This window comes from Myotis myotis, unplaced genomic scaffold (assembly GCF_014108235.1).
Source record: "Myotis myotis isolate mMyoMyo1 unplaced genomic scaffold, mMyoMyo1.p scaffold_m19_p_3, whole genome shotgun sequence".
NCBI classification, from domain to species: domain Eukaryota; kingdom Metazoa; phylum Chordata; class Mammalia; order Chiroptera; family Vespertilionidae; genus Myotis; species Myotis myotis.
In genome coordinates this window covers 140,941,966-141,230,323 of record NW_023416335.1, presented here as the reverse complement: position 1 = coordinate 141,230,323, position 288,358 = coordinate 140,941,966, and the positions used below count along the sequence as shown (strand labels likewise).

The window sequence follows — 288,358 nt, the reverse complement described above, 5'->3', positions numbered from 1 at the left end:
TTCAAGAGAGGGGGAGGGGAAAGAAGAGTTTGGAAATCATTATTATGCATCATTTCTCTCAGCATCATCTAAGAATCTCTCCAATGAACCTCCAGCTTTTCACTACAGTGTGAGAACCTTAAAACTGCAAGCACCCTGCTTAGACATGGGCAAGCAGGGCACCTAAGACTGTGTGGCAAAGTGTTTTAGAGCACTGTGCTTGAAGGTTTCTGTCTCCCCCAGTGCCTGGGACTGGCTGGCTCCAGCAGTGCCATCCAGGTGAAGAACCCCTAGTTCACATGGTCCTTGGCCCCTGGTTCCTCCTCAGAGTACTTTCTGAAACTCTATCTGGTATGGGTGGTTGACCAGTTGCCCCAAGGAAGTCTGGAACTTGCATCTGTGGGTTGTTCTGGGGTCCTGTGGCTGGACCCCAATTCCAGAAGTACAGACTGATCAGCACATTGTTCCCTACTGGCCAGGGTGGTATTTCTTTCACAGGACTGTTTAAGATTCAGGTGCCAGAGCAGTGCTGACACTCACAAGAGGGACTCCTGTACCTCCAACCCCTTGTTGCTGGTGCCCAGGACAGTCACCACACTCCTTTTGAGGCCATGCACCGCATGTCAGGAAGTCCTCCAGCGGGGACCAGGCCTGTCTCTTCCAAAGGCTTTTGAGATTGTTGCCATCTGATCAATGTCCTTTCTTTTCTCTGATTGATATGATGACATTGCTCTCGCTCAGGTTGGCCTTAAGGCCTGTCAGATGAGGGATGGCTATTCCTTGAATGAATGGAACTATGCTTTTCCCACTAGGCCAACAGGCTCCTCCTCTATCCATATTGGGGGTGGCAGTGTGGAAGGTAGAAATATGTTCAACTTTAGTAGAGATGATATTCCACAAATGCAGTGATTATGGCCTAAAGAGTTCAAGAGAAAGCATGCTTGGAATATGTGCTATTTTACAGTTAAGGTATACAATTCTGGACAATAAATATCACATGCACAGAAAATGAATTATTGCTCACATTTTCTTGCATATCCTTGGTAAGAATTGCATGTATGGCCAGCATTAATGCACAGCATAACGAGCTCTGAGAGGGTCATTGGAAGCCACTGTTCACAGGCAGCATGGTGGGTGGTGCCGCATCAGTAATGAAGGAACCAGCATGAAATAACTGGTGTTAGGGAACTATAGGAGCAAAAAGATCTATATTGTTCCTATACTAACAGCTTACAAAGAGCCACGCACTGTGAGTAATGACTGCTACATTTTTCTTGCAGTGGAAGATATGAATTAGCCAGGAAGAGCATATTTAACAATAAAGAGCATGAAGAGAGAGTTCCTGGACTTGAATAAGAACAGCTGGGGCCTGGATACTGCAAAGAATCTTTGCAAACACTGAGTGGATAGAAAATACTTGTAAGTGCTCTACCTTTTTTCTAAATCACCAGTTAATCATCTTTCATGGGCCCATAAATTTTGTAATACATTTTTAATCAAAATTTTTATAGACAGCCCTCCCCCCAATATTTTGCCCAGTGACTCACACACCATGGACAGCCCTGCTAAGACTCTTACCATATCTTTCCTGGTATTTTGTAATAACCTCCTAATTGGTCTGTTTTTTCATTCCCTACACTTTCCAGTGCATCTTCCAAACTGCCAGAGTGCTCTTTCTGAAATGCAAATCTAATCGAGTTTGTTTTTTTTTTCTGCTTACAACCTTTCAATAGGGAACCAAATTAAATTCTTTGGCTTGGCATATACTTTCTTCCTTCATGGTCTGGCCCTTCCTGTCTCTTTCAGCCTCATCATCTACAAACCTCAATAGCTACTCTACGTTCTAACTATGCAACTGGCTATTTTCAAAATACTCACTGCTCTTCAATGCTCTGCCCTCTTCGGGGATTTCCTTACTATCAGTTGTCTCTATAAATGATTCCTACATGTCCCACAAGACTCACTTAGACTCCCACCACCACCTTTCTGAATGCCTCCTTCCACCCACCTCTCCCAGGCGGCCAGTGAAGCCAGAGGAAAGTGGGGGACGGAGGGTATAGTTGAGACCAAAGGCTGTGGAGTACAATTCACAAATATTTTCAGAGGATTTTGTTCTGAGGGAGTTGGGAATCCATTGGATGCCCGAGCTCCGCGTCCTCCCTTCCACCCCATGAAAAGCTCCTTCTAATATTCCATCCTTCTGTGGCCTTTTCCAACTCTGAATCTGAGCTGGCTGTATGACCCAGTTTAACCAACACAACAAGGCAGAAGTGACATTGTGCCAACTTGTGGGCTTAAGTTATCAGAAGGTGTGGCAGCTTCAGCTTTTGTGCTTTGAAAACCCCTGGGTGCCGTGTAAGATGTTCAGCCTCCAGTGCTGGAGAGACCGCGTGAGGAGGCCATGTGGAAAGGGAGAGGCCTGTGACTACATGGGAGGGAGCAAGAGACTCAGCCACCAGCAGCCCAGCTGAGTCCAGCTTCCAGGTGTCCTTGCCAAGGGCCAGACTTGTGAATGAAGCATCTTGGATGTCCCAGCCTCATCCACAGCTGCACGAAGGTCCTGTGAGACATCCACCTAAGCCCCAGTCAATCCTATGGAATCACAAGAAACAATGAAAAGGTTATACCAAGCCACTAAGTTAACTGATAAATGAACCAGAACTTAACAGGTGAGAATGGGTCTTGGCATCAAGCATTGATGAGAAAATGTTGGGTAGGGGATGTACCCTTAGCAAGCCCCACATCTGGAATCATGAAGCAGGGAACGTAGACCAATTGGACAGACAGGGTGCAATCTAGGCATCCAGCACAACTGTACCCACCCTTGTTAATTTCACCATACTCTCCCACTCTCTGTCATCCTCACCCTGTCAGTCCCACACTTGATCAAGAGAGATGAGGGATCAACCAAGTTCAGTGTCACATCTCTCTATAGCTATGCCAGGCAGTCGGGCAAGGTGACCATCCAGCTGGCAAGAAGCTACGGACAGGAAGCCAATACTTGATGAGATGTTATAACAGAAATGGCTGAAGCCAACTACCAGTGAGTTCTCTGCTCTCTGGTCAAGGGCACAGATTTCATCCCAGTTAATTTGGCTTTATTCCATGGCCACAGACTAAACCTTTAACCCAGCCAGCTGTCCAAATTGGATTTGCTCCATTCATCTTGGAAAAAAGGATGAGACGCCATGTCCAAATCACAGCTTTTCTCAGGGAAATACTGTGTTGTGAGTGAGCCCATCTGTAACAGTGGCATTTTCAGAAAAAGAACTGAGTTCTAATAGTCATTCACTCATCTCCTTCCTCCCCACATTCCAGCCTAAATTTGGATCACCAGTCTCTACCCAGTCCACAGGTTTAAATTTTGACATCATTTTGAAGTCTCTCTTCTTCCCATCCCCTACACCCAATCTACACCTTGATATCACTTCTACAACATAGCTCTTTTTATTCCCGCAGTTGTAGTTTAGGTACGTATAGCCTACATGGAGGGTTTCAAGGACTTCTTAACTGGTATTGCAGTTTCTACTCTCTTTTTCTTCCTTCTCCAATCTATCTGTTACATCTCTGCAAGAATAATCTTCCTAAAATATATTTTGAGCATGTTATTTTTTAGCCCACAATCCTTCAGTGGTTTTCTAATTCTTCCAACAGGACTGCAAACTCAAATACTTTCAGGTGATTTAAGTGTCAGATGTGACTGAATGTTTAGGAGAACAACAGGGAGCTGTGTAGACCTGCTGGCAAGTGAGAGTCCTCTTCTGCAACCCAGGAAGAGGGCTCTCTGAATACATGTGTTCAGAGAATGGATCCTGTGAAAGGCATTTGCATCCCATAATTTTAGAACTACTGTTCAGACCAAATGAACCACAAAATTTCACAAAACAGAGGCCAGACTCTTCATTCTAATGGTCAAAGCTTTCCATTACTAGATTCCAACCTACTTTTCTACACCGACTTTTAATGTCAGTGTGTAGTTTAGAGATGGCATATATATAGCACATGGCTATTACTCTTCCATCCCTGGTCCATGGTAGATATTGCCACTGAACGTGGCCCTCTTTTCTGTTGGGCTCAGATACAATGATCTAGAGAGCCGGATGGGCTTAGTGTGCCAGTTAAACCTACTTGCCATTGTGTGTTGCTCATTTCTAATCAATTCTGGCCCAGGCCGAATGGCAGTAGGACCGGTAGCTATGATGCAGACCAGAGGACCAGTAGCTATGATGCACGCTGACCACAAAGGGGCAGATGCTCAACACACAGGCATGGAAACATGGAACAGACTGATGAGTCTCAGAGGGAAGAGGGAGGGGGGAGGGCAAAAAGAGATTAACCAAAGATCTAATATGCATACTAGAGGCCTGGTGCACAGACTCATGCACCAGTGGGATCCCTTGGCCTGGCCTGCAGGGACTGGGCCAAAACTGGCAGTGTGACATCCTTGAAGGGTCACAGATTGCAAGAGGGTGCAGGCCAGGCGAGGGACCCCACTGGTGCACAAATCTGTGCACCAGGCCTCTAGTTTTTTTAACAACTTGGTTTAGGGGTTTTTCTCTGGCTGACATTCTAGCCTACGTCATAGGCTGCTATGCTCTAGGCTCAGTCCCCTTTTAGGTGAGTCGCCCACTGGTCACTACAGGTCATGGCAGGAGACAGATCCTAATTCTGGCAGTTTGCTCCAGAGAGAATATCAGATGAGGAAACCATCTTAGCAAAAGCAGATGTATTAGAAAGTCTCTCATTCCCACCACCCACCTCTACCCTTGTAATGACAAATGAGACCAGCTCCACAGTGACACCGCTCCTTTAGCTGGACTCATCACAGCACAGCTGGTTCACAGTATTCAGACTATAGGTTGTTAATATTGGGTACATAGATTCAAGCCCCATAGAAGCATCATAACTCAGGCTGGCAGTTGGATTTGGCTCACTAGTGTTTTTGGTTTGTGGGAGATGTTCATACTATGAAGCCTACATCAGACTGAGTCCAAGATTTCTCCTGTGAGGTGTTTAATCCATTAGGTAATCATTGCTTCCATTACTCGCGGTCTGCTTCACTTTGTTTCTATTTAATTGGGGCCTGCATTTCCTAAAGAGCCCAGTTTTCCTCTTTGTATGGCAAGATGCTTATATTTTCTTCTAAAGCAACTGACTTCATTCTTTGTCCTAAAGGAAAAAGTAAGACAGAGTCTAATCACATCACACAAACTCTTCTTCAAAAAACCCAAGGGAGGGGAAGGAGAAGAGGAACTACATATTTTACAACATACTTCATGGAGCCAGTTTGTCTTCATGGATGATCCTCCTCAGAGGTCTTCAGCCTGGAACCCACTGTGGTGGATTCACACCTGCTCCGGGGATATCTCGCCCTAACAGCAGGCTTGGATATGGCACAATTTGAGATGATTGCCTATACAGGTTAACATGCTTTTTGCAAAGCCCTAGAATGATTGGGTCCCTGGAGCAACCACTGCTAGTGATGCAGCAGTTATGGGAGTAAATGTGTGAGGTGGTTAAATGTTGGATTAGAGCCGGGAGCCAGGACATTATGGACCCCCATGGCTGTAGCCCACTGAGTGTCCTTTATCTGTTCAGAGTTCCTGGGTTTTGTTTGTTTGTTTTTTACAAAAAACTTTGGAATACACTCTGCTATGGACTGAAAACTTGTGTTCCCCCAAATTCATATAATGAAGCCCTAGTCCTCAATGTGACAGTATTTGGAGGAGGGGCTTTAGAGGGTAATTATGTCACGAGGATGGGGCCGTCAAGAATGGGCTTAGTGCCCTTACAAGAGGAGACACAAGAGACATCATCTCTCTCTACCTTATGAGGACACAGCAAGATCGTCATCTGCAAGCCAGGAAGAGGGCTCTCACCAAACATGGGATCTGCCAGCACCTTCATCTTGGACTTCCCAGCCCCCAGAACTGTGAGAAATAAAAATCTGTTGTTTACAAGCCAACAGTCTCTGGTAATTTGTTATAGCTGCCCAAGCTAACTAAGATATTAGTTATACTTGAAGAGAAAGAGCTAAAATCCATGCTAAGGACCACCTGCCAGGGAGAGTGATTTTTTCCATCAATTCCATCTATACAAGGGGTGGCAGGAGGCAATATATGAGAATTCCCCTCCTCCCCCCCCCCCCCCCAGCAGAATGGGAATGTGTTAAAGTCAGGTTTTTATCTTTAATAAAGACCAAGATAACAGTGAGATTGTGTTTTTAATGGAGGTAGCTTCATGGAGAAGGCAGAACTTGATGGTTCCTGGGGAAATGAACCTTAAAACCACCCATGTTTCACCAAAAGCTTGTTCATTATTGGGATTTAGCTCAACACTGGGAGGGGAAGCCCAGGTCTAAGTAGTGAGGCATCCTATCTGATCCCTGCTGGCTCAGGGGACATACACTGCTCTCAGGACCAGAAGTGGAGGGCGTGCTTTAGCCTCAAGGTCCCCAATACGCATGGAATTGAACTTCATAAAAACTCATGAAAGATTCTAAATTTTTATCAATAATTTTTCCCAATTTAATTGATACGGTCACTATATTTATAGAGAAAAAAACATAACTTACCAATGAAAGATACTATGTCATTCTTACTACCACCTACCCACCCCCATAACTCTCTGTTTGATCATTTGATAGGATGGCTCTAGATTAGGGTAACCCACCACCCAGTAATGAGTTATGCCAGAAATAGCCTCCCAGCCTAGGACCTGTGGGCTAAGGACGAGGACATGGCTGGTAAGGGGCGACAGGAGTCTGTGGTATTTTAAAAAATGTCTGCAAACAACAAACTAGTTCAGTATGTTGAAAACTGACAAAATAATGTCCATTTCCTAATCATCACAGGGTTTTTTCATAGTTAAGATTTTATTAGGAAACTAGAGGCCTGGTGCACGAAATTCATGCACAGGAAGGGGGGGAGGATCCCCTCAGCCCATCCTGCGCCCTCTCCAATCCGGAACCCCTTTGAGGGATGTCCAACTGCCGGTTTAGCCTAAACCAGCAGTCAGACATTCCTCTCACAATCCTTGACTACTGGCTCCTAATCACTTACCTGCCTGCCTGCCTGGTCACCCCTAACTGCCCCCCCTGCCAGCCTAGTTGCCTCTCACTGCCCCCCCCCCGCCCCCCGCCAGCCTAATTTCCCCCAACTGCCCCCCTCCCTGCCAGGCTGGTCACACTAACTGCCCCCCCCTGCCAACCTTGTCACCTCTTACTGCCCCCCCCCCCCCCGCTGGCCTGGTAGCCCCCAACTGCCCCCCTGCCGGCCTGGTCACCCCTAACTGCCCCCACCGGCCTGGTTGCCCCACGCAGCCTGCTTGTTCAGTCATTTGGTTGTCCCTCACTAACCCCTCTGCTGGCCTGGTCATCCCTCACTAACCCCCCTGCTGGCCTGGTTGTAGGCAGCCATCTTGTGAGGGTATGAGGGTTAATTTGTATATTGCCTCTTTATTATATAGGATAGGAATACTCAGAAAGACTGAAAAAAATCACAAGACAGCATGAAGAATTAATTAGGACAAAGCATCGAGAGAAAGCTATAACACACAAGAGCAAATACAATTTCTCTCATGGCATCAATAGTCAATCTCTTGAGATCTCTATATTTTTCAAAGCCACCAATTATTTTCATCATCCTTGAATTTATTTCCCAAGAAATACTTAGGTTTCTTACTTATTGCCTTATATAAAGTCAACACTACATCTCCTGTGTTCTGTCTTGTCCCCTTTCCCCAAATGCTGCTTAAAATGTCAGGCCAGGGGATAGGGTGTTTGATGTTCTCTGAGTTACCAAGAGTACATAAATCATAAATGCACATCATTCATGAATTATTCAATTTCTCTTGTGCTTTCTGTAGGCTGGGGTAGCGGCTGCGCGTGCTGGGCGATACTAGGCGGCTCCCTGCGCTCCTGGTTGTTGCGAGATGTGGGTGAGAGCCGCGGGCAGTTCCGGGCGCGGGGTGTCCGCGAAGGTGGTGCAGCCATGGCGGCGGGGGAGAGCATGGCCCAGCGGATGGTCTGGGTGGACCTAGAGGTGATGGGATTGGACATCGAAAAGGACCAGATTATTGAGATGGACTGTCTGATCACCGACTCTGATCTCAACATTTTGGCCGAAGGTCCTAACCTGATTATAAAACAGCCAGATGAGTTACTGGACAGCATGTCAGATTGGTGCAAGGAGCATCACGGGAAGTCCTTCCTCTTGAGTTGGACTTACCCGCCCGGTCCCCCAATATTTCCAAATTATCTCTTGTCTTTTCTCTTTCATTTGTGTGCGGCTCCTCTTCCAGATATTGAACCCTGAACCATGCAGGATGTGGAGGAAAACATTTACATGTTTACCATCAATTAATTGATTCTCATCAAAATAAGTAAGTTTTCTTACTTATTGCCTTATTTTTTGATAAATCATCTCAAATAATATTTATATATTAATTTTCCATCTCTTAATTGATGGAAAATTTACCGATATCTGGATGTCAGTAAATGTTTCCCTCCACGTCCCGCATGGTTCAGGGTTCAATATCTGGAAGAGGAACCACACACAAATGAAATAGAAAAGACAAGAGATAATTTGGAAATATTGGGGGACCGGGCGGGTAAGTCCAACTCAAGAGGAAGGACTGCCACCCATGCTCAGTCCCCACCGACCTTTTATAGTCTGAGGTAAACAATGCAGTGGTTACCATAGTTACAGTTCTTGTGAGTTTCAACTGTTTTGATTATGTTTACACTCCCTGCACTTCCCTCAGCCCATTAGCTTCCCAGGTAAGATCTGGGGAGTGTTATAAAGTCAAGCCTAATTATGCTAAGAGGACTGAGCCCTCTAAGCTGGGACTTGTCTGTGACTTTGCCAGCAGGTCAGTCCGAGGCTCAACCCTATATCAATTTCCCACATCTCACCCTTTTTTTTTTATTATTAGCTACTATAATGGAAATAAAACTTAAACATCAAGAACAAAACTCTGCCGAGACCGGTTTGGCTCGGTGGATGGAGCGTCGGCCTGCGGAGTGAAGGGTCCCGGGTTCGATTCCGGTCAGGGGCATGTACCTGGGTTGCGGGCACATCCCCAGTGGGAGATGTGTGGGAGGCAGCTGATCGATGTTTCTCTCGCATCGATGTTTCTGGCTCTCTGGCTCTCTCCCTTCCTCTCTGTAAAAAAATCAATAAAATATATTTAACAACAAAAAAAAAAGAACAAAACTCTGGCTATTAAAACAGTAACAAAACAATGCCAATCCGTAACCCAAAACATTTTAAAACTTAAACATAACATTTTAAGAACAAAGAATGTTTAAATCCCAATTTCAATGTCCAACAGTTCTGAGTCCAAGTTTCAATGTCCGACAGTTCCTTATGTGTACATGTCAGCAATGATATTTCAGTTCTGGATGGTGGACAAATGGTGACAATGCAGGTCCGACCCTCTCTGGTTTGATCCTGGGCAACCTGCAGTGACGCACAGCTGCTGACTGCTAGCATGGCAAAGCGTCGTCAGCGTCTTCCATCTCTGGATTGTTTTTCCTCTTGTCTTCATGGCTGGAGCATTCCTGAGAATTCCTCTCTGTTGCAGGAATCCACATGGTCTTGAAGTTATTTTCTGAAAACATACATACATATTCTTGACCGAAGGTTAAAGGGAATTTTACTTGGGGTCCTTTTTATATTTGCCCAAATGATTTTCCTTTGGCTTATTTTGACACCACGTATGTTTTTCATGGGTGTCTTGCTGTTAGCATTACAAATGAAAAAAAATTTTTCCAGATGTAAATTAGTTACAGGATATTTTTCCTTACATGGTATTTTTCCACTATCCTCCCTTTTTTGATTTAATTATTTTGATGCATATCAAAATCGAGTCCAAATTACTCAAATCTTAGGTAGCTTCAGGTCATTAAAATAGCTGGTTGTTCAAGCTTATAGACAGATTTTCTTTAAAAAAAAAAAAAACCACACCAGTTTCTATAAAAATTCTTATCAGCTGGAAGAAGCATAGCCTGCCCTACACCTACCAATGCCACAGAAGTGATGCGTTAGGCCACAGAGAACACAAAGGGCTGAGAGATACAGAGTCCTAATGTCGTGGGATATGTAGTTCAATTTTTAATGTGCATCCTCTTCCATCTTTGGGCTTTAGCCCAATTCCATGGCTGTCTCAAAGGATATTTTCTCCTCTTCCACAAATGGAACACAGACTGTTCCCAACTTACTAAGTCCCCAACTTACTAAATTCCAAAGCCTCATTCAGAAGTTGTTTGGATGGAACAAATTAAACACATATTCCTTAGAGACAAGAAGAGTGATTCTGTCTTCAGGAGAACTCACAGCTTATTAACCCACCAGCTACCAAAAATATAGACATAATAATAACCTAGAACAGCGATTTTCAACCATTGTGCTGCAAATATTTTTAAAGCATGCAGGACCTGACTATTTGGTCAGGGGCACTGACCTCTTTACCCTTAGATTGCCAAATAAAAAAAAATAACAATAGCCAATACAATACTAGCCATCTTGAATGAATCAAAATTATGCCTAATTTTTAAAATAATATTTTTATTGATTGTAGAGAAGGGAGAGATAGAAACATCAATGAGGACAAAGAATAATTGATCGGATACCTCATGCACACCCCTCACTGGGGATCGAGCCCACAACCTGGGCATGTGCCCTGACCATGAATCAAACTAGTGACCTCCTGGTTCATAGGCTGATGCTCAACCACTAAGCCAGCTGGGCCGAGCAATTATGCCTAATTTTTTGTCAGATCAGCAAAATATATTTTTTTGGTGTGCCGCAGAATTTTAGTAGTTTATGTGTGCCATGAGATGAAAATTGAAAATAGCTGACCTAGAACATGATCAACGAATACATGCATACTTCTATGGACAACCATGTTTGGCATTTCAACTTGGGAGAGGAAGAATAGATCTCTTTTCATGCCTTCTTTGTTCCTGCCCTCCTCAAATGTTATGTCACACAGGTCTAGGGCTCTTCCAGGTAGGCCAAAACCCGACAGAGTGGGAAAACAGCAAGGAGAGAGTCAGTATATATGGGTGCATCCATATGGAAGGTTGATTCTTAATTCTAAGGGTCTCCGAATTCGAAATTATGTTTCATGCATATTGTGTGCATATAAACGTATTCTTTTTTTTAAAAAAAATATATTTTATTGATTTTTTACAGAGAGGAAGGGAGAGAGATAGAGAGTTAGAAACATCGATGAGAGAGAAACATCGATCAGCTGCCTCCTGCACATCTCCCACTGGGGATATGCCCACAACCAAGGTACATGCCCTTGACCGGAATCGAACCCGGGACCCTTCAGTCCACAGGCTGACGCTCTATCCACTGAGCCAAACCAGTTTCGGCCGTATTCTTTTTTCTGAGTCAATTGTTGATTTTATTTTTTTTCCAATATGAAAAACGTTTATCCTACCAAGCAAAAAAGACACAAAATGAGTGAAATTCTAACCTGCATTTTTGTTTCACTGTCCATTGTTAAAGAAAATTGCCAAAATTCATAGATTTGGCAAAACATATGCTCAGATATTTAACCAAATATAGAGATAGCAAATGCACATCTGAAAAAAGGCTCACCATAATGCAGTTGAACAACAGTGATATAGCATGACAAAGTTACAAACATTCACCTCTCCCCTGACTTGGACATTGCATTATGAGTTATTGATGAAGATAAATGAAACCTATCTCCATTTTAAGAATTATGCACAATCCTTATTATGCCAGTAATTCTGTAGCAATTATGCTTTCCCCTAAACCCTATTGTCCTACACTCGAGTGACCATCACCCATGGAATTGCAGGCATTAGGACACATGGCCCTTTGCAAGATCTTTGAAAGTTATTCCCTTCAAAAGTATTGGCATACCCTGTGAACACTCTGATGACAACGGAAGTGACTGTTTCTGGCAAAATATTTCCCACCTTCACTGCTATCCTGAGGCCTTTCTCGTGTGAACTCTGATGATGATGCAAGTGATTGTTGAGGGCAAACAATTTCCCACATTACCTGCATTCATAAGGCCTTTCTCCAATGTGAAATCTCTGATGATAACGGAGGCTACTCCTACCGGCAAAAGATTTCCCACACTGACTGCACTCATAAGGTTTTTCGCCAGTGTGACATTTCTGATGATAACGGAGGCTTCTCCTACTGGTAAAAGATTTCCCACACTGACCGCACTCATAAGGTTTTTCACCAGTGTGACATTTCTGATGATAACTCAGCTGATAGTTCCTGACGAAAGATTTCCCACATTCACTGCACTTATAAGGCCTTTCTCCAGTGTGAAGACTCTGATGGTAAAGGAGGCCATTGCTAGTGCTAAAAGATTTCCCACACTGACTGCACTCATAAGGTTTTTCTCCAGTGTGACAGTTCTGATGATCACTCAAGTGATAGTTCCTGACAAAAGATTTCCCACAGTCACTGCACTTATAAGGCCTTTCTCCAGTGTGAAGCCTCTGATGACGATAAAGGCCAGAGAGTCTGGTAAAATATTTTCCACATTCATCACACTCATATGGTTTTTCTCCAGTGTGAACTCTCTGGTGTTGAACGAGGCTTGAACTTTGGCTAAAGGATTTCCCACACTCATCACATTCATATGGCTTTTCTCCAGTGTGAACTCTCTGGTGTTTCAGGAGGACTGCCCTTTGGCTAAAGAATTTCCCACATTCACCACACTCATGAGTCTTTTCTTTAGAATGAACTCGCTGGTGTCGAATAAGGCTGGAGTGCTGTTTAAAGCATTTCCCACATTCACTGCACTCGTATGGTCTTTCTCCTGTGTGCAATTTCTGATGATGACGGAGAACAGAGATATTTGTAAAAGATTTTTCACATTCATGGCACACAAAACACTGTACTCCATTACAGACACCATGGTCCTGAGCAAGCGTCTGGTCGCATCCAATGGCTTTCTTGCTGAAATAAAACTGCTTTGCACATGCCCCGCACCTCAACAGTTTCAGGCTGTGTTGTGTTCCCTGCTGCTCAACCAAGTGGAAAATGTCTCTCAGGACTGGCCCACAACTCTCACAGGGGTGGCTCTTCTGGGAGGACACAGCTACATTGGGGTTCTTGGCCTGTGACACTCTCACAGAAACATGCTGTTCAGTGGGTGCCTCCACATCCTCTGCTCCACAGCAGCAACCTAGAGAGGATATGAGTTCAAAGTTCTCCAGCATCACTTCGAGGAACAGGTGTCTCTGAGCCTCATCAAGGAGGCACCATTCCTTCTGAGAGAAGCGCACAGCAACATCCTCAAAGGTCACACCAACCTCAGCTGGGGGCCTCTGTGGGTTGAACGGGGTGAGGGTGGCAGGAGAGGAGGCAGCCAGGGGCACAGTGGCCCCTGTCCCAGGCCCAGCACTGGTCACCCAGGAGGCTGGTTGGTGGGGACCAGGACTCTTGCGCCTTCTCATTCTGGCATCTCCACCAAGACCCAGTGCTCAGGATGCTCTGACCCACTTAGGTGATCCTGAGAGAAGAGGAAATGCCCATCACAAGGAGAACACTGGAAGTCAACTATTGACTTTATTTATTTTTAAAATAAATTTTTATTTTTTTCAGAGATGGGGAGAGATAAAACATCAGTGATAAGAGAAAATAACTGACTGGCTGCCTCCTGCATTACCCCTACTGGGGATTGAGCCCACAACCTAGGCATGTGCTCTTGATGGGAATCGAACCTGGGACCCTTCAGTCCGCAGGCCAATGCTCTTCCACTGAGCCAAACTAGCTAGGGCCAACTTTGACTTTAAAAAATGGCAAACAATTGCATTGCAAAGCTTTCTATAAGAACCTCAAAAGAATTTGCATGAGCATGCGTAGCTTAAAAAGAGCCAGTTACCCATGTCCTAAAGTACACTTGTTGCCTGGGTTTTGAAGTAATTTGCTTGAAATAAATAAACTCATGTGTTTGGCCACAGAAATACGAAAGAGTAGCTACTGATTTCAGATGAAAAGGTGTCTGGAGAAGACAGACCTTCTCACAGAAGTAATTAGAGAGACATAAAATAACTTTAAGAGAAACATATTTTCTAGGATAAAAAATTTTAAAACGGATAAAAAAGAAGCAGTAATAAAAAAGACATTCATAACATTAAAAAAAAAAAAAAACACTAACTATAAGGGAAAACCATCTCAGTAAAAATGAAAATTAAATACATCATGTTTAGCTAAAAGTAAAAAATCTGAAATTGATGAGGAGTTCAACAGTGGCCAGAATTGGCAGCTCTCAGGAAGGCCCATGGAGACACATGTCACCACTTCCTCTAGCTCTAGTGCCACATCTGTCTGCTGTCAGCTGTCAGAGCACTGGCTCACTCCAACAAGACTTCCCCGAGGCTCAGCAACAGATGAAGAGAAACAGTTACCATGGCACTGAAGATAATTTTGTGATGACACAAAGTCCTGTCCTACCTAGGGAAGATAAGGCTCTGTGAGAATTCTTCCTCTAGATGTTCCCCATCTCCAGAGCAGAGAGGCCTAGATGAAACCCAGGGGTCACTTAATTGCAGGGGTTGTTTCCTCAGATACCTTACCACATTTATTGTCAACAGCCTCCTTCTAAATGTAGACTTATTGTCTGCACAGAATGATAGTGCTTAATATGGAAAGTAAAACTCTGGAAATTTAATTTCGAAAAACATACTAATGGATTGGTACATGGGTACACCCATCAGCACATCCTCAACAGGAAGGGAAAGAACTTCACATGTGCACCAGCGCACAGGCTACAAACTCCACCTTTAAGAGGGGGACTGACTCAACCCAGTTTGCCTGCGGCTGCTCTGGCATGCTAGTCTGCCTCCTGGGAAACCTCTCAGCCCTGGGAAATCTCGGACAACTGCCATTGGAGCTACACAGGTCTCAGTGAGGCCCAGGGAAAGTGACTGGATAGACTGCAGAAAAAAATGTAGGTTCAGGCAGTAACTCAGTTCTCCTGGCTCCAGGGGATGGTAATTTCCATTAAACTAAGTGATGACATCATAGAAATCTGAGAATGATGAGGAGAGCCCAGCTGGTGAGAACCGAGCTTCAGGCAGGGAAACTGATACCTCATCATGCCCAGGATGTGATTTTCTCAGGAGGGAGGTCATCCTGACAGGTGAAAGGGAGCAGAGGCCACTGTTTCATATTCCTCTACTCAGGCCTGGATGTATTTCTGAGGCTAAAATCTGAACTATGGACTAGAACTCACCTGAGGAGTGTCTCATGGATCTTCTTGGGGAAAAAGAGCAGCTGGAGCTCAGGAAGCTTGAAGGAAGCACAGACAAAAATATTAACTTGAATACTTCTTCCAAATGTAGATTTATTGTATGCACAAAATGATAGTGCTTATTATGCAAAGTAAAACTCTGGAAATTAAATTTGAAAAAATATTAATGGATTGGTACACTGGTACACTCATTGGCACATCCAGTTTGTTTCACAAATTCCTCATTTTGGGCCTCAAAGAACTAGGAAAATGTTTTCATTGCATGAAAATGTTGATTTCTTTGTCCTCTTACTCATTGCAGTAATTTCAACTGTATACTTTGTGACATATTTTATTTTAATACTAGCGGCCCAGTGCATGAAATTCATGCACATTAAAAGGGAATTAATTAGAGGAAATACTTTAATATTGCTATTTGCCCTTTCTCTATAATAGAAGTGTCAGGGATGAAAGAAAATTAGTAAAATGTATATGAAAATCTTCCTCCTGTCAGAGTCTGGGTGCGCCATGGGACCCAGAGTCAAGTCCCCGCCCATCTGCATGCTCCTTGAAATCACATGAGACCCAGACCCGGCTGGCCTCACCCTCATTGGGCAAGATCCAGACCCGGCCGACCTCACACCCATCAAGCCCTGCCAGGCAGGGGGCGCAGCCTCAGGTCCCCTGGCCTGGCGCTTGGTAGGGAGCACAGCCTCAGGTCCCCCAGCCTGGTGCGGGGTGGGGGGTGCAGTCTCAGGTCCCCCATTAAGCCCCACCAGGTTGGGGGTGCAGCCTCAGGTCGGGGGACACACTTTGAGGTCCCCTGTCAAGCCCCACCGGGCAGGGGGGTGCGGCCTGAGGTCCCCTGGAAAAATTAGTAGTTCAAAATATATTGTAGTCTTTATGTGTAATATGTGTGGTAAAATTTCACCTAGGATATAATATTTTATTGGCCTGATTAAAAAAAGAATTGGTCCAAACCAAATTTTTAATATTAAAACCAGTTTAAATTTAATTAATGTCTTTTAGAATAATTACAAAAAGTGTGTTGATAAATGTTAATCTAAGAAACGCTGGCTGTTTACTTTTTGGTAAATTATTGAAAAATTAAGGTTTCTAAGAATGAATAATTCTAATACAATTTAAAAAAAAAAGGTCTATACAAATCGCTGATGGTGTGACACAAAGAAAGAATATTGGAATGGAGATGCTTAATGGAAGGACTAAGGCATGGTTATGCATTTTGAAGGAAAAAGAAGGTGGTTTCTAAAGGTGGTTATTTCTGAAAATTGTAAAAATATTTTTGAAAGTTGTAAGAATGTCCGTGAAAATTATAAGAAGTTTATTAAAAAAAAATGTTAAAAGGAAATTGATTAAATGATACAGGCCAGTAAGCCAGGGAAACTGAAATATTAAAACAGCAGTTTGCAACCATCTAGAAAACTCTGTCTTCCCTAAACCAAGGACACTTAAAAGTCAGTGATTTATATTTTGCCTCCCTAAACGAAGGGTAAATAGCTTATGCCAAAGTTCTCAGGAAGACTGATGGGAGAAATCCAATTAGTGTCACTTGCTGTCCACACCCAAGGACAAATGAAGTTAGAAAATAAGCCTTATTTTGGTCAGTTCTTTTCTAGTAAAATAATTATGTTATATTAATCAGGTATTTAATAAAAAGATCATCTTTTAATCATAGGAACTGAAGTTTGCTGGCCTATTTTCCTGTCTAATACACTTTAATATATAATCTTTTGGTAAAATCAAGTTTGACAACCTTCCTAGGGTTTGAATTTTAAGAAAGGTGTTGTGTTTTGTTTTTACCTAGAGTTGGCTGTAGGTGATTCCAATAGGCCCTGGAATGCCTCAAGATCTTCCTACAATGGAAACTAGGGAACAATTTCTTAAGCACTGTGTACTGGGTATCTCTTCTACTTTAACCTCTCTCAGGTTAGAAGGCCTCCTGACCCAAGGCACTCTTGAGTTTCTGGTTTATCACCATCGACCAGAAGACTACGTTTGTTCTAATCAAGATTTGGAAGGGAAGCAAGTTGGAACCCTCCTGAGAAGGACCTTACCTGTCTTGCTAACCACAGAGACTGCTGTTCGGACTTCAGAGTGAGGTTGGACCCATCACACATGGGATAAGGGCAGACACACCTCAACCTGAACAGCCATACCAGGACATATCCCCTTGAAACGAATGTTGAAAACTGTGAGCTGTCTTAATAACCATCATGTACTGGGTTCTATTTGCTTTGGGAATCTGGCAATTTCAGGGGCTTACAATGTGGGCTGGAGAAATGTGTACAATCTGGATTGTGCTTACCCAGTTAAGTTATTGGTTATAGATAACTTGAATGACTTGGATATTTCAGCCTTTAGGTCAAAAGATTGGCTAGGACTAGATTTAGATGTCATAGGACAAGATCCCCTATGCCAGTGGTCGGCAAACTGCGGCTCGCGAGCCTCATGCGGCTCTTTGGCCCCTTGAGTGTGGCTCTTCCACAAAATACCGACTTCTGCGCATGGGCCATGAAGTTTCAATTGCACTGTATATGCGCACCCGCATGTGGTATTTTGTGGAAGAGCCACACTCAAGGGGCCAAAGAACCGCATGTGGCTTGGGAGCCACGGTTTGCCGACCACGGCAGAGCGATGGTGTCCACTTCACCCCTTTGATTAGGAGCTACAGTGATGGGATGTCACATCATCCCATGTCATAGCCAAGGGTTAATCGAAACTGCATTGACCTGTGCTAAGGTGAGGGACTGAGACATGGAAGGGTTACAGAATGTGCTAGGGGGAGGGACAAAGGCATGGAAAGGTTACCGATTGTATTATGGTCCGGGATCATGGCAGAGAAAAATTGCTAGATTGTCTTAGAAAAACAATGTATTATGATTCAACCCAGCCAGGTGTGACTCTGTTTAGCTCCCCATTCGTACTTGTAAACTTTGTGTGAACCCTGCATGCTTTGCAGTGTTGCAGATAAAAGGCTTTGCTGTACCCTCGGTCTGTACTGCAGGCTGCGAAGCCCCTACTGGAGGGACGCGCTGTAGTCAGCTGGCCAGCTTAATAAAGGCTCTTAAATTTTTTTTTTTAAATATATTTTATTGAAACATCGATGAGAAACATCGATCAGCTGCCTCCTGCACACCCCCTACTGGGGATGCACCTGCAACCAAGGTACATGCCCTTGACCAGAATCGAACCTGGGACCCTTCAGTCCGCAGGCCGACGCTCTATCCACTGAGCCAAACCGGCTAGGGCGGCTCTTAAATTTAAATTCTGAGTCGGTGGTCTATCTCACTGAGTGAACCCATAAAAGACCAAACAGCAAATCAGTCTTCTAGACACTGCAGAGCAGGAGAGTCAATGGATGTCACCCAAGTTTGAAGAGTTTAAATAAAGAAAAGGGGGGAATTGTGAGAATAAACAAGTCATCTTTTCTGTCAAAGAACAGTATAGACAGCCACTATTTGGGGCTGCAAGACTCAGGGGAGCCATCTTGAAACAGCAAAGGCCAACCCCTGCCTTTGAATTAGCCAATCACGAAAAACTGTGCGCCTGAGCTCCAATCAGGAGCAAGGGACAGGTCACGTGTGTCAGGGATTATAAATCCCCCAGCAGCCTGTGTGTGCCTGCTGCTTCCAGACCATGAGTGCGCACCCTTCTAAAAGGAGGTAAAGATGTTTGCCTTGCTGCCTGGCTCCCGAGTATGTTTTATATTCCACCAGGACCCCTGACTTGGGGGCTCGCCTTACTTCCAACAACACTAAGCGTACCTGTCCTTTATAACCTGTGTTTCCACTGCCAAATCTAAAGCTTTCCGGGCTCCAGTATAAGTGGGACACGATGTACCCACACACGCTCTCAGCCAAATCCAATGCCCTCATTAGGCTCTTAGTGTTCCTCGAGGCATCGCAGTGGCATGTGACCCAGGGGGCACTCCGCTCGGGCGGAGACTCGCTTCCCTCGGCCTTCAGAACACCTTTCCTCTGTCCTTCTCTTCACTCTCGACTTCTCTTCCTCCCCGTCCCTCGTTGCCCAGTGCCGTCTGGGGTGCTGCCTCCCGCTGCCCCGCCAGGCTCACCTGCCGCACTTCCACTTGGCGTCCCGCAAGGGGAGGCAGCGGGCGCTCCGCGGGCTCCTCCGGACCGGCTCCCGGGGCTCGGACTCGCCCTGAACCGCTGAGGGGTCCGCGGCCGCCCCGCAGACGGTGAACAGCGGACGCGCACGGCCCGCGCGCACCAACTCCGCCAGGCGGGCGCGCGCCTCCATTACCTGGGAAGGAACAGGTGGGAACCGGAAGCTCCGTCCTGGAGACCCGCCCTCGTGGGCGGGGCTACCCCGTCCTGCCGGGTGACAGGCAAAGCCCGACCCCGCAGGCCAGGCTGCTTGAGGCGCTCAGCCAGATCCTGGGGCTGTGGAGACCGGAAGGGGAGGCCCGTGGCGGGGTCAGTGCCTCGGGGGCGGTGCTACCCCGTCCTGCCTGGTCAGAGGCCAAGTCGCCAGCCCTGGTCTGTTCAGTGGGTGCTGGTGGCCGGGGGTGTGGTGGTTAGAAATGCTCTTGACAGGCGCCACGGGAACTTGAAAATCGCTCGGACAGGCAAATGTACTTCTTCAAAAGCGTGCAAGGCCGACAGAAACATGTGCCAGCCAGGCAAAAGCCTATAAACGTATTTTCTAGCAAGATAGCCTCTTCCTTTCATTCGATTCTTAAAAGGATCTCAGACCCTCAAGCTAAAAAAATGTAAACAATGATGGGATGAGACTTATCAGCACATCCACTCAGCATCGTTCCTTTGTTTTAGCCAGTCTCCCAAAACAGAATAAGTGAAAGGTTCTCCAACTCTCTGGGCTCTGCTACTCTTATTTTTAAATCAAAGTACCTTTCCTTTGATGCACTAGAAAACAGGGCCTTCTCTTCTGGAAGCAGTTTTTAAAAGTTCTTGCTGCCTGTGAAACCAAACCTGGAATTGAAAATTTCTTTCCAGTCTCTCTCTCTCTCTCTCAGAACTCAGATAAGACCCACTTCATTTCAGAGGAACATGCTCTCAAGCCTCTGTGCTGTGTGTGTCATGTGGTTTGCTTTTGGAGTGTGTCTGTCTGTCCCGACAGTGAGAACCTGCGTGGTGTCCTGAGGTCTGGAGGGTGGGAAAAGGTGGAACGGAGAAAGAAGTCAGTCTAGGTAGCCGGAATCAATGTTGCAGAACTAGAGACTCAAACTGTTCATTCATTCTCTTATTCATTCTGCTTAGTTTCTGAGCATCTATAATATGTGGAGAATTATGCTGGGCTCTGAGGGGTGCTAAGAAGAAAAGATCTGGTCCTCTTCCTAAAGAAACAATGCCATGGAAAGATAGACATGCAAATGAACAATTACAAATTAAATGCAACTGCCACAGAGTAGATATATACGTTTAAGCAATGGAAGCAAGAAAATAGAAATACTTAATTCAGTTCAGTTGGGGTGGTGGTTGCAGTGTGAAATTACATTCTGAGAGGAGATAAACTGAAGCCAGGAATATGCAAAGGTTTTAGTTCCAGGGCAAGATGCTGGGGTTGACCAGATCACCTTGAGAGTGAACTAAAGAATTATGCTTGGGAGAGTAAGTAGAGTTCATCCCAGATTATTTTATTTGGACTTTTGTGAGAATTATGTTTGCTAATATCAGGAGTGTAAATCAGAGGACTTAAAAAAAAAAAAAAGCTAACAATTACTGAGCATCTACTATGTGTATAAGTACTAAACATAGATTTAATTTCACAACAGCCTCCTAAGGCATTACCCTCTGGGCTAGTCAGGGTTCTCCAGGGAAATAAAACCAATAGCTCCCATGTTCTGTGTATAACTTGCATGTGACTTTATTGGCTTACTGGGGAGATCTCCCCTAATAAACCTGGCATTGTGGAAAGATACAAACGTGTGCGAGCTACTCTTTTCAGGGACATTCCCTTGCTCACGACAGCCTGATTGGCTGGTGCTGATGAAAGCCGGTCCATCCTTGCTGCTTGACACAGTTGCTTCAGGGAAGAAACATCCACACAGCATATGTTTCAAGGGACCTGGTATATGTGGCATACTGTTCTTAATATGTTTGCTCCCCTTCTTAGTGCTATGTGTTCTAAACAGGGCCACCTCCCCGAGAAAGGTTGTTTCCCCAGGTGGGGATGTTTCCCTGGAGTTAGGGATTAATGGGACTAAGGAAGGGAATAAATCAGTAAAACCCCCTAGTGTTACAGAAATACCGTATACTACTTATGAAGAACTTAGACTAAGACTATTGGCAATGAATTTGGGACTTGCTAGGCCCACATCCCCAGGGTTCTACCCACCAAAGAAAGTACTAAAGCCTATGAAAACCCGCCGACGCAGGGCAGTCCCAAGGAAGACCACTAGCAAGGTTAAAAGGACATAACCTTTACTTGGGCCACAGAATAGGATAATCTCCTTTACTTCCTTGTAGCTTAACAGTAGAGCAGTAGAGTAGTAGTGTAGTGACCTTGGAATGGAGATAACAAACTAGCCCTCACCTTTGGAATAGAATGGATAGGATTAAAATCAACAGAACTAGATAGAGATAAGATTTTTAGCAAAGGTCAGATAAGAAACTATAAACATAAAACAAGGAACTGTAGGTCAAGGGAGGACCCAAAACATACCATGATTTAGAGGCATGCTTATAGAATCAAGGAGTATAAATACAACTGTAACACGACAGTAAAAAAGAACCCAACTGTGCTGATGACCTGAACGCTGTCTCCGTGTCCTTCATTCTTTGCCTTTGGGAACCCCTGGACCGCTGGGGCTGGACCCCAGCATGGTGCCTAGGCCATCCTTGGGGTTAAACATTTGAATCTCAACCCTGACTCATCCACTTAGTCACTCTGTTGTCTTACAGATAAATTCCTTAACTCTCTTGCCTCAGTTTCTTTCTTAGTGAAATGGCAGGTGAGGATACTACTCAGCTTGCTCATAGGATGTGAGGATTAAATGTGTTTAAATTAAGTGCCTGGCATAGAGAAGGTGCTCAAGAAATGGTAGCTATTCACATTATTTAATGAGATCACCCTTGCAAGGCACCTAGCGTTGTGCAAAGAGTAGGTGCTGCATAAAGGTGAGGTATCATCACCTCATTATTATTTAGTGGTAATTGACATCCTCTAGCTTGAAAACCCTTCACTGATTGAGAGGTGAAAACAAATGACTTCTATCTACTAACAAAAATTCTGCAGATCTATGGCAGATGTATTTCCATGGCTCCAATACCAGAAATGGGTAGCAATCAGAAATTCTCTTCAGAAGAAAATATTGTCTTGGGATGTACCTGTGTCTTTCCATTGCTAGTGGAATAATTTCATATGCTTTTGCACACTAAGGCAGAGTTGGCTGTTAGAAGACTCATTGTTCCAAGAGGGCAGGTTCAGGAAGGGCCTGATTGTGTCCAGATGGTTTGGGCTATTTATATGGAACTATGTCATCAGCATTGAATCAGGAAATTTTCAATTCCTCATCAACCAGGAAAAAAAGAATTCAAATCCTTCTTGGCATAGACTTGTAATTTGCACACCTCAGTCTGGGCCTGTAGAGAGCACCTGGGAAGGCACATGGGCATTTCTTTAATTATTGTAAGCTGAAGCCAGTGGCGTTGTTGGCAAAGCCATGTCCTGGAAACACGTTTTGCCAAAAGGTAGGAGTGTTGTCAGCTTGACCTTCAGCCCAGGTGCCAGGGAGTAGGTTTTGTTATTTAAATCCAGCCAAGTACCAGGAATGAATACGACTAGGGCCCACCCAAGAATGCACATAATCTCCTTTGTCTTGACTTTTAGTAAAACTTACTTTTTTTTGCTGTATAAAATAAGCACGCTGTATTGGCTCTGGGTCTCTGTCACTGTCCCTGTCAGAGGACAGTGGTCCCACCCAGCCCCAGCTTTTTTCTTCTATCTCTGTGTCTGTCTCTTTCTTTCATTTTCTCAATCCCCAGCCACCCCTACTCAAGAACCGGACGCGAGGAAAAGAGACATATTTACTTGGGCCCTTCTATAGAAAAGTGGGACGATCTTCCTGGGCCTCCAGCTCACTCCAGGTGACTGGCAATGCCCCCACCCCACCGCTATGACTCCAGGCACTGTGCCAGCAGCATTTCTGCATTGGCATCTACCTTTCCTGGTGGAATGATTCTCTCTTACTTAGTTGTCCTTTTTTTTATATATGTAATTGTCCAAAAAAATAAATAAATAAATTATCAAAGATATTCTAATTACTATAAACTCTCACCTTTATTTTCACAACCCAAGTAAGGACCCTAAACAAATTCCCTCCCTTGTGACAGTGTTCAGGATATGCTTCCCCAAAATATGCCATCTTGACATAGAAATTTTTTTAAAAATTTGATTTGAGAGACAGATCAATTTGTAGTTCCACGTATTTATGCATTCATTGGTTGATTCTTTTATTTGTTTGCTTTTTAACCCTCACCTGAGGAAATGATTTTATTGATTTTTTTAGAGAGAGAAGAAGGAAGGTGGAGAGAGAGAAACATTGATGTGAGAGAGAAACATCTATCCATTGTCTCCTGGGACTCTCCCTGACCGGGAATCAAACCTGTCCCTTTTGGCGTACAGTATGACACTCTAAGCAACTGAACTACCCAGCCAGGGCCAACAGATAGAATATCTTTAGCTGAAGGAACTTGAGAAGCATATGTGCAGGAAAAACTTTCCTGACTTTCCCCAGAAGCAGGAAAGAAAACCTTATGTGAGAAATGCTCTCCCTAAACCTGGAGAAAAGCAGAAAACAGACTTTGCTGTTTTCCCAAGATTACTACACTTAACTCATACTTTTTTCATCCTATCACATTTTCCCAAAGCTCTCCACTCTTCATTAAACCTAGCATAAAAAACTCAGCTTTGACTATTTATTTGGGTTTTCATTTCCTTATGAAGGTTTCCATGTCATGTAAAAATTAGTTAAATAAATTGATAAGTTTTTTTTTATTAGCCTGCCTTTTGTTATAGGGGACCTAACCAAGAACTTAGAAGGATGCAGAATAAAGATATTTTTCCTCTTCTACACTTGCTTTCCTCACATTCCCAAGATGCTGACTAATTTATCTTCAACCAATTTATTATCTCCACACTGAACACAATTCCTCATCAAAAACTTTTGATGTCTAGTATGTTTCATAATTCGAATCATTTAGAATTGTCTGGGTTTTTAGAAAGGTAACATGGGACATGTACTGTGTTTTTAATAACACACCCAGCCCTGAACGAGTAGCTCAGTTGGTTAGAGTGATGTCCCAATACACCAAGTTTGCAGGTTTGATCCCTGGTCAGGGCACATACAAGAATCAATCAATGAATGCATAAATAAGTGGAACAACAAATCGATGTCTCTCTCTCTCTCCTTTCCTCTCTCTCTCTCCCATAAAATCAATAAATTAGGCCTGGCTGGTGTGGCTAAGTGGTTGAGCATTGATCTATGAACCAGAAGGTCACAGGTTTGATTCCTGGTCAGGGCATGTGCCTGGATTGTGGGCTCAATACCCAGTGTGGGGCATGCAAGAGGCAGCCGATCAATGATTTTCATCATTGATGTTTCTATCTCTCTATCCTTCTCCCTTCCTCTCTGAAAAAGAAAGTATAAAAAAACAGGAGAACCAAGATGGCGGCATAGGTTAACGCCGGAGTTTGCTGCTTTGAACAACTACTTCAAAAGTGAAACCAAAAAACGGAAGGGACATCACCCAGAACCACAGGAATGCTGGCTGAGTGGAAGTCCTACAACTAGGAGGAAAGAGAAACGCATACGGACACTCAGAGGAGGCGCAGTGCTGAAGTCAAATTCTGAGGTGCGGAGTGCGCGGAGCGGGCTGGCGGCGGAGGGCGCGGTTGGCGTTTTCAATCAGGAGGGAGTCGCAGACTCTGAGCTCCAGATCCGGGCGAGTCTTTAGGGACCCAGACTCAAAAGGGAGAAACGGGACTGTCTGGCTTCGGTCAGAGCGAGTGCAGCTTTCTCTCTGAGCTTTGCAGCGGGTGCTGGGACTCTGAGAGGCAGAGCCCCTGGGGACAGGACTGAGAGCCGCCATAACTGCTCTCTCAGGCCCACCCTGTTGATCCTGTGCGACCCGCCCCGCCCAAGCCCTGCACACAGGCATTTGCCGGATAGCCTCAGGCAAAGGCTAGATTAGCACCTCCCTAGAGGACAGAAGTTCTCACACTGCTGATACAGCTGATTCTCATAGCCACTTGGCCTGGAGGTCAAACCCTCCCTGGAATTAGCTACAACAATCAAGATTTAACTATAAGACTGCAAACAAAGACCACTAGGGGGTGCACCAAGGAAGCATAACAAAATGCGGAGACAAAGAAACAGGACAAAATTGTCAATGGAAGATATAGAGTTCAGAACCACACTTTTAAGGTCTCTCAAGAACTGTTTAGAAGCCGCCGATAAACTTAATGAGATCTACAAGAAAACTAATGAGACCCTCGATGTTATATTGGGGAACCAACTAGAAATTAAGCATACATGGACTGAAATAACGAATATTATACAGACTCCCGACAGCAGACCAGAGGAGCGCAAGAATCAAGTCAATGATTTGAAATGCGAGGAAGCAAAAAACACCCAACTGGAAAAGCAAAATGAAAAAAGAATCCAAAAATGCGAGGATAGTGTAAGGAGCCTCTGGGACAGCTTCAAGCGTACCAACATCAGAATTATAGGGGTGCCAGAAGATGAGAGAGAGCAAGATATTGAAAACCTATTTGAAGAAATAATGACAGAAAACTTCCCCCACCTGGTGCAAGAAATGGACTTACAGGTCCAAGAAGCGCGGAGAACCCCAAACAAAAGGAATCCAAAGAGGACCACACCAAGACGCATCATAATTAAAATGCCAAGAGCAAAAGATAAAGAGAGAATCTTAAAAACAGCAAGAGAAAGAAACTCAGTTACCTACAAGGGAATACCCATACGACTGTCAGCTGATTTCTCAACAGAAACTTTGCAGGCCAGAAGGGAGTGGCAAGAAATATTCAAAGTGATGAATACCAAGAACCTACAACCAAGATTACTTTATCCAGCAAAGCTATCATTCAGAATTGAAGGTCAGATAAAGAGCTTCACAGATAAGGAAAAGCTAAAGGAGTTCATCACCACCAAACCAGGATTATATGAAATGCTGAAAGGTATCCTTTAAGAAGAGGAAGAGGAAGAAAAAGGTAAAGATACAATTTATGAACAACAAATATGCATCTATCAACAAGTGAATCTAAGAATCAAGTGAATAAATAATCTGATGAACAGAATGAACTGTCGATTATAATAGAATCAGGGACATAGAAAGGGAATGGACTGACTATTCCTGGGGGGGAAAGGGGTGTGGGAGATGCGAGAAGAGACTGGACAAAAATCGTGCACCTATGGATGAGGACAGTGGGTGGGGAGTGAGGGCAGAGGGTGGGGCGGGAACTGGGAGGAGGGGAGTTATGGGGGGGAAAAAAAAGAGGAACAAATGTAATAATCTGAACAATAAAAATTTAATTAAAAAAATAAAAATAAAAAAAAAAAAATAAAAATAAAAATAAAGAAAGTATAAAAAAATCAATAAATTAAAAAACACACTCAGTGGGATCTGGGGAAGCACCCCATAATTACACACATTGATATTTTGGCATGAAAACATCAATAATCAACAAAGACCATAGATAACCTTGTATCAAGTCTGGTCAGATTTTGCCACCACATGAGTCTTCCACAAATGTGCAAGAAAATGTTTTGTTTCAGAGCTTTTTTGACTTTGGACTCATATAGATATAGGATTATGGACTTGCATTAACAATTTGGTTCATAAAATAATTTGGCAAGAGAACAATTCTTCCATTTTATGTTTCCTTCCAAATAAATGGCGTCCTATTAGTTCTTCTCCTAGCCTCTTTCCCTGTGGCCTTGTACTCAGCCATTGGGGGAGGCGGGGCGGGAGGGGGTCGTGCAGTCATTAACTTGATTGGTAATCTTGAGGAAAAAAACTTCATGTTCCACTGAACCCCATCCATTCTGCCCTTAGGAGGGAGCAGGTATTCTGCTTTATTAGAACTTGGCCATCTGCTTAATTTAGTCATGGTCTCTATTTCAACCTCAGAATATATTTATATTTATTATTATTAACTAGGGGCCCAGTGCATGAAATTCGTGCACTGGGGGGGGGGTGTCCCTCAGCCCAGTCTGCCCCCTCTCACATACTGGGAGCCCGCAGGGGATGTCCTAGTGACGGCTTAGGCCTGCTCCCTGCTCCCCTTGGGGAGCGGGCCTAAGCCGTAGTCTGGCCTCCCTTTGTGGGAGGTGACCAGGCTGATCAGGGGAAGGCACCAGCCCCATCACCTCGCTGCTGCAGTCACTGCCAGTCACCACAGCCAGCAAGGTTTTCTCATCAACACGGATTCCAGTCCCTTCACCATGAAAAAATGACAACTTTCTTTAGGCATTTTTAAGATGTGTCTTTCATATAATAATAATTTCTTTATTATTATTTTTATCCTCACCTGAGGATATGTTTCCTTCGATTTTTAGAGACTGTGGAAGAAAAGGGGAAAGACAGAGAGAAACATCAAAGTGAGAGGAACACTTTGATTGGTTACCTCCTGCATGAGCGCTGACCTGGGCCCCAGCCAGGGAGGACCCTGCAACCTAGGTACATGCCCTTGGTCAGAATTGAACCCAGACCCTGCCATCGGCAGGCCAAGGCATTATCCACTGAGCCAAACCAGCTAGGGCAGGATGTGACATTTCTTAGCACTCCAGCAGCAGACCTTCATTTTTTTCACCAGGAGTGTGGTGAGAAACCCTAGATCACCTTTTTAGATTCTTATTACCCAAGTTACTAAAAATATTACCAGTGGCATACAGGGAGCTTAGCCAATGAGTGGTCAGAAAAGGTGTTTCCTCTGAAGTTCACACCAATCGCTGGCTTGGACCCCTGGCCCAGGCCTGATGACTCTGGCCCAGGCTTCAGGCCTGGGCAGGGGACTCCCAGACCCCTCCAATTGCCAGCTCCAACCCCCACCCAGGCCTGATGCCTCAGCCAGAAGCATCAACCCCCATCACCCTCTGATCACCGGATCGGCCCCTTGCCCAGGCCTGATGACTCCGCCAGAGGTGTCAGGCCTGAGCAGGGGATCCCCATCTCCCCTTATCACCGGCTTCTCGGCGGCTTCTGGGGTCGCACATGGGGGCCTGGATGGCAGCTCTGGCACTGGCGGCTGCGCTGTCCCTCCCTGCCTGTAGTATGCAAACTAGCCGCCATCTTTGTTGGTGGTTAATTTGCATATCTCGCTGATTAGCCCATGTGAGGAATCGCGAAGGTACGGTCAATTACCATATTTGTCTATTATTAGATAGGATGTTGATAATGTTTTGGTCTTCATTTGCCACCCTTTGTTTTGTTCCCTCAATTGATTAATAACTCAGATGAGAAGAGACCTGACCCTTCAGAGATTCCAGTGTTTGGTCCTTGGCTGGGAGTGTTGAAATATTAAAACAGTGGGATTTTGGTTAAGAAGGGAAGGATTTTGGGGATGCCATGACTGTGGCTTTGGGGCTTGGATTTGGATGTGTGGGCAGGGCCTTCTACCTTAGTGGTTTCTAAAGATTTGTTTGTATTAGGCCAGGCAAGCTTTTATAGTTGTGCATTTAACCTTGGCAGCTGGGCGAAGGGTTTTAAGGAAACCACAAGGTATTTAACCTTGGCTCTAAGAGGTACAGGTGGGATATCCAGGTCTAGATGAGGTATCCAGATGGGGTACAGAAAAAGATGTCCTAAATGAAACAACAGAACAAAACTTCAGAAAAAGAACTAGAGAGAAACCAAGATGGCGGCATAGGTAAACACTGGAGTTTGCTGCCTTGAACAACCACTTCAAAAATACAACTAAAAGACGGAATGGACATCATCCAGAACCACAGGAAGGCTGGCTGAGTGTAAATTCTACAACTAGAAGGAAAGAGAAAAGCATACTGAGACTCAGAGGAGGCGCAGTGTGGAAGTAAAATACTAAGGTGCAGAGGTGCACACGAAGCGAGCTGGCAGCTGAGGGTGCGGTTGTTGTTTTCAATCAGGAGGGAGTCTCAGGCTCTGAGCTCCAATTCTGGGCGAGTCTCTAGGGACCCAGACTCATACAGGAGAAGTGGGACTGTCTGGCATTCGTTAGAACTAGAGGGCAGCTCTCTCTCGGAGGGGATTGCAGCGATTACTGAGACACTGAGAAGTGGAGCCTCTGAGAGCAGCCATAACTGCTAGCCCCGCCCTGTTGATCCCATGGGACCTGCCCCACCCAACCCCTGCAGGGAGGCTTTTGCTGGATAGCCTAAGGCAGAGGCTAGATTAGCACCTCCCTAAAGATCCAGGAGCCAGTGTACCCAGAGGTCAGAGTGGGACCATCCAGTTTGCAGCTCCGTGGAACCATAAAGGATACACTCAGGGTGCAGACTCAGTGAGCACCAAAGCCCCATTGAAGCAAGTCTTTCCCCGGAGGGGTGTCTCCAGCACAGAAGTTCTCCCACTGCAGACACAGCCGATTCTCACAGCCAATTGGCCTGGAGGTCAATTCCTCCCAGTGATACCTACAACAATCAAGGCTTAACTACAACAAGACTGTGCACAAAGACTACAAGGGGGTGCACCAAGAGTGTCCACCTCAGGTAATTGGGGAGGCTGAACCACTGGGCCCTAGAGGACACTTAGCACAGAAAACCACTTTATCAACACAGCGAAGCATAAAAAATGCGGAGACAAAGAAACAGGACACAAATGACAGAAATGGAGGAAAGCACACTACTGGATATAGAGTTCAAACCCACACTTTTCAGGTTTTTCAAGAATTTTCTAGAAGCTGCCAATAAACTTAATGAGACCTACAAGAAATCTAATGAGACCCTCGAGGTTGTGATAAAGGACCAACTAGAAATTAAGCATACACTGACTGAAATAAAGAATATTATACAGAGTCCCAATAGCAGACTAGAGGATCTCAAGAATCAAGTCAAAGATTTGAAATACAAAGAAGCAAAAAACACCCAACCTGAAAAGCAAAATGAAAAAAAGAATCCAAAAATATGAAGATAGTGTAAGGAGCCTCTGGGACAACTTCAAGCGTACCAACATCTGAATTATGGGGTGCCAGAAGAAGAGAGAGAGCAAGATATTGAAAGCCTATTTGAAGAAATAATGACAGAAAACTTCCCCTACCTTGTGAAAGAAATAGACTTCCAAGTCCAGGAAGCGCAGAGAACCCCAAACAAAAGGAATCCAAAGAGGACCACACCAAGACGCATCATAATTAAAATGCCAAGCAAAAGACAAAGAGAGAATCTTAAAAGCGGCAAGAGAAAGAAACTCAGTTACCTACAAGGGAATACCCATACGACTGTCAGCTGATTTCTCAACAGAAACTTTGCAGGCCAGAAGGGAGTGGCAAGAAATATTCAAAGTGATGAATGCCAAGAACTACACCCAAGATTACTTTATCCAGCAAAGCTATCATTCAGAACTGAAGGTCAGATAAAGAGCTTCACAGATAAGGAAAAGCTAAAGGATTTCATCACCACCAAACCAGTATTATATGAAATGCTGAAAGGTATCCTTTAAGAAGAGGAAGAAGAAGAAAAAGGTAAAGATACAAATTATGAACAACAAATACACATCTATCAACAAGGGAATCTGAAAATCAAGTGAATAATCTGATGGACAGAATGAACTGGTGATTATAATAGAATCAGAGGCATAGAAAGGGAGTGGACTGACTATTCTTGTGGGGGAAAGTGGTGAGGGGGATGTTGGAAGAGACTGGACAAAAATCGTGTACCTATGGATGAGGACAGTGAGTGGGGAGTGAGGGAGGAGGGTGGAGGGGCAACTGGGTGGAGGGGAGATATGGGGGGGGGGAAGAGGAACAACTGTAATAATCTGAACAATAAAGGTTTAATTTAAAAAAAAAAAAAGAACTAAAAAAAAAAATTGGGAACAAGCCCTAGACAGTTTGTCTCAGTGGATAGAGCATCAACCCACGGACTGAAGAGTCCCAGGTTCAATTCCAGTAAAGGGCACTTACCTCAGTTGCAGGTTTAATCCTCAGCCCCAATCAGGTGTATTTGAGAGATCCATGTGTCTCTGTCATATCGATGTTTCTCTCTCTCTCTCTGTCTCTCCCCCTCCCTTCCACTCTCTCTAAAAATTAATGGAAAAATATCCTCATGTGAAGATTACATACATACATACATACATACATACATACATAAATAAATAAATAAATAAACAAATAAATAAATAAATAAATAAAATGGAGGCAAGCAATCTATTAGATACATAGTTCAAAATTCTGGATATAAGGATGAACTTAGGAGAAGAGTAGATGAACTTAGTGAGAACTTCAACAGCATAAAAAGGACATGGAAACCATAAAAAAGAACCAGTCAGAAATTAAGCATACACTAACTGAAATGAAGAATAATTTACAGGGAATCAACTGTAGAATAGATGAAGCTGAGAGTCAAATCAGTGATTTAGAATATAAGGAAGCATAAAAACACCCAATCAGAACAGAAAAAACAAAAAGAACGCCCCAAAATGAGGATAGTGTAAGGAGCCTCTGAGACAATTTCAAGCACGTCAGCATTTGCATCATGAGAGTACCAGAAGGAGAAGAGAGAAAGCAAAATATTGAAAACCTATTTGAAAATATGAAAGAAAACTTCCCAGGAAATGCGGAGAATCCCAAACAAGATGAACCCAAAGAGGCCCACACAAAGACACAACATAATTAAAATGCCGAAGGTTAAAGACAAAGAGAGAATCTTAAAAGCGGCAAGAGAAAAGCAGTTAGTTATCTCTAAGGGAGCTTCCATTAGACTTTCAGCTGATTTTTCAACAGAAACTTTGCAGGCCAGAAGGGATTGGCAAGAAATATTCAAAGTGATAAAAATCAAGGACCTACAACCAAGATTACTCTTCCCAGCAAAGATGTCATTTATAATTGAAGGTCAGATAAAGAACGTCAAGACAAGTAAAAGCTTGAGTTCATCACCACCGAACCAGTATTACATGAAATGTTAAAGGCTCTTTTTTGTTTTTCTTAAATCCTCACTTGAGGATATTTTTCCATTGATTTTTAGAGAGAGTGGGAGAGGAAAAGGCAGAGAAATATCAATGTGAGAGAAACACATCAATTGGTTGCCTCCTGCATGAGCCGGGGAGGAGCCTGCAACCAATGTTCATGCCCTTGAATGGAACCTGGGACCCTTCGGCCTGCAGGCCAATGCTCTATCCACTGAGCCAAACTGGCTAGGGCAAGGCTCTTCTTTAAGAGGAAGAAAAAGAAGAGGAAGAAAAAGAAAGAGGAAGAGGAGGAGGAGGAGGAGGAGGAGGAGGAGGAGGAGGAGGAGAAGAAGAAGAAGAAGAAGAAGAAGAAGAAGAAGAAGAAGAAGAAGAAGAAGAAGAAGAAGAAGAAGGCAATAAATATATATCTGCCCAGCCAGTGTGGCTAAGTGGTTGAGCATCACCCTATGAACCAGGAGGTCATGGTTTGATTCCCAGTCAGGGCACAGGCCCAGTTTGTGGGCTTGATCACCAGTGTGGGGCATGCAGGAGGCAACTGATCAGAGATACTCTCTCATTATTGATGTCTCTATCTCTCTCTCCCTCTTCATAATCAATAAAACTACATTAAAAAAATACATACCTATCAATGATTGAATCTAAAAAACAAAATAAACAAATAAGCAGAAGAGAAACAGACTCATAGATACAGAGAACATTTTGACGTTTGCCAGATGGGAGGGGCTTGGGGGGACGGGTGAAAAAGGTGAAGGGATTAAGGAATACAAATTGGTAGTTACAGAAGAGTCACAGGTATATAAAGTACAGCATAGGGAATATAATCCTATATAATAAAAGCCTAATATGCTAAGTGTCCGGTTGTCTGGTCATTGGTTCAACCAATCAAAGCATAATACTGTATGCTAATGATATGCTAAGGCAGCTCAAGCGCTAGCCATGACATTCACTGACCACCAGGGGCCAGACACTCTGAGTGGTAGGTTAGCTTGCTGCTGGTGTCCGGCAGATTGAGACTGAGCGAGATAGGCCAGACATGTCCTGGAGCCCTCCCAAGCTGGCCAACCTCCTGTGTCCTTCCCCAGCCCTGATCATGCACTGGTGGGGTACCTCGGCCTGGCCTGTGCCCTCTTGCAATCCGGGCTGAGGGACTCCCACCCCTAAAAGTGCACGAATTTCGTGTACCAGGCCTCTAGACAATAATATTCTTAATAACTATGTATGGTGTCAGATGGGTAGGAGATTTACTGGGATGATCACTTAATAAGTTATATAACATCTAGCCATTAGGTTGTATACCTGAAACTAATATATAGTTTGTATGTCAACTTTAATTTAAAAATAATTAAAGAAAAAAGAAAGAATTCAGCAACTAGTAGGGGACAAAACATGACATTATTTCGTGAAACCAGTTTGTCAGGATGAACAGGAAATTGAATTGGGGGCTTTGGTGGTTTTGCTCCAAGAAGATGAATAACCTGAGCCGGATAACCTCTCCAGAGTGTCTGCGCCAACACGGAAAGCATAGCCTACGAGGATTCTCAAACTTGAGAAGTGGGTGGCTCATTGAAAATGTAGATTCCAGGATTCCGATTGCTTGGTTCCGATTTGTAGACTTACCTGGGGCCCAGGCACCTGCATTTAAACATGCTCTGAAGCTGATTCTAGTACAGATGGTCTATGAGCCACACTGTGAAACACAGATAAAGTCAGAATTCTTTTTTAATGATTAAAAGAAAAACATGTTACAAATGCAAACACTAGCACTTCCTCTGGGTCACGAGGTCAAATTCCAGGCCCCTGCAGAGCCCGCCTTTGCGTCCCACCCACAATTCTCTACTCATTCATGCAACCTGAGATCCTGACCCTCACCTTTTATGGAGCTCCCCAAGCCCAGGAGCTGCTCAGATGGCAAGGAAGGCCCTGTGTGAGTCCAAAAGCTATTTTCTCTCATGCAAATAGTTCTGCTAGAACACCATGTAACTATTGTGTTGTTTTGTTTTTCCGTGAAGTGGTAGGAAACAGGGGAATGTGATAGTCCTTTTTCTGGGTTCAGGAAGGAAGAAAGCAGCTGACTGACATGTAAGTCTATGAGGTTGAATTTTTGCACATGCACGGCAACTTATAAAAAAACATTTAAAAAATACTTTCCCCAAACAGTTGAAATGTAATTACTTCTGCCAACATTTTGCCATGTAATAAATTAAAGTGACCAAGGAAATATCTACCATAACTGGTCATAAGTAAAAGGCTACTCAAGAAGCTGCAGAACATACAACCAGCCTTTTTCCAATCCTAAGAGGTGGGAGGCAGACAACCAGTCCAACTGGTGCTCGGAATACGTTTACAAGAATGAAGTCCGTTTTCTTTTTATCTTTCTTTTTTGGTCAAAAGTCATTTTCCTAAATTGTTGTTTTGCATGTATATGTCCCCCAAAATGAATGTGTTTGAAGGTTACGTAATTCATCAGCTTGTTCCTGCTTACTCTGAGTTTCAGTTGAAATTGAAAGCTGAGAACAACAGCTAAGGAGTACACGTTCTAAAGAGAGAGGTGTTGGACATGCCAGCTTAGGACTTGCTAAGAGTTGCCAGATGTGATCGTGTGACCCTCAGCCTTTTACCTGCCTTCAGCTTGTCGAAGGAAGGATAGATATTTGGTGGAGAAAAGAGGCTTTCTTTGAAGAGGGTTGTCCGTTAGGAGAATGGGTTCTGGACTGCCCCTGTACCCCAAGCCAAGTGAAGGAAGCAGCCAGAGAACCTCTCAGAGCTGGGGGTGTGGTGTCAGTAGAGGAAAGGGACAGCTCACCTAGTCCCCATCTAGGTGCTCACTGGGGTGCGGCAGTTCTCCTACCAGAGCCAGGAATCTACATGTGACCACAAGAGTTTGAGTGTGGACATGAAGACAGATGCTGCCCTCTGCGGCCGCTGCTGGCCTGATCTCCCAGGTTTCAGTGGGGATGGGGAGTGAGGGCGGTGAGCCTGTACTATGTACCCAGGGGGCCAAGTGGACACCAGGGAAAGAAGCTGGCACAAGAGAAAGAACTGTGTGGGGATTAGACGAAGAGTGCATTAGACAGAGTGGAAGTCTGGATGTGGTCATGGAGAAGCCCTTCAAAGTACCTACAAATGTTCCTCACGAGGAAAACAAGCCAGCCTTTGAGCTTTTTCAAAGAGAGAGAAGGCATTCAATGGTCAAGAGAGATGTTCTAACAGTTGGTTTAATAATCACAATTTGCCCCTTTTCCTACCATCCTTCCTCCCCTCCACCCCTTTCTCCCACAGTCGATAGAATCCTGGAGGACAGGAGAGGATGTGGAGTCACACAGACCACAGTCCCCTTCCTGAATCCAGGGTCTGAGCATAGGTTAGACATGAGCTAGGGAAAGGGAAGAAGGTTTAAACTGGAGGAGAGAGCAAAAGTCTGGCCTGACTGGTCACATTTCCCAATTACAGGAAATAAGAGTGTTCTAATTCTTAGACAGGTAAAGCCAAGTTGTCTGCCTGAGATACTGTCTCAGAGCCGAGAAATAAAAAGCAACAGGACATCTGACATTAGTGATAGAGGAAAAACAAAATAACACAAATGTATACTCCCTGCTCGAATCCTCCTGAGTCCTGCCCACTTAGTAAACCAGATACCTTTGCAATGTGCACTGGCAGCAAAGGATAGAAACTGAATAAGGCCATTGCTGTCAGCAGAGAACTTGCACAAGTAGGACAGGATTCCTTATTGAGAAAAGAACCTGTCACTTGTTCTCTGATTTCTCAGCCTGCACCAGACTAAGAAGAAGGCTGGGCCCACTGATTTTTTTGCCTCAGGGAGGTTTGTGTTTTAGAGTAGAAAGCAAAATAAGAGGAAGACAATTTCTCCTATTTTTTTGTGTGAAAGCTTTGTAATTTTTAAAAATATATATATATTAGATATCTAGTTTTTAAAAAAAGCACAGAAAAAAGAGCATCTTTGAGAGGGCTCCCAAATGGAAAGGGAGTAAAATTCAGCTGGATCCAAGGGTAGTTGGAGCCTGTCCCCCCTTCCAACAGCACCATAAACAGGAGGACAGAGTTGAGGGGGGAAGAATGGACCATGGAGAGAGGGTACGTCCCAGCCAGTGGGCTCCCTTCAAGAACCGCAAATGCCTGGATAATGAGACCAAATGATGGGCTAGAAACTAAAGGCTCATAATCCTCAGTCTGGGCTCAGTGGTACCATTTAAGCTCCTTAAATTTTCATTCATCCCTAGGAAAGATTGAATTCTCCAGTAACCTGAAGGTATTTGGACATGGAATCAGATATATAATACTGTTTTTTTTAAAATTGGCATTTATTGACCATCTGAATTTGTAGTTGAAAATTCATATCCACTACAGGAGAAAAGAAACAGCCAGCTGTAAATGTCTTGATAAATGCCACAAGAGAGGTATGCGTTAAGAGGCTCAAGGAAAAGTTTCCCAAGAAATCCCTCTATGGAGGAGACAGGATTTTGAGATAAACTTTGCATGACTCATAGGACTCCAAACGGCAGCAGCGGCGGAGGGGTGAGTGGACGGCATCTGGTGTCAGAAAAGCACAGAGATGGAAAAGTCCAAAGGAAACTGTGTATAGAAGCACTTTATGGCAGTTATTCATAGAAGATGCTACGGAAGATCAGGGATGAGAAAGGAAATTGAGTGGGACTTGAATGTGAGCCTGAGGGTTTGTATATATTTTGGCAGCAACAGGAAAACATTGACAGTTTTTAAGGAGTAATGTGGCATGATGAGAGCTGAGCTTTAGAAAAACGTAATCTGGCAGAAATACACGGGATGGATGGAAGGAGAAAGTGATTGAGATGGGATGGGAAACAGGAGGCTGTTGCTGGAATCCAGGTGACAGGTCATGAAGGGCGTGACAGAGTGGCAGTGACCTTGGATTGTAGGAAGGGCTGTGAAAGACATTGAGAAGTTAGATCTTCCACCTGTATGGGTGTGAGACAAGATGGACTTTTAGGCATCAAGCCCAGCTGACAGGAAATATCGTACTGCTATTATAGAAGTGGGAAATCGTGGAAGAGGAGATAGTTTACAGTGGACAAGTTCTAAACTTGAATTCATTTAACCTGATATCTGGATTTACAACTGGGTAGAGATGTCAGGAGAGAGGAAGAGCCTAGAGATGAAGAGTGAGGAGTGCCTTAATAGCAAAGTTTCCTATCTCCCTTAGGGGATGTCTCAGAATGATTTTGGGACAGGGAGGGTAGGGCTGGGCTGTGGCAATGGAGGCATGGAAAAATGAAGTGTGGAGCAGGGCAACACACACACACACACACACACACACACACACACACACACGGCTTGGTCCAGATAATGAACCTGAAAAGAACTGGTTAAAGAGTTTTCTGGTTTACTTGGAACTTACCCTCATTGCCTGCAGTGTTGTCCCTGGGCCCCTATGTCTTTCCCAGCACCTTTCAGGCTCCCTGTCCCATGGATTTTCTCAGTGGGATGCATATACTCCTAAGAGGCAACTAGACTTTCTGAGTTTGGAGAGGCTCTGCCACTTTTGACCTGGGGGAGCACTTCTTTAGCCCACTGGTCTCAATTTTCTTGTCCCCCCCCCCCAATTGTTTTAATAATAAAATGAAAATGAAATTTGTAGGGTTTTTCTTGTAGAGAAGAAATGAGATAGTGCCTAACAAAGCACCCGATAGAGTGACTAGGAAGCATTCAGCCCCCAACAAACATTGTCCCCTCCCTGCTCTTCTGCCCGGCACCTGTCAGTAGTAGCTGCTGGCAGAGATGAGCAGCTCTGAACGGCACAGAGAGGAATGAATGGAGGCCTACAACCCTATTCAGCCCTACAGATGGCAACTCCATTGTTTCAGTTGCTGGGGCCAAACCCTGAAGTAATCACAGATGCCTCTCTCGCTCTCACATCCTACGTACATCCTCTTCGGCAAGGCCTTCTGGCTTCAGGCTTTACCATCAAAGGGTGGCTGGAACCTGACAGCTTTTCACCGTCTCCGCAACAGCTACACACCCGCCCACCAGACTCTCTGCCGGGATTACTGCAGTAGCCTCCTGCTTGCTCTCCCAGCCTCTACCCCTGCCCCCACCCCACTGTTTTCCACACAGCAGCTGCAATGATCCTTGTAAAATATAAATCAGATCACACTCCTCTTCTGCTCAAAACTCTCCAGTGACACACCATCTCACTGAGGATCAGATCCCAATGCTGGACCACATTTGGCACAACCTCACTCTGGCATCATCCCCTGCCTCTCTCCTGCCCCTCTGACCTGCCTACAGTGTCTGCACAGGCTTGGCCCTCACTGTTACCCCGCCCTTTGAATGTTCTCCCTGAGATCCTGTACAGCTCCCTTAGTCTCTCTGAGCTATCTCCCAATCTCTTAAAAAAAAGGAAAGAAGTCCTCCAATCTCATTTCATCAGAAAAAGCCTCTCTCTCCCCCTTGAACAAAAAAGCAACCTCTCCTCCCCCTTTACTTTTTTCTGTCCTGCTTTATCTTACCCTTCATAGCATTTACCATCACCTGCATTACATGTTTACTCACTTAGTTGTCCTGTTGTTAATCTTCACCTGAGGATATTTTCCCATTGATTTCTAGAGAGAGTGGAAGGGAGGGGGAGAGCTAGAGAGACACGTCCATTGTTTGCCTCCTGCAGGCACCTAACCAGGGCCAGGGATGAGCCTGCAACCGAGGTACATGCCCTTGACCAGAATTGAACCCGGGACCCGGCTGGGGCTAGTTGTTTTTTTAATCTCTTCCCACTAGACCGGTAGCTCTATTTTCATATCCACTTCTGTGTTTCCAGTACCTGGCTGGACATGGGGCCTCATTTCTTTTAACCAAGAAAAATACCCCTGGATGGAACTCCTGAAAAGCGACTCCAGGACTACTTCTCTCACCCCAGGCTCCCGCAAGGCCTGGCGGTTCCCTGTCACCCTGGAGTGTTTGATTACTAGTGTCCCCTCAGAGAGCTCTGAAGTGGTTTAACCCCCTGGCCCTCGTCTCTGTCCCAGGACAGGCATCCCTGGCTGTTTGGCAGTTCGCTTTCTGCCACTTTGCTTTTATAAAAGACCTACATTAATACCTGCTTTTGCTAACAGAAAAAAATCCGAAGCAGATTTTTGCTTTTATGAAAAAGGGGGAGAGGTGAACATAGCATTCAACCTTTGTTTTGCAACGAGCTGTGGTGGCTCCGTTCACCTCCTCCAGGAACCACACTCAGCATCTCAGCATCAGGCCGCTGTGCTCGGAGCCGTGTCTGTGAGCACCTGGGCTCTGCCTCTGCTCATGTGGCGCATCTGGTAGCCAGATGTGCCCCGAGCTCTCAGGAAAGCCCTGGGTATCAGGAAGAGCTCATGAGGGTGTTAAGCTGGACATACGTAAACATATTTGGGGTGATTTGGTAGGTTATAGTTTGGGTCTTGGAACACTTAAAAATATCTCATATAAATGTAATAGTAATTGCTTTTCCGCTTTTTGCCATTTTGGGTTATGAAAGGTTTCACAGGAATGCTCTGCTTTCGGAAAGAGAGGGAAACCTGTGGCTGTTGCTTTCATTTTTAGATTTTATTGGTCTGTGGACTCTTTTCCTGACTGTGTTGCCATTGGCATGTGAGCCCCATGAGGGCTGGACTGGTGGCCTTCCCTCGAAGCAGGCAGCTTTGGCACAGCGGCCTGCACCCAGACAGCCACTGCTGTTGGTGGGATGGTGAGTGCACGCGTGTGCGTATAGTGGGAGCAGGAAGAGAGTGTTTCCGTCAAAGGAAAGTCTGGCTGTACTTGCTTCCAGCTTCGGAAGAAGTGGCATCATTCTCCTGAGGAAGAATAGACTTATGCTGCCCCCTTCCCAGTTAAGGAGATTGGAGTGACGAAGACTTTGCTCTCATTCAAAGAGACTGATTTCTCAGCTTCTGTGGGTGCTCTGTGCTGGGAGGGCAGATATCCTGAGAGAATGGCCTATTGTTTGAGAAGCGCCTTAGCTGGTAAGGATTTACCAAGGGCGGCTTTCACAAGTTTAGAGCAGTGAAGCGGAGAATAAAACTGTTCTGCGTAAAAATGAGTAGTGTGTTAGCTGGCTAGGGCTGCCATAACATAGTACCACAGACTGGACGGCTTACACAACAGGTATTTCTCACAGTTCTGGCGGTAAGGGGTCTAAGAGCAAGGTGTTAGCCTCTCTCTTTGGCTTGTAGTTTGCCACCTTCTCCCTCTGCCTTCCCCTGGTTGTTCCTTTATGTGTGTCAGTGTCCTAATCTGCTCTAGGGCCCACTTTAATGACCTCATTTTAACTTAATTACCCCTCGAAAGACTATCTTCCCCTGTGACTGACTTATTTCACTTAGCACGATGTCTTCCAGGTTCATCCAGATGAACCTGGACTTGGCTGTTGCATATTGTAGGATTTCCTTCTTTTTAAGGCTCAATAGCTCCAGTGCATGTGTATAAATACTACTTTTGTTTATCCCTTCAGTTAGGTTCTTTCAGTATTTTTGCTGTTATGAATAGTGCTGTAATGAACATGGGGGTGAAGATATCCCTAGGAGATCTTGATACCAATTCTCTTGGATATAGACCCAGAAGTGGGACTGCTGGATCCTAGGGAAGTTCTATTTTTAATTTGTTTGAGGAACCTCCATTATGTTTTCCATAACAGTTGCACTGTTTGCATTCCCATCAACAACATAAAAGGGTTTCAATTTCTCCACATCCTTAACAACAGCTGTTTGTTATCTTTTTTATTTTTTTTTTAATAATAGCTATCCCAACAGGTGTGAGGTGATATCTCATTTTGATTCCACTTATATAAGGTATCTAAAATGGACTCATAGAGTAGAGTGGTCATTATAGGGGCTGGGGAGGGTAATAATTTGGAGTCGTTCAATGGATATAAACTTTTAGTTATAAAGATAAATAGCTTATAAAAACCTGCTATATAGTATAGTGCCTATAATTAAAAATACTCTGATGTGCACTGACAGCTTTGTTAAGAAGGTAGATCTCGCCAAAACCGGTTTGGCTCAGTGGGTAGAGCATCGGCCTGCGGACTGAAGGGTCCCAGGTTCGATTCCGGTCAAGGGCATGTACCTTGGTTGCGGGCACATCCCCAGTAGGAGATGTGCAGGAGGCAGCTGATTGATGTTTCTCTCTCATCGATGTTTATACCTCTCTATCTCTCCCTTCCTCTCTGTAAAAAATAAATAAAATATATTTAAAAAAAGAAGAAGAAAAAAAAAGAAGGTAGATCTCAAGTTACATGTTCTCACCACAGACACCCACTTGTACACACACAAAAGCACGGGGGCAGGAGGAAGCTTTTGGAGGTGATCAATATGCTTATTCCCTTAATTGTGGTGATAGTTTCATGTGTGCAAACCCATCAAATTGTATATATTAAATATGTGTGGATTTTTGTATATCAATTGCACTTCAATAAAACTTTTAAAAAAAGAGCCTGTCGCCCTAGCCGGTTTGGCTCAGTGGATAGACTGTCGGCCTGTGGACTGAAAGGTCCCAGGTTTGATTCCGGTCAAGGGCATATACTGTGGTTGTGGGCACATCCCCAGTAGGAGGTGTGCAGGAAGCAGCTGATTGGTGTTTCTCTCTCATCGATGTTTCTAACTATCCCTCTCTCTTTCTCTCTGTGGAAAATCAATAAAATATGTTTTTTTAAAAAAGAGCCTATCTTCAAGCAAAGTCACGTTCAGAGGTACCTAGGAAGCTGGGTCTTCAACATATGAGTTGGGGGAGGGACACATTCAGCCCATAATGAACAGGTATCAGATTGAGGTTGGGAACATGAGAAAAAGAGACAGAGGGGGGAGGATGGAAGCCCCACCCCATGGAGGGGACCAGGGATGCTGTGAAAGGGGCAGACAGTGCAGTAGCGCCTGCTAGGAGTCTGCTCTCCTTCCAGAGAAATAGTGTTGGGCTGGGCATGTGGCCTCCAAGCTAGAGGCTGCACGTTGTAGTCACCCTGTGCGTAGGTGTGGTCAGGGACTATGGAATGTGAGTGAAAGTGATGCATGGAATGTCTGTACTTAGGAAATCCTGACCCTCCTACAAAGGCATGTCTGTGGTTTCCCCTGTCTTTGGACGTAATTGGAGGCAAAGAAATGTGGACTTGAAGAAGTTTGGAGGCTCAAGACTTCCTGCAGTCTCAAGATCAACCATCCCACATAGAAAAAGAAAAGAAGAAAATCTGGTCGCCTGCATTCCCACTCTGTTTTCTGTGAATGGTAGCACCTCCTTCTCTGCAGCCCAGCTATGACTGAAGTCAAGGGCCAGGCCCCAGGGGGGAGGCAGGGAAACAAATGCAAGGAGCTTGGGCCTCTGCACCACCATGTGGAGTCATCCCACCTATCCGACTACTCCCCTCAAGACTTATGTGAGCCCTAACTGGTCTGGCTCAGTGGATAGAGCATTGGCCTGCAGACTGAAGGGTCCCAGGTTCAATTCTGGTCAAGGGCACATGCCTTGGTTGCAGGCACATCCCCAGTAGGAGGTGTGTAGGAGGCAGCTGATCGATGTTTCTCTTTCATTGATGTTTCTAACTCTCTGTTCCTCTCCCTTCCTCTCTGTAAAAAATCAATAAAATATATTTAAAAAAAAAAGATTTATGTGAGAGTGAAATAAGTGTCCTCATCATTAGTTCCTGTATTTGGGGGATTGTCCTGCCAGTACCCTAACTAATGCAGACAGCAAAATATATTTCTAGTCCCCATGATTAATGTGTTTAAAAAAAAAACAAAAACTCTTGTTATGAAAACTTTATAACTTAAAAATAGGAAAATGGTATAATTAACCCATTGTAATCATCTAGTTTTAGACTTTACTAACTTTTCAGCACATTTATTTCATTTGTTTTTTAAGCGGTTTCAAGAAGAGGCATATTTTATTTTAAATTATCTTTAAAACTGCTCAGCATTGTAAAACTATTGATTGTTTCAAAGTTCACTAAATGTCTGCTACATATGAACTTCTTCACATGTGTTGGTGAAAAAAAATCAGAAACATGTGCTGTTTGCCCCTTGTAAGGTGATGGTGCATGAAGAGAAGAGAAGAGAAGAGAAGAGAAGAGAAGAGAAGAGAAGAGAAGAGAAGAGAAGAGAAGAGAAGAGAAGAGAAGAAGAGAGGAAAGGAAGGGAGGGGAGGGGAGGGGAGGGGAGGGGAGGGGAGGGGAGGAGAGGGGAGGGGAGGGGAGGGGAGGGGAGGGGAGGGGAGGGGAAGTCAGGGGAAAAGCGGAGGGGAGAGCAGGGGAGGGAGAAGAACCATAAGAAGTGGATGTTAGCTGGACTGAGACTTTAGTGGAACCAGGAAGTCTGAGCAAAGAGTGAGCACAACCAATGGAAGCAGCTTGGGTTTGCAGAAATTTTGGGAAAGCACTGAACTCTCCACAGAATGTAGGATAGGGACTCAGCTGGTTTAATTTAAACATCTATATATATAAAAGCCTAATATGCAAAGTGTCCCCTTGGGAGTTCAACCAACTGAGAGTTTGATCACTCATTATGACATGCACTGACAGAATAAACCAGGGGCGGCATGGAATGAAGGAAGGCCCCGGCCAGCAGCTGGTAGCCGGCAGCCACTAGGGACCTTACCTGTGCATGGATTTTGTGCACTGGGCCTCTAGTTAAATATATAAGCAACTACATAGACTAGAGGACTTACGGACTTCAAAATGACAGCCTACATGTGTTTAGTACATATATGCATAAAGCAATGGATGGAATAATGGACCTAGTACTATATTACTGGGTACAATGCCAACTTTGGTATTTAAACCCCAAAGGCCATCCTAGACCAGTGGTTGGCAAATTGCGACTCGCAAGCCACATACGGCTCTTTGGTCCCTTGAGTGTGGCTCTTCCACAAAATACCACGTGCAGGCACGCACGTACAGTGCAATTGAAACTTTGTGGCCCATGCGCAGAAGTTGGTTTTCAGCCTGGGTGAGCCTATTTTGAAGAAGTGGCATTAGAAGAAGTGGGGGGTGTCGGTTGGTCGGGTGACAGGAGACGCAGCGCGCAGGCGGGCTGCGGGATACGCAGCACGGCGCGCGCAATTCATGCACGAGTTGAGTGATCCAGTCAGTCAGCAGTCTCACTGTGCGTGGTTAGTGCTAGTCGCATCAGCAAATCGCGCGCAGGTGACAAAAGTACCTACTTGAAGCATAAAGTTATCTGTATTTTTCCAACCAGCTGCAAATCCTACAGGTATTTCTGTCATCAATTTAAGAATTGTAATTATTTTGTGTTGGTGGCTTTATTATTATAAAATGAAACATTTTTTAGGTGCCCTGTTTGACATGGCTACAAAGAAGAAGCAAAGAAAAACGGAAGACGAAAACCATGAATTTAAAGTTGAATGGACCGAGACTCTCGCGTTTATTCAAAACTTAAATGGCCTTCCGACCTCTTGTTTGTCAGGAAAAATTGGCGCATAAGAAGAAATCAAATTTGGAGAGACACTTTATAACTAAATAAGTGTCATTTAGTACTAAATATCCTGTCAGTGATGCAAGGAAGAAAGCAGTTGAGGAACTTTAGAAGAGTCAAGAAAAATCAAGTTCTGTATTTAGTTACTGGATGCAATCTTCCAACAATGTTAATATTGCATGTTTTGTGGTTAGTCAAGAGATTGCTAAGAGAGGAAAACCATATACAGACGGCGAATACATAAAAAGTTATTTTATAAATGCATCCAAAGAGCTATTTTGGGATTTTAAGAACAAAGCAGATATTCTAAAAAAATTTAAAGAGTTACCATTGTCTGCTAAAACAGTGAAAGACAGAACAGTCAAAATGTCTTCAAATATAACCAACCAGCAAGTCAAAGATCTTTTATTTTTTATTTTTTTATTTTTTTATTGTTTTATTGCTTAAAGTATTACAAAGAGTATTACATATGTGCCTTTTTTCCCCCCCGCCCTTGACAATCCCCTGGCCTCCCCTCCCCCCCAGTGTCTTATGTCCATTGGTTATGCTTATGTGCATGCATACAAGTCCTTCGGTTGATCTCTTACCGCCCCCTCCTCCTGCCCCCCAACCCTCCCCGGCCTTCCCGCTGTAGTTTGACAGTCTGTTCGAGGCAGCTCTGCCTCTGTATCTATTTTTGTTCATAAGTTTATAATGGTCTTTATTATCCATGAGTGAGTGAGATCATGTTTTTCCTTCACAGACTGGCTTATTTCACTTAGCATAATGCTCTCCAGTTCCATCCATGCTGTTGCAAATGGTAAGAGTTCCTTCTTTTTTACAGCAGCATAGTATTCCATCGTGTAGATGTACCACAGTTTTCTAATCCATTCATCTACTGATGGGCACTTAGGCTGTTTCCAGATCTTAGCTATGGTGAATTGTGCTGCTATGAACATAGGGGTGCATATATCCTTTCTGGTTGGTGTTTCTGGTTTCTTGAGATATGTTCCTAGAAGTGGGATCACAGGGTCAAATGGGAGTTCCATTTTTAGTTTTTTGAGGAAACTCCATACTGTCTTCCATAGTGGCTGCACCAGTCTGCATTCCTACCAGCAGTGCACGAGTGTTCCTTTTTCTCCACATCCTCTCCAGCACTTGTCGTTTGTTGATTTGTTGATGATAGCCATTCTGACAGGTGTGAGATGGTACCTCATTGTTGTTTTGATTTGCATCTCTCAGATGATTAGTGACTTTGAGCAAGTTTTCATATGTCTCTTGGCTTTCTGAATGCCCTCTTTTGAAAGGTGTCTATTTAGGTACTTTGCCCATTTTTTGATTGGATTGTTTATCTTCCTTTTGTTAAGTTGTATGAGTTCCCTATAAATATTGGAGATTAAACCCTTATCGGTGATAACATTAGCAAATACGTTCTCCCATGCAGTGGGCATTCTTGTTGTTTTGTTGATGGTTTCTTTGGCTGTGCAGAAGCTTTTTATTTTGATGTAGTCCCATTTGTTTATTTTCTCTTTAGTTTCCAATGCCCTAGGAGCTGTATCAGTGAAGAAATTGCTTCGGCATATGTCTGAGATTTTGTTGCCTTTGGATTCTTCTAGTATTTTTGTGGTTTCCCGTCATATATTTAAGTCCTTTATCCATTTTGAGTTTATTTTTCTGTATGCTGTAAGTTGGTGGTCTAATTTCATTTTCTTGCATGTATCTGTCCAATTTTCCCAACACCATTTATTTTTTTTATTTTATTTTTTTTTTATTGCTTAAAGTATTACAAAGGGTATTACATATGTGTCCATTTTATCCCCCCGCCCTAGACAGTCCCCTAGCCTCCCCTATCCCCCAATGTCTTATGTCCACTGGTTATGCTTATATGCATGCATTCAAGTCCTTTAGTTGATCTCTTACCCCCCTACCTCCTGCCCCCCAACCCTCCCCGGCCTTCCTGCTGCAGTTTGACAATCTGTTTGAGGCAACTCTGCCTCTGTATCTATTATTGTTCAAAAGTTTATGATGGTCTCTATTATCCATGAATGAGTGAGATCATGTGGTATTTTTCCTTCATTGACTGGCTTATTTCACTTAGCATAATGCTCTCCAGTTCCATCCATGACGTTGCAAATGGTAAGAGTTCCTTCCTTTTTAGAGCAGCATAGTATTCCATCATGTAGATGTACCACAGTTTTCTAATCCATTCATCTACTGATGGGCACTTAGGCTGTTTCCAGATCTTAGCTATGGTGAATTGTGCTGCTATGAACATGGGGGTGCATATATCCTTTCTGATTGGTGTTTCTGGTTTCTTGGGATATATTCCTAGAAGTGGGATCACAGGGTCAAATGGGAGTTCCATTTTCAGTTTTTTAAGGAAACTCCATACTGTCTTCCATAGTGGCTGCACCAGTCTGCATTCCCACCAGCAGTGCACAAGTGTTCCTTTTTCTCCACATCCTCTCCAGCACTTGTCGTTTGTTGATTTGTTGATGATAGCCAGTCTGACAGGTGTGAGATGGTACCTCATTGTTGTTTTGATTTGCATCTCTCGGATGATTAGTGACTTTGAGCATGTTTTCATATGTCTCTTGGCTTTCTGAATGTCCTCTTTTGAAAGGTGTCTATTTAGGTCCTTTGCCCATTTTTTGATTGGATTGTTTATCTTCCTTTTGTTAAGTTGTATGAGTTCCCTATAAATTTTGGAGATTAGGCCCTTATCAGATATGACATTGGCAAATATGTTTTCCCACACAGTGGGTTTTCTCGTTGTTTTGTTGATGGTTTCTTTTGCTGTGCAGAAGCTTTTTATTTTGATGTAGTCCCATTTGTTCATTTTCTCTTTAGTTTCAAGTGCCCTAGGAGCTGTATCAGTGAAGAAATTGCTTCGGCATATGTCTGAGATTTTGTTGCCTTTGGATTCTTCTAAAATTTTTATGGTTTCCTGTCGTACGTTTAAGTCCTTTATCCATTTTGAGTTTATTTTTGTGTATGGTGTAAGTTGGTGGTCTAGTTTCATTTTATTGCATATATCTGTCCAATTTTCCCAACACCATTTATTGAAGAGACTATCTTGGCTCCATTGTATGTTCTTGCCTCCTTTGTCAAATATTAATTGAGCATATTGGTTCGGGCTGATTTCTGGGCTCTCTATTCTATTCCATTGATCTATATGCCTATTCTTGTGCCAGTACCAGGCAGTTTTGAGAACAGTGGCTTTGTAATACAACTTGATATCTGGTATTGAGATCCCACCTACTTTGGTCTTTTTCAGGATTGCTGCAGCTATTCGGGGTCTTTTTTTATTCCAGATGAATTTTTGGAGAGTTCGTTCTAGATCTCTGAAGTATGCCATTGGTATTTTAATGGGAAGTGCGTTGAATTTATAGATTGCTTTGGGTAGTATGGACATTTTAATGATGTTGATTCTACCAATCCATGAACACGGTATGTTCTTCCATCTGTTTATGTCTTCCTCTATATCTTTTTTAACGTCCTGTAGTTTTCTGAGTAGAGGTCTTTTACCTCTTTAGTTAAGTTTATTCCTAGGTAGCTTAATTTTTTTGGTGCGATGGTAAACGGGATTGTTTTTATAATCTCTCTTTCTGAAAGTTCACTATTGGTGTATAGAAATGCCTCGGATTTCTTGGGGTTAATTTTGTATCCTGCTACATTGCCAAATTCATGTATTAAGTCCAGTAGCTTTTTGATGGAGTCTCTAGGGTTTTGTATGTATAATATCATGTCGTCTGCAAATAAGGACAGTTTTACTTCCTCTTTTCCAATTTGGATGCCTTTTATTTCTTCTTCTTGCCGAATTGCAATGGCTAACACTTCCAGTACTATGTTGAACAGTAGTGGTGAGAGGGGGCATCCCTGTCTTGTTCCTGTTCTTAGGGGAAATGGTGTTAGTTTTTGTCCATTGAGTATGATGTTGGCTGTGGGCCTGTCATATATGGCTTTTATTATGTTGAGGTATGATCCTTCTACTCCCACCTTGCTGAGAGCTTTTATCAAAAATGGGTGTTGAATTTTGTCAAATGCTTTTTCTGCATCAATTGATATGACCATGTGGTTTTTTTCTTTCAATTTGTTTATGTGATGTATCACGTTTATTGATTTGCGGATATTGTACCATCCTTGCATCCCTGGGATAAATCCTACTTGGTCATGGTGTATGATCTTTCTGATGTACTGCTGGATCCGATTTGCTAAGATTTTGTTGAGGATTTTGGCATCTATGTTCATGAGGGATATTGGCCTGTAATTCTCTTTCATTGTGTTGTCTTTACCTGGTTTTGGTATTAGGGTGATGCTGGCTTCATAGAATGAGCTTGGAAGTGTTCCTTCCTCTTGAATTTTTTGTAGTAGTCTGAGGAGGATAGGTTTTAGTTCTTCCTTGAATGTTTGGTAAAACTCCCCTGTGAAGCCCTCTGGTCCTGGGCTTTTGTTTGCTGGAAGCTTTTTGATGACTGCTTCAATTTCTTCCATAGTTATTGGCCTGTTGAGATTTTTAGATTCTTCCTGATTGAGTTTTGGAATGTTGTATTTTTCTAGGAATTTGTCCATTTCCTCCAGGTTGTCTAGTTTGTTGGAGTAGAGCTGTCCATAGTATTTTTTAACAATCATTTGTATTTCTGTGGGGTCTGTTGTTATTTCGCCTCTATCGTTTCTGATTTTGTTTATTTGGGTCCTCTCTCTTTGCTTCTTGGTGAGCCTGGCTAGAGGTTCATCAATCTTGTTTATCCTTTCAAAGAACCAGCTCTTGGTTTCATTGATTTTCTGTATTGTTTTTTTGGTCTCTATGTCATTTATTTCTGCTCTAATCTTTATTATCTCCTTCCTTCTGCTCACTCTGGGGTTTTCTTGTTGCTCTCTTTCTAATTCTTTGAGTTGTAGAGTTAGATGATTTACTACCATTTTTTCTTGTTTTTTGAGATAGGCCTGTAGAGCTATAAACTTCCCTCTCAGGACTGCTTTCATTGTGTCCCATAGGTTTTGGATTGTTGTGTTTTCATTGTCATTAGTTTCCAGGATGTTTCGAATTTCTTCTTTGATTTCATTGGTAACCCAATCAATATTTAATAGCATGCTATTCAGCTTCCAGGCCAACACCATTTATTGAAGAGACTATCTTGGCTCCATTGTATGTTCTTGCCTCCTTTGTCAAATATTAATTGAGCATATTGGTTCGGGCCGATTTCTGGGCTCTCTATTCTATTCCATTGATCTATATGTCTGTTCTTGTGCCAGTACCAGGCAGTTTTGAGAACGGTGGCCTTGTAATACAGCTTAATATCTGTTATTGAGATCCCACCTACTTTGTTCTCTCTCGGGATCGCTGCAGCTATTCGGGGTCTTTTTTTATTCCAGATGAATTTTTGGAGAGTTCGTTCTAGGTCTGTGAAATATGCTGTTGGTATTTTAATGGGAAGTGCATTGAATTTATAGATTGCTTTGGGTAGTATGGACATTTTAATGATGTTTATTCTACCAATCCAAGAACATAGTATGTTCTTCCATCTGTTTATGTCTTCCTCTATCTCTTTTTTCAACATCCTATAGTTTTCTGAGTAGAGGTCTTTTACCTCTTTAGTTAAGTTTATTCCTAGGTAGCTTAACTTTTTTGGTGTGATGGAAAATGGAATTGTTTTTTTAGTCTCTCTTTCTGTAAGTTCACTATTGGTGCATAGAAATGCCATAGATTTCTTGGTGTTAATTTTGTATCCTGCTACATTGCCAAATTCATTTATTAAGTCTAATAGTTTTTTGATGGAGTCTTTAGGGTTTTTTTATGTATAATATCATGTCATCTGCAAATAAGGACAGTTTTACTTCTTCTTTTCCAATTTGGATGCCTTTTATTTCTTCTTCTTGTCTAATTGCAATGGCTAATACTTCCAGTACTATGTTGAATAGGAGTGGTGAGAGTGGGCATCCCTGTCTTGTTCCTGTTCTTAGGGGAAATGGTGTTAGTTTTTGTCCATTGAGTATGATGTTGGCTGTGGGTTTGTCATATATGGCTTTTATTATGTTGAGGTATGATCCTTCTATTCCCACCTTGCTGAGAGTTTTTATCAAAAATGGGTGTTGGATTTTGTCAAACACTTTTTCTGCATTAATTGATATGACTATGTGGTTTTTTTCTTTCAATTTGTTTATGTGGTGTATCACGTTTATTGATTTGCGGATATTGTACCATCCTTACATCCATGGTATAAATCCTACTTGGTCATGGTGTATGATCTTTCTGATGTACTGCTGGATCCGATTTGCTAAGATTTTGTTGAGGATTTTGGCATCTATGTTCATGGGGGATATTGGCCTGAAATTCTCTTTCATTGTGTTGTCTTTACCTGGTTTTGGTATTAGGGTGATGCTGGCTTCATAGAATGAGCTTGGAAGTGTTACTTCCTCTTGGATTTTTTGTAGTAGTCTGAGGAGGATAGGTTTTAGTTCTTCCTTGAATGTTTGGTAAAGCTCCCCTGTGAAGCCCTCTGGTCCTGGGCTTTTGTTTGCTGGAAGCTTTTTGATGACTGCTTCAATTTCTTCCATAGTTATTGGCCTGTTGAGATTTTTAGATTCTTCCTGATTGAGTTTTGGAATGTTGTATTTTTCTAAGAATATGTCCATTTCCTCCAGGTTGTCTAGTTTGTTGGAGTAGAGTTGTCCATAGTATTTTTTAACAATCATTTGTATTTCTGTGGGGTCTGTTGTTATTTTGCCTCTATCATTTCTGATTTTGTTTATTTGGGTCCTCTCTCTTTGCTTCTTGGTGAGCCTGGCTAGAGGTTCATCAATCTTGTTTAACCTTTCAAAGAACCAGCTCTTGGTTCATTGATTTTATGCATTGCTTTTTGGTCTCTATGTCATTTATTTCTGCTCTAATCTTTATTATCTCCTTCCTTCTGCTCACTCTGGGCTTTTCTTGTTGCTCTCTTTCTAATTCTTTGAGATGTAGATTTAGATGATTTTCTAACATTTTTTCTTGTTTGTTGAGATAGGCCTGTAGAGCTATAAACTTCCCTCTCAGGACTGCTTTCATTGTGTCCCATATGTTTTGGATTGTTGTGTTTTCATTGTCATTAGTTTCCAGGATGTTTTTAATTTCTTCTTTGATCTCATTGGTAACCCAATCAATATTTAATAACATGCTATTCAGCTCCCAAGTGTTTGAGTATTTTGAGTTGTTTTTATTGTAGTATATTTCTAATATTATGCCCTTGTGGTCTAAGAAGATGCTTGGTATGATTTCAATCTTCTTGAATTTGGGGACTTTGTTTGTGACCCAATATGTGGTCTATTTTTGAACATGTCCCATGAGCACTTGAGAAGAATGTATATTTCATGGCTTTGGGGTGAAATGTTCTGAAGATGTCAAATAAGTCCATCTGATCTAGTAAGTCCTTTAGGATTGCTGTTTCTTTGCTGATTTTTTGTCTAGAGAATTTATCCAGTGATGCCAGTGGTGTATTAAAGTCCCCTACTATGATTGTATTGTTGTGGATCTCTCCCTTGATATCTTCTAGGAGTTTTTTTAATGTATCTGGGTGCTCCTGCATTGGGTGCATATATGTTTATCAGGGTTATATCCTCTTGTTGTATTGATCCCTTTAGTATTATGAAGTGGCCTCCCTTATCTCTTGTTATGGCTTTCACTTTGAGGTATTTTGTCCAATATAAGTATTGCTACCCCAGCTTTTTTTTCATTTCCATTTGCCTGAAAGATATTTTTCCATCCCTTCACTTTCAGTCTGTGTGAGTCCCTTCTTCTGAGGTGGGTCTCTTGTAGACAGCAAATGTATGGGTCATCTTTTTTTATCCATTCAGCCACTCAATGTCTTTTGATTGGAGCATTTATTCCATTTACGTTTAAAGTTATTATTGAAAGGTACTTGTTTGTAGCCATTTCTATTTTTTGTGGCTGTTTTCTTTCTGCGCTTTTTATTTTTTCTTTTTACACCAGTCCCTTTAGCATTTCTTGCATTGCTGGCTTGGTGGTGATAAACTCCCTTAGCCTTTTTTTGTCTGTGAAGCTTCTTATTTCCCCTTCAAGTTTGAATGATAGCCTTGCTGGATAGAGTATTCTTGGATTCAGTCCTTTGCTTTGCATCACTTTGTAAATTTCTGTCCATTCTTTTCTGGCCTGATGTGTTTCTGTTGAGAAATCATTTGATAATCTAATGGGAGATCCCTTGTATGTAACTTTCCGTCTCTCTCTTGCAGCCTGTAAGATTCTCTCTTTGTCCTGAACATTTGCCATGGTAATTATGATGTGTCTTGGTGTGGGTCTTTTTGGGTTCACCTTGTTTGGGACTCTCTGTGCTTGTGTGACTTCTTCCCCACCTCAGGGAAGTTTTCTGATATTATTTCTTCAAATAGGTTTTCTAACCCTTGTTCCTCTTTCTGTTGTTCTGGCACCCCTATTATTCGTATGTTGTTTCGTTTCATGTTTTCCCATAGCTCCCTTAGGCTCTCCTCCTGTCTTTTAATTTTTTTCTCCAATTGCTGTTCAGTTTGGGTGTGTTTTGTTTCCCTGTCTTCTAATTCGCTAATTCGGTCCTCCACTTCTCCTAGTCTACTGTTGAAACTTTCAATGGTGTTTTTTATTGCAACTATATCACTTTTCATTTATTCTTGGTTCTTACATAATTTATTGATTTTTTTCATCTGTTTCATCTTGCTTCTTGCATAAGTTGTTGATTTTTTCCTCCATCCAGTTTATGCATTCTAGGACCCTTAATCTGAATTCTTTTTCTGTCATGCTGCATGCCTCGGTTTCACTTAGCTGCTTTTCTGGCGAGTCCTCCTTTTCTTTCCTTTGGGGGGTTTCTTTGTTTACCTATGTTTGATCTCACCAACATATCTAGATGTTGAGTCATTCAGGGGCTGCTCCTTGGGAGGCAGTGGCTTCTCGGACTGTGGTTGCTCCTCTGACAGTTGTTGTAGCAGCTGCTCCTCAGTTGGCAGGAGCTCCTGTGGTGGGTGCTATTCACAGCTGTGGTGGGTTCTCTGGCTGGTGGGGGGGAGGCCTCATACACAGCTGCTGTTCCTCCAACAGAGGGTGTGCTGATCACGAGGCTGCCGTTCCTTGGATGGGGTGGGCTACACATGCAGCTGCTACTCCTTGAACTGGGGCAGACTGCTCACGTGGCTGCTGATCCTTGAATGGGGGCTGGCTGCATGCTGCTGTTGTTCCTCTGATTTGGTGGGCTGCTTATGGGGCTACTGCTCCTAGGACCAGCTGCTGCTCGTCGGACAGGTGCAGGCTGTTGTGGCTCTGCTCCTCGGACCAGTGCGTGCTGTGTAGAGCTGCCACTCCTCGGATGTGGGCGGTCTGCTCGTATGGTTGCTGCTCCTTGGACCGGGGTGGGCTGCCGCTGCTCCTCAAATGGGGCTGGGGTGCTCGCAAAACTGCTGCTCCTCGGATGGGGGCAGGCTGCTCACACAGCTGCTCTTCCTCGGATTGGGCAGGCTGCTCGTGCGGCTGCTGCTGCTCGGGCATGGGCAAGATGCTTGCGCAGCTGCTGCTCCTCAGACTAGTGCAGGGTGTGGGTTGTGCGCAGCTGCTGCTCCTCAGATGGGGGCGGGCTGCGCAGGGCTGCCTCTCCTCAGACGTAGGAAGACTGCTCGTGCGGCTGCTGCTCCTCAGACAGGTTGGACTGCTCGTGTGGTTGCTGCTCTTTGGACAGGGAAGCAGGCTGCTTACACAGCTGCTGCTCCTTGGACAGGGGCAGGCCACATGAGGCTGCTGCTCTTAGGCTCGAGGGAGGTTGCTCACGGGGCTGATGCTCCCTGGACAAGAGCGCGCCACTCACGTGTCTGTTGCTCACGTGGTTGAAAAAATAATGTGAACAGAAGTAGGAAATAAAGGAACAAACAAAAAAAGGAGAACAAAGAAAGAAGAAAGAAAAAAGCAACAAACAAACAAAAAAAGGGAAAACAAAAAAGCAAAAAAAAAAAGCTAACAAAATAATAAAAAAATAAAATTGAAATGTCATTCCTTTGGCTGGCTTAAGATCCCAGTTTTCTGGAATGTCTGTGATTCAAGTCGAAGATCTTAAATTGGTTTCAGCTTATCAATAGCAGTTGACGAGTCTTGTGACAATAAATGATACAGCGCAAGTTTCACTTTTTGTACAATTTATTTCATCTACAGGTCCTAAAGAAGAACTTTTAGGATTATTGCCACTCAAAGGTCAAACACGTGGAGAGGATATAGCAAATGCTGTAATTGAGTGCATTGAAAAACATCATATTCCACTCGATAAAATTGTCTCAATTTCAACAGACAGGTCGAAAAGTATGACTGGTGTAAGAAACGAGTTTGTTGCTATTTTGAAAGAAAAAATTAATCACAAGATAGTTACTTACCATTGCATCATTCATCAAGAAGCGCTTTGTGCACAGACATTTCCAGAAGAAATTTGCAAAGTTATGGAATTGGTGATTATCAACTCCATTATAGCTAAAGCTCTTAATCATCGCCAATTTAAAGAATTTTTAGTTGAAATGGAGAGTGAGCATGCAGATCTTCTGCTACATAACAAGGTACGTTGGTTATCAAGAGGAAAAGTTTTGAAATGTTTTGCTTCCTTATTAACAGAAATTAAAGCATTTCTCTTTGAGAAGGGTGTTCACTATCCAGAACTAACGAACGATCAGTAGATCCAAAAATTTTATTTCATGGTAGACGTTACGTCTCATCTAAATCAGCTTAATCATAAACTACAGGGGAAAGGAAACACAGTTTTTTCGATGTTAGAAGTTATTTCATTCGAAAACAAATTATCTTTTTTTGCTCACGGGGCTGATGCTCCCTGGACAAGAGCGCACCACTCACGTGAAGATTTTGAAAGAGAAACTTTGATTCACTTTCCAAGCCTGTTGAAACATCACCAAGAAAATAATTCTGATATTGACATTTGCTATTTCAAAACAACACTTTCAAATATGAGAGAAGCTTTTCTCAACAGGTTTCAGGAATTCAGAAACAGCAAAGCGACATTAGCCTTTGTTAAAAAACCTCTCAATGCTACTGTAACAGAATTAAATTTTTCTCCCGTTAATATTGACATTGGCAACTTTGAAATGCAATTGCTGGATTTAAAAAACAAAGAACTGTGGAGCTTGAAATTTGAGTGTCTTTGTGCTGATATAGAAATATTGGAGAAAAACAAATGTGAACTTAGTTCACAGCACAAGTGGTCTGCTTTGAAAGACCTGGAGAAGGAAGATATGTTGATTTTTAACACCTGGAATAGTATTCCTGACTCATATAATCAACTGAAAAAACTAGCATTTGCTGTTCTTTCCTTATTCGGGTCTACATATTTATGCGAACAATCATTTTCAAGCATGAACCTTATCAAGAGTAAATTGAGAAGTCATCTTATTGATGAGAACCTGGAATCGTGCCTAAAATTAAAAACAACAACATACAAACCTGACTTACCCAAACTTTCCAAGGAGATGCAAGGCCATTGTTCACATTAGTGTTTGTCAGTCATTGTCATGATTTAATTTTATGGATATTGTAAGGTAAATTGTAAGGAATTTAATTTTATCAATAAATAATATCATTATTAAGTATGATATCAAGGTTTATTCAACATACCTATAGTTTAACTAAGACTTAAAACTTTAAGTAAAGTTTATTAAGTTACTTTTAGGGAACATTGTGAAGTGAAAGAAGATGTAGTGTCGAGGATTGAGAAAGGTATGTTGAGATGGTTTGGACATATAGATAGACGAAACAAGTATGTATACAAGACGAGTGTGGATGGGGGAGTTGGAAGGGGTTGACTTCAGCGAACGTACCTCAATCAGATTGAGGACGTTTTTAGCAAAGGCCAGCTCTTAGTAGTACCCTAATTAAGTTAATAACAATGGACCTACCTATATAGTTTAAGTTTAAAAACTTTGGCTCTCAAAAGAAATTTCAGTCATTATACTGTGGATATTTGGCTCTGTTGACTAACGAGTTTGCCGACCACTGGGCTAAGTGGATAGAGCATTGGCTTGCAGAATAAAGGGTCCTGGGTTCAATTCCAGTCAAGGGCACATGCCTGGGTTGCAGGCTTGATCCCCAGTAGAGGGCATGTAGGAGGCGGCCAATCAATGATTCTCATCACCGATGTTTCTATCTCTCTCTCCCTCTCCCTTCCTCTTTGAAATCAATAAAAAATGTATTTTAAAAAAATGAGTAAGAGACCTTCCTGTCCTTGAGGAGTCCACAATCTGATTAGAAAAGAGGATCAGAGTGAGTATTTCCGTCCAATATGACTAGAGCAGCCGTGGGCAAACTACGGCCCGCGGGCCGGATCCGGCCCATTTGAAATGAATAAAACTAAAAAAAAAAAAGACCGTACCCTTTTATGTAATGATGTTTACTTTGAATTTATATTAGTTCACACAAACACGCCATCCATGCTTTTGTTCCGGCCCTCCGGTCCAGTTTAAGAACCCATTGTGGCCCTCGAGTCAAAAAGTTTGCCCACCCCTGGAATAGAACCCTGACAGAGATAAGCACAGGATAGCACTGGGCCCCAGGGGAGGGTACCTCGAACAGACAGGAAAAGGTAATTAGAAAGATTCTCCTAGAGTACATGCCCTTGACCGGAATCAAACCTGGGACCCTTCAGTCCGCAGGCCGACGCTCTATCCACTGAGCCAAACCAGTCAGGGCTCTTCTCCTCTCTTCTTTTTCCCTAGTGGTTCTCAACCTTCCTAATGCCGTGACCCTTTAATACAGTTCCTCATGTTGTGGTGACCCCCAATTTCATTGTTACAAATTGAACATAATTAAAGCATAGTGATTAATCACAAAAACAATATGTAATTATATATGTGTTTTCCGATGGTCTTAGGCGACCCCTGTGAAAGGGTCGCGACCCACAGGTTGAGAACCACTGCAAGAAGGAAAGGAGAAAGGCAGAGGGTTTTGAATCCGTACCAAAAGGAGGGGAAAAAAACTCTATTTGGACACAGAGCAGTCCAAGTAACACCCCAGAGGCCTGAAATAGTGTACAAGTTGGGGAATTATGATGTGTTCCAACCATAAAGTGAAAGAAAGGATGGAAGGAGATGAGGTTGGAGAAAGGGGTTCCAGGCTGAACTCACATGGAAGTCATTACAAAGCCTCTCTTTCCCACACTCCCTCCTCACTCTCTTTCTCCCTTTCACCAGGTTCATCTATTTGCTTTAAAATAACCCCTTAATTAAAAATTGAAAACAGTTCTTTTCGAGGTTGTTTTATCTTCCTTTTAAACAGCCCTGACCGGTTTGGCTCAGTGGATAGAGCATTGGCCTGTGGACTGAAGGGTCCCAGGTTTGATTCCCGTCAAGGGAGAGAGGGGGAGAAGGGGGAGGAAAGAAGAGAGAGAAGGGATTGAGGAGTTCACAGTCTAATTAGAAAAGAGGACCAGAATGATTATTTCCATCCAATATGACTAGAACCATGACAGAGATAAGCACAGGATAGCACTGGGCCCCACAACCTTTTTTTTTTTTTTTTTTTTTTTTTACCAAAACGCTTTTATTTACACTTAAGTCACCGAGGATGACGCAGACCCTCACCTGCTGAGTGCACCTGAGCAAGGAGCGCACCTCTCCCAGGGTAAACTGAGGCAGCAGGTGGGGCCTGGGCTTTCCTCAGCTTGGGCAGGGGCACCCTCTGCCTGGGGTCCCAGTACAGTGGACTGTCCACTGTTAAACACGCAGGAGTCCTCAGAGGGCCAGGCTGACCAGCAACGCTGCTAACCTGTGCCCCACGCCAGCCGCCCAGCCCCTGGCGAACAGGGGGGTGGAGGAGGCACCTGCCCAGGGGACCACCCTGGGCATCAGCGCAGCCACCACCCACCCATGAGCACCGCTCTGCTTCCAGGAGACATGGGTCCCAATGATCCCAGGCCAGGGCTCCTGGCCGACCAGGCCGTGTCCTCCCAGGGCCGTCCACTCCCCGGCGACGTGTCAGAGGCCGGCTCGGACGGGCACGGCAGGGAGGGGCAGCTCCAGGGCCGGGCTAGGCGGCCGGGGCCGGGCTGGGCTTGCGGTGGTCCAGCTGCTCCAGCTTCTCGCTGAGCTGCCAGTAGAGCTCCTTCACCGCTTCGCCGCTCTGGCCGCTGGGTTCCAGCACCTTCTGCAGGGCCTGCAACCTGGTGGGCGCCACGCGGTGGTGCAGGTGGAGGAGGAGCCGCAGCACGTGCCGCTGCACGTTCTCCTTCCTTGGGGAGGCGGTGAGCAGGAAGCTGTCGAAGAGGCTGCGGCAGAAGTCCTCCAGGGCAAACTCCTCGGCCAGCAGTGCCAGGTTCCCCGTGAGCAGGTGCAGGAAGATGTCGCCGAAGGCCAGGTCGCTGAAGGTCTCCACGAGCCCGGGCAGCAGGCGGAGGAGCGCGTTCTTGTTCCTCTGCTTGGTGATGTGCAGCAGGTAGTAGAGCCCCACCTCGCAGGCCATGCGCTGCTCCCGCAGGAACCTGGTGAAGCTCTCGGGAAGAGCTCTCGGGTAGGGGGCCGGGGCCCGCTCCTCCACCGGGGGCTTCTGGTCCACGTTGAAGGCGAAGTCGTCCGCCATGAAGGACATGAGCGTCGGCAGGAACTTGGTGATGAGCTCCACCTCCATCCTGGGCTCCTTGAAGACCTGGCTGTCGATCATGTCCCAGGCCCCCTGGCCCAGCGCCAGGAGCCTGAGCAGCAGCAGCAGATCAGGGCTGTCCCTGGGCAGCGTTTCCTGGCCGACCAGCTCCTGCAGGTGCCGGAGGGTGCTCAGGGACAGCGTGTTGATGGCGAAGGGGTCACACAGGATCATGGACAGGTCCCCCAGGACTTGCTCCTGACCCTTCTTCACTCCGTCGAGAAACCCCTGCAGCTCCCGCGCCTGCTTGCTGTCCACGAAGCGCTCCCGGATGCAGGCGTCCAGGCACCAGGTGAACTTGTGGCACGGGTCCACCGAGCAGATGTCGCCCACGTCCCGGTCGTGCAGGGACATGAGCAGCTCGGCGCGCAGCGTGCAGTAGTGCACATTCCGCGTGCGCAGGAAGAGGGTCCGCAGGAACTGCAGCACCATGTTGTACAGCTTCACGTTCTTCCCCACCATCTGCGTCAACTTCTGCACCACCTCGCCCTGGCGCCGCGTCCGGGGGGAAGGACTGAAGAAGTTGTGCAGGACAGAGAGCTCCGAGCTGAACAGCGCGCGCTCCTTCTCCAGGATGTACTGCTTCAGCAGCGGGGCCACCTCGTCGCCAAAGAGCGCCTGGTTGTCCTGCCAGATCTGCCGCTTCACCTCCACGGCGCAGGCCCGGTACAGCTCCTTGTCGGCCATGACCAGCTTCAGCTTCTTCTCAGGGACCCTGGGCAGGTGTTTCATGATGCACATCACCACCGGCTGCAGCAACGGCATCTTCACCAGCGAAAAGCTCTTCTCCAGCAGGTCTTCCAGCTTCTTGTACCTCTCCTCCGCCTTCCCCTCCGCGGCGATGGCCGACACTCGCTCCAGCAGCTTCTCCCGCAGCTCTTCGAACACGGACTGGCGGAACTCCAGGCGCGGCGTCCCATGCAGGTCCAAGAAGGGCAGGGCCGACTGCAGGGAGGGCAGCAGCACGCCGTTCTCTGTCTGGAACTGCTCGATGGCCTTGAGCGGTTCCGTGCAGTTGGTGAGCGTCTCCTTCAGGTCCTCGCCATTGGCCACGCCCAAGTCCTGCAGCCCAGGGAACAGGGCCGAGGCCCCGTCCCAGGCCGGTCCCAGGCCGGCTCGACGCCCCATCCCCACCGCGCTCCTCCGGCGCCGCTGCAGGCACCCCGGCAGCCCGCTCCCTAGGGCCGCGGGGGCCGCCTGAGCTCCTCTCCCCGGAGCCCTCCAGCTCCGCAGGTCCCTGGCCGCAAACCACCCCCTTCCGCCCCGCACCGCGGGTCACAGGCTAACCAGCCCAGCCGGAAACGGCAGTGGCGTGGAATCCCTTGCTGATCCAACAGAGTATGAGAACCTTTTTCCTGGATTACAAGAAGCCTTTGTTGTGGACGAATGGGTGAAGGAAACACATGCTGACCTGTTGCCAGCTAAGCAATACCCACTTGTCACGCCAAATGAAGAAAGAAATGTAATGGAAGAGTCAAAAGGCTTTCTATTGGGGTCCAACGGTTTCCACAAGTATCTCCAGCCAGGTTCTGTATTTATTGTCTCGTTACATCTGTATTTATACCAGTTGATTTTAATCCTATTAATTCTATTCCAAAGGTTAGGACGTTTCTTATCTCCATTCCACGGTTACTCTATTGTTCTATTAAGCTACAAGGAAGTAACTGAAGGAGATTTTCCTAAGTAAAGATTATGTAGCTTAAGCGTGATTGTAGTTAAAGTGATTAATTACCTACCTGGCACTTAGTTAAGGGGTTTTATTCCCTCCCTAACTCCAGGGGAAAATCCTCACCTGGGGAAACAATCTCTCTCGGGGAGGTGGTCCTGTTTAAAACACATAGGGTTAAGAGGGGGAGCAAACATATGCCATATACGCCAGGTCCCGTGAAACATAAACTGTGCAGATGTTTCTTCCTGCAGCGACTGTGTCAAGCAGCAAGGGTGGATTGGCTTCCGGCAGCTTTCAGCTCTCAAGACCACCTCAACAGGAACTTGATGGGAAACCTGCTTCTCCTACTCCAGTTATCATAGACTCCCACACAGCCAACAAAGAAGAAAAGAGTTTACTCGAACTAGAAGATTTGGATAAATTGGATTTAGAAGATATTGACACAACAGATATCAACCTGTATGAAGAGATTTTGGGTGATTGAATGTAATGTTTCCCATTTACACGACTAAACAGATTATTATGGACAGGTATTAATTGTTACCCTGACCGCAGTGCTCTGGGACTCTGAGAAGAAACTCCTTAAATTGTATGTAAACACTGCTGTGCCCTCCTGGTCTTAGGAAGTTTGTGTGGCATCTACATCACTGTTTCCTTGTCTACTAAAATAGACATGGACTTTGATTTTTTTCATACTGTCATTAGACCATATCTCATAAAATCTTTTGAGTTAATGAAAGAGAGAGAGAGAGAGAGAGAGAGAGAGAGAGAGAAAGGAGGCCCTCCGGAATGAGGCCCAGAAATCAGGATTTTAAAAAGATTCCCAGGTGATTCAAATGTGCAGCCAAGGTTGAGAACCACTGACCTAGATGCATGGAAACACTGGACAGGACTAGTTTAAAGCAAAGATAAACCCTTTACTAAAGAAGTTATATGCCTTGTGCATGACTACCCACCGTGACCGGCCCAGATAGAAATTTATGATTAGATCACTCTGTGAGGTTACTTTCCATGGAACCCTTTTTTCATCCACATGTTGTGGAGTGACATTCACGAGAATAAGACCACCAACTCCAATTAGGTTTTAAACAGCAAGCGAGGATTTATTGAGCTTGCCAGCGACTACAGTTACAGCACCCTGCCGAAGCAAAGGCTGAACTGCAGTGCCTACTACAGGAGTTACATTTATTATTAAATTTTGTGGAGGCCCAGAGAAAAATGTGTCTTTCAAATTCTGGGCCCCCAATATGGAGAAAACTCTCTTTATTTATACTTTTTCCAGTCCTTTGTCTCCCAAATTTGGAATGAGACTTCCGGGCCTTCTGAGAAAGAAGGCCTGCATGCTGGGAAGGGGCCATGAGACCACATCTCAAGGCCTGGCCTAATGTCAGTACCTTCCTATCTATGTGTTCTAGGAACAGACAGCAAGCATGACCTGTCTGGCCAAAGCACCAGATATGCAGCCCAGCACACACATTCCTTTAGGTAAGTGATTGTCGGGGGAGGAAAAATAATTTCCCCTCTACTCTTCTAGGTTCTTGGCTAAGACACTATAGTAATAATAGACAGATTAACTGGGGGGGGGGGGGATGGAGGAGGGGGGGAACCAACAGAATGTTTAATAACTTATATACCTCCTGTATACTAAATATCTAGAAAAGTTGAGTATTTCCCTCAAATGGTCCAGCTACCATCTTAAATAACATCTCCAGCTAAAGACAAAAGAAAATATTGTGGGTTCAGGGAATTGAGTTATGGGAGGTTACCTGTAGGGAGCGGCTCTAGGGTCAAGCCTTGGGCTGACCTGTGGCAGGGCCACAAACAAGTCCCAGTCCGGAGGGCAGAGCTCTCCTAACATAATTAAGCCTGACTTTGTAGCCCTCCCTAATTCCTTCCTAAGTAGCTAATGAGCTGTGGGAGGTGCAGCAAGTGTTGCCAAAACAAGAACATTTGTATACATGTTAATCTACCATTGTTTTAATCAGACTATAGCATCAGCTTGCAGGCTGGGTCTTTTGTGTCCTCATCCAGGTACAGGAGATCCACCAAGCCCCAGCTGTATTCTCTTGTCTGTCTTTTCTTCAATCCTTCACTGCTTCTCCTCAGGTTCACCCTTGGCTGTGCTGGCATGGCACAGTTACCAGGAAAAGCATAGTAAACAAGGTTGGTATGCAGATTTAAGTTGCTTAATAAGCATTTTTAGAGATTTAGGGTCCTTTGCCTCTTTCTCGTACAGAGAGAAAGACAGCTTTACATATGGAGATTTTCCATATAAATGTAAGAACTTTTACTTGGCTTTCCAAGCTTCTCCTGCTTATGCTATTTTAAAAATAACCCTTGTGCCAAGGAAGCATATTTTGGGGTGACAAATTTGGCTCCCATTTATGATATTGATATTGTCTGATATTCAAAGAATTAAATTATTTTATCAGCCTGGTTATCTGATTTTCCTCGACTCATTATTATTGTATGTGAAATAGCATAAAATTGGCTGTAAAATTTTTCTATTTGTTTGAGTATAGTAGATATAGCAATGGAAAACTCTCCCCGTTTTTCCTTCTAGGTTCTTTGGGTGGTCTAATGACCAAGTTAACAAAAGACACATTAATAGAAGGAAAACAAGTTTTGTGTATATAGGCGCCCCATAAAAAGATGACACTCCCTGGCAGTAAGGTCTTAATGCCATCCTGAGCAGAGGAGAAAGGAGTAAGGGTCTGAATCTTCAAAGGATAGGAAGATTATTCACAGAAAGATGAGAAGAGCGCAAGTTTGGTAAACAAAAGCTTGCCATGCTATCCAGACAAGGCCTAATGTAAAAAGCTATTTCTGGTAATAGCTCTTTTTCTGACACAGGATCCCTACCTAAATTCCCTTAGACCAGTGGTTGGCAAACTCATTAGTCAACAGAGCCAAATATCAACAGTACAATGATTGAAATTTCTTTTGAGAGCCAAATTTTTTTTTATTGTTTTATTGCTTAAAGTATTACAAAGGGTATTACATATGTGTTCTTTTTTTCCCCCCGCCCTTGACAATCCCCTGGCCTCCCCTACCCCTCAGTGTCTTATGTCCATTGGTTATGCTTATATGCATGCATACAAGTTCTTCGGTTGATCTCTTACCCGCCCCCCCCCCCCCCGCCCCCCAACCCTCCCTGGCCTTCCCGCTGCAGTTTGACAATCAGTTTGAGGCAGCTCTGCCTCTGTATCTATTATTGTTCATAAGTTTATAATGGTCTTTATCATCCCTGAATGAGTGAGATCATGTGGTATTTTTCCTTCATTGACTGGCTTATTTCACTTAGAGAGCCAATTTTTTTAAACTTAAACTATATAGGTAGGTCCATTGTTATTAACTTAATTAGGGTACTCCTAAGCTGCCCTTTGCTAAAAACGTCCTCAATCTGATTGAGGTACGTTCACTGAGGTCGACCCCTTCCAACTCTCCCATTCACACTTGTCTTGTATACTTGCTTCGTCTATCTCCTTTCTGAAAACCGACCTTCTGCGCTTGGGCCACGAAGTTTCAATCGCACTGTACGTGTGCGCCCGCACATGGTATTTTGTGGAAGAGCCACACTCAAGGGGCCAAAGAGCCGCATGTGGCTTGCGAGCCACGGTTTACCGACCACTGCCTTAGACCATTAGGAAAGCAAAATCAATGGGGCACACCTGTCTGAATCCTCTCAGTCTTCTGACCCTTCATCTAGAATTTCAACTGGGGTCCTTCACCTGGGCCTGTATTGGACCTTCATTTGGCTTTGGCTTTGCAGTTACTGACTCAGTTTCTGTCTGCACCTCCTCCCAACTGTGAAGGGGGCTGCACCCTATTTGAGAGGCTGATTTTCCACCTGCACAAGGTATTTCATTTGCGTTATTTGGCCATTCTTCTCCCAGTAAGGAATAACGAAATCCAGCGTGAGCTCTGAGGAGCAATCCCACCAGACCATGAGCATGTTCATTTCTTGAGCCCTTACCAAACCAAAAGTGTGCATCATGTTTCCTGATACAAAAAGTCAGGATGAAATATCCAAATATAAGTACCATGTGCTTAAGAGGCAGGTGGGGGCCTGAGAAGATGGGTGCTGGTTTTCAAATATTTTCTTCATGACTTTCAGGCTTTCCTCACTGAGGTACAAATCCCCAGTCATATATTCTGTTATGTCTAATTTTGAAATAATAAACCTATTTCCGCCCAGTCGGGTGTAGCTTAGCAGTTGAGCGTCGACCCAGGAACCAACAGGTCGTGGGTTCGATTCCTGGTCAGGGCACATGCCCAGGTTGTGGGCTCAATCCCCAGTGGGGGGCATGCAGAAGGCAGCCGATCGATGATTCTCTCTCATCATTGATGTTTCTGTCTCTCTTTCCCTCTCCCTTCCTCTCTGACATCAATAAAGATATATTTAAAAAATAAAAAATAAACCTATTTCCTCCTCCTCCAGAAACCCTATTTTCTGAGACAGCACTCCATCTACACATGAATCTCAAGGTGGGTGCCAAGGCTTGTGATGAGTTTCCCAATGAGCCTGGATAAATTGCCCTAATTAAATTAATGGAGAAAACCAGATATTTAGGTGGTTATTGTGTTGTCACAATGCCCATGAATTGGATTGGGAGACTGTATAAAAATAGAAGAATAATTTTAGTTTGCCATATGTGGCAGTAAATTTCTCAAATTTGGTTATTCAAATCTCACTTCTATTTTAGGCACGCTGTAGATCCTGTGTAGAGGATCAGATTGCACAGATGAAATTCTTGGCAGATTCTTTAAAGACCCTTCCAGGATTATCTGATTTTATAGAGGTCTGTGTCTTTCATTGTTCTTGACCAGTGATTTTCAACTGGTGATTTGCAAGAATTTTCAAAACATGCAACATCTGGCTATTTAGTCAGGGACACTGACCTCTTTTCCCTGAGATTGTCAAATTTAAAAAAAAAAAAAAAATGACAACAGCCAACACAACAATAGCTATCTGGTGTGAATGAATCAAAATGATACATATATTTTTTTGTCAGATTAGCAAAACAATATATTTTTTGGTGTGCCACAGAATTTCAGTAGTTTGTGTGCCATGAGATGAAAAAAGTTGAAAAATCACTGTTCTTGGAAGACTGATAGTGATGTAACTAATTCCCATTTTTAGAAATACAAATGAATTTTGTTTAATGAAGTTGCATCAATTTCTACTCTTCGGAAGAGACCAGTTTTGCACTGGTCAGTAAATTCAATTCAGAATTGCTGATACCTATGTATTTGTTTTTCCGTTGGATTCTCCTTTGAATCAATTTTTGCTTCTTACTGGTTTCCTCAATAAATAGTGAAATAAAAAATCTTTGACACATTCATTGTATATTTGTATGAGAGTCACAATTTTTTTAATGTTTGTATTTATTTATTTGTTTATTTATTTATTTATTTAGGGAGGAAAGGAGAGAAACATCAATGACAGAGAAACAGTGATCGGCTGCCTCTTACACTCTCTCTATTGGGAATTGAGCCTCAAACCCCAGCCTTGACTCAGAAATCAAGCCAGTTACCTTTCGGTGCATGGGACGATGCTCAACCAACTGAGCCACACAGGCCAGGGTGAAAGTTACAATTTTTAAAAATCACCTTTTAGCACCCTGATTCTCTAGCAACTTAGTTCATCCCCAAAAATAGGGTTGGGAAGGGGCAACTAAACATTTACCCAGAAGAGACTAGTGAATGAGCTACTTATAAGGGCAAGATAATGTTTACCCTCCTTCCTGGACATAGAGGCTCCAGATTTGGGTTTAATTTGGTATAGAGTTATAAAAAACACTATATGTTTGCACAGCCAAATTTGAGGACTGCTGTGGTTCTCTCTTTTCAATCCTACATTTTAACTAGTTCACTTACATAACAAAGAAAATGGTAATAGCAGATGTCATGATGGCCTTAGAGAAACAGGATAGAAAAACAAATACCATTGGATCTCTCGCTTTCCCCAGCAATTATCCCGCACCTGTTCCTACCGTTAACTTCATTCTCCCAGGCTACCTTCTCCACAAGTTTTGACTTACCAGCTCTAGCATCTCAGTATCTCTTACTCATATCCTTCCTTTGTGGAAAAAAACAAGATCACCATTAGCATAAGTTTTTTTTTTTTGTTTTTTTTCAAAACTGTCGGCATGAGGAGTGTTCTAACTTGGGAAGGAGGGTGGAATTTTTTATAGTGCTTCAGCAGGCAGGGTCAGATGAAGTTCAGCTAGTTTCAAGAATACTTGTTCAAAGATGGTTCTAGAGAAAAGGAGGAATTATCCTCACTAATTAGCAGCCATTATTTGGACAATTTGGATTTACCAAGAGGAATGGGAGGAAGCATGAAGGGCTGAAGTCATGTGCAAATGAGGATGCAAAGCTACAGTGGACAATGGAAACTTTTCAGTCATCAAACCATAGACACCCTGTTCTCACATGCAGTTGGCTAAATCCTAGGAAAGGCTTATTATTTGATTTGAGTTGGAACATATGCCTATCTATGAACCACTTACTGTGGTCAAGGAACAGGGTTAAAAACAAAGAGGCTGCTCTCAAGCCAGCCCAAAGGTTAGAGCAGGGGGAGGAACAGCTCTCGAAAGGGAGTAGCTAGACCTGGCCCATGAGAGTATCACAGTGAGCAGGGCAGCCCCCACCCTTTCTCTCCATTTGTGTCCATGATACCTTCCTTTTCCTCCTTCCAGGGGAACAGTTCAACTTTGTCTCTAGGGGACACTGCTTAAAGAGGACCACTCAGAGGACATTTTGCCTAATGAGTGTGAAGAGCAAACCCAGCCGCAGTGGTGAAAGCTTCTTCCGGAGCAGCCCCAAATAGAACTGCTGGAAGGCTGTGTTATTAAAGACAGAAACAGACTCAGCCCGAATGCCCAGACTTCCTCTTCTGAAATCCTTGGAACTTTTAAAATGATTATCTTAGGGAAGATAAACAAGTTTGGTTTTAATATACATCTGAATAGTGGCTGTGTTCTATGCCTCTTCTTTCTTTTATCTGTTTTTGGCAGCAAAACCCCTTTCAAGTATCCAATGCCCATTACCCCTTCCTTTTCCTATAAAAATAAAACAGATCTGCCCAATGAAAAAAGTAAGTTACCAGTGAAAAAAATGAAGATTGAGAGAAAGAAAATATCTCCCCTTACCATTTATATTTTGCTAGAAGAACAAGTTGGTTACATATTATAGACTTTAAAGTAAAAATCACCAGAATTTGAATCCTGACTTCTCACTTACTTGCTCCATGACCTTGGGCCAACACTCAACCTCAGTGTCTTAGTTCTCTTATTTCAAAAATGAAGAATAGCACCTACCTCAAAATGTTAAAGGATTACGTGTGTAAAGAACACACCATTGTATCTAAAATATATTAAAATTCAATACTTATTGTTTTTGATGATGATGAAGATTATGAAGGAATTAAAGCCTATTTATCTATATGTTTTCACACACCCCCATTAGTATTTTTAAAGTAGAATTTCAGAATTAGAAGGGAACTCACAAATACTAGTAACATCAGCCAGTGGTCAAGCCTCTCTCTCTAAAGAAACCTCAGCTACTACAGGGCCAGGATGGGGGAGAAAGAGATGGATGGAGTTGAAGAAGGTGGTCAGGGAGCCAGGGAGCCAGGGACAAAGGAATCCTTGTTTTGGAGAGATGGGTCCAAGCTTTCTCTTTGTGTGTGTGTGTGTGTGTGTGTGTGTGTGTGTGTGTGTGTGTGTGCGCGCGCGCGTGCGCATGTGCACGTGTGTATGTCCATGTGTACATTCAAGGGGTGTGATGACTAAACAGTATGTAACATCAAGAATTTATCAACATTGCCCTAACCGGTTTGGCTCAGTGGATGGAGCGTCGGCCTGCAGGCTGAAGGGTCCCAGGTTCGATTTCAGTCAAGGGCATGTACCTTCGTTGCGGGCACATCCCCAGTGGGAGGTGTGCAGGAGGCAGCTGATCGATGTTTCTAACTCTCTATCTCTCTCCCTTCCTCTCTGTAAAAAATCAATAAAATATATTTAAAAAAAGAAATTATCAACATTGACACTGATTACAGATGCTGGTGAATTAGCAGTGTAGAAAGGGAAAATAAAATATGGCTTAGCTGTGAAAAAGTAATACTAATTACAGTCATTTACATGAGCTCTTACCAGTTATGTTGAATTACCATGCAGCACAATCATAATCATGTGTATCATTAAATATGTGCCCAGTTAACTTTCATGTAAGTTGTCTTGATTAGTCACCACCTCTGCTCCCCTTAGACAGTTGCTCAGGGACACGTTGCTTAAAGTCCCCTATACTTCAGGGACTATCGAGAGGGACCTGATGCCCTGGAGTTCCAGAAAAGACTGCAGGTTGTGCTGACAGTTTACTCTAGTTTGAGAAAACAGTCCTCTCAATCACATTGCAATGCAGGGGGAAGGATCTGCACGGAGGATCTGAGGTCTTCCCCCCTTTTCTTTTCTACCAGAAGGTCTTCAGAGAGCCCAGGGAGCTTACCTCCCACAGCTGAGGACACACACACACACACACACACACACACACACACACACACACCAAGAGATAGTAATAGATACAAAGAGAAATAGAGAAGGACATGAACACCAAGAGACAGATTCAGAGAGGCAGAGAGAGGTGGAGACAGAGGCAAGTAGACAGATGATATAAAAAGTGGGGTGAAGACAAAGACACAGAGTCAGTTCAGTAAGGAGAGTATATTCACCATATGATTCCACTTACATGTGGAATCTAATGAACAGAATAAATTGACGAACAGGCATGGATGCATGGAACAGGCTGACAGCTGTTGGAGGGGAGAGAGGGACTGGATGAAAGAAGGTGAAGGGATTAACCAAAGATCATATATGCATAACCCATCGACACAGACAACCGCGTGGTGATGGCCAGAGGAAGGGGGGGCCGGGGCTTAGTGGAGGCGGGCAAAAGGTGGGAAAATGGGGACATCTGTAATAGGGTCAACAATAAAAAATAAAGTTAAAAACAAAAAGGAGAATATACTCAGAGGCCTTTACTGGTTGTTTTTCTTGGATACTTCAGGAGACAAACATATTTCCCACAAGCAGACCCTGCCAATTGTAGGGTCTCTCATTGTCTTAGATGATAAGGTTACAGGAAGAGGAGATAAAAAGAAGATAAAAAGAAAAGGGGAGGTAAGGAGAAGAGAGAGAGCTGGAGTAACAGAAGGAGAGATGGAGAAAGACACACAGAGGAATCAGGGAAAGAGAAGAGGGCAGTGAGGGGGTTAGTGAGTCTGCTGGATGCTTGGCCAGTGCCCATCTAGTGAAAGGTTGTGGCGACAGAGAAACATGGGACACACGCTCATGTTTTCTTTTTGTTGTGATAAAAGTTCCAAGTCCTTAATGATTATTTCTTGGGCACCTACCATGTCCCCTGAACCAGGCTAAGTGTTTTTACCTATATTGACTCATTTGTCCTCAAGATGACACTATCTGGCAGAAACTATCATGATGCCCATATTATGGAAAAGGTATGCAACTGGACCAAAGTCATCCAGGTAGTAAGTGAGATTAAAATCCTGATATTTGGCTCCAGGTCCTGTGTTCTAAACCATAACATACCACCAACAAAGCCAGGTATGTAATACATAATAGTTAAGGAATCCATGATTTAAAGGCACTCTTGCTAATTATAATTTATTTCAAATTAACCTAATATGCAAGTCAATCAACCTTCCCAGAGCATAACATTTTCATTTCCGCCAAGACTGTAACACCGGTCAGCTCGGTGAGAGAAGCAGGGCAGAGCTGTGGTGTGTGGCTGACAGAGGATAGAAGCCTTGAGGGGTTGATGACCTTATGACTGCCATACAGGGAGATGAGCAGGTTCCAGTGCCCCTCCTCCGTGGGTCCCACTTGCTGCAGTGAGTCTGGGTTCTGCTGCTTTTCTCTTGAGAGACCTTAAAGGGACTGGAATTTGGTTCCTCGATGACTCCAATTTACCCGGTGGAAACTCATGAAAAATATATTCATCAGCTTTCTAATCTCTATATATAAAGAGCCAGGGTCCATAACATCTGCAATGACCAAGGCTCCACTGACCACTGGAAGTCAGTGCTCGGTTGCCGTAGTGACCCAGCACTGACTGCAGCTGGTGTGGTTCAGCGACCCAGCACTGACTGCCGAAAGGGCTGTGGATCAGGCCCAGAGAGAGGCCTGCAGAGAGAGAGAGGCAGGGTCTGATCTGCAGCCTCTGTGGCAGCTATTGATCAGCCACCGCCTCTCTCTTTCTCTCCGGGCTTTGCCAGCAGCCATGCCTCTGTTTCTCTCTGGCCTGGGGGGGGGGGGGGGGGGAGCTGCTGATGATGAGCCCCGCCTCTTTGATCAGGCCCAGAGATAGGCCTGGAGATGCTGACTGGCATAGAAACTGGCCAATCAGAACCTAATCTGGGTGAAGTGCGAGGAGCCTATGGCTGCCTAGGAGGCAGAACTTTTGACCCTGATTGGCATAGAAACTGACCAATCAGAACCTAATCTGGGTGAACTACGAAGGCAGAACCTAAGGTAGGGGCTGAGGAGGGGTTTTAAGGGCAATAGCTGTTTGGTATTAGGTGTAAGAAAGCGGTTCAATTTTTTAATGACCTGTTTGGCAGTATAGTGCATATGGCTGGCTATCAGTCCAGATATAGGGATTATGTGTTTTTGTCTGCCAAGAGCATCTCCTCCTGCTGAAAAAGGCTCCCCCCACTATTTAAGCAATCCTATCCTATATAATCTATCTATACTAATAAAAGGGCAATATGCTAATTAGACCGGGTTGACCAGCCATCTTCCAGATGTCTGACTTCCTTCCGGACAAAGCCATGGTGGTGGGGGCCAAGGCAGAGGCAGTTAGGGGCGAGATCAGGCCAGCAGGGAAAGGCCATTGGGGGAAAGATCAGGCTGTCAGGGGAGGGCAGTTAGGGGCAATGAGGCAGGCAGAGGCAGTTAGGGGCAAGATCAGGCCAGCAGGGGAAGGCCGTTGGGGGAGAGATCAGGCCAGCAGGGGAGGGCCATTGAGGGTGAGATCAGGCTGGCAGGGGAGGACAGGTAGGGGTGATCAGGCAGGCAGAGGCAGTTGGGGGTGAGAATAGGCCAACAGGAGAGAGCAGTTGGGGCAAGAGGGATGTCCGACCGCCGGTTTAGGCCCGATCCCTGGGATCGGGCCTAAACTGGTGGTCGGACATCCCCCAAGAGGTCCCTGATTGGAGAGGGTGCAGGCTGGGCTGAGGGAATTCCATCCCTCGCCCCCCCGCCCCCACCCCACCCGCCGTGCAAGAATTGGGGGCAAGATCAGGTCAGCAGGGGAGGGCGGTTGGGGGCGATCAGGCAGGCAGGCAGAGAGGTTAGGGGCAATCAGGCAGGCAGGCAGAGGGGTTAGGGGAAATCAGGCAGGCAGGCAGAAGCAGTTAGGGGCGATCAGGCAGGCAGGCAGGTGAACAGGTAGAAGCCAGCAGTCCCAGATTGCAAAAGGAATGTCTGACCCTGTGGGATTGGGCCTAAACTGGCGGTCAGACATCTCCCAAGGAATCCCCGATTGGAGAGGGTGCAGGCTGGGCTGAGAGAACCTCCTTCCTCCCGTGTACAAATTTCGTGCACCCAGCCACTAGACCTATATAATAAAGAGGTAATATGCAAATTGACCATCACACACTCACACAAGATGGCCTCCCCCATATAGTTAAAGATGGCCACCACAAGATGGCCAGTAAGGGAGGACAGTTAGGGGTGACCAGGCAAACAGGGAAGGGCAGTTGGGGGTGACCAGGTTGGCAGGAAAGCAGTTAGGCATTGATCAGGCTGGCAGGGGAGTGGTTAGGGGCAATCAGGCAGGCAGGCAGGTGAGCAGTTGGGAGCCAGCAGTCCTGGATAGTGAGAGGGATGTCCGGCTGCCAGTTTAGGCCCGATCCCACAGGGGTCCCCTATTGGAGAAGGTGCAGGCTGGGCTGAGGGACACCTACCCCCCAGTGCACGAATTTCATGCACCGGGCCTCTAGTCCTATATAATAAAAGGCTAATATGCAAATAGACCAAACGGTGGAATGACCAGTCACTATGATGCACACTGACCATCAGGGGGCAGGCACCCAATGCAGGAGCTTCCCCCTGGTGGTCAGTGCGCTCCCACAGGGGGAGCGCCCCTCAGGCAGAAACCTCTCCTGCCTCTGCTGCAGTACTAAGGATGTCCAACTGGTGGTTTAGGCCTGCTTCTCATGGGGAGTGGGCCTAAGCTGTCAGTAAGACATCTCCCAAAGGCTCCCGGACTGCAAGAGGGTGCAGACCAGGCTGAGGGACCCCTGCCCCCAGTGCATGAATTTCGTGCACCGGGCCTCTAGTCTGTTAATAAATAATGATAATTAAAAAAATAAATCATTTGGTTACCATCCTTGGAGATTAATTGGGTAATTAATTTCAGCTAAGTGTTTCATAAGTCTTAAGGATATATGGTCCTGTGTCCTTGGTAGGCTGTAGGATGGAGATGCTGATTATGAATGCCCCTAATCCAGGCTGACTCTCACTGGATTGCACAGAACCCCTCAGAGAACTCACTGGGAAGGCAGATGATAGTCAGGGTCATTTTTACTCCCTGGACTGAAAGTCTGAGCACTGAACTGTAAATCTAAAGGAGCTGACAAGAGAGAATTCAGCTTCCTGGTTGCTCAACTGCACCGTATTAATTTTCAGTAGGGGAATCGTCTTTGGGGTGGTGGTGATGCAAACAACTTCTTATGTCCATAGAAGCCTTGCCAACACAAGGACCCAGGGGATACTGGTGCAGTTGAAGCCCATGCTCCTTCCTATAGCTGCTGACTTTTGAACATATTGACAACTAACATAAAAAAAAATGGGCAAGAAGGTGACAGTATTGGTCAGTGATTAAAAACATGAACTTTGAGGTCATCCAGCCTGGGTTTGAATCTGGCATCACTGTTCACTAGCTACATGTTCACAGCTTTAACCATTACTGCTACGTAGATAACTTCTAAATTCAACTAATATTTATTGCATAAAAATGCTATGCTAGAATTTTTAGGGAACTTGGTGACTGCAGTAGACTTAGCCAAAAAAGAGAAGATGTGTCTACCTTCTAATCCCCAGAACCTGTAAATGTTACACACACACACACACACACACACACACACACACACACACATATGGCAAATGATGTGATTACATTATGGAGGTGTTTATCCAGAATTATCCATGTGGGCTCTGGATCTGATAACTGCCGGGGTCCAACCCCAGCAGGTCCAGGGGTCCCCAAAGGTGTAGACGGAGTCGGCGAAGAAGGAAGGACACGGAGACAGTGTTCAGTTGATCAGCAGCCTAGCCAGGATCTCCAGCCAAGTTCTGGTTAGGATCTCCAGAGAGGTTCTGCTTCAGATCTCCAGCCAGGTTCTGTGTCCATGTTCTCTTGCTAGGTTCTCCAGCCAGGTTCAGTCCAGGTTCTCCAGCCAGGTTCAGTCACCAGGTTCTAGTCAGGTTCTCTTGCCCATTTCTGTAGTCAGGTTCAGTCCAGGATCTTTTGCCATGTTCTCTCCAGCGAAATTCTTCTGTCTCTAGTTCTGTGTGTTCTGTCTTCTTACATCTGTATTTATACCAGTTGATTCCAATCCTATCAATCTCTATTTCAAAGGTTAGGGCGTTTCTTATCTCCATTCCAGGGAGTAAAGATTATGTAGCTTAAGCATGATTGTTCGTAGTTAAAGTGATTAATTACCCACCTGGCACTTAGTTAAGAGGTTTTATTCCCTCCCTAACTTCAGGGGAAAATCCCTACCTGGGGAAACAACCTTTCTCAGAGACCTTGGTTAAAACACATAGTGCCAAGAAGGTGAGCAAACATATTAAGAACAGTATGCCATATATGCCAGGTACCTTGAAACAGCAAGGATGGACCAGCTCCCGGCAGATAACAAGTGTCCTTATAAGAATCAGGCTGAAGGCAGAGGGAGATTTGACAGAGAGAAGAGGAGAAGGATGTGACCATGGAGGCAAAGACTGAAATAATGTGGCCATAAACCAGGGAACTCCTGGAGCCACCAGAAGCTGGAAGAGGCAGGAGACAGATTCTCCCCTCCAGTGTTTGGAAGGAACATAGCTATACTGACACCTTAATTCCAGACTTCTGACCTCCAGGACTGTGAGAGAATAAATTTCTGTTGTTTTCAGCCACCCAGGTGGTAATAATTTGTTACAGCAGCCACAGGAAACTGATACATGGCTAATTGGGTGCGGGGAGTGGGTAACAGGGCAGGGCCTGACAGAGTTGCCAGTTCCTGGTTTAGCCTTTCACCAAAACTGGAAACAGAAGCACTGGTCTCAGGAAGAAGTTGGTGAATTCTGTTCTGCTGACTGCTGGAACAGACAGCCTTCCCTGGGCCTCTCCCCCACACCTTGCTGAGTGTGTGAGGAATGCAAGGCTCGGCTGCTCTTCACCTGGGTCGTTTCTCCAGCTTGTTTTGGCAGTGAGTCGCCTTGGGGGACTCCTCCTAGGACAAGAGGCAGGCTTGCTCACTGTTTGCAGCAAAACAGCAGGTTCCTCCAGCTCAGTGTCCCCCTCCTGCCACTCAGTCCACTGCATAAGAGGCATGTCATCAGGCCCTCCATTCTACCCTGTGGGACCTGGGGCGAGGAGACTGATGCCAACAGGCTGCGGCTCATGCTGCTTGCTGTGCTGTGAGCAGTGAGGTCCTTTGTCTCTGAACAAGAGTCTTGTTTCTTTCGCCTGCATCCTTACAACAGTAATAGGCCAACTCACTGGGTTGAAAGTGGGGTGAAATCAACCTCAACCAGACCCCGAGTTGAGGGTCTATGAGTCCTGGAAAAAACAAACAGGGAGTTGAGTAAATGAGTCTGCAGCTCACCAGAGACATCTGGGCTAGAGATAAGAGATTTGGAAATCATCACCAGAGAAGTCATAGTCAAAGCTATGAATCTGAATCATGTCATCCAGGAAAAGTTTATGAAGTGGGAAGGGAAAGGAAGAGAGGGGGCGCTAAGGAAAGAAACCTGAGGAACACTGACATGTATGGGGTAAGGAGAAGGGAACTCAAAAAGCAGATTAAAATGATACAAGTGTTTCCTACTTAGTCTCTGTATCTCAGTCATCTTTGATTCCTCTGCCTTCTTCTCTTGCATCTAATTGGTTGTTAATTCCAGCTAATCTTTGAATCACACTTTGTCCCACACCCATCTCTTCTTTCCATTCCTAGCTTCGACTCCACATCTGTTGCATAGATTCTTTGCAGTAACCTCCAGTTCTTTGCAGTAATTGGTCTCTTTGCTTCGGTTATACCACAACAATCTATTCTACACAGTGCTGCCAAATTAGTTTCCTTAAAATATCACTTGGATTACCTCAGTCTCCCAGGTTAGAAGGAATCCACAGTTCCCTGGTATGTCTGGGAGTCCTATTTTATCTGAATCCACTGACTCTGATTCTTATCACAGAAAAAGAATTGGCATTAGATGCCCTGGACGATGCCTCAATTGGTTGGAGTGTCATCCGATACACCAAAATGTTTCAGGTTCAATTCCTGGTCAGGGCACATACCTAGGTTTTGGTTCAATCCCCTATAAGGACACATATGGAAGGCTACTGATCGATGCATCTCTCTCTCTCTCTCTCTCTCTCTCTCTCTCTCTCTCTCTCTCTCTCCTTTCTTCTCTCTCTAAAAATCAATAAAAATATATGCTCGGTGAGAATAAAGAAAGGATTGACATTAGAAGGAATAAAATTTAATTGTGAGAGAGAAATAGCAAAAGAATAAGGGTGGGGAGAAAAATGAAAAGGACACAGTAGGCTGTGAGGACGAGTTGTCATTGTCCACTATTGGATGAGTCTCATTCAGGTCTAAGTAAACCATGACCTGCATGCCAAATCCAGCTTTCCACCTGTTATTGTAAATAAAGTTTTATTGGAACACAGCCACTTCCAGCATTTGCAGTTTGTCTCTGACTGCTTTTGTGCTACAACAGCAGAGTTGAGTAGTTGTGGCAGAGACTATCTACCCCGTGGAAATTTAAAATATTTACTATCTGGCCCTTTACAGAAAAAATGTGCCAACCCCTGGTCTAGTTACCGCTGCAATATGTGAGATATTAGAGCTCCAGGAATGTAGAAAAGGATATTTTAAGAAGTGATGCTCAGAATTACCAATTGGATGGCTCCCTGCCGACAGCCTTTGAAAGGTTCCAGTAAAGATTTGAATTACTGTTAATGCTGGACAGTTTCTTTGACTATGCGTTCTCAGAGTTGGAGCCACAGCACCATCCCAATAAATCCCCTTTGTGTATTAATCCTTTGGCATCTTTGTTTACGCCATTAATCTCCCTTCTTAAATTTCTCTTCACATTTCCATGTCTACTTTATTCCTTTAAATTCCTTCCCCGAAATTCTAGCTCAGTTTCTGTCTCCTTTGCTTTCCCTGTCCTTTACTGAACATAGTAAATTTACCTTGTGTGCCAATAGCTGCATTTAATCAGAGCTTCCTCATTCAGACTTTGTAGGCTGCTATGTGCTTTTGGTTCATCTTTTCATGGTGTGGACCAACTCCCCATAGATCACCAGGTTATTGAAGCCAAGGAAGTGTCTTCTGTATCTTCTTGTCACTTCCACAGCTTCTGGCAAAGGGACTTGAATAAAACTGTTTGATAAATTTGCTTATAAATAGTGAAATCATCAGAAATACTAGAAAAGAGATTTTTCTAACTCCCAAGCCCTACAGAAATGTATGCCCAAACATTTTTACACAGTCTAGGTCAGTTTTTTAAAAAAAATATATTTTTATTGATTTCAGAGCAGAAGGAGGGAGAGAGAGATAGAAACATCAACGATGAGAGAGAATCATGGATCGGCTGCCTCCTGCCGATCTCTTACTGGGGATCGAGCCTGCAACCCAGGCATGTGCCCTGACGTGGAATTGAATCGTGATCTCCTGGTTCATAGGTCGATGCTCAACCACTGAACCAAGCTGGCTGGGCTGGGTCAGTTTTTAAGCTACTGGATTACTGTGCAAAATTCCAAACCTTAGAACGAGAAAGTGAGGGTGATCGGCTCTGATTACCTTGTTGATGGCGAGGCTTGGTTTGTGCCCCTTAACTCCTTACCCTCCCTGAGTGCTGCTTCCTGAAGCCCCTGCTGGGAGAGGCGGTCTCCTCGGGGAGGAGGGCAGTTCTGCAAGCCGTGTGTGTAGCAGCCTTCCATTGGCGCAATCCGTGACCGTGACGGGGTGAAAGCCGGGCTAACGTCCCCGTTTTCTGTTTTAGGAAACATGCCTCCAGGAGTTGTTTCATATATTTCATTTTTAGTTAAAAAATACTTTTTAATGAAATATAACATTCACCTATAAAAGTATACATATCATAAATGTACAGCACAATGATTATCACACACTGAACACACCCGTGTAACCAGCTCCCAGATCAAGAAACAGAACGTTATCCATACCAGTCAGTGGCTCTCCAGCCCCCCTGCAGGGGTCGGCTCTACTGATGTGTCGCAGCGTTGACTCGCTTTGCCAGGGTTGTACCTTAAAGAAACGCAATCATACAAGATGCACGTTTGTACAAGGCTTCTTTTGTTTGTGAGATTCACCCATGGTGTGGAGAACAGTTGTGGGCTGTTTCCCATTGCTTTGTAATAGATAAATAAAATGTGGTAAATGTATACAATGTAATCCTATCCATTTTTTTCATTGACAGCATCTTATATTGGAAATCTCAAGAGCTCAGCTGTTGGAAGGGAAGTCCAGTGCTGCAACGAACATGGTGCTATTCCCGAATCTTTAATTTCACAAAAGCTTAATGGCATCAGCGTCTGGCCTAAGGATAAGATTACAGGCATCCTATCAGCTTCTGAGCCAGGAAAACCTGTTCTACTTCATGTCTGTTATTGTGTTTGTATCAAATAATAGTCTCTTAAATTCCATTGTTAAGCATCATTGTTGATTTTGGAACTGTATTCATACAGCAACATCTTTTCAGAATAAAAATAGAGCAACCAAAAAGGTCAGCACGTACATTAAAGTAACTTGATTTATCATCTCTGAAAACTCCCTCCCTTCATGCTTTACATAGTTGTAAACGTCTTACTTTTAATGACAAAAACTGTACCATATTTAGTTTACTTTGATGTGTTTATTCCTCCCACCAAAACACACACAGACACACACACAGCTCAGTCTCACTGGCCGTAGGGTTTTAGCTACAGCACCACTAGGCAGGTTAAACTTCATCGAGACAGTCTTCTGTTGATTAACATTCTTTGGAAAAAATCCAAAACCCATATTAGAGGAAAATTCACAATGTTATAGTACCCCTCCATAAAAGTGCCTTCATAAAAGTGTATATTTTAAAACTCAGGCTTCTTAAGGTGTAATTTATGTATAGAAAAATTCACCCTCTTTACTCTACAGTTCTATGATTTCCGACAAACATACACTCTCGTAACCACTATCACAATCACGATAGACAACACCCCTCATCCCCTAAAGTTTCTCACGTCCCTTTGTGGTCAATTCCCGGCAGCCTATCTCATAAAAGTATACGAAATGTTTTCTCTCCTTTGTCAGACAGAGCAGAGGCTAGTTCCTAGCTACCTCTTCAGCCTTTGGCGGCAGCGCTTCCCCTGCCCCAGTCACACCCACCGCCCTGTCCCTGTCCTCTCCCCACTTACACACACACAGCTCACCCTGTTCCTTTTACCCAGAGCCCTCTTCTCTTCCTCCTGCACCAAGTCAACTCCTACTCATCTTTAAGATCTCAGTTCAACATCATTTCCTCACATGCGAAGCAGTGGTTTGACATGGTTAATGTATTATTTGATTAGTGTCAATCTTCCCATTACACTGGGAGCTTCATGAGGGCAGGGACTCTGCTGGATTTTCTCACGATCATATTCTTATCATGCAGCTCAGTAGTAGGTGCTCAATGAAGACTAAGTCGATGAATATTTACTTTGAAGCCAGCACAGTCTAAATGTTTAACTTTGACTCTTTTCAAGGGTGCAATAAAATAAATACTATTATTCCTGCTTTACAATTGTGATCATCTTAAACCATAATTTTTTTTTTTTTTTTTTTTGCTATTCCTCCCTTCAGAGGGTAAAGCCTATTCCCCTCCCATTGAGTGGGAGAGGACGCAGTGACTCACTTCTAATGACGAGAATACAGCAGAAGGGACAGGATCAGAAAAGCCCTTGGGCCTCCGCCTTGCTCTCTCTGTCACTGGCTGGGAAGCCAGCTGCCCTGCGGTGCAGGCACCTCGGCAGCCCTACGGAGAGGCTCATGTGGTGGAGGCAGTGAGGCCTCCTGCCGACAGCCCTGTGAGTGAGCGAAGTGCGTCCTTTCAGCCCGTCGTCTCCTGACCAACGCCTGGCCTCTGACAGGCCCTGGGCCAGAAGCACCCAGCTAGCCCACTCCAGACTCCTGACTCACAGAAACCGTGTGAGAGAATAAATGTTTGTTACTTCAAGCTACTAAGTGAGGATAATTTGTTATGCAACTATAGATAACTGAAAGAACTGATGAGGGAAGTAAAGTCCAGCAAGGTTAGGCAAGTTGTTAAAGGTCACACAACTAGTAAATGGCAGATCCAGAATCCAAACGCAGGTCTATGAGGCTCTACAGCCTGTGCCCCGTGTCATGCTGCCTCCTAAATGTGCTTAGTATGGCAAATGCAAAATCATTTGACTGCGTAATTATAAAGTCTGCAGATTGGGCCATGTTACAGTTTCAGGAGGTTGCTTTCTGGATTTCCAAAGAAGCTGCTGACTGGAAGAATTTCTGAAAGAATGGTGAATAAAAAGGCATTCTAATGAAGACGTTTAAGTGCACAGTGCTATTAAAGAAATTCTGTGAAAGACATTTTGTGGTGAAGACATTTTGAAGATGAGGCTGAAGCAAGTTTGTTATAAATTAGAAAAGAGATAACTTGAAAATAACCTGTTCCTTAGCTATATTATGGTATTGTAAAATAGATTTCATAGTGTTAATGAATTATACTAAATTGCTTTTTTTATATATATACTAGAGGCCTGTTGCACGAAGAGATTCGTGCAATAGGCCTTCCTTTCTCCTGGCTGCCGACACAGGTTTTCCTCCAGCACCGGGGACCCAGGCCCTCGCTCTGGCTGGAGCCGCCTTCCGTCTTCCGTCTTTGCTGCTCCAGCTTGCCTTCAGTCTTCCCTCTGCCGCTTGGAGCCTACGTATGCAAATTAACCACCATCTTTGTTGGCGGTTAATTTGCATATCATGTTGATTAGCCAATGGGAGGTGTAGTGAAGGTATGGTCAATTACCATGTGTTAGACAGGATTTGCATTTCATATTATTTATTATGTATCTCTAATATATGTATGCATTTGAATACTTATATTTAGTATTTATGGAGGAATAACTGAAATTCAGTATTTCCCTGAGATTTCTTTACCATTCCCAGGGCCCAAGCCTTGTAGTGGACACAAAAAGCACCAAACTTAAAACACAACCTTAACTGGCCTTTTAAGCTAATTATGTGCATGCCCCATGCTCTTCCAGTCTACACTGGTTAGACCTGATATCTCCATCCTGGAATGACTCATTTCCCTTTCTCTCTCTCCACCTTCCACTTTCCTAACCAAATTAATAAAACATTCCTCTCACTAAATCACTCCGCTAATCTGGATTTTCTTTCTTTATTAAAGCATTGCCACTAGTTCCCTTCTCCTGCAGGAACACTGCTGAGCCAGGGCAGGCTCTGGAGCTGTGAACTGGAGAGAGCTCTCTCTTCTCTGTCTGTGATTCCATCTTTATGTATCTGGTGTGGGGTTGATTGAAGAATCTCTATTCAGTGGCACAGAACACAGAACACCTAGGTTTCCCAATAACTTTTCTTTTTCAGAGACTCCACTCACCCTGGAGCTGGAAAACACTTATAATGCCAAAAACAAAACAAAACAATAAAACGACAACACTTGGGTCTCTTAGGCCAAGTGAAGCCCATTCTAGTGATTGCTTTCAAAGCTTATGATTAAAATCCAGTCTCCTGTCAATTTCAGAGTCCTTCCCCCGAGGACAGCTCAGCTGTGTGATGGGAGGCATGGGCCTCCCTTCTCCATTCCTCTCCCTGGGCCTGCTCCTGGGTTGGTGGCGTGAGTGGAGGCCGGGGGAGAGTTCAGCTCTGTGAGCATGTGAGAGCTGGCACACTGGTGGTGACAATGAGGGCACTGTCCAGTTTCAGCTGGTCCTTGCTGCTACTTTACCTGACACTGGCAACACAAAGCTGGCAATGTCTGTAGGGATGGAGTTTTAGGGGACTGAATAAATAACACCCCTCCCACTGGATGGCAGACATGGGAATCAGGCGGAGGGAGATAGAAACACAGCAGTAATTCCAGATGACGCCTGTGCTGGACGGCAGGGCTTAGAGGGCTAAATGGAGCAGGCTGGTCAGTGTTCCCTCTGCATCATTCACACCCACCCAGGTGTGGCTTCCAACATGACCGACTCCTGTCTCAGGCCTACAGGGTTGAAGCTGACCATGTTTCCTTTCTCTTAACCAAGAGAAAGAGAGTGCTGAGCCAAACTCACCAGTCAGGTGAGTCCCTTTACCTCCCTGGAGGGACAGTGAGTGAGACAAGATGAGAGGAATCTCAATCAAGTAGGTCAGAAACAAACCATTAGCACATTATGTGTACGTATGTACATTTGTATATGATTTCCTGAGCGGCATGGTGAAAAATATGGAAGGAGACCTGATAGGTGCTTTACAGGATTATCTGATTTGGGCATAGTGATGGGGGTACAATGTGAAAGGAGTGGGGAGGTAAGCAAAACAGGGAAAGAAAACAAATCACTAAACACCGTATACATGGTGTGATCACTACATATGTATAAAGCTGGCGATGTCTGTGGCAGGGATGGGTTTTTATTTTGTGTGTGTGTGTGTGTGTGTGTGTGTTTGCTATTGCATTAAGAACATTAAGATATTAAAAATTCTTCAACCTGTATTGAATGGTTGATATTTCACTAATTAAAGTGGACCCTAAAGAACTGGGTCATAAATGTATTTTTGGAATATGTATTAAGATTAAATATACCATGTTGTTGCAGCAGGGACTTCCCTATAGTTGGGGCACAGATAACGGAGTTCATCATAATATGAAACCCCCTGAGTAGTTCACGGAGCACCCCCAATCAGAAACTAGGTAGACTTAACCTGGTCATGCGAACTTTGCTTGCAATGATTAGGGAGGTTTTCACCCAGACATCTATATATATAATCTACACTAATAAAAGAGAAACATGCAAATTGGTGTCACTCCGCTATACCCACCAGCCAAACAGAGCGACTATGCAAATTAAACAAAGATGGCGGTTAATTTGCATATGCAGACACGGAGCGAAGATTATAGACTGAAGACTGAAGAGGCTTGGCTTCTCTGCTGCAGCCGGACCAAAGGTCCTGGGTGCCGGAGGAAAACCGGTGTCAGCAGCCAGGGGAAGGAAGGCCTATTGCATGAATCTTTGTGCAACAGGCTTCTAGTCTATATATATAAAAGGCTAATATGCTAAGTGTCCATCTGACATGTCACTATGACATGCACTGGCCACCAGGAGGCAGATGCTCAACGCAGGAGCTGTCATGATGCGCACTGGCCATTTACAGAAACGGCACCACGGACCTGGTGCCCACACAGCAACACCTAGCTTCCCCCAAGTGGGACACAGGCACTACCACCACCCCGGAGCAATACCCCACCAAATCGCAGCTGATGCTGCCAAGACCCCATGGCGCAAAATGCAACCCACAGCTCAGCCCAGCCCAGAAACGATGGCTGTGGGCGCCGGGTAATGATGTCATGTAACAATGTCTGGCTTCCTCTCCCTAACGACTAGCCTCCTTAGAGTTTCTTCAGTCCACGAACACAATTTGCTTTATAGCCGGGTGGAAACATTTTACACTTTAATCAAATGTCTGTGAAGCATTTTCCCAAGCCTCATCTCATTTGGTCCTCAGAGAAGTCCTGGAGTAGGTAGATAGGAGACTTGGTGGAATCCTATTTTCTTTTCATTGGCCTGGAAATGGAGATTTAGAAAGTTTAGAAACTTAACCCGACTGAAAAGAAGTAAGACATGGTGGACCTTGAAAATGACTTCAGGTTTTCTCACTGCACAGAGTATAGTCAAACACTGCTGCAGTTAAATATTTTACTCTTTGTTCTCCCTGTGTGAACTATAATAATATTCTGCTTTGTGTTGATATTTACTGCTGTGTTGCTGACAATTGCCTGAAAGAGAAGTTGGGGTGCATCACTGGGCTGGAAAAAGTTCAGCTTAATCAGAAAGCAGGTCTAATTAAGCAAGTTTATTCTATACACTAGAGGCCTGATGCATGAAATTCGTGCAAGAGTAGGCCTTCCTTCCCCTGGCTAATGGTACCCAGGACCTGGACTTCCCTCCAGCACCTGGGACCCAGGCTTCCCTCCAGCTGCCAGCAGGCACCTGGGATCTGGGCTTCCCTCACAGCCCTGGCTTCATCTGGAAGGACGTTTGCTTTAATTAGTATATTAGACTTTCATAATTATAGATATAAAGCTCTCGCTGGCGCCAATTGCACACGTGTTTCCATCTGTCATTGTCGATCATGAATGTGGTTGACACTTCTATTATAAAGGGCAAATAGCGATATTAAAATATTCCTTCTAATTAATTTCCTTTCAATGTGCATGAATTCCTGTACTGAGCCACTAGTATATTTATAAAGAGATCTGGAATCGGTGGTGGAGGGATAAGAATGCCCCTCTTTTACCTGATACTAAATATATCCAAAGGAGCATTTGTGAATGACAAGAGACTGGAAGAATTATGCATATTTTACCATAATGTTAATCCAACCATAAATGTGATTAGACCATAACACAGTGTCATCAATACATGGGGCAATAGACTTGGAAATAAAATTTTCTGAAAGCTCCTCTATAAAAAGAACAAATAATTGTTTAGAACAGAGACATCAGTCATCTGGAAGAAACAGAATGGCTCTCAGGCCTGTAGGATTCTGCAGGGATTTGGTATTTTGAGAAAAAACTGTCCATCAGAGTTTAGGCGCATTGGAAACAAACAAAAATGGAGTCACAGAGGCAAATGTTGGTTGGGTCTATCCAATCACTGCTGAGGAGAAGGGAACCTTAGTCAGTCTTTCAGTGGGGCCTGTCCTATTTATTCATTGATTCACTGAACTTTATTGAACGCCTACTAGGCCAGGCACTATCCTACATGCTGGAAATGAATAAGTCAAAGTCTTCATGAACTTTGCATTTTAGTGGGAGGGTCAGTCAATAAACTCTCTCTCTCTCTCTCTCTCTCTCTCTCTCTCTCTCTCTCTCTCTCTCTCTCTCTCTCAACATGAGGTCAGTGTTTAAAAAAATGTAACAGGGAAGGAAGATAGAGATTGAATGAGGGAACATGATATTATGTCAAATGGAAAGGCCAAAAAAGGTATCTCTGAGGAGGTGATATTAAAACAGAGACAAGTAAATAAAGTGTGGAAATGAGCTACCTGAAGATCAGAGGGGAAGAGAATTCTAAGCAGCCAGATCAGCAAGTGGAAAGCTCTGAGGCTGGAATGAACTTGTGTGTATCCAAGGAACAGAAAGGCAGCTAGTTCTGTACTTGTTAGTGCTGCTTGTCAAATGTTCTGGTTGTTTCTCCTTCCAAGCACAAAGTAGGACTGCACTGCCTGGTTCCTCTGTAGATGGGTGGGCCATGTGGTTAGTTCTGGACAGTGAGTCATGAGCAGAAATAACATGTACTATTAATGGAAAGACCCAATGAAAGCTCCTTTAGAGCACTTTTTTGTGTGTGTCTCTGGCATGGTGATGAAAATGCTCTAGATCAGCGGTTCTCAACCTGTGGGTCGCGACCCCTTTGGGGGTCGAATGACCCTTTCACAGGGGTTGCCTAAGACCATTGGAAAACACATATATAATTACATATTGTTTACAGTAGCAAAATTACAGTTATGAAGTAGCAACGAAAATAATTTTATGGTTGGGGGTCACCACAACATGAGGAACGGTATTAAAGGGTCACGGCATTAGGAAGGTTGAGAACCACTGGCCACAAGTTTGACATGCTTACAGCTGCTCCATCAGTCTGAATCTAAGAGTGAGGAAGAAAACAGTGTGCGAACAGAGTCCCCAGCTGATCCCTAGCAGATATGAATGTGAGCAAGAAATAAAAGTGTGCCCTGGCTGGGTAGCTCAGTTGGTTAGAGCAACATCCTGATATACCAAGGTTATGGGTTTGATCCCCGGTCAGGGCACATATAAGAATCAACCAGTGAATGCATATGTAGAACAACAAATCGATGTCTCCTTCTCTTTCAAATAAAATTTTACAAAATTAAAACAAAAAAAGGAAATTTCTGTGTTTCAAGTCTCTGAGGCTTGGAGTTGTTACCTTACTATGGCATAACCTGTCCTAACTGGTATAGTGTAGCTGGTGGGGAGAAAGTTAGAGGGGGAGTGGTTGGGGATGAGGGCTAAGGTATAGGTAAGGGACAGATCATGCAGAGCTTTATAGACAATAATAAATTTGGATTTCATTCTGTGTGAATGAAAAACCTTTGGAGGACTTTGAGCAGGGGAATGACATGATTTGCATATAAAAAGAATCACTCAGTCATGTAGGGGAAAGTCTTTGTTCATGGGAAGTACATATTGAGGTATTTGGGGATAAAGTATGATATCTACAATTATTCTCAAATAGTTCAGTAAAATGTGTGTTCTCTCTCTCTCTCTCTCTCTCTCTCTCTCTCTCTCTCTCTCTCTGTGTGTGTGTGTGTGTACATGCGCAATGGGAGTAACATGGTAATTGGTGTATCTAGATGAAGGGGATGTAGATATTCATTGTACTTTTCAACTTTTTGTGGGTTCAAAAAATTTTTAATAAAAAACTAGAAGGAAATCACTTTAGAGAACTACATAGTAAGAGAAGCAAAGAAAACCATTAGGAGGCTGCTGAGACATGAAGTGGTTGGGGCTGGAGTGGCAATGGTGAGAAACAGGCAGATTTGAAGTCTACTTTGTATGTGGAGCCAGCAGGATTTGCGGACAGATGGATTGGTTGTGGGATGTACAGGAAAGAGAGGAGTCAAGTTATCTTTTAGGTTTTTGTCCTGAGCAAGTGGGAGATTGGTGTTACCATTAAGTGAGATGGAACAGCAGGGGAAGGACAAGGTTTAGGGGATGGGAGATAGCAATTCTGTTTTGGACACATGGATGGTGAGCATCCCAGTGGGGACTGGATTGGTAGTTGGATAAATGAATTGGGAGTTCAGCAAAAAGACTGGCTGGAGCGAAACAATTTGGAATTATCAGCATGTAGTGGTAGCCAGGTCACGGACAGAATCCCTCAGGAAGCAAGTGTACGTGGAGAAGAGGATCAGGACTGAGCACACGGACAGACTGCGGGGAGGATCGTGAAGTTAAACGGATTTCTCTTCTGATTCCATGCCTGCTGAGTAACCACTTGATTATTACTTTGACTTCCCATATCAGTCCATCCACAACGGAAAGACTGGTCAGATGGAGTTGGGATATTCTAGTTCTCAGGACAGTTATCATTGTAAATAAATTGATCACACTCACAAGTGTGGTTTGAGTCAGCCCCTGAGACAGATCCATTCCCAGTGTGCTGACAAAAGCTGACGGTCAGTCTGCATAAGAGGAACAGACCCAGGGCTGTGGGAATTCCCTGAGGAAATGAATAACACACTGCTTGCTGGCACTTTTCATTAGCTCACAGTAGCCGCAAAGAAGGAATGTTCCCAGAACTAGAGAGAAAACCTCAACCCAGGTACAGATAAGAGAATACTCCTCTTTAGGTGATATACCTTTTCAAAGTTCTACTGATTTATCCCTGTGCTGCTCATGTAGTTTTTCTTCCATGCTGATCTTGCATTTCTTTACAGCAGAATCCCTATTACTTTATTACTATTTGGAGAGTATGCTCTATGTGCTTGCTCTTAATCCAGCTTTTAAATTTTATTTCATATTTGGATTGTATTCAAAGGGTTTAAAAATAAAAATGGTATAAAGTATACACTGAGAATTCACCCTCCCGCCTCTTCCCTATGCATGTTTCCCTCCCAAATCACTGCCACTACCCATTTATTTTGTGTATCATCTAGAATTTGGGTGGTCACCAATCTCTTGCTGCCATGGAAAATAAATAATACGTACATAAACATACATGGTGGGGCAAAAGTAGGTTTATAGTTGTTCATATGGAAAATAATACAATAAATAATAATAAAACCATAAACTTTCCCATACTCAAAATTATAAACCTACTTTTGCTACACCCTGTACATATGGTTTCTGAGCTGTAGTTTTTGTGTTCTTTGTTGTCCTGTGGTGATGGGAAAGACATCATATTCCTTTTGGGAGGGGATGAGTAATTTCTCATCAAAGTTCAGGCTCTAATTACATTCCTCTCCCACTTCCCTTTTAGTCTGAAATGTGGACTCCATGACTCTAACATGATTACATAGCTCCTCTAGCTACAGCAGTTCAGCGATGTTCAAATTCAACTATTTAATGCCTATTGTTTTGGGGATAAAAAAGGCTTGTGCTGAACCAATGAAGAAAAAAAAAAGAGGTTCATAAAGGTTATTGGAGAATATGTGCTTATGGGAGGTGGACTAAGATGTAACTTAAAAAATAATTAAAAATTCAGCTAAGAAGTTAATGCATATATTTGTCCTCTTTTCTCTCCCATGATGTAGCAGGCTATAGCTTTCAAAGATAGCAGCCTCAATATATCTCATCCCATATGCTCTTCTTTTAATGTGATATCACACTCTTCCCATTGGTGGGGCCTGTGTTCCCTCCCCTTGAACTTCAGCTGACCTTTGGGACTGCCTCAACCAGAATACAGTGGAAGATGTACAGCTAAGTTCAGACAACTCCCAGAAACAAGAGAAGTATTAATAGTGATTCAAATCTAGTAAGTTTTAAGGTTATTCATTATACAGCAATAGAAAACAGGAACATGGTCCTGACTTTTTAAAAAATTTTCACTCGAGAATATTTTTTTCATTTATTTTTTAAGAGAGAGTGTAAGGAAGGGAGGAGGGGAAGAGAAAAACATTGTTGTGAGACAGACACATTGATTGGTTATCTCCTGTATGTGCCCTGACTGGGTCTGGGGATGGAACCTGCAACCAAGGTACGTACCCGACTGGAAATAGAACCCGCGACCCTTCAGTCCATGGGCCGATGCTCTAACCATTGAGAAAAACCAGCCAGAGCAGTCCTGACTTTTAATAGTCTTTACATTGTCTTTGATCTCGGTTCCTTAATTTTTTATTCAAATTTGTAATTTTGTCTGTTCTTATTGCAGGCCATCTCAAATCCTTTGTGGAAGAGGGTTTAAGTATGATATAATTACATTTTTTAAAATGCTCTTCTAGGCCTAACCGGTTTGGCTCAGTGGATAGAGCATCGGCCTGTGGACTCAAGGGTCCCAGGTTCGATTCCGGTCAAGAGCATGTACCTTGGTTGCGGGCACATACCCACTAGGGAGTGTGCAGGAGGCAGCTGATCGATGTTTCTCTCTCGTTGATGTTTCTAACTCTATCCCTCTCCCTTCCTCTCTGTAAAAAATCAACAAAATATATTTTTAAAAAAATGCTCTTCTATCTAACCCAGTGATATAAATTCTCTGGTGTTATTCTATAACCCATGAAAGCAAGCCTTACCACAATTTTTAAAGGATTTTTTTTTTTAATTAAAAAAAAAAAGGGATTTGCTTTGTGTACATCTCTTCTACATTTTTGCCTTCTACTCCCTCCAGGTTCTTTTCCATGAAACCTTGATAGAAATAATTATGACCTCATCTATGAGAACCAAATGACTCACTCACCAAATAGTTCCTCAACAGACATTGTGTGCCAGATATTAGACCAGGTGCCAAATATACAAAGACTCAGTACCCAGCTTACATAGGGGCTCCTAAACTAGTGGTAATTCATAGCTATAAAACACCTACCATATGTAAGGTAATGGGCATGTCTGGAAAAGTCTTTGAATGCCCTCAATTATGGAGAAGTATTTAAAACAACAACAAAATAATAATAATAAAGCAAAACTATCAAATGACCTGAAAGGCAATTAAAAAAAAGTAAATGGAAAAAAGTATACAGCAATTTTATAGTAGGTTCACATAACTATGAATTCAGTATAAGAAATAGAGCTAATTTATTTATTCACAGAAATAAAATAATGTTATGACATAAAGCTTATAAACTAGAGGCCCGGTGCACAAAATTCATACACTGCGAGGGGGGGCGGGGGAGGCTGTCCCTCAGCCCAGCCTGCACCCTCTCCAATCTGGGACCCCTTGGGGAATGTTCGACTGCTGGTTTAGACCTGATCCCTCTCACAATCCGGGGCTGCTGGCTCCCAACCGCTCACCTGCCTGCCTGCCTTATCAGCCCCTAACCACTTCTGCCTGCCAGCCTGATCACCTCCTAACGATGCCTAACTGCTCCCCTGCCGGCCCAGTCACCCCCAACCGCCCTCCCCTGCCAGCCCAGTCACCCCCAACTACCCTCCTCTGCCATCCTGGTTGCCAACTGCCCTCCCCTGCTGGCCATCTTGTGATCACATGGGGGCAGCCATATTTTGCGAGGGTGTGATGGTCAATTTGCATATTACCTCTTTATTATATAGGACTAGAGGCCCGGTGCACAAAAATTTGTGCACTCGGGGGAGGGGTCCCACAGCCCGGCCTGTGCCCTCTCGCAGTCTGGGACCCCCTCAGGGGATGACCAACTGCTGGCTTAGGCCTGCTCCCCGAGGGATTGAGCCTAAGCTGGCAATCAGACATCCCTCTGGCAGCCCGGCAGCCCTCGGGGGATGTCCACTTGCCAGTGGGGAGCAGACCTAAGCTGCAGTTGGACATCCTTAGCGCTCCTGAGGAGGCAGGAGAGGCTCCCACCACCATTGCTGTACTGGCAGCCATCAGCCTGGCTTGTGGCTGAGCAGAGCTCTCCCATGTGGGAGTGCACTGACCACCAGGGGGCAGCACATACATTGAGCGTCTGCCACCTGGTGGTCAGTGTGTGTCATAGTGACTAGTCATTCCCAGTCTTTCTGCTGTTAGGGTCAGTTTGCATATTACCCTTTTACTATATTATAGAGGCCTGGTGCACGAGTGGGGGCCGGCTGGTTTGCCCTGAGGGATGTCCCGGATCAGGGTGGGGGTCCCGCTTGCATGCCTGGCCAGCCTGGATGAGGGGCTGATGGCTGTTTTCAGGCTGGCCACACCACCTTTAGGGTGGGGGTCCCCACTGGGGTGCCTGGCCAGTTTGGGTGAGGGACTGAGGGCCGTTTTCAGGCTGGCCAGCAACTGAAGCTCCCAGCCTCTCCTTTTTTTGTTTATTCTGTGATTTACTTACCTTCTATAATTGAAACTTTGTTGCCGTCACTGGAGCTAGGAGCCGGCTCCAGCTCCGTGGCCACGGCTGGCTGAAAGCAGGTATCTGGGGTTTGTTTAGCTTCTATAATTGAAACTTTGTTGCTTTCGGAGCTCAGAGCCGGGCCGCGGCAGGCGGGGAACCTTGGCTTCCTCCATCACTGGAACAAGCAAGCCTCCTGCTTGCTTCAGCTGCGTGGCTGCCGGCCGCCATCTTGGTTGGCGGTTAATTTGCATATCAAGCTGATTAGCCGATGGGAGGCGTAGCGAAGTTATGGTTAATTACCATGTTTGTCTATTATAAGATAGGATTTATGTTTATTGTAAAAGACTATGAGATATTGCATTATAAGATGTTGGAGTATAATTTCTAAATACATTATTAGTCTCCACTTTTTCAAGTTTAACTGTAATTAAATTTTTAAAAGTCAGTTTTCCTAAATTTAATCCCAACCCAAATAGTGTCACTATCTACCCATTCACCGTTGAGGAAAGGTGAGTGAAGGCAGGAACCATATCTACAGTATTTGTTTGCCGGGGGCTATTCAGCACCGGCATATTGTAAGCCTCATCAAGAATTTGTTGAATTACTACATTGGAAATATGTACTTAGGAGAACAGATTAAAGATAACAATTTTATTCAACAAACACTTCTGAGTACTTGGTATAAACAGCATTGTCGTGGGTGTTACAGAGAACTAAAAGTAGAAGACACTGTCTTATTCAAGGGTAGATGCACATTACTTGTATTTATAAACCTTTCAAATAAAATAAAAACATTTAAAATTCACATGGGAAATAAGTAATTCTTAAATTATTTGCTACTAGTAAAGTCTGGCCATCCACCAAGTACAAGAAAAAACCAGCAAAACCATTAATTATTTTTACAAGCTCTTAGGGGCCAGGAAAAAGTTAAAGTATGAATTCATGTCCTTTCTGGAATTAACTTTTAACTACAAAAATGGAAATAAGTTCACAAAGTACTATTCTGAGTAGCATATCTTCAATGGCGTATGGAGGGTCAGACACTCTCCAGGCTTTCCAATGCAATGGAAATAGACAAGGGACCATATGAAAGTACAAACCAATTTGATTTATGTTTTTTGAGAAAGGAATAGAGATTTTGTACTCATGAGTAATTATTTTAAATGAAGTAAATAACATATTGTAAACAATTAAAATAGGATGGCATTTGAAGACCTCATCCAAATCTGAGATTAAATGATTCTATGAACTAAATACAGACAGGCGAGGGAACAGAGATGGAGAGTGAAAAGGCGCTCTAATGAAAATCCCTCCCCTAAACACACAGACTGACACAGAGCTGAAACACATGGACATTGAGAGGTGTCTGTGTGGGGGAGGAACACACTTAGTCAGGTCTTAGCTTCCCTCAGCCAGGAGGCTTTATCCTCAGAATTGTTCCATAACAATCTAATATTTGTGTCTGAATGTCTGCTGGCCTCTTAGTGCACTTCCTCGAAAGACTTTTTAAATTATGCTGTTTTCCTACCTAGACTGAACTGACTTGAGAATTAATAGTCATATGCCTGCTTTGCTTTATGGCTTGAGTTGGATTATAACTGTTGTTTAATACTTTCCAACTTCATAGCTCTTCTTCTGACTCTTGGTCATAAATTTCCTGAGGCTGTCTCTTAATACTGATTACCAAATCAATGGTTAAAATTTTTGCCAAACAGTGAAGAACTGAAGTTAGTAACTGGTATTTACCAGATACTGATTCCAAACCTGTCTGACTGCTTCCCATGGGTTGGTTGGTTTGCAGTACATGGAGAGCTCTCACATATACTTGTGGAAAGCTCCGATTTCCTTTCCTAGATTTATACAGGATTCTGGGAATGCCTAAAAGTGCATTAGCTATTATCATCCCAACCATGGCTGCTTCAGATTGCTGGCATTTTTTGACATAGTTGAGAAGGTAGTAATGTAACAAGATCTCAAAATTACCACCCACTGGCAAAACACAACCTGCTGGTATAGATGAGAAAGAGTAGCTCTGGGAAGCACCCATCTCCAGTGGCTTACACCTCACTGGTAACATACTTCCCTTTCCAGCCATTTTCGTGATCGATAAATTTTCATAAGAAGCTTCTACTCTAGTGTTTTCTGCTGTCGACTCAGTAGTAGGATCACTCTCAATAAACGAATCACGGTCATCAATTATCCTGGTTTTGTTCGCAGATAAACATCTCCGTGTTTCATCTGTCTGGTGTGTATCTGCTGGTATCACTTTTGGTGTTGAACAAGAAATACATGTTTCTGATCCTACACTTGGAACTACCAAATTTGAATGTACTTTTAAATATGTGTGAGTTTTTGCCAGTTCACCTTCGTTCTTTTCAACTGTGCCCTGAGGTGGCCTTTGTATTGAGCCACTAACAATTTCTGGTAACTGATTACTTTCCCTATTCTTATAAATAAGAGGGCTTGATGTATAATTTTGGCCACTGGTTTGTGTCGTGTAACTCAGATCAAGGTCTTTAAATAACTGCCGAAGCATTTTAAACGCTCCATGTAAAGCGCCCTCATGCTGTTCAACAAGACCCTGCACTGGTGCACAAAGAACCATACAGTGTGGTATAAATGAACATGTGCTAATCAAGCCAAGATGAACATACCTTTTGGATCTAAGGATAAGGGGCTTACAGAATTTCACCAAAGCAGCGCTGGAGATTTCATACTGCGAAGAGGCTTGTGGTAGTACAAAGGGAGAAAGACCAATGATCCTCTGAATAAGAGACATTTCTTCCGATGATAAACATTCCACCACTGATATGCCATTCAGCCCTGCATAATAAATAACTAAGTCTGGTTGTTTCACACTAGATAGGAGCAATTTTACATTTTGACTCTGTAAGCTTTTCATGATTGCTTTTGTCCTTTCCATAATCCAAAATTGAGAGGTCTGAAACTGTGCCTCTGAATTCAGAATGAACTCTGATCCAGAGGATGAAAAGAGAGGCTGAATGGTTTCCGTTACGAACGCTATTCTTATGTCACCATCTGCTGGACAGTACACAGAAAAGTCTCTGTGAAGCACAAGCCCAGCCAGGATCCTGGAATCTGAAACAGGAAGGCCAGTGACACCAATGTTCAGCTCTACGAAGCAGTCATCCACTAACTCAGATACCTCTTCACACCCACTTTCACAAGCCATACACTGGAAAAAGTAGTCGCACATCAACTGTGAAATAAAGCTGTGATTATTTCTTCCCACTCTTCCACCAAAGTATGCTTCTAAGAGCAACTGGAAAGAGCTCCTACACAGCCTCCTCCCTTTAGTGGAGGAAGAAAAGATGGACAGAAAGTGTCTACTCAAACACTGGTCCACAACACGGTCTAATACTTGTGTCTGAAACCTTAGAAGAGCTTGGGAAATAAATTTCCACCTACAACAAGTTTTCCAATGCCTTCCCTGAGTGTGACTATGTTTGGAAATCAAAGAATCTTTTTCTTTGTCTGTGGCTGCGTGAAGTCCTCTGAGCAAATGGCAAAGAAAGATAATGAATGTCTTAGCACCGTCTCCTGTTTTTCTTAGATGGCTGGAAACGCACGCCACCATCACCCTGCACAAAAAAAGAAATAAAGCAACTCAGATTTTCAGTGGCTGCCTTCCTACATCTAGACCAAATTGAAACCACGTTTTCACAGCTGTCGGCATAAAATGAGGATGCTGTCCCTCTGCTATGCCCTTAGGTTTAGTTTTTCCTTCTCCAAGTTACTGGGAGTCCTAGCGCCTGGGGTCGGCTGCGGCGGGCGGGAGTGAGAAACATTAGGAGCTGGTGAGATCTGGTGTCAGCGCGGTGTTCGCCGGGGCAGCGCTCCAGCCCTGCGCTCACACGGCCTCACCCAAAGGCAGCTTTTCCCAGCAGCACAGCCGCAGGGGCACGGAGCGCCTGCGGGCGGCCTGGGCGACCGCTCAGAGGGCGCTCCGGGCGGACGGGGGACGCGGGTACCTGGCCAGGGGATGCTCTAGGTGAAGCGCCGCCAAGAGGCGGCCTCCGTCCCGGCTGAGCAGCACCTCGCCGGTGGGCTTGGTGCACAGGACCTGCCGGCCCTCGGGCCCCACGCAGCCGCTCAGGATGGTTTCCAGCGCCTGCGCGACCTGCAACGCCGCCTGCACCGGCCCTCCGGCAGCCATAGCCCTGCGGGTCGTGGTCGGGCTGTTGGCAGACGCCCCGGGCAGCCTGGAGGGGGCGGGGCGCGGCGCGGCGCGGCAGGAAGCGGAAAGGGCGGGGAGGACGCCGGAAAGCGGGGCGAGGAGACGGCCCCTGCGCCCACTCATCAGACGGGCTGCGCGGCGGTCCAGTAGCCCGCGATGATCAGGAAGCGTGTGGCCTTCCCGGGGCTGCCCAGCCCCGAACCCGTGATCCCTCCCCCTCCCCCAGGGCGCTGGGTGGGTGAACCCCCCTCCCCGGTTCCCGCCGCCGCCCGTCTCCCCGCGCCCTTGCCCCGCCGTCGGCGCGGCAGTGGAGCCCCTGGGAGGGAGGGGGCGGACCGGCGGGGCCGGCTCGGCTGGTTCCAAGCTCCTCGTGGTTTCGCAGCAAAACCTCTGCTCTGGACCCACATCTGCCAGCGCTCTCTTTCGGTTCACGAAAGCGATTTGGGGTTGCAGGATAGAGGGCGGGGCTGGGCAGGGTCACAGCTGCAGGCTCTCTGCTCTGCGCAGGGCTCCTTCCCGCACTTCCTGGACTCGGGCATCACTGACATGCCCGCCACCGTAATTTTGTTGAACGTGAGCAGAGGTGACGTGAATACTTGGCCACACTGGTTAGTGGTCAGTGGGATGCTTTACACACACAGTGCTCGAACATTACTGGGTACAGTCCAGCGGCAGGAAAGGAAAACATAGTGTTAGGCAGAGGAACGTACTGTTTTACGTATTAAGACACTCAAAGATGAAGTGGTCAAGAGCATGGGCTTAAGGTTTAGATCTGGGATTTGCTCTGCCATTTATCTGCCAGCAAGTATTTCTGCCTCCCAAATCTCTTAGATTTACAAATGGAGAGAATAGGATGTATATGAAAAATCTCAAGGTTTTGAGGAGGGTGACTGTTTTCAGAGTGCCTTTTTGCATGGTGCCAGCGTATTTTAGGCACTCAACAGTCTATACCCACGAGCTCACCCACCAAGTTGCTGTGACATGTCACCTGTATGGGCTTACTATCTCTACAAGAAAGGGATATTCTGTAAGGTGCAGAAAAATCGATTAGGGTAATAGCATAACACAGGACATCCCAGAGTGTGGCCAATTATTAGTAAGAAAAGCATCTTGTAGATTTTTTTCATTGAGGTCGAACAGTGAGGGGCTGTTTTCCTTGCCCCTTACTCCTGTGTTCCAAAAGCTACAAGCCCTTCCCTCTCTTCCCCCAATTAACAAGACAGAACCAACTGACTATTAGCCAGAAGCCACTGGACCCTGAGGAGAGAGCGAGAAGGGGAGGGCAAGAGGATGAGGAAAACCAGAGAAGAGTCATTTCTTGGAACTTATCTGATATCATTATAGACATAAAAGTGATTTAAGAGGGAAAACCTTTTTCATATGGGTTTTGTGTGTATGCTTCTTTAATAGTAAGTTGTGTTGTTTTTTTTCTGGTTCTACCCATCACAAAGGGGTTACATTACTCAATAAAGATTAGAGCAGAGGATTATTCCAAACACTTAAAAGTGGTGCAGAGTTCTCTTTAAGTGCAGTGAAAAAGCAATGGATGCTGCAGTTAGACTTGGATCCAAACTTGTGCTTGTTATCATCACCCTTACTCTATGAAGCTTTGGAATCATTTAACTTCTCTGAGCCTCAGAGTCTTCCTCTATAAAATCGGGTTAACTTCCACTTACCTTAAGGTTATTATGAGTGCTCAAAGAGAAATGAATATAAAGTACCAAATAAAGCAAGCATTAGGGATTCTGTTAAACCCCTTCCAAACTCTGCACCATCCTTCACAACTACACCCATTAAAATTTTTAATTAAAAAATGAGGACTAGTAATTTAATGTGTTATATTCAAAGTCATTTGATCACGATTTGCTTTTATAAAATTTTATTTAGAATGCCTACTTGTAGAAGTTAGCATGATTTTACAGATCATTAGAAAAATTCAATTCTTTGTCTCTGCACACATAATAGGTTAGGAATAATAGATTAGAAATGTAATACATTACAAAACAGTAGCCTATGACTATCTGTACATTTACGATGCACCTCAAGGAAAAGAATTTGACATTGTGCTGTACTTACACTGCAGATAACATACTTTTATTCTGTTATACAAACTGACCAGTGGTAGTGTGAATTTATAAGTGGCCATCAACCAGAATATTTAACTTAGATGTATATTTAGCATGCTAAAAAGTGAAAAAATTTTCAACTGACATTCTGTGGCTCATCAGTTCAAATGTCTTGTGGCATTTTTCTTTAAATAAATTTCAATATTATAATACTAAAATAATTTTACATGATAAATGCAGAAAGATAAAATTTTCTAAATTTTTTAGAAAGTATATTCACATTCATTTTGTCATAGGGTTCTTGTGGCTCTTCTAACTATGTGAATCATATTAAGGAGATACTGGTCCTATACAATTTTAATAGTCTGTCTTCAAATAAAAACTGTAACAAAACAAGCTATATTAAGAGTAACAAAAAGTAAATTAAATATACTAAATTCACACTATAGGTAAACAAAACGAAACCAAATTACATAATAGCGGCAGATTATATATTTTTAAAGAATTTCTTTTTCCATGTAATCAGACGTTGAAATGTAAACTTAGTGATTTGTGTGGGGTCCCCCCCACCATCGGTTCAAATTGGAGAATTTGGTATAAATGCTAATTTTAATATTTTAGTTCTGTACATTTAACATAATTCAAAATAATCTAGAGCATCATATATGGCTCAACAGCAATGTCATTATCAACTTATGTCAAACAAATCCCCAAAATATATTCACTGCTCACTAGAAATGCTCAACACTAGGAAAATGGAATTTTATACATTTATTTTCTTAAATATTTGACTAAGATATTCTTCAAAAAGTTAAAACTGCCTTTCACAGAATTTTGTGTATTTATGGCACAAGTTGACACCCAAAACAGTGTGAATTCCATCAGAAAGGCACCGTTTACAATACTCAGAATAATCTCACAAGTCTACTTCAATGATGTCTGAGAGTGAATATATTTGAAATAGGTAAATAGACAAACCCTTATAAAAGTACAGCATTACCATTGAAATATACTTAGCTATATAAAAGGAAATAAGGTGACAAAGAGAAATGACCCTTTATGACACGTAAGCCTATAAACACTTTGAATCATATTATATAGTTCTGTAACACAAAATGAGTAAAAGTATTTTCTTAAAGGCACAAAAGCGTGAATACTACTACATGAGGGTTGTATTTTACAAGGCCAACTTTTTCAATGGAATGGTGACAAAGTTTACACTTTATAAATGATACAAAAAGTACTGACATGAAATATAGTAAATATCTATTGCTGAAACTTACTTATTTCACATGCCCTGTTTATTGTCTTTTCCTGGGCCAGTTACCCCTCATTAAATGGTGAATAACTGAAAGTATAATACACTTAACAACCAAAATAGAAATGCACATGTCAATTATTACCTTAATTTTCATGTGAAAAAATAAAATTTTTGATCAAATGAAAATAAACAGGATATAAGATCTTAAATCCTAGAAATCATTATAAAGTTCTCAGACAACTGAGAACTGTAAATCACAATTTTTATGAATCCATGTGTGAAGGAAGAGTAATTCCAGGTAGAGAACATTCAAAGTCAATAACATATATGGCTAACTACAAAGTTAATTTTGTGTTTTAAAAGATTCACATACTAAACCTGGTATAAGCATTGATCTAAAACTAAGCCACCAATTCCTGAGTTTTGTGTTCTGTTTGCAGAAAGGAACTCATACAACTAAAAGCATAAGAAGACCTTTGGATTAGATATATGCTTTTAGTGTATAAGGAACAGTCATAAGTAACCCTGCTTTCTCATGAAATAGTTTTTGACTCGTTGGGTAATCAGAACCCATAACATCTACCCTAAAGGAAAATAATAAAGTAAATAAATATGTTTCCAGTCTTAGAAGATACCTATACAAATAAACACTATTTAGACCAAATGTAAATAACCCACAAGCAGCTAAGACTAAAACCCCAAAAGGGGGTTACCAACAAAAATGTTAAGTTTTCAGGGTTTAATGATGAAATGACTTTGTGATCAGCCAATTAAGTTATATGTAATATAAATTAATACTAATTTAAACCATAAAAAAGATCAAATTGTACAATATTTACAAAATATATATCAGTGAATAGGCAGTTGAGCATAACATTGGTAACAGAGAATACAAAAATTGTATTGACAAGAATGAAATACCAGCAAAAATCCCCCACTTGTTCTAGTGTACTCACATTATACCTATACTTATACTAGGTATAGGTACATCTTATTTATGTTTTAATCAATTTAAACTATGTTTCACATGCACATATGGAATACATTGTTTTGCCAAAAATACACAGGAAATGGCTCTTCATAAAACTTTAGAATATTTAAGATAGCTATAATGGTTAGGGGGAGGGGGAAAGCAGGCTCCTTTATCATTTTCAATTTTCATAATTTAGCAACCATTCTTTGATTTTATATTTATCATGGCAATAAACAGCTGATTGTAATTTTACTAGTGTCTAACAGTCTCTTCTTAGTCAAAGGCAAATGTAGCCAGAGCAATTATTCTGCCTTTATTTTCAAAACTGGTATTTTCAGGTTTCTAAGATATATCTTAGAACACGTTCCTACGCTTAATTTACATTTGTAAAAATGGCTTTTGAGGACTACATTTATGTAAAAAACATAAAGTAAAAATATTAACCTGAAAAGAAAAGTAGGAAAAGTTTGAGCCTGAACAAAAGGAATCTTGAAGAATTATGGTTTTGTAACAGAATGAAGTTACTAGGAACCAAGGAGAATAAAAAATTAAACTTCAGAACTTGATGCTCTACTTACTGCACATTTTAAAGAAACTAATTTTATTGTACATATAAATGCCACCATACAAAGCATCTTTCTTTTATTCGGCTTTTAAAATAAAATGTTGGTTATAATTTCTCCTGTTTATTCACTGAGCACACTGCAGTCTAAATGAAAGCTAAAATAAGTTCTTCATAATGAAAAAAACATGAATTTTCAGCATTTCATATGCCTTATAATTACAATTTTCAACCGGTGTGCTGTGGCAGGCACACTGGTGTGCCATAAAATTTATTTTTCTGCAAGAATTTTTAAAACATGCAATATCTGACTATTTGGTCAAGGGCACTGATCTTTTTTTCCTTAGATTGTCAAATAAAAAATGACAACAGCCAATACAACAGCTGTCCAGTGTAAATGAATCAAAATTATATCTATTTTTTGTCAGATCAGCAAAATATTTATTTTTTGGTGTGCTGCAGAATTTTAGTAATTAGTTAATGGGTGCCATAAGATGAAAAAGGCTGAAAATCGCTGCCATATAAACATCTCTAGAATTTGGACTGTGTTATCAGATTGAATTAAAAAAACAAAAATAAGAAAAAAGGACAGCAACCAATTTTGACCACACTTTTATCAGCAAGTGCTTAAGGTAGTAGTATATAGATGTAAGAAAGATATAATCAACAGATCCAAGTAGCTGTATATCTTTTTTTATATTGATATACACCTGTGTACATTTGTACCTTTATAAATATTAAATTCGAGGGGGCAAAAAAAGATAATCTTGTGTAAACTTTAAAAAAAGCAAATTGCCACCTTGTGTATCTCAATATATCAATTTTGACCACTTTTTCTTGCTTTATCTAAGAAGACTATTGAGCTAGGTGCTTGGAAAATGATTTTTTATTTATTTATTTTTATTTTGGGAAATGATTTTTTTAAACACTAGAGTGTATTGAACTATTTATAATATGTTTATTATCCCATCATTTCCTATTTTGTAATTCTTTACTGATAAAAGTTTGTGCCTGTTATGAAGAAAAGAGTTAATACACATATTTATAATATTGATAACATTTTTGTTATGACCATTAGTGCTATATCTCAGAACATACTATAGAATACAAAGACTATCAGGTATACATAAGACACAGTTGTGTATACATGTGGATTTATTATACTCACATGTAGACACATTCTCACAAAAACTAGAAATGTTCTGGCACGTAACACATAGCTCACTTTAATAACCAAACAGAATAGCTCTTGTTTCAGGTTAAAGATAAACGGTATGAAAGATCAACACCTCTGCATTTATCTCTAAGGTTTTGTTTCAGAAATATAGTGATGTTTTAATAAAACTAAACCAACTTGAACATTGATCCCAGGCCGAATCTGATCATTCCAGTTCATTGAATAGTTTACTGTACAGAACTATTTAAACATGAAGTTTATTACAACTTGAAGCAAAATCAGGAGGAAAATGATGAAGTAGTCTTTTTGTTGCAAAAAATAATCCGTGGTAGGTGCGCTTGAAACTAAATGATTTCGAAGAGCCGTAATATTTCTACAAAAATAAGCAACAGTAAATTTTTAAATTATTTGTGAAAAATGTTAGCACAGAATTCATAATTTCATATATGGCCACAGAGCACTTAATTACAGTAACAAAAGTATCTCAATCACTGCTGCCTGAACAAGGACCTATGTGAAGCTATTATTAGGTCTTGTCTAAATCTAAATTCCACATTGTACCAAATATATTACTTAATGCTGTGCATCAAACATAATTATTAGTTTGATGATGTAGAAATATATCACCTTCTCTGTTATTACAGTGGCTTTAAAACAAAAATTTTGCATCTTAGTTGGCCCACTAAGGTTCTTTATCTTTACTTTCGGAAGACAGAGGTGAAATTGAAGAAAAATCCTAAATTACCCAGAAAAAAATAATGCAACAGATTTCATGACATTCATAACTTAGAGAATGCTCTATGGACATTTCATATGCAAATAAAAATAAAATTTCAATTTAATTATGAAGTGAGTTTAAAATATCCTCATGCCACCCTAACTGCTTTTGGCTAAAAAGAGCTGATTAGTGAAGACCGTTTCTTTTTCTGACTTCTTCTATTAAAGTGTCTTACCACTATAGAGAAAGAAAAGGAGGCAAAACAAAAAAGTAGACTCAATTTATAAATATAATTAAATTAGAAAATGTGAGCACATTGTTAGGGTCAATGATATCAAGATGCAGAAAACAGGCTCCCTGCTCTAGAGGAGCTCATGGTCCAGCAGGGATAAACAGACACACAAAAGCTTCAATTTTTATCGAAGCGTAGGTCTATTTTGATAGAGTCATGCTCCAAAGGAATATGTACAGAGAGCTAAACAATCTGAGTGGAGGCATTAATAACCCTACAGGGGAAGGTAAGTGATGAGACATGTTACAAAAAGGATGGCATTTGAGTTATATTCTGAAGGATAAACAGGGATTTTTTGATGGGCAGGGTGGGAGGAAGGGCCATCTAAGAAGTGGGTTCAGTGTGGGCAAAAATCCAAAGATGCGAGAGAAGAGTATAGTCTGAAGATGTGAGGAGAGTCATAGGACTGAAGCGTGGGATAGGTGTAGAGCAAGCAGGTCAAACTCACGGCCCACAACGAACGTTTTTGTGGCCCAGCCAATATAATGGTATGTAAGAAACGTTTTAATAAAAATTTCGTAACTTAATTTTTACAATATCCTGTTACACATAATTATTAAAAATGAACTACAACGTTCACTAATGACTGATCACTATGATTGTGTTGCATTCATTTCCCTTACTCGCCTTATGCACAGGCACACCATTTCTCTCCACTAATACCAGCAGCGAATATTTTAGCAGCCAATGGCCACGTATTTAGTCTTGGACTGACTTGTTCGGTGTGCGTAAGGAGGAAATATTTCGCTTTCAGAGAACAAGAAAAATAGGTTTATTTGCGTTATGCTTATTAATTTGTGCAGTTATTCAGTGTCTGGTAAATTAATGTTCAAGAAAAAATATTAATTTTTATTAAAATGTTCTATTATTTTATGCTAACAATTACTCATTTATTTCAGCCCTTGTATTCAGCATGTCTCTATCAAAATAAACCTACGCTTCGATAAAAATTGAAGCTTTTATTTTTTTGCAACCCACGTTAACTTAAACCTTGTTTATTTGGCCAGTGTTAGCCTTTGAGTTTGACATGCTTGGTGTAGGGCAGTGGTCGGCAGACTGCGGCTTGGCAAACTACGGCTCGCGAGCCACATGCGACTCTTTGGCCCCTTGAGTGTGGCTCTTCCACAAAATACCAACTTCTGCGCATGGGCCACGAAGTTTCACTCGCACTGTATGTGCGTGCCCGCACGTGGTATTTTGTGGAAGAGCTACACTCAAGGGGCCAAAGAGCCGCATGTGGCTCGTGAGCCGCGGTTTGCTGACCACGTGGTAGGGGAATGGCAGGAGATGAGGCTGTGGATGAAAATAGCAACTAAATATGAGTTATAAGATCACTATGAAAAGAGAAAATATCTTTGAAAAAAATCTTCCAGAACATCTAGTGCTAAGTACTGAATAGACAAAAGCAGGGTGGCTAGTATTAAAAAAATTTAACATCTGATACAGCAATGGGAGACAACTGATCTGAACTCATGCTAGCTTTAGCAAGGAGCAGTGTAAGTTCCTTTTCCCTCCAAGGAACCTGTGTAGGTGTTAATGACTTTTAGTTGCTGGATCTGGGAGGTGTGTGGGGAAAAGGTCTGGGACTGCCAGTGGGGCACATGAAGGTCTCAGGGTAGTGGTTCTTTATCCACATGTGAAAGTATTTCAATATTTCAACTGGTGCATTGCAATTAAATATTAGCCATGAACAAAGGAGACTGCAGAAGCCTTTCTTAATGGCCTTTCTCAGAAATCACCCACTTCCACATCCAGGTCAGCTGCATTCTTAGTATGCTACAGCAGTAAGATAAAGAGATTCCAATTTCACGCTCAGAGATGAGAAAAAGCAATCTCAACATCTCCCCCAATATTGCAGTGCTGAAAGATTTTCATGCATTTCAGTCATCAGGTGACAGAAGCCAAGGCTCTATTTTAGTTTAGTAATGATATTAAAAATGTAAATGATTTGCAAAATATTGGCCTATGATTTCCTATGTAACAGGATTCTTAACTACTCCTCTGGACTCAAATGAATAGTTAGCATGTATTACCTTTTAATTTCTTCCTGTGCTTGTTTTATGGATTCAATGGAATTCTGAATGTCTCCCAAGTCTATTCCTTTCTTTCTTCTTGTACTTGGTTTTACTGGTTGAGCTAAAAGGATATTTAGAATAAACATGGTGAAAATAGTGAACATATTTAATTATAAACAATCTACATTGTAGCTTAATGATTCTCATATAATAAAAATTTTCCCAGGCACCATTTTTATGGTTTAGAGATTAACATAATAATACACTCTGAATTTTTGAAGTTTTAATCATATCATTCCAAAACTAGAACACTACAGATATACTTAAAGTAACCACAAAGTAGTAGTTTTGGATGGTATCAGTTTTATTTTTTAACTAATTAAAACAGACAAAAATAGCTCAATAAATACATATATTAACTTGGGAAGGTATTATTCTCTTCTATCTCTTTGCCCATTTGCCTTCATCTGAGGAATTCAGCTTTTTGAGCCCCTTTTTCAATTTTATATTAGTTGTTAATGTTACCTTTATTCCCCTAGCCACCCAAACTTTAAACTTTTTCAATTGGTTTTGATACTTCTATACACTTTTATTATCAACCAGCAAACTGTACTGGTGTTTTGTTTTTTTTCTAATTCCCCGAATGTATCTATTCCTTCCTTTCCATTTTTGTTAGATCTTAACCTCTCTCCAGGTCTCAGCTTTCTCATTTGTAAAATAGGTATAATTAACACCCAAATTTCATAGTAGTAATGTGTGTTTAACATCCAGTTTGGTACACTTTAAGTACTCAATAAATGACAGCTGATACATTATAGATAATATAGTGGAGGGATAAGAGAAGAGAGTAAATTAAGGAGCCAAAATATCTGCTTATATAACATACATATTGTCTTATGGGATGCTATATGTCCTTGGGCAGATTAACCTGTATCTTAGTTTCCTGTTCTCTAAAATGGGAACAACAGTGTATCAAACACTCCGTCTAGCACATGGGTACCATGCAATTCCTGCTTTTAAACCTTTATTCAGTCTATTCCTCGTTATTCCAGTAGCTTGTTCCCTACCTGCATTTCTCAAGCTTGTATTATAATTCATTATAAATTCATCAGAGTTCCTCTAAGAACATTTCCCCAAACTGAATTCACCTACCTTTCAACTCTTAACTATTTTTCTTCTACTACTTTCCTGGTATTTATCATTTATTCACCTCAAGTGTTACCTCTATAAAAATGAGCTCCCCAGTTTAGTGTGAGCTTAAAGACTATGCCTTTAAAAAACCTGTTCTTGCCCTAGCTGGTTTGGCTCAATGGATAGAGCATCGGCCTGTGGACTGAAGGGTCCCAGGTTCGATTCCGGCCAAGGGCACATTCCTGGGTTGCAGGCTCGATCGCCAGTAGGGGGCGTGCAGGAGGCAGCCAATCAATGATTCTCTCTCATCATTGATGTTTCTCTCTCTCTCCCACTCCCTTTCTCTCTAAAATCAATAAAAATATATATATTAAAAAAACTTAAAAAACAAAAAAACCTGTTCTCATAGTGTCTCAGACATTACTTTAATCCTTTCTTGATTATAACTCTGTGTAGTTCAACACAGTTTACACATCTGATTTGAACAAGAATGGCACACTAGTTAATTTAGCCCATAATTTTAGTATAGCTATATATTTACTTGACTTCTATAACTATGACAACTTATTTAGAGAATGAAAAACTTTTTAAAGCATGGAACTAAGCTCAAAGCTCAAAAATGCTTCCTGAATTGAATCTAGGAAGCCATCAACAATTTTTCAGAAGCTTAACCAGGCATAAGAGCAACACTACAGTGTGGTTCTTGATTTGCATGCTTCCCCCTTTTTCCATACCCCATGCGTTTACCTGTGGCCTGGTCTTAAAATTTATCTATAATCTAAAATAGGGATTAAAAACATTTTTTTGGCACACCATTCCTGCCCCCACCAAAACTTTTATATATCTTCTTAAATTAACATAAAAAATTTTCATCTATCAAACATAGTATAGTAATATCTTTTTTAAAAAATTAGATTCCTATAGTGAATAGTCTGCAATAAATATTTTTACCTTCACTTCCAGATGAGTCCTGGATATCAGGTTCTGGAGATGAATAGCCTTTTGCCACTTTCTTCTGTTGTCTGGTTGGCTTATGTTTCATTTTCGGGACACTAACCTGAAAACAAAAACATGCTATTATGTGAATTTGCATTGAATTTTAAAGACCAATGTACAACTGTTGAAACTATCTGTTCAATGGCACAATACTTAGACATAAAAACAAAGGTGATATAGTCTAATTAAAACTTAACAAATTATTTTATTTAATTTTTTAATCCTCATGCAAGGATATGTTTATTGATTTTTGGGGGGGGGGTGTGGAGAGAGAGAGAGAGAGAGAGAGAGAGAGAGAGAGAGAGAGATATTAATGTGAGAGAGAAACATCAATTGGTTGCCTGCTTCCTGTACACACCCTTACTGGGGATTGAACCCACAACTTTGTGGTGTAGGAACAATGCTCCAACCAACTGAGCTACCTGGCCAAAGGCTATTTTATTTCATTTTAATAGGAAATATTAATTTGGCACAAATATCAAAAAGCATAAAAGATATACAACGAAGAGTTCCTCTCCCACTCCTGATCCCTATACATTCAGTCTTCTTCCCCCACCCTCCCAAACAGAGATAGTCACTGCTATTTGTACATCCTTTAAGAGACATTTTAATATAAACACAAATATAAATATAGATCCACCACTTTTCTAACTGCACCAGTTAGTACCTCTAGTTGAATGTTAAATAATAGTGTTCTTTTTAATCATACTTATCTTGTCCCCAAAATTATAAACATTTCCACTGAATGATGTGTTTCCAATAAAATTATTTACTAAGAGTATCTGATTAATGTAGAAAGCATCTTATAATAAATGATATCATTTTGCAGAATATGGTCTAAATTTACTAAAAACATCTGAGTACATGCACAAGAGCATATCAATCAATTAGAACTAAATTTTCCTTAGAAAAATAAACTTTAGACTTTATTCTATCAGGAAGTTTGCAAGAGAAGAAACTAGAATCAGAAGAGCAAGGTAATTTATATGCTTACAAAAACAGAAAATCAGTGGTCATATGCCTTTAACTCTGTTCTTACCTCTTTACTGTTCTAAATAGAAACAATCTCCAATTACCTATTCCTTAAAATAACTTTATAAAATGTTATTCATGTCTTAAAAATAAAAAATAAATTTCTATAATTTTATTATAAAAAAATAATGTGTATTCAACCTACACTGTGTCCTCCTACTTCAAGTCATGGAGACTTAAACCCCATGGTGCAAATGCGGCCCACAGCCTAGCCTAGCCTGGAAATGGTGGCTATGGGTGCCGGGTAATGACGTACGTAGCAACACCTGGCTTCCTTTCCCTAGCAACAGGCCATTTATCAATAAACGGCACTGCAGACCTGGTGCCCACAAAGCAATACTTGGCTTCCCCCAAGTGGGACACAGGCCCCAAAACCACCCCAGAGTGACACCCCACCAAATCACAGCCAATGCTAATGAGACCCCATGCTGCAAAATGCAACCCACAGTCCAGCCCAGCCCAGAAATGGTGGCTGTGGGTGCCGGGTAATGATGTCACGTAGCAACATCTGGCTTCCTCTCCCTAGCGACTAGCCTCCTTGGAGTTTCTTCAGCCCAGGAACACGATTTGCTTTATAGCCAGGTGCAAACAATTTACACTTTAACCAAATGTCTGTGAAGCATTTTCCTGTGCCTCATCTCATTTGATCCTCACAAAAGTCCTGGAGTAGGGAGATAGGAGACTCAATGGAATCCTATTTTCTTTTCATTAGCTGGAAAACGGAGATTTAGAGGGCTTAGGAACTTGACCTGACTGAAAAGAAGAAAAGGTGGACCTTGAAAATGACTTCAGGTTTTCTCACTGTGCAATATATAGTCAAACACTGCTGCAGTTAAATATTTTACCCTTTGTTCTCCCTGTGTGATCTACAATAACAATCTGCTTCGTGTTGATATTTACTGCTGTGTTGCTGACAATTACCTGAAAGAGAAGTTGGGGTGCTTCCTTGGGCTGGAAAAAGTTTAGCTAAATCAGAAAGCTGGTCTAGTTAAGCAAGTTCATTCTCTATATATAAAAGGATAAGTTGATTCAAGCATGTGCCATACATATAAAGATCTCACTGGCGCCAATCACATGCGTGTATTTCGATCTTTCATTGTTGATCGTGAATTTGGTTGAAACTTCTATTATAGAGAAAGGATGAATAGCGATATTAAAATATTTCTTCTAATTAATTTCCTTTCAATGTGCACGATTTCGTGCACCAAGCCACTAGTTTAAAATAACAAGGGATTCAGCAATCCAACTCTTGATTTACAAGATTTATTGTGATCAGTAAACTCTACCTTTAGGAGAAAATACAGGTGTCCAGTGTGTCTCTATCATATTAGTGTTTTGTTAAATAACAAAATTTAAGTATTTATTTTTAAATTTCTAACTTCTGATAATGTGTGTATATACATACATACATACATAAAATAAGTCTCGCCATTTTAATAATTTTAAGTGAATAATTCAGCAGTACTAAGTACAGTCACAATACTGTGCAACCATCACTGCTTCCAAAACATTTTCACCATTCCAGAGACTCTGTAACAATTAAATTACTTCCCATTCCCTCCTTCCCTCAGTCCCTAGTAATCTCCAATCTTTCTATGAATTTGCCTATGTTGTATATTATACTATATGTAAAATTATACAATATTTGTCCTTTTGTGTTTTGCTTATTTCACTTAGTATTATGTTTTCGAAGTTCATCCATGTTTTATTGTATTATGCAGCAGAACTTCATTCTTTTTATGGCTAAACTATATTCTATTGTAAACATATACCACATTTTGTTTATCCATCTGTTGATGCATACTTGAGTTGTTTCTACCTTTTGGCAACTGTGAATAATGCTGCAATGAATATGGGTGTACAAGTACCTGAATTCCTGTTTTTAAATTTTTTGTAGTAGTTTGCTGGGTCATATGGCAATTCTATATTTAGCTTTTTGAAGAACCATCAAATTGTTTTTCACAGGGGTGGCATTATTTTACATTCCTACCAGCAATATACAAGAGTTCCAATTTCTCTACATCCTCACCAATACCTATTTTTCATTTTTTAAAATTATTGCCATTTTAGTGATGCATAGTACCTGACCTCATTGCATTTCCCTTATCTATAATAATAAAAGTGTAATATGCTAATTAGACCAGACAGCTGGATGACCTTCCGGACAAAGCCAGGGCTGCAAGGGCTCAGGCAGCTGCTGCAGCTGCGAGAGCCAAGCCCCATGTACGAATTCTGTGCATTGGGCCTCTAGTGACTAATAATGTTGAGCATCATTTCATGTGCCACTTGCCATTCTATTAATGTGATGTATCATTCTGATTAATTGTCTTATATTAAACCATCTTCACACTGCTTGGATAAATCCCACTTAGTCAAGGTACATAATCTTTTTAATATGCTGTTGGATTTAGCTTGACAGTATTTTGTGGAGAATTTTTGCATCTACATTTTGTGATATTGACCTGTAATTTTATTTTTTTGTAGTATCTCTATGTGGCTTTGGTATTAGGGTAATGCTGGAATCATATAAAGTTTCCCAACTCTTCTGTTATTTTGTAAGTTTGAGAAGGATTGGTGTTTGTTTTTCTTTTAATGTTTGTAAAATTCACCAATGAAGCCTCTGGTCCTGGCCTTTTCTTTGTATGCAGGTTTTAGATTACTGATTCAATCTCTTAACTTGTTAAAGGTCCATTGAAAATTTCTAATTCTTTTTGAGCCAGATTATGTAATTTATGTGGTCTTAGAAATTTGTCCATTTCATTTCGGTTACTTAATTTGTTGGTATAAAACTGCTCATATTATTCTCTTATAATCCTTTTTATTTCTGTCAGGTCAATAGGAATGGCTCCATTTTCATTTCTGATTTTAGTTATTTGTGTCTTTGTTGTTTGTTTCTTAGTATAGCTCAGTGATGGCGAACCTATGACACGCGAGTCAGAGGTGACACGTGAACTCATTTTTTGGTTGATTTTTGTTAAATGGCATTTAAATATATAAAATAAATATCAAAAATATGAGTCTTTGTTTTACTATGGTTGCAAATATCAAAAAATTTCTGTATGTGACACAGCACCAGAGTTAAGTTAGGGTTTTTCAAAGTGCTGACACGCTGAGCTCAAAAGGTTCGCCATCACTGGTCTAGCTAAAGGTTTGTCAATTTTGTTGACCTTTTCAAAAAACCAACTTTTAACTTCACTGATTCTCTCTTGTTCTATTCTCCAGTTTTTTCTCTGTTCTATATTTCCTTCTGCTAGCTTTGGGATTAGTTTTCTCTTTTTCTAGTTTTCCATTATTAAATTAAGTTATTGAGATCTTTCTGAATGTAGGTATTCACAGCTATATATTTCTGTTGAGCACAGCCTTTGTTTTTTCTTACAAGTTTTGGGATGTTGTGTTTTTATTTTCATTCGTTTAAGTGCTTTTAAATTTCACTTGTGATTTCTCATTTGTCAATGGTTAAGATGTGTTAATTTCCACATAATGTAAATTTCCCAGTTTTCCTTCTGTTACTGATTTCTAGCTTCATTCATTGGGGCAAAAATAAATACTTTGTATGAAAATTTACTGAGACATGTTATATGCCTTAACTTATGGTCTGTCCTGGAGACTGTTTCATGTGCACTTGACAAGAATGTATATCCTGTTGTTGTTGGGTAAACTATTCTACATATGTGTGGTAGGCCTAGTTGATTTGAGTTAGTCAAGCCTCCTCTCTGAGGTTGGACAGTTTGTTCATTGTTTCTTTGTCTCTGGGTCTATGTTCATCAGTATATGTTGTTCATTATATCCCACATATGAGTGAGATCATGTGATATTTATCTTTCTCCGACTGGCTTATTTTGCTTAGCATAATGCTCTCCAGGCCCATCTATGCTGTTGCAAATGGTAAAAGTTCCTTCTTTTTTATAGCAGCATAGTATTCCATTGTGTAGATGTACCACAGTTTCTTAATCCACTCATCTACTGATGGACATTTAGGCTGTTTCCAAATCTTAGTTATTGTAAATTGTGCTGCTGTGAACATAGGGGTGCATATGTCCTTTCTGATTGGTGTTTCTTGTTTCTTGGGATATATTCCCAGCAATGAGATTACTGGGTCAAATGGGAGTTCTATTTTTAACTTTCTGAGGACTCTCCATACTGTTTTCTACAGTAGCTGCATCAGTTTGCATTCCCACCAGCAGTGCAAGAGGGTTCCTTTTTCTCCACATCCTCGCCAGCACTTGTCGTTTGTAGATGATAGCCGTTCTGACAGGTGTAAGATGGTACCTCGTTGTTGTTTTAATTTTAATTTGCATCTCTCGGATGATTAGTGACTTTGAGCATGTTTTCTTATGTCTCTCGGCCTTCTCTATGTCCTCTTTCGAAAAGTTCTACTTAAGTCCTTTGCCTATTTTTTGATTGGATATTTCATCTTCTTTTTGTTAAGTTGTATGAGTTCCCTGTAAATTTTAGAGAATAAACCCTTATTGGAGGTAACATTGGCAAATATGTTCTCCTATGCAGTGGGCTTTCTTGTTGTTTTTTGATGGTTTCTTTTGCTGTGCATAAGCTTTTTATTTTGATGTAGTCTCATCTGTTTATTTTCTCCTTAGTTTCCATTGCCCTAGGAGCTGTATCGGTAAAGATATTGCTACAACATATGTCTGATGTTTTGCTGCCTATGGATTCTTCTAAGATTTTTATGGTTTCCTATCTTATGGTTCATCCTTTAACCATTTTGAGTTTATTTTTGTGTATGGTGTAAGTTGGTGATCTAGTTTCATTTTTTTGCATATCTGACCAAATTTCCCAGCACCATTTAGTGAAGAGACTGTCTTGACTCCATTTTAAGCTCTTGCCTCCAAATATTAATTGAGCATAATAGCTTGGGTTGATTTCTGGGTTCTCTGTTCTGTCCCATTGATCTATGTCTGTTCCTGTGCCAGTACCAGGCAGATTTCAGAACAATGGCTTTGTAATAGAGCTTGGTATCTGGTATTGTGATCCCTACAACTTTGTTCTCAGGATTGCTTTGGCTATTTGGGGTCTTTTTTTTATTCCAGACGAATTTTTGGAGAGTTTATTCTGGGTCTGTGAATTATGCCATTGGTATCTTAATGGGGATTGCATTAAATATATAAATTGCTTTGGGTAGTATGGACATTTTAATGATGTTAATTCTACTAATCCATGAACATGGTATATTCTTCCATTTGTTTGTCTTCCTCTATCTTTTTTTTCAGTGTCCTATAATTTTCCGAGTACAGGTCTTTTACCTCTTTAGTTAAGTTTATTCCTAGGTATCTTAATTTTTTTTGGTGCAACAGTAAATGGGATTGTTTTTTTATAGAGTTGGATATTTATCTTAATTCATTCTGCCAGTCTGCTTCATGATTGAATAATTTAATCCATTAATAGTTAATGAAACTACTGATTAAAAAAGACTTCTGCCATTTTACTGTTTCTATATGTCTTATACCTTTTTCGTTCATTTTTTCCATTACTACCTTCTTTTGTGTTTAGCTGATTTTGTTTTTTAGTGAATTGTTCTGATTTCCCTCATATTTCCTTTCCTATGTTTTAGATGTTTTCTTTATGGTCACCAAAGGGATGACATTTACCTCTAAATTTATAACAATTTAGCTTAAATTGATACCAACTTAATTTCAAGAGAACGCAAAAACTATGCTCCTATATAGCTCATCTTCCATCCCTTTATGTTATCACAAATTATATCTTTGGACTATATATGCCCAATGAATAACATATTTGTAATTATTATTCATTCATTATTTTTTAAATTCTGTAGGAAATAAGGACAGTTATAAATTAAAATTACAATACCAGCTGTACTGATTAATAATATGGATTTTTTTCAATAGATGTAGTTACACATGTTGATATATATGCGATTTGATATGTATGCTATTTTGTATTGACAGCAAGCTTCAAAACTTCATATATCAAATTTTCTGAAGGTGTTAACATCATAGATATTTTTATGCTTAAAAATGTTGAATTTTGTGCCAAAAAGAGCATTTGCGGGAAGTTTTAATTCACTACTTTATTGTGAAGAAAAGTGCTGCTGAAAGTTAACATATACTTTGGGAAGCTTATGGTGAACAGGCTCCATCTCAAGGTATTTGTGAATGCTGGTTTAAACGCTTTAAAAGTGATGATTTCGATGTGAAAGACAAAGAATGTCCAGGTTAACCAAAAAAGTTTGAAGACCAACAATTACAAGCATTATTGCATGAAGATGCATGTCAAACTCAAAAACAACTTGCAGAAAGATTAAATGTTGCTCAAAAAACAGTTTCCAATAGTTTACAAGCAATGGAAAAGATTTTAAAGGAAGGAAAATGGGTGCCACATTAACTGAACGAAAGACAAACGGAAAACCAAAAATTCATCAGTAAAATGTTGCTTCAACAGCATGAAAGAAAGTATTGCATCCAATTGTGACTGGCAATGAAAAGTGGGTTTATTTTGAGAATCCCAAATGCACAAAATCATGGGTTGATTCAGGTCAACCATCAACATCGACTGCAAGGCCAAATCGCTTAGGAAAGAAGACAATGCTCTGTGTTTGGTAGGATCAGGAAGGTGTGGTGTATTATGAGTTTCTAAAACCAGGTGAAACCATTAATACTGATGGCTACTGACAACAAACAATCAATTTGAACCACGCTTTGATCGTAAAATGACCAGAATGGCCCAGAAGACATGGCAAGGTAATTTTGCTTCATGATGACGCACCATCACACACTTCAAAACCAGTTAAAGACACGTTAAAAGATCTTGCCTGGGAAATTAAATTAGCCCACCCGCCATAATCACCAGACCCTGCTCCCTCAGATTACTGCTTGTTCCAATCGATGGCACACGCACTTTCTGAGCAGCACTTCAAAACATACGAAGAAGTGGAAAATTGGGTCTATGAATGGTTTGCCTCAAAACAAGGAAAGTTCTAGTGGGACGGTATCCACAAATTACCTGAAAGATGGGGAAAATGTGTAGCTAATGATGGACATTACTATGAATAAAGCACTTCTGATGTTTCTCTTGAAATTATCGTGTTTTCTTTGATTACAAAATCTACATTAACCAGTACACCTGGTAACATTGGCTTTTATATTTGCCCATTTATTTATCTTTATTGAAAATCTGTATTTATCATACTAGAGGCCCGGTGTGTGAAATGCGTGCACTGGTAGGGTCCCTAGTGATTGCCGGCTGCAGCCTCCCTGCCACGGCCATTGGTGGCCGGGGCCTCCCTCCCTTCCGTGGCTAGCCCCACCCCTTGGTCAAACTCCAGGATGAACTCCCGGTCGAGGAAACAATTTGCATACTATGCTTTTATTATACGGTAGGTCCCTGGGTTATGTCGGAGATCCGGTCCTACGGCGCGACGTAACACGATTTTCACCGTAAGTTGGAATCCACCTACATAAGCACCTTCATCACTCACATGGAGCACATATACTGCAGTAATGAAGTGAAACAGTAAAAAAAAATTTTTTTAAAAAGATAATTCCTGACCTGTACTTGTGGTAAATAAATAATAAAAAACTTAAAGCACGTATGTACATATATCAAAATGATGGAAATTTTTTTTTTTATATAAATAAATGGGAGATGGTGACGTAACCATGAAACGACATTCTGAGTCCGACATAACCCGAGGACTGTCTGTATAAGAGGATGGCTCTGGTCATTTCAATCTGAAGGGTTACCTTTAGCACTTCTTGTATGACAGGTCGAGTGGCAATGAACTCTCTCAGCTTTTATTTATCTAGAAATATCTCACATTCTCCCCATTTTGGAGGATAGTTTTGCCAGATACAGAATTCTTGGTTGAGAAGTTTTTTTCTTCCAACATTTTAAATATGTTATCTCATGCCTTCTGGCCTCCATGGTTTCTGATGAGAAATTGGCTGTTATTCCTATTGAGGATCATTCATATATGACAAGTTGCTTCTCTCTCAATGCTTTCAAGATTCTCTTTCGCTTTTGACAGTCTGCTTATGTCTTGGTATGGGTATCTTTGAATTTATCCTACTTGGAATTTTTTGCACTCCTCAGATTTGTAGATTCATCTTTGTTTAAATCTGGGAATTTGGAGAACTTCTTTCCTCAAATATTCCTCTACTTCTTGCTCTTCCGCTTTTATTTCAGTGACTTCTTTAATGCATTTGATGATCCACTTGATGGTGTTCCAGAGGTCCCTTAGGCTCTGTTCACTTTTCATTCTCTTCTTTACCTCAGACTGGATAATTTCATGGACCTATTTCTACATTTGCTGATTCTTCTGTTAGCCCTTTGTATGCCATAAGCATCTATTATGGCATATGGAGATGGTTTCTGTTTTGGATGCATGGTGGTTAACTGGTTAAATATCTCCAGTGAATTTTACATTTTTGTATTTTTAAGCTTTAGAATTTGTTTGGTTCATTTGTACAATTTCTTTTTATTGATATTTATTTTTTAATATATTTTTTTCTTGAATTCCTTTAGTTTTTTGTCTCTATTTTCTTGAACTCTTTGAGGATATTGAAGATAGTTGTTTTAAAGTCTTTGTCTAGTAAGTTTGATTCCCAGAGTTCATCAGGAATGTTTTTTGTCAATTTGTTTTGTTCCTTTTAATGAGTCATACTTTCCTGTTTCTTTGTATGCCTTGTAATTCTTAAAAAAAATTTTTAAAAAATATATTTATTTTGATTTCAGAGAGAAGAAGGAAGAGGGAGAGAGAGATAGAAACATCAGTGGTGAGAGAGTCATTGATTGCCTGCCTCCTGCATGTCCCCTACAGGGGATTGAGCCTTCAACCTGGGCATGTACCCTAACCAGGAATTGAACTGTGACCTCCCAGTTCATGGGTTGATACTCAACCACTGAGCCACATCAGCTGGGCATGCCTTGTAATTCTTTTTTGAAAACTAAACATCTACATATTAAAATGTAGTAACTCTGGATAAGAGATTCTCCACCTTCCCCAGGGTTTGCTATTTTCTGGGTTACTGAATTTGTTCAGTGAATTTTCCAAACTAATTTTGAAAAAATCCATTGTATTCCTTGTTGTGCATGGTCACTGAAATCTCCGCTCCTTAGCTGTGTTAAGCTGACAGAGAGATTTCCTTGAACATTAATAGCTAAACAAATAAAAAAACCCGACAAAAACAAAAAAGTATTCTCCTAATCTTAGCAGAATGAGTCTGCAGGGGCACTCCAATGCTAATACCTGGGCTTGCAAAGCTAATACCAGAGCCTGAGGCAAAAGCTTAGGGTTTTTGCAGGTCTATTCTGAGCATAAACATTGTGCCTTGGACATCTGCATGGCGTTCTAAATTTCCCTGGACACATGGGGCTTTTTAATGCTCTAGTTTGCCAAAGAATCTTTCCCTAGCTTTTGCTCCTTACACGATCTTTGGGCCTCTCATAATCTATTGTATGTTTCAATAATAATCTTTTGCTTTGGATGTCTGAAGTTTATTAGTTTGGCTTATTGTATTTCTACTCATTGCCTGCAGCCTATCTACCTGAGCTCTGAGTTATATCAAACAGAAACATGGGCCCTGCATAAATCCTTCAGGTAGTGCCAGACAGGTTATAACAGATGTATAAAACAATTTGTGAGTAAGGTTTGTTCTGCTCCTTCTGTAACCAGAGCTTATACAGGAAATGTGGGAACCCTTCACTGCCACTGCATCAGGAAGGGACTGGTGTCAGGGCAAGTATAAATGCCATAAAGTTATTCAGAGTTCTGGGAAATTTTGTTCTGACAGTTTCTGCTTACTTTTGTTTCTTTGTTTCTTAGTGGGGATAAGAACTTGGAATGGCCTACTCTGCCATTTTTGCCAACCCAAAATTTTAAATTCTGAAACTAAATTTTAAATGTTGGTGGTCAAAGAACCTAGTAAGGATTTAAAACATTTTTTATGCCTAGCAGATCTAGATACTTTTTTAATTACATACCATTGGAGTGCGATGTTTCACTTTGGTCTGGATAACACCATCTTTTTCGAACTGTACCATATCATTAAGTGGGTCCCATGGTCGAGTACTACATAAGCAATAAAAACACCATTTGTTTAATGATTAAATAAAACACTTAACATTTTCAAAGTTTAGATTAGATTTTATTTAGTAATTATAAACCTAGCAGTAAAATTAAGATATGTCATATCTAATTTTCTGATCCTCAGCTTATTTTATAGACTAACAATTATCATGGATTCAAATTTATAATAAATGGAATAAGTTTAAATCTCACATTAATTTACACACACACACACACTCACACACATTATATATACACACACACACACACACACACACACACATATACGTATATATATATGTGTATATATGTATATATGTATATATATGTATGGCTTAATAAAAAACTAACAAAAATTCTAGAAATAAAGGCAACAAATTATGCTGATAATTACTTACTCTGCAAACTTGTAATGCCATTCTCCTGTGAGTGGCTCAAGTTCAAATAACTTGCAAGTCCACTCTTCATTTTTTGTTTTCCGATCTCTGGCAGATTGTCTTTGAGCTTCCTCTAAAACATACTTCTCTTGAGTAGCTTCTGTTTGGTCTTTTGCATTTATGGCTCGAGTTACTTGCTGCCAAAGTCTAATACATGTACAAAAATAGTATAAAAAGCAACAGAAAATCAAATCTACATTGAACAGGTTTAAATCTCCTTTAAAGAAAATGATACCTGTGTGTGTTTTTGTCTTTGACAAAGCTTATACTGAGATGCTTAGAAATGAGTGCAGATATAAAAAGTGGTCCTTGAGTAGAGCAGCAGTGGAAACTAATTTTTTTTCTTGGCAATAGAAATTTATTAACATGGACTCTTTTTTAAAAATATATTTTTATTGATTTCAGAGAGGAAGGGAGAGAGATAGAAACATCAATGATGACAGATAATCATTGATCAGCTGCCTCTGGCACGACCCCCACTGGAGATTGAGCCCACAATCCAGGCATGTGCCCTTGGCCGAAATTGAACCTAGGCCAGTGATGGCGAACCTTTTGAGCTCGGCGTGTCAGCATTTTGAAAAACCCTAACTTAACTCTGGTGCCATGTCACATATAGAAATTTTTTGATATTGGCAACCATAGTAAAACAAAGATTTATATTTTTGATATTTATTTTATATATTTAAATGCCATTTAACAAAGAAAAATCAACCAAAAAAATGAGTTCACGTGTCACCTCTGACACGCGTGCCATAGGTTCGCCATCACTGACCTAGGACCTTTCACTCCGCAGGCCCGACACAGCTAAACCATCTAGGACTGGACTCTTAAACGTATGGCAATGAATGGTACTGACCCAAGATGAGAGAAATCTGGGAATGGGCCCAAGTATTTTTATTTTTTTTTAAATAAATTTTTACTGCTTTCAGAGAGAAAGGGAGAGGGAGAGAGAGAGAGACAGAAACATCAATGATGATAATCATTGATCGGCTGCCTCCTGCATGCCTCCCACTGGGGATCGAGCCCACAACCCAGGCATGTGCCCTTGACTAGAATCAAATCTGGGACCCTTTAGTCCACAGGCCAATGCTCTATCCACTGACCCAAACTGGCTAGGGCCCAAGTATTTTTTTTTAATGCTTCCCAGGTGATTTTAATGTGCAGCCAGTGTTGAGAACCACTGATTTACCAGAAAAGACTATTGAGATAAAATTTTTCCCCCTACTAAAGTTTAGTTTTATATCAGAAAAATAAAAATATAGTATCTATATTCCACTAATCTGGGAAAACAGTATGTTGGGACTGAAAGAACAAAGGCTTTGGAATTAGACTTGGGTTGAATCCTAGCTCACTTCTTGGATATGAACTTAAAATTACTTACACTGCCTCAGACTGGTTTTCTTCACCTTTAAAATATGTTAAATTATGTTCTCACCTCAAAAATTATTGTATGCCTTGGCAAAACTTCATTCTAAATGAAGAGCATCATGTGGTTATAGCTGAAACAGAATTTTAGGACTTGCGCATACATATTATTCCATCTTTGACAACCTCAATTTTAAGTGTAGAAGGAAAATACACAAACACTTGAATCATTTAGAGAGTATGATAACGCATGTGAGTTTACTAAACTGCATAATGTGTATCAAGTACTCAGTATAGTGTCTTTTACACAAACACCCCCTTCTAACACAAAGAAATATACTGTAGTAAGGCCCAGCTGGGCTCAGTGGTTGAGCAGTTCACGATTCAATTCCCAATCAGGGCACATGCCTGGGTTGCGGGCTTGATCCCCAGTGTGGGGAATGCAGGAGGTAGCCGATCAATGATTATCTCTCATCATTGATGTTTCTACCTCTCTTTCCCTCTCCCTTCCTCTCTGAAATCAGTAAAAATATAATTTAAAAAAAAAAGAAATATAGTAAGAATAAAATTGGATAATGTGTATATAATATATTTGGTTTAAAAGATTACAGATCTAGCTATCAAGAATTTCATGACTTTAAGAGCAGAAACTATGGCCTTAATTATTACCCAACTAATCCAAGTCTGCACATGCAATGGCATTATTCATGTATTTTCAAAAAATGAAACAAAAGTAGATTTTGTGCCATATCCTTCACCTAGAGATCGAGATGTCCTACCCAGGTCAGAAAACAGCTGCCAAAGAATCATTAATTAGTGCCATAATTGTATGCAAAAAAACCTAGAAGTTCTTTTATTTGACATTCACATAAACTACAACAGAATCCTGACACATCCCACAAATATTAAACTATTTTTGCTGAATTAAAATATAATTGAAGGCAGAGAAAAATGACTACACTTTTAAGGGATTAAAAATATACTCTTTATCATCATGAAATTAGCTGAAAAATGGTATACTTACTTCTCTGATTCAAAGTCTCCCTGCTCTTCAAATTTTACAGTGTGCCTTATTAATCTCCATTGCTTAATGTCTGGTGTTGGATTCCAGAAAACCTCTGAATTATCAGTCTTTTTGTCATTAATAAAAACTTCACTATCCTGTATTTAAAGAATTGAAACATTAATGTGGAGAATTATCTTTATTTAAAAAGGAGATTACACAATATAGTAATGTAATAATAATATGTACTGATACTTAATCCCACAGATAAACACATTTTAAAAACAAATATAACTAGCATTTTTCTAAAAAACCCAAATCTTTCCTCATTTTTAGAAAAACACCAAGGTTAAATATGTAATACTAGAATTTTAAAATCTGATTGTTTAAAATTTTAAACACAGGAAGTTCATGAGATTTCACAAGTTTTACTTAATAAGCAAATTTCAAACAAATATATGCAAAGCCTCACCAACCATCTCCGAATTGCCACAGTGGATCACAGTGTTTGCTACAGCTACAAGGAGATGACTATTTATACATCCAACATATGTAGAAAAACCTGAAAGAGCCTTTCTAAGCATTAAACATTTGAGCACAATCTGAAAAATTTCATTTTTTGAAAAACTTTTTATCATTTTCCCAATGATATTCAGATAGAAGTAAATTAAAAAATATATTATTGAATTCAGAGAGCAAGCGAGAGGGAGAGAGATAGAAACATCAATGATGGGAGAGATTGGCTGCCTCGTGCACACCCCCCACTTGGGGGATCAAGCCCGCAACCCAGACATGTGTCCTTACCAGTAATTGAATCGTGACCTCCTGGATCATAGGTCGACACTCAACCACTGAGCAACACCGGCCGGCCATATAGAAGTATAATTTTAAAATTACAGAGGGCCCTGTGGTTGAGTTTCTAGATCCAGTTTCATTTTCTTACATTTCTTACCATTTCCTGCTTATTATAATGCATAAAGTACTCAGTGTTCGTAGTGAGAATGCACCCAGGCAATGGCATGGTCTGATCCTTTTTATTCAGTTAAGCTTTTCTTAACAAAAATACATAGATGTGAATTTAGGTCAATAGTGAAGTAAATAAAACTCACTGCTCTCATATACAACCATAGCCTTTCCATGTTCCTGAAAAGGAAATACAACTCTAATGGGAAATGCCCCTTCCTTCTAGGTGAGAGGCAGTATACTGTTGAAATAAAAGCACAGTCCTGGACCCACAGTGCTTAGGCTGGAATTCTTACTCCAGCACTTACTTTCAGCAAATTATTTTATATTATATATATACTAGAGGCACGGTGCAAAAAATTTTGTGCACTCGGGGGGGTCCCTCAGCCCGGCCTGTGCCCTCTCGCAGTCGGGGACCCCTCGGGAGATAACGCCCTGCTGGCTTAGGCCTGCTCCCGGGTGGCAGAGGGCAGGCCCAATCCCTAGGTGCAGCCCCTGGTCGGGCTCAGAGCAGGGCCGATTGGAGAGTTGGGGCGCCGCCCCCTGTCACGCACAGAGCAGGGCAGATTGGGAGGTTGCGATGCCACTCTCAGTCACGCTCAGGGTAGGGCCAATTGGGGGGTTGGGGCACTGCCCCCTGTCACACTAAAGGCAGGGTCGATGGGGAGGTTGCGGCACCACCCCATCATGCACAGAGCAGGGCCCATCAGGGGGGTTGGGGCTCCGTACCCTGTCACGCACAGAGCAGGGCCCATCAGGGGGGTTGGGGAGCTCCCCCCTGTCACGCACAGAGCAGGGCCCATCAGGGGGGTTGGGGAGCTCCCCCGTCATGCAGAGCAGGGTCAATGGGGGGGTTGAGGAGCTCCCCCCAGTCACACACAGAGCAGGGCCCATGGGGAGTGGGGTGGGGGTTGGGGAGCTCCCCCCTGTCACACACAGAGCTGCAGGGTGATCAGAGAGTTGGGGAGCTCCCCCCTGTTACACACAGAGCAGGGCGGATCAGGGGGTTGGGGCGCTTTCCCCTGTCACGAACAGAGCAGGGCGGATAGGGAGGTTGTGGCCCTGCCCGCTGTCACACACAGAGCTGCAGGGCGATCAGGGGGTTTGGGTGCTGACCCCTGTCACGCTGATCCCGGTGCTGGGAGGCATATTACCCTTTTACTATATAGGATAGAGGCCTGATGCATGGGTGGGGCTGGCTGGTTTGCCCTGAAGGGTGTCCTGGATCAGGGTTGGGGTCCCCACTGGGGTACCTGGCCAGCCTGGGTGAGGGGATGATGGCTGTTTGCAGCTGGTCACACACCCTTCAGGGTGGGGGTCCCCACTGGGGTGCCTGGCCAGTCTGGGTGAGGGGCTGAGGGCTGTTTTCAGGCTGGGACTGAAGCTCCCAACTGCTCCTTTTTTTCTTTTTTTTTTATTCTGGGCCAGCTTTAGCTCTGGCTCCAGCTCTGAGGCCTCGCTGCTGAAAGCAGGTATCTGGTTTGTTTGGGTTCTATAATCTCGAAACCCTGTATCAATTCCAGCTCTGAGATCCCGGCCGGCTGAAAGCTGGTTTCTGGGGTTTTGTTTAGCTTCTATATCTGTTACAATGTTTCAAACTGCAAGCTCAGAGGCCGGCAAGGCAGGCGGGGAACGTTGCAGTCCTCCGTCACTGAAGCAGGCAAGCCTCATATTCGCTTCCAGCTGCCTGGCTGCCGGCCGCCATCTTGGCTGGCAGTTAATTGGCATATTGCCCTGATTAGCCAATGGGAAGGGTAGTGGTCGTATGCTAATTACCATGTTTCTCTTTTATTAGATAGGAGATATATATATATATATATCGATTTCAGAGAGGAAGGGAGAGGGAGAGAGATAGAAACGATAGAAACATCAATGATGAGAGAGAATCACTGATTGGCTGCCTTCTGCCTACCCCCTATTGGGGATCGAATCAACAACCCGGGCATATGCCCTTGACTGGAATCGAACCTGGGACCCTTCAGTCCGCAGATCAACGCTCTGTACACTGAGCCAAATCGGCCAGGGCAGCAAATTATTTAAACTCTCTGTGCCTCAGTCTCCTCTGTAAAATAGGGACAATAACAGTAACCACCACAAAGAATTATTATATTAAACAGTAAATGAGTTAATATGAGGAACATTTATAAACACTGCAGTGCATAGTAAGTGACATATGTGTTAGTTGGTTTTACTGATTTAAAGTTTTGGAAAGATAAAATATGACATACAAGTAGATACTGTTGGTAACAGAGCAACACCAAAATATTTGTTAGGGTGAAGCTTATGGTAAATAGTGATGATTTTAGCAATGGAATCAGTGAGTTTATAAAATGTGATTGTTAATTCTTTTCCATAGAAAATGCTTTTGTTAAGCTAAACATAAAAATACTTACCCAATGGCCTTCCAAAGTAGCTAAGACTTCTTTTCCCAGTTTAAGTTTCCCTGATATTTGGTTAACACAGTCACTATTACCTAAAAATGGCTTTTAAAAAACAAAACGTTAAATAAATATTTTGCTTTTAACTTAAATTTAGATACAATGTGACAAAAACAATAGGAAAAGTAAGTGCATAGTTACAGTGATGTTGAAGGCACAAATGGTGAAATACTGACTCAAACTTTAGTCAGAAATGCTCAATAAATAGAAATTTGAAGTTGTTGACATGGAAAAAAATAGCTTAAAAAAACCAGACTACATGAAGTTCAAATAAACTTACTGAGAAAGATCACACTGATCTAACTGACAAGTCCTGTGCTATCTCCTGCCTCAGACTGTATTCTATCAATGTTGCAATAGATAAGCAAAAATAACTCAGTAAACCTAAAGGACTTAACTCATCTATTAAAAGAAATAACATCCCCTCCTTCAAAATAAAACAGTAAAATAATACGCAACCAAAAGTACCTCCAAAAAATAAAATTAGAAGAACTACACTTTGAGTTACTATGTTGCATTACTGATGTTTCTCCTCAGTGATAAAATTTTGGTGCTCCAGTCTAATCGTTAAAGATATTATAAATTACTTAAGAGCTCTTTAGTCATGATTTTCAAATATCATTATCACCATACAAGCAAAAATTTGTTAAGATGAAAAAAAAATCAAATGAAGGACATTACATCAAATAACACTTAAAAGAGATCCTTTTTATTAGTAAAAAGTTGCTGGTCAGCTGGATATCAACATGGGAATTATTAATAAATATTAATAGTTCATAGAAATATTTTTATCTGAACATAATGTACTATCTTACATCAATCACTGACACTGTGAAAGGCCTTAAATTTCCCTTTCACTCTAAACAGACAGGATTTTCCAAAGATTATCTCAAGCATATCTATCCTTCCCCCTCCAGCCCACATGCTCTTCCTCAATGATGCCCTGCCATCTTCCCAGTGAGAAGTGGAGTGTACATCCCTTCCCCTTGAATTTGGGTAGGTTTATAACTCTTCAATTAATAGAGAGTGGTGGAAGTGATGAAATTGGACCTTTGAGTCAAGGACGGCAATGCAGTTTTCACCTTACTCACAAGAACACTTACACTTGAAATCCTGAGCTGCCAAGTGGTTGTTAGTCTGATTGTCTTGAAGCGGCCAACTGGCTGTGAGAAGGCCAGGGTACATGGAAAGGCCACATATATAGGTGTTAAATTAGCAGTCCTAGTCTTTCAGTCATCTGGACCAGGCATCAGACACATAACTAACTGATGAGCCTTCAGATGGTTCTAGGCCAGCCGTGGGCAAACTACAGCCCACAGGCTGGATCCGGCCCGTTTGAAATGAATAAAACTATTGGAAAAAAAAGACCGTACCCTTTTATGTAATGATGTTTACTTTGAATTTATATTAGTTCACACAAACACTCCATCCATGCTTTTGTTCCGGCCCTCTGGTCCAGTTTAAGAACCCATTGTGGCCCTCAAGTCAAAAAGTTTGCCCACCCCTGTTCTAGGCCATAACTGTGGTCACTCAGTCTGCAAGTCTTTCTAACTGAAGCCCCAAACATTATGTGGCAGAGATAAGCCACTTCCAATATATTCTATCCAAATTCCCAACCCACAGAACCCCTAAGGATCAAAAAATTGTTGTTTTTAAGCTTGTGAGTTTTAGAGTAAATTGTTAGTTAGAAATAACTAATACAACTCTCAGTGTACACAGCTATAGCTCAAGCGGATACATACTTTTTTGGTTTTTGTGAAGCAATACTTTCATTTACTGAAAAATTTATATCCATTTATTTCTTAGATTTCATCTCATATAATGCAAACCACTTTATTAAAATGAAGAAATAAAAAATGATGGCTCTGTAGTGATCTGGATCTTCCAAGACTGCCCTTTCATGAATTCTGTGTTATTATATTTAGTCTTTAAATTATAAACTAAACTGTGTTCTTTTCTTAGTATTTATATCACAGCTCCTTTTTTTATTAGGTTATACGTCCTATTTTTCACTACTAACCTTTAGTTTAAATTCAAGTATTGCACTGTATCCAGTTTTCTGACATGTAATATTGACCGTTCCACCAAGCTCAAGTGTCATTGTGCCATAAAGAATTCCTAAAGAAAAAAAACAATTTTGACAGAAGGTTGAAGAGAGAGATACTGGCTAATAACAAGCAGAGCTTTAAAATCTAATTTCATTCTAGGAGAAACTAAAAATGCAAGGGTACTCCATCCCACTCAGTAACAATTTATAATATACATATAAAGTTAGTTCTATAGAATTTGACTAGATGATAGTTGATCCACATTATCTGTAGATTCTACATCTGCATATTCACAAACACACTGAAATACATTAGTAATCTCCAAGTCACTACCCACAGCACTGTTGCAGTCATTCATGAACATGGGCAGAGTGTTGAAATTTTGAGTTGTTATCTGTTCTTGGAACAAGCTGTAAGGCAGTTTAAAATGCTCACTTCCAAGAGGGGAACAAACTGTGCAAGGCTTCTCATTCTTACTGGGTTATGGAACACTAATTTTATAAAACAATGTTCATTTCCAAAAGGGGAACATACTATGCAAGGCTTCTCATTCTTATTTGGCTACGGAACTCTAATTTTGTAAAACAGACTAGTGATCTGGGGAACACATCTTAGAAAATACAAAGGGTAAAAATAATCATTATTTCCTATGCTCATTCACTAAAAGTTATAATCTCGTCTTCCTTCCATGCAATAAAAACAACGCTATGAAAAAAGTTGCCCCTGTTGCTAGTTGGGTTATGGTATTGGGTACTTACATGAAATATTTCACATGATATAAAATTTAAAAATATATTTATCAATTCATTTCATAATTTCAGATATTTCACTTCATGTCTATTTCAAGAACCACACATGAAACTAAGAATTATCTAGCTACTGGCCACAGGTTGGCCATTCTTGTACTTAGTACTAGGTAGATTCATGGTACAGTAGATGGGCATCAACAAGCATAGAGTTTATTCTCAGTTCTCACTAACTAGCTTGTTTGGCCTTGGATAAGATTCTTAACCCTCCCAGTTTCTTCCTCTGTGAAATGAGGTCATATGAAATAAGTTATATGTTTTCATGATCAGTTCCTAAAATAGAGGAGCATTACCAAAAATAGTTATTTTTAAGAAATAGGTTGGCCACAGTCGGCGTGGCTCAGTCGTTGAGCATTGACCTATAAACCAAGAGGTCACAGTTTGATTCTCGGTCAGGGCACACGCCCAGGTTGTGGGCTCAATCCCCAGTAGGGCGCATATAGGAGGCAACCAATCAATGATTCTCATCACTGATGTTTCTCTCTCTCTTCCCCCTCTCCTTTCCTCTCTGAAATCAATTTAAAAAAAATGAGTTAGAAAGGAGAGTATAGTCAGTGATGGCGAACCTATGACACGCGTGTCAGAGGTGACAAGCGAACTGATTTTTTTGGTTGATTTTTCTTTGTTAAATGGCATTTAAATATCCTATCTAATAAAAGACAAAAAGGGTAATTGACTGTACCTTCACTACGCTTCCCATTGGCTAATCAGGGTGATATGCAAATTAACTTCCAACCAAGATGGCGGCCGACAGCCACACAGCTGAAGCGAGCAGGAGGCTTGCTTGCTCCAGTGATGGAGGAAGCCAAGGTTTCCCGCCTGCCGCGGCCTGGCTCTAAGCTCCGAAAGCAACAAAGTTTCAATTATAGAAGCTAAACAAACCACAGATACCTGCTTTCAGCAGGCCGGGGCCTCAGAGCTGGAGCTGGCTCTCAGCTCCAGTGACAGCAATGAAGTTTCAATTATAGAAGGTAAATAAATCCCAGAACAAAAAAAAAAAAAAAAGAAAAAGAGGAGAGGCTGGGAGCTTCAGTTGCCGGCCAGCCTGAAAACGGCCCACAGACCCTCACCCAGACTGGCCAGGCACCCCAGTGGGGACCCCCACCCTAAAGGTGGTGTGGCCAGCCTGAAAACAGCCATCAGCCCCTCATCCAGGCTGGCCAGGCACTCCAGTGGGGACCCCCACCCTGAAGGGGGTGTGACCAGCTGCAAACAGTCATCATCCCCTCACCCAGGCTGGCCAGGCACCCAAGCGGGACCCCCACCCTGACCCGGGACACCCTTCAGGGAAAACCAGCTGGCCCCCACCTGTGCACCAGGCCTCTATACTATATAGTAAAAGGATAATATGCAAACTGACCCTAACAGCAGAAAGACTGGGAATGACTGGTCACTATGACACACACTGACCACCAGGGGCAGACGCTCAATGCAGGAGCTGCCCTCTGGTGGTCAGTGCGCTCCCACATGGGGGAGCTCTGCTCAGCCACAAGCCAGGCTGATGGCTGCCAGTACAGTGGTAGTGGTGGGAGCCTCTCCTGCCACCTCAGCAGCACTAAGGATGTCTGACTGCAGCTTAGGTCTGCTCCCCACTGGCAAGTGGACATCTCCCGAGGACTGCCAGGCTGCCAGAGGGATGTCTGATTGCTATCTTAGGCCCAATCCCTCGGGGAGCAGGCCTAAGCCAGCAGGTGGTCATCCCCCAAGGGATCCCAGACTGCGAGAGGGCACAGGCCAGGCTGAGGGAACTGCATCCCCCCCCCCCCCCCCCAGTGCACAAATTTTTGTGCAACGGGCCTCTAGTGTAAAATAAATATCAAAAATATAAGTCTTTCTTTTACTGTGGTTGCAAATATCAAAAAATTTCTATATGTGACACGGCACCAGAGTTAAGTCAGGGTTTTTCAAAATGCTGACATGCCAAGCTCAAAAGGTTCGCCATCACTGGTATAGATAATGACCAACCTGAGTGTTTAGGCTGATGCCCTATCGCACTGTGGTGCAGATTGCAGAATCTTAACTCTGCCACATCCTACCTATGTAGTATCAGGCAAGGCTCTTTGTGTCTCATTTTCATTGCCCATAAAATAGGGATATTACCTACTTTACCAGTATAAGGGTTGCTGGAATGACTGAGTTTATAAATATAAAGTGCATGGAATAGATGGGTGCCCGGACTGTTGTAAACAATAGTTATTTTAATATCTGCACCCTAAATAATGGGGCGGAAAAATCAAATACACCACCTTTTAAGAAATTTCCAAATGAGGATGAGAAAAAACTTTGAAGGACTTGGTACACTGAAAAACAATTTATTAAAATTTTAAAAAGAGGTAGTAGTGCAAGATGATGAAAATCACTTTTGAAGATTCTGAAATAATGGGTAGTTTCATCAATTTTAAGACCTGCACTTAAGGCAAATGAAATTCCATTATTGTAAATAGCCTCTTTCAACTAAAATATGTGTCTGAAATACGTGTAGACTAATTCACCACAGAAATATTCAATATAACTGCAATAATCTTAAATATCTATAAAACAAGTATACTTTTAAAACAAACGACTGACTTCATCAATCTCAAAACAGAACAAATTATAGCCACATACATTAATTTAAAAAGGTTTTAGGAATATCTTACTCAAGTATGGAAAACATTTACCTTTACAATGAGCATATGGCATTGTCATTACATAATCTTCACCTCTATTCAAAAAAGTTAATCGTGCTTCTCCATCTAATATTGCAGATAATGAGTTTCCTGAAATAAATAACGTTTATTAAATTTCACAAAACTAATTTCACCAATTCAAAACAGATGAAATATATTTAAGACACCTACCAGACACCTACAATGGAATGTTTTAAAAATAAAAATGTCTCACAATCTCAATGTGTCCAAACACATGTTATACCTGAAATATATTTGATCTATATTTTCATTTTTATGAAAAGCGCTTGTTAATTTATATGAGACTTTTAAGAAAAATTTTAAAGATGTAGAACATGCAAAAAACACTATTTCACTGTATAGCTTAATTTGCCCAATTTTTATTTTTATTTTATTTTTATTTTATTTTATTATTTTATTTTTTTTTGCCCAATTTTTAATAAAAACATTATTTCTTCTGTAAGTCATATTACTTAAGTCCCAAGCTTTAAGTTCTTTTGACATAAAAATGTCAGAGCCTGGCAAGTGTGGCTCAGTAGTTTTGGGCTCAGTCCTTAGTAGGAGGCTTGCAGGTGGCATCTGATCAATGATTCTCTCTCATCATTGATGTTTCTCTCTCTCTCTCCCCCTCCTTCCCTCTCTGAAATCAATTAAAAAATATTTTTGAAAAATGCTATAGATATTAAAAAAAAATAAAAATATACATAACCCATAATCCATTCAATCAATGATAAAATCTCAGGATATTTTCTTCTAGCTTTTATCCCATATGTATTTTTCTTTTCCCCCCATCATCAGTTTTATTGAAGTATAACAGGGGTCCTCAAACTACGACCCACGGGCCAGATGCAAATACAAATATTGTATTTGTTCCCGTTTTGTTTTTTTACTTCAAAATAAGATATGTGCAGTATGCACAGGAATTTGTTCATAGTTTTTTTTTAAACTATAGTCCGGCCCTCCAATGGTCTGAGGGACAGTGAACTGGCCCCGTTTAAAAAGTTTGAGGACCCCTGAAGTATAACAATCCTATATAATAAAAGGCTAATATGCAAATCAACTGAACGGCATAATGACCGGTCACCATGACACACATTGACCACCACGGGGCAGACGCTCAACGCAGGAGCTGCCTCCTAGTGGTCAGTGCACTCCATCAGGGGGAGAGCTGCTCAGCCAGAACTGGGCTCATGGCTGGCGAGTGCGGTGGCAGTGGTGGAAGCCTCTCCCACCTCTGCAGCAGTGCTAAGAATGTCCGACTGATGTCTTCGGCCCGCTCCCCACTTAATATTGGGGAGCGGGCCTAAGTTGTCAGTTGGACATCTCCCAAGGGCTCCCGAACTGCAAGAGGGCACAGGCCGGGCTAAGAGAACCCCCAGAGTGCACGTTTTTCATGCACCGGGCCTCTACTTTAGATATAATAAGTGACCCATTTTAAGTATTTATTTTGATAGTCTTGGCAATTGTATACAGTCATGTAATTACCTAAACCACAATCAAGATACAGAATTTCCCATACCCCAAAAAGACTTCCCCTTGCACCTTGGCAGTCAATGCTTTCCTCCAGCCCCAGGAAACCGCAGGTCTGGTTCCTGTCACTGTAGTTTTACTTATTCTAGAGTTTTGTATGGATGGCACCATAAAATATGTAGTTTATTGTGTTTGACTTCTTTCACTTATCAAACTGGTTTTTTACATTCATCCATGTTTCTGTTTCAACATTTCAGGCCATTTTAACAATATCAAAAAAATCTAATACATGAACATAGTGTATCTCTCCAGTTACTTAAGTCTTCTTTAATTTTCTTCAGCAATATTTTGTAGTTTCAGTGTGCAGGTATCTTTCATTAAATTTATATCTTTCATTAAATTTATTCCTAAATATTCTATTTTTCACATACTGTTGTAATCAAAGTTTTTTTTTAAAGTTACATTCTGCAAGTGTTCATTTTGTACAATTTATTTTTGTATTTTGACCTTGTATCCTGCAACCTTATTAAATTTACTTAATAGTTTTAGTAGTTTTTGATATATTCTTAAGGATTTTTTATATAGATCAGGTATGTATATATTTTAACTTCTACCTTTCTAATCTGTATGCTTTTTACTTGCCTACTGCACTGGCTAACACCTTAAATGTAATTTAATACAGAAGTAGTAAGCGTGAACATCTTTACCTTGCTCCTAATTTTAAGTCAAAATTATTCAATATCCACCTTAGGAGTATAAAGTTGGCTATATATTTTTCATAAATACCTTTAATCTAGTCCTAATTTGTCAACAGCCTTTATTGTAAATGGGTAGTGAATTCTGTAAAATGCTTTTCCTTTATTCTATTAATATGAATTATATTGATTTTCATATAACACACCAACCTTGTATTCCTGAGATAAACTTCAATTGATGACGACATATTATCCTTTTAATATATTGATCATGATACAGATCCTTTTTATATATCCTTTTATATGTGTTTAAATATTATCCTTTATAATACTGACTTATTACTAATTTGTTAGGGATTTTTACAAGTATATTAAAGAGATATTGATTTATAGTTTTCTTATAATGCTGGTTTTGGGGGGTGAGAATAGTGCTGGCCTTATAAAATAAGTTGAGAAGTGTATCCTCCTCTCCTATTTTCTGTAAGAAGTTGGATAAAATTGGTATTTTTCTTCCTTAAATATTTAAAAGAAATCAAGACATTTGGGCCCAGAGTACATCTTCAAAGGAAGTTTTTAAATCACTAATTGAATTTTTTACATTGATTTAAGACTATTATACTTTTACATTTATTCTTGGGTCAGTTTTGGTAACTTGTGTTTTTTAAGAGATTTGCCCATGTCAATCTAAGCAGTCAAATTTATCAGTATAAAATTGTCCATAATATCTCCTTATCATCACTTCAGGGTGTGTAGGATCAACAATAATTCTGCTCATTTATTTCTGCTCTTTACTCTCTGTTTATAATCAGTCTAAAACCAACTCTTGTTTGATTTGTGTATTGTTCTTCTACTTTCTACACCGATGTCTACTCTTTATTATTTCCGTTCTTCTACTTACTTTAAATTCAATTAGCTCTTTTTCTAATTTCCTAGAGTAAAAACTCAGATCACTGATTTAGATCTTTCTCCTTTTTCAATTTAAAATTAAAAATTTCCCTCTAAGCACTGCTTTTGCTACATCATACAAATTTTAATGTTATATTTTCATTACCATTTAGTTTAAAATATATAATAATTTCTCTTGTGACTTCTTCTTTGACCCATGAATTTAGAAGTATGTTACTGAATTTCAAAATATTTGTAATTTAGCTTGATATCATTAATTTCTAATTCTATTTAATTCAAGTTACAGAACATACTCTGTATAATTTTCAGCCTTTTGAAATTTATGGAGAGTTGTTTTATGGTCAAACACGTGGTCTAGACCAGTGACAACACCATACATATACTTGAAAATAATGGGTATGCTGTAGCTGTTGATTGTGATGTTTTAGAAATATTAATTATGGTAAGGTGGTTGATAGTGTTCTTCGTGGTCATAAGCCATTTACCCTAAAGTCAAAGTAGGAGTGTAGATGGAAGAAAGGTGCAATGGGGAGGGAATTACAAATATATGTAACCTTCAGAAGAAAACAATCACCATCTGAAACAAGCATAACATAAAAGTAGGCAAAAAACAAAACCCAAATAAAACTAACATTAAGGGAAATAAAAAAAATATCTTGAAGAACATCATGTTCCTGGACCAAAAACTACTATTAGATTTCCGTGTCACAGACTTATCTATGGTTCTCCACCTACTCAAATAACCAAAGATTAGATTTCTGTTGACATATTTGATCTTTCCTATTTTACCATAATTATTTTTTCTTTGAAGTTTAAAATTTCCCAGTTGAAATTTAATTCGTTGATTTTTCTCCATTTAAAAAAACAAATAAAAGCTTTTAAGGTTATATTTTCTACTAGTACATAGCTATGGCCATGATTTGTTTGTTTAGATAGTTACAGTTATTAGATTAAGGTTTCTTATTACAACTAAATTTCTTTTCCCCCTTGTACTTAACAAAAGCTTTTCTGGTATGTTTTTGGGACCAAGGTTAAATGTTGTTACTAATGATGCTGAACCAAGTATTCTAATTGTACTTGGATTCTTTCTCTCTCTAGTCAAAGACTAAAATAGCCCTGGCCGGTTTGGCTCAGTGGATAGAGCGTCAGCCTGCAGACTCAAGGGTCCTAGGTTTGATTCCAGTCAAGGGCATGTACCTTGGTTGCGGGCACATCCCCAGTGAGGAGTGTGCAGGAGGCGGCTGATCGATGTTTCTCCCTCATCCATGTTTCTGACTCTCTATCCCTCTCCCTTCCTTTCTGTAAAAAAATCAATAAAATATATTTTAAAAAAGAAAGACTAAAATAAAAAAAATGAACCCCTTGGGTACATTAAGATGGAACAAAAACCTTAGTAAGGGCTAAAGGCAAAAGAAATACATTATGCACTAAAAGGGCTACCATAGAGGGCAATCATTATTCAGTTTTTTTAATAACTGGTGTTTGGGATAAATTTTTTAATAAGTGGTGTTTGGGATAAATTTATACATATGGAATATATATATATATATATATATATAGATAAATATAGATATATATATATATATAAAATGAGGCAGATATCAATTTGTGAATGGACAAAAAAATCACTATAAAAGTCATTATTCAAGTAAAAATGACACTTAAAATAACATAAAAATTCCTTACTGAAAACATATCAAGACACCATCTAAATAAAAGCTCACTAAAACATACTACCTCCCAGAAAAGGGTGCCTACTGAGCCAAGAGGAAACTCACCATAGAACTTGGACTTAGCCAGGATACTACCACTAATGCAAAATCCGTCCTTTCGGTTACTAACATAAAAGGCAGATATTGGTGGGTGATGGGACACCTATTGAACACAGGAAAAAACACAGAATTTATTAAGAATATTATTGTGCTAATATCAAAAAGTTAAGTTTTAAAAGTATGCTCTATTAATAAAGAAGAAAGATTTGGTAAGTAGTAAAATTAAATATTGATTATAGTAATCAGCCTCTACGATGTCTCCCAAGGAATCTCACCTCCCAGTATGCATACCATTAGGTGGGCTCCTCTTACACTATACCAAAGTTGGTTTATGTGAAGTGATAGGATGCCACTTCTGAAATTAAGTTATAATGTGTGTGTCTCTCAGATAATCAGCTCTAAAAAGCCAGCTTGCATATTGTGAACAAACCAATGGAGAGGGCCCATATTGTGAGGAACTAAGTCCTATTGTCAAAAGCTATGTGATGAATTTGAAAGTAGAAACTTCTATCCCACTTAAACCTTCCGAGGACTACAAAGCTGGATGACATATTAACTACAACCTCTGAAGACCCTGAGCCAAAACCACCCAGCTGAGCTCCAGATTCCTGAACCTCATTGTATGATATAATAAATGTTGTTTAAGCCATTAAGTTTTGGCAGTAATTTGTTATACAAAAATGGATAACTAACCAGTGGCAATTCTTCATATAAATTATGAATAGCTATAGAAAACTAACAAAAACTTTGACAAATCTATTATTTTAATAATCTAGTATTTTAATATATATATACACATCCTATGCTTTGTCTCTGAAATGAGACAAAGCTAAAGTCAATTAAACTCTTCTCATGCTTCTCAATTTAGAGAAGAATTATATTGAACTAAAATGTAAGGTATTCTAATCGTTAATTTAAAAAATTAATACAGATATGTGGTTTCAATCTGAGGAGTATATTAAAATTTCTAGGGAAGAGGAAAGTTTTTCAAATGCCACATGGTCTCCTCATCCTCCTTACAATACAGGTGAGAATTATGATAATAAGGATGCCATTATAGTATCACATTCGTCAGGTTTGTTAGGACGGTTTGTTGTCATGTAGATTAACAATCATGAATACAGGTGTACATAAATTTAAATTAATCAAAGATTAAAACTAAGAAGTATTCTGACTGCCTACTATGTGTACAATAAAAAGAGATGTATTATGGGGAGGGTATACGTTTAAGGAGCTAACAATTCAATTTGGGAAATAAATATTTTATAAAAAGTGTTAAAATAACAGCTTAATGGATAATCACAAAAAATAATACAGAAGTCTGAGGAGAGAAATCACTGGGAGCTGTAATCATTTGGACCAAGAAAGATGAGCAGGTCAAAGTTTATTTAGATGAAGTACACAGAGAAGAAATATTGGGATAGAAGAATTAAATTTAAAACTACTAAGGCAAAAAAAATGTGTAATATCAGGTTACCTAATTCTGAATGTACAAGTTTGACTACTTTGAAAGAGCTCAGAAAAGCATGTAATTTGAGGTAAATTTAAAAAATATGGAGGACCTTAAATGCCACACAAATGGTATAAATTTGATTTAGGAACTGGGGAAATAGGGAAGAATTCTGATAAAGGGATGGGAGGCAGGAAAAAAGTTATTTTTGTCAAAGGATTCTATGGCTGAAATAGTAATAATTTTGAGTATGGTATTTAGTAATACTCAGTACTAAAAGGTAAAATGCTTACCTTATGTTCATTAACAATGGTTAACCAACAGTGAATTTACTAAATTAATATTTCCAATAACTTCAGAATTAGTTTTGTTTCTTAAGACACATTTCTTTTTATTTTTTCATCCTCACTTGAGGATATTTTTCCTTTTTTTTTTTTTTTTTTTTTTTAAGAGAGAGAGAAATATCAATGTGAGAGAAACACATCGATTGGCTGCCTCCTGCATATGCCATGACCTGGGCCTGGGCCAGGAGGAGCCTGCAACTAAGGTATGTGCTCTTGCCTGGAATCGAACCCAGGACCCTTCGGTCCACAGGCCGACGCTCTAGCCACTGAACCAAACCAGCTAGCTTAAGACACATTTCTAATACCTGTTCAGCAATATAAAAAGTTTTGCTGTTTGTTCTGGGGTGAATCCACAGACAACGGAAAGTCTCACCAAGTATAGGATTATAAGGTTTCTTCAGTCCCTAGGAAAAAAACATCCAAATTTAAATTATAAATACGGAAGATTCAAAATAGTTCAAACCAGTCAAGATTTGTTTAACTGTATTATGTAGGAGCTATCCTTATAAAATTTCACAGTAGGGACATGAAATAAAGTTAAACGACTTCACTCACAATACAGGACTAAGTATTTTGCAATTTTGCTAACTCAAGGCCTTGCAATATAATTATTAATAAATAATCTAAAGATAACAAAAAAATAAAGAACTCACATAAGGCTGAAAAAGGTAAGATATAAACATTACCTTTGGCTTTTTATAGAATCCTGACAAATACCATTTCACTACTTTCTTCAAACGGAAATAAGGATTTTCTTCAAGAGCAGCCCTAATATCAAAATGGTAAACACAAAAATTTTACAGACTATATCACAAATTCTCCCTCATAGTTATTAAGTCAACAACTGAATATAATATATGATTGAAAAGCATAATTCATATTTAAAATAGATATCAAAAATAACCATGTACATTAGTTTGTAAGAACCAGTTTTTATAACCTGGTTACTTTTCTTCCCATTTATCCTATTCTTTAACATGCTACCCAGGTCTTAGCTCAATTTGTTTCTGAAAACTCTCCAAACCAAGATTTCTCAACTGGGGTTTTGCAGAACCCTTTATGTTGCTAGAGGTTCTGTAATTGTGATTATGAAAAATAAACACAGATTTTGCCATAGCCGGTTTGGCTCGGTGGATAGAGTGTCGGCCTGCGGACTCAAGGGTCCCAGGTTCAATTCTGGTCAAGGGCATGTACCTTGGTTGCAGGCCCATCCCCAGTAGGGAGCATGCAGGAGGCAGCTGATCAATGTTTCTCTCTCATCAATGTTGCTAACTCTCTATCCCTCTCCTTTCCTCTCTGTAAAAATTCAATAAAATATATTTTTAAAAAAATAAAAATAGATTTTGAGATTTGGGCACTGTTTGATACCTAGCATTTGCAATAATGAAACAATGGCCAAGCAACCTCATTAACAACTTCGTATGAGGTCTCCAGTCCCATATGTCAGAGAAGGACCATGTCCACTTGGGGGTTTACTCTATTTTCAGTTGTTGACGTTAATTAGGGGAGATCAACGGTAACTGGTGGGGGCTGTAGTACATGAAGGGAGGACAACAGGCTAATGTTAGCCTCTCCCGCACAGCCTCCCTAAGTATAGGATTATATGCCTTTTTAATCCCTTGTACACTGAAGTTTCAAATCACAAAGATATAAGATTTAAAATAATTTAAACTAATAAAAAAAGGTTTTTAATCCACGTTTAGCCTTCAACCTTCCCTATGTGCTATCAACTGATTTTGCAGAGTGAACAAACTCTACCAATATAACAGGTAATCAAAAAAGAATTTTTATTTTAAAGAAAAAATTTTTAGAAGTCCCCACTCAGCTACTCCCTTGCCTTATTGTTGATGCAAAAACATTGATTGTGTAAGTCAGAAGTGAATTCTACTGTGAAGTTAGTGCATTGGTTTTCTTCCCCCCCCCCCCTCTCTCTCTAATGATTTAACTATTTTTTATACTCTTTAAGCATGTCTGAAGATCCAGTGTGCTGATCTTCAGATGAAAGAGGCTAGAGCAGTGGTTCTCAACCTTCTGGCCCTTTAAATACAGTTCCTCATGTTGTGACCCAACCATAAAATTATTTTCGTTGCTACTTCATAACTGTAATGTTGCTACTGTTATGAATCATAATGTAAATATCTGATCTGCAGGATGGTCTTAGGCGACCCCTGTGAAAGGGTCGTTCGACCGCCAAAGGGGTCTCGACCCACAGGTTGAGAACCGCTGGCAGGGGAAAAAAGCAAAGACAAAAGTGGTGATTTACACCAAGAGCCAACAACTGGTGGGGCATTCTAGATCTGGAAAGCTACACATGTCTTAAAGGCACGCAGAGAGGATAGGTATAAACAAAAGCACAAGCCACAGGGTGGGACCTGAACAGGGTTGAAGTGGGGAGAACAAAGAATGCCAACCACCTCTCCCTGTGTTAGGTCAGCAAAAGGTCAGGGAGCCTGTGACAATAGTGCTGTCGGATGAGGGTAAAATTCTTGTCCTCCTAAAGCTCGTGATCTCTCAACTCAACTGAAAACAGCATACCAAAGAATTAAACATGTTTCTTATTTCTTAAGGTCAACTACAGAAGTGGTGAAGAAGAGAGTGATTATCTCACTACAGACTAATTTTGGTAAGGCATGACCACTGAATAGCAATCTGGGAAATCTCTAAGAAATAAGAATTTACTTACTCAGACAGAAAATCTGCATGATAGTAATAATCTGAAAGTTTATCCAGGAAAGAACGAGGTTCCAAAATAAATGTAGGCAGAACCACCCTGGACAGGTCCATACCAGGACGGACTTGTTTCAGCAATGTCCAGATAAGGCTTTTGTTTTCTTCAGACACAGTTTCTGTTTGTGAAGCCTCACCTGCCTTTAGCAATTAACAAAAAATATTGAAATATTATATTTATTTCAGACACATATATGTGTAGAAAAGACACCTAATGTTGAAAACCAGAACTCTCTATCTGACCATTCCAAGCATTCTTAAAATGTGAAAACAACCCATTAAATAATAAAGTAGCCGGAACCGGTTTGGCTCAGTGGATAGAGCGTCGGCCTGCGGACTGAAAGGTCCCAGGTTCGATTCCGGTCAAGGGCATGTATACCTGGGTTGCAGGCACATCCCCAATAGGAGATGTGCAGGAGGCAGCTGATCGATGTTTCTCTCTCATCGATGTTTCTAACTCTCTCTATCTCTCTCCCTTCCTCTCTGTAAAAAATCAATAAAATATTTTTAAAATAATAATAATAATAATAAAGTCTATAGCTATAAAATTTAGGTAAAAAGGGTATTTGCAAAAGATATCAAAGTAAATGATTTAAAGACTCTATTACAAAAACATTATACTCTATTATAATAAAGCTACCTCTGTGCACTTGCAATAAACAACAAAGTTATAAACTCAAGTTTCCTGCATTTTACTTGTACCTGGCAATGCAATGACATCTAGCAGCATCCTATATCAAAAGCAAGCCTGAAGAAAATGTAAACTGTAAATTTACTAGAATATATTCATATTTGCGTATTACATGTTTTTAGTTGTTTATAAATCCTGATATATTTCATATGTATACAACTAAAATAAAGTAGGTATAAAATATTCTTTTGGGAAAATAAGCAATAGGTCAAACTAATAATATATTCAATTTCTTTAGAATTAGAAAACCCAAATCTCTGAAAATCACAGACTTCTACCTCTCCGAGTTCCTCATGGCTCTGTTCAGTGTAGGTGGTCTCCTTTAGAGGCTCGATAGGCTCAGGTTCGATGTATGAGTCATCTTGCCTCTCTGATGTATCTGTGTCACTGTCTTCACTTTTCCCCATCACCTCATTGTCAGACTCATCATGCTCTTGATCATTTTCTTTATCGGATTTATCAGAATACATATCTTGGTCCTTAAAATGCTGTCGTTCAATTTCACTATCATTTAACCTTAAGGAAAAGAATTATTAGAAGGAAGAATAAAAGAGGTTAAGAATATTTAATTTATAAATAAGAATGATATGTAACATTTACGGAGAATTTATTATGTGTCGGCACCATTCTTAATATTTTAAATAGTTTTACTCATTTAATCTTCAAAATAACCATATGAGATTAGTAAATGGCACAGAGAAGTTAAGGAAAAATCTGGGAAATGTTCAAAATGACACTGAACTCTTTGCCTCTCTACCAGCTGGGGCTAAAATTGTCCAAAAGCAAAATTTTAGACAATCTGTTGCTGGCTTTTTTTCTTAGTTTTGTAGTCATCGTCACTTGAGTCACTTGTGGTCTGAAGGAAAACTTCAAGTTAAGATCATCAGACAGATTATCAAGTGAACTCAAATGAAGTATGACTTTCCACCTGTAAAGGTTGCCAAAGTCACTCAAAAGAAGTATAAGACAAGAAAATGTAAAAGGTAATAATTATAGCTACTTAATACTTAACTGATAAGATAATCGAGAAAAAAGTTCAAGGAAAATTGGAAATGAAAATATTAGTTTAAGGAAATAAACCTGTAACCTAAAATTGATATACTGCTATAACCAATCCTGTTTATCCTAACCCCAAAGTGATTAGGGTCAATAATCTATACAAAAAGAGAATTAAAAAACCTTACTTCCAGAATAATTTTTTTTTTTTTTTTTTAGAAACTTCTTATTTAGGAAAGTATCTGTGGGTTTCGTTTAGCATAAAAATCTTATAGGGATGAACACTTAAGTACTACTTTAAAAATGAATACACGATGCCATTATATACCATTGATATTTTAGCAATGCTGAGATAATAACAGAGGAGAGAAGTCCTATTTGATTCCTATGTTAGTGTCCATTTTTCCAAAATCTTCATTTGTTTGGATTTTAACCAGATAATTTTTACATGCATATTACTTTCTTTCTTTCCCTTTTAAAAAGTAGTCTAAAATTGCTCTCCTTAACCTCTCACAATCTGGTCTTCACTCCCCTAAATCAAGTGACTCTGTTCCCTCAAAAGTCACTAATGATGGCTTAGTTGACAAACCCAATGGCCTTATCTAATCTTTACCTCCTTTGACTTCTCTGCATTACTGAGCCTAGATGATAATTATTTTCCTTGAAATAGTCTTAAATGCGTGGGTTCCATGTAATTGTAGTTCTACTTTTTAAGCTCTCTGATCCCTCTTATTCCTTCTACCCTTAAATATTTTCATCTTCCTTGGCCTTTTTTTATTTTCTCTATTCTCTCTCCTTTGGCAAGCTACCAAATTTCTATTTGATTTCCAAACCCATGTATGCAGGAATAAGCTTTAGACCCATGTTTTTAAATGCTTGGCTGACATCATCTATGTCTAGGGACTGCTGCATCTTCAACATATATAATATTTAATAAATTATTATCTCCCAAACATGGTCTTTTGTTTTATTTTACCATCATCTTCCCTATCACTCAGGCATAAAGCTTGGTAATTTTTAACTTCACCAACTCCCTGTCCCTTATATCCAAGCAGATTCTCACCCCTCATCTCTGCATCATAGCTCACAGCTCATTTTCTGCCATCCAGCCAAAATGAACATGTTGATATGTTGATTCTACTTTTGCAAAAATCTGTTACATTGATCCTCTCCCTCATTCCCTAGAAGGATGTTATGTCTTCATCCTATAAATTCTCTTGATCTTGTATTACCCTAAAGCATGTCTCCTTTGGTTGCTTATGTTATTCTTTTCTTTCTACTATTTATTGCTGCCTGGCATTTTATAGGTTTCAAATACAACAAAACATCTCTTCAGGATCACATAGCTAATAAACTGTTACACTGGATTCAAATTTAAGATCATATCAGATTCATCTCCCTATTCAAAATTACACAGAAAACTGTACAGTATCTTATACAGAAAACAGGCTCCAAATTTTTAATGAATAAATATGTGAAGCAAATGAATTGTTAAGATCCCCAAATAAGAGCATTTAGAGATTACCTGGTATTCAACAAAAACAATGTATGTTTTACAGCTGAAGAGCTTCAACGAAAACATTTCAGGAAGAGGCCCCAAAAACATCCATTCCTATATAAATTGTGCTCCCACCCCCCAATCTTTTCCCATTCAGGCTTTTGTTCTGAGGATTAAGATAAAACTCGAGATTATAATTCTGCAAAGAAAGGATGTAAAAGGTCAGGTAGTGGAAATTTTCAAAGAGAGTGAAGAAAAGAGTCAAGCAAAAGGATAAGAGAAAACAAAAGTTCAGCTCAGGTTACACGGAGGGGAATAGCAGTCTAACACCTTTCAGGAGAGTAATCCAATGCCCATAGCCATAAGTAGCTGTAGGGCAGAAATTGAGCATTGGAGCAAGGGAAGAAAAGGGGAAGTCTAATGTTTTTCCTACAAAGCAACAAAATAAATCTGAACCTCAACAAACCTCAGAACCTCAAGGAAAGTATTGTGTTTCCCTGAAGAAAAGTTTTTTAAAATTAACTACTATAAATGCTTCAGGTGGTAAAACCAAAATAAGACACAGTTCCAACTCAAAGCACAATATCATAGGAAGATTCCATAAATACCAGAAAGGATTAAGTCAAATACCATTACAAAAAAAAAAAAATAAGTCAAGTGCCATTACAGAACAGCAATAGAAGGCCAGATATTTCATGGTTAGGAGGCATGAAAGTTTTTGCATATAACATTTGAATCGGTCTTAAAGAATTCATAGTCCTATGACAAGAGAAAAGAGCAAGGTAGACTTTCACATATGATACAATATTTGAGGTCAGTCTTGAAGAATACATAGTCTTTTGATGGGAGAAAAGAACAAGGTGGACTAGAACTCATTCTTAATGAAGGGAACACCATACACAAAGACAAGGTAGACAACAGCATGGGTGCATTTGGAAAATAACAAGTAATTCACATTAGCTAGGATCATGGAAATAACTTTCTATACCTCATCATAGTAACTAAACAAATCTTAAACCAGGCCTTAAGTCATATAATCAGAAGAAGACAGCCAAATTTCAATCCTACATACACTACAAAAATTCTAGGCCTGCCAATTAACCTAGTGAACAACATGGTCTCCAAATTACCAAATTAGGGGCAATATCTACTTACTGGAAGTTGTCACCACTGTGAAGATTGTTAGCACGTAATAAGCCATACAAAGTCACATGTGTGCTCTCTGATGAAATGCTCAGGTCATGTTCCTTCCCTTCCCTGATCATTGTACGTTTAAGAAGACTAGAACATTTCAAAGCCAACTCCAAAGCATCCATCCAGCACCTTCCTAGAAGAACACAGATTCATAAGCAGTATAATTCGAGAAACTACACAAACTGGCATCCATCTTAATGTAACACTGTTACCCTTTAGGCATACTATCATTTCTCTGAGAAACATGCACCAGAAAAGTTACTTTGAACATCAAGTCTTACAAGGATTTTTAAATGTGATTTTTCAGTTTATCAAGGGGTTTTTTACATCTTAAGTATCCAGAAACCACTGGTAAATGAATAGAATATAGCACACATTGGTAAGTATACCTAGTGAAAATACATGTATTTTATTTTTTAAATTTTAGAACAGTAACATATAGTATAATTTGAAGGTACCAAAAAGGTATATAAAATATACTGAAGGGGTTATGTTTTACTATAAACAAACTAAAAAATGTTTTGTTGGTAGTGGGTCTATTCCCAGGTTTAGCATCCATTTTACTCATATGCATAAAAAATTTTAAGTCAGGGAAATGCCTGTACAATACTGTTATTAACTGCCATATTAGTAGAAACATTATTAACTTTATTTTTTAAATTGAAATTTAGAACTGTAATTAGCAGAAAAAAATGTTACCTTCACTTAAAATCCACATATATTTGTTTCAGCATTTGCTGGAATTATCAGCCAAATAAAACACTTTTATAACAAATACTTGTGCCTATGATAATTTAATTTTAAAAATAATCATCTGGTAAAAGTAAACTCTGGAAGGTTACAGGATTCCTTAGGCTAAGCTAGCCTAAACTATAAAATATAAAAGTGTGACAGAAATCCATTATCAATTAGTAAAGTTTTAAAGTTACCTTGATTTCAAATAAATAAGTTTTGCTTTCCCTGTATTTGCTTCAGGAATTATGTATTAAGTTAATAAGTGCAGAATAACAGTTTATAATTAAATGTCTATATTTAAAAAAATTATAACAGTGTGTCTTAAAAATATTAATACTTAGTGATAGAAAATAATATTAAATGTACCTCTAAAATGATAAAACTTAACGAGTTACCACGGGGAACATTAAACAAATCAAGAAGGTGTTAACATGTCAGTGAAGGATAAAGAAGAAAACTCAAGGCTGTTAATTCATCATTTAATTATCTAATGCCTCCTTCCTATCAGATTCCTCTGTTTTCTACCAAGTTAATGATATATTTAATGTTCTAAGCAATTGATGATTACAATACTTCTGCTGCAAATACCATACTAAAGACAGATTTTCCCAAAGGGAAAATACACAGTGGAATATAAATAAACCTTTTAAAATGAGGCCAAAATCCAATCTATCAAAACTTGTATTTACCATCTGACTCTGAAGTAGCTCGGATGATCAAGTAACTGCTAGGTAAAGGCTGAGTTATGGATCCAACTGCTTCACCTTTTGGACCCTTAAAATAAACAAATAAAATAAAAATAAGCAAAATAAATGGCATACAGTATTGTAATATCTTGACTTTTACTACCTATTATTATCGATAACAATCTAAGTTAGCCATAGATTATAATTTAAAAGAAAACAAGATTTAATTTCATGCTTCTTGAGAAAGCAAATGTTGAGTTTAAGGAAAGTTTTCCTTTCCCAACAAATATACCTCCTTACCAAAAAATTGAACAACTTATATTTATCATTAGTTAAACATTATTTCTGTACATTGTTCACACATTAAAAGAAAATCTAAAATTCACCATACTATACAAAATTTTAATTTAACAGAGAATTTCCATCTCGCATATACTATTAGAAAAAATACTTAACTTCTAGAACCTATAAAGAAACAGCTGGAAAGCCGAACTGGTTTGGCTCAGTGGATAGAGCATCGGCCTGTGGACTCAGGGGTCCCAGGTTCGTTTCTGGTCAAGGGCATGTGCCTTGGTTGCGGACACATCCCCACTGGGGGGCGTGCAGGAGGCAGCTGATCGATCTCTCTCATCGATGTTTCTGGCTCTCTGTCCCTCTCCCTTCTTCTCTGTAAAAAATCAATAAAATACATATTTTTTAAAAAAAAAAAAAAGAAAGAAAAGAAACAGCTGGAAAGAAAAAAAGAAACAGCTGGAAATATAGCTATTATTTATAAGCAAAAGAAAAAAAGAATTTTTACTAGGTCTAGGGAAAAAATAAAGCTCCATTTATAAGCAGGAATATACTTGTTTATAAATACCAACTATAAAAGCTAATTTTAAAGAGATTTTATTACTGTTGTTGGCTGGGACTGTTTTAGAAGTATACAACACCAAGAGCTCTGTAGTAATTATTATCATCAAGGCTAATCTTAGGAGGATATAGTTCTTATTTGGAAAGAAAAATCTGAGGATTCAATTTATAGTATAATTTTGATTGAAAAGCATAATTTTCAAGTTCTCAGATCAAGGAATAAAATGAACTTTAAAAAGTATAATCATTAGAAAGTAAAGATTCAGAGTCAAAATTTAAAAATAGAAAAATCAATATGATTTTAACAAATCTTCTAAAATCCCTTGGGTATTTTCAAATAGCTTTATAATTTATGGGACAGTTCCTAGAACCAATATAGAGTAGTAACTAGAGTCAGGCTGTCTGGGTTTCAACTTTGGTTCAATGCTAGAAAAATTATTCTTTAGGCCTCAATCTCTTTGTCTGGTTAATAAGAGAAAACTGTATTCTTCCTAAAGTTATGAGAATTAAAAAAAATATTCCATGTAGAATGCTCAAAAGAATCCCTGACACATAGTTAAGAACTCATAAACATTATTTTTCCCTAATCATAGACACTGACTTTAAAAGTGTTTAAACAATGTCCTAAGTAGGTTTTGCTTGTTGAGAATATTCTGATGCTCATGTAATTGTACAAACTTCCCTCTCACAGATAGTTGGAATGAATAAACTTGATATCAAAATTTATTTTTTATTATTTCTTAAATTTTTTATTTATTGGTTTTAGAGAGGAAGGGTCAGGGAGAGAAACATTGATGTGTTGCTCCATGTATTTATGCATTCATGGGTTGCTTCTTAAGTGTCCTGACTGGAGAATGAACCCACAACCTTGGTGTATTGGGACGATGCTCTAACCAACTGAGCTACCTGGCCAGGGCTAAAAGTATTTTTAATGACTTAAAATTCATTATAATTCTTACAATTCCTAAGAGTAATAGTAAAGAATAAATTCTATATATAAAAGGTTTTGAAAGGAATTTTTTCATTTGAGTATCATATGATATATAAATACCACAGGCTGTATGGGTTAAATTCTTTCCCCTGTGGGCAGTATCTAATTCCAGAATGGAACTAACTCTGTAATCCTAAATTTATTCTTCTCTCTAGGCTACTGAAACAAAGGTAAGAAGGCCAGTTTTTTTCCTAGGTATATGTATATTGCCCAATTAAGCAATACCAAAAATATTTAAAAGCCAAAGCTACTTTTACTTAGTGCTAATCTCAATTATGTGGTTTTCCTTAAAGGAGTTCTAAATCCTTTATTCAAGCATAACTGGCCTTCTTAAAATAATAGTGGCTTTGTAAAAACTTAAACTAGGCTCAGACACATTTATTCTGTTAGCGTGTACTGAACATCTGCTGTAGAATTTCTTGGTAGTTAATCAAAATAAGGCTTTTCTATTTTCCTGATTAAGTTTCTGCTATTATAACACAGGAATGACCACAGTAATGTTTTTTAGTTATAAAGCATTAGAGTTCCATCTTCAAAGAACGTTGCCTCTCAAGAGTAAGAAAGACTGTGATTACTTATACTTCCCACATATTTATATTACTACAGAAAAAACTTAAAAAAATAAATGGCAGCTTCTGTTCGATGGTATCTTACAATTTTGACGAACAGAAAAACACAGTAAATATGATACAACATTACAAAGCAGAATTATTAATTGCAAATTTTAAAAATCAGTACAAACTGAATCCCCATAGCAAAGAGATAACAAACAATGTAAGTTAAAAACATTTTTCTGGAGAAATGTTTAAGTTAGATCTTAAAGGTAAACAAGAACATTTGGTGCAAATTTCATTGTGGGTAGGGAGAGAGGAATAATACCCTTAAAAACAGAAATAAATTTATAAGTGCTGGCACAGAATAGCAACCATTAGATTGATTTGTCTCAGTTCTACTCACAGATTACCATCTTTACTTTTTACCTATATAACAAGTACTTACCTTCACTGCCCAAATAGATTGCTCCAAAGGATGAAAAAGTTTGAAACAAAAGCCATCCTTTTTTGATGGGCGCTCAATGATTTCACAAGCATTCAGAAGGACTGTTCCTACCCATTGACCATTTTTTTGGGTTTTATAGATCAGTAGCACCCCAGGTTTCAACACACACCACAACTTGGTCCAGCTCTTCAGAGTACCACGTATCTACAGAAAGTAAGTATAAGAAATAAGGCTCTGTTTTTCTCTTTCTGCTCCATAAAACGTAAACTGAATAATGGCAAATAGGATGTTTTAATTTAAAATTTCTAGAAAACGTACATGTTAAAGTCAATAGATATTCTTTTAAACCTACTAAATGGCAAGCATTAATAATAAATATAAAAATAGCATGGCTCCTGCTTCTGAGGTTCTTAAATTCTAGTGGGAGACTGGGTCACCAGTTTCAAAATACTGTACTAAGTAGAATGGCTTTCTAACCTCCTAGGTTAGGTCAGGGACTATTAAAATATACTTTCCTAATAGTCTCCTCTTAGCATCTGTAACAGCTGTAATTTTATTTCTGTGAGTATAAGATTATTCTACCTTTTAAAATCTTATCCCTTTACCACTACATAAAGTGCTGCAAACACTGCTAACACACACCAGGAATTCCCTAAATATTTGATGAGTTGTAGAAAAAGGGAAGAACATCCTCTATCCCTAAAATCACCTTCTCTAAATTATTCCATTGTTAGTAATTACATAGAGTATGCCATATAAACTTCTTGGGAATATTTTAAAACACAAGTCACATAATTCTCTCTCTAGTCTTATAAAATGTTCCTCATCCTAGGGTTTAATGCTATGTAAAAAAAATAGTCTATAGCTATCTTTTCCTATTCTATATCTGTAATCCATTAAAAGTGTTTCTATGTAAATCACTGAGTTCACAGTACTGAAAAGGATGCTAATATAGTATTAATATTAAAAACTAGGAATTATCCTCAGTTTTATTTACTGTAAAACATCTGTTCTCTCAATGCACTTACATGAATTACGAAATAAGTATAAGGCTCCCAAATTCCTCAAATAGGCATACCACAGTAACAGTAGATAAGAAAAATTTAGAAAGGGGGCATTTGGAATCAGACATGAAAAAAAGAGAAAATCTTTAAGAAAGAGTTTTCACATATGTAAAAGAGATGGAAAGTAAGAGTTACTCTGAGATAAGATTCTAGATCTTGGAGATGTGATAGTAAAACATGAATGGTAAATTATCAGAATTCAGGTAGGATTTAGAAAGTCAGCCAGGGGAAGTATTAGGGAGTTTGGGGGAACTGGTTGGGGAAATCCAATGTCAAAAAGACAAGAGTAGATTTAGCTCTGAAAAACCCAAGTGTGATCTGGAGCTTGAAGTCTTTTAAGTAAAGTCAAAATTAGAAGGTGTTTTCAGCACAACATTGAAGAAGACCCTAATATTACTTGAACTCTCAGGGAAACCAGCACTAGACTCCTATGTTAGTAAGAGAACTTCAATGACAGATCTCATAAAGATTTTAGGTTGGTGATTATACCAACTCTTTGGGAAAGCGCAAAGCTTTCAGGAATGGGGTGATTTTTAGGTCAATGCCAGATACTCAAATTTCTTGGGAGTCAGGGTTTTATAAGATCATTCTCAAAGTCAGCCTTAGTCTGAAAGATTACTACCAAATATCCTTCTGATAAAAACAAGAGAGAGTGATTGATATGATAAAAAAAGGAAAAATAAATAAGTGGGAATAACCAGAGGCCAAAATAATAAGTCATGGAAACAGCAATATGTACATTTCTCTGAAAACTAATCCTTTTCAAATGATAATTTTTATATTAATTTTGTATCATATCTTCTCAATAATGCATATGCCAAGTCTGTAATAATACTAAATGATAATCTGAAAATAATTTTTTTTTAAATCCTCAAGGATATTTTCCCATTGATTTTTGAGAGAGTGGAAGGGAGGGGGGGGGGTGAGAGAGACATATTGATTGGTTGACTCCTGCACATGCCCCAACCCAGACTGGGCCAAGGATCGAACCTGCAACAGAGGTACATGCCTTTGACTGGGAATCAACCCAGGACTCTTCAGTCTGCAGGCCGAAGCTCTTGTCACTGAGCCAAACTGGCTAGGGCCAAAATATTTTTTTATAGCATATTGATTAGACTACATAATGTCGTACAAATCAAAAAGCCTTTTTAAACAAACTGCTATACATACTTGATGTTGTTGTCAAGAAAGAACAACATTAAGGTTCCTTCTCCCCATTAAGATTGGAACAGAGAACCTCTGGGATATAATTAATAGTTTGTCAGTGAAACACAATCATCCTAGTAGTTATTTATGTCTTGCAGGATGGCTTTAGTGTACTCTGGGCTTTCTTATCCCAGTAGATAAACATCCAGCAATAAGAATTCAAGATTCAATACAAACTGACCTTCAACCAATCAGCCATGACAATAACAGAAGGATCTGTGATTGAACTGAGTAACTCCTTTGTGGCTCTTTTCTTTTCTTCTCGGTAATTTTTCTTTTGCACCTATTTTACAGAAACAATAGCAAAATTAAAAATTCATTAGAAATGGGCAATTTATTTTCAAAATTTTTAGTTCTATAGAATCTAGAGTATAAAAGTCTAACCCTCTTTTAGAATTCTAGCATCTTAGGATAAAAGAACTACTTTTTTCAGTGTGATTTTTTTTTTTTTTGTTTTGTTTTGTTTTTAAGAACTGGTAGAATTTTTAGAGAAGTATGGTTAGAATCTAACTTCTGATCACTAGTTCAGTTCTCTGTATCTTTTAAAATAATTCTACCTTCTTAAAATTACACAATAATACATAAATACAATTTCCTGATAAAAAATTTAAAACAACACAAATAAAGCTAAAAAGCCATCTTTCGTATACCCTATCCTATTCTAATCCACAGAATTGACCACTGTTAACCATTTTGAAAACACTATCCTTTTAGCCCTTTTCTATGTATAGAACCTATCAAATATACAACTTTCGTGTTTGAATTTTTAAACACATTAAAAAACTGTTCTCCAATTCATTATTTTTTGGAGCATTTCCATGTCTCATTCATTCATTCATTCATTCATTCATTCATTCATTCACTCATTCAGTTATTCTCACCCAAGGATGTTTTTCCATTGATTTTTAGAGAGTGGAAGGGAGAGGGAGAGACAGAGACAGAGAAACATTGATGTGAAAGAGACATATAGCTGGTTGCCTCCCACACATGCCCTGACCAGCGCTATGGATTGAGCATGCAACCAAGGTATGTGCCCTTGACCGGAATTAAACCCGAGATCCTTCAGTCCATGGGCTGACGCTCTAGCCAAACCAGCTAGGGCTCCACCTCATTTTTTCACTGCTACATAGAATTCCTAGTATAAATAATAAGAGCTAACATTTACTAGGTATATTCTGTGTGCCAGTCACAGTTCTAAGCACTTTACGTGTTTTACTTCATTTAATCTTTATAATAACCTTGGGAAGTAGGACTATTAGTACCCTTATTCTACAAAAGATAAAACTGAGGCACAGAGAGTAACTTGCCCAGGATCACACAGCTAGTAAGTAACAGAAGCAGGATCCAAACAGAGGCAGACTGTCTCTAAAAGACATGCTCTTAATTGCCATGCCATATTGCTTCTAAAATTTTTCTTAATATATTCTAATACTCATAGAAATCTTCTCTGTTAGCAGTTTTTTCCCATTATGAACAATGCTTCAACGGTTTGCAACTGACAATTTTGCTCTTTCCTGATACTAGTATGTAAAATATAAATAACTAAGCCAGTTCTGAGATAATTTGGGAAAGTAGCAGTGAATTAATCTAGCCTTATTGCTTTGTTATTATTACATGGATGGGAGAATGGTGGTAACCTGTCAGTGATATGAATATTTTTTTTAACTATAACACAAAATCTTCCTAGTCTTACTGTATACAAATAACAAAATTTTAATAATTCTACAGCCAAAAAATTGTAGACTTTTGGTCTTTATTACAATGCACATATGAATTAAGAGTAGATTTAATATGAAATTATAAGTGCAAATAAATACAAGATCAAATATGGGGGGGTGGGGGAGAGGTACGAGACTACACAGGGATCAGTCAATTGGAAAGGATGTGTTCCTTAGGCTCCAGGGCCTGTGGTGATCTGGAAGGCAGGCCCCATAATGCACATTTCTTTCTTTCTTTTTTTAAAAAAATATTTTTATTGAGTTTATTTCAGACAGGAAGGGAGAGAGAGAGAGAGAAACATCAATGATGAGAAAGAATCACTAATCAGCTGCCTCCTGCACGCCCCACACAGGGGATCGAGCCCAAAACCCGGGCATATGCCCTGACCTGGAACTGAACCCGTGAGCTCCAGGTTCATAGGTCAACACTCAACCACTGAGCTGCGCCGGCCAGGCCATATTGCACATTTCTTAAGAGAAGCTGGAAATCTGAACTTGTAATTGTTGAATTTTTAAAACACCGTGTAGGTCAAATAAAATATAGCAGATCCTCAAATAACATCGTTTTGTTCACCATTACTTCATTATAACGGTGATTAGATGCTACGGAAACTTTACTCGTTTGTATCAATTAGCCGATGGTAAAATTGGTTTTGTCATCATTTCACCTCAGTTCTAAGAATCAATTGACAATGTGAAATGAGGACTTCTGTATATTTACCCAATGCCCAGATTCAGTCCATGCATGACCCAGCAGTTAGTAAACTTGAATTTCAAAGGGCACAGTGATGTGCCTGACTGAGGACAGCTCTGCAAAGACACCTAGTCCTCCACCCCTGCAGTGGCCAAGTGAGGCCTGAAACTGCTCTGAGAGAGTCATTATGCAGCCTTTTCAGTTGTCTCCAGAATGTCATACAAATATTGACATTTTTAATGTGTGCCTCTCTGGATTTTTTTTCTTCTTTCAGGAAGACACATTTACTTCTTTATCTTATTAGCCTACTTTCAAAAGCACATGCAAAGCATAATGTTAGTTATGAAATGACTGTGGAAACTAACCTTGAGAGATTCTTTTTTTGTGAGCTTGCTTGAAGCTGTACTGTCTTTCTCCGAGCCATTATAAAGTTTAGATTCAGACTAAAATCACACAGAAATGAACAACAACAAAAAATTAAAACCTTCATTTATCCTAAACATATGGCATAAAAATATTAATGTTCAAGCTATGCTTGTGACATTCTTCCCATTTATTTCTGTGATTTACACAAATGTTGATTTTCAAATACTGATTATCCATGTAGTATAGTATTCGGATTTAAAAACTAATCTACATTAGGGGAATAAAATATAATAAAGAAACAAAAACAGTACTATGCTAAACACTCTATGTGCACTACCTCATTTAATCCTCAAGGCAACCCCATGAGACAGTAGTATCTCCTTTTGCTAATAAGGAAATTAAGACCAAGAGATTAAATAACTAACTTCCCTCAAGTCACACACAGCTAGTAAGTAGATAAACTGGGATTTGTATTCTGGTTTGGCTAATTTCCAGTCTCATGCTCTTAGCCATCTCACTATATTGATTTCTCACCTTTTAAAACTGTTTATACATAATCTGACTCAGACTAAAATTTAATACTTATCTTCATGAACAATAGGAAATCTGTTTCCTACACATGACAAGATCTAGCTTGATAATTCCTAAAAGATTCCAGTATATAAGGGACCAACAGGCCAGAAGGGTATCATACAAGCTTGATAAATTAGGACACATATACTTCAAAAAATCCTTGCCATATTGTATAGCTAGTTCTGAAAAAAAAAAAAAAAATCCAGTGAAAGAGGTCTGCAGTCTTTTTAAATACATCACTAAGTTTTTACAATGACTAGGTTACCTTTTAAATACCAAAAATATTTTTTGTTGGAAATAGCTTACTAAGTTTCCTTCTTTTAAAATCTTATTGACCACTATATTTTTTGGTTGGTTTTGTTAATTGTCAAATTAACAAAAGAAGTATTCCTATAGCAGCCATACCAGAAACAATAAGGATATTTTTCCCATTGGTTTTTTAATTTTTTTTTCTTTATTGATTAAGGTATTACATATGTGTCCTTATCCCATTGCCCACCCCGAGAAACATTGTGAGAGAGACACACCCACTGGTTGCCTCCTGCACACTCCATACTGGGGCAGGGATCCAGCTTGCAACCCAGGTAAGTGCCCTTGACTGAGAATTAAAACCGAGACCCTTCTGTGCTCAGGCCAAAGCTCTACGCACTAAGCCACACCAGCCAGGGCACTGACCATTATCTTAACCATGAGAATCAAGATTTAAACTAGCTTTATTTACTCTAAAGCAATGCTGTCCAGGAGAGCTTTCTGAATGACAGAAATGTGAAATGTTCCATATCTCAGTTGTCCAATATGGTAGCTGCTAGTCAAATGTGGCTATTAAGCATTTGAGATGAGACTGATATAACTGAGAAACGGAACTGTTCATTTCATTTAATTTTAATTACTTTAAATTTAAAGAATCATGTATGACTAGGTGCTACTGTACTCAAAGAGCAGTTTCAAAGCATACTGTTTCACTAAGGTATGTAAACTTTCTTTCTAGGTTCCCTGCTCCCCCACCCCCTATTTATAGACTACATATAGGGGGCTGTGTAGGTGTGGGGTTTAAGTGTTTAGGCTTCTGAGTAGGAAGGAATACATTATACCATACACTCACCAATTCTGGTATTAAGATTTGAAAATAGGTTTTTAAAATCCTATAAATTGCATTGTATTTCTAGCCATGGCAGACCCAAGATAATCACTTTCTCTTTAATTTTCTTTAAGTATATTTTATATAAAATAATCAAGGCATTTCTCATGTATATGTTACCTACATATAAAGCACTATTAAAATTCCATCCTAAGTACTTTTACACATATGACAGATGGACCTTTATGTAACGAATACTTGAAAAGTTAAGCACAAATAAAATTTGTGTAAAATTATACATTAAAACATATGTAATCTTCTCAACCACTCCCAAGAACAGGAACAAAAAAATGTAAAGTGTTTTAAAGCAAAGTCATTTGCTGAGAATAGCAGAGAATTTACTAGCTTAAGAAATAGGTTTTCTTACTTCACATCTTCAAAGTTTGATTCCACAAACATAAGCTTCTCCTGCTATTAAACCTGACCAGAAGTAATAGTCAAAAGTCAAATCCCTTGACATATTATGGAAATCTAGTAAATTACAAACCCATAGGAAAACCAAGGCATCATATAGTGCTTCTCAATTTATTTCTCAAACACGTACTTTATATATAGGTATTCTGGTTTGAGAAAAACTAACTCAGGAAACTATGTCTTATTCTAAGAAAATGTCTTTCAATTGCAGGCTATTACTGTAAGATCTTTGGACTTACGTAAAATGTACACATTTTGATGGTCATTCAAATGAACCCCAAACACTTAAATATTTTTTTTTAAAAAAATAAATAAACCCTGAGAATTTCTCCAAATGGAACTATCAGATTTCAGTTTGAGAAGTACTGCTGTAGCAGCCATACCAGAAACAATAACTCCAGGGAGGATACTGGTTATCAAAAGGCCAAATTTGCAAGTGAACACCAGCCCCAGTGAAATGTTCCTTTTTTCACCATATCATCCATGGCTTAGACCAGTGATGGCGAACCTTTTGAGCTCGGCGTGTCAGCATTTTGAAAAACCCTAACTTAACTCTGGTGCCGTGTCACATATAGAAATTTTTTGATATTTGCAACCATAGTAAAACAAAGACTTATATTTTTGATATTTATTTTATATATTTAAATGCCATTTAACAAAGAAAAATCAATAAAAAAATGAGTTTGCATGTCACCTCTGACATGCGTGTCATAGGTTCACCATCACGGGCTTAGATATACCACATAACATCTCACAAGATCTGATAGGATTACAGTATTAGTTTACTCATCTTAAATGTTAGAAAAATGTTGTACTCATATATTTGGGGACAACAATACGCTTACCTTGCTCTTTGACATAGAAAGTGAAGAGTCATCTCTATTTTGAGAAATGTCTTCCCTTCCTCTTTCAAAACCTTTAAAAACATTGTGATTACATCAGTATCACTACTTTTGAGCATATATAGGTGCTAAAAGCAAATGCAAATAAGTCATTCAATTTCAAATATACATTATGTTTTATGTACATTAAGCCTAGACTGAATATACAGTTTTAAACTATTATAAGTTTAAAGGTTTCTAGTATAATAATTCTCTAGAATAAATTAAGGCTTCCAGAAGTAATGAAATCTTTCCCTGAACCCACCAACATCAAGCTACATACCACTTTTCTCTGCTCCTAGAGCACTCTGGATGAATTCAGACTTCATGGTGCTTTTGTTCTCCTAGTGAACTGTTTCTTTACAAAGATTCCTGATAAACATACTAACATACTAACATACTTTTCATACCTCTTGCCAAACTAGAAAACAATTCCAGAATTAGTGATTAAAGATGACCAGAGCAATAAATCTGGACTGAGGAACAGACTTAAATCTAACAATGTGCTTATTGTGAGAATTAAATGAAACTGCACAGAAAGCATTTAGCATAGTATTCTGCACCATAGTATACGTGCAGTAAATACTGACCCTTGTATCACTGTCACTATTGCTATACACATTGTAAAAGGATAAATCTAAAATATATGAGTGTACTGGGATAAACATGTACACATCTCTGCAATCATGTAACACTATGCCAAAAGCAGTTATATTAATGTTATAAGGGTGTAATTAGAGAAATGTTAATTCTGAGATTTATATGGCAGACATGAAAGAGCAGTCCTCATTTTAATGTTCTTTCTATTTTTGAGGGCAAGTAATATTAACTCTTCCCTAAAGCTATTTGTTCTGAGTCCAATAAAAACCTATATTAAAAATATACATATATGTATATATGTATAAATACATATACATATACTTATATACATATACTTACATACATAGATATATAGATATATACTAGAGGCCCGGTGCATGAAATTCATGCACTTGGAGTGGGGGGCCCTCAGCCTGGCGTGTGCCCTCTCACAGTCTGGGAGCCCTCAGGGGATGTCTGGCTGACAGCTTAGGCAGTCAGACATCCTTAGCGCTGCAGCGGTGGCAGGAGAGGCTCCCACCACCACCACTGCACCCGCCAGCCATGAGCCCAGCTTCTGGTTGAGTGGTGCTGCCCCTGTGGGAGCACAATGACCACCAGGGGGCAGCTCCTGCGTTGAGCATCTGACCCCTGGTGGTCAGTGCATGTCACAGCGACTGGTCGTTCTGCTGTTTGGCCAATTTGCATATTAGCCTTTTATTATATAGGATATAATTATTCATAGCCTGGGACTTAAAAATCATTTCTAGCATAGCAAAAATACCATTTATTCTATATTTGGTTTATATCAGCTAAGAACAAATCCATTCCATTTTCCTAATTCAGAGATTTTAGAGAATTTTTTTCTGTAATATAAAGAAGGAATCACCCCCTCCACCAGTCCCCCTCCCCCCTCCCGGCCCCCTCTGGTAAAGACAATGACCACACAACTCCAACCCTTGGGGGAAAAAACCTGTCTCATAAATCCAACATAGAATTTTAAATGAAAACTTTTCAGAATTAGAATCTTTACTGTAAAACAAACTGAAATTATATAATTCAGCTTAAAAGTTGTGAAATATTTCAGAGTAATAAATACTTGTAATAGGTAATTCTCAATGCTATAAACTAATATAAAACACTTCGAGAAACCAACATGGTGGCATAGGTAAACATGGGAGATTGCTGCCTCGCACAACCACTTCAAAAATACAACTAAAAGACGGAACGGACATCACCCAGAACCAAAGGAAAGCTGGCTAAGGGGAAATTCTACAGCTAGAAGGAAAGAGAAAAGCAAACCGAGACTCAGAGGAGGCGCAGTGCGGAAAATACAAAGGTGCGGAAGTGCATGCGGAGCGGGCTGGTGGCTGAGGGTACGGTTGTCTGTTTCAATCGGGAGGGAGTCTCAGGCTCTGAGCTCCAGTTCCGGGCAAGTCTCTGAGAACCCAGACTCAAACGGGAGAAGCGGGACTGTCTGGCAGCGGTCGGAACTTGAGGGCAGCTTTCTCTCCGAGGTTTGCAGCAGTTGCTGGGACTCTGAGAGGCAGAGCCTCTGGGGACAGGACTGAGAGCAGCCATAACTGCTCACTCGGCCCGCCCTGTTGATCCCCTGGGACCCGCCCTGCCCAAGCCTTGCACAGAGGCATTTGCGAGATAGCCTTAGGCAAAGGCTAGATTAGCACCTCCCTAGAGGACACAAGTTCTCCCACTGCAGACACAGGTGATTCTCACAGCCAGTTGGCCTGGAGGTCAAATCCCCCCCAGTATTACCTACAACAATCAAGGCTTACAACAAGACTGCGCACAAAGACCACTAGTGGGTGCACCAAGAAAGCATAAAAAATGCAGAGACAAAGAAACAGGAAAAAATGACAGAAATGGAGGATATAGAGTTCAAAACCACACTTTTAAGGTCTCTGAAGAACTGTCTAGAAGCCGCCAATAAACTTAGTAAGGCCTTCGAAAAGACTGGTGAGACCGCCAATAAAAATAGTGAGATCCTCAAGAAATCTAATGAGACCCTTGATGTTGTGATTAAGAACCAACTAGAAATTAAGCATACACTGACTGAAATAAAGAATATTATACAGACTCCCAACAGCAGACCAGAGGAGCACAAGAATCAAGGCAAAGATTTGAAATGTGAAGAAGCAAAAAACACCCAACCAGAAAAGCAAAATGAAAAAAGAATCCGAAAATACGGAGATAGTGTAAGGAGCCTCTGGGACAGCTTCAAGCGTACCAACATCAGAATTATAGGGGTGCCAGAAGATGAGAGAGAGCAAGATATTGAAAACCTATTTGAAGAAATAATGACAGAAAACTTCCCCTACCTGGTCAAAGAAATAGACTTACAAGTCCAGGAAGCGCAGAGAACCCCAAACAAAAAGGATCCAAAGAGGACCACATCAAGACACATCATAATTAAAATGCCAAGAGCAAAAGACAAAGAGAGAATCTTAAAAACAGCAAGAGAAAGAAACTCAGTTACCTACAAGGGAATACCCATACAACTGTCAGCTGATTTCTCAACAGAAATTTTGCAGGCCAGAAGGGAGTGGCAAGAAATATTCAAAGTGATGAATACCAAGAACCTACAACCAAGATTACTTTATCCAGCAAAGCTATCATTCAGAAGTGAAGGCCAGATAAAGAGCTTCACAGATAAGAAAAAGCTAAAGGAGTTCATCACCACCAAACCAGTATTATATGAAATGCTGAAATGTATCCTTTAAGAAGAAGAAGAAGAAAAAGGTAAAGATACAAATTATGAACAACAAATACGCATCTATCAACAAGTGAATCTAAGAATCAAGTGAATAAATAATCTGATGAACAGAATGAACTGGTGATTATAATAGAATCAGGGGCATAGAAAGGGAATGGACTGACTATTCTTGGGGGGAAAGGGGTGTGGGAGATGCGGGAAGAGACTGGACAAAAATCGTGCACCTATGGATGAGGACAGTGGGTGGGGAGTGAGGGCGGAGGGTGGGGTGGGAATTGGGAGGATGGGAGTTATGGGGGGGGGGAGAAGAGGAACAAATGTAATAATCTGAACAATAAAGATTTAATAAAAAATAAAAAAATAAAAAACACTTCAAAGATCTTCTAAATATATGTACAAGAACATAAAGCGCCCTGACCGGTTTGGCTCAGTGGGGGATAGAGTGTCGGCCTGCGGACTGAAAGGTCCCAGGTTCGATTCCGGTCAAGGGCATATATCTTGGTTGCGGGCACATCCCCAGTAGGGGGTGTGCAAGAGGCAGCTGATCGATGTTTCCCTCTCATGGATGTTTCTAACTCTCTATCCCTCTCCCTTCCTCTCTGTAAAAAAATCAATAAAATATATATATATAAAAAAAAGAGCATAAAGCTTTTCTAAAAGTACATAATGTAAATAAAAAATGATGTCTTTTATTCTCACAAAAACAGACTTTAATTTCTCTAGTGAAGTTTTATATTCATCTGAATTTAGACAAATCCATTTATTAGATGAAGAAAAACACCACTTCACTGTGTCTACATTCACATATTATTTTAAAAACTGAACAGTAAATTAAAACAAAAGCAGAAGTTGTAAGTCTGAATAAGCTTTTTTTTTTTTTACCATGCAAGTATGTCTTATAGAAAGTTTCAAATGTTTGAAAAGGACATTAATAAACTTAGTTTGTATGTTATCTGTCAAAACCAATAAATCACATTTTAAAAGATTCTCTAGCCAGACTGATGTGGCTCAGTGGTTGAGTATCAACCTATGAACCAACAGGTCACATGCCCGGGTTGCTGGCTCGATCCCTAGGGCGGGGCATGCAGGAGGCAGCCAGTTGATGTTTTTTTCTCATTAATGTTTCTATCCTTCTCCACTTCTCTCTCCCTCAAATCAGTAAAAACATATTTAAAAATAAGAGATTCTCTATATAAACTTTTAAAAAACTACTATGGTATCACTATGAGTACATGGGCAGGAGTACCATTTCTATATTATAGCTCATTATAAAGAAAAAGTTCATATCAAATGTACTTCTGAAGGTAGAAATGACAAAATAATTAAAATATTTTCCTAAGGAAACTAAAATGAAAAAAGGTTGTGATCAAAGTAGTAAGATAAAGTTACCTTTAAATGTCAGATGAAAAAAAAAAACACACACCTAAAATTTTTCTTTTCATTACAATAAAATGACCAAGACTTCCCTTTTTTAGTTTTAACTTTAAAAAATACATAAAAAGCTGCTTGCTTCGTGGAAGTACTTAATTCCACTTAAAACATATTTAAAGGAGCTGATAAAACATATTTTAAAGAGCTTTTTATCATGGTTGGTTATAATATAACTGTTGGTTGTATTAAGTGGAATATGGAAGTATCTGTATGAATATGATATTTTCTGTTTCAAGAATTAGAAAAACAAGCCAATCATTCACTTTTCCATTCAAACAAATTGATCCAGGATGACATTCAATATATTCTTTGACAAGAAAACTGACAATTCTGCCTTTAATTACCTAATTAAGTAAATACCAAATTTGAAAAGTGACGTTTTCTATTTTTTTTATTAGGGTCACATGATTCTTTAGTATTGAGCAGACTTGAGGCAAGGTCAACAAAGGTATTCCAGCAAGCTTGCTGGCTTTCTTTAAAAAAAGAACAAGGAGGCAGAAAGAAATATAGAAATGGAAATCACATTGTAAAAGCAAAGAGAGCATTTAGCAACATTTAAAAAATTCAGTATATTGTATTTTCAAAGCCACTTCAAACAAAGATAAATACGAATATTTATAACCTTTGAGAATGTAAGAAAGAAGCATGATAGTACGATGCCACACTAACAAGACTAAATATGGATTATAAATGCTATTTAAAGCTTACACTACTTAGGCAACAGTTCAGGACTATGGTTTCCAATTTTCAGAAACACTTAAAAAAGAAAATGAAATCAGTGAATTTAAAAATAGTTTATTTAATTGCTCAGGTAATACCTTCTATAGTGTTTCATTATCACAAAGAAATGAATATATCATCTATCAACATGAATATTCACAAAAAGTCAAGAATAAAAATTAGTATGAAATAGAATAACAAAATATAAGTGTCAGAAGAATAGACTGTTAAAGTACCAGTTTCAGTCAATATTTCTTTTTCATGAATATTAAGAGTATTTTTACTTTAAAAGAAAAATATAACTTTAAAGAGTAGATATAATTATGTAGCATTTTAAAATTTTGAAAAGAAAAAATGTTTATATTTTAAAATATATCCAAATATTTGCTATAATAAATCTTTTTCAAACAATAAAAGATCAATTTATATTTACCTCTCACTGACAAATGATTTAATGTCTAAATCATAGCTGTTAAACACCAAATTTCATTTAATAACTATTTCCCTAACAATTTGTTTTTCTTAGCAAAAACAACATACACAAACATATCTAACAACAAGTAAGGGATGTCAAATATTATTCTCAGGCAGAAAAGTTCACTTTAGTCAGGGCTTGAGCTATTAAAAATTAAACTAAACATCAATTTTAGGTTAGTTACTCTTTTCCTGAAAACAGCCAAACAAATATCAATATTAAATATTTGGGTTTCATTTATAGAAATCTCAGAATAATTTGTTCATTTATAGAATTTTACATTCATCTCAAATCCAGAAAAGGCTTCAATTTTATCAAAGGGTATACTATTTACCTCTATAATTAAAACAAAAACTCATAAGTATTGAAGATTTGTACTTTACTGAATCATTAGTTCTCAAGTTTGAGCTTAAGAAATTGTAAGAGAAAATATGGAAAAGCCAAGCGCTACAGCAGCAGCTACTAAAACCTAACCTTTCACATAAAGTTGTTTTCTTTAAACCAAAGCAGGTTTAAGATATTAAAATGTCTATTTTATTTTAATGAAAACTGTGTAAGAAATTAAGAAATAAGATTAAAAAACAAACCTGGCAACGAAAGTTCATTGTATCCTCCAAATGAAGCATTCCGGACAAGCTTTCGGCCATCAATTCGTGGAGGACATAAAACAGGCGATACAACAGTACAGGAAGAAAATCTACGCTGTTGTGAGCTTCCCTCTTTCATGGCTTAGAAAGTCTATTTAATGTATATGTTCAGCCAGAAGGCTAATTATATGAGTATGGCAATGACAGGCTTTTCTCTCACATCCAAATATAGCAAAAGCCACCAGCACAAACAAAGGACACACACACGTTTAACAGCAAAGGAGAAGGACCAGAGCCCGTCAAATCAGTAATAAACAGACCGAGAAAGAGACTGACAGAAAAGGCATTAAACCATGCTGCTGGGTTTTTTAAATGACTTGATAAACAAGAAAGGCTATTTCACTAACGTTTTAGCTTCCAGTAATGCCCTGCACTGAATTGCTGCTTTAAAACAAACCAAGATCAATACTTAAAAGATTCAGGATGAAGTAATAAAATCAGTTTCTCTTCCTTTCTCAAAAATGCAACACTTTTCTCCACATCTATTATGTTTTTGTAGGATCCGCCACAGTACCCACCTCTTATGATTATTTCCTTTGTTTGTTTTTTTTTGTTTACTTCCAAAATGGATATAAACATAATACTGTTTATCCTTCCTGAAGCCTCTAGATTTATATCTAATCTACTGCTTGCCTCAGCCATGATTAAGAATTCATAAGGAAAGATATTCTTTCAAGTACAATTTTAATGGATTCCAACAGCTAAAGCAAAGGATAAACATTTAAGTTTTACCTCTAGCAGAGATCTACGAGTCATTAAGACAGTGTTAATCCAAACTAATCAACAGAGAAGATTAAAAAGACTACTACTCCAATACATGTTCCTTTGAAACAAGTATGAGCTGCTACAGTTCTTCATTACATTTAAACTTTTCAAAATATATAATCTACCAATGAGTATTTTCCACTTAAAACACTCCTAGTAAAAAATTACCTTTATTTTCACAGTAAAGAAAGAAGTATCATTCTTTAAACTAAGTGACTGGTATGATCCCACAGTATTAAATCTAATAGTAAAGTACCTATAGCCAAAATTTTACACTATGTCCTCTCAACAGCTAACCTTAAAATTCCAAAAAATTCTTTCCTAGTTATGTTACAATCCATTTACCTTACTCTACCTTAATTGAAATTAAAAAACTCTAGTCAGTTATTTTCTTTATATATCCTAGATTGATTTTCCCGGCCATAGTTTTTACTTTCAATCTGGGAATGCATCCCACTTAGTTGGACAACAACTAATTCAGTTACAACTGACTTTGTGGTTCATTTTTACAGATACCTTACAATACGATCTCAGTTTCCTTCTTCATTATGCATACATTTCAAGGCTGGCACTCCACTCATATACAACAGCATTCCATATAACCCAAGACTTTCTCTTTACCAGAAAGGACACTTAAAAACAAACTCGATTTCCTGTATATAACATATTCTTCCTTAAGCAAAGACATTTAAAAATCAATTAGTGATAAGAATAACTGTATAGTTGATACCCACAACTACAAAAGGGTTTTGTTTCTGCTTATCTCCATTTCATGAAATATAAATTAGCATGAATTATAGACAATAGAGAAATAACTATAATTAATTCATAAAATGGGTGCTTGTCTTTCAAGGCATAAAGGACAAAATACCACAAAGGCATTATAGTATAACTAGCAGCCCTGCACACGAATCCGTGTGCCAGTAGCTCTCTGCAGGGCCTGGTCACTCCGCGCCCGCTGCCCAAAGGCTCTCCGCGGCACAGAGGCCCATCCGTGGCCGGTCGCAGATGCGACAATGCAAGCGTTCCATGCCCCAGCCTGGCCAGAGGCCCATCCTCGGCCGGGCGCAGAACGCTTGCTTTGTCGCCGGGGCGATGGCGCAAGCATTTCCACTCCCCCTACCCCAGCCGCTCTGTGTCCACTGCCCAGAAGCCCTCTGTGGCCAGGGTGGAATGCTTGCCTCGAAGCAAGCATTCCGCCAGGCTGCTCATGCTGCCTGCTCTCAGCGGCCGCCCCCCCCCCCCCCCCCCCCGCACTGGTGAGGTTGAAAAGACTGGGCGCTGCCATCATGTGGCTATGGGCGCTGCCTTATTAGTGATGGTTAATTTGCATATTACCCTTTTATTAGGATGGTTAAGCAGGATTTGAAATTAAACTTCCTAGGTTCAAATCCTAGTTCTAGCCTAACTGGATATATTTGAGCTATTAATTTCTCTAAGTCTGTGTTTTTTTCATTTATAAAATGCTAATAATATTACCTATATTATGGGACTATTATAATGATCAAATTGAATAGCATGTAAAATCTAGAAATGTTCCAGAATATAGACAATGACCTAATGTGTTCCCTCTTAAATCTCAACTAAAATTACAGAAGAGAAATTTTTAAAAAATATATATTTATTCATTTCAGAGAGTTAGAGAGAGAGAAAGAGAAAGAAACATCAATGATGAGAGAATCATTGATCAGCTGACTCCTGCATGCCACCTACTGGGGATCGAGCCACAACCTAAGAACAGAACCGTGACCTCCTGGTTCATAGGTCAACGCTCAACCACTGAGCCATGCTGGCTGGGCAAGAAATATTTTTTAAAAATAAAAAATCAAATACACAAGAAAAATAAAAGCAATAGGTATGGCTATACGCTGAGTGGCCAGATTATTATGATCACCCCATCAGTATTTCGCTGGGCCACCTTTTGCCTTCAATACTGTGGCAATTCTTCTTGGCATTGACTCCATGAGATGTTGAAAGGTGATGCAAGGAATCGGACACCATGCCTGATGAATAGCACTGTCCAGTTCTGTGAGATTTGATGGTTGTAGAACCAGCTCCCTGATGGCTCTTTTAACTTTGTCCCACAAATGCTCAATTGGATTGAGATCTGGTGATTGTGGGGCCTACCTAAGCAAGGTAAAGTCTCCCTCATGTTCCTGAAAGCACTCCTGCACGATACGAGCACCGTGGCATGGCGCATTGTCTCGTTGGAAGAAGCCATCTCCATTGGGATACACCATCAATATGATAGGATGAACTTCATCAGAAACGATACTTAGGTATGTTGTGCTATTCAGACGTTGTTCCACACGAATTAAAGAGCCCAAATCATGCCAGGAAAACATGCCCCAAACCATAACACTGCCCCCACCAGCTTGAAGGGTTGTACTCATGCACGTGGGGTGCATGCTTTCATGCTGTTTCTGCCCAATTCTCACTCTGCAATCTGCATGATGCAACTGGAAATGTGATTCATCGGACCATATGACTTTTTTCCAATGCTCGACTGTCCAATCCTTGTGTTCCTGTGCGAATTGGAGACGTTTTATCTTGGTAACTGCAGACAGCAAAGGTGTTCGAACAGGCCTTCCTTTGGCTTTCATATCCCATACAATGCAGTCGGTGTACGGCTAATTTGCCTACAAACGTCAGGTGGTCATAATAATCTGGCCACTCAGTATATATCTCACAAATATGAGTCCAAGAGAAGATACAACAACATAAATTTGACACTGGTAAGTAAGACATAAACAAGTAGTCACTGACTTGCAGATTCAAGAAAGCCAAACAACAAAGCAACAGCAGTAAAAACTATCTATATTTATACCAAAGGATCATTTTGCACATAATTCACAAAACCAAGTTCCTCTAGATCAGGAATCAGGTAAGTTACCAACATCAATACTACTACTGGTATCAGAACAAAAATAAAAAGCATGCCTTCAAAACTGGAAGCAAATTCTAAATTAGGATTCCATATCCTACCAGACTATCAATTACATATTACAGTAAAATAAAGATACTTTTGACCATGCAAGATCTCAAAAATTTACTTTCAATGCATGTTTTTAAATAATTTACTAAAGTAGCTCTTCTCACCTGGGGTTACAACAGAATTAGGCCTAATGCACTGTATATCCACTGTTCAAAAGGAATTAACTTTTTCTCCCACGTATCTATAATGGCTCTAACCCAGCCGTGGGCAAACTACGGCCCGCGGGCAGGATCCGGCCCATTTGAAATGAATAAAACTAAAAAAAAAAAAAAAAAAAAAGACCGTACCCTTTTATGTAATGATGTTTACTTTGAATTTATTTTAGTTCACACAAACACTCCATCCATGCTTTTGTTCCGGCCCTCCGGTCCAGTTTAAGAACCCATTGTGGCCCTCGAGTCAAAAAGTTTGCCCACCCCTGCTCTAACCACACACCATATTCTTGGGAAGATTGAGAAAATATTCAATTGTTATTTTCTATAGGCCTTACTTCCCTCACAGGACCCCGTAAGAGAAAAGCTGTAGGTACTAGATTCTAGAATAGAATCTAGTAACTAGAATATATATTCTACCAAAAAATGATGGCAAATTAAGCCGAGGATACTTCCAATACATTGAAGTGTTCTTTAAAAAAAAAAAAAAAAAGACTTAGTACTATGTCCAATTATGAGAACCACTAACCTATAAAATGAAATAAATATCTGAAGATACAAACTTAGCAGTAAGTTCCCTCACAGTGCAAGCAATCCAAATAAGAATACAGTTCACACATGGCAGCAGCTCAGGCTTAGTAAACAAGCCCATTAATACCCTTTATAAGGACATATGAATTGAAATGGGAAATAATGACATCTGCTTTGAAATAAAACAAAGCTCAACAATAAAGCTCTCCATCATTTTCCACCCATCAATATGGCAAAGTAATTTGTTAGCTATTAATTGGTAAAAATCATGTTGATTATATGGTGTGAAAATTATACAAAGCAAATTTATTATCCTACATTTCCTCAGAAAATAACTCTATAGATTCTCAACATTAAATATGTTCTCAACATAAGTACATGCAAATGCATATACAAAATTAAAAGGATAGCTTAAGATAATCTTAGACTGAATAGCATTCTTATTTAGAGATATATTAGGCCCAATGCACGAATTTTGTGCAAGGTGCCCAGCCCTCATAGCCCCTCACAGCCTTAGCCGGCCCTCACGGCCCTCGTTTCATCTGGAATGTCCTTTGAACGGACGGTCATTCTGCTGTTTGGTCTAATTAGCATATTATCTCTTTATTATATAGGATATTTACTACAAAAAGTATAATATTGTACTTTCCTTTGGATGACAAATTCTTTATATTAACTAGGTGTATCGGTTAATAATGCGGATTTTGTAGTCAAAGAAAACACGATAATTTCAAGAGAAATTAATTAAAGCATCAAAAGTGCTTTATTCAAAGTAATGTCCATCGCTAGCTACACATTTCCCCCATCTTTCAGGTAATTTGGGGATACCGTCCCAATAGAACTTTCCTTGTTTTGAGGCAAACCATTCATAGACCCAATTTTCCACTTCTTCATATGTTTTGAAGTGCTGCTCAGAAAGTGCGTGTGCCATCGATTGGAACAAGTAGTAATCTGAAGGAGCAGGGTCTGGTGAATACGGCAGGTGGGTTAATACTTCCCAGGCAAGATCTTTTAACGTGTCTTTAACTGATTTTGAAGTGTGTGATGGTGCGTCATCAAGAAGCAAAATTATTCTGCCGTGTCTTCTGGCCCATTCTGGTCCTTTAACGATCAGAGTGTGGTTCAAATTGATTTGTTGTAGGTAGCGATCAGTATTAACGGTTTCACCTGGTTTCAGAAGCTCGTAAACACCACACCTTCCTGATCCTACCAAACACAGAGTATTTTCTTCTTTCCGAAGTGATTTGGCCTTGCAGTCCATGTTGATGGTTGACCTAGATCAACCCATGATTTTGTGCATTTGTGATTCTCAAAATAAATCCACTTTCATCGCCAGTCACAATTCAATGCAAAAAATACTTTCTTTCGTGCCACTGAAGCAACATTTTACGGATGACTTTTTGGTTTTCCATTTGTCTTTCATTCAGTTGATGTGGCATCCATTTTCCTTCCTTTAAAATCTTTCCCATTGCTTGTAAACAATTGGAAATTGTTTGTTGAGAAACGTTTAATCTTTCTGCAAGTTTTTTGAGTTTGACATGCATCTTCATCCAATAATGCTTGTAATTGTTGGTCTTCAAACTTTTTCGGTTGACCTGGATGTTGTCTTTCACGTCAAAATCATCACTTTTAAAGCATTTAAACCAGCATTCACAAATATCTTGAGATGGAGCATGTTCACCATAAGCTTCCCAAAGTATATGTTAATTTTCAGCAGCACTTTTCTTCAAAATAATGAATTAAAACTTCCTGTAAATGCTCTTTTTTGGGTACAAAATATGACATTTTTAAGCGTAAAAATATCTGTTAACACCTTCAGAATACTTGACATATGAAGTTTTGAAGCTTGCTGTCAATACAACAAAATAGCATACATATCAAATCATATAAAAAAAAAAAATATATATATATATATCTCAACATATGTGTAACTCCATCTATTGCAGCAGTTCTCAATCTGTGGGTCACGACCTTTTTGGCGGTCGAACGACCCTTTCACAGGGGTCGCCTAAGACCATCCTGGATATCAGGTATTTATATTACGATTCATAACAGTAGCAACATTATAGTTATGAAGTAGCAACAAAAATAATTTTATGGTTGGGTCACAACATGAGGAACTGTATTTAAGGGGCCAGAAGGTTGAGAACCACTGATTTTTTTCTATTGGAAAAAATCCGCATTATTAACCGGTACACTTGGTAAGTGTGTAATGAGGTATTTAGGTTCCTAAGACTGTTAACAAAAATCTATTTAACTGAAAATGTACTAAATAGTACCTATGAATGTAAATACCTAATACTACTTCATAATTATACAGTAATTAATGTTTTAAAAAAGTGTTTTCACATATATTCTTAATAGAGACATGTAAAATTAATAGTGTCCTGGTTTTACAGAAAAGGTAATCAGGCTCTGAGAGATATAGGCTTAGCAATCACACAGTAAACAAGAAAAGAGCCAAGAGTAGAATCCAGGCCTGGGAGTAGAGTAGGGTTTACTTTCCAGCTCCTCCTCATTCTCCTTTCCCTAAGCCTATCAACACAGATGCCAGCATCAAGCAGTTTTATGATAAGAAGAGACTCAAAGACCAGGGATAAAAAAGATGATCCCAGACAACAATAGAGTCTGTAGTAGAAAGGGAGAAAAGTGAGGGACATCTTAATGATAGTGAAGAAGAGGAGCCCATAGGACACAGGTCACTCAACTGAATCACCCTTTACATACAAGGGCAGTTTGTAAATCAAGAACTCAACCCAAAACTTAGAAAACATATTTCAAGGATTCTTCCACTAGAAATCCATGCAAATATTGTGTTAGAAAAGAAAGCTTTTTACTCTTTCCTTCTGTATAACTAAGTTCTCAAAACATAACAAATAAGCCCTGGCCAGGTGGCTCAGTTGGTTGGAGCATCGTCCTATGCACAGGAAGGTTGCAGGTTTGATTCTTGGTCAGGGAACATACCCAGGTTGTGGGTTCAGTTCAATCCCAGGTTGAGGCATGGAGGGAGGCAAGAGATCGATGTTTCTTTCTCTCTCTAAAATCACTGAAACATATCCTTGGGTGAGGATTGAAAAGGAGAGGGAAAAGAACTAAAAACATAACAGATAAAGAAAAATTCCATTCCCCACTGTACCGATTTGAATCTCTTAGTGTTGCAAAAATAACTAGTCTTCTATCCCTTCTCTCCAAGCATGAGAACCAAGCTATAAGGCAATATTGCTCATTCTAGCATGACAAGCATGAATACTGATCTCTCCATTCCCTCTCCCAGGTAATAATCAAATATTGGCGCCAATGCTCACATCTTTTTACTTACCCACAAGAGACTCTATCCAACCCAGGAACTTTGGAGTTGGACATAAAATTAAATTACAGGTGCCACACTCCAGAAATTTTCTAATGATGAGGCCAACAAGGCCCTGAAGAAGCTATTTTTGTTTCACAGTTATATCCACATATCCAACTAACTTCATGTTCCATTACTCCATTCAGTAACAAAACTTTCCCTATCTTTACCGTATACCCACAATGTCCTCACACAGGTAAATGACATAAACCTATGGTTCCTAGATTTGAATTCTATGGACCAGTAAAATTTCCCCCCAAAATTGTGGCACTGCTCAGGGTTCTCATCTAGATGAGACATTTTTTAAAAAAACCTATAATTCACAATGTCCACCAATTCATAAAGGAACATTAAATATCATATAGCAGGAAGACTATAATCTTGTAATAGAGGAGAGACCTTTACACTGAGGGAATTTCACCTAATAACAAACTTATATATAGTGTAATTATTTTTCCTATCTAGTTATATAACTAAGAAAGAATCACAGGAACCAGCATCAGTCAACAGACTATACTGTAAAAAAAAAAAAAAAGATGCATTTTCATCTTTTTCACAAGAATGTATATAACATATGTACATTTTAAACATTACTAATAAAAATGAAAACCTAGCTAATGACCACCAACAAATAAAAAAGAGCATTACAAGTACCTTGGAAGATTCCCAAGTGTGTCTGGTTGCATCCCCCTCCCGTCTAACCCGAGTTAACCATTATTCCAAATTCTCTTTTACTCATTCGTGTATCTATATCCACATAATATGTATTGATTCATTTTACATAAATGTCATCATACTGCATGAATTTTAATTTGTTTTGTATATTCTCCCATATTGATGCCGATAGCTTTAAATCATTCATTTCATTGCTGTATGACATACTACTATGTAAAGATATTGTAATATATATTCATTCCACTGATGATGGGACATTTGAATTTTTCCATATCTTTTCCTCTTTCAAACAATTCTGCTGGTACACATTTTGTGAGAGTTTCACTAAGTCTAGGGTATACTAAGGAGTATAAAAACTTAGGGTTAGGGTGTGCTCATTGTCAACTTTACTATGTAATGTCAAAAGTGTTTTCCAAAATCATTCTACCAACTCATGCTTCCACCAGTAGTAGATGAGAGTTCCTGTTGTTTCACATCCTCACTGGCACTTGTAATTATCAGACTTTAATATTAGTTCAATCTGGTGGGTATGAAATGGCAATTCATTACAGTATTAATTTACCTTTGCCAGTTTCCTAGTGATGTTTAGCATCTTTTCACACTTAATCGCCATTTGAGTTACCTCTTCTGTAAATAGCTATTCATGAGTTTTGGACATTTTTTTCTAGTGGGTTTTGGTCTTTTTGGTTGACCCATAGAAGTACCTTACTTTTCCTAAATATTAATTCTTTGTCAGTTACATGCATCACCATCTGTTTCTTCACTATTTTTTATGGTATCTTGATAAACAGATGTTCTTAAGTTCACCAAGGCAGAATGTCAGTCTTCTTTTCAGTTTGTGTGTGTGGTTCACCCTTTCTTACTTCAAGGATATAAAAATATTTTTCTACAGTTTATAAAGTTTAAAAGCTTTATCTTTCACATTTAATCTGGAATTGATTTTGTAAATAGTGGGAGAAAGCTATCTTCATTGTTTTCTCAAATATATAAACTAATTTTCCCCGAATGATTTGAGTAATATGCCATAAATTGAGGCTTCCATGTATGCTGGGTTTGTTTCTAAGTCTCTTTGTGTTTCATTCATCTCTGTATCTATTTCAGCCCCTATACTTCCTGCCCTATTTACTGGAACACCAGAGGAAGGCTAAGTCACCTGACCCTTGCTTGGTTCTGCTGCTTCAGGAATGTCTTGACTCTTTTTTGCCCTTTGCTCTCCCTAGAGAATTAAAAAGATGACTTTATCAAATACCATGAAAAAATCCTGTTAAGAAATGGATTCAAAACACATTGAACAGATGAAATCAACTTGAGAAGTGACATGCTACTGATATTGAATTCTGAGTTGGAAACACGGTATGTCTCTCCACTTATTGAGAATACATGTTATACTTTTCTATGTAAAGGTATTTCTCATCTCTTGTTAGACCTATTTCTATGTTCCTTATTTCCTGTTATTCTAAACAGTATTTTTTGAATTGCATTTTCCTAACCATTTGTTACTGCTGCAGTTAACATATATTACAGTAACTTCTTAATAATTTTCAGAATTCATCTGTGAATCTGTTTAAATAATTGTACTAGCTGCAGATAAATAAAAAATTGTTTTTTCCTTTACTTTTTTTTTTTTTTTTACCTTATTCACTGGCTACATTTCAAGTGTATTGTTGAAATAAAGTGTAGATAGTATACACCTTTTTCTTGTTCCTAATTCTAACTTTACGAGGTTAAGAAAGTTCCCTTCTATTCCTAATTTGCTGAGTTTTTTCCCCCCAATCATGTTAAACTTTTCAAATCTGTTTTCTTTATTAGTAGGATGACAACATTGATTTTCTTCTTTAGTCTGTTAAAGTGTTAAATGACAACCATAGATTTTCTAATATCAAACCTGGAATAACCCCAATGTGGTTGTAATTAATTATTTTTTATTTGCTTGATTCAGTTTGCTAACAGTTTATTTGGAATTGCTGTATCTAGGTTCATGAACAAGAATGTTTTATAACTTTTCTCTCTTGTAATGTCCTTGTCTGCTTTTCTTATACAAGCCTCATTTAAGGAATATTTCTTTTCCATTTCATCAATTCTAAGATGCCATCAACTACTGGCTATGTTTCTGACTTTCAGAAATGACAAAATATGAGGAGAGGAGACTGATGGCAATTTTAACATGCATAACACATATCCCAGATTCACAGATGCTATAAAGTATTCAACAATGGCCAACAGAGATTGTAAAACACTATCAATTAAAGATTCAACCCAATTTCAGAGATGTTAAAATCTTTCAAATGTATTGGCTTTAAGCTATTTATATTACCTTTGAAATAACTGCTTGTATTTTTCTTGTCTCCTTTTTATTGCCAATGATGTCTATTTCTCTTTTTCCCCCCCTTAATCTTGCCAAAGGTTTGATAATTCTTTTGAGGCTTTTCTAAGAACTTTGTTTTTCCTGATACTCTCACTATGCCTATTCTGTTTTCTTTATTATTTCCTTCCTTCTATCTTCTTTTGGTTAATCCTATTCTTTTTCTAAGTTAAATGCTTAGTTAATTCAGTACTTTTCAGCCTTCCTTCTTCTCACATATAAGTGTTAAACCACTATTTTTTACATTTCCTACTTGGGAATTGTTAGGCCTCCTTAATCAGAGGATTATCTTTCATCAATTCTGAAAGGTCCTTAGCATTATGTCTTTTATATTGCCTTTAACCCATTAAATCATAATTTGAAACTTATTCCAATTGATACAAACTCTGGACTGGGTGGTAGGTAGCTTAAGCAGATTCTCTCTGATGGTGGCTTGTTTCCCATGTTTATTGATTTTTCCACAACCTTGCCAGCATTTGGGTGTTGTCAGCATTTTAAATTTTAGCCATTTTAATGAGTGCATATTTTAATGGGTAACTCATTGTTGTTGCTTATTGATTTTTAATTATGAGCTTACTAGAGGCCCAATGCACAAAAATTCGTGCAAAAGTAGGCCTTCTTTCCCCCAGCTGTGGGCACCGGCTTCCCTCCGGCACACAGGACCTGGGCTTCCCTCCTCCGGCTGCCAGCAGGAACCTGGGACCTGGCTGGCTTCCCTCGGGCCACCCACAGGCACCTGGGACCCTGGCTGGCTTCCCTCCAGCCCCGACTTCATCAGAAAGAATGTCCGAAATGACGTCCGGAAGACGTTGGTCTAATTAGCATATTAACCTTTTAGTATTATAGATATGTAATTCTTTGAGGCCTGTGTTTAAAATATTCTTTCTCTAAAAAGGATCTGTGTCGACTCATCCGAACACCTAAGAATACTAATATAACCCAAGATCATTTTAAACTAAACTGGGAGTTGTTTTTGTTTTTGCCACAGAAATAGTATGAATTCTGGCCCCAAGCCTATATCAGTATGTCTGAAGGAAGAATCCCTCTCTCCTCCATTCTACCTAGAGACAAGACCAAGACAGGCAAATACACCACCAGTTTCCTCTGTGGCCGTGTTGTCCAACTTTTGTTTTTAAACTAAGAATGCTGCCCTCAGGACTCTTAATTTCATATGAAGTGATCTCCAATTCAAATTTCCATCATGAATGAGCCTTTCCTCCAATCTCTTGTTAAAACCCAAGCTTCTGACCTTCAGATATTAGCAAGTGCTAGTCAGGACAAATGCTGGCTCCAGTGCTCATGTGGATTCCTACTCTAATAATTCTGCCCGCCACCCATTAATTCTGTTACACTACTGACAATTCAGCCACACTTTAAACATCAAATTGTAAAACATTGTATCTAACATTTAATGTTCTTACTAGGAAGGTGTGTTGTTTTTTAACTGAAAGTTCACTTACATGTTTTCATGTTTGCTTATGTTACCCTACTTCTTTTTCCTAAATTTTCTAATTACAAATTTAACTCGTGAAGGCCTGAGCTGAGAATATCATTTTGGGTTTGTTCTTGCTTTCTAGTATATAACTATGGTAAGAGGAGGCTAAATAAGGGTCAGCTCTATAAAAGAGACTCTTGGAAAATCAAAGATGAGACAGACTCCTCTAATCTGTGTAAAGATGCTTAAAACAAAGCTAAATTATTCTCACTTTTCAGAAGAGAAACTTAGAAAAGTATCCCCAAGGGGGTATTTGTCCATCTGTCACAAACATCCTTCCTTCACCTAGAAAGAGATGAGTTTGCTAAACTTTCACTGTTTCATCCTTAAGTAAAATTTATATATGTTCAAAGTTACAACAACCAAAGGAAATGGAACCAAAGTACTCCCAGGTTTGAGTACTGTTTTTCTTCTCTCAGAAAATATGCAAATGTTACTTGGTAAATTAAATTGACATTATCTTGCTACATATTTATCAAAAGTGTAGAAAACTTGTCTCTACACACCTCAAATAAAAACAGGAAAATTGTAGCAGTTAACTGTATAGGTAAAATTATTTTACCACTCTTGCTAAGGTGTTATCAACCTCTTAGACCTCGGAAACAAATGGGAGGAAATCACAATAGAAAAGAGCTAAGAAACTAGTACATGTAAGATTTGATAATCCTTTAATGTTGTCTTAAGTAAAATGAAAACATATTTATACACACACACACACACACACACACACACACATATATATATATGTATAATGACATTTATGGGATCCTGTAGTGTTCTTAATGTTCATCTTACTACTTTGTTAAAAAAGTAATTAATAAGGCCTGGCAATAATAAGACAGACTCCTCCCATCTTTATAAAGATGCTTAAAACAAAGCTAAATTATTCTCTCTCACTTTTCAATAAATGTTTTCAAAGTATTTCAGTTTCCCCTATAGGAGCATTAGAAAAACTGAAGAACATAGATACTACAATATTTCAGAAGAGAAACTTAGAAAAATATTTTAACTAATTTTCTTAACTTGCCAAATATATATTCTCTTTTATTACTTAATAGGTACTTTCATAGCTCTATGAAGCAACTACCCAATTTAAGGAATTTTGAAACAGAAAACAACCATGTCTTAAGAAATAACTTCAGAAATCTAACATATTTTGAGAGTTGAAAAACTCAGAAGAAAATTAACATAAACTCTAATTTATATTAATTTTAAAGAAAACAATCTATGGCTATAAACCAAAGCATATCATTCAGGAAAGAAAAATTAAAGATAGTGGGGGTGGGGGAAGATTAAATTCAAGTTCTCTTTCTGGTAAAACAATTTTCATGAAATATAATACACATACTCAAGAACACATTTGTTATGTGTTCCATACACATATGGTCTCATATATGTTCAGAATTGATCCTAGAAATGCCTTACCAAGGAAGGAAGAACTGCTTCGATTCATGGAAGAAACTGACTCCTATGTCTCCTTTTGTCTATGAACCACTTTAATGAAGGTACTCAGTGGTAGTCACCTGAGATTATACCAACAATGTCGACAACTGTAGCCCTGGGAAATCTGGTACATTTTCAACTAGTAAACTCTCGGTCAAAGAAACCCTCCTTTACTTTGACGTTTTCTATTATGTCATGTTCAATGCTGCCAGAGCATTCAAGGGGAAGGGACTTCTCAGGTTTAAGAGAAGTTACTAAAAGATAAAAGAAACACAGACTAAATATAGACATTTTAATTCAAGCCTAGATGAACCAAGCATTAATTTTAATTTTATAAAACTAATTAAGTAGTTAAAACTAATTTTATAAAACTGATTAGGTAGGTAAAATTTTTAGTTTCCAAGTCTTTAAAATTTTAAATACTTAAAAATTAATTTGAAGTGGATTAATTTGTTTTGGCAAAGCAACATTTCATATTCTCTCAGAAAGTACTATAATTAAAAGATAATTTAAAAGACAACAACATGTAAAATAGCTTTTTATGACCAAAAATGAAAGGCTAACTACAAGATAAATTATATTACTCATCAAGCTTTGATAACAATCTCAAACGTGATCCAGAGGGATGAGCTATAATTTAGTCTCTAGGCACCCGGGCCATTGTCCTTATTCAAAAGTAGAGGGGAACAGGGAGACAACAAACCTAATTAAGTTATGTCTTTCTTTCTTGAAAAACAACTGAAATACATTAAGCTCAAACAACTCACCATAAAACAACACCATCCTATTGAAGAGATTGTAATCATACTTAAGTTAAAATTATATTGAAGTAAACTGGTACTTAGTCTTTGAATAAGGGAAAGAGTCGGGCAACAACACAATTTTTTGGAATAATCTGATTCACCATCATAATTTAAATGTATAACACATAAAAGAATATCATGATGTGTGTGGGCTTTAGGAAGGATAGTCAGAGTCTCCGGAGTTCCAAAAAAAAAAAAAAAAAAAGGAAAAGAAAATCCTAAAATGATGGAAGGAAACTATACTGCAAAAAACAAAACTGTTTTTAATGACCTACTATAAATTGGTATGAAATCATAAGCTTGAAAGAGACTCAGCCAGAAAAGAGCAATAATGAGAATCTGTGAAATTCTAAAGCACTGGCAGACATAAATTTTTAAAACCATCGTGTGGTCCTATCTGGTTTGGCTCAGTGGATAGAGCATCAGCCTCTGAACTGAAAGGTCTCAGGTTCGATTCCAGTCAAGAGCACATGTCTGGGTTGCGGGCTCGATCTCCAGTGGGGGGCATGCAGGTGGCAGCCAATCAATGATTCTCTCTCATCATTGATGTTTCTATCTCTCTCTCCCTCTTCCTTCCTCTCTGAAATCAATAAAAATATATTTAAAATAAATAAATAAATAAAACCATGATGTGTATAACACAAAAAAGAAACAGCTGACACTGTAATGCACTCCAGTATAGTGGAGTATTTAAGACTATGGGCTTTGACAATCCTGAGTTTGAATCCACCTCTGCTATTTACTAGTTTTGTAAATTTGAGGAAATTTTTAACAACTCTAATCCTCAGTTTTTAAACTTATAAAGCAGACATAGTAACTACTCCTATATCTTGTGGGGTGGTTTCAAGAGTTAAATAGAATTTTGCATATAAAACTTCTGGCATGACAGCCAAACTCAGTAAGTGCTTACTAGATAGTAGCTATTTGTATGAGTCCAACAATTATCATCAAAATATATGTTATTATTTTCCTGCTGTATGGTCATTCACTCTCTTGTATGACTCTCTTTTGGCAATCACAGGAACAATATTACATGTGAGGTTGATGTTGGAGAACAGTTACCAGCACAGAAAGCTACCACGTGCAAAATACACTCAAGGCCCTCCCTCACCCCTATACCCCCACTAAAATGTCATCTTTTACAGCACTGGCTGTAAGGCCAGGATCTTGTTAGCTTGAAATCAGGTTCAATAGACAATTGCAATGCTATCTTTGGTTTTTGCAATTGAGTTCAAAGATGTATGGGATGTAGAGTTATACAGAAGGCCCATAACAGTACCATAGCAATTGTGAAATCTGCTCAGCACATGTCATCAGCAACTTGATTGGAGCACAGTTCTGCTCCCTGAAAAATAGTCCTCTGTGAATCTTGACTCTGCCTCTGAGGTTCTAGCTCAGGGGTGGGCAAACTTTTTGACTCGAGGGCCACAATGGGTTCTTAAACTGGGCCACAATGGGTTCTTAAACTGGACTGGAGGGCCGGAATAAAAGCATGGATGGAGTGTTTGTGTGAACTAATATAAATTCAAAGTAAACATCATTACATAAAAGGGTACGGTCTTTTTTTTTTTTTAGTTTTATTCATTTCAAACAGGCTGGCAGTTTGCCCACGGCTGTATCTAGCTCCATCCTGTGAGTCATTCTGACTATTTCATAAGAAATAGTCCATATTTATAACACTGTATCTTTATTGGCCTGCTTCCTGCCATATAAGATTGGGATACCCCAACACACAAAGGCTCTTTTTAATTGAACTATGTCTATTCTTTTCTGTCTATCCTGTGGTGCTTTCAATTAGAACCATTCTTATAAAAACTTTGTGAGTTACCTATGAATTTTATTAAAATTAATTCCATTAGACAGATGCCACATCCACAAATTTGAGATAGGCCACTTTCTATTTTGGGCTGAGTGTCATGGTGCTGTGGGACATCAGACTTAAGAGCCTTAGAAGGTTTTTTGACTAGCTGAGACATTCTAGAAAAGTATGCCTTTAAGACTCTTTGAAGCCCTTTTGTCTAGCTGAAAAGGTCTAAAAGGACTTGTCTTAAATCTTTCTGAGGTCCAACACAGGATTTCACAGAAGATCTGATTCTTATTTGGAGGCCATTTTTTTACTGACAGCACCCTGGGATTTGAGAAGTATTAGCTAAGCAAAGGGAAGGGGTAGGATATCCCACAATGGAGGACCAGAATAAATAAAAGCACAGTCTCACTGGGGAATAGAGAAGAAAACCATCTATCTGGGTTCATGATGAGGGGAACACAAAATGAAACTGGAAGAGTAGAGTAAAGTCGAATATACTAAGAGAATTGACTACCATATTATGGAGTCTGCAATTTATGCTCTCAACTGCTGGTTTCCACTTGCTGGTCCAAATGTTACATCAGATGCACTTGGATAGCTTTATAATTACACAGCTTTACCCTAGAGATTTTAAAAGGTTGCAGTAGAATCTGTATCTAAGCAAAGTTCCCAGGTGACTCTCAGACTTAGGAGCCATTGCTCTAGGCAACGGTCAGCTGTTGACTTTTTGAGAAAGAGAATGACATAAAGGTAGGCATCTAATGAAGTTTTCAGTTACAAGCATGAATAATAAAAAGTGGTATTTTCATTGACAACTTTTATTTCTCTTTCATATTATTTCCCTCAGAGACCTACTTCACAGAATCAATGTATTTTCTGGCCATATACATCTAGAACAGAGGTCCTCAAACTTTTTAAAGGGGGGGCCAGTTCACTGTCCCTCAGACATTCCACACATGCGCACTGCGGGCCCGGGACAAGTCAGCTGCTAAGCAGGACAGGCAGCAGCGGCAAAAACACCTGGCGGGCAGCATGTGGCCCGCGGGCCGTAGTTTGAGGACTCCTGATCTAGAAGAACCTCAATCACATCATAATCTCATCTTAACACATAACAATAATTTTGTTTGTTTGGATTATTTTGTTAAGGAAGATAAGCCTAGTATACTGGAGGGCAAAGTCAGGAGATAGGAGGCTATGGACCTAAGTATGAAAAGATAAGGACCTTATCTAAGATGGTGATAGTAAGAATAAAAATGAAATGAGAGATCAAAGCACTGACACTAACACTTTTAGAAAAAAAAAAAAAAATCACAGAAAATGTTGAGAATCAGAACAATGCTTATCAACCATCCCTAAGATGATTAAGATCTCTCTTCACAGAAAAATTTCAGTAACAAATGTAAAAAGAATGACAGAATTAGAAATCACAATTTTTTTCAATCCCTAATGTTATAACCAATTCAGTGCTTACATCTTTAAGTGAAAACAACACATCAAGGAAGCAATCAAATAAATCCAAAAGGTGTCCAACACTCTTTTGCAGCCGTGGGCAAACTATGGCCCGCGGGCTGGATCCGACCCGTTTGAAATGAATAAAACTAAAAAAAAAAAAAAAAGACTGTACCCTTTTATGTAATGATGTTTACTTTGAATTTATATTAGTTCACACAAACACTCCATCCATGCTTTTGTTCCGGCCCTCCGGTCCAGTTTAAGAACCCATTGTGGACCTCGAGTCAAAAAGTTTGCCCACCCCTGCTCTATAGAGACAGTATTCCAGTTTCTTTAAGATGTCAAAGGCACTGCCGAAACCGGTTTGGCTCAATGGACAGAGCGTCGGCTTGCGGACTGAAAGGTCCCAAGTTCGATTCCAGTCAAGGGCATGTACCTGGGTTGTGGGCACATCCCCAGTAGGAGATGTGCAGGAGGCAGCTGATCGATGTTTCTCTCTCATCGATGTTTCTAACTATCTATCTCTCTCCCTTCCTCTCTGTAAAAAATCAATAAAATATATTTAAAAAAAAAAAAAAGATGTCAAAGGCACAATAGATCATAAAGAAAACAAGAGACTATTCAGGATTAAAGGTGATACCCTATTTAATAAAAGGCTAATATGCAAATCGACCAAAAGGCGGAACCACTGGTTGTTATGACACACACTGACAACCAGAGGGTAGACACTCAACGTAGGGGGAGCGCCACTCAGCCAGAAGCCAGGCCCACATCTGGTGAGCAAGAGGGTGCAGGCCGGACTGAGGGATCCACCCCCCGCCCCCCAGAGTACACGAATTTCATGCACCGGGCCTCTAGTAATAACATAACAACCAAATATAATGTATGAACTTCCTGGGATCCTGGTTGTAACAAACCTACAGTAGAAAGACTCGGGGACAATCTGAGGCAATTGAATATGAACTAGGTGTTAGGTTATATTAAATTATTATAAATTCTGTTAGATGTAAAAAGGTTTTATGGTAATATAAAAATGTTCTAATTTTTAGACATGCTTAAATATTCTGGGGCACAACATCATGAGGTCTATAATTTAAATATTCCAGCCCCACTTCTAAATAAATAAAACAAACACAACAAAAAGTTAATAATTGCTTAAATCTACATGATAGGTATATTAGTATTCATTGTACTAATCTCTCAAATTCCCTGTTTGCCTGAAATGTTCTTGATAGATGCAAATGAAGGAAATTATTAGTAACCCTTCTGTTGCTTCATTAAGTTTCAAGTTAAAGAAGTCCTCTAAATGTTCTAGTGCACAGATACATGAATCAGATAAACCATATCTAAAACAGTCAAAATTGTGATGCATAGAATGGAAAAACCAGGTAAACTGTATCATTTCTTAATGAAACTTATGTATACCAGTGTACCATATATGCACTTTCAGGCTTCAAAAAGACATCTGGGCAACAAAAATTCAAACTTTCCAAAAAATATATCCAACAACAAGCAATAAAGGTTAACATAGTATGTTCCATCTAACACTTGACTAGAAAAACATTTTCTACTGAAATAAAGTAGAAAAATGATTATGTAACTTACTATTTACCAGTTAATACTCATTTAAAAAGAACTAAAGCCTATTTTATTAAGTAACAACACCAAAACCTGACAAGTTATACAGACAGTATAAAACTCTAAATTTAAGTATTTAAAATACTTGATAACTTGCATACATATATTAGCTTTCTAACACCAAATTTAAGTTCTTGGTTTTAAAAGCAGTAGTCTTTCCACCACAGCTATCAGTAGTAACCTCAGGAGAGTTCAAAGCATTTGACTAAATAAACTAGTGAAGGAGTAGAATCCAATACATAAAACTTATTAAGATTTAGGAAGTGAAATATATGATCCCTGGGAATCCCCAAAACTCTTTTAGAGGGTATAGAAAGTTAAAACTATTTCATAATACTTTTTCATTGCATTGACACTTCTACTTAAGGTACAAAAGCAGTGTTGGGTAAAACTGCCAGCACTTCAGCACAGATCAAGGCAGAGGCACCAAACTATAGTAGTAGTCACTGCTTTCTTCACTGCCATGAACTTGTAATAATTGGCCAGTTTCACTTACAAATGTCCTTGATGAAGCAGTAAAAATTATTAATCATAAACCCTGAGTACAGGTGGTTTTAATATTCCATGTGAAAAAGGAGAAATATGTTTAAAGCACTTCTTTATATTATATTTTAAAATGTGTCAACACTTGGTAGATCTGCATAATTCAGTGAGCAACTATTTTTCAATGACTAATGCATAATGTTTCAAAATCATGTATGAGTAAATAGCCATTCAAAGTTCAAGATAGATCAGTGTATTTTAATTCAACTGAGTATAAAAAGCTTACTGATATGGTTTCAGATTCCAGATTGCAATGAACATTTAAGAAACTACCACTTGTCAGTTTTGGTGCAGTATCAAAGAAGAATATCTACAGTTATGTATAAAAGGTATTACTGTCAATACTCATATGTATGAGGCCAGATTGTCATCATATAGTATTTCAATTAAATCATCACATCACAACACTGACTACAGAAGCAGATATAAAAATTCACGTGTCTTTTTTAAAGCTAGAAATGAATTTTCAGAAACTATAAAATAATACTTCTCAATCAAAAATGATTTTTGTCCCTCAAGGGACATTTGGCTATGTCAGGAGATATTTCTGATTGTCATAACTGGGGAAAGTGCTACTGCCATCTAGTGGGTAGAGGCCAGTGATGCTGTGAAATATCCTACAATGTACAAGACAACAGATCATCCAGCCCAAGAAGTTAATAGTGCCAAGGTTGAGGAAACCTGCGGGAAAAGAATACCACCCTTCTCACATAGTTATTTTCATAAAAAATGTGTTATTCATAGTCACATGTAATGGGTTTACTATTATAATATTAAATGAATAATAAACAATTTAAGAAATTCTTAGTTTTAGTTTACAATATAGTAAATGTCAATAGGTAAGCTCACATAAACAAAAGCTCTTTGGCTTCTTCAATAATTTACCAGTGTAAAGGGGTCCTGAGACTAAGAAGTTTGAGAATCAATAATTTGAAGAATGGTATAACTAACAAAGTATGCTAGAGAATATAAGAGAAATTAAAAGACTCAAAAGGAAAATGTACTCATTTCAAGAATAGTATGTATGACCAAAACAAACAAAAAACCCCTATAAAGCTAAAGGGTTCAAAAGATAGAAGTTATGATATATCCAAAATGTCATTCTTCCCTTAAAAAACAACAACACAAAACACATTCAAACCACAACTCTTACCCTGACTATGAAGGCTTGCAGGACTAAAAGATGGCTGACACGAGTCTTTGGTTGGAGTTGGATAAGCTTCTTTCCCTTGGCGCTGACTCATCTTTCCTGGTGTCAGAAGTTGAGATTCTTCACTGTTTGCTATAACAGCTCAAGGAAAAAAGGGAAAAAGTATTAGAACTTCAGCGCTAGATTTACACAATGGCTAGTTAATAACATGGAACAGAACTATGATTGAACCTGCCTCAATGTTTATTAATTTTACCAACTCAATACTTTAATAAATTTGCATAATTGTTTTTCTTTTACTTTGCTTTCAATTCCCCCCAAATTGATAGGTATGTATGAGTAAAAGTATACAAATTATGGAGATTATAAAAATGAAAACATATGCAATTGATAAGAAAATGTACTGCAAGATTTACTGTGCTATTAATATTAACTCTTTATAAGCAAAAGCCATTTCACAGAAGAAATACAAATGGTCAATAAACATATGAAAAGATACTCAACCTCATTAGTGATCAGAAAAAATACAAATAGTAGTATAAAATAATGTTGTACATTCATTAAAATTTCTACTCTAATTTCTAATTTTCACAGGTAGTAGGTATAATTCCTGTTCTAGAAATGGGAAACTTGAGGTTCAGAGATTGCCTCGTCTAAGACTAAGTAATAGAGGTAAGATTCTAACTCAGGATTTGGTTCCAACGTCTGGCTCTTAAAAGCTTGCTGCCCCAATAACCAGTTTAAATAGTGTTTCAGGCTGCTATTCTCCCACTTGGCCAAGCTACAAATAGAGGAAAGCAATGCCCAGTTCCAGAGAGAACAGTAAAAAGAAAAATACTCAATGAAAGAATCAGGCAAATAATTGTGAGCAACACCACAGTGTCCTAGGATTTCCACATCCTTTTATTTTATGTTTTTGTGCTTTCAGTCTACAAAGGCTTTAGTTTTATTTTGAGCGAGAATGATTCTGTCTTCACTCTAAATTTTTAACTTAACCAGAGCTTCATGTTTGCATTTCAATCATACTGTTTAATCAAATTGCTTTATCATGTTTTCTACTGTGCTGTTTTCAAAATTATATTTAACTCCTTAAATTTCAAAAATACTTCCATTTATCATCCAAGACATAAAAAAATTATTTCCCCATCAAGTCCATTAAAAAAAGAATCTACTCACTGATGACTCCAAAATTTATATATCTTCTCCTGAACACAAACTCACATACCCAATTGCCTGCCTTATAACTGCCTCTATTCTTTTAATTTTAAAAAAAAAATTATTATTTCGGGGGCGGGGGGGAGGGGGAGAGAGAGAGAGAGAGAGAGAGAGAAATATCAACAATGAGAGAGAATCACTACTGCCTCCTGCACGCCCCACACTGGGGATCAAGCCTCACCCCAAGCATCTGCCCTGACTGGGAATCGAACCAGTTACCTCCTGGTTCACTGAGCCATGCCAGCTGGGCTAATTGCCTCTATCCTTTAATAGGCAACTCAAATTTATCCAGAATGTAATTCTTGATTCTGCTTATCTTCCAAACCTGCCTCTCTCTAATTCAGTTAGTGGAATCACTATTCCCTTCCACCTTGTTCTCAGGCCAAAAACCTTAAATGTATTATTCAATGTTCCTCTTTCACACTTCACATCCCATTTATCTCTGAGAGCTTTATATTCTACCTTCAAAATTTATCTGGAGGCCTTCTATTTCCCCCCACTTATACAACTACCACCCTGTTCCAAGACACTATTACCTTTCCACTGGATCACAGCATCAGATTTCTACCTAGAGACCAGACTTAGGGGCTTATTCCTGCTTGTGCAGAGTTCATTCTCTACATGGAAGCCCAAGCAATCTTTGTAAACCATAAATCAGATCTGCATCATGCAGAAGTCTTCTCAATGGCTCATTACACCTATAATAAATTCCATGGCCTAAAGATTCAAGAGTGTCTGGCACCCATTATCTTCCCAACCTAATTCTCTACCATTCTCCTCTTTACTCCTTGGCTCCCAGTCATAATGGTCTTCTTGGTATTCCTCAAAACACACCATCTTGCCCCAATCTCTGGGTTTTTATACTTCTTGTTCTCTCTACCCGAAATACTCCTACCCCACATCTTCTCACTACTAGCCCCTCTCATCATTTGTGTTCAAACGTCATCTCCTCAGAAAAGCCCTTCATGGTGCCTTTTGATAAATAAGTTCCCATTTTTTTTTAATATATTTTATTGATTTTTTACAGAGAGGAAGGGAGAGAGATAGAGAGTCAGAAACATCGATGAGAGAGAAACATCGATCAGCCGCCTCCTACACATCCCCCACCGGGGATGTGCCCGCAACCCAGGTACATGCCCTTGACTGGAATCGAACCTGGGACCTTTCAGTCCGCAGGCCGACGCTCTATCCACTGAGCCAAAGCGGTTTCGGCAATAAGTTCCCATTTTAATATAGTATAATGTATCAATTAGTTTATTTTTTTCCCACTAGTGCCCATTCCACCAGTTATACTCTAACACTTTACATGATTTTTATTATGTTTTTATTACATGCTTTCATTAATCTATAAGTTCCATAACAGAAAGAAATTTTGTCTTATTTTCCCATAATTCCCGAGTCCTGGTATGGTCCTGGCATATTGAAGGTGTTCAACAAAATTTTGTTGAATGAATCAATGAACAACTTTTATAGTTTTATGAAACTTCATTATGAAAAAGTATATGATGTCTCCTTCAATTGCTGAATCCAAGATCCATTTAACTCCTAAAAATTATTATTGATTAAAAAATGTATGTTGCTGATGTAGAAAGACAAATTGACCTAAGGAATCTAACAGAGAGCTCGCAGAAACAAACCCATGGTTGTGGAGTCCAGATATACAATAAAGGTAGGGAAAGAAAAGACTATTTAATTACTGATACTGGGAAAATTGGTTTTCCAAATTGGAAAAATAGGTCCCTACCCTCAAACCACACATAAAGAATAATTTTATGAAAATTAAAGATATACACGTAAAAAGCAAAACTTGAAAACTTTTATAACAAAATATAAGAGAGTATATTTATAAATATGGGCTAAAGAATGATTCCTTAAAAAAAACAAACACAAAGCATTAACCATAAAAGAATTGATAATTTCTACCACACTAAACAAAGAAAAAGGTAAGACTTAATTTAATCAAAAGAAAACAAAATTAAAAACAGAAAACAGTAGAAGATATCTGCAACATATATAATTAACAAAAGATATCTGTAACACATATAATTAGTATCCAGAATGTTTTCTTTTAAAAAACAAACAAACCACTACTCATAAATAAATTTGAAAAAGACCAATACTGCAATATAAAAAATGGGGGCATATGCATCAAAAAGTATAAAATACCAAGAAGTAAATTTAACCAAGGAAGTGAAAGACCTGTACAGTAGTCTCCCCTTATCCATAGTTTTGCTTTCCACAGTTTGTTACCCGCGGTCAACTGCAGTCTGAAAATATTAATTGGAGAACTCCAGAAATAAACAATTGTGTGTCATTCTGAGTAGCATGATGAAATCACATGCCATCCCACTCCATCCCATCTGGGATGTAATCATGCCTTTTTCCAGCATATTCATGTTGTCTGTACAATATAATAAGATATTTTAAGAGACCACATTCACATAACTTTCATTAAAACATATTGTTATGTGTTTTATTTTATTATTAGGCATTGTTGTTAATGTCTTACTGTGCCTAATTTATAAGTTACATTTTATCATAGGTTGTATGTATGTATGTATAGAAAAAAGCATAATACATATGGGTTTGGTACTATCCGCGGATTCAGTCATCCATCGGCAATCTTAGAATTTATCCTCAGTAGATAAGGAGGAACTACTGTACACTGAAAACTGTTAAGACACTGATGAAAGAAGTTGAAGAAGATATAAATATATTGAAAGATATTCCATGCTGATGGAATAGAAGAATTAACACTGTTAAAATGTCCATACTACCCAAAGCAATCTACAGATTCAATGCAATCCCTATGAAAATTTTAATGGCATTTTCACATAAATAGAACAAATAATCCTAAAATTTGTATGGAACCACAGAAGACCCTACAGAGTCAAAGTAATCTCGAGAAAGAACAAGACTGAAGGCATTAAGCTCCCAGATTTCAAACTATATTACAAAGCTATAGTAATCTAAACAATATGGTATTAGCTATAAAAAAAAGTCATACGGCCGAAACCTGTTTGGCTCAGTCGATAGAGCGTCGGCCTGCGGACTGAAGGGTCCCAGGTTCGATTCCGGTCAAGGGCATGTACCTGGGTTGCGGACACATCCCCAGTAGGAGATGTGCAGGAGGCGGCTGATCGATGTTTCTCTCCCAACGATGTTTCTAACTCTCTATCTCTCTCCCTTCCTCTCTGTAAAAAATCAATAAAATATATTTAAAAAAAAAAAAGTCATACGATCAGTAGAACAGGACAGAGAGCCCAGAAATAAACCCACACCTACATGGGCAACTAATTTATGACAAAGAAGCCAAGAATATACAATGAGGTAAAGGACAGCTTCTTCAATAAGTAGTCCTGGGAAAAGTGTATAGTCACATACAAAAGAATGAAACTAGATTGCTGACACCTTACACAAAAATTAACTCAAAATGAATTAAAGACTTGAATGGAAGACTGAAACCATAACACTCCTAGAAGAAAACATACACAATAAGCTCCTTTCCTTGGTGATGATTTTTGGATCGGACAATAGCAAAAATAAATAAATGGGACTACATCAAACTAAAAAGCTTCCGCACAGCAAAGGAACCATCAACAAAATGAGAAGATAACTAAATGTGAGAAAATATTTGCAAACCAAATATCTGATAAGTGGATATAATATCCAAAATATATAAAGAACTAATACAACTCAATAGCAAAAAAGAAATAAAATCCTAATAAAAATGGACAGAGTATCTAAATACACATTTTTTTTCCAAAAAATACACAGATGTTCAACAGGCACATGAAAAAGTGCTCAACTTCATTAATCATCACATAAATGCAAGTGGTAACTACATAAGATATCATCCTACACCTCCTTAGAATGACTATTATTTTTAAAATCAAGAAATAAAAAGTGTTGGCAAGGATGTGGAGAAAAGAAAATCCTTTGCACTGATGGTGGGAATATAAATTGGTACAGCCACTATGGAAAACAATATAGAGGTTCCTAAAAAAATTAAAAATAGAACTAACATATGTTTCAGCAATTCCATTTCTGTGTATTTACCTAAGAAAATGAGAACACTAAGTTGAAAAGAAATATGCTCCCCCATTTTCACTGCAGCATTATTTACAATAGCCAAGGGAAGTGTCTATCAATGGGTAAATGGATAAAGAAAATGTGGTTCCTATAAACAATGGAATATTATTCAGCATTAAAAAGAATGAAATCTTTATATTTGGGACAACATGGATGGACCTTGACAGCATTATGCTAAGTGAAATAAGTCATACAGAGAAAGACAAATAAGGTATGTAGAATCAAAAAGGACAAACAACAAAAAAACTTAGCTTATAGATACAGAGAAGAGACTGGTGGTTGCCAGAGGTGAAGAGGTTGAGAGGGGTTGCAAAATGGGTGAAGGGGGTCAAAGGTTCAAACTTCTAATTATAAGATAAAAAAGTCAAGTGGATGTAAAATACAGCCTGGAAACTATAATTAACAATACTGTATAGCATATTTGAAAGGTGCTAAGAGAGCATATCTTAAAAATTCTCATCACAAGAAAAAAATCTATATGTATTGTGATAGATGTTAACTAAACTTATTATGATCATTTTGAAATATATATGAATACTGAATCATTATGCAGTATACCTGAAACCAATATAATGTTGTATGTCAATTATGCCTCAATAAAATATTTTTAATACAAAAAAAGAAAAATGGGAGGGAAACTCGAATGGTGATTTCATGGAAGAAAAATGCAAATGATCAATAAATATATAAAAAAGATGCTCACCTTCTTTAGTAATCAGAAAAACACAAATCAAGATCACAATGAAATTAATATTTTACACTCAGTAAAACTGACAAAAATTAATCAGTCTGATAATAACAAATAGATACGGGTGAGATCAATCAGACATTTGAAGCACTGATGGTGGGGTATAAACCAAAATAAGCACTTTGGAAAACTGCTTAGATCTGTCTTAATAAAGTGATTTCAGCATACCCTACGAGTCCAACAATTCCACTCTTAGCTTTATAACTAGAAATACTCTTAAACATGTGTAGCAAAAGACAAAAATAAGAATGTTGACAGCAACATTGTTCAAAGTAACAAAAATCAAAACAACTTAAATACTCATCAACTGAAAATAAAATGGATTTATATATTATGGTATATGCCTATAATGAAATAGTATGTAGCACTGAAAAAGGAGTGATCTTAGCTATACCCAATAGCATGGCTGAATCTTGGAAATAAAATGTTAAAAAACAAGTCCTAAAACATGACATGTTGTCATGCTACCATTCTCATAAAATTAAAAACCAAGTAAACCTTAGTGATACATACATAATTAAAAATAACATAAAAGTCTATTTTAAAAAAGTAAAGAATGATAAAATACAAAATAGTCATCACCTCTGGCACAGGAAAAGAAGAGAAGAAGCACACAAATGGACATGAAATATTTTTAAGATTCATGTTCTTAAGTGGTAAATTCAAAGTGTCTTAACTGTATAATCATGCTTTATAATTTACATATGCTACATTTTTTGTAGTATCAGGCAGTACATTAAGGCTAATTTAAAATACATTATGAGAAGGACAACTAATAGAATTAAAGTATGCTTTAGTGTTCGTCAGTGAGACATAGGTATCTATGTCTTGAATAACTTTACCATATAAAAAAAGGCAATAGTCTAAGAAGTGAATATTTAGTTCCATTCACCCCTAACTTCTTACTGATTGAGGTATTACTGCTTATGATTTTGATAACCTTGAAGTGGGAAGGTTGTAGAAATAGCAATGTACAGAAAGTGCATTTTCCTACTTTTTCTCTTACCCCATTCATAAACATTAACATTATACACAGAAAAAGGAATTTTCACATTATAAAAGTCATCTTGATAGCTTACATCATTTGCACAATTGTAGACTAGTTAAGTATAAGCTTAAAAAGGGTAGTGACTTTGTTTTTATTTGTATCCCTTGAAATAAAAGTGACAATAAATCCATGCTAAATGACTGAATAAATATTTGACGAATGAATGACTGCATGATTTCAGTGTAATGTCTAACATTACAATCAATTACTTCACATACTAATGATAGCATTACAGTGCCCTCTCATGGTTGTATTTTGTAGTGGAAGTAAAGTAACCTACTTTGCTATTCATATTGTTTTACTATCTTAACTACAGTAAAATTAATCACAATGGAATAATTAGCAGTAACATATTAACATACCAACTGCAACTTCTAAGGAGAATATGACTCTGTAACTATCATTCTTTACTTTCTGAATTCAACTCATCAATATAAAATCTGAAGAACTGTATAAGCTTCAAAGTCTGGTATTTGCCCTTAATCTAAGTGAAAGCTAAGATAAGCTGAAGTTAAGTAAATATTTTAAAGTCATAAATGATCTCTACATAAATTCTAAATCTCCCCTTACAGATGGTATAACTTTTCCCAAATACTTAAATATATTAAATATGTTGGTAGATATAAAATTATAGCTTTTTCATTCAATAGTACAGATCCTAATGAAGTACTATGTGAAATTACTTTCCATTTTAAAAAACATATGGTCTCCATGAAATAATTATACAGTCCCCTTTTAACAGTTGATAGAGCACAATATAAACGATCCCTAATATATGCTGTATATTTTTATTTCTATAGGCATAAAATATACAATAAATTTCTTATATTCCAAGTAAATTAAAGACCTCCACTTATAAAACCCAGTCCCCAAATTAGAATCATTTCAATTGATATTAAAAATTAAATTCTATTGCCGAAACCGGTTTGGCTCAGTGGATGGAGCGTCGGCCTGCGGACTGAGGGGTCCCAGGTTCGATTCCGGTCAAGGGCGTGTACCTGGGTTGCGGGCATATCCCCAGTGGGAGATGTGCAGGAGGCAGCTGATCGATGTTTCTCTCTCATTGATGTTTCTGGCTCTCTGTCTCTCTCCCTTCCTCTCTGTAAAAAATCAATAAAATATATTTTTTTAAAAAAATTAAATTCTATTTATAAAGTTCAGCTATGTCAATCAGTTCATCTGAGCCAACATTTGAATGTATAAGGTAATTAGAGTAACTGAAAAATCCATTGAAAATATCTGCCAGGTAAAGATAGTTTCTTCTATAAATGGTGTTAGGAAAGCTGGACAGGTACATGCAAAAAAAAAAAAAAATGAAACTAGACCACCAACTTATACCATTTACAAAAATAAACTCAAAAGAGATAAAAGACTTAAATGTAAGATGGGAAACCGTAAAAATCCTAGAAGAAAACAAAGGCAGTAAAATCTCAGACATCTCACCTAGCAATATTTTCACCGATACATTGCCAAAGGCAAGGGAAACAAAGGAAAATATACACAAATGGGACTACATAAAAATAAAAAGCTTCTGCACAGCAAAAGAAACCATTAACAAAATGAAAAGAGAACATACTTTGGTAAAAGTTATGTGCCAATGATACATCAGATAAGGGATTAATTTCCAAAATATACAAAGAGCTCATACAACTCAACACCAGGAAGACAAACAATCCATTCTAAAAAATCGGCAAAGGACCTGAACAGACACTTCTCCAAAGAGAACATACCGATGGCCAATAAACATGAAAAAATGTTCAAATTCGCTCATCATCAAAGAGATGCAAATTAAAATTACAATGAGGTATCACCTCACACCTGCCAGAATGGCTACTATCAATAAATCAATGAATAGCAAGTGCTGGTGAGGATGTGAAGAAAAGAGAACCCTATAGTAGACTGCTGATGGGAATGCAGACTGGTGCAGCCATTATGGAAAATGGTATGGAGTTTATAAAAATATTCAAAATGGATCTGCCATTTTACCCAGTAATCCCACTTCTAGGTATATATCCCTAAAGAATCCCAAAACACCAATTAGAAAGAATGTATGTACCCCTGTGTTCATAGCAGCATTTATTTACAACAGTTAAGTGCCCAAGTGCCCATCAGTAGATGAGTGAATAAAAAAATTGTGGTACATTTACACCATGGAATACCATACAGCTGTGAAAAAGGAGCTCTTACCCTTTAAGATTGCATGGAGGGACTGGGAGAGTATTATGCTAAGCGAAATAAGCCAGTTAGAGAAAGACAAATTGTCTCACATGTGGACTATAATGAACAAAATAAACTAATGAACAAAATAGGTCCAGAGGTATGGATGCTTGGAACAGAATAATAGATCTCAGGGGACAGGAAGAGATTAACCAAAGAACATATATGCACATATGCATAAGTTAGGAACACAGCCAATAGTATGGGGAAGGCCTGGGGTGGGGCGCGGTTGGGTGGAGGAAGGCAAAAAGGGAGAATGGGAGACATCTGTAATACTGTCAACAACAACAAAACACACACACACACAAACACACACACACACACACACACACACACACACAAGAAAGAAAATATCTGTCATGCATCACAAATAAAGCTGAATAAGAAAACAAAAATGTTTTGGTATTTGTGTACTTTCAAAATTTCTACTATTCTAATAATGCTGATTGTATAATAAACAATATATTTAAAATACTATAAATTACTGCAGTTAAAAAAGGAATTTTAGCGTATTACCTTAAATCATCTCTCTTTTTTAAAAAAATAATACTATGGGGCGCGGTTACAGTGTTTTGGCCAGGTTCAAGCCTCGGACTAATGAAAGGACAGGGCCTTTCATTGCCACGTGCAAGTCCCAGCTGGAGGGCAGGACCCTCCCAGCACAATCATAGCCAACGGCTATGGTTGTAAGCTTGACCCTATGGTCCAAACACGTAGCCCCACATGCCTTGTGACAGAGTTCGGGTGCATGTAGTTAAGTGAGGATGAAACTCACGAGAATGCTGTAAACAACGTGATCACGCCCCTACTTTGCCTCGTGGCATCTGCTATAAAATAAAGACACGGCTTGTGGGCGCTGGCGCTGTCTCCTCACTAGGGAGCAGCGTCCCACCGAGACCCAGCTTTCATTCTCTTGTCTGTCTTTTCTCAATCCTTTCACCCCCCCACTCAGGGTCACTGAACCAGGCTGAGCTGGCATGGCACATAACACGCCCTGGGGCTGAGTATGCCATGGCCGTGTCGGCTCCCCACATAATACATTAGAGACAAATAGCAATTGTTTTAGATCAAATAATTTTAGAACTAGAAGAAATCTTGCCATTATTTTGCTTAGTCCCTTCCTTTTGCCAATGGAACAACAAAATGAACCCTAAAGGAATGAGCAAATTTACAACAGTCAGATATATATTTCATAAAAAATACTAAAACTTCCTAAGTCAATATAATTTCCACATTGCTTTTAATAAAGTTAAAAATCTTTGTCCAATTCACAATGCAGTCATATTTTAATTATTGAAAACCAGTAGAAGACACACTGGGTAAGTAACCAATTCTAATTTCTTGGACATTTCAGTTCTTAGCTTCAGTATCTTCATCTTTTTAGATGACATCTGAAGTTCCTTTCATCTCAGTAATTCTATTGATTTTTTTTTTAAATCCTCACCCGAGGATATGTTTTATTGATTTTTGAGAGAGAGAGAGAGAGAGAGAGAGAGAGAGAGAGAGAGAGAGAGAGAGAGAGAGAGAGAGAAACACCAATCAGTTGCTTCCTGTACACACTCCAACCAGGGATAGAACCCGCAACCTATGTACGTGCCCTAACCTAGAATCAAACTCATAACCTGTTTAGTGCACAGGACAATGCTCCAAACAATTGAGCCATCAGGCCAGGGCAGTAATTCTGTGACTTTTAATACAAAACTTTAAAACAAAAGTTTCCCCTGTTACAATGCTTTAAAATTATCTATTCACTAGAGACCCAGTGCATGAATTTGTACATGGTGGGAGGGGGGTCCCCTTGGCCTGGCTGGCGATTGGGGCCAGCCGGCCAGGGAGAGGGACTGCAGGAGGTTGGCCATGGGAGCTCACTGACCACCCGGCCAGCCGGGGGGAGGAACCGCAGGAGGTTGGCCGGCTGTGGGAGGTTAACTGTGGGGATCACTGACCACCAGGGGGCAGCTTCTGTGTGGAGCATCTGGCCCCTGGTGGTCAGTGCACATCATAGCTACTGGCCAGTCATCCAGTCGCTTAGGCTTTTATATACATATATAGACTAGAGGCCCGGTGCACAAAATTCATGCAAGGGGCTCAGCTCCTGCCGCCGTGGCAGCCACCTCCTCTGCCTCGGCCCCGGCCGCCATGGCTTCATCTGGAAGGACATCTGGTCTAATTAGCATATTATGCTTTATTGTTATAGATGAGTCTAACTCCCTTGCTAGACTATAATGATCCTTATGGGCAGAGCATAGGTTTTATTCATCGTGTATCCTCCAAAGCTAACAGTGCAGGTTAAAAAAAAAGGGGGGGGGGGGGCGGGAAGACATCTTCTAAATTCCTAAGATGAAACATGTTTCACTTATGAAATCCCAAAGTATAAATAATACATTTCATAACCAAATTATTATGTAAAAATTCTGACAAAACAAAACAGTATTTCTCATTGTCATATGGCAGTGAATTTTTTAAGACCATGTCCAGCCTCAAAGTAGCCTGACCTATTTTTCATGATGATTGCAGAAAGGAATACTATGGAGAAAAGGTCCTAAATTATTAACTAGATAATTAAGTAAATAATCTATCCTTAGATAATCCAGATGTAAATATACAAATACTATCAATCTCAGACGGACATTGTCAACAGATAAGCACTAAATGATGATATTCTTTATATTTCACTGTCTGGAAAGAAAAGTAGAACACTTAAATAATCAAAACAAAAATACCGCATGCCTTTTATAAGTACACATCAAAATATTATCATGTCTCCAAACATGCCATTTGAACTTTAGCTACTTACTTGGTGGGCCAAGGACATCTTTGCTATCACCAAGAAGCTTTTAATGCAGTGTAATTGAGCAGCGAACAAATACAATCCAAACAAGGAAGAAGCACAATGCATCAGGATTGAAGCAGCAGTGAAACAAAAGGACAAGGAAAATAGCATTAGTTTATAAGTAGAAAGCACATGCACATCAATCCTAATAATCACAATTCAGAAGGAATTTCCTTTTCCACACATAAAAAGATCTTGGCTTAGGCATTACCCAATATTTGTTTTATTCTGGAAAATGAAGGTAGAAAGAGAAAAATGAAATCACCTAAGTATTTTGTTTTGAAAATTACCCAAGTCAAAAACTACTTTCAATTAGAATTTAAGATATGGGTTAGGAGTAGTAAAAATTATTTAGAAATGTAAGGTTCAGCCAAAATGTATTCATTCTTAAATTTAAATAGTTTAAAATTATATAGCACCCATGCACTATTAAGTATTAGTTCTGCATGCCAAGAAAGCACTTAATACTATATGGTAATACAGTCTATTTTTTCTATAAAAAGAAAGGAACATTTACTGAGTGCTTATTATGTTCCAAGCATTGTGCAAAGACCTTTTTACAAAGATATCAACAAAGTAATACAATTATTTTCTCAAATGCCAAAAACACAAAGAGGAATATTGATTAGAATGATAAATTTTATTAAGTCAGACAGAATTTCCTTAGGGCCTACTAAATATCAACCATACCACCTAGAGTTACTAATCTTTAGGAAGTTATAAGACCCAATTCTTAAATGAATAACTTGAAATCAACTAAAAGAAACAGAAAAAAAGATTGCTGACTTTTAGTTACTATTTAAACATACAACATTACACTAAATGTCACCTACGGACAAGTGTTTTGGTTTTCCTTAGTAGGGACAAAGTCATTAGCTCTCCTTCATTTCAAATACCAACTATGATAACATAACAAAACTAAAATAACAAAAACAAATATTCCCACCAATTACATTATTGCTTGGCCTTATTTAAGGGGAACGAGGGAGTCTTAATTGGTTATGACAATTAATAGCAGTTGTTTGTTTTGGGCTTCTGTTGTCTCCTAGGAAAAAATCTTGGCCCTGTTAGTTCCCTGAAGTGATGGTTATTTCACAATGCTTGAAATTATTTTCCAATGCCTTTTAAAGGCATTTGCTTAAAAAAATAAATAAAGGCATATGCTTTATTGATTTTCCTATAGTTGCCCATTTAAGTGCATTTTTTTTTAATAAACTGATTTCAATTTCACAGGATAAGAAAACATCCCACAACTTCAGTGACAATGAACTAATTATGCTAAAGTCCTTACTACCATGTGAGAACAACTAGCAAGCATGTGGTAAGAGATATTTATGGTAGGCAATCTCTAAAAGGGCACAGTGATCCCCACTTCTTGGTATATAATCTCCTTGCTGAAATCACTTCTAATGAACAGAATATGGCAAAAGAAAGGGATGTTACTTCTAAGATTCGATTGTAAAAAGATTACCACTTCCATCTTGTTTGGAGTCTCACATTTTTTCTTAGGTAGATCATCAGGGAAAGCCAGTTGCCCAGCCTTGTAGAGGCCCAGGACTCAGAGAAACACGTCTGTCAATAATCACTAAGTAAACTTTCAAGTGAATTTCCCACCTTGACCCTTCTCACCTGCCCTTCCAACCCACCCAGTCAAGCGTTCAAGCAAGACTGCAGCAGGGCCAGCCAGCATGGCTCAGTAGTTGAGTGCTGACCTATGAACCCCGAGGAATTCACACTTAGATTCCTGATCAGGGCACTTGCCCAGGTTGCGGGCTCGATCCCCAGTGAGGGGCATGCAGGAGGCAGCTGATCAATGATTCTCATCATTGATGTTTCTATCTCTCTCTCCCTCTCCCTTCCTCTCTAAAAATCAATAAGAATATATTTTTTAAAAAAAGACTGCAGCAGGCCCCCTTCTCAGTGGCTTGACTGCAACTATATAGAGATTTTGAGCCAGAGACAACTAGCAAAGCTGTTCTTGGATTCCTGACCTACAGAAATTGTAAGATAATAAATGCTTTTCATTTTATACCACTTACTTTTAGGATGATAAGCTAACACCAATAAATATAACATTGGAAATGGAAAGAAGTTAAGAAATTGACAGAGACAGCTGTGGGAAACTACAAATGTTTCACAGACATTTTCTAAAAAAATGTTCCTGTACTAATATGAATAATTACTAGTTTCCCTAGTTTTATCAGGAACTTCCTAACTGAAAGTAATGGTTCTAAACCAGCAATTCTCAACCTGTGGGTCGCGACCCCTTTGGGAGTCGAACGACCCTTTCACAGGGGTCGCCTAAGACCATCGGAAAACACATATATAATTACATATTGTTTTTGTGATTAATCACTATGCTTTAATTATGTTCAATTTGTAACAATGAAATTGGGGGTCACCACAATATGAGGAATTGTATTAAAGGGTCGCAGCATTAGGGAGGTTGAGAACCACTGTTCTAAACATTTATACATGGTTGGGAGTGTTTAATTTCACAAGGTTGGTCATATTTGAAGGTTTTTGAGTTGGGTTTAAATTTACTTTCATTGTACAGTTCTGTTATATTCTCAATTTTTGTTGATTAATAGCATTTTCTCAACTTCTGTACAGTTGTACTCCTTGCCTGCTTATTCCCAGAAAAAAATCCTTAGTACACACAGCAATTTCTGAATATTTGTTTCAAAGTATGCTGGCTTTCAATTTTATATCCTAAAGCATCTTTGTGTCACATAAATCTAATTCTATTGACTTAATCTAATATTATTTTCAGATTAAGAAAATGAATAATAATTAAAATAAGCATAGTCTAGTACAATCATAGATCCATCCATGCATCTAAATATTTACTGAACGTCTACTATATAGACCGGTATTACTTTAGATACCAAGAAATATACTAGTGAGCAAAACAGACAAAAATCCTGTCTTTGTGGCAGTTATGTTCTAATGGGGGTGATGAACAATGACATAATAAACACGCAAAAATATGTAAGAAAATTCGGACATATAAAATGTTAAGAAAGAGGGAGTTAAAATTTTAGATAGAGCTCTGGCCGGTTTGGCTCAGTGGATATAGCGTCGGCCTGTGACTCAGGGGTCCCAGGTTTGATTCCAGTCAAGGGCATGTGCCTTGGTTGCGGGCACATGCCCAGTGGGGAGTGTGCAGGAGGCAGCTGATCGATGTTTCTCTCTCATCAATGTTTCTAACTCTCTGTCCCTCTTCCTTCCTCTCTGTAAAAAATCAATAAAATATATTTTAAAAAAAAATTTAGATAGAGTGTCCTAAGAAGACTTCCCCACTACAGGGTTGACTGAGTAAAATGAGGTTAATTTACCTTAGGACATAAAAAGGAAGAGTATTCCAGGCAGAGGGAGGAGCAAGTATAGAGTAGAATATTGATAAGGAAGCAAGTTTGGAGTGTTTGAGGACTAGTAAAAAGGCCAAAGAGGCTGAAATACACTGCAAGCAGGAGAGTGTTAGGAGGAGATAAAGTCAAAGAAGTAAATGGGTGTCAGATTGTACGGAATTTTATAAGACCTAGCCATAACTTTGATTTTATTCTGAATGAAATGAGGGCCACTGATTGGCTCTATGAAAATGAGTGACATAATCTGATTATTTTTTAATAGAATTGCTCTGGCTGCTATGTTGAGACTAGACCAGGGACAAGGATATATAATCAGTTAGGAGGTTACTGCAATAAACTAGGGAAGAGATGAAGGAGACTTGAACCAAAGTGGTAGCAGTGAGAGTGATGAGAAGTAGCTGATATCTGAATATATTTTTAAAATAAAGCCAACAGGATTTCCAAATAGACCAACTATGGGATAAAAAAAAAAAAAGAGGAATCAAAATGATGTCAAATGTTGAGGTCTGAGCACTCGGAGGGACAGAATTGCCATTATCTGAGATGCAAAAGACAGCAAGAGCAACTAGTTTACAGGGAGAAATGTAAGTAGCTCAGTTTGGAACAGGTCAAGTTTGAAATGCCTGTTAGACATCCAAATAAAAATGTGAAACAGGCAGTTGGACAAACAGACCTGTATAGGGAAAGCTGTAAATTGGTAAGAAATTATTATAAACTGGAGGCCCAGTGCACGAAATTTGTGCACGGGTGGGGTCCCTAGGCCTGATTGATGATCAGGGCCAATCAGGTCCCCTGCCTCTCCGCCTCCCCACCACTTCCTTCCCTTGCCACATGCATCCGCCACCACCCACCCCCAGTTTCCCATCTCAGCCTGGGGCCCGGCCCCAATTGGGTGATGGGGACCTGCCAGCCGGGGGGAGGGGGAAGAGGGCCCAGGAGGTTGGCCGCCAGCCCTGAGAAGGGAGCCAGCCCTTGGCCCCCCTGGGAAAGGGGCCACATCTGCCGCCACCCACCCCCAGTTCCCGGTCCCAGCCTGGGGGCATGGCTGGGGGGAGGGACTGGGAGATTGACCAGCAGGCTCCATCGGTGATGGGGGCCTGTGGGCTAGGAGCAGCTCCTGAGTTGAGTGTCTGCCCCCTGGTGGTCAGTGTGCATCATAGCAACCAGTCCTTCTGTCGTAACAGTGGCTTTTAGGCTTTTATAGATACAGATTATGATGTTTGTGAAAGTTAGGCTATATTACCTATTAGATTAAAAAATGCCACAAGAATAAAGAACAGGCACCAGAAAACAAATAATGGAACAGAACTGAAATACTCCAAATAAAAGCAGAAGCACCATGAAAAATAAGCATGGCCTCAGAAACCTCCCCCAGGAAGATGTGGAAACCAAGGCATTAAATTGGGATGCAAGTGAAATCCTCCCAGAGTTGCTTGCACGTTTGAAATGCCTGTTAGACATCCAAATAAAAATGTGAAACAGGCAGTTGGACAAACAGACCTATATAAGGAAAGGTGTAAATTGGTAAGAAATTATTATAAACTGGAGGCCCAGTGAACGAAATTTGTGACATCTACACATAATTAAAGATTAGAAGTTAATTTTACTAAGTAACTTACTAACTTCTTATTCTTACCACTTTTAGGACCTGGATCTAATTTGTGCAGTTCCATATTGTATAATACATGAATAAAGACAATGTGAAATTACTGATGTGGAAACACTTTACACAAGCATCTTGTAAGATATTAAAAACAGACAAACAAAAAGCTAGCCACTTTCCTTGACTTTTATTAGCAAACCAAAATACTACTAGAATCTCCAAAGAATCTAGGAACGTTTCTTCAGCTTGTTCAGAAAAAGACCATTAAGATTTGACACACACATTTTCTTTGAGTAATTTATCATACTTACCATTATCCCTTAGACCAGTGGTTCTCAACCTTGACTGCACATTAGAATCACCTGGGAATCTTTTTAAAATCCTGATTTCTGCGCCTCATCCTCCAGAAATTCTGTGTCTTTGTTATGGGGTGGGGCCATAACATTAGTAACAAAGAAACAGAATTTCCGGAAGATGAGGCCCAGAAATCAGGATTTTAAAAAGATTCCCAGGTGATTCTAATGTGCAGCCAAGATTGAGAATCACTGCCTTAGACAATGTCCACACAGTCACCTCAATAATCTTTTTAACATATAAATAAATACTCTCTTTTGGCAGAAAGTATAGGCTGAAAATAGTAAAATTATACTGATATGCTAGTGTATTACCAACATACTTTAATTAAAAGCATGAAAGTCATTACTGAATTTAGTCTACAAATCTCAGAAAAAAGAACATTATGGAAAAAAATGTGATTTTACTTTAATGTACTTTTAAGTATTTGACATGAATAATTAGCATAAAATTTGCAATCTTTAAGAAATGTAAAGGAATAGGTAGAAGCTCATAATCAATCACACCTTGTGATCTGGGAAACCTGAGTCAGTCCAGAGCTATCCAGGACAGATAGCTACCCTGTTATACAAAATAATCCCATGAGATCTATACATCAACTTGATTCCATTGCCTTTAGCACAGCATCTCCTTAACATATACATTGATTTAAGTCATCTTTTGATCTTAAGTGAAAGCATAACAAGCTTATCAAGCACTGATATGAGTACACCTTGAAAATAAAGATTCAAGCAGGTGGAACCTCTACCCCAATAAAGCTAATCAGGTTGTATTCCTAGAAGCAATCCTACTGCAGCTGGCTCTCAGAAGCCACAATTCAGAAGCAGGATTATATAAAACATCTCAAGAGTGCTCTACTTAGTGTTATTTTTGGCCCTTACAGCAAGAAACTTCAGTGAGGGATATATAATGCAGCTGACATCTGCTTGTTCTTTCAACATATAACTGAATTTCTACATTCCTGCAATTGCCTGCAAAACATACACGTGCACATTTACCCCTGAGTTTTACAGGAGAGATTTTAAGCAATATTTTTTCTGGGAACCAGAGCTTATTACTGCTAAGAAAATATGATCTGACTGGCCAGGCATTTATTTTAAAATAAACTAATCACACATTTGATCCCACTTTTGACCCCCCACTTCTAGGAATGTATACTAAGGTCAAAATGGTCAAAAAGATGTATGTATGTATGTATGTATGTGTGTGTGTATATATCACAATATCATTTACAGTCCTCTAAAACAATAACCTATTTAAAACAAGGTATAAATTAAAAATATAGTCATACAATAAAATACTATCACTAGTAATTAAAGGTTTTTTTCACTGACTAAAAAACATCCATTATATATTGGCTTTTAAAAGGACTTTATTAAAAAGTATGTATGACTCAACTTCTCTAAAATTTCATATGTAAGATATACACATATTAACACACAGGAAATATGTCACCAAAATATTAACAGTGGTTAGCTTTATAAGGTAGAATTTTATTATATTTTATATTGTTTAAATATGCCACAGTACTATGTATTATTCTTATAGTAAAAATGATTATGCCTATTTACATTTTGAAAAAAATAAAAACATTTTTTAAACTAATCTTTTTAGGCTACATTAGCTACTTCTCAGAATGACAAAATAATCTATGATTAAATCCAATAAACATATATTTTAAGAATCCAACTTGAAATCCTAAAAAAAAAATATTAAAATGTTAACATTTCAAAAAATAACACCATATATATTACTCACTGTCTTTTCACCTTCAGCAACTTCTGAATATGGCAAGATCTAAAAAAGAAACAAATTTTCTCAGGAGTGATTTAATCTCATACACCAGAATCTGAATCTAGACAGCACCCACAGTTGAGTAAATGAATTAAGAGGTGCATTAATCTTTAAGTAGCAAAAAAAAAAAAGAAAGAAGAAGAAAGGAAGGAAGAAAGGAAGGAAGGAAGGAAGGAAGGAAGGAAGGAAGGAAGGAAGGAAGGAAGGAAGGGAGGAGTGCAATATTAAGCTTACACCAGAAACTAAATCCTTAAAAAAAAAATCCTGAGGCTTTAGGAAATTAGTCAATCTTCTAACCTGTGATGTTCTCTCTGGAATGTTCTTTGTTTTTTCACAGACCTTCATTACAAAGCATTGCTATCTGTATGTTCGGACATTATTGCAAATTAAGTTCTTGTTATAGAATTTTATTAACAAAGAAAGGGCTTTAGTTTGTTTTACAAAACATTATGTAATGAAGAGCACTCAGCAGTTTTCTTCAGAAACAAGATTCCACATCAATTTGCCTAATTTTTCAATGGTACCATCTTCCTAAATCCTTTAGTCATCTGAAACTCTTTTTCCCTTACATCTGAACAAGTCATTAAGTTCTGATGATTTTTACCTAGACAATGTCTTTCTCACACCAAGCCCTTTCTTTCAATTTCTATTAATACAATGTAGGGCCAGATCCACTTATCTCATTTATCAAATTTTGCATCTATCTCCCTTTCAATAGATATTCCTGCATTCAATCTCACTTCATTCATTTACTATGTTAGGTACTAAAATTCACAAACATGATAAAGACATGTTTCCTACTGTCAAGGCAATCACCATATATTGAAGACTATATGTATTGTGTAGTAATTTATTTGACAAGTTATCTCCAGTCTACCTAAATTACTCATTTTTGAAGCTAGCCTCATAATTAGCAAGTAATTTAACTTCTGTGAAGTTAATTTTTTCCTCTATGAATACATAATTATTAAAACTTACAACTTTCCAGACTTTGCTTTATAGATTTTTTTTTTGGTTAATCCTCACCTGAGGATATTTTCCCATTGATATTTTAGGTAGAGTGGAAGAGAAGGATAGAGACAGAGACAGAGAGAGAGAAACATCAATGTGAGAGAGACACATTGATTGGTTGCCTCCTGCACATGCCCCAACCAGGGCCAGGAATAGAGCCTGCAACCAAGGTTCATGCCCTTGATCAGAATCAAACCCAAGACCCTTCAGTCCATGGGCTGACAATCCATTGAACCAATCTGGCTAGGGCTGCTTTATAGATTTTTTTTTTTTTAAAGCAATATATAGACGTAAGGCAAAATTACTTAGTAGTAAAACAAATGACAAAGACTACGGATGGAGAAGGGAATGATTAATTTACCAACTATGACTTTAGCCATGTTGCTCCTCCTTAACTTAAAAACACTGATAGCACCCATTACTTAGAAAATAAGCTCCAAACACTGATATTTAAATTTTCTACAATTATTCACTCCACAGAAATGTTTTGATCTCCTATGAAATAGCCTTGCACTCCACAGCTCCACTTATGTAAATTCTATCTAGGAAAATTGATTGCTCAGAGTGATCTGCAATTTTGTACCTGCTTTCTTTTTGCTTCCCTGCTCAATAGCTCGAAAGTTCTCTGACCCTGAAGGCTCAACTCATAAGTAACTTCATTACTTATGTAATGAAGAGCACTCAGCAGCCAATTCTGCTACCAAACTTCAAGCTAAAGTTATCTTTCCCCAACTCTGGCCTTAAAATATCAACTTGTTTGTTTTTACAATTCATAGTTATCTTATAGTATTTTCTCTGTTGCTATCATAAAAATTAAACTGTTATTTAACTTTTTTCCTGGTATTATAATGGTCTAATACAGTTCTGTCAAATAGAACTTTCTGCAATGATGAAAATATTCTACTGGTATATCTATGCTAATCAATAGATATAGCTACATATAGCTATTAAATTGTTGAAATGTAGCGAGTGAGACTGAGAGATTAAATATTTAACTTAATTACTTTAAATGTAAATTTGCCATAAATAGTTGCCCTATTGGACAGCTCAGGTCTAGTACAACATTACCTTTCCCCAGCTCAACTTAATTGACCGTTCTCTATCTAGCATTTGCCACTACTGGCCACTCCTTTTCTCAAAACTCTCTTCCCTTTCCTAGTTTTCCAGCTATTTTCTCTGCTTTCTCTTCTTCCCTCTCTCTGCTTGGCTCCCTTCCTTTTCTGCCCGCTTAAGATAGTTATTTCCCAAGGCTGCATTCTGAAATCTCTCCTGTCCTCATTCAATATGCTTTCCCTGACTTGATTTTTAAATGGGCTCTATTCCCTGACAATTCCCCAAATTAGTTTCCCACCTACCCTCTCCTGAGCTCCAACCCCTTAAGGCCATCCCAATCACCTTCCCAGTATAATCATTCTTCTTACCCCAGATAAAATATCACATCCTTGGTTAAGGTCTTTCCTAACTTTCCATGTCAAGCATAACAAAGGGATACTATATCCCAGCCAGGAAGAAAAAGGGATATTCCATCTGATTGTCACTGCATCCTTCTATCAGGCAGAACTGCAGAAAGGAGCTCCACATGTTTCTAAGGACATTGCCCCTGTACCTCCATCTTCCTGACTAAGGAGGTGGAAAGACCTCTCACTCACCTTTCCCCCAAATCTCAACACTTACAGCCCAATCAGCAATCTGCCTAACAGGCCTGTGAGTTCCACACTTGGCTCTTTTCTCTGCCTAGAAAACTACATTTAGGACTCTGTTCAAAAGTCACTTCATCAGAAGACTTCCATGATATTCCTAGAAAACAACAACATCCATCCCCTATGCCAGTACTCTTTTTCTCCCCTGCTTTATTTTTCATCACAACAATCATCACATAACATCTATATATATAAAAGCCCAGTGACAAAATGGTGGAACGACCAGAATGGTAAGTCAAGCAGTCGCTATGATGCGAACTGACCACCAGAGGGCAGAAGCTCAATGCAGGAGCTGCTCCCTGGTGGTCAGTGTGCTCCCACAATGGGAGTGCCATTTGGCTGACCTGGATGAGTGGCACTCCCACAGCAGGAGCAGCCGCTTAGAGGGCGGGTCCACAGCCGTTCAGCTGACTGGGATGAGCGGCACTCCCACAGCAGCCCATCCCCACATGCCACGCCCTTCACCAGTGTACGAATCCATGCACTGGGCCTCGAGTAGTATATAATTATGTATTTTTTTCTTCCTCCACTAGAATGTTAGTTTCACTGGAGTAAGAACTTTGTTTTGTTCACTGTTGTACTGCTTAAAACTAGAACAGAACCTGACACATGGTAGACACTCAATAAATACTGAATAAATGCATAAATGAAAAGGGCATAATCATTATTATAATCCTAATATCTAGCAAAGGATTTTTTACATGTAGCTTGCTGAGTTTCTTGTTTACTAAATGAATTAGCTTAAATTCTCTACAGCAAAAACAAGTCTTATTCACCTTTATATTTTACAAAACTTAACATTCTGCACACTTAATATGGATACACAAAGAACTAATATGGATTACAATCATGAAATCTCTCCACAAGATTCCCTGGGTAAACAAATAAATATCTTAAATTTAATTTTCTTATTTGTTCATGAGAACTGTCCTAAAATTGTTATACTAAAAATTCAACATAGAAAAGTGCCTCAATGCTAAAAATATCCTTAGTTGTGCTTAACGCATATTCATATTTTCTTCAACTATCAGTCTTGGCTATCATCATATGCCCAAATTCCAATGTTAGGAATTCCCCCATCCTTTCTCTTAAATAATTCTGTCCTTTATAAATAACATTGTTACAGACTTACCATTGGTTTTTGGTAATGGAACAGAAATTGTATTTCTTTCAGTACTAGCGGTCTCTTGCCATGATTACATCAACCTCCTTCATCTAGGTCTTCATATACAAGGAAAGTTCAAAATCAATCAATATGTCAATTGTAACTAATGCCGTGCATCTGGTGAGACTGCTGGTGAAGTTTGTGGTTATGAAATCAGGGGGGAAAAGTGATTACTACTAAAAAAATAAACCCATAATCATGGCCTTTGACCTTACTAACATTCTCTTCTATATCCAACCTAACCATCCATGGTTACCTGAAAATGTTATGAATTAACAGAAACCATGTTATCACATCACAATCATGCCAGGATAGGTATGAAACTAGTTCTATGAGATAGCTCATGTATATAAATATTTCAGTGTATGATGCTTGCTCTTACGACCTATTTAAATTATTTTGATTTTGAGTCTGAAGTAAGAGCTTATGTTACTTGGAATTTCACTGTGGCCAATTCTCATACAGATGCATGAGCCTATATCCTATATTTAATCATGACCAGGATCTGAATTAAGACATAAGGACTAGTACAGCATAGGGAATATTGTCAATTAGCTATACTAATAAAAGGGTAATACGCTAATTAAACCGGGTCAACTGGACATCTTCCGGTCATCCAGTCCTCCTTCCAGACAAAGCCACGGTGGCAGGGGCCAAGGCAGAGGCGGTTAGGGGCAATCAGGCCGGCAAGGGAACAGTTAGCGGCGATCAGGCTGGCAGGGGAGGGCAGTTAGGTGCAATCAGCCAGCAGGGGAGGGCAGTTAGGGGCGATCAGGCCAGCAGACAGAAGGGTTAGGGGCGATCAGGCAAGCAGGCAGAGGCAGTTAGGGGCGATCAGGCAGGCAGGCAGAGTGGTTAGGGCGATTAGGCAAGCAGGCAGAGGCAGTTAGGGGCGATCAGGCAGGCAGGCAGAGTGGTTAGGGCGATTAGGCAGGCAGGCAGGGGAATGGTCCTGGACTGGAGAGGGTGCAGGCCGGGAAGAGGGACCCTCCCCCCCCCAATGCACAAATTTTGTGCACCAGGCCTCTAGTATTTTAATAACTATGTATGGTGTCAGGTGGGTACTAGACTTATCAGGGGATCGCTTTATAAGTTACATAAATATCTAAGCATGATGCTGTACAGCTAAAACTAATATAATATTGAATGTCAACTATAATTGAAAGGTAACTTTAAAAAAGACTTAAGGACTATATAGCAAATACTTTCCTTCTAGAATTCTATTCTATTTCTAACAAATGACTGATTGGTATATCATGGTGTTCAGCAGCAAGCCACAGGCAAGATTGTGAATAATATTACGAAAATATCAACCTCCATGATTCATAGTATCTACCACACATAAAAATGCAGTTAGCAATGGCTCTTCATGTGTCAGCAACTACATGGTGCCTAAATGCCAAAATATTCACCCCAGATAAAAAAGTCAAAATTAGTTACAGGTGAACAAAGCTTTGGGTTAAATAAAATAAATCATGTACTACATACTTTTCGAAGTATACATTAGGCAATGTATGTAAAAACTTTAAAGGAATGTTTAAAAAAGGCTAGGTATAAAACATATCCGTTTATACATAAACATATTATTAGCCTTTGCATCCAATGACAAGAATAACAGAATTAGAGTATCTGTATTGAAACCTTAACATACCCACTGACTAGCAAGGTGATCTTAGGAAAATTATAACCCCTTCAGAGCCTCAGTTTCTTCATCTCTTAAAACAGAGACAGTAATATATATTATATACTTCACAGTATTATGGAAACGATAAATGAGGTCAGGACTCATAAAAATTGTGCCAAAAAAATTGTTTTCTTTCCACACAAATATAGTAGCCCAAACACAACCATGACAGAGGAACATCATCAATTGGCTGCCTCCTGCACAGCCCCTATTGGGGATTGAGCCTGCAACCAGGGCATGTGACCTGACCAGCAATCAAACCAGCAACCTCCTGGTTCCTGGGTCAACACTCAACCTGAGCCAAACCAGCGGGGCCGTAATAGAAATTTAATAAATGTTAGTTGTTACTCATTTCCTCTAGTTTTACTTTCTACTAATTCCCCTAAAGTAGTAAACAATATTCCCTGTAAGACTCAAAAACCTGCTCTGAACATAATATAGTAAAAAACCTAGCAACATAGCTGTATACTCACTGAAGGTAGGTTAGTTTGCTAAACTCAATAAATGTTTGACCAAAATTAAATTTTATGTGTACATGTACATGTGTATACATTATATTAATGTATGTGCATGTACATACATTAATATAAATCCATATACATATACACATACACACTAAAAAGTTCATTTTCTCTCCCAATCTCTTTCTTGCTCCATTGCTGTTTTCACTTTAAATTTATATTAAATTATAAATTTACAGTAGGGGACTTCTGAAATCGCCATAAGTTAATGAAAACCTACTAAAGTGATCTTGAGTCTAGATAAAAATCCTTCCTTGCTCTCCCATCACAGTTGGTAGGTATAGATTTTCTCTAACTTTAAATCAAATTTATCTTCATGTATCTCCAACATGATAAAACCCCAATCCTTTGCATAAAACCTCTTCCTGAGGTTTATGGGACTCCCATGTTATTTTATTTTTATTTTTTTTAATTTTTTTTTTAAATATATTTTATTGATTTTTCACAGAGAGGAAGGGAGATAGATAAAGAGAGTTAGAAACATCGATGAGAGACAAACATCGATCAGCTGCCTCTTGCACATCCCCCACCGGGGATGTGCCCGCAACCCAGGTACATGCACTTGACCGGAATCGAACCCAGGACCTCTCAGTCCGCAGGCTGACGCTCTATCCACCGAGCCAAACCGGTTGCGGCATGTTATTTTATTTTTAAGTAGGAAGAAATTTATGTTAAGATTCTTAATGCACGTACAATGGGGCCTTGACTTACGAGTTTAATTCGTTCTGAGACCGAGCTCGTTAAGGAGCTCGTTAACTCAAATTACTCTGTCAACTCAATGCAAAAAATCAGCTGAGAGACAGCTGGTATCTCAAAAACTCGTTAGTTGGGACACTCGTAAGTCAAGGCCCCAGTGTATTATAATTAAGAGCTCAATGCAGAGCTGTGGGTGTCTTGGCTTTAATTATATCCTGCTTACAAGATGCACCTGCATGTCTTAAAATGAAGGAGAAACAGCAAGTAATAATGCTTATGAAAAATCTTTATACATAAAACACTAAATATTGCATTATTTATGGATATTGAAAGAAATAATAAATCTTTAAAAAGTCAGTTTTCCTCCTCTAGTCTAGTCTAGCAAAAAAAAAAAAAAAAAAAAAAAAATCTACTGGGTAAATGGCATGACCTATTTACTTGGGAGATAGTTACCTTAATAGTTCTACTTTTGACCTTTAAATTGTGGGCATGTGACAGCGGGCAAGGATCTTATATTAATGAACTGCCCAATATAGCTACTGTTCTTTTGAATCCTTAGTCCATTTTCAGCCACCACCTTAGCCATTCTTCATGCTGGGAACACAAAGCCAAAAAGAAAGTAATCGATTTCTTTTTGCAAATGGGAACTGAGTCACTTATAAGTAACTAACACCCTCCCTAAAGCCATGCCTAGTGATGGATGGATGGAGAGCAACCCTCGAGTAGAAGAGAGTATAGTACCACAGATGGAGGAAGGTAAGGGAGGTGGAGGTAGGAAGTAAGATTGGGAGCCATCGTTCTGTGCCCTTTTCTCTTTGCAATAATGGATAGATCATTGTCCTTCGTGTCTTTACCACCAGGGCAGAAAAAGATTTTCAACCAACCAGAGGCATTAAACACAATTCTAAAGACTTTTGTTTTTAAACTGTGCACATGTACAGTTGCAGTATGCACATACATGCCAATGAAGAAGCTGACCACTACCTTCCACTGCCCTTTCCCCCAAATGAATTGAATATAAATAAGGAGGCAGCTTGTGGAAAAGAACTATGGCCCACAGCACAAATACAAAAAGTTCTCTAAGAAACAGAACTTAAGAGTGGAAGGGGCAAATGAGGAATGATAAAGCAACAATTTTAACAAGAGGTTCTCTACCCTAACACATGTATTCCCTAAGTTGAACAAAAGAGTCTCTGTGTCCCTCCCTTTTTATCTGGGACAGCATGAGACAAGGCAGTTAATATTCCCAGGAGAATATTATTTCCAAGAAAGTAAAAGCTCACAAACAAAAATAATGTCCTATGGAGCTCAAGTGCTGTGAAAGAAAACAAACTGAAAAATCTTGGTAGAAGAAGCAAAAATTAGTGAACTAAGTTTAAAATAACCATAATAAAGACATGGAAAATATTGTAAAAATAAAGCAGAACCAAGCAATCATAAAAAAAAACAGCTAGCAATACCAGCTATAAGATAGCATGGTAAAATAAAGTATTCAGCAGGTTTCAACAACAACAAAAAACACAATAATAAATTAGTGAGCTGGAATAATAATAAAAGAATTCAACAAGAAGGCATAAGGAGAAAAAAGATGGAAAATATTAAAAAAAACTTAAGAGAGATGTAAGAAAAAAACAAAAGTGCCACATTCACAAAATAGAAGACCCCCAAAGAGGACATGATGGGCTTTTAAAAAAACTAGAGGTCTGATGCACAAAATTCGTGCACTACTGTGTGTGTGTGTGTGTGTGTGTGTGTGTGTGTGAGAGAGAGAGAGAGAGAGAGAGAGAGAGAGCGCGCGCGCGCGCGCGCGCCTGATCACTGTGGGATTGGACCTATACCAGCAGTCGGACATCCCTCTCACAATCCGGGACTGCTAGCTCCCGACCGCTTGCCTGCCTCCCTGCCTGATCACCCCCTAACTGCTCCCCTGCCGGTCTGATCACCCCTAACTGCCTTCCCCTGCCAACCTGGTCGCCCCCAACTGCCCTCCCCTGCTGGCCATCTTGTGGCAGCCATCTTGTGCAAGGGCATGATGGTCAATTTTCATATTACCTCTTTATTTCATAGGATATATTAAATCTTAAATAAATTTGAAACCGACACAAAATGAGTAAATTTCTTGAAAAATATGAAAAGCTATAGACTACCCCAACTCTCTCCCTTAAACATGTGTGGGGAGCCGCTACAGTGTTTGGACAGGTTCAAGCCTTGGACTGAGGAGAGGGCACAGTCCTCTCATTGCCACGTGCAAGTCCCAGCTTGGAGAGCAGGGCCCTCCCAGCACAATCATAGCCAACAGGTGTAGTTGTAAGCTTGAACCTATGGTCTGAACACGTGGCCCCACGTGCCTGAGTGATGTGGGCTTGATAGAGTTCAGGTGCATGTAGTTGAGGAGGATTGAAGCCAACAAGAATGTTGTAAACATCTTGATCACGTCCTTACTTTGCCTCATGGCATCTGCTATAAAATAAAGACACGGCCTGTGGGCACTGTCGCTGTCTCTCAGAGAAGCAGCATCCCACCGAGACCCAGCTTTCATTCTCTTGTCTGTCTTTTCTAAGCCTGTCAGCCGTCCCAAATCAGGTTCACCCTTGGCTGTGCTGGCGCGGCACAAACATGCATACACAAAACCAAAGACTCAGCTGTGTAGGGATTTTAAAAAAAGAAAAAAATTATTTGTAGATGACATGAATCTGACAAAATAAGTCGGCATTCAACAGATAGCTGTTAAATGTCAACATGAAGAAAGAAAATAATAAAAACAACAAAATTCCTTGAAGGTATAGATCATGTCTTAATGCTCAGTTCAGTTATGAAACAGGCAAATTTTATCTTGGTCACCACTCCCTCATTCCACCCCCATCACCTTCTGGGTCTCTCTTTTCTTAACAATTATTCTTCTAAGTGTTGGTTGCTGAAGATTTAAACAAGCAATTCTCAAACTATTGTGTTTCCAGATTCCTTTATACTCCTAGAAAGTACTGAGGACTCCAAAGAAATGTTATTTATATGGATTATACCTATTTATATTTGCTATATGTGAAATTCACTGACTCATCTATTTACTATCAAGGTCAACATCAAAGATGGTAAGTCATGTTGATAGTATACTCTTGATAATAATGTGATAAAATGGTATTTATCTTTGTGGTATCCTCCCAAGAACCCATAAGCCCAGTCTAATCATGAGAAAAACATCGAACAAATCCCAATTGAGGAACATTGCAAAAAATATCTGATCAGTATTTTTTTTTCTTTTTAATATTTATTTATTTTTTTAATTAAATCTTTATTGTTCAGATTATTACAGTTGTTCCTCTTTTTTTCCCCCCATAGCTCCCCTCCACCCGGTTCCCACCCCACCCTCCGCCCTCCCCCCCAACCCCCCACTGTCCTCACCCATAGGTGCACGATTTTTGTCCAGTCTCTTCCCGGATCCTCCACACCCCTTTCCCCCCCAAGAAGAGTCAGTCCACTCCCTTTCTGATAAGTATTTCTTAACACCATCAAGGTCATCAAAAAAAACTATCACAGCCAAGGGGCCCTAAGGAAGCATGCTGACTAAATATAATGTGCTATCCTAGATGGGATCCTAGGACAGAAAAAGAATATTAGGTAACAGCTAAGGCAAGCTGGGAAAAGTATGAACTTCAGTTAATAATATTTCAATATGGAGTCATTAATTATATCAAATATAGGCTAATAAGGTAGTAACAGGAAAAACTGGAGACAAGGTATATAGCAACTTTGTCTTGAAATAATGTTGATGAGATGCCTTAGGAACTTAATTCTTGTTTGTATCAATTAGCCTATGGTAAAACTGGTTTTGTTATACATCATTTTGCTTAAAGTCATGGAAGCTATCAATGATGTTAAGTGAGAATTTACTAAAACTATTCTAAAAAATTAAGTTTATTATATAAAGAAAAAAACACTGCCTAGAAAAAAAATTAAACTAGGAAAATCTGAAAACAAGAATACGCAAGCACACATCCATTACTCAGCACAGCAATGACATCATCATATCTCATACAGCTCTGAAAAAGTACACTCTACACTCATGAGAGAATGAGAAAAAAGGCAGTTAACAACAAATACCATCGTATTACTACAAAAATAATTTGGGCCTCACGGATTCTATGAAAGGTTCTGAAGGAGTTCCATAGTCCTGGGAACAGAATTTGAGACCACCTCCAAGCATAATGGAAACAGAAAAAAATTCTAGCTTACAATTCTGCTGATGTACTGTGTCAATGGTTATTTCTTTTACTTTTTAAAAAACTAACTCTTTCTCCAACCCAATTCCCCAAATGTATTAAAGAGTCCCATCATATTTTTTACATTACTCAAGCCTCTAAGAAGAACAAGAGTACCTCTAACAAGTCGAAAAAAATGAAGATAAAAGACAGAATTAAATACTCATACAATAGGAAATATTGAGCAATATTTTCCCACTTGGTTAGTTTAAATTACAAATATTTAAATACTACTAACTTGTAACTTTCAGATGTTAATATAGCATAAATCATCCCTACCAAATTGTTTTATCATTTTATTAAATGTCTCCCTTTAGAAGGTTAAATGTAAAATGATGGAAAGACAAAATACCTAACCTAATGTAGGCTGGTTGGTTTACTTGCTTTAAGGAAGAGGCTAGTCAGTCATTCTCTCCAGCTCCCATTTTTCTAAGCCAGTTATAATATTCATTTATATCCCTCTTGAATGAACAGATCTAGGCAATGGTCATCAAGGGCTGCTATTATCACAAGAAGAGAGACAGACTAATTATGTCTCCTGATGATAATACACACACACCATAAATAAAGTATTATTGTAAAAAAAAAAAAAAAAAAAAAAAAAAGCGAACCTGAATCTGAGCAAGTGTCTAATCTGAATGACCAATTTGCAATAAAGATAACTGGCTGAAGAACACATTAAACAATCACCATGGGAAAAATCCAGATTGTGGGAAACTCTACAGGACAGACTACTTCATTTCCTCAATATATTGAAAGGAAAAATTAAAAGCAAATAGGAGGCCCAGCTGGAGTGGCTCAGTGGTTGAGTGTGGACTTATGAACCAGGAGATCATGGTTCATTTCCCATCAGGGCACATGCTGGGGTTGCGGGCTTGACCCCTAGTGGGGGAGCATGCATTGATGTTTCTATCTCTCCCTCTCCCTTCCTCTCTGAAATCAATAAAAATACATATTTTTAAAAAATCATTTATATAATCAATTTTAATACAACAAAAAATTTTGACCTCTACTATAGCTTATAAAGCAGTTTCCTCTGGTAAGAGAAATAATATATAAAATATTCAAACATTTAATGACTTTCCTTAAGTTAAGGAACATATTCAATTTTTTTTAATCTAAAAGGATATTTCAGTTTAGTCTACCTCAATTTATTAATAGAAAGTTGACTCCTATACTTTAAGCATTTCTTAGTGGTTTATTTCTAAAGTGATATAAATTCTGGACTTTTACAAAATGTTTTAAGACATATTAAATGTATATTGTGTTCTTTAGTATATTTAGTACCACATATAAAGAGATTCAATCCATATTTTTCAATATTTACCACCTAAGACTAACAACACTAAAACAAAAATTCAACTATAGGTAACTAGAATAATGAATACATTTTTAAAAACTAGAAATATTGCCCGGCATGGCTCAATGGTTGAGCATCGACCCATGAACCAAGAGGTCATTGGTTCGATTCCCTGAAGAAACTTAATGAACAAATATAAAAAATTGCTCTCACTGCTTTTTAAATAACTTGCTCCAACCTCTCAACAGCACAGAATTTAGCATAAAAATGGTTAAAACTTCATTAATATACTACAGGTATTCAGCTATAGAATTTAATACTACCTACTTAGATACATATTTTAACAGGTAACAATAAATTTAAAGCAATTCTATTCAGAAAGACAGATATGTAGTGAATACCCTCGTGGCAAAGTAAAGTATTCAGAGACAGATAGTTCCACCGGTTAAGCTATGAGTTCTTAGGGAACATAATAAACTTCCCTGATCTATTTGCCCACCTACAAAAGTGAGGACAGACAAATATCTACCTTTAACGGCTGTTATGAGGATAGTCTGACAAAGTACAGACTTAGAAAACAGCTACTGTTGCTTTTCTAGCATTTTTATTATCACTAAAAGATTTAAAATACTTCAACTAAAATGACTTATGAAAGACCATTAGCTTTAAATAAGATGCTACTTACGGAAAAGTATACACCATATTTTAAGACAGGACCCTTAATTTTAACTTTGTTTCTGAAATTATAGTGAAAATAAAATAACTTACCATCAGTTTTCCATTTATAAGCATCATGACAATTACCTTCACAAATCAAGCTTTTTCCATGTCCATTTTATTCTCTATTAACAAGTCATCATTTTAAAGTTTAACTATTTTTTGACCACTTAAGAAAGTAAACAAGTTTGAAGTAGAAATTCAAGAAAGGTTGGGACCAAATTAATACAGGTAAGCAAAATTGCATTTTGCTGTCAATCATTAGACTGTCCTACATTTGAGCCTGAACAAAGGACATTCACCAAGTTAAAATTTACAAGCCTCTCAATATACTAGTGACTCTCAACTCCATAGCAATGTGAAAGATAGACAATTTGACCTTCACATTATTCCAACAATACAAATTTGTCAAAGAATCTTCCACCTAACAAATCAGAGCTCCCAAACTGACAGTTTATATAGTTACCACCCTTACTTTAGGTAATAGAAACATTCCTAATAAAGAGTGTATAAATCAATATTTAATGGGATCTGTCAAAATGCTGCAGGAGAATTGAAAATGAAATTATCATGGGACAACATTTTTTTTGTACAATGACAAATCATCATTTAATATACCCTCCTGGTGGATTTTATTTTTTACTTATTGGTAAGGTATACTTAACCACTATTCCTACTAATTTTATTTCAGAATACAATTCAATCACAATCACAAGGCAGCAATGTTTATTAAATCTTCAGACTTTTATAGAAAGAATATACGTGGCAGCTACTCTTAATTCTTAATTATTTTAACTGTTTTACTCCCTCTGCCTGCTCATAAGTTCACATGATGTGAGATTTGGAGGCATTTAATTTCCTCAATGTAGTATAATTCTCTTGACTTCCCTAAGGCAGAAAGTTTTGAGGAAAACAGAAACACAAACTATGACATCAGTATATTTTACACTATACCACTAGAAAGGGAAAAAAGGGAGGAGATGGGGCAAAAAAATCAGAAAATTGACTAGGTTGTGCTCCAAAAGAATTTAAACTATCTGTAACTTTCATATCAACAGAGGAGTTAAAGTATTGTTTTTTAAAGCTTGTTTGAAATACATTTTTAAAATAAAATCATAACTTAAACACTTCATAGCTGTAGATGATAGTACCTTATTATGCTATCTTTGAACCACTCACCGAAATTCGGTCAGGTTCTCCATCTGCCAAACCTGCCTCCATAGTGAAAGAAGATGGGTTTATGCTTCTCTTTCCACTAAGGTTTATTCATCCCGTGAATCTGGAAATTCTAGAAAAAGAAAACAATATGTATTAGGAGTAATAAAAATGTGACAAGTGGAAAATGAAACATTAAATATGTTAGAAGGGAGAAATCATTTTAGGTGAGGTTACTGAGAAATCCAATAATGGAAGAAAAAAAACCCCACAGATTTTGACATAGCTTGAAAAATGGTAAAGGTTCAGAGAAAAATGTTAGAAGAACATATTCCAAGTGAGGAGAAATAGCAAGAACAGGGTTAAAGACATGAAACTGTTCAAAATTTGAAAAGATATTTAAATCTTCTTTTAATTAATGAAATAATATTAGATATTAGTTTTTTCGTTATTACACTAGCAAAAACTAAAGAGTGTGCTAATATCCAACATTGGTGAGCATGTAGGAAAACGGGTATTCTCATATATTTCTGTGATAAGAATATAAATCATAACTTTTTTTTTATAACTTAAAATACAAATGATTCCATCCAACAATTTCAAAGCTAGGGATTATTTCATATATATACTTCTACAAATGCATAAAGATATATAAATAAACACATCCAACAAAGTAATAGATATGATGGAAAAACTGGAAACAATGTCCATCAGCAGAGTTTGCTTAAACTAGATTACAGACATAAAATGAAATATCATACATTTTAAAAAATGAAATAGCTCTAGACATACTAAACTGTAAAGAAGACCATGACACATGAGGTAGAAAAAGCAAATGATAGAACGTAAAATACTCTGTGTGTTTCTATATTTTTAAATTTTTATAATGAACTTGTATTACGTTTGTACTTATTTTTATTTTGAGAGTCTTAGAAAGAGTATCTTCACCACAGGTCTTTTTCTTTTGTACGTTTAAACTAACAAAAACTCCAAGCAGATCTCCTATAGTAACTACATGTATTCAGAAGTCTCTAATAACCTCTCTAATAATTCTTCCTTAAAACAGCTGACTAACACAACAAAACTCAACAAATCAGTAGACTTCTAGTCATTTCTTGGAGTTCCAAAAACACTTCTTTTTTTCTGCAAGTATAAAAGTCTGTACTGACATATAAATGCTGGGGAAAATATATTTCTTTAAAATATATTTTTATTGATTTCAGAGAGAGGAGCGGAGAGGGAGAGACAGGAACATCAATGATGAGAGAGAATCATCGACCAGCTGCCTCCTGCATGCCACCTACTGGAGATCAAGCCCGAAACCCGGGTATGTGCCCTGACAGGGAATGGAACCATGATCTCCTGGATCATGGGTCAATGTTCAACCACTGAGCCACACTGGCCAGGCTGAAAATACTTTTTAATTGGGCTTTAAGGGATATCATTTGGTTTCTTCGATATAACCAATATATGCTCAAGCCATGCTGACTTTTAACTTGTGAATCTTACATACACTTCCTCACTCTATGTATTACAATGCATTGTAATTATTTGTTCTCATGATCCAATTCTCTTCAAGGGCAGAGACAGTGTTTAATGATCTGACTATCCAGCATTAGTTCATGGTAGACATTTAATAAACACTTGTTGCACTGAATTAATTCTGTCAACTCAGTTAGCTATATGAATAAATAAAATAATCCAAAATAGCAGATGACACAAAAATTATATAGCTATTGCTATAATCCAAGCAATGGCAGCTTGTACCAGAACAGTAGCAGAGGATATGAAGAATAGTGTCAAATTCTTTAAATACCTTGAATATAAGTCAGAAAACATTTGTCAATGAACCAGATGTAGGTGTGAATTTTAAAAGAGTGGGAGAGCAGAAACTTAAAGGGTTTCGGCCCTGAACAAATAGAAGAAAGAAATTGCCATTAATAGATATGGAGTACTTTGTGGGAAAAGTTGGAGAGAGAAAGGGATGAATATCAGGATCTCCTTTTGGACATATACAATTTGAGATATCAATTAGACATCTGAGTAGGAATATCAAGGAAGCAGTTGGATATGCAGATGGGAGGCTTGAGGAGGAGAAGTCAGGCTAGAAATGTGAACTGGGAGTCAGCATATAGATGAAATTTAAAATTGTGAGACCGAAGGAGATCTCCTGGGAATCTGTGTAGTGAGAACAGAGGAGCAAGTTCAGAACCCAGAGATACTTAAGTATTAAAGGATCAATATTTATAGAATGAATGAATCACAATTTTTGGTTTTCAAATTTCAAAATGACTATATATAATTATCTAAAGAGAGAATTGCTTTATATAAAAAGCAAAGAAACACAAACACAAAGTAAAAATGAAATTATAGCATGACTAATTTTAAAAGAGAGCTGAGAGAGGAAAGAAAAGACCAAATTAAGGATAGGTACCCTAAATTCCTCACCTATGATAAAAGGGAGTGAAGATAGAGAGATACTACAAATATGTCAAGAAACAGCTTTTTAGTATTTTCTTTGAAGCCAAAGACTAAAACTAAAAATACGTAACAAGAAATCCTAGAAGGAGAGGGTGGGTGATTGGATGCTTAAAATACGGTATAAGCATGCTAATTTCCCCATCATTCAGATGTGAAAGTCAAAGATGTTTAAGCGATAATAAATATGAGAACAGAAAAGTCTGTTTTTAAGTTAAAACAGTAATTAAAAACAAACTTAATGGCACTTGGTTCTAGGGAGTTGGCTTGAAGAGAAGAAAGGCAGTCTTTTCTGCCATTTTAATTTTTAAAACACTGAACATTACTTCTATAGCCAAAAAGAATGTTAAGTATACTTTTTGTAAAAGAGTACAGTGTATCACAATCCAATTGCCAAGCTAAAACTAGGCCTGCATCCTAATTTAAACATAATTACTAGTTGAATTCAAAGTTTAAAGATGACTATTCCCTCTTTTGTTTGTTTGTTTTTTGTTACCAGTACTCTAGCAATTGTTCAGGAACTGGTGCCCCACTATCTGCACTTAAACTTACAAAGTTTGTAGAGAAAGCAATTTTTATAAAAATTATTCTCTTCTCTATTTTGGACACAGATTGTTATTTCAGTCACAGAAAAAAGGAAGGAGCCTCTACTAAGCAAGGCCAGCATGCTTAACCCATGCTGTTTAAACCTAACAACCTTATGTTGCTGTATTGGATAATGGCTGCCTCTAAAGGCAGCAGTAAGATGTATATAATTAGTTTATGGCTTCCTATCTCACAGGATGCCCCAGAAGTTTTTTGTTTGTTTGTTTGTTTTGTTAAATACAGATGTAACAAAAATGCTCAAAAGTAAGAGTATTATCAATGAACACTCCGCACTTCTAAACTATAACATCTTATCACTGAAAACTGAATTAAATAATCTTAATCTCACTGCCAACTTTACAAAATAATTAGATTGCAAATAAGAACTTGGTTAAGCTAGTCGAACTAATTTATACTAAGTCAAATTCTAAAGGAAAGAATAATATAGTGAGAAATTAACTATATAAATGTGCCAGTTCCTGAAAAGCAAGCTAGCACCAAAATCTTACTCATAAACACTGTGAAAGAAAAAATATGTTAAAGTGATTGTTCTATTAAAGCAGTCTATCTACCCAAATGGCTTTCATAAAATTATTACAAAATAGTATAGTACACATGCTTCCCAGAGTGTGCTAATATTTAATATTTTGGCACCTATTAATTATGATAAGATTCTCTCCACTCTACAAATAGTAACAACAATGATGATGTTGATAATAATGAAAGACCAGGAGGAAGGCAAAAAAGCTGGACATTGATGAGCAAAGGGGAAGTGGGATAGAAGTATGCAAGGCACGTTATTCCATGTAGCTATTCAACTTCAGGGCAATGGATGAGAAACATTAATCAGGTAAGCAGAAGTGGACTGAACTAATCAATCCAACTATTAGAAGGGGGAAAGGGCACAGTAAATGACCTAAAGATATAAAGGTGAAAAGAGGCAGGGCAGGGGAAATCTAGATGACTCCACTTAACTGGATTTCCCTGGAGCATGTGGGTATGAATAAAAAGCATCATCGCAACAAACGACAATGAAAACACAACAATGCAAAATCTATGGGACACAGTGAAAGCAGTCTTGAGAGGGAACTTCATAGCTCTACATGCCTACCTCAAAAAACAAGAAAAACTTTTAATAAATTATCTAACCCTACAACTCAAAGAGTTAGAAAGAGAGCAACAAGAAAAGCCCAGCATAAACAGAAGGAAGGAAATTAAGATCAGAGTGGAAATAAATGACATAGAAACAAAAAAACAAACAAAAATACAAAAGATCAACAAAACCAAGAGCTGGTTCTTTGAAAGAATAAACAAAACTGATGAACCTCTAGCCAGGCTCACCAAGAAGCAAAGAGAGAGGACCCAAATAAGCAAAATAAGAAATGAAAGAGGACAGATCCAGGAGAAACCAAGATGGCGGCATAGGTAAACACAGGAAATTGCTGCCTCGCACAGCCACTTCAAAAACACAACTAAAAGACAAAACGGACATCATCCAGAACCACAGGAAGACTGACTGAGTGGAAATTCTACAACTAGAAGGAAAGAAAAAAAAACACTGAGATTCAGAGAAGGTGCGGGAGTAAAAGTGCAGAGGTATGGAGGCGCACGCGGAAAGGGCTGGCAACTGAGGACACAGTTGTCTTTTTCAATAGGGAGGGAGTCTCAAGCTCCCGACTGCTCTGAACTCCAGTTCCAGGCGAGTCTCTGGGGACCCAGACTCATACGGGGAGAAGGTGGACTGTCTGACATCGGGCAGAACTCAAGGGCGGCTTTCTCTCAGAGGTGCTTGCAGTGATTACCGGGACACTGAGACTCGGGGCCTCTTAGGGTAGGACTGAAGAGCAGCCATAGCTGCTTGCTCCACCCTGTTGATCCCCTGAGACCCAAACCCACCCAAGCTGTGCATAGAGGCTTTTGCATATGAAAGGCCTGGCCCTTGGCAATCTGAAAATTACCTAACAAACTGCAGCTGGGTCAGAGAGACCCAGAACTTCCAAAAGAAGGCCCAAGGCCCCACAGCAGCTTGCACTGCTTCACAGCTGGGCCTCATCTGGGCACCTCCAAACCCCAAACAAAGAAGAGGAATCTGCAGATCTCTCCATAGCTCCTGCTGGGTAGCCTCAGGCAGAGGCTAAATAAGCACCTCCTTAGAGATCCAAGAGCCAGTGTACCCAGTGGTCAGAGTGGGACCATCCAGATTACAACTTCTCAGATCCAAAAGGGACACACTCAGGGGGCAGACTCAGTGAGCACCAAAGCCCCACTGAAGCAAGTCTTGCCCCATAAGGGTGTCTTCAGCACAGAAGTTCTCCCACTGTAGACACAGCTGATTCTCACAGCCAATTGGCCTGGAGGTCAATTCCTCTCAGTGATACCTACAACAATCAGGAGTTAACTACAACAAAACTGTGCACAAAGCCCACAAAGGGGTGCACCAAGAGTGTCCAACTCAGGTAATTGGGGAGTCTGAGCCACTGGGCCCTATAGGACACCTAGTACAGAAAGCCACTCTGTCAACACAGGGAAGCATAAAAAATGCGGAGACAAAGAAATAGGTCACAAATGACAGAAATGGAGGAGAGCAAACTACTGGATATAGAATTCAAAAGCACGGGTATAAGGATTTTCAAGAATTTTCTAGTAACCGCCGATAAATTTAGTGAGATCCTCAATAAATCTAGTGAGACCCTCGAGGATATGAAAAATGACCAACTAGAAATTAAGCATACACTGACTGAAATAAAGAATATTATACAGAGATCCAACAACAGACTAGAGGATCGCAAGAATCAAGTCAAAGATTTGAAATATGAAGAAGCAAAAACACCCAACCAGAAAAACAAAAAGAAAAAAGAATCCGAAAATATGAAGATAGTGTAAAGAGCCTCTGGGACAGCTTCAAGCGTACCAACATCAGAATTATGGGGGTGCCAGAAGAAGAGAGAGCAAGATATTGAAAACCTATTTGAAGAAATAATGACAGAAAACTTCCCCTACCTGGTCAAAGAAATAGACTTACAAGTCCAGGAAGCGCAGAGAACCCCAAACAAAAGGAATCCAAAGAGGACCACACCAAGACACATCATAATTAAAATGCCAAGAGCAAAAGATAAAGAGAGAATCTTAAAAGCAGCAAGAGAAAGAAACACAGTTACCTACAAGGGAATACCCATACGACTGTCAGCTGATTTCTCAACAGAAACTTTGCAGACCAGGAGGGAGTGGCAAGAAATATTCAAAGTGATGAATACCAAGAACCTACAACCAAGATTACTTTATCCAGCAAAGCTATCATTCAGAATTGAAGGTCAGATAAAGAGCTTTACAGATAAGGAAAAGCTAAAGGAGTTCATCACCACCAAACCAGTATTATATGAAATGCTGAAAGGTATCCTTTAAGAAGAGGAAGAAGAAGAAAAAGGTAAAGATACAAATTATGAACAACAAATATGCATCTATCAACAAGTGAATCTAAAAATCAAGTGAATAAATAAATAATCTGATGAAACATAATAAACTGGTGAATATAATAGAATCAGGGGCATAGAAAGGGAGTGGACTGACAATTCTCAGGGTGAAAGGGGTGTGGGGATGCAGGAAGAGACTGGAAAAAATCGTACACCTATGGATGAGGATGTGGGTGTAAGGGCAGAGGGTGGGGTGGGAACCGGGTGGAGGGGAGCTATGGGGGGAAAAAAGAGGAACAACTGTAATAATCTGAACAATAAAGATTTAACTTAAAAAAATAAAGAAATGAAAGAGGTGAAGTAACAACCGATCCCACGAAATACAAAGGATTATGAAAAAATACTATGAAAAACTCTATTCCAACAAAATGGACAACCTAGACAAAACGGACGTATTCTTAGAAAAATACAAGCTCCTAAAACTCAATCAAGAAGAATCAAAACACCTGCATAGGCCTTTAACTGCCGAAGAAATTGAAGCAGTGATCATAAATCTTCCATCACAATAAAGCCCTGGTCCAGATGGCTTTACAGCGGAGTTCTAACAAGCATTCAAAGAACTAAAACCTATCTTCCTCAGACTATTCCAAAAAATTCAAGAGGAAGGAACACTTCCAAGCTCTATCTAGGAAGCCAGAATTACCCTAATTCCAAAACCAGATAAAGACACCACAAAAAAAGAGAACTACAGGCCAATATCCTTGATGAATATAGATGCTAAAATCCTCAACAAAATGCTAGCAAGTCGGATACAGCATTACATTAGAAAGATCATACACCATGACCAAGTGGGATTCATTCCGGGAATGCAAGGATGGTATAATATCTGCAAATCAATAAATGTGATACATCACATAAACAAACTGAGAGACAAAAGTCACATAATCATATGAATCGATGCAGAAAAAGCATCTGACAAAATCCAACACCCTTTCTAGACAAAAACTCTCAGCAAAATGGGAATAGAGGGATCATACCTCAACATAATAAAAGCCTATATGACAAACCTACAGCAACATCATACTCAATGGGCAAAAACTAAACTCATTTCCCCTAAGAACGGGAACAAGACAGGGATGCCCACTTTCACCACTCCTGTTCGATATAGTACTGGAAGTGCTAGCCACAGTGATTAGACAAGAAGAATGAATAAAAGGCATACAAATTAGAAAAGAAGAAGTAAAACTATCTTTATTCGCAGATGACATGATACTATACATAGAAAACCCCAAAGATTCCATCAAAACACTTCTAGACCTAATAAATTAATTCGGCAATGTAGCAGGATACAATATTAACACCCAAAAATCTATGGCCTTATTATACACCAATAATGAACTCACAGAATGAGAAACGAAAAAAAACAATCCCATTTACCACTGCACCAAAAAAATTAAGATACCTAGGAATAAACTTAGCTAAGGAGGTAAAAAAGCTGTACTTGGAAAACTACAGGACACTGAAAAACGAGATAGAGAAAGACATAAACAAATGGAAGAACATACCGTGTTCATGGATTGGTAGAATCAACATCATTAAAATGTCCATACTACCCAAAGCAATCTACAGATTCAATGCAATCCCCATTAAAATACCAATGACATATTTCAAAGATCTAGAACAAACTCTACAATAAAAAAAAAGACCCTGAATAGCCATAGCAATCCTGAGGAAGAAGAACAAAGTTGGAGGAATCACAATACCAGATATCAAGCTATATTACCAAGCCACGGTTCTCAAAACTGCCTGGTACTGGCACAAGAACACACATATAGACCAATGGAACAGAACAGAGAACCCAGAAATCGACCCATTATGCTCAATTAATATTTGACAAAGGAGGCAAGAGCATACAATGGAGTCAATCAAGACAGTCTCTTCAATAAATGGTGCTGGGAAATTTGGACACATGCAAAAAAAAAATGAAACGATCATGAACTTACACCATACACAAAAACAATATCAAAATGGCTGAAGGACTTAAATGTAAGATGGGAAACCATAAAAATCCTACAAGACTCCATTGGCAGCAAAATTGCAGACATATTCGTAGCAATATCTTTACGGACACAGCTCCTAGGGGCAATGGAGACTAAGGAGAAAATAAACAAATGGGACCACATCAAAATAAAAAGCTTCTGCACAGCAAAGGAAACCATCAACAAAACAACAAGAAAGCCCATTGCCTGGGAAAACATATTTGCCAATGATATTTCAGATAAGGGTTTAATCTCCAAAATTTACAGAGAACTCATACAACCTAACAAAAGGAAGATAAACGATCCAATCAAAAAACGGGCAAAGGACTTAAATAGACACTTTTCTATTTAGCACATACAGAAACAGGACACACAGAAGGCCGAGAGACTTATGGAAAGATGCTCAAAGTCACTAATCATCCAAGAGATGCAAATGAAAAGAACAATGAGATACCATCTCACACCTGTCAGAATGGCTATCATCAACAAATCAACAAACAAGTGCTGGCAAGGATGTGGAGAAAAAGGAATGCTTGTGCACTGCCAGTAGGAATGCAGATTGGTGCAGCCACTGTGAAAGATAGTATGGAGTTTCCTCAAAAAGTTAAAAATGGAACTCCCATTTGACCCAGTAATCCCACTTCTAGGACTATATCCCAAGAAACCAGAAACACCAGTCAGAAAGGATATATGCACCCCTATGTTCATAGCAGCACAATTTATAATAGCTAAGATTTGGAAACAACATAAGTGCCCATCAGCAGATAAGTGGATTAAAAATGTGGTACATCTACACAATGGAATACTACGACACTATAAAACAGAAGGAACTTTTACAGTTTGCAATAGCATGTATGGAACTGGACAGCATTATGCTAAGCGAAATAAGCCAGTCAGAGAAAGGTAAATATCACATGATCTCACTCATATGTGGGCTATAATGATCAACGCAATTTGGGGAACAAGAATAGATCCAGAGACAAATGGCTGGGGAAGGGCAGGGGGTTAGAGAGCAACCAAAGGACATGTATGCATGCATATTAGCACAACCAATGGACACAGACACTGTGGCAGTGGGGGCTTGCCCGGGGTGTGAATGGTTGGGGGTGGGGGGAACCAACTGGGGGGAGGGGAGGGAGACATATGTAAAACTTTAGACAATAAATAATAAAGAAAAATAAAGAAGATAATATGGATCTTCATACTGAATTCTATTGCAGAAATGAAAGAGTAAGGTGACAACATAAAAGCAGGAAAACAGAAAAAAAATAAAGCTTAAAGATGAATAAAATAATCATTTTCATGCTCTCTAGATGTTTCTGGAGATCACTGTAATCTTAAATTTTCAGGTGAGGTCTTTAAAATATTTTATACTAATTACATAATATAGATGAATTTTTAATTATAAAGATAAGTAAATAGTACATTACCAGCTATCTATGAAAAATATTAAACATAAATATTATCTACTTACTAATGTATTCATTTATATTCTTCCATAACCTGACACTTAAACTGTTTTAAGAATAATTAATATCTTTATAATTGTATATACAACCAAGACAAGTTATAATTGCTCAGATAGATGACAATGGTAAATTTCAAATATCTGGCTTCAAGAACCTAAAAAAGAAAAATGACATACAAGAGCGTATTAGTTTAATAAAAACTACCAGAAACAAGAATCACAGTTTTCCCTCTCACTTACCTCCCACACACCATCTTGTAAAACATCTCAAAGAAAACAACTTTAAACAAAAGGCCACAAGAAACAAAATATGGATAATTTAATTGTTTTGCAAAGCTTTATTATGAACTTTTGGGCATGAATAGATATTCCAATGTTTTTAAATTAATGAATTCACTTGAAAAATAGATACTAATATCATACTAGTTCGAAAAAGGAACAGAAGAGCAAATGACTCCAGTTCTCCTCTTGTGCAGAGTTGTTTCCTTCTCTGTGAACTCAAACTGCTTCTAGTATTAAACTGAGTACACTGTATTTCTTAATTAGTTTATCCATCTGCCTCTGCCATTTAGATCCAAAGCTCCATGATGACAGTTTATACCAATTAATAAGTTCCTGATATGTGACAAGCATTCCACTACCTTGTGGAGAACCAAACTGCACAAAATACACATGGTCTATCACCTCATATGAAATCCATGAGGTTATGGGAAGCTTCTCATATTAAGTGATGTTTTACGTTGAGACCTAAAGAATGAGTGGTAGCTAGCTAAACAAAGAATGGCAAGAAACACATTCCAAGTAGAGAATATGCATAAGCCCTAGGGCGGGAAGCCTCTCCTATATTCTTCTGTTTTTCCCGTAGCACTGTACATTGCATTGGTGATAACGAGATAATGTGGGAGGAGGTATGAGCGGATAAAAGAATGGGAGAGAAAAAATTACCCAAATATGAGATCAGTCCTATTTCACCGAACTCTGTATTCTGAATTTGATCATTCAAATTGAAACATGCTACCCACTTAGACATTTTAAAGAAATTAAACCACTGGTGAGAGTCCATTAGGAGCTGCTTCTCTTAGTCAAAAAAAGTAGTAAGGAAAAGAAGCAATTAAGAGTGTAAAATATTGACATTCCTCTACTATAGAAGAAGCAAGTTCTCAAAAGAATAATTTGTTGCATAGAATGAGCAAAAAAAAATTTTTTTTAAAAAACATCACTGCCGAAACCAGTTTGGCTCAGTGGATAGAGCATCGGCCTGCGGACTGAAAGGTCCCAGGTTCGATTCCGGTGAAGGGCATGTACCTGGGTTGCGGGCACATCCCCAGTGGGAAATGTGCAGGAGGCAGCTGATTGATGTTTCTCTCTCATCAATGTTTCTAACTCTCTATCTCTCTCCCTTCCTCTCTGTAAAAAATCAATAAAATATATTTTAAAAAAAAACAAACACATCACTTTACTTATCTGCTATTTTCTTCCTAAAAGCATTTCTTATACTTTAATAATCCAACATCAGGGTCCAAATAAACCACTAAATCAGCACTTAATATGATGTGAATGATAATATCCTTAAATGTTCATAAAACACATCTTGGGTTTTCACAGTAGCCAAAAACTGAGTTCCTAATTATACAAATACTAGAGGCCTGGTGCACAAAAATTTGTGCACTTGGGGGGCGGGGGGGGAGGGAGGGGGGTCCCTCAGCCCAGCCTGTGCCTTCTCGCAGTCTGGGACCCCTCGGGAGATAACGACCTGCTGGCTTAGGCCTGCTCCCAAGTGGCAGAGGGCAGGCCCAATCCCTAAGTGCAGCCAGCCCCTGGTCGGCTCAGAGCAGGGCCGATTGGGGAGTTGGGGCGCCACCCCCTGTCATGGACAGAGCAGGGCGGATCGGGAGGTTGCGTTGCCACCCTCAGTCATGCTCAGGGTAGGGCCGATTGGGGGGTTGGGGCACCGGCCCCTGCCACACTCAAGGCAGGGTCCATGGGGAGGTTACGGCACCACCCCCTGTCATGCACAGAGCAGGGCCAAACAAGGGGTTGGGGCGCTGCCCCCTGTCACTCACAGAGCAGGGCCCATCAGGGGGGTTGGGGCTCCGTACCCTGTCATGCACTGAGCAGGGTCGATCAGGGGGTTGGGGAGTTCCCCCCTATCACGCACAGAGCAGGGCCCATCAGGGGGTTGGGGAGCTCCCCCCTGTCACTCACAGAGTAGGGCCGATAGGGGAGTTGGGGCACCGCCCCCTGTCACACACAGAGCAGGGCGGATCAGGGGGTTGGGGCGCCGCCACTGTCACACTCAGGGCAGGGCGGATCAGGGGGTTGGGGCGCCGCCACTGTCACACTCAGGGCAGGGCCAATGGGGAGGTTATGGCTCTACCCCATCACACACAGAGCAGGGCCCGTGGGGGGGGGGGCGGGAGGGTTGGGGCACTGCACCCTGTCACACATAGAGCAGGGCTGATCAGGGGGTTGGGGCACTGCACCCTGTCACACACAGAGCTGCAGGGCGATCAGGGGGTTGGGGAGCTTCCCCCTATCAGGCACAGAGCAGAGCTGATCAGGGGGTTGTGGCCCCACCCCGTCACACACAGAGCCACAGAGCGATCAGGGGGTTTGGGCGCTGCCCCCTGTCACGCTGATCCCGGTGCCAGGAGGCCTTGCGGCTCCGCTGATCCCGGTGCCGGGAGGCATATTACCCTTTTACTATATAGGATAAAGGCCTGGTGCACGGGTGGGGGCCGGCTGGTTTGCCCTGAAGGGTGTCCTGGATCAGGGTGGGGGTCCCCACTGGGGTGCCTGGCCAGCCTGGGTGAGGGGATGATTGCTGTTTGCAGCTGGTCACACACCCTTCAGGGTGGGGGTCCCCACTGGGGTGCCTGGCCAGTCTGGGTGAGGGCCTGAGGGCTGTTTTCAGGCTGGCGGGTGACTGAAGCTCCCAACCGCTCCTTTTTTTCTTTTTTATTCTGGGCCAGCTTTAGCTCTGAGACTTGGCTCCAGCTCTAAGGCCTCCACTGCTGAAAGCAGGTATCTGGTTTGTTTGGGTTCTATAATCGAAACACTGTCTCAAATCCAGCTCTGAGATACCGGCTGGCTGAAAGCAGGTTTCTGGGGTTTTGTTTAGCTTCGATATTTGTAACAATGTTTCAAACTGCAAGCTCAGAGGCCGGCAGCGGCAGGCGGGGAACATTGGAGTCCTCTGTCACTAAAGCAATCAAGCCTCATGTTCGCTTCAAGCTGCCTGGCTGCCAGCTGCCATCGTGGCTGGCAGTTAATTTGCATATCACCCTGATTAGCCAATGGGAAGGGTAGCGGGCGTAGGGCTAATTACCATGTTTCTCTTTTATTAGATAGGATGCTGTGACTGCAAAGGAGTGTAAATAACAAAACTAATGTTTCTGCCTACCAAATAAGTGTATTAAAAAGTGGTGTGTGATACTCTGATTTCTCTTCAGATCATATAAATCTTCTGCCTTTTAAAAAGTGGTATGTGGCAACTTCCAGCAAGATGGTGGCACAAAGTAAATGGGTACTTGCCTTCTCCCACAACCACATGAAAATTACAACTACAGAACAACCATCATTCAGAACTGCCTGAAATCTGGCTGAATGGTAATCCTACAACTAGGGAATTAAAAAAGCAGCCACATTGAGACTAGTAGGAGGAATGGAGATGCAGAACGTGCTGGTCCCACACTCATGTGTGGCAGATAAAAACTGGCAGAGCTATTTTGGTTGTGGAAGTCCCCCTTAAGAAGTGAGGGGTCCCAGGCCCACACCAGGTCCCCTATCCCAGGATTCCAGTGCAAGGAAAAGAAGTCCCCATAACTTCCAGCTGTAAAAATCAACAGGGATTGAGGCTGAGGGAGATGGAGGTCTGATGGAGTCCCATGCAATTCCTCTTAAAGAGACTGTACACGGACTTACTCCCTCTGAGCTCCATCACGGGGGAAGCAGTTTGAAAGACAACAGAGACATATGAGGAGAAACTGAATAGTCTGGCATCAGGGCAAGAGCTGGGGGTAAGGAAGGACAGCTTTCTCCCAGACAGAAGTTCTGGAAGAGGCCATTGTTCATTTGATGAGCCTTCTCCCTACAGAGCCAGCACGTGGGCAACATATCTGAGACACCATTAATGTGGCTCACAGTGTTCACCTCATCCTGGAGAATTCCTGAGGCCCCAGCCCTCCCAACTTTCAGGTCCACCCAAGCTGTTTCCAGGCCTTTTCCATACAAATGGCCGGTCTTGGTTCATGCTTCAGATTTTCCTAAAATCTCTAAAACAAGCAGCATATAGCCTCAGCATGCCTTGACCTGCTGTTCTTAGGGTCACAGCAGGTGGCCTTAGAATCGCTTGGGTATCTCCAAACCCAGCACAAGTAGCAGCCACCTGCAGATCGCTTTGTAGCTCATGCTAGGTGACCCCAGGCAAAACAGAGGCAGCAGCTAACCTTGGCCTGCACCTCCCAGGAGGCCCCAGAGCCAGCACAAGTGGAGAGCTTTAAACCATGTCAAAGCATCACCACCCAATCATCCCCATAAGTGACACACTCAAGGGGCAAACGCAGCTGACACCAGAGCCCTACTGAAATAAGTCCTGCCCTGTGGAGTGGGGGCCCCTGCACAGCTGATCCTCCAAAGTGGTTGGTATTGCAGCCAGTCCTTGAAGCTGATGAGCCTGGGGTTAAATACCTCCCACTCATGTGCCAACAGCAACCAAGGCTCAACTACAAGAGGAGGGTGTACACAGACCACACGGGAGGAGGGTGCAGCTTGAGTGCCAGCTTAGTGATTGGAGAGGCTTGTGCCATTGGACCCTACAGAACACCTACTATATTAGGCCAATCTACCAAGCATGGGAGACACAGCAGTTCTACCTAATATATAGAAAGAAACACACAGAGGCTGCCAAAATAAAGAGACAAAGAAACATGTCCCAAATGAGAGAACAGAACAGAATTTCAGACAAAGAACTAAACAAAATGGAGACATGCAATCTGCTAGTTGCAGAATTCAAAACATTGATTATAAGGATGCTCAATGAACTTAGTGAGAACATCAACATCATAAAAAAGGACCAGTCAGAAATTAAGGATATACTAACTGAAATAAAGAATAACTTACAGGGAATCAACAGTAGAGTAGATGAAGCTGAGAATCAAATCAGCAATTTGGAATATAAGGGATAAAAAACACCCAATCAGGATAGCAAAAAGAAAAAAAAAAACAAGGATAGTATAATGATCCTCTAGGACAGTGGTTCTCAACCTTCCTAATGCCATGACCCTTTAATACAGTTCCTCATGTTGTGGTGACCCCCAATTTCATTGTTACAAATTGAACATAATTAAAGCATAGTGATTAATCACAAAAACAATATGTAATTATATATGTGTTTTCCGATGGTCTTAGGCGACCCCTGTGAAAGGGTTGTTCGGCCCCCAAAGGGGTCGCGACCCACAGGTTGAGAACCGCTGCTCTAGGACAACGTCGAGCTTACCAATATTCTTTCACATCATAGGGGTGCCAAAAGAAGAGAAAAAGCGATAAATTGAAAACCTATTTAAAAAAAATAACAGAAAACTTTCCTAACCTGGTGAAGGACATAGACATATGAGTCCAGATAGTGCAGAGTCCCAAACAAGATGAACCAAAAGAGGCCCAAACCAAGACACATCATAATTAAAATGCAAAAGGTCAAAGACAGAGAGAATCTTAAAAGCAGCCATGTGTACAGGCCCCGATGCATCCATATAGAAGCAATGGGTTGCAATACAGCACTCTGAGCTTAGGGATCGCCCCCTTTTTTATAATGAGCTGTAATCAAACTTGCTCTTTCCTTGGGAGGAAGACACTATCTGTCTTCCATGGCTATTTCCTATACAAACATCCTTGAAAAGATAGTCCAGAACAAAGTACAGTAAGTGCAGAAACACAGACACCAATAGAGAATTGCCTTAGAGCAGCCTGTTCATCCTTGTCTATATCACTACTATCCAATACCACCCCCTGTAACATTTCACCCTATACTATCAGAAGTGTTTGAACGGCAGAACAACCAGCCAGCAGGGGGCAGGGCCAGCGAGCAAGCTATGCCAGGCAAGCCAAGGCGCTTGCCAGCAGGCAGAGGGAGGAAACAGCAATGGGGGGGAGGGGCATGGCGACCAGCCGTGGCGGAGGGGCAATTGGGGGGCCCGCCCAGTTGCCTCCCACAGAGGGAGGCCACCAGCAACGCTGTGGTGGGGTGATGGGGGCGGCGCTGGGTCAATCCCACAGAGAAAGACTGGGTGGAGGCTGCAGCAGGGTGATGGGGGTGGCGCTGGTCCAATCCTGCAGAGAAAGGCCAGTGGTGACAGGGTGATGGGGGTGGCGCCAGGCCGATCCTGCAGAGAAAGGTCGGGTGGAAGCTGCAGCGGGGTGATGAGGGCAGCGCTGGCCGATCCCACAAAGAAAGGCCAGGTGGCAGCCTCAACAGGGTGATGGGGGTGGTACTGTCCCCTTATCCTGATCGGCCTGCCAGTTCGCCTCTCGCAGAGGGAGGCCAGACTGCAGCTTAGACATCCCCTGAGGACTCCCAGACTGTCAGAGGGTGCAGGCCTGGCTGAGGGACCCTCCCCCACCCCCACTCCAGTGCACAAATTTTCGTGTACCCGGCCTCTAGTTGTTAATAATAGATCAAGTCAACAGTGATTCACAAGCCATTCCTAAGAGTACTTTTGCAAATGTCTACTAAGAGATGTGATTAGAAAATTTTCTATCTGGTTCTAAATAATCTGAAGAATGTTTTTCTATGTAAACAAAGGCCCGGTTCATGAATTTGTGCACGGAGTGGGTCCCTTGGCCTGGCGGGCGATCCAGGCCTATCAGGGGAGGTTGGCTGTAGGAGCACACTTACCACCAAGGGGCAGCTCCTGCATTGAACGTCTGCCCCCTGGTGGTCAGTGAGCGTCACAGCAACTGGTCAACCAGTTGTTCCGGTCATTCGGTCATAGAGGTCGCTTAGGCTTTTATATATATAGATCACATTTTGTCAAGTTCAGTCTTAATTACTGAATGCCTTCTGCATCAAAGTTAACCATCATGCAGAAAAATTCAGGGACCAAAATAGCAGCACTGGAGCCCCCAGGGTTCATCCTCCAACAAGGGTAACAATTAGACAGCTATCCCTGAACAAAAAGAGCTTTGGGAAAGATCTGCAGTCCACTAAAACTTTAGCAACACTAGGAAAGAAAAGTAAGTATTGACACAGAAAAAAAGGGAAGGAAAGCAGCTGCATTTTGATTTTGCCTGAATATCTCACTCATTATCCTCCTCCTTGACACACACACACACACACACACACACACACACACACACACACAGCACTGCTCAGCACCAAGAAGAAACTCCCTAGCAAAGTTCCCCTTGATGGAAAAGAGAAAGCCCAGCGAGCATCCAGCTTTTCCGGCTCTTAGGGGTACTGCACAAAGGATCTGCTTTTATTTCACCCCCATGCAGAGAGTGGCAAAGCTGAGACATACAGGCATGGCTAGGAACTAGGAACAAGGAAGAAAAGTAAGGACTACTAATAGCAGCCACGCAGTGGGAGCAACCACAGTTCCCAGTGACCTGCTCTGCAGAGGACCCAAGCATCTACACTGGAAAAAACAACAGCCAGCACAGGTGCCACAGACTGTCGGCAGATTTTACCAGCTTTTGTCCCACAGGTATTTGCATTCACTAACATCAGCTGCCCTTTCCACTCCTGCCCCCACTGGGGCCTAGGGACTGGAACCAGCAGCCAGCCCAAGCCTCTTCAGCTGCTCAAGTGCAAGATGTCTGCCTAGATCTTCACTGCTGTGCATATGCTCAGGACTGGCCTCTCCAGTTGTGCTTGCATACCACTAACCTGATGCGTGGTGTACCAGCCTCCAGGCTGTGTGCATGAGCAGGGGGAGACTGTGCAGCCACGAAAGAGCAGCCAGGATCACCACAGGTGCTTGTAGATCCAGATCAGGTCCTATCTTCTGTCACTAGCCCAGGGGTGGGCAAACTTTTTGACTCAAGGGCCACAATGGGTTCTTAAACTGGACCGGAGGGCCGGAACAAAAGCATGGATGGAGTGTTTGTGTGAACTAACATAAATTCAAAGTAAACATCATTACATAAAAGGGTACGGTCTTTTTTTTTTTTTTTTTTTTTAGTTTTATTCATTTCAAATGGGCCGGATCCGGCCCGCGGGCCGTAGTTTGCCCACAGCTGCACTAGCCTGTACCTCTGCACTCACCTGCAGCTAGCCTCTTCAGCTGTGCACCTGCATCACTAGCCTCAACTGTCATGCACCCATGCTGAGATGCAGCAGCCATGGTAGTACATGCCTACAGTAAACACCCCCACAGCTGTCTGCCTGCCTTGATCCCCACCACTATATACAGTATGTGTTTGCAACCACACCTGTTACTCATAGGTGCTGGCAGCTGACCTCCTCATCTGAGTATGTGCACACCACCAGTTTCAGTCACTATCACTGCTTGCCCTGAAACCTAGCTATTAGACCTGGAGGTGCTACTGAGGACCCAAACAGCCCTGGAAGCCTCTGCGGATCCCCCACAGTGGTAGCCAAACACCACATAGTTGTTGATACTATGTACCCATGGCCCAAGCCAGAGAGCCATGGTGTCCCCTGAGAACCCAGTGCTTTTCACACATAACTCCAACTAGTCTGTGACCCTACACCTCTAGTCTCAAGGCTCACAGCATGTATCAGCATACCCCTGCCTTCAGGTGAATGTCCATACATAAAGTCAGGAAGAAGTTGACTGATTCTTCAAATGTATGGACACCTACGCAGATTATAAGGATACAAAATTATCAGGGAAACACAATTCAACCAAAGGAATATAGTAATGCTCTAATAACTGGACCCAACAAAATGGGAGACACCAGAATTGGCTGACAAAAAATTCAAAATAATAATTCCAAAGATTATCAGAGAGCTACAAGAGAATACAGATCAGGAAAACAACACAAGAATATGAGTTCACCAAAGAGATAGAAAACAAAAAAAGAATCAAACAAATTTTGTAGCTGAAGAATACAATAATAAATCAAAGAATTCAATAACAAGCTTCAACAAAAGACTACACCAAGAAAAAGAAAGAAATCAATTGAGTTCAAAGACATATATTTTCAAATTATCCAGTAAGAGTGAAAAGAATGAAGAGGAATGAAGAAATCTCTGGATCTTATGAGACATCCTTAAGAGAAATAAGGTATGTATCTTTGGATTCCCAGGAGAAGTCAGGGAGAAAGGAATAGAAAGCTTATTTAAAGAAAGAATGGCTGAGAACTTTCTCAAACCTTGGGAGATGTTTAAACATTCAAGTTCATTAAACTAATAGGTCACCCAAAATGTCAATCCAAAACAATCTTCTCCAAGACATAATGAAATGGTCTAAAACCAACGACAGAGAGAATTTTAGAAGTAGCAAGGGAAAAATATTTTCATATGCCAAAATGGCCCCATAATTCTATCAGTGGATTTCTCAGCAGAAACATGGAAAGAACAGAATGATGAGATACATATTCTAAGTGCTGAAAGAAACTATCAACCAAGAATATTTTACCCAACAAAGCTGTCCTGAAATGGAAGCAAAATTCTTTCCCAAACAAACAAAAGCTAAGGTAGTTCTTCACCACCAGAACTCCTTATAACAAATACTGAAAGGAGTTTTTCAAGGTAAAACTAAAGGACACTAACTAGTAATATAAAAACCTATGAAAATAAACAATGCACTGGTAAAGGCAAGTATATAGTAAGATTCAGAATACTCTCATACTGTAATATGGTGGTGAATTAACCACTTTAAACATAAAGGCTGAAGAACAAGTATTAAAAGTAACTATAAAAGCCCTGGCCTGTATGGCTCAGTTGGTTGGGCATGATCCTGTGCAGCAAAAGGTTGCTGGTTCAATTCCTGGTCAGGGCTCATGTCTGGGGTGTGGCTCAATCCCCCACAGGGGGCCTGTAAAATGTTTTTCTTTCTCATTCCCTCTCCCTTACTCTTTGTCTCAAAATCAATAAAAATATTTTAATGTAAAAAATAATAAACAAAAGTAACTTGGGATATATTCCTAGAAGTGGGACTACTAGGTCAAATGGAAGTTTCATTTTTAATTTTTTGAGGAAACACCATACTGTTCTCCTCAGTGGCTGCACCAGTCTGCATTCCTACCAGCAGTGCACAAGGGTTCCTTTTTCTCCACATCCTCTCCAGCACTTGTCGTTTGTTGATTTGTTGATGATAACCATTCTGACAGGTGTGAGATGGTACCTCGTTGTTGTTTTGATTTGTATCTCTCGGACGATTAGTGACTTTGAGCATGTTTTCATATGTCTCATGGCCGGTGTAGCAACGCCGGTTAACTTTGCTGGGGAGTCCGAATTGGACTGAATGGACTACAGCTGGCAGTGCTGGCCAGGTTAAGCTCCAGGCAGATATTTATAAGAAGAGTGGGCAAGCCTATTCTCCCAGAAGAGTTCTGATCACTGAGAATGATGTGAAGGAGGGCCTCCAGAAGTCTCACATTTTATATGAGCGAGCAGGAGAAGAGCACTGCAACTTGCATCTCTGCTCTTCTTAAGTCGATACGTGGCTCAGACCCGAGCGCCTCCCTCTACTGGCTGGCAAGCATGCTCGAAGGAGGAGAGGACCCACTGTATGTGGCAAGGCAGCTGGTGAGGTTTGCCAGTGAAGACATAGGTCTGGCAGATCCATCCGCATTACCACAAGCAGTGGCCGCCTACCAGGGCTGCCACTTCATAGGCATGCCCGAATGTGAGTGCCTCTGGCCCAGTGTGTAGTCTATTTTGCCAGAGGCCCCAAAGTCTACTGAGGTGTACAGCACCTACAATGTCAAAGCCTACCTAAGGAACCACCAGGGGCCTCTGCCCCTGCCCCGCTGCACCTGAGGAACACGCCGACCCGGCTCATTGAAGGACCGGGGCTATGGCAAGGGCTACAAATACAACCCCATGTACAGCGAGCCTGTGGACCAGGAATACCTGCCCGAAGAATTGAGAGGAGTGGATTTCTTCAAGCAGAAGCGATGCTGACTCTTTGAGGCTATGACAGCAGAAGGACGTTTCTTTTTTTTCTTCTTTTTTTTTAATAGGAATGGCCAGCAAGAGAGTAAATGGATTGTGAAGTTGGTTTCCTGGTAAAAGTTAAAACAGCCCAACTTTTTGTGCCAGAAATTTGAGAGTTTCTTAAGTGGAGGCACAGCTACTTCAGCTAAGGGTGTAATGTTAAATTGTGTTCATTTGCACTCTGCAATAGTTATGCGTATGGAAGTGTCTAGCAGCTTTGTGCAATGAATTAATGTTATAAGGAATTACTATTTTGTCACAGTATTTAAATCATAATGTCATTTCAGAATTCAGTTCTGTAGGATTTTTTTCCCTTTAAAAATGTATATTCTGGGTAGTTTTAATTGCTAAAAAAAAATGTAATTGTGATTTAATACTGCATAATGTTCTGGGGTATTTTTTTAAGTGCAAAGGTCTTATGAGCCAATAAAACTATTTCAAAGTAAAAACAAAAACAAAAACAAAAACTTTGCTGGGGAGGCTGGCAGGGCTCCGGCATGTTTGGGGGCAGCCTGTTTATGCCGGGACCCGGGTGCACAGCCACACACATGCGGTGGGCATGTGCTGGAAGTGCGATGCAGGCATCATATGGACATCTGTGTGTGAAAAGGTGTGCACACACCTTTGTGTGCATAAATACATGTTTCACAGAAGCGTACCTGAAAAGGTGCTTTATCTGTAATAGGCAGTTTTCAAAATGTAATCCAGAGCAAGGGATCTATAGCAAAAACACGCATGCAAGAAAAGGTTTTTGATACTAAACACAAAGCTGTAATCAAAGTGTTTATGTCCAAATGTACTGTGAATCAAACATATGGTGATATTTATTGTCTGGTAGCTCTGTTTGAAAGGTCTGGTCGATCAGTTCTCATTTCACAAAAATAAAATAATGTAACTAAGTGATTACTAAATATATACTTCTAAGGCAAAGTAGTTTACCCACTTTGTGTACTTTTTGCACATGTGTAGCACTTCAAGGCTGTTTATAAAGTATAACTTAGATGATGTGACAATATGGTTGAGGAAGGGGATGTGGCCGGTTGTTTTTAAAAATTATCGACACCTCACAGTTTTTAAGACAAACGTGTTAACCTAAAATCTTCAGGAGGCAGTGTCAGGGGTCTTTGAAGACCTTTGTATAGGCCTAAGACATAAAAAAGCAGATACCCTTTTAGGATGTGGCCTAAAAGAAACCTATTATTTCCAGTTATTACTGTCTTCAAAGTAAAATAACATTTTTGCAGCCTTTTTATGTGAGCCTTTTTTTTCATACTTTCATTACAATATTTGAAATAGGTGGTCATTATTTCAAAGCAATAGTTTTTTCTTCTCAATATCAGAGACCTAAATTTTCACACACACCCCAAAAATGTTTATTTGAAGTAACTTATGCATCTGGACTCCAGGTGGCCTAATAAGCTCAGTGATTAGACAGGTGCTTTTATAGCCAAGGTCAAAGGCTCTTTGCCGTGATTAGCCCTTGATGGGGGAGCAGCCAGAGGCTCTCCTGACCAGCATAGGGAAAAGGGGGAGGGGCAGGAAAACCATTAGAGGAAAAAGAGTGGGATTGGAAACTCCCTCCCAGCCACCCTTAAGAGAGTTCAAATGCTGCGAACAATGGCAGGCAGTTGAGCGGGGCTGCAAGCGCGGCAGGGCCGCAGAGCACCTGCAGGTAGGCAGGGCAGCGGACTACCGCACGATTTCGTGCGCTAGGCCTCTAGTATAAAATAGGGGAGTTCAATATGCCACTTTCAACAACACATATATCATCCAGACAGGAAATCAGTAGGAAACATTGAACTGAATTACACTTTATAGCAAATAAAGCTAAGACACAACATTCTACCCAACAGCAGCAGAATCCACATTTTTTCAAGCACACTTCTCCAGGATAAGTCATGTTAGGTTACAAAAGAAGTCTTAGAAAATTTTAAGACTGAAACCATACCAAATATCTCTTCTAACCACAATGTATGAAATCAGAAATTAATAACCAGAAGAAAATTGGAAAATTCACAAATATGTGGAAATTAAACAGCACACTTATGAACAACCAATGGGTCAAAGCAGCAATAAAAAGGAAAATAAAACTTTAAATAACTGAAAATAAAAACACAACATACCAAAACTTATGAGATATCTCAAAAGCAGTACTAAGAGGAAAGTTTACAGTGATAAATGTCTAAATTAAGAAAAAGTAAAGATCTCAAATAAACAACCTACCTTTGAACCTCAAGGAACTAGAAAAACCAGAATAATCTAAGCCAAAGTTAGCAATGGAAAAAGCTAAAGATCAAAACAGAAGTAAATGAAATAGAGAGGAGAAAAACAATACAAAAGTAAATAAACAAATAAAACAAAGAATTGTTTTTTTAAAGAAATAAAATTAACAAATCTTTAGCTAAACTTCCTAAGGGGGGTGGGGTGGGGGGGGGACAGATAAGACTCAAGTAAATAAAATTTAAAATAAAAAAAAGCAACATTACCACTAATATCACAGAAATACAAAGGATCATAAGAGATTACGATAAACAATTATACATAAACTAGAGGCCCGGTGCACGAAATTCGTGCACAGGGTGGAGGGTGGGGGTATGTGTGTTCCTCAGCCCAGCCTGCACCCTCTCCAATCTGGGACCCCTCGAGGGATGTCCGACTACCTGGGATCGGACCTAAACGGGCAGTTGGACATCCCTCTCACAATCCAGGACTGCTGGCTCCCAACCACTCACCTGCCTGCCTACCTGATTGTCCCTAACCCAGGGGTGGGCAAACTTTTTGACTCGAGGGCCACAATGGGTTCTTAAACTGGACCGGAGGGCCGAACAAAAGCATGGATGGAGTGTTTGTGTGAACTAATATAAATTCAAAGTAAACATCATTACATAAAAGGGTACGGTCTTTTTTTTTTTTTTTTAGTTTTATTCATTTCAAATGGGCCGGATCCGGCCCGTGGGCCGTAGTTTGCCCACGGCTGCCCTAACCGCTTCTGCCTGCCAGCCTGATCACCCCCTAACCACTCCCCTGTCAGCCTGATCTATGCCTAACTGCTCTCCTGCAGGCCCGGTCACCCTTAATTGCCCTCCCCTGCTAGCCTGGTCACCCCTAACTGCCCTCCCCTGCCAACCTGGTTGCCCTCAACTGTCCTCCCCTGCAGGCCGGGTCACCTCCAACTGCCCTCCCCTGCTGGCCTGGTCACCCCCAACTGCCCTCCCCTGCCGGCCTGGTCTCCCCTAACTGTCCTCCCCTGCAGGCCTGGTCGCCCCCAACTGCCCTCCCCTGCAGGCTGGTGGCCCTCAACTGCCTTCCCCTGCGGCCTGGTTGCCCCAACTGCCCTCCCCTGCCAGCCTGATCTCACCCCCACTGCCCTCCCCTGCAGGCCTGGTCACCCCCAACTACCCTCCTCTGCCAGCCAGTTCATCCCCAACTGCCCTCCCCTGCCAGCCTGACGCCCCTAACTGACTCTGCCTCAGCCCCTGCCGCCATGGCTTTATCTGGAAGGAAGTTGCACATCCGGAAGATGGCCGGTCAACCTGGTCTAATTAGCATATTACCCTTTTATTAGTATTAGTATAGATTATATCTCAATAAAGCTGGGCCGGGGAACATGTTAGCTTTTATTTTTGAAACCTCAGCTTCTTGTATAGTGCCTGGCATCTAACAAGCACTGAAAAAAAATTCATTGAATGAGTAACAGTAACTAAGAAAAAATTTCTTAAAAGTAATTAAGACTAGATAGTTTAAATCATTTATTCACTTAAGGGTATATACAAAAGACAGGAAAAGGAACTGAAGTATAAAGCTGACCTGTCTTCATGGGCATTTAATAACTACTCCATTTTTTTGTAATCCTTACCCAAGGAGTGAGGATATTTTTTCCATTGATTTTTAGAGAGTGGAAGGGAGGGGGGAGGTAAGAGAGAGTAGAAGAGAAAAACATCAATGTGAGAGAGAGACACATTGACCGGTTGCCACCAACTCCAAGCCCCAACCAGGACCAGGGATTGACTCTACAACTGAGGTACGTGCCCTTGACTGGTAATCAAACCTGAGAATCTTCTGTCTATGGACCAACGCTCTAACCACTTAGCAACCAGCCAGGGCATGACTGCTCTATTTTAATCACAGCAAATCTGTAAAGGCTGAAAGGTTTGAGTTCAGCCAAGAAATAATTAATACAGTGCTATTACATTAAAGAAATATTATGTTAGCCTAGAAACTATACCAGCAGTGGATTCTTTTGTTGTAAAGCACAGTTGTTCAAGTGTCAATTCTTTCTAAAACTCAGTTTTTCCATTATTACTTCAAGAGTATGAGCTTATCGTTCTGGTAATTTTTTTTTTTTAAGTTAGCCAAAGCTTCCTATTGTTTGAACCAAAGAACCCTAAATGGACATAGATTCTATTTCAGCCATTCGTTTATAACCAAAATAGGCAACCTTAGAATATTAAAACAAAATGGAAGTTAACTTCAAAGTATTTTCTCATAATTTACAAAAGTAAAATTTCTGTCAGGCTTAGAGCATAAAATACCATATATGTTGTCATAAGAAAAAAATAATGTAATATTCATCTATGTTTTTCTAGCAAGTTGTTTTAATTCCATTGAGATCTATGATATAAACATTAGGTTTTGATCAGAATCATAAGGAGAAAAAACTGTTTTACTAAAAATTGTGATCTCTACCTCAATTTTAGTTTGGATCTTAATATCCAAGGTGCTTCCTCTGCAGCTCCTGCTTCATATCATCTCACTATCAAGTGAAGGATTTGTGGTCAGATGCATGATCAGTACTAAGAGGTGAGACATCTAAAAATATCTATTTGAGCAGCTGACTGGTAGTTCCATTTGTCTGACTGATCTAATAATCTGCTACAAATACAGGAGCAGAATCAAAGGGATGGACAATCCTTTTAAGGCCCTGGACCATAATCATCCTGTACTAATAACTAATAAAGAGGAAGCTATTTACCCACCTCTACCTCATCACCTACCTGGTTTCTAAAATTCTAAGTTATGTTCAGTACAAGGCTTAGAAATGTCTTTCAAAGAAGAAATGTGATTTCAGTAGGAAGAAAAAATACCCATATATTTCTACTATAGCTAGGATTTATTATTAACTACAACAGGTTAATTAAAATGCAATAATCAAGATCCATCAACATTTCTAGAATGTGGAAAGTAAAAAAAAACGGATACAAAATAAACAGAAGATAAAATCTTTGTATAGGAAAGCATACAATTTAATTGGAAAGACAAAAAAATATGAAACTGATAAATAAAAACCAATATATAACTGAATATATGCTACATTTACCTTTTTTCCTATTATTTTTATTCTAAAGAAAGGCAGCTTAAGAAAAGAAGAAAAATGCAAGCATATGGGTGTTGTTTTGAAACCAAGAATGGTATCCTTAACCCAGGATTTTTTACTTCCATTTACATGTGGTCAGAAACTAAATTAAATGCAATCTGTATCTAACATTTTTCTTCAATTCAACACGTTCCCACCAAGAACAGGCTATAGTTTTGGTAATTGTCATTAGAGCTACTCAAATATTCATGCAAAGACTGCTTTAGCCAAGGCTAGGATGTTTCCGTTAGAGATAGGAAAGAGAAAGAAAACTACATATGATTTTAACGTAATTGAAAAGTGTTTCAATTTCCTTTTCTGCCAAGTCTCACACTTGGTATTTAAACACTTAGTGTCTCGTACACACGCGTGCTATTGCAACTCCAATCGAAGACCATACAGATATACCAGTTGAACCTAGAGTTGGTTCTTCCAATGATAGGCAATGGAATAACATCAATTGCTAAGTCCTTCCAGTCTGCTGAAAGTACTTAGCATCTTCCTTACTACAAACAATATCTGTCCTGGAATGTACAAGTCTTTATTGGGGGCAACATCTTTAAAAGAAGAAACAGACAAAAAACAAAAAACAACAACACAAACATAAGCAACCAAGGCAAGAGAGTGATTTATACAAAGATTTTTTTTTTTCTATTTTCAAAAAGATGCTGGGTTGGGGGATTTACACTACCTCCAAAACTTATTATAAAAATAAAGTAAAAGTGTGATATTGGCATGCCACATATATATCAATGAAACAGAATAGGTAGTCCAGAAATGGATCACACATTAATTTGCAACAAAAGTGCCAAGAAAACCCAATGGAAAACAAAAATATTTTCAATAAAAAGGGATATTTATTAAATGAAAAAAATCTTGACTTTAACAGTAAACAGAAAAATTAATTTGAAATGAATAATAGAGCTAAATGTAAAAGCCAACACTTATAAAACTTTTAGAATAAAACATGAGAGAAAATCTTCCCAAACTTGGGCTGAGCAAAAATTTCTTAGGAGACTAAAAACACAAATCATGTTAGACTTCATAAAAGTTAAAAGCTGCTTCTCTTCAAAAATAAAGTGAAGAAGCCCTGCCAGTGTGGCTCTGTGGTGAAGCATCGACCCGTGCACCAAGAGGTGGCCTGTTCAGTTCCCAGCAGGGTGTGTGCAGGAGGCAGCCAATTAATGTTGATGTTTCTCTCTCATCAATGTTTCTACCCCTCTCTCACTTTCTCTCTCTCTCAAATCAATTTTAAAAATAATTTTTTAAAAATAAGTTAAGAAAATGAAAACACAGCCAAATAGAAAATAGGCACAATACACACATCTGATAAAGAACCATGATCCAAAAATATATAAAGAACTCTTAAAAGTCAACAATAAGGAAACAAAACATTTTAAACAGACAAAATAGTTAAAACGATTTACTTAAAAAAGTTATACAAATGACCAGTAAAGCCATGAAAAGATGTTCAATACCACTGGTCCTCAGTATAACATACATGAAAAACCACCATGAGTTACTACACAACCTCTAGAATGGCTAAAAATATTTAAAGTGACAATATAAGCACTGACAAGGATGGGAAACAATTAAAATTCTCCTATACTGTCAGTGGGAATGCAAAATAGCACAGCCACTCCTAGGTATTTACCTAAGAGAAATGGAAAATGTCCACTCGAAGATTTCTAAATGGATTTTTCGTAACAGTTTTATTTATAACTAGTGGCCCAGTGCACGAAATTCGTGCACATTAAAAGGGAATTAACTAGAGGAAAATTTTAATATTTCTATTTGCCCTTTCTCTATAATAGAAGTGTCAGAGATGAAAGAAAATTAGTAAAATGTATATGAAAATCTCCCACCTGTCACAGAGTCTGGGGCACGCCACGGGACCCAGAGTCAAGTCCCCCCCCACCCACCTGCACACGCCTCAAAATCGTGCAAGACCCAAACCCAGCCGGCCCCACCCCTGTCAAGCACTGCCGGGCAGGGTGCACAGCCTCAGGTCCCCTGGCCCAGCCTCAGGTCCCCCAGCCCCGGTGCCAGGGCAGGGAGCGTGGTCTCAGGTCCCCCGTCAAGCCCTGCCCGGCGGGGGGCACAGCCTCAGGTCCCCCGGCCCCAGCACCAGGGCTGGGGGCACAGCCTCAGGTCCCCCAGCCCCGGGACAAGGGCGCGAGGGCATGAGCATGCGACAACACAGGGTGTGATGACCATTTGCATATTAGCTCTATTATATAGGATAGGCAAAAACTAGAAATAAGTCAAATGTCTATTAACCAGGGAATGGATAAACAAATTGTAGTATATCCTATAAACAAAAGCCTAAAATGCTAAGTGTCTGGTCGTCCAGTCGGCCGTTCAAACAATCAACGCGTAATATCCTAATGATATGCTAAGGCCGTTCAACCACTCGCTATGATGTGCACTGACCACCAGGGGGTAGACGCTCTGAACGGTAGGTGAGCTTGCTGCTGGGGTCGGGCCAATCGGGTCTGAGCGAGACAAGCCGGACACGCCCTGGAGCCCTCCCACGGTCCCCTCCTGGCTGGCCAACCTCCCATGTCCCTCCCTGGCCCCCATCATGCACTAGTGGGGTCCCTCAGTATAGCCTGCATCCTCTCGCAATCTGGGACCCCTCAAGGGATGTTGAAGAGCCCGTTTCAGCCCTATCCCACAGGCCAGGCTGAGGGACCCCACTGGTACACGAATTCATGCACTGGGCCTCTAGTTCATTCATAACAAAGGGATAATCTTTCTCTTTTTTTAAAAGATATGTTTTTATTAATTTCAGAAAGAGGAAGAGAGATAGAAACATCAATGATAAGAATCATGGATCAGCTGCCTCCTGTATGCCCCCTACTGGGGATCAAGCCCGCAATCTGGGCATGCACCCTGACAGGGAATCAAACCATGACCTCCTGGTTCATGAGATGATGCTCAACCACTGAGCTACACTGGCTGGTCACAATCTTTCCTTTTAATTGTCAGACAAGAGTACATATTTAAAATCCCATTTATATGAAATTCAAAAACAGACAAAACAATATATAGTGGGCAGAATCCAGATCAGCTGTTATCTGGGGAAGAGTTGTGAGTGTAGGGAAGGAGAAACACTAAGTGAAAAAATGCACAAGGGATTTTAGAGACTGATGGAAATGTTCTGTATTTTTATTGTGGTGGTGGCATTCACATAGGTGTATACATTTGTCAAAATGCACAAATTATGTAATTTAAATGGGTACATTTTACTTTATGCAAATTGTATCTGAATAAGTACTTTGGTGTTTTTTTAAAGTGATGTTGGTAGGGTAAGTGGTAAGAGCAAAAAAGACAAGACTACAGAAACACTGAAAGGCAGAATGACATAGTAAAAGCAATGTTTTTTAAATCATGAAAATAGTTCAAATTCTAGCACAGTTAAAACTAGGAATGTACAGGGAATGTATTTAATTCCATCTGTAAAATGGGACTAATAAGTCACAGGATAGCTGTAAAAATTAAATGAGATAGCTAACACTATACCTGGTACATCACAGAAACACAACTCAGATTAGTTGAATCTGTACCTATCAATGTTAAATGTTAAGATAAAAGCAAGAAAATAAGTAACAGATACATGGAGTAAATCATAAAATAATCTAGAGAAAATAATTTTAGATGCCATTTTTAAAAGGAAATGGATGGAAAGGACAGACAGTACTGCAGTAAAGGGATTGTGCAGAAGAACGGAAGCGGAAAGAAGGAAGTCGTGTAGGAGATATCAAAATTAGTATGCCTGTGGCAGCAAGTCTATATAAGGGAGTATTAAAAAAAAAAAAAAAAAAAAAACCACCACCAAGGTAATCTTCCTATCTAATGCAAATACTCATTTAAATTTTACAGTAAGATCCAGAATAGTAACTTCATCCAGTTGATGCTATGGCACCAGATAAATACATTCATGTTTAAAGTGGGGGAAAAGTTCTGTCTTTCTGTTGAAAAAACATGAATGCTTACATTCATCTGCTTCAGTCTCTTGGAGGTTAGCCATAGCTCTTTCCCCAAAGAAAAATAATTATTAAAATATAATTATAGCTAAGCAACATATGGACTTGCTGTGCAGCTGTCACTGCACTCCTAAAATTATGAAAACCTTTACATTTTCCAGAATCTGAATCCTCTAAGTGATTATTTTGGAAAACAAGATATAAAAAAATCTCCTCAGAGAACTATGCAGCTACAAGAATTATTTCATGGCATAATACTTAAAAGGTATCAGAATGCTAAAATTGTATTTAAGGAGACCTAATGTGAGTAAGATCAGGATTCTTGAACATTTATAATTTTGAAGTGTTTTTACATGTATACATTTAAATGTTTAAATAAAATAATGCAGGGTTAGCATTCCTATGGCATTCAAAATAATGTAAGCCTTAAATTAAGATTTTACATATTTGGCAGAGTAATTCCTCTCTATACTTTATATACAGAAGTGTCATTTCACCATTTTCTCTAGGAAGAGATAGCCAAGATAGCTAGTATAACTTAGTTCCCAGAATGAGAGAAATGTAGGAGGAGAATGAGATGCACAATGGGAAACAAAATATTAAAGGGCAATAATACTGACCTTTAAACAGAGTAGCAGCAATGTAGCTATGGTGAGGACAACAAAGCTACAAATTAAATTAACTCAAGTCTTTTGTGAGAAAGGATGTCATGTAGTGACAGTTAACAAACAAGGTTTTATCTGCTCCATGTAACATCAGAGCAATATCCTTGGCTCATAGTAAAACATGTGGAGACTAAAGAATGACCTTATCTTGGGCCCATATGTTACATATCAATGTAATAGCTGAAATATTTATAAAACATAAAAATTATTGATGTGTTACATCATCAGAATCATAAATAATTTTTTATTTAAAATTTTCTTTTCATGATGATAGTATTTTATACTATAAAATAGTTTTCAAAGCCTTTCCTATATATTCAAGGGTAGGCAAAAGTAGGTTTGTAGTTGTAATACAAATATATATAATAATAAATAAATAATATAAGAATAAACTCTGTGTGTCATGTACTCACAACTGTAAACCTACTTTCCCCCACCCCTTATATATACACTAAAAAGGAAGTATCTAGTTTAAGAACTATAAATTAGGAAAAAAGTGTTTTAATAAGACTAATAATAAAATACTAGTTAAGACCCACTACTGTTTTTTGTTTTGTTGTCGTTGAGATTTTGGAAGGCTGATACTGCTGAAGATTATTTATTGTTTGTAAAATGAGGACTGTAAATTTTTTTACATCAAAGAACTTCAAATGGCTAAAGAGATGACAAACAGTGAAAGAAGTCCCTTTAAGTATAATTTGAAGGCTTTATTGCTGTAAATTAACTTATTTTATTTAACAACGGGGAATTTGCCTGTGGTACATCTGCATTACTCAGATTATAGATTTGACGGAAGAGGTTCAAAATTTAAAGGAATAAGAAAGTTTCTTAATTAGAAGCCCTGAGAGCTACTATTTATTATATAAGTGGAGGGGGGAAATTCACACTCTTGAATTTCTTGCTAAGAGTGTGAAGTAAATTTTGGGCTATCCACCTTAGAACTATGCCAACCCAATTACCCTTATATAGAAAAAGAATACACATTTACCAATAAAGAGTATATTTACATTAAAGTTCTCCCTGGACAAGCCACTGTTGGGGTCATTAGTTTTCGCAATGATTTTTCCTTATACTTTTTGTGTCTCTCTGACTTAACACATTGTATGCGGGAAACATATTTATACGTTTTACGATAACTGGTAGTAGAGCGCGGGACACGTATTAATAAGTTTTTTATAGACTAGCGGTAGAATGCGGGTAACGTATAAATACGTAAACTAAAGTTATCGTAATTTTACTGAATGTTGCCATTTGCACAAAAAATTAGTAAAAATGGCCCACGCCACCTGTTAGCACGCAATAAAAACTACCCGCAAACAATTAACGAAATTTTATTTGGAAAAAGAAAAACTACATTTTAAAAAAGAGTTTAAGCAAAATATCAAATGAAATGGGTAAAGAAACTAAAAATATATAAAGGTGACAAGAAAATATTAGAAAAATAAAAACTAACAATTAGAAATTAGAGGAGCGCCATAAAATATTAGTAGAAAAATAACATTATTTAAAAAAAGATGAAAACTAACATTTAAAAGGAAATAATATCAGCAACTTAAAACACTAAAAGCAGGGAAACAAAAACCATCTTTTAATAAATGTAACATTAATAACATAACAATGTTAATTCAAAAGCTGAACACCTTCACTCAAAGATTCTTCAAACTAAGACTACTTTGCCTTCTCAAGTTTTCATGAAAACTTTACTTAGCAAATAATCTCAGGGTGGAAAGCCAAAAAGCAGAGAGAGCACAGTTCCTGGCCTCATACCAATGGCTTCTATCCCTACAGCTCTTGGCTTTTCTATGACACTTATGTGAGAAGATGACACATTCTTTAAAGAATCCTGAACAAGGAGCAGGCTATAGGTCCCATGTAACTTACCTCCCATGAGCAGTCAATGAGTACAACCAAACACAGACCCACCCACATCCCACATTTGGTGTGAATTTTTAATAAAAAAAAAAACCAATCAGCTCTAAGAAAGTTTTTTTTTTGTCAATGCTTACTTAAAAGCAGCAAGGAGATCTACTGAGTACACAAGCAAATGATGGGAAATAATGTTCTTTTTTAAAGTATATTTTTATTTATTTCAGAGAAGAAGGGAGAGGGAGAGAGAGAGACAGAAACATCAATGATGAGAGAGAATCATTGATCAGCTGCCTCCTCCATGCCCCACACTAGGGATGTAGCCTTTAACCCAGGCATGTGCCCCTGGTTCATAGGTCAATGCTCAACCACTGAGCCACACATTGGGAAACAATGTTTTTAAATCTTAGATTCACACAATAGTATAGTGGTTAGCAGAGAGGAAGGGGGTTGGGAGGAGAATTAAGAGGGTAAAGGGGGTCACATATATGATGACAGGAGACTACATTCTGGATGATGAGAACACAATGCAATATACAGATTTTGTGCTATAGAAATGTATACTTTAAACTTACATAATGCTGTTAACCCAATAAAATTAAATAAATAAAATGTAAAAAAGAAATCAGTTTTCCTTAAAAAAAATTTTAGAAAAGCAAATAGATGTATCGACCAGAAAAGAAAATGCATCTCAAAATGCTTTGTCTCAGTCTTCCTCTATCCACTTCTGTCTCCACTCATGTGCGCGCACACACACACTCCAAAGATATTACTATGTAAGTGGGGTTGACCTTGAAATTATCTTAATTTGTCTTCACATTAAATGTGGTCTTCCCTTAAGAATAGCATTAAGAAAAAAAAAAAGAATAGCATAACATTAACATGTTAGAATAATTCTTAAAAATTAGGTAATTTTTAAGTCTGATTGTAAAATGCATTTAAAGCCATTTTCCTTTAGATACATAATAGTAATAGAAAGTGAATTAATGTATTTGAAATTTAAAAATTATCCTATATAATAAAAGGCTAATATGCAAATTAGCCTTGTCCCCTTAACTGGGAGTTCGTCTGGGAGGTGGACCAGGGGGCGGGGCAGGCCTGCCAACCACCTTCAGCCCCTCCCACCGCATGCACGAATTTGTGCACGGGGCCTCTAGTTTTTATATAAAAGCATTCTGCTAAGCTGTGTTGCTGTTATTTTAATCATGTTATAAACAGAATTCTTGGTAAGCTAAACATCCCCTAATCCCATTCCCATAGGTTTATTATTATACTATGGCATTCCTTGCAAGATGGTTAAAGACAATGCTAAACTTGAGCTCAGTCCTCTATGTAAATGATTAATTTCAGAATCAACAGATCCAAACCATGAGATTTTATTATATAGTTTTCAATAGGATCTTATGCTGGTTAGCCGCCCTCAAGGTTATTTTGATTTCTCATAGTTTTTAAATATGAAATATCTGTCCAAAGGGTAAGGAATGTCCTAAATTAATAAATTATACTTTCTTCACTCCTCTCTCCTTATTTCCTTCTCAATCCTGTCAAAGATGGTGTCCACCTCTGTAATTCTACTCCAAATACTAACACAAAGATCATTCACTATCAAATTTAACACTCACTTTGCCACGCCCTTTTTCAAAGACTCTCTGGAACCTGGTAGTCTCTCTAACTAACCCCTTTTTCAGTCTTTCACAAGCTCCCCTCACTCTGTCAAGGACTTTGACATTAAAGTATCTTAGGGTTTCACTCTCTTAGAGCCTTTTCTCTTCCTCTTACTTTCAACTGCCACCTTAGTGCAGTTACTACTGCTGATCTATACCACCAGCCTACAACTTTCTCCTACATGCAAAAACCATATATCTAATGGCCTGAAGCAGAGGTTCAAAAACTTTAGGATACATCAGAATTACCTGGAGGACTTATTCAAAATCAGATTTCTAAGCCCAACCCCAAAGTTTCTGATTTCAAAGGTCTGTACAGAACCCAAGAATATGTATTACTAGTAAGTTTCCAGGTGGCACACCCTTTGAGAACCATTGGCCTACAGAATTCTCCCTTGGAAAAGCCACAGGACCTTAATCTCAACACAACCTAATGGATCTCCCACCATCTTCTCTAATTGCCTCCAAACCTTTCTCTACATAGCATCCAAAGTGATCATTCATTCTAAACCTGATCACTTCATGATCCTTTATTTAAAATATTCTAATAGTTTCCAAGGAATATTAAGACAAATAACAAAGTCCTTTATATAGTTTATCAAGCCTTGCATGACCCAGTCTGCCTACTGCACCACATGCTATTATTCTCTCTCTCTCTTTTTTATACTCCAGCCACGTGAACTCTTTCAGTGTCTAGCAAAAGCCAAGTTGTTTGCTGTTCCAAGATATTTAAACAAGATGTGCTGCCTGAAATATTGTTTTTACCACTGCTCGAGTCATCATACTTGCCTCCTCTCCCCCACTAGGTGAGCAAATTCTTATGTCACCCCATATTTCTTCTTCTTAGCACTTTCCACAATGGAGATTACACAATGAATTGTGCAATTAACAGTTTACTCTGTTCCTCACCCTTCCCACATACACAAACTCAAAGAAGTCACATGTCTACCTAGCTCCCACTGAATTTTCGGCTCCTTGCTTAGTGACTTGCATTCAGATTATCTGTTGAATTAAATACCTGTCTTTTAACATTAAATTATTTTGAAACCTCAAAAGGAAAGGTATTATTAAAAAGGAACTATCTATTCATCTATTGATGGGCACTTGGGCTGTTTTCAGATCTCAACTATTGTAAATAATGCTGCTATAAACACAGGGGTGCATATATTCTTTCTGAATGGTGTTTTAGGCTTCTTAAGATATATTCCTATAAGTGGGATCACTGGGTCAAATGGCAGTTCCATTTTTTATTTTTTGAAGAAACTCCACACTGTTTTTGTTTTTTTAATATATTTTATTGATTTTTTTACAGAGAGGAAGGGAGAGGGATAGAGAGTTAGAAACATCGATGAGAGAGTAACATCAATCAGCTGCCTCCTGCACACACACGTAACTCTAAGGTACATGCCCTTGACCAGAATCAAACCTGGGATTCTTCAATCCACAGGCCGATGCTCTATCCACTGAGCCAAACCGGTTAGGGCTCCACACTGTTTTTACACAATGGAATACTATGCAACTGTACAAAAAAAGGATCTCTTACCCTTCCAGACAACAAGGAGGAACCTGGAGAATATTATGCTAAGTGAAGGAAGCCAGTCAGAGAAAGACAAGTATCACATGCTCTCACTTACATGTGGAATCTATTGAACAAAATAAACTGACAACAAAATAGATCCAGAGACAATGAAGCAAGTAACAGACTGATGTATTTCAGAGAGGGGTGGGGGAAAAGACATTAACCAAAGAACTTATTTGCATAACCTCTGGACAGCAATATGCATAACCCATGGACAGACAATAGTACAGTAAAGGCCTGGGGAGGGGGCAAGAGTAGGGGAGAGGGGAGCCAATGGAGGGGGGGAAAGGACATCTGTAATACTTTCAAGAGTAAAGATAAATTTTAAATTTAAAAAATAATTAATTAATTTTTTAAAAGGGACTAGCCCTGGCTGGGTGGCTTGATTAGTTGGAGCATCATCCATACACCAAAAGGTAGAGAGAGGAGGGTTTGATCCCCAGGCAGGGTGCCTACAAAAGGCAACCAATCAATCTTTCTGTTTTTCTTTCTTTCTTTCTTTCTTTCTTTCTTTCTTTCTTTCTTTCTTTCTCTCTCTCTCTCTCTCCCTCCCTCCCTCCCTCCCTCCCCCCTGCTCCCTTCCCATCTCTTTAAATATCAGTGAAAGAAAAACCAAAAACATATTCTTAGTGAGGATTTAAAAAAAAGGGGGGGGGGCAGACTAGAGATTTATTTTTATCATTCATTAATACTTATAAATTAGGTAGCTTCATCAGACTGTATCATCTGGGAGTTTAAATTAAGAAAAATAATACCTTAAAAATATAAAATGAAATCTTCCTGGAGGAGAACCAAGATGGCGGCATAGGTTAATGCCGGAGTTTGCTGCTTTGAACAACTACTTCAAAAGTTTGCTGCTTTGAACAACTACTTCAAAAGTGAAACCAAAAAACGGAAGGGACATCACCCAGAACCACAGGAACGCTGGCTGAGTGGAAGTCCTACAACTAGGAGGAAAGAGAAACGCATACGGACACTCAGAGGAGGCGCAGTGCTGAAGTCAAATTCTGAGGTGCGGAGTGCGCGGAGCGGGCTGGCAGCGGAGGGCGCGGTTGGCGTTTTCAATCGGGAGGGAGTCGCAGACTCTGAGCTCCAGATCCGGGCGAGTCTTTAGGGACCCAGACTCAAACGGGAGAAGCGGGACTGTCTGGCTTCGGTCAGAGCGAGTGCAGCTTTCTCTCCGAGCTTTGCAGCGGGTGCAGCTTTCTCTCCGAGCTTTGCAGCGGGTGCAGCTTTCTCTCCGAGCTTTGCAGCGGGTGCTGGGACTCAGAGAGGCAGAGCCCCTGGGGACAGGACTGAGAGCCGCCATAACTGCTCTCTCCGGCCCACCCTGTTGATTCTGTGCGACCCGCCCTGCCCAAGCCCTGCACAGAGGCATTTGCCGGATAGCCTCAGGCAAAGGCTACATTAGCACCTCCCTAGAGGACAGAAGTTCTCTCACTGCTGACACAGCTGATTCTCATAACCACTTGGCCTGGAGGTCAAACCCTCCCTGGAATTAGCTACAACAATCAAGATTTAACTATAAGACTGCAAACAAAGACCACTAGGGGGTGCACCAAGGAAGCATAACAAAATGCGGAGACAAAGAAACAGGACAAAATTGTCAATGGAAGATATAGAGTTCAGAACCACACTTTTAAGGTCTCTCAAGAACTGTTTAGAAGCCGCCGATAAACTTAATGAGATCTACAAGAAAACTAATGAGACCCTCGATCTTATATTGGGGAACCAACTAGAAATTAAGCATACACGGACTGAAATAACGAATATTATACAGACTCCCGACAGCAGACCAGAGGAGCGCAAGAATCAAGCCAATGATTTGAAATGCGAGGAAGCAAAAAGCACCCAACCGGAAAAGCAAAATGAAAAAAGAATCCAAAAATGCGAGGATAGTGTAAGGAGCCTCTGGGACAGCTTCAAGCGTACCAACATCAGAATTATAGGGGTGCCAGAAGATGAGAGAGAGCAAGATATTGAAAACCTATTTGAAGAAATAATGACAGAAAACTTCCCCCACCTGGTGAAAGAAATGGACTTACAGGTCCAAGAAGCTCGGAGAACCCCAAACAAAAGGAATCCAAAGAGGACCACACCAAGACACATCATAATTAAAATGCCAAGAGCAAAAGATAAAGAGAGAATCTTAAAAACAGCAAGAGAAAGAAACTCAGTTACCTACAAGGGAATACCCATACAACTGTCAGCTGATTTCTCAACAGAAATTTTGCAGGCCAGAAGGGAGTGGCAAGAAATATTCAAAGTGATGAATACCAAGCACCTACAACCAAGATTACTTTATCCAGCAAAGCTATCATTCAGAATTGAAGGTCAGATAAAGAGCTTCACAGATAAGGAAAAGCTAAAGGAGTTCATCACCACCAAACCAGGATTATATGAAGTGCTGAAAGGTATCCTTTAAGAAGAGGAAGAGGAAGAAAAAGGTAAAGATACAAATTATGAACAACAAATATGCATCTATCAACAAGTGAATCTAAGAATCAAGTGAATAAATAATCTGATGAACAGAATGAACTGTTGATTATAATAGAATCAGGGACATAGAAAGGGAATGGACTGACTATTCCTGGGGGGGAAAGGGGTGTGGGAGATGCGGGAAGAGACTGGGCAAAAATCGTGCACCTATGGATGAGGACAGTGGGTGGGGAGTGAGGGCGGAGGGTGGGGCGGGAACTGGGAGGAGGGGAGTTATGGGGGGAAAAAAAAAAAGAGGAACAAATGTAATAATCTGAACAATAAAGATTTAATTAAAAAAAAAAAAAGAAATCTTCCTATTACAAGCTCCTCTGTGCAACAAGGTATCTAGAGGTATATTATTGTTTATTATCTGCACCACAAGAGTACAGCACTGATATTCAAAAGCCATTCAACAGTAAGTGTATAAGGCAGCCTAAGATAATTTTTGCCCCCCCTCCCAAATTTAATTTACTTGTAAATCTGCATCAAAGAGTACACTGAGGCAACAGAAGTGGTTTTAGATCATACTAGAAAATAAGATGGAGTAGCTGCCTGGAATTAAACATCAACATGGATAACCTTAAGTACAAATTACATAATAAGTATGAATATAACCAAGAATTAAAATATTATGCATATAACCAAGAATTATTATGTAAACACATGCTCTACAGATTCTGATCTCCTTTAAAATGGAAAGAATACCTGACATCGATAATTCATTCACCAATTCTTGTTCTCTAAAGTGCAAGCTAAATTAGCATAGCAATGGCCTAAGTGGCAAACACAGACTAACAGTTATACTATCTTAAGATGTAATTTTAACTAATATAGCAGTTTACATACAAATAAAAGGTTGTCTTCATTTAGAGTAGTCATTTTTATTTTTTTTAAAAATATATTTTATTGATTTTTTACAGAGAGGAAGGGAGAGAGATAGAGAGTTAGAAACATCGATGAGAGAGAAACATCGATCAGCTGCCTCCTGCACATCTCCTACTGGGGATATGCCCGCAACCCAGGTACATGCCCTTGACCGGAATCGAACCTGGGACCTTTCAGTCCACAGGCTGACGCTCTACCCACTGAGCCAAACCGGTTTCGGCTGGAGTAGTCATTTTTAGAGACCATGTCAAGTTGCCACTAAACAAAGCAATTTTGGAACTCCTCTTTTCTAATTTTCTTAGCTACCTATAGGTTTCATTCCTTTGATTACTGCTTCTTTTGAACTAAAATGGCATTTCTCACGGCGATTCTTAATTTTATGATGAGATTCCGTTCACAATGACTTGCTACTCTTTCCAAATATCAAATTCATTTTCTAAAGATGCCATTTGTCACCATAGAATGTAGATTAAAAGAATGAGGTGGGCTGGGTTGGGGTATGTGCTGGAGGGCGGGAGTGGGCGGGGAAAGGTCAGTGGGGAAAAAAGGAGACATAAGTAAAACTTTCAACAATAAAGAATTAAAAAAAAAAAAGAATGAGGCTGAACACACTAAAGCAGGGGTCCTCAAACTACGGCCCGCGGGCCACATGCAAATACAAATATTGTATTTGTTCCCGTTTTGTTTTTTTACTTCAAAATAAGATATGTGCAGTGTGCATAGGAATTTGTTCATACTTTTTTTTAAACTATAGTCCGGCCCTCCAACGGTCTGAGGGACAGTGAACTGGCCCCCTGTTTAAGAAGTTTGTGACCCCTGCACTAAAGAAATGACAAAGGAGTCATTCCAGAAGTATTTTTGAACAACAGTATTTTTGAACAACATTTTGACATTACTAAAAATGAATTCAAGCTAACTCTTAGACACACAAATCCTAGTATGTTTACTTAAAAACTGGTCACATTTGTACTTTGGGCACTTCGCACAGGCTTGATCCCTAACTTCTGGTTTGCAGAATAACAGATCCTGTAAGGCAAAAGTACATTTATTACAAGCTACAGACTAAGAAATGAAACAAGTTTTAAGACTAAAATCTGGTGGTCTACTATAGCAACATGGCTTGGGAGACAGTATAGTACACTAAAAGCAACATGGCTATAAAATGACATAAGCTAAGGTTCAACTTCTTGCTTGCCTCTTAGTAGCTACATGACCAAGCATGTTTCTTGAACATGGAATCTGTACAACATGAATAAGTAGATCCGTAAAACAGGAATAATACCATCTATTTCAGAGCTATTATAAGGATATTACATAATATATTATCTTATTGGAATTCTAGCACCTAACATCTTTAAGGAATCCTCTAAAGAGCCTAAGAGGCTATCTGTTCCAAACTCTCCATTTTACTAAGACCCACAGAGACCAAGTGGCTGCCAAGGTCACACGGTTACTTACTTAATAGGAAAGACAACACTTCTGGCAGGTTCCTTACTTTCCCAGTGCATCTGTTTACTAAATCAGCTGGTGTTTGTAATTCTAGGTTGTACAAGCCTGTCTGTGACAGAAGGTCTCAAAAGAGAGTTTCTGAGACAGCAATAAATCAAGGCCACCAAAGGACAGTGCTAGCAAATATGATACTGGCAATCATACAGTAATAATCTAGTCTTATATATTAAATGTCTCCCTTGGATTTTAAGTCTGTTTTTAAAGTTGGATATTTTAATTTACTACCCGATTCAGCATAAATTTTCAGTTTTCTTGAAAGATCATCTTCTAAGGAAAATATGAACCTGGTTTTAAATTAAGATACTAGAAAAAAAAATGAATGTGTTTCTCATTTATTAAGTATGTTAACTGGTTATAATAAACCAAAAGTTACCCAATTTTCTACAAGTAAAATCCATACTCATACTTAAGCAGAGGGTTCTTTACTACATATTAAAGCTTGAAATGCAAGATCTCAAGTTAATTTAAGACAATCTCAAAGATTTTGATTATTGATTTTTTTTACTCAATCCCAAAACCATTTCTTCATATATTTTAATACAGATTATGAACGGCTTTCTATCTTGAACATGAAAGAAAAATACCTGAGTACTTCACTCTGGCCTAGATGCTTCTGTGTTTTGAATTCTAGGTACTAGTATAGGTTACTACAAAGAAAGTAATCATCATCTTTAACTTATCGTGTAAGTAACCAAGACATAATTACACTTCTGCTTGCCAATTCAAAAGGATCTATGAGAACCAACATGATTTTTAATACCTAAGGATTACTAATAAGAAACTATGGAGATAATTCTTATATTGAAAGTCTGTTCCTAAAAGAAAATTAATCAATATAACAAAAAAAAACCTTAGAGAATACCAAAAAGTCATACATTTTCTGAATTTAATTAAAATCATAATTTGTCTCATAGCCACAAAATGTATCACTGATTAATTTCAACTACTTACTGGTTTTCATCATTTAGATAGAATCTATGGACATGACAGCTGGAGTAATTTGGGTGGAAGAGCAGGAGAGAGATATATTTATTTAGGGAATAAGAAATATAGTTGTTCAGAAGGAATAGAAAAGAAGAAAGATAAAATGGAAAATACTTATGTCTAAATTGATAAATTAAAAGAAGTGTGGATCAATATTTAATAGAAACTGGTGTATCTCATAAAAACATAGCTTTCTTTGTTGCAAATTCATAAACTTCCCCCCATGAATTCCACTGATTTCCTAAGGGGAGAAAAAGTCCTTTATTAATGGTAAGTTTCTTGCCCTAGCCAGCTTGGCTCAGTGGATAGAGCATCAGCCTATGGACTGAAGGGTCCCAGGTTCGACTCCGGCCAAGGACACATGCCTGGGTTGTGGGCTCGATCCCCAGTAGGGGGTGTATAGGGGGTGTGTAGGAGGCAGCCAATCAATGATTTTCTCTCATCATTGATGTTTCTATCTCTCTCTCCTTCTCCCTTCCTCTCTGAAATCAATAAAGAAGTACATATATATATATATATATATATGTGTGTGTATATGTATATATATTAAAGATAAGTTTTGTCCCCCAAGGGATATTTGCAATATATGGAGACATTTTTTGCTATATAACTCTGGGAGGTGCTACTAGCATCTAATGAGTCCCAGGATGCTGCTGTACATTCTACAATGCACAGGTCAGCCACTCACAACAATTATCTAGCCCAAAATGTCAATAGTGTCAAGCTGACAAACCCTGCTGTAAGGAAACTCTTCAGACTTTTAAAGAAAAATTTTTGTAGTTTCTCTCTGCTCCTCATTTTGTGTGTGTGTGTGTAATATATGTTTTATTGATTTCAGAGAGAGAAAGGGAGAGTTAGAAATATCAATGATGGGAATTATTGATAGGCTGCTTTCTGCATTCCCCTTACTGGGGATTGAGCCCACAACCCAGGCATGTGCCCTGACCAGGAATCGAACTGTGGCCTCCTGGTTCATGGGTTACACTCAACCACTGAGCCACAACAGCCTGGCATCTACTCCTTGTTCTTATGATAGTATGTGGGCATAGAGTAAAGCTTTAGGGTGTTATGATTGGTCTGAATGGGTTCCTCACAGCCCTTTAAGATTCGGCTATTGGCCCTCATAGAATCATAATAGCATATGCTCATGTATATTTTGGAACAGTATCCAGTGGATCTCCTAACTTGGTCCCACCTCAGCTCCTGTTGGTATGAATATTATTAGAGCTTCAAAGACCTCTTTTATGCAGCTCATGTTTATAATTAAGGCAACACTAGCTGCCTAACAAATAAACCCCAAATTTTCAGTCACTTAACGTAATTAAAAATGTTCATTAAAATTACAGTCTGGTGTGGGTGCTCCTATTTGGTGCACAGGTTTTTCCCACATGCTAATTTAGGGACTCCAGATCCTTTCAACCTTATGGCTCTATCAACTCATAAGAGCCTCAGCCTCTGCATCTGGCCTCTAGATGGGAAAAGAGAAAGTAGAGAAAGAATACCTGCTTTCAGTCGCCTCAACCCATTAGTTATGGCGTATTTCCACTCATATTCCAATGGCAAAAACCAGTCACATGGCCCCACCTCAATAGAGGGAGGGAGGATGGTGGTAGAGGAGGAAAATGATTGAGAAATGATTTCCTGGCTGAGCAACCACTTCCCAGTTTGAACTATACCACAAGAAGGAGCACAAACTATGCTGGACATTTGAGCTGAATCTGCTACAGCCGCCCTACCCACAACCTCATTTGCATGGTCGCCCCCTAGCCTCATGACAGACTTGCTGGATCCCTGCTAATTTCTATTTCCTTCACTATGATTATGTGAGGACTTCCAGATGTCTTTCATACCACATAAGAACCATGGAAAACTCACAGGATGCACTGCTGAGTCTCACTCTGATTAAATACACCATTTTCTTACCCTGCAGCCACCACGTCAGCATAGGGCTAGATACAGGGCAATGAGCTAGTAAGTGGCTGCGCAGGTTCTAAATTTGAACAGTTGAGTTCAAGCCTGTACTATTCTGCCTCTCCATACTTTCTTCATTGTTGGGAGTATTACAATATCCCCTTTTATTTTCCCCATTGCCTCCCTCCACCCAGTTCCCACTCCACCCCAAGCCTTCACCACCCTATTGCCTATATCCATAGGTAATTCATATGTGCATATAACATTTTTAGTTCATCTCTCCCCACTCCCTCCCTCCCCTCTGAGATTTGCCAGTCTGTTCCATGTTTCCATGGTTCTATTTTATTCATCACTTTATTTTGCTCATTAGATTCCTTGTTCATTTATTTTGATTTTTAGATTCAATTGTTGATATATATGTATTTATTGCCATTTTATTGCTCATATTTTTTATCCCTCCACCTTCTCCTGCTCCTTCCTCTTCTTCTTAAAGAATACCTTTCAACATTTCATGTAATTTTATGTGGTTTGGTGGCAGATGAGCTTCTTTAGCTTTTTCTTGTCTGGAAGTTCTTTATCTGACCTTCAATGCTAAATGAGAGCTTTACTGGGTAATCTTGGATGTAGATCCTTGCTATTCATCACTCTGAATATTTCTTGCCACTCCTTTCTGACCTGCGAACTTTCTGCTGAGAAATCAGCTGCCAGTCATATGGGCACTCCCTTGTAAATAACTGCTTTTCCCTTGCTGTTTTTAAGATTCTTTGTCTTTAACCCTTGGCATTTTAATTATGATGTGTCTTGGTGTGGTCCTCTTTGGATTCCTCTTGGTTGGGACTCTCTGAGCTTCCTGGACTTGTAAATCTATTTCTGTCATTATTTCTTCAAATAGATTTTCAACATATTGCTCTCTCTTCTGCTTCTGGCACCCCCACAGCGTGGATGTTGGTATGCTTGAAGTTGTCCCAGAGGCTCCTTACACTATCTTCATATTTTTGGATTCTTTTTTCTTTTTGCTCTTTTATGATTTGGTTCTCAGAATCCTCTACAGTTAAATCACTGTAAATTATTCTTTATTTTAGTTAGTGTATGCTTAATTTCTGACTGGTCCTTTTTCATGTCTTTGTAATTCTCACTAAGATCCTTGAAAGCCTCACTAAGCCCCTTGAAGCTCTCTTTGAGTCCCTTGAAGGTCTCATTAAGATCCTTGAGCAATCTTATAACCATCGTTTTGAACTCTGTATCCAGTAGTTTGCTTGCTTCAATTTCATTTTTCTCTTTCTGGAGATTTCTTCCATTCTTTCATTTGTGACGTTTCTTTATTTCCACATTTTGGCTGCTTCCCTGTGCCTGTTTCTATGTATTAGGTAGAGCGGCCCTGTGTAGCACGTGTCCTGTAGGGCCCAGTGGCTCAGCCTCCCCAGTCCCCTAAGCTGGGCACTCTAGGTACAGACCACCCTACGTGGGCTGTACACACAGTCTTGTTGTAGTTGAGCCTTGATTGCTGCTGGCATCATTGGATTGCCTCCAGCCTACTGGCCTGGAGGACCAGTTGCAACTACAGTGAAAGAGCTGCTGTGGGGCTTTGGTGCTCACTGAGTCTGCCCCTTGAGTGTGTCACTTGCGGATGTGTAGAGTTGTAATCTGGTACGGTCTGAAGCTGCCCCCAGGTGCACTGGCTCTGGGGCCTACAAGAGATGCAAACTCAGCCACTGCCTGGGCCACCCAGGAAGAGCTACCAAGTGATCTGCAAATGGCTACTTTTTGTATTAGGCTTGGAAATGCCCAGGTGAGGCCCAACTGTGAAGCAAGGCAGACTGGTGGTAGTGCCAGGTCTTGAGCCTCTCATTGATAGATTTGGCACATGCTGATGCCAGATGCTGCTTGTTTAAGAGATTTTAGCAAAGCCTGAAGCCTTAGCCAGAACAGGCCATTCATATGGAAAAGCCACTGCAAACAGCTTGGGTGGGGCGGCAAGTTGGATGGGGCAGGGTCTCAAGGAATCAGAAGGGTATAGCAAACAGTGTGAGGTAAGCTGATAGAAACTCAGATATGTCCACCAATCAGCTCTGTGATGGGGGTGGGGGTGGGGGGCCCCAGCACAGGAACAATGACCCCCTGAGAGCCCCTCCATCAGGGAGAAAGCTACCCCCAAGTTCCTGCCCAGATGCCATACAATCCAGTTCCTCCCTGTATGTTCCTGGTTCCTCCAATGCTGCTGCTCAGCGCTGGAGCTGAGAGAGAGCAAGACCATGTAAGTTTGTGTGCTGGCCCTTTAAGAAAGACTGCCTAAGTCACCAGCAGCATCCATGTAACTCAGCCACAATTCCTGCTGGTTTATACACCCTGAAGTTATGGGGACTTCTCTTCCCAGTTCTGGAACCCTGGGCTAGGGGTCTTGTGTGGGGCTAGGACTCTTTGCTCCTCACGGAGGCCTCAGAGATATCCCTCCCCGTTAAAACACGCCACATGTGGGTGTCAGACCAGCCCGTGCCAGGTCTCTGCCCCTCCTATCAGTCTCAACATATTTTCTTCTTTACTTCTCTAGTTGTAGGACTTGCATTCAGCTAGCTTTCAGGTGGTTCTGAATGATGATTGTTTTATGTTTTAGCTGTAATTTTGATGTGGTTGTGGTTTACCTATGCCACTATCTTGGTTCTCCCCTCAAGTATCCACAGCTTGCAAAACAGCCTAGAAACTAGTACAAACTCCCCACTATGATACATAGCACTGTTTTTCTTCATTTCTGAATTGCTAATCTTAAATGTTATAGTAAGAAGAAAAAAAAAGGCAAAATTACTAGTATACAGTAAGCATAGCTAGTTTTCCGAAGTTCCTTATCTTCCTCTCCACTTGAACAATGTACCTATGCCCTCATATCCGAGGCATTCTACCTCATTATTCTAACCCAATAATAATATTACTTAGACTGGACTGTTCTCTCCCCAGATCTACTGTTACTGGAGAATCAAACTTTCCTGTCGCTCATGGGAATAAGGCTGAGGTTCTTGGGGTACTGCTGAAATAAGAATTTTCAGAACCCCCCACCCCCCCATGGGAGGATAGGATGTGGAAAAGGGCTTTATCTGCATAAAATAACATTCCTCGGGTTGTAATATCCCATTTCCCCCAAGCCAGTCCTGAAATAGGGGCTGCTGGTAGTAAAGCCAGAAGCATGACCAGTGCCCAGAGCTCCCGTTCTAGGTATAGTTTAACATCCCAGCTAATTAAAGTCCATTAGTCCATGTGTGGAGTCCCACATAGCCATGAGCCATGTGGGCAAAGGGAAGCACATCCCGACACAGGAAAGCCAGGAACCCAGCATGCCAGAGAGATGAGAGGGAATTTTACTTGGAAATTTAAATGTTTAGGTTTGGGGCACTTGCTGTGGCCACCTCCATTCTGGCCAGTGACTGGCTTCCAGATGTGACTGACCTGCAAGAAGGTAGGCCCCTTCCCACCTCACTCAGGTCTTTACTGGGCATGTGTCTAAACTGCCTTTGTCCAGTCCCTTCCCCCATCAATCAGCAGGGAACAGACGTGGAGTGATAAATGCAGCTTTTTGGCAAAGCTGTATAAATGGCATGTCTATTTTACATAACCTTCACTTTCCTTCTTTTTCCTGTTATATAATAACCAGGTTATAACAACAGCATCACTACCACTTCCCCAACCCTATCAAAACATACCTACACATATTTCACAATTTCCTCAGGTACCTTAGCCTTATTTGTTAGAAATTATATAATCTGATAAAGTATTTCTGCTAATATGTGGCATTGGGCAGCCAAAAAACAAGTTACTTTAATGGTAGAAAATTCAGCAGGAGATGGCTTAAATAAACTTAAATAACTTAGATTGGTCATGGAAAGAAAAAAGGATTTCAATTATATACATTTGTGGCCTTCAAATACACTATATAAAAACCATCCACATTATTTCTGTGCATACCTTATTCTTAAAAAAATAAATTAATTAAAGTATGAATTTTAAAAATTAGAACAAGTCACCTTAAAATACTATATTTACCATGTTCTTTTTTTTTTTTTTTAAATATATTTTATTGATTTTTTACAGAGAGGAAGGGAGAGAAATAGAGAGTCAGAAACATCGATGAGAGAGAAATATCGATCAGCCGCCTCCTGCACATCTCCTACTGGGGATATGCCCGCAACCCAGGTACAAGCCCCTGACCGGAACCGAACCCGGGACCCTTCAGTCCGCAGGCCGACGCTCTATCCACCGAGCCAAACCGGTTTCGGCTTTACCATGTTCTTATATTTCCAATAGAGCCTGAAATTTCCTAGTGAAAAATGGCAACTGAATAACAAAGAATTATTTTACTTACTGTATTTTTTAAACTTAAAAAATAGGATGTCAGTCAAATACACATAAAATGGGGGGGGGGGATCGAGGTTATATGTCATCTTACTACAAAGTATATTTTTTTCATCAGATCATAGTCAAAACAGACTCACAAATATCACAAGGTCAAAACCTGTTATAAGGGGCAACTGCAAATAAACTATACAAGGCAGCATCATTCCGTGGTTAAAGAAGAGGCTCTAAAGCCAAAGGTCTCAATAAACTTCAAATTCAAATCCTTCGATAGGCTCCACCACCTTAGCCTCCCAGTGACTCAGTCTAATTCAAATCCTGGCTCTAATACCTATTAAGTTCTCAGTATCTGAGGCCTAAAAAGGACAAGAAAATCGCCTGATTTGGGGGGGGGGGGGAGAAGGGGGATCATTGTGAGGAATAAATATAACATATGTCAAATACTTTTAAAATAGCACATAGATTAGCAGTCAAAACATATTAGCTATTATTATGATGATCAACCACTCCTACTAAGACACCTTTGGGAGCTATAATAATCTCCCTTTGAATCTATCAAGTTTTTAACAACCCTAAATTGACATTTTCTCCTCTTAATTTGGAAGAGTCTTCAAACTCTAAAACCGTTTCCCCTTTTTTTTTCAGTCCTCTGTGAATATGGAAGATGGTAGGTAACTGGTTTCTTCATCATTTGAAGACTCAAGACTCTTTTCAGTCTTCTTATAATAATAAAATTCCCCTCCAAATATTATTACAAAGTACAGACTACTCCATAGAGTAAAAACGCTACAAAGACTTCACAAAGTATAATGAAATTTTGAGATTCATAGAAGAATAAACAGCTACTGGAACAAAGAGCTTAGATTAGAAATGATGCAAAAGTCAATTAGCATGCTCAGAAAATATTGAATTCTAAAATAAAACAGCAGGTAGAGATCCTTCATGGTTTACAATCACTCAGAGCACTAGAAACATATAGAGAATATTTTTGGTAGTTTTTCTTCTTAATAGTAGGAAAATCCCATTTCTTCACAACAATGACTAGACAGATGGCATGACAGGTAAAGCAATTTCTTCAAAAACAGATTGTTTAGAAGAAAAGCCTAAAGGCTCAGATTTTCAACCATACATATCCCTTACTTGAAGCTTTAAAAATCTGAGGCATCTACCATTCTTTGTGTTAATATTAAGAAGTAACACAATCAAGCCTCATTTCTATCAGGAAGCATATGCGTGATTGAAAGAAAAGCAAGCATCTAATTTTGCCATGAAACCATGAGTTTTCTGAGACAAACACAGGAGAATGAGTGATGTTGATTTGCATGAAAAGTTTTATTTCTGTGGAATTCTGAGTTTCCAAGGTCTCTATCTCCCTCCATCCCGACACCAGTCCAGATATGTCTTCAGCAGAGCTAGGATTAAAGCTGCTGTCCAGAGTTTCTGCTTCATATCTGCACATCAGGCTAGCTTATTTAGCTCCTATTCCCAGCTGTAGTCCATTGCATGTGGAGTCGACATGGCCATGGTCCATGCGACTTTAGGGCCACATGGCTATGGAGGGAATATGACTGCAAGGAGGCAGGAGCAAAGTTAAAGGAACGAGAAAGAGAGAATTCCTTTGCCTAGGGATTATGTATTCCCAAATTTTCTCGGGCTTATGGTGGCTTCAACCTCCTAGCCAATTATCTTAGTTCCAGGTTAGACCAACAGACAAGCATCTTCACTATGCAACCCCTTCACTATGCATACAGCAATCTTCCCCTTTGTTTGATCCCTTTCCCCAGTGATCTGCAGGGAATGGAAATTGGTGGTTCCCTGGGGAGTGAAAAGTTGCAGCTTCCAGCCCAGACAACCATACTTATAATGTCTGACCTCCCCTTTGTTCCTTTCTTATTATTAATATCAGCTAGCTAGTTACAACAGTAACACTTGGTCAAGTAGATATTAAATTTCTTGATAAATACACCAAAATATTTTTTAAATATCTAAAGACAAATAAATGTTTTAAATAATTTAATGTTTGTTGATTTCCCCTATGTGCTAAATACTGAGGTAGGCATTTTCATATACATTGTGTAATTTCATTCATATGGAATAAGGATTGTGAGAGAACTAAGGCCCAGTGATTTGCCCAAGGACACTTGCTTGTATAAAATGCAATCAGAAATATAATTCAGATTTTCTGATCCCACATTTAATTCTCTTGCTTTCACTGTACCACTGTCACTTTCAAAACTCAAGTACTCAAAACCTTAGGTCTTATAAGGTATGACAATCTTATCTGTAGAGGCGACAGTTCTATTCTAGGAGAAGAAAAATTCTTCATGTTACCAAAAATGACTGTGTTTAATCTGATGTGATTACAAGTTAAATGCTTTGGTTTATGCTATCTACCCCCTTAGAAAACTTGCTTATCTTCAGGTATACCGCTTTCAGTAAGACCTAACTTAAGAAACAACACCACCAAGAAAGATTCCCTGATTAAAAGACCTGCTCCACTCTCCGGAAGCCAATATCCTATTCATCTCACTGCTTTGTATCTACTTTGGAATACATTATCACATATTCCTTTTTGTTCTCTAGTCATGTATCTGGAACTACATTTTTTCATTCAATAACATTTGCTGGGTCAATGATGAGCAAAATAGACAAGGTCCTTGCTATCATGGGCATATTACACTGTTTGCAACATTAACAAAGTTAAATAACACAGGGTTTAAGGGTATGATGTTCCAGGGCAAGGATTCCTTCCCTACAAAGTCTCTGAAGAAAGCCTGAAAACCTGATAACATTTTTCAGGGAGGAAAAATCCCACATATCAGGTCTTCCAGATGAGACCCTCAGCTTCACACCTTTGAGAAGATACATGAGGGAATGGGGACCAAGGTGGAAGGAAGGAGAGATCTAAAAATCTCTCAGGGGTTTCCCCCATGCTGACATGAAATCTCACATTAGTCCAGACATCTTTCTCTGTCCCATTTACAAGGAAACTACTATACTTCAGAGCAATTGCAATTGCTATAATCAAGTACCTCCATCAATCTCCTTGAAAACAGCCACCTTCATTAATAAAGTACTTAGAGCCCTGACCAGTTTGGCTCAGTGGATAGAGCACTGGCCTGCGGACTGAAGGGTCCTGGGTTCGATTCCGGTCAGGGGCATGTATCTTGGTTGCGGGAACATCCCCAGTAGGGGGTGTGTAGGAGGCAGCTGATAGATGTTTCTCTCTCATTGATGTTTCTAACTCTTTATTCCTCTCCCTTCCTCTCTGTAAAAAAGCAATAAAATACATTTAAAAATAAAATAAAGTACTTAGAAGCAGCTTTTTATGCAACTTGTATTTACATATTGTTTGTAGATCATATTCCTAAGAATAAGGTAGGGCCCATGTCTTCCACTTTTGAATCCCCTGATGATCAGAGATCATTACTACAAATGTGTTCAGCTTTAAATATTATAATATAAATATTAAAATGCAATTCTTCAGGTATTGCTATTAGGATAATAATTTTCCAAAATAATAATTAGAACGCTAAGTATCAGTTCTTTATTTTGTCCTTCATACTTCAATACAAGTAACCTGTTCTTGGAGGATTATTTATAAACAAATCAAATTTAAATGTACTAAGAACATTCTCTAGTTAAAAAAAATTCTACAATCTGTCCTTTAAAAGGAGATCCTTTTATAATGCAGATTTTGTAAATTCATAATTTTATTACTTTTTTCTTAAATCAAACCAAAATATAACCCCATTACACAAAATTGTATATTTCTTATTTCTTGATGGCTTAGGTGTATTTTACTAGTTTTCTTTAGAATTGTATAATTTCGTCTCAAAGCATATTTTAAGGTTTTTCAATTCAAAATGAGACAAAAAACTAGATATTACCAAATTCCTAAGTGCCATAAATGTGTTCTAAGAAACGTATTTGAGTAGCCCTGGCTAGGTAACTCATCTGGTTAGTGTATCATCCTGATATGCCCAGGTTGCAGGTTTGATCCTCAATCAGGGCACATTCAAGAAGCAACCAATGAATGCATAAGTAAGTGGAACAACTGTCTATCTCTGTCTCTCTCTCAAAATCAGTATTTTTTAAAAGAAGCATTTGATTGCCTCTAAAATGTAGTAACATTCTAACTGCAAAAATATAGCATCTTTTTACATATCACAGGTACAATAAATATTATGATTCAATGAAAGAAAAATAAACCATGACCATTTTTTAATTAAACAGGCATTTCTAAGCACCAGTGTACAATGCATGGTGGCTCAAACGGTTCACATGGAATTTGACCCCAAGGACTTAATCTCCATAATTAAAGACCTAAAAGGTAGTTCTTATGTTTCCTCTATTCCCTTTCCTAGTACTCTGAACAAGGATACCATAGTCATCCATGCATAACTGCTATCAAATAAAGAAGTAACAGATATTTGATATTAGTTGTATTTTCAAGAGGACAAACTGCATTCCCTTACTCTCCCTTCTCCAACCTGTTTTACAAAACTAGCATGATCTTAGTAATTTCATTCCAAGACAGGTTCTAGCAAGCATAGAAACTGACCATAGCTTCAGAGTGTGATCCGTTTAGATAGACGATGCCTGATGGGATGCACAAACCCTAAGAAGCAAATCACCCACGATCCTTGCTCTCCTAAAAAAGCCTTAATTTCTGGGCAAGTTAATAAACATTAATAATTCTACCATACACAGGGCATTCTACTCAGATGCCATTTAAGTCTTCCAGCATCAGAAAGGCAAAAAAAATTCATTAAACTACGTATTTAAAGCAAATATGCTTATGTCATCAGATAAGTTTTGTAACCTGTTTAAGTAGGAGCCCGAGTGACCTATCATTTCAGACAGCATATAGATCAGATGAAACTGGGTGCGTTCCCCAGCGCAGCTGTACCTCACAAAGTGTTAAATGACTTTTGTGAATGGAAAATCTGCATATACAGTTGCTTCGCCCCCTCCGCCGGTCTCGAGTGGGTGTCTCCATGAACCCGAGAGCACACTCCATTGGGAAGCTCCTTGGAACCGGGTCCCACTCCCGAGAAGGGGCTTAGAAACCAACTTTAAATGTACGAGCACAGCTCAGGCTTCGCCCTCCTCTTGCGTTACACGGAGGCCACAGGAACTGAGGCGAGAGGAACAGCGCGGTGTCATCCGGCGGTGCCAGGGCGGTGCAGCCTGCGGCGCGCACAGCCTCCGCCCCAGGGCTGGCACGGGAAACCCCGAGCCTCACCTTCACCGCCCCGGGCGCAGGGGCTTCCGGGAGACCCGGCCGCACCCCGAGACTTCGGGAGGAGGCAGGCACTCAGGGCGGCCCAGAGGCTCGCACCTCCCCGCAGCCCCCTTGCCGCGGTGGAAGGAGGCACACGCACCCACGGTGGGCCCCCAAACACTGCACCGCGCCGGCCTTTGGAACCCCCCACTCGGGAGGGGACAAAGGAGCCTCAGAGGAACTCCCCGGGGCGGGTGCCCGGAGTCCCCGCGGCCCCAGCTCAGAACGTGAGGCTCGGGAGGTGCAGCTCCGTAGGGGTGCGAACCCACCGCCCCCCCAACTCAGGGACCCACGCGACCCTCACCGGTGCGGAGCCGCCGGATTGGCGGGGCCCAGAGGGCCGGTTCTTCTGGGGCCCTGCACGCGTCCGGTCCGACCTCAACTTCTCTCGGCCCCCGTCGCCGGCGGAAGCTGGGAAGACAGCCCAGACGGAGGGCTGTCTCCCCGCCGCGGAGGCGCTGCCGGCTCGCCGCTCCGGGGGGGCGGGAACTCCGGCCCGCGCGGTCCACCGGCCGGGGCGGGCCCCCACCTGCCTCGGGCTGTGGGGAACCGGTGGCACTCGCCGCCGCGGCGAAAGCTCACGCTGCAGCCGCTGGGGCTGCCACGACCACCACTACCGCCCGGCCCGGAGCGCGTCGCGGCCTAATGTTGTCATCGGCCGTGTCGCCGCCTCTCTGGGTCCCCGGAGCCGCGGAGAATCTTCACATTCGAGCGCCCTCCCCGTCCGTGTCCGGCCGCGCGCGGGCTGCAGCCACGCCCCTTGTCGTCACGTGACGGCGCGCGGGGGCGGCCGCCGGAGGCCTCCCCTGCGGGCCCGGCGGCACCACGCCCGAGCAGCTGGCCGCGCCAGGTTCTGCCGGAGTCTTATCGCCGCCGCCTCGCCTCCGCACACCCGAGGGCGGCCGCGGGCTGCGAGCCCACCCCCGCCCGCCCCACGCCTGTGACTGGCCGAGGCTGGGCCTGCGGGACCGGTCGTGCAGGGTCCTGCCCGGGCTGAGCGCACGGCGCCTGCGAGCTCCCTGCTCAGGGCTCGCGACGCCACGCTCGCTCGGCCCGCCCCGCCTCCTGGCCTGGGGCTTGCTCAAGTTTTAGTCAAACAAAGGAAAAAAAGGTCTCGTGGTGTCTGGCTAGGAAAGCAGTAACTGCTTGTTCCTATTTCTAGTAACACGTGAACTGTGGCACTTAATTTACTGCTTTCTTCATTAGAGGTTCTCGTTTTTAAGAGACGGATGGTGCATGTCAGTCACACTTGGATGAAAATAGCAAACTTATTTTTGTTCCTAGTCCTGTTCAGGATCCTTCGTGCCAGTTTTACAGTCCATTAAGTTTTTACAACGTGTTAGGCCGGTGGCAGTTGGGTATTTGGCAATTCGTTCCATTTTTAAAATAAAGCCTACTTTTTTTTTTTTTTTATAAAACCAACATGTTTTTATTGATTTCAGAGAGAGGGAAAGAAACATCCATGATGACAGAGAGTCATTGATTGGCGTCATTGATTGGCGTGTGCCCTGACCTGGAATCCCACCGTGACCTCCTGGTTCACAGGTCCGCGCTCAGCCACTGAGCCACATCGGAGGGGCCTCATTCTTTATTTAAGTACCTTGCCTTTTCGACATAACCTTTTGCCTTCTTTTTAACCGTTTTCAGAGGGAATCTTCCCTCAACCTTGTTGATGGGAGGAAAAGAATAAAATGCTAGTCGCAAAAAGGAAAAAAAAAAAAAATACAGAAATAAGGGAGATAGAAAAGCAGAAAGTTTATAATCAAATGCCAATAAGAAAACACATGGAAAAGCTTTCTGTAGTAACTAAACTCCGTTTGTAACATTTTCCTTCCATTGTTAAGGTTTTTTCTTGAGCAGTTTTCTTCATCTCACTACATTTTCTTAATAACACATCAAAAAGTTTTCTGGTCAACTGGATATTTTGAAATGAGTAAGCAGTAGAGTTTGGCATATATAATAATTATTATTAATATATTTCATAGAAACTCTAAGAAATCGTGGAATTTAAGATTCACCATTATTTCATATTACGAAAGAAAGAGAAAGAGAGAAAGAAAGAAAGGAAGAAAGAAAGACCTACCAACTAAACTATGCCATGCCATTGATTTTTTTAATATATATTTTATGGATTTTTTTTACAGAGAGGAAGGGAGAGGGATAGAGAGCTAGAAACATAGATCAGCTGCCTCCTGCACACCCCCCACTGGGGATGTGCCGGCAGCCAAGGTACATGCCCTTGACCAGAATCGAACCTGGGACCCTTGAGTCCGCAGGCTGACACCCTATCCACTGAGCCAAACCGGTTACGGCTCATTGATTTTTTTTAAAGACACATCTTGAATTCAGAGATGTTAAAATGTGAAAAACAATGAGTTTCAGAATCTATGAGATATTGTAATGAACTAGAGTTCCAATGAGGAAAAGATTCTACAGGTTCTAAAGTCTGAGAGATGGTACTTATGATTCAAATAAATGAGGTAAGTTTATTATTCCGTGAACGAAATTATTTCAGCAATGCTAGTAACTTTATAGTTTGTCAACAGATTGAAACCTGTCTCCTATTTTCCAGAGCAGTTTTTTTCAAACTGACTAAAAAATCAATTTTATTTTTTAATTACATAGAATTTAAAGTCAGAATGCATATCGACTAAGGGCAAGTATTGCTTTGTAAAACCTTTGTCTTAGTTATGGGGGAGAGGGAGAGTGTATCCTATGCTGTGATTTAAACTATATTTCCTATTGTGAGTTGCAATCAAATAGATTTGATCAATAATGTTCCTAGAGCATAGATAACATGCAAAATATACCAACAGGGCTCTGTTCTCGGGTGCTTTTCCTTTACTTTGGAAGTGAGGCTCAAGGTTAGAAAAAGGGGGCAAATTGCCTTGCCTAATCCTCTTCTGTCTTAGCCCCACTTTCTTATATTGACTATTGAAAATGAATGGTTATTTTTTGGAATGGAAAAGTACTGTACTGAAAGCAAAGAGGCCTAGGTTATAGGCTTAGCTAACTAGATGTGTGACTAGATAAAATACTCTCTGCATTTCAAGTTCTGGTAAAAGTAGGGAGTTGTACTAGATGCTCTTCAAGGTATGATAGTCAACCCTTTTCTCTTAATGGGTGATGTTCAGATTTTAAACAAATAGTCATGGTACACCTATTTGTTTATACAATAGCCAATATAAGAAAGTGGGGCTAAGACAGAAGAGGATTAGGCAAGGATTATACAAATTCTTTCCAAACTAGCTTCAACTCCTTTCACCATACTCAAGAAAAAAAAATCAGAATGCAAGTAAGTGAAAGTGAAGATATAGGATAACAAATGTAAGTATATATTTCACAAATCTTCTATATATTAACTATCTATACTAATAAAAGGATAATATGCTAATTAGACTGGACATCTTCCGGACATCCTTCCTGACAAAGCCAGGGTGTCGCCCAGGCCACCCTGACCCCCAGAAGGGACCCCCTCCTTGATCGAGGGCGTGGCTGGCCTGCAAACCACCCTCAGCCCCTCACCCAGGCCAGCACCACCCCCCAGCAGGGACCCCCACCCTGATCGGGGGCATGGCCGGCCTGCCAACCCCAGGTGGCCCCTCTCCCAGGCTGGCCCTGTCCCAGCAGGGACCCCCACCCTGATCCAGGACCCCCTTCAGGGCAGGCCAGCCAGCCCCCACCCATGCAACAGGCCTCTATCCTATATAATAAAAGGATAATATGCATATTGACCCTATGGCGAATGGGGAACCAGGGTGGGGGCAGGGGGGTGGCGGCAGGGAGGCGGGGCCGGCTGCAGGCAGCTGGGGAAGATGGCCCTGATCACAGGCCAGGCCTAGGGACTGTACCCGCACTCGAATTTCGTGCGTCGGGCCTCTAGTTACTTATAATAGCTCCTTATCATGAATAACTAATGATTTGGCATATCTCACAACTGATCACAACACAATGATGTATCATTGCACTAAAGTTGAAAATATATGCTTTTCAGATACTTTCAGATCTAATATTCTATGATTCCAGCACATGATCAATCTACTATTTTCAATGTAATCACAACATAAAGAGAAACTATGTGTGATTTTTACTGTAACTGAAAAATATCCGATAATACCCATTACTATGTTAAGAGATACCTTGCAGTTCGCTATTACTAAAGTGATTTTAAGAATAACATTTTAAATAAAACTTTTAAATTATAACTATCCAATTTTAACTCCAATAAAAAATCATCTCTTTTGCTTAGTGTTTAATAAATTATTAATTTCTAAGAATGAGAAGGATTTTTTCCAAAACAGTTTAAGCACTGACTGGCATGATAATCTTCCTCACAGAATGCATTTAAAATCCTGACCTAGAATGAGAGATTGGGCTTGAGGTTGTTTTTGTATTTTTGTTTAGCCTCATAAGCATCCATGTAGATGATTATGTTGCCAAAGGTTGCTAATGAGGATTTTTCTTGAAGCTTAAGATTGAGAACAACCTCAGACATAAATAAGGCATTCACAACTTTGAAGACTGTGGTAGATTGTATTATTACTCTTGGTGATGTGACTTGCTCTAGCCAATGGTTTGGGAGCAGATGAGACGCGTGCTAACTGCTTTAAATCTGTGTGCAAGGTTCAGATCAATCTCTTAATCTTGTGCTGGCTGCCGTGAGAAAGGTGTGCTCCAAGTAAGGTCTCTGAATAAGAAAATACATAGAGTAGATCCAAAACTGACCTTTACCCTGGAACAGTCCTGAGGAAGCTGACCTGAAGCTACTAACATCACACAAGAGTAAAACATAAATATGTGTTGATCTAAATCACAGAGCATTTTGAAATTGTTGTATAATAGTAGCATAATCTCACAAATCACCTAAAGTGAATTCGAGCCAATACCTGATAGATGAGTGGTTCAAAGGTTAAATGCACTATAGAATGATAATATTTAAACTTCTATTTAATAAAATAATAATAATTTACAAAGTCATCCACCAAATATATGGCAAACATACAATTAATATTTATATATTGTAAAGTCTATAAAATCTACAGATTTGCTTGCAAAATATTTGCATATTGATTTTAAGTACTTCTATTTAGTATGATTTTCCTCAAGGAAAATTTGGATAATAACCAAAGTAAAAAGAATATAGGCTTCTGTTTCTGTACCTCAGTCAATGATCACACTGAAAACAAAATTCCTGGAAAATTATTTTTAATCTTATTAAATATATTGATTAACTGGAAATAAGTAAGAAATTATTAGGTCATAAATGAAATGCAGGCAGAACCTAGAAGAGCAGAGCCTAAAGCCAGCCTTTTACCCTTAAGTCATTTGCCAAACCCAATTAACATAAGCCTTGGTTTTCATTGCCTTATAAGAGACAAAATTCATCACCTGCCCTACACACACACACACACACACGGAAAGCTATGGTTCCAAAGATTATTCATTCAGTGTGAAAATATACTAGAAATAAACTTGCCCCTTACTAGCATACACCCCCCTCTCTACAAAGAAAGTTAACTGTTTTAAACCTTGACACCTAGTGGACAGGGGAAAAAACAAAGTCATATCTGTTAACTTGGAGTCACGGTCCAGCTCGCACACAAAGATGTAACTTGAATTTATATTGCCTGGGTGAATCCAAAACATCTTAAGCCGACAATTTTTAACTGATTATACTCTCAGATACCAGGCAGAAGCAAATGCTAATCATCTCTGGGAGAACTCGTCTTCATTTTAAGCCTTACAGAAGGATTATAAATAAAATTCTGAGGAAAACTAGCAGCTCACATTTTTAAAAATAGCAAGCACAGAAATAATAAATCATTAGTGAGAAACAGTATACACAAGACAGCAGAAACAGATTCAAAAGTACTGTTCAGGTACTGAAATTACCAGGCACAGACTATAAAGTAATTATATAAAATATGAATAAAGGAATAAAAGACAAACTTGAAAATATTACAGAGAACAATAAACTGTAAAGAATGACTGAATATATTTGGAAAAAATAGAACTTAAAGAATTAAAAAATATAAATTATTAAAATTTAAAACTCAGCGGGCAAGTTTAATAGTCTCTTTGACACTGCAGAAGTACAATCTAGTGAACTGGGAACTAGAGCTGAAGAAATCCCAAACACAACAGAAAAAGAAAAATAAATGAAAATATAAAAGAGACTTTAAGTGACATAGGAGGTATTGTGAGATCTAAAACAAATCTAATCATAGCTCCAGAAAAATAGAATGTGGGACAGAGGCAATATTTGACAAGATAATGATTGAGGATTGAGGACTGATGAAAGACTCCAACCTGCAGGCTTAAGTACCCCCAAATCCCAAGCAAGCTAAAGAATAATAAATCCACACTTAGATACATCATAATGAAACTATATAGAGAATCAAACACAAAATAAAAAACCTTAAAAGTAGCAAAGAAAAAATACAGATCACCCTCAAAGCATCTGGTAACTGACTTTCATCAGTAACAATAGAAACCAGAGACCAAATAATATCTTCACTGGGCTAAAAGAAAATGACTGTCACTACCCAGTGGAAAAATCTTTCAAGAATGAGGCCAGCCCTGGCCAGTGCAGTTCAGCTGGTTGAGCGTCGTGCTGTGCACTGAAAGGTCCCCGGTTTAATTCTGGGTCAGGGCACAAGCCCAGGTTGTGGGCTCCATCCCACTGTCCAAGTGAGTGCGGGAGGCAGCCAACCCATGTTTCCTTCTCACATCAATGTTTCTCTCTCCTCCCTTTCTCTCTTTCTAAAATAAATAAACACATATTTTTTTAAAAAAAAATTAGGCAAAAATAAAGGCATTTTCAGGCAAGCAAAAGGAGAGTTTGCTGCTAATATAGTCTCACTAATGGGAAGTCTAAAGAAATGTCTTCCTGCAGACAAAAATAAAATGATCCTAAATGGAAGGTCTGAGTTGAGACTGAAGGAAGAGCATTGAAAGTGGAAATATTTATATAAATTTAAAGCCATTGATTATGCAAAGTGAATTGTTAAAATTACTTTAATAATATATTAAAAGAAAAATGACAATTACTCATTTGCCCAACATCAGAATAAGTTCAATAAAATTCTCACTTTATACCTACCAACCTCATCAGACCAAGTACTATACCCATTTGATAATTATTTCCATCTGGTTTATGCCTTTAGAAGCAAAAACACTAAACATTTCCATTTATTTTTTTCTCATCCATATAGGCAAAATTATATTAATATTTTACTGCTATTCTGTTTTTAAATAGCTATACTGGTACAGCATTTTAAGTTTTTCTTCATAATGACATTGTTATTTCAAATTTGCATAATGTACCAATGAAGGTGATTTATTAATAATCAGACTAAGAAATTAGTGCATATTTAGAACATCATGATACAGAGTAATAAAACGCAGAATTATATACAATTTTCACATAACTATGAAGTGTTAATGATTCCCACCATAGAAGTCTAAAAATGAAAGTTCATCATAATGAATTATATAATTATGTAGTCACAGGTAAAAGACAATTAAGTCCTATTGAAAAGCTCTGCCTACTCTTCCACCCACCTTGCCTATTCAAAATTAGGTACTATGATTTTTAACACCGTCTCTGGAAATAATTAGAAACGCATGCTCAGGATAAGAATTGACTCCTGAGTTCAGCTCAGAGGGCATCCTAAACTCCAAATAAATTTTAAAAAGAAAAACTCATTTCTTTCTGATAGCTACATAGACTACCTATTCCCAGTTGTAAATATGTCTGTCATTTCAATTGCAGGAGAGTATATAAAAATCTGTTTATCATAATTATGTAAACATGGGAAACAGAACAAATAATCCCTCAAATTTCCAAAGTTGTAACTATAATGGCAAAGAAATAATGTCTTACTTTTTAAAAATATGTTTTTATTGATTCTAGAGAGAGGGGAAGAGAGAAAGAAAGAAACATTGATGTGAGAGAGAAACATCATTGGGTTGCCTCCCATTCTCACCCCTCTTTTGTGTGCCCGGGGACAATACTCAACCAACTAAGCAACACTGGCCAGGGCTACTTATTTATTTATTTTTTTAACCAAGCTTTACACTCTCTTTCCTTCAACCATATGCGATTATTCAAAGCATACTTCTTGCTGAAACCGGTTTGGCTCAGTGGATAGAGCGTCGGCCTGTGGACTGAGGGGTCCCGGGTTCGATTCCGGTCAAGGGCATGTACCTGGGTTGCGGGCATATCCCCAGTAGGAGATGTGCAGGAGGCAGCTGATCGATGTTTCTCTCTCATCGATGTTTCTAACTCTCTATCTCTCTCCCTTCCTCTCTGTAAAAAAATCAATAAAATATATTTTTAAAAAAAAGCATACTTCTTGATAAAACCAAATCTATAATTTCACTGCAGAATGTCCAAATGACTTTTATGTCTGTATTTTTAAACATATAAAAGATTATATATTAGTAGTATAGATTATCCAGTTAGCTTTGTCCAACCTCTGTTTATGCATCTATAAACTTTCTGAGAGGTCACAAGTAATTCAATTTGTATAAGCCAGATTGTACATTATCTTTCAATTTAATAGACATTGTCTTTCAATTTAATGTTATCAGTTTTTAATCAGTCAAAGGTCCATCCTGTTTACAAAAGAAAAAATATTATCAAATATCTATAGATTATTTCACCTCTTTCCTGAAATGAACGCAAAAACCAGCAAGAGGCCACACCCTGTAAACTAACAGGTTTCAGAACTGTCATTCCTGCTATTCTCTGCTGGGAATGAAGGTGTCATGCATACTTACAGCATTATCAGGTAGCAGCCATCTAACACCACCCATCCCAACAATGACAGGTCCTACCTAGATGCCTTCTGCCAAATCTAGATATTTAGTGTCTCTTACCCCAGACACTAAATTCCCAGAGATGACAAGGTAAAAAAAAGGGGACCTACTCTTATGTTCCACAAACATCTGTTTAGAAATGAATAAAAGAAGCTGCAAAACTTATTCTTGGGGCATTTGAGATCTCCCTCCACATAAGTCGTCAGTTTGGCTCAAATAAACTCATAAAAATTTTCAAAAAACATACAAACAGAAAAGCATCTGTTCAATGCGTCCTTGTCTGCTTCTTCCCTCTGCTCTGGGCCCTCTTGATATTCTCCCCTAGCTGTTTTGAGTCAATTCCTGTGGGAGCCTTACTTTTGCCTGTTATTCTGACATGCACAGCTGAGACCAGACTCCCAATCTGACTCCTCCAGTGGTTTCCTTTAACCCTAATCCCTGTTAACACCCTCCTGGAAATGGACTGGAGTTGGCATGCCTATATTTAAGACTTCATCTCTGAATGTCAGTTCCTTCCAGAGATGACCAAAGACTTTACCCCTGGTGGTCCCACATTGTTGATTACTCCCACTAACTTCCTTTTTCTGTCAACCAGTAGTCTTGGACCTGACATCATTTACATCCTAACAACTCTTCCTTAAATTATTACAAAAGTAGTCCACCATATAAATATAATGATTTAAACTAAGAACAGGGAAAATTCTACAAGAAAATGACCTTTATTCAACAAATAAAGGCAAGGGAGAACAAAAGAGGGCACTGCTATAGATTAAAATAGACTCGTTAGACATAGCAACCAAATGTAATGCATGGACTTTTTTTAGATTGTGATTCAAACAAAGCACTTTTATAAAAATATGTCAGTGAGACAATCAGGGAAATGTTAATATTGACTAGATGTTACATGCTATTAAGGAATCATTAGTTATTGTCTTAGATATGATAATGATATGTGATTACGTGTTTTTTTTAATGTCTCAGATGTTAGAGACACATACTCTAAACTATATGGGCCTCTGCTTTAGAAAAAAAAAAAGAACTTGAAAATATGTTTCTGTCTTTTCTCTACCTGTAGGTCAGGTCTGTGGAAATGTACTCTACTACACTGCTTGTCATTTTCTACCCTTAACCAAATACAGTAATCATTCCCTTCTTATCACGTCATTGCTTTTTCTTAGTAAAAGTATTCAATTCAAAAGCTACTCATGGATTCTCTCTCTCATCACTGATGTTTCCATCTCTCTCTCCCTCTCCTTTCCTCTCTGAAATCAATAAAAATATTTAAAAAAAAAAAAAAAAAAGCTACTCATGCTACCTGTTATTTGTTCCAACTTCTAAATCCGTGCGAAAGGCTAATATCACATGACCTCTGGTAAATAAATCAGATTGAACACATTAACCTGTTCAAATTTATATAAAGCTTTCTGCAAATATAGATTACTCTAGAGATGCTAAGAAGCAGATGTACTGATCTCCTTGGCATTCACATGATTCAGCTACAAATAGAATTTGAAGAGATTTCAAATGCACAACTGTCAAATTCATAAAAAGTAGAAAAAAAAATGTCAAGTAAAAGTTTAGGTTTGCCTTGAATAGTACTGAATGTTACCTGAAAAAAATTTTTAAGTGTTCACTTAATGTTTTATTTCTTTAGTGCTAATATTTGACAAGAACTAAGTTTGGCAGTGATAATCCAGAAACTATTGTGAGTTAGTATTACTATTAGGTCCAAAGAAAATATCAACAACACTTTAATCAACATTATAAGGTTCATTAATACAAATTTGACTCAATAAAGTAGTATAATAGAGGAACCAAGCTCAACTATAAAGTCAGATTTCAGTTCTAATCCTAGCCCTATCATTTACTAGCTGTGTAACCTCACCAATGCTCTTTTTCTCATCTGTGGAGTTTTTTAAAAAGTCAATTTTGCAGTGTTATAAGAATTAAAGAAACTCAAGCCCTAGCCAGTTTGGCTCAGTGGTTGGAGTGCCGGCCTATAGATTGAAGGGTCGAGGGTTTGATTCTGGTCAAAAGCATGTACCTCGGTTGCAGGCTGCATCCTGGCCCTGGTTGGGGTGAGTGCAGGAGGCAATCAATCTATGTGTCTCTTTCACATCAGTGTTTCTCTCTCTCTGTCTCTCCCCCTCCTTTTCGTTCTCTCTAAAAAAATCAGTGGGGAAAATATCCTCGGATGATGAATAACAAAAAATAAAAATTCAAGAACTCAAGAAATAGAAACTATTATGATTACTATTTGGGGGAATGTTATATTCTACTAATATTACAAACCGTATTTTCACTCCACTCAGTTATAAGAAAATGACACACAGGCCATACATACACTCCACTAATCTTCCATTGATATCAAGGCTTTTGCAGACTGCCCTAATTCAGAGAATTATAGAAGACATAGACATAACCTCAGGTCATAAAAGCAGGTTTATTTAAGAATCTATACAATCCCCAATTCAAATATCGGTATCTCATATGTGATGTGAGAATGAAAGCCACTACTTCAGCAATCAGGAACTAGATAGACTCAATTTCAGAGTTATGTTTTCCATTCAAGTAAGACTTCCAACCAATCTCCTCTTACAATAGCTGGACTCAACAATCTAAGCCAATTCACTCTTGCCAGACTTATTAAGTACAATAAATCAAAGTAAAACAAAATTTATCTCTAAGCACATATAGTAGTGCACGTATTTTCTTATGTCTTCATAGTGTTGCTTAGCAACCCAGAACATCTTATCTATGATATTTTATAAATGTAAAAATGGCTTTTGAAAGCTAATATCTTTGAAAGATGTTAGAAGTAAAGACTTAATGGATTCAAGTTAAACATTTTGGGCTAAAATATAGTTGATATATATATACATACATACATATATATACATATATATATACATATATATATACATATATATATATATATATATATATATATATATTTAGAGAGAGAGGAAGGGAGGGGAATAGAGATATCATAATATTGATGAGAGAGAACCATCGATTGGCTGCCTCCTGCATGTCTCCCACTGGGGATTGAGCCTGCAACCCGGGTGGAATCCAACCAGCGACCTCTTGGTTCATGGTTGACACTCAACTACTTAGCCACACTGGTTGGCAATGTAGTATATTTTTATATGGCATCTTTGATGCTATTTGCTTGATGCACAATTATTGATGTTTGGACTTTAAACAGAATTAATGATATATTATTCTTATCTCTACTTTATAAATTTGTGACTAATAAGTAATTTGTGTAGCATTGATATTTTACAGATGTCTAGTTTCCCTTCAAACATAAATGCCATGTTTTAACACCTCTTGAAAACCCTTACACAAGTCAATAATTTCCATGAGAATTGCAAAATCATTCTAATTCCATCATTCCTTCTACATTCTGACTTTCTGTGGTAAATTAGTGCTTGCCTCTATTACCTGGAACTAGCTGGTTACCCTGAAATACAGTTCCTACAGCAAAGGAAAAATAAATAGCAATTTTTTATTTTTAGTTACTAAATTTTACAGTAAAGATATTTTGGAAACTAATAGGAAAATCTGAATTTAGCTTGTAGATAAGGTGTACATTTATTGACTTGGAGAGGTAGAGATTGTTCATTTTAAAAAGTAAATAGGTTAGAAAACTGCATATTGAGTATGATACCACTTTGGTTTAAAATACATATTCAGTGGGAGATATCTGTAATACTATCAACAATAAAAATACATTTTTTAAAAATACAATAAAATATATTCATGTATTTATATGCATATACAGAGGAAATTAAAGATATACAATAAGCTGTTAACAGTGGTAATCTGTGGGTAGGGAATACAATTATTTTTATTGCCTATTTTGCTTATATTTAGTTTCTACCATTCATGTACTACATTTATAATAACAAAAAGTTATTTTATAAAAATCACTATTTTCTACTGAATCTATATATAGCTGCTGAATCATCATCAACACAAGCCTGTATCTTTCAGAGATACAGGCTGCCAGAGCACCTGCCTCGCTGGCTACTTCCACAAATCCTGTATTTGCCTGCTGAGTTGTTTTGCCTGTACATCTTACCCATGGCTTATAAGGGGTACCTTAGCACGAGATCCACATAGCCTTTTCATTTTAGCAGTCACCACCAACTGGCAACTTCTTTATATGTCTCACTTCTTTTTCTTTCGTTTTTATGTCACCATATTCTCTTAGTTTTCCACCTACCTTCCTGACTGCTCCTCAGTCTCCTTTCAAGTTTACCTTTTTCTATTTCTTTAATTGCCCCCAAATTCCATACTCAGCCCTCTTCTATCTTCACTCTATATCATCTTTCTAGAAAAAAAATGGTTCTTGTGTTCTTATTCTTTTTATTCTACATATCTCTAGCCTATTCTTCTCTCCTGAGCAACATGATCATATATATTTTTTTCAACTCTTAAAAAAATCATTATATTGATCCGATACCATACAAAATTTATTCAAATTACACCCATTTGAAGTGGTAAGATCACAGCTAGAGAACAGGTTACCCTGTAACAAATCTATTTACAAAATCCATCATAAAAGCTTTTTTTTTTTTACATTATATTACACATTTTCTTTTTTAAACTAGCATACAACACAAAGCTAAACTGATTAGTAGTTTGCCTTTTCCCAATTCTGGGAGAAATATTTCCCTTTGACAAAATCGTGTACCCCGAAGGGAAAAGAAATTCCCACAATCTGACAATTGCCACCTGATTGACTCTACAAGGCATCTTCCTTCAAACCTCTCATACGCCCGAGTTGCCATGCACACGCTGAGTTCTTACTTCTTTTTCCTGAAAGCTAAACCTTTAAATACTACAATTCTATTTACAGACATGATCATATATTTAATCACTAATTTTTGTAAAGTCCAGTTAGGCGTTTCACCACAAATATATCTAAAACTTAAGTCATCATCTCTATGCATTAATTTTTCAATAGTTAGTGAATGCCTTTCGAGAGCCAAATTATGCTAGGAACGAAATATATGTTATGGTGAGTAAAACAGGCATGGCTGGAAATTAAATTGAAGCAGTAAATAGAAGCCAGATCCTGTAGGAGGCTACACGGCACGGTTAGAGTTTTACATTTTACTGAGCGTGCAACAGGAAATCACTGGTTTGTTTTTAGCAAGTAAGTGACGTAACCAAATTTGCTTTTTAAAAAGGTAATTGTAGTTTCTCCTTAGAGGGCTGAAAAGGAGACAGGATATAAGGGCTAAAGTCCAGGCAAGAGCTAAATGAGGCCTAAACTAGGATGGAGCTATGTTTTGGAGAAAGAATTAATAGGCTTGTTGTTGTTGTTGTTGTTGTTTTGTTAATCCTCACCCAGGGACATATTTTTACTGCTCTTTAAAGAGAGGAAGGGTGTGTGAGACAGAGAAAGAAACATTGCTGTGAAAAGCATCAATCAGTTATGCCCGACGAGGCATAGAACCGACAACCTAGGTATGTGCCCTGACAGGGAATCAAATCCACAACCTTTTGGTATACGGACAATGCTACACCGTTCAGGGCAATAGCTTTTGATATTAGTTTCATTTGGGGGTTGAAAAAAAAGGAGGAAAAATATACATATGTGTTTGGTTATTTTTTCCTGGAGAACCATGACTAATACAACAACCTTAAAATTAATCTCTATGGAAGTTAGGACATTTATTAAATTTTAGGTTAAGCATAAGGAAGATCCCGTGCAAACCCTATTTACTTGGATATTAGAATGTTGAGTGAAATAGCAGAATCCTAGAATAATATACAAAAAAGTCAATGTTTATTATATTTTTTGTAATACAAGAATTTTTCCAAAAAATCCTCATTGGTTATAAAATGCATAAATTTTTACAAAGAACCCTGTAGTATGAAAAAAATAACCAAAACAATCTGTCACATATAGGCCTTAGACTGTGGTTTTATAATCTGTCTACTTAGGGGAGTATTCTAATTGTCTTCACAAATTCAATGCTGTGAGAATGTGTGGCTGGGAGTTAATTATAATTTTAGAAAGAATTCAGTTCTCCTACACAACTGAGAATGCTGTCTTCAATTTTAATTTGTTCTTCTGTACAAGATGATGATTCTTAAGTATTTAGTTGCCCCCTGCTGGTCATACAATTGTAGAATTCCTAAAAAATAGTTTGCATATGATGACTAACTTGCAAAAAGATGAATTGAACTTTTTCATCAAATGATTCACAATGGATTTCTAGTGCTCAACTGACATATGCAAGTTAACCCAGAATTCGTCTTAAACACAATTCTCTGTCATATTTTATGTCTCCTCAAATCCTGTTGAAACCATGTGGGAATCATTTATTAAATTGAAAGGGGGGGGGGATGACTTGTTCAAAAATCTTTAAAATTTTATTTTTATCCTGTCTCTCTGCCACCACCTCTCTGGCTAATCTTGGACAAGACACTTTTTCACTTGCTGATAACTACTTCCTCATCTGTAATAAGAAGTAAAATTTATATTCAATAAACTGCACGTATTTAAAAGATAATCTGATAAATTTTGATGTATGTATACAATGGTGAAACTACCACTACAATCAAGATCATGAAAATATTTATCACTCCCTCAAGTTTTTGCATGCGGTTTTGTATTTCCTTTCCTCCTGCCCCTCCCAGCCTCGGCTATCCTCAAGTAACCACTGATCTGCTTTCTGTCACTATAAGTTTGCATTTTCTAGAGAAGAACATAAATTGTAAGCTAACTACTTTAAGAGACTAAAATGAGATATGGAAAAACTTAAATTCTTTTTAAATATTGAAAACATTGTTTTTGAAATTTCTTGTCTTGAAGCCTGAAGCAGCAATGTAATACTATGGTTAAAAACCTTAACTTTAGAGTCAGCAGACATGAACTTGGGTCTTGGCTCTGTCATTTACTTGCTGTGTGACCTTGGGCAAGTTACTCAACATCCTAACTGAGGTTAACAGTTTCCTAGTACTTAGGGGAAAGGATAATAATAGCATCTATCCTCATAAAGAAGTTGTGAAACTGAATGCCAAGCAATTAGCTCAGTGTTGGGCTTGTACATACACTCAACCAAAAGGTAGCCACCTGTCTTTAGGAATTTCAAAGAGCACCCACCCAATGTTAAGAAAAGGAAGTGAGAAGCCTGATCATGTGGCCAGTTTAATCGTCAGGCAATCATTTTAGAAGTTTTATGTGAGGATTATTATAACTCACTGTGCTAGATGACTCTGACTCAAGTCCTTTTTAAAGCACCATTGGTTTTCTTCCTAGCCAGACATGGTTTTTCTCCTAACTCTTTCCCCAAGTATCATGGTTTTCCTTACTTTGTGATTCCATCCCTACCCCCAGCCCTAAACCTATGACCTGACAGTCATCTCATTTCATCTTTATGATTTGACAAATAAATACCTTGGCCAAAATAGAGTGAATGATAGTTACTCTCCAGAGTAGAGTGAATGTTAGCCACCAATTGAGGTGGCATGAAGATAAAGATAACTGAAAGAACTGCTGTTTTGTGATCAATGTTCTTCAATCATTTTCTCCTTTATATTCAAACTAGAGGCCCAGTGCACAAAAATTTGTGCACTCGGGGTGGGGGGAAGGAATCCCCCTCAGCCCGGCCTGCTCCCATTCACAGTCCAGGACCCCTTGGGGGATGTCCACCTGTCGACTTAGGCCCACTCTCTGGGGGGATCAGGCCTAAGCTTGCAGTCAGACATCCTTCTGGCAGCCAGTGAGCCCTCAGGGGGTGTCTGACTAAAGTCTTAGGCCCCCAAGGGATCAGGTCTAAACCATTAGTTGGACATTCTTAGTGCTGCCACAGAGGTGGGAGAGGCTCCTGCCACCACCACTACGCTGGCCAGCCATGAGCCAGCTTCTGGCTGAGTGGCACTCCCCATATGGAAGTGCACTGACTACCAGGGGACAGCTCCTGCATTGAGTGTCTGCCTCCTGGTGCACAGTGCACATCACAGCAACCGGTCATTCTGCCGTTCAGTCAATGTGCATGTTAGCCTTTTATTATTATTATATAGGATGTCCCTATTTCCCCCCTTTTGCCTCCTCTACCCAGCTCTTGCCCACCACTTCTCTCTGGTCATCACCATACTGTTGTCTGTGTCCATGAGTTGTGTATATATTTTCTTTGGTTAATCCCTTCTTTAACTTCACTTCTTTAAATTTTTATTTTCAGGTAAGTGTTTATAACTGCACTATTATATATTTTCTATTATATCATTTAGAATTAAGGTATTTTTTAATTGAACCCTTGTAAATTTTAGCACAATTTAATAAACTATGCTAGAAGCAATTAGGAGATTTTTCATGTAATGCAGATACATTTCAATTAATATTTTATTAATTTTTAATTTTTTAGTATTTTAATTTGAAATAATCTCATACATGTAAAAAAAAACCCTATAAAATACTACAGCATATTATATGTACCCTTCACCCAATTTCTTAGATGTTAATAATTTAAACATAACCATTATACAACTAACAAAATTTAGAATATATTTTTCTTATAATCTCTTTATGTTACTTAATCCATTTACTTTGTTTTTGTTAATCTTCACCCAAGGATATTTTTCCATTGAATTTTAGAGAGAGTGAAGGGAAAGGGAGAGACACATTGATTGGTTGCCTCCTGCATATGCTTTGATAGGGACTGGGGATCAAGCCAGCAACTGAGGTACGTGTCCTTGACTGGAATCGAACCTGGGACCCTTCAGTCCACGGGCTAATGCTCTATCCACTGAGCAAAACAGGCTGCAGCTTAATTCATTTACTTTTAATCTATATGTGTCTTTATATTTAAAGTGGGTTTTGTTTTTGATTCACCCTCATAATCTGTCTTTTAATTGGTGCATTTATGCCACTGACTTTCAGAG

The 288,358-nt window shown here is 39.6% G+C and overlaps 4 protein-coding genes and 1 non-coding gene across 24 annotated transcripts; 1 reads left to right on the top strand and 4 right to left on the bottom strand.

The window, feature by feature from the left end:
* Positions 1 to 7,415: 7,415 nt before the first annotated feature.
* Positions 7,416 to 19,642, bottom strand: LOC118651453 (zinc finger protein 501-like). 4 transcript variants are annotated; one of them, XM_036300630.1, is made up of 4 exons: positions 19,313 to 19,642; positions 15,223 to 15,278; positions 12,024 to 13,497; positions 7,416 to 8,015 (listed from the first exon to the last, which is right to left on the bottom strand). In XM_036300630.1, exons 3-4 carry the CDS (start codon positions 13,439 to 13,441, stop codon positions 7,817 to 7,819), a joined length of 1,617 nt encoding a protein of 538 aa, XP_036156523.1. In that variant the 5' UTR covers positions 13,442 to 13,497; positions 15,223 to 15,278; positions 19,313 to 19,642; the 3' UTR covers positions 7,416 to 7,816. The 4 variants fall into 4 exon arrangements, with proteins under 4 accessions (XP_036156523.1, XP_036156524.1, XP_036156525.1 ...); XM_036300631.1 differs by lacking the exon at positions 19,313 to 19,642 and adding an exon at positions 19,005 to 19,261; XM_036300634.1 differs by lacking the exon at positions 7,416 to 8,015 and adding an exon at positions 9,354 to 9,591 and having other exon boundaries at positions 19,313 to 19,641.
* A 22,751-nt stretch (positions 19,643 to 42,393) lies between these two features.
* Positions 42,394 to 42,521, top strand: LOC118652347. The gene has a single exon (XR_004966590.1). It is a non-coding gene; the product is annotated as a small nucleolar RNA SNORA38 (small nucleolar RNA).
* A 16,211-nt stretch (positions 42,522 to 58,732) lies between these two features.
* On the bottom strand, positions 58,733 to 68,319 carry LOC118650604 (negative elongation factor B-like). The gene is given in 4 exon segments (XM_036298969.1): positions 58,733 to 58,787; positions 58,789 to 60,503; positions 60,505 to 60,675; positions 68,311 to 68,319. Coding segments are annotated over 4 exon segments (1,950 nt in total).
* Positions 68,320 to 92,176: 23,857 nt separating this feature from the next.
* BBS10 (Bardet-Biedl syndrome 10) lies at positions 92,177 to 95,761 on the bottom strand. Its single transcript, XM_036301454.1, has 2 exons — positions 95,533 to 95,761; positions 92,177 to 95,142 (listed from the first exon to the last, which is right to left on the bottom strand). Exons 1-2 carry the CDS (start codon positions 95,715 to 95,717, stop codon positions 93,162 to 93,164), a joined length of 2,166 nt encoding a protein of 721 aa, XP_036157347.1. The 5' UTR covers positions 95,718 to 95,761; the 3' UTR covers positions 92,177 to 93,161.
* A 5,976-nt stretch (positions 95,762 to 101,737) lies between these two features.
* On the bottom strand, positions 101,738 to 271,366 carry OSBPL8 (oxysterol binding protein like 8). 17 transcript variants are annotated; one of them, XM_036301003.1, is made up of 25 exons: positions 270,936 to 271,365; positions 217,040 to 217,148; positions 202,775 to 202,813; positions 195,653 to 195,689; positions 183,539 to 183,676; positions 155,757 to 155,827; positions 152,786 to 152,863; positions 150,190 to 150,291; positions 147,739 to 147,942; positions 144,900 to 144,984; positions 143,437 to 143,608; positions 140,066 to 140,303; positions 139,053 to 139,237; positions 137,056 to 137,137; positions 136,675 to 136,773; positions 134,582 to 134,678; positions 129,724 to 129,822; positions 126,230 to 126,327; positions 124,165 to 124,254; positions 120,830 to 120,966; positions 118,402 to 118,587; positions 117,919 to 118,006; positions 106,885 to 106,990; positions 104,821 to 104,923; positions 101,738 to 102,150 (listed from the first exon to the last, which is right to left on the bottom strand). In XM_036301003.1, the coding sequence occupies exons 2-25, from the start codon at positions 217,079 to 217,081 to the stop codon at positions 102,018 to 102,020; spliced, it is 2,709 nt and encodes a 902-aa protein (XP_036156896.1). In that variant the 5' UTR covers positions 217,082 to 217,148; positions 270,936 to 271,365; the 3' UTR covers positions 101,738 to 102,017. The 17 variants fall into 17 exon arrangements, with proteins under 17 accessions (XP_036156896.1, XP_036156895.1, XP_036156897.1 ...); XM_036301002.1 differs by lacking the exon at positions 270,936 to 271,365 and adding an exon at positions 227,002 to 227,160; XM_036301004.1 differs by lacking the exon at positions 270,936 to 271,365 and adding an exon at positions 227,002 to 227,160 and having other exon boundaries at positions 183,539 to 183,667.
* Between the last annotated feature and the right edge of the window lie 16,992 nt (positions 271,367 to 288,358).

Coding starts and splice junctions, on each gene's coding strand:
- LOC118651453 (XM_036300630.1), bottom strand. CDS start 13,441: ATGAGAAGGCGCAAGAGTCCTGGTCCCCACCAACCAGCCTCCTGGGTG. Junction 8,016..12,023: donor GAAAGGCCTTATGAATGCAG/GTAATGTGGGAA, acceptor CATCACCTCTAG/GTCCACCCAGACCATCCGCT.
- BBS10 (XM_036301454.1), bottom strand. CDS start 95,717: ATGGCTGCCGGAGGGCCGGTGCAGGCGGCGTTGCAGGTCGCGCAGGCG. Junction 95,143..95,532: donor CTAGAGCATCCCCTGGCCAG/GTACCCGCGTCC, acceptor TTTTTTGTGCAG/GGTGATGGTGGCGTGCGTTT.
- OSBPL8 (XM_036301003.1), bottom strand. CDS start 217,081: ATGGAGGCAGGTTTGGCAGATGGAGAACCTGACCGAATTTCG. Junction 140,304..143,436: donor CACAGTGGTGACAACTTCCA/GTAAGTAGATAT, acceptor CTTTTCCTTAAG/GTTAAATGATAGTGAAATTG. Junction 124,255..126,229: donor TACTTGAATTTAAACTAAAG/GTTAGTAGTGAA, acceptor GTTTTTTAAAAG/CCATTTTTAGGTAATAGTGA.